Source organism: Grampus griseus, assembly GCF_964374135.1.
Source record: "Grampus griseus genome assembly, chromosome: 16".
Taxonomy (NCBI): domain Eukaryota; kingdom Metazoa; phylum Chordata; class Mammalia; order Artiodactyla; family Delphinidae; genus Grampus; species Grampus griseus.
Genome location: NC_139010.1, coordinates 1519306 through 1800491, shown reverse-complemented (window position 1 = coordinate 1800491; position 281186 = coordinate 1519306).

The window sequence follows — 281186 nt, the reverse complement described above, 5'->3', positions numbered from 1 at the left end:
TGCTCTGCATGCCTTTAACGGCAGCACAGCTTTCTGGACACCTGGGAGGCTAGCCGGGGCACCCTGCTCCCAGCAGGAACACTGAGTACCCCCAGGTGCACCTGGGTCTGCTAAGCAACATCCAGGCCCGTAGCCCTTCAGAGCCCCCTGTGTGCAGGCCGAGCGTAGGGAAACGCACTGCCCTCTCCTTCGGAGCAGCTTAGTTTCCTCGGCACTCGCACACGTTCGCGAACACCGTTCTGGCACGTCCCACGTGGCGCGGAGGTCTTACGCGGTGCCCTAAACGGACCTGCCCTCAGAGGAGCCCTCGTCTTCGCGTTTCATCCAGGACCTCCTGACTGAAGTCACCGTGCCTCCTAGAGGACGGCGGCTTGGGTTCTTACTGCACTTTAAGTCCTGTTCCTTCTGCGGCACTGCAGGCAGCCCCAGGCCCAGGGGAGCAGCTACGGCGTTCCTCGGTTGAGACAGTTCGCCGGATGCGGGACTCCCTACTTCGATAAGTTGATTCAGGGAAGGAAACGCAGGGTAACTGGTGTCTCTTGGGACTCGTTAGAAGCCATAGGGATGTACGCTGAGTGTGCCCATGAAAATGGGGGCCTGCTGGAACAAGCCCTGCTTTCCCATTTTGAGGGCGGCATTCATGCCTGCCTTGAAGCTACCTGACATTCCCAGCTCCCGACAGGCCAGTGAGCCCTGGAAGAATGCTTCGGGTAAAATTATGAGTTTGCTCTCTCTAAACCAGGGGCTTCCGTGGCCGCAGCTCGGTCCGCATGACAGGCTCTAGAGCGAAAGGGAACCTCGACGTGAGAACTCGCCTCCAGCTTAGGCCCTGAGTAGCCGTGCAGAAAGGGAGGCATGCAGCTGTTTCCACGAGTTCTCAGTCGCTTATGTCCTTTATTTTAAAGGAAGTACGCGTCCGGGGACTCCTAGGCCCCACGGGTGTGCATCGTTTTCCCTCCGAGGTCACTGAGTGCCTCCAGACACCTGTGGGCCGGCGGAGCAATGTCGAGGTCCATTGGTTGATCCCCCGGAGGACCTCTGTGCCTGCCGAGTGCTGGGCAGCAACACACTGCGCGTTCCTTGAGGAGCGCTACATATCCAGAGCCCTCGAACGCCCTCGGGACAACATGGCTGGTGAGTGCGAAGTACCCAGGAAGACTCAGTCATGGCCCTTGTGTGAGCTGCCATGAGAGAACACTGTGCTTGGAACACTGCGAGGCCCACCCTCGTACCTGAAGTCACTCTGTTCGAGGAGAAAGTCAGCATCTTAGCACGCTGTGTCGCTACCGGCACACCCAGCATGAATCCATGCCTGGAAATAAGGCCCTGATTCGCCATGCAGAAGCGGAGGCGTGCTGCAGCTTCCAGGAGGCGGTGGCCTCTGCTCTGCATGCCTTTAACGGCAGCACAGCTTTCTGGACACCTGGGAGGCTAGCCGGGGCACCCTGCTCCCAGCAGGAACACTGAGTACCCCCAGGTGCACCTGGGTCTGCTAAGCAACATCCAGGCCCGTAGCCCTTCAGAGCCCCGTGTGTGCAGGCCGAGCGTAGGGAAATGCACTGCCCTCTCCTTCGGAGGAGCTTAGTTTCCTCGGCACACGCACACGTTCGCGAACGCCGTTCTGGCATGTCCCACGTGGCGCGGAGGTCTTACGCGGTGCCCTCAGAGGAGCCCTTGTCTTCGCGTTCCATCCAGGACCTCCTGACTGAAGTCACCGTGCCTCCTAGAGGACGGCGGCTTGGGTTCTTACTGCACTTTAAGTCCTGTTCCTTCTGCGGCACTGCAGGCTTCCCCAGGCCCAGAGGAGCAGCTACGGCGTTCCTCGGTTGAGACAGTTCGCCGGATGCGGGATTCCCTACTTCGATAAGTTGATTCAGGGAAGGAAACGCAGGGTAACCGGTGTCTCTTGGGACTCGTTAGAAGCCACAAGGATGTACGCTCAGTGTGCCCATGATAACGGGGGCCTGCTGGAACAAGCCCTGCTTTCCCATTTTGAGGGTGGCATTCATGCCTGCCTTGAAGCTACCTGACATTCCCAGCTCCCGACAGGCCAGTGAGCCCTGGAAGAATGCTTCGGGGAAAATTATGAGTTTGCTCTCTCTAAACCAGGGGCTTCCGTGGCCGCGGCGGCGATCCGCATGACAGGCTCTAGAGCGAAAGGGAACCGTGACGTGAGAACTCGCCTCCAGGATAGGTCCTAAGTAGCCGTGCAGAAAGGGAGGCATGCAGCTGTTTCCCCGAGTTCTCAGTCGTTTATGTCCTTTATTTTAAAGGAAGTACGCATCTGGGGACTCCTAGGCCCCACGGGTGTGCATCGTTTTCCCTCCGAGGTCACTGAGTGCCTCCAGACACCTGTGGGCCGGCGGAGCAATGTCGAGGTCCATTGGTTGATCCCCCGGAGGACCTCTGTGCCTGCCGAGTGCTGGGCAGCAACACACTGCGCGTTCCTTGAGGAGCGCTACATATCCAGAGCCCTCGAACGCCCTCGGGACAACATGGCTGGTGAGTGCGAAGTGCCCAGGAAGACTCAGTCATGGCCCTTGTGTGAGCTGCCATGAGAGAACACTGTGCTTGGAACACTGCGAGGCCCGCCCTCGTACCTGAAGTCACTCTGCTCGAGGAGAAAGTCAGCATCTTAGCACGCTGTGTCGCTACCGGCACACCCAGCATGAACCCATGCCTGGAAGTAAGGCCCTGATTCGCCGTGCAGAAGCGGAGGCGTGCTGCAGCTTCCAGGAGGCGGTGGCCTCTGCTCTGCATGCCTTTAACGGCAGCACAGCTTTCTGGACACCTGGGAGGCTAGCCGGGGCACCCTGCTCCCAGCAGGAACACTGAGTACCCCCAGGGGCACCTGGGTCTGCTAAGCAACATCCAGGCCCGTAGCCCTTCAGAGAACCCTGTGTGCAGGCCGAGCGTAGGGAAACGCACTGCCCTCTCCATCGGAGCAGCTTAGTTTCCTCCGCACTCGCACACGTTCGCGAACACCGTTCTGGCATGTCCCACGTGGCGCAGAGGTCTTACGCGGTGCCCTAATCGCAGCTGCCCTCAGAGGAGCCGTCGTCTTCGCCTTCCATCCAGGACCTCCTGACTGAAGTCACCGGGCGTCCTAGAGGACGGCGGCTTGGGTTCTTACTGCACTTCAAGTCCTGTTCATTCTGCAGCACTGCAGGCAGCCCCAGACCCAGAGGAGCAGCTACGGCATTCCTCGGTTGAGACAGTTCGCCGGATGCGGGACTCCCTACTTCGATATGTTAATCCAGGGAAGGAAACGCAGGGTAACCGGTGTCTCTTGGGACTCGTTAGAAGCCATAGGGTTGTACGCTTAGTGTGCCCATGAAAACGGGGGCCTGCTGGAACTAGCCCTGCTTTTCCATTTTGAGGGCGGCATTCATGCCTGCCTTGAAGCTACCTGACATTCCCGGCTCCCGACAGGCCAGTGAGCCCTGGAAGAATGCTTCGGGGAAAATTATGAGTTTGCTCTCTCTAAACCAGGGGCTTCTGTGGCCGCAGCTCAGTCCGCATGACAGGCTCTAGAGCGAAAGGGAACCTCGAAGTGAGAACTCGCCTCCAGGTTAGGCCCTGAGTAGCCGTGCAGAAAGGGAGGCATGCAGCTGTTTCCACAACTTCTCAGTCGCTTATGTGCTTTATTTTAAAGGAAGTACGCGTCCGGGGACTCCTAGGCCCCACGGGTGTGCATCGTTTTCCCTCCGAGGTCACTGAGTTCCTCCAGACACCTGTGGGCCGGCTCAGCAACGTCGAGGTCCATTGGTTGATCCCCCGGAGGACCTCTGTGCCTGCCGAGTGCTGGGCAGCAACACACTGCGCGTTCCTTGAGGAGCGCTACATCTCCAGAGCCCTCGAACGCCCTCGGGACAACATGGCTGGTGAGTGCGAAGTACCCAGGAAGACTCTGTCATGGCCCTTGTGTGAGTTGCCATGAGAGAACACTGTGCTTGGAACACTGCGAGGCCCGCCCTCGTACCTGAAGTCACTCTGCTCGTGTAGAAAGTCAGCATCTTAGCACGCTGTGTCGCTACCGGCACACCCAGCATGAACCCATGCCTGGAAGTAAGGCCCTGATTCGCCGTGCAGAAGCGGAGGCGTGCTGCAGCTTCCAGGAGGCGGTGGCCTCTGCTCTGCATGCCTTTAACGGCAGCACAGCTTTCTGGACACCTGGGAGGCTAGCCGGGGCCCCCTGCTCCCAGCAGGAACACTGAGTACCCCCAGGTGCACCTGGGTCTGCTAAGCAACATCCAGGCCCGTAACCCTTCAGAGCCCCCTGTGTGCAGGCCGAGCGTAGGGAAACCCACTGCCCTCTCCATCGGAGCAGCTTAGTTTCCTCGGCACTCGCACACGTTCGCGAACGCCGTTCTGTCACGTCCCACGTGGCGCGGAGGTCTTACGCGGTGCCCTAGTCGGAGCTGCCCTCAGAGGAGCCCTCGTCTTCGCGTTTCATCCAGGACCTCCTGACTGAAGTCACCGGGCGTCCTAGAGTACGGCGGCTTGGGTTCTTACTGCACTTCAAGTCCTGTTCCTTCTGCGGCACTGCAGGCAGCCCCAGGCCCAGAGGAGCAGCTACGGCGTTCCTCGGTTGAGACAGTTCGCCGGATGCGGGACTGCCTACTTCGATATGTTAATTCAGGGAAGGAAACGCAGGGTAACCGGTGTCTCTTGGGACTCGTTAGAAGCCATAGGGTTGTACGCTTAGTGTGCCCATGAAAACGGGGGCCTGCTGGAACTAGCCCTGCTTTTCCATTTTGAGGGCGGCATTCATGCCTGCCTTGAAGCTACCTGACATTCCCAGCTCCCGACAGGCCAGTGAGCCCTGGCAGAATGCTTCGGGTAAAATTATGAGTTTGCTCTCTCTAAACCAGGGGCTTCCGTGGCCGCAGCTCGGTCCGCATGACAGGCTCTAGAGCGAAAGGGAACCTCGACGTGAGAACTCGCCTCCAGCTTAGGCCCTGAGTAGCCGTGCAGAAAGGGAGGCATGCAGCTGTTTCCACGAGTTCTCAGTCGCTTATGTCCTTTATTTTAAAGGAAGTACGCGTCCGGGGACTCCTAGGCCCCACGGGTGTGCATCGTTTTCCCTCCGAGGTCACTGAGTGCCTCCAGACACCTGTGGGCCGGCGGAGCAATGTCGAGGTCCATTGGTTGATCCCCCGGAGGACCTCTGTGCCTGCCGAGTGCTGGGCAGCAACACACTGCGCGTTCCTTGAGGAGCGCTACATATCCAGAGCCCTCGAACGCCCTCGGGAAAACATGGCTGGTGAGTGCGAAGTGCCCAGGAAGACTCAGTCATGGCCCTTGTGTGAGCTGCCATGAGAGAACACTGTGCTTGGAACACTGCGAGGCCCGCCCTCGTACCTGAAGTCACTCTGCTCGAGGAGAAAGTCAGCATCTTAGCACGCTGTGTCGCTACCGGCACACCCAGCATGAACCCATGCCTGGAAGTAAGGCCCTGATTCGCCGTGCAGAAGCGGAGGCGTGCTGCAGCTTCCAGGAGGCGGTGGCCTCTGCTCTGCATGCCTTTAACGGCAGCACAGCTTTCTGGACACCTGGGAGGCTAGCCGGGGCCCCCTGCTCCCAGCAGGAACACTGAGTACCCCCAGGTGCACCTGGGTCTGCTAAGCAACATCCAGGCCCGTAGCCCTTCAGAGACCCCTGTGTGCAGGCCGAGCGTAGGGAAACGCACTGCCCTCTCCATCGGAGCAGCTTACTTTCCTCCGCACTCGCACACGTTCGCGAACACCGTTCTGGCACGTCCCACGTGGCGCAGAGGTCTTACGCGGTGCCCTAATCGCAGCTGCCCTCAGAGGAGCCGTCGTCTTCGCCTTCCATCCAGGACCTCCTGACTGAAGTCACCGGGCGTCCTAGAGGACGGCGGCTTGGGTTCTTACTGCACTTCAAGTCCTGTTCCTTCTGCGGCACTGCAGGCAGCCCCAGGCCCAGAAGAGCAGCTACGGCGTTCCTCGGTTGAGACAGTTCGCCGGATGCGGGACTCCCTACTTCGATATGTTAATTCAGGGAAGGAAACGCAGGGTAACCGGTGTCTCTTGGGACTCGTTAGAAGCCATAGGGTTGTACGCTTAGTGTGCCCATGAAAACGGGGGCCTGCTGGAACTAGCCCTGCTTTTCCATTTTGAGGGCGGCATTCATGCCTGCCTTGAAGCTACCTGACATTCCCGGGTCCCGACAGGCCAGTGAGCCCTGGAAGAATGCTTCGGGGAAAATTATGAGTTTGCTCTCTCTAAACCAGGGGCTTCTGTGGCCGCAGCTCAGTCCGCATGACAGGCTCTAGAGCGAAAGGGAACCTCGAAGTGAGAACTCGCCTCCAGGTTAGGCCCTGAGTAGCCGTGCAGAAAGGGAGGCATGCAGCTGTTTCCACAACTTCTCAGTCGCTTATGTGCTTTATTTTAAAGGAAGTACGCGTCCGGGGACTCCTAGGCCCCACGGGTGTGCATCGTTTTCCCTCCGAGGTCACTGAGTGCCTCCAGACACCTGTGGGCCGGCGGAACAATGTCGAGGTCCATTGGTTGATGCCCCGGAGGACCTCTGTGCCTGCCGAGTGCTGGGCAGCAACACACTGCGCGTTCCTTGAGGAGCGCTACATATCCAGAGCCCTCGAACGCCCTCGGGACAACATGGCTGGTGAGTGCGAAGTACCCAGGAAGACTCAGTCATGGCCCTTGTGTGAGCTGCCATGAGAGAACACTGCGCTTGGAACACTGCGAGGCCCGCCCTCGTACCTGAAGTCACTCTGCTCGAGGAGAAAGTCAGCATCTTAGCACGCTGTGTCGCTACCGGCACACCCAGCATGAACCCATGCCTGGAAATAAGGCCCTGATTCGCCATGCAGAAGCGGAGGCGTGCTGCAGCTTCCAGGAGGCGGTGGCCTCTGCTCTGCATGCCTTTAACGGCAGCACAGCTTTCTGGACACCTGGGAGGCTAGCCGGGGCACCCTGCTCCCAGCAGGAACACTGAGTACCCCCAGGTGCACCTGGGTCTGCTAAGCAACATCCAGGCCCGTAGCCCTTCAGAGCCCCCTGTGTGCAGGCCGAGCATAGGGAAACGCACTGCCCTCTCCTTCGGAGCAGCTTAGTTTCCTCGGCACTCGCACACGTTCGCGAACACCGTTCTGGCACGTCCCACGTGGCGCGGAGGTCTTACGCGGTGCCCTAATCGGACCTGCCCTCAGAGGAGCCCTCGTCTTCGCGTTCCATCCAGGACCTCCTGACTGAAGTCACCGTGCCTCCTAGAGGATGGCGGCTTGGGTTCTTACTGCACTTTAATTCCTGTTCCTTCTGCGGCACTGCAGGCTTCCCCAGGCCCAGAGGAGCAGCTACGGGGTTCCTCGGTTGAGACAGTTCGCCGGATGCGGGACTCCCTACTTCGATAAGTTGATTCAGGGAAGGAAACGCAGGGTAACCGGTGTCTCTTGGGACTCGTTAGAAGCCACAGGGATGTACGCTCAGTGTGCCCATGATAACGGGGGCCTGCTGGAACAAGCCCTGCTTTCCCATTTTGAGGGTGGCATTCATGCCTGCCTTGAAGCTACCTGACATTCCCAGCTCCCGACAGGCCAGTGAGCCCTGGAAGAATGCTTCGGGGAAAATTATGAGTTTGCTCTCTCTAAACCAGGGGCTTCCGTGGCCGCGGCGGCGATCCGCATGACAGGCTCTAGAGCGAAAGGGAACCGTGACGTGAGAACTCGCCTCCAGGATAGGTCCTAAGTAGCCGTGCAGAAAGGGAGGCATGCAGCTGTTTCCCCGAGTTCTCAGTCGTTTATGTCCTTTATTTTAAAGGAAGTACGCGTCTGGGGACTCCTAGGCCCCACGGGTGTGCATCGTTTTCCCTCCGAGGTCACTGAGTGCCTCCAGACACCTGTGGGCCGGCGGAGCAATGTCGAGGTCCGTTGGTTGATCCCCCGGAGGACCTCTGTGCCTGCCGAGTGCTGGGCAGCAACACACTGCGCGTTCCTTGAGGAGCGCTACATATCCAGAGCCCTCGAACGCCCTCGGGAAAACATGGCTGGTGAGTGCGAAGTGCCCAGGAAGACTCAGTCATGGCCCTTGTGTGAGCTGCCATGAGAGAACACTGTGCTTGGAACACTGCGAGGCCCGCCCTCGTACCTGAAGTCACTCTGCTCGAGGAGAAAGTCAGCATCTTAGCACGCTGTGTCGCTACCGGCACACCCAGCATGAACCCATGCCTGGAAGGAAGGCCCTGATTCGCCGTGCAGAAGCGGAGGCGTGCTGCAGCTTCCAGGAGGCGGTGGCCTCTGCTCTGCATGCCTTTAACGGCAGCACAGCTTTCTGGACACCTGGGAGGCTAGCCGGGGCACCCTGCTCCCAGCAGGAAAACTGAGTACCCCCAGGTGCACCTGGGTCTGCTAAGCAACATCCAGGCCCGTAGCCCTTCAGAGACCCCTGTGTGCAGGCCGAGCGTAGGGAAACGCACTGCCCTCTCCATCGGAGCAGCTTAGTTTCCGCCGCACTCGCACACGTTCGCGAACACCGTTCTGGCACGTCCCACGTAGCGCAGAGGTCTTACGCGGTGCCCTAATCGCAGCTGCCCTCAGAGGAGCCATCGTCTTTGCCTTCCATCCAGGACCTCCTGACTGAAGTCATCGGGCGTCCTAGAGGACGGCGGCTTGGGTTCTTACTGCACTTCAAGTCCTGTTCCTTCTGCGGCACTGCAGGCAGCCCCAGGCCCAGAGGAGCAGCTACGGCGTTCCTCGGTTGAGACAGTTCGCCGGATGCGGGACTCCCTACTTCGATATGTTAATTCAGGGAAGGAAACGCAGGGTAACCGGTGTCTCTTGGGACTCGTTAGAAGCCATAGGGTTGTACGCTTAGTGTGCCCATGAAAACGGGGGCCTGCTGGAACTAGCCCTGCTTTTCCATTTTGAGGGCGGCATTCATGCCTGCCTTGAAGCTACCTGACATTCCCGGCTCCCGACAGGCCAGTGAGCCCTGGAAGAATGCTTCGGGGAAAATTATGAGTTTGCTCTCTCTAAACCAGGGTCTTCTGTGGCCGCAGCTCAGTCCGCATGACAGGCTCTAGAGCGAAAGGGAACCTCGAAGTGAGAACTCGCCTCCAGGTTAGGCCCTGAGTAGCCGTGCAGAAAGGGAGGCATGCAGCTGTTTCCACAACTTCTCAGTCGCTTATGTGCTTTATTTTAAAGGAAGTACGCGTCCGGGGACTCCTAGGCCCCACGGGTGTGCATCGTTTTCCCTCCGAGGTCACTGAGTGCCTCCAGACACCTGTGGGCCGGCGCAGCAATGTCGAGGTCCATTGGTTGATCCCCCGGAGGACCTCTGTGCCTGCCAAGTGCTGGGCAGCAGCACACTGCGCGTTCCTTGAGGAGCGCTACATCTCCAGAGCCCTCGAACGCCCTCGGGACAACATGGCTGGTGAGTGCGAAGTACCCAGGAAGACTCTGTCATGGCCCTTGTGTGAGTTGCCATGAGAGAACACTGCGCTTGGAACACTGCGAGGCCCGCCCTCGTACCTGAAGTCACTCTGCTCGTGTAGAAAGTCAGCATCTTAGCAAGCTGTGTCGCTACCGGCACACCCAGCATGAACCCATGCCTGGAAGGAAGGCCCTGATTCGCCGTGCAGAAGCGGAGGCGTGCTGCAGCTTCCAGGAGGCGGTGGCCTCTGCTCTGCATGCCTTTAACGGCAGCACAGCTTTCTGGACACCTGGGAGGCTAGCTGGGGCACCCTGCTCCCAGCAGGAACACTGAGTACCCCCAGGTGCACCTGGGTCTGCTAAGTAACATCCAGGCCCGTAACCCTTCAGAGCCCCCTGTGTGCAGGCCGAGCGTAGGGAAACGCACTGCCCTCTCCATCGGAGCAGCTTAGTTTCCTCGGCACTCGCACACGTTCGCGAACGCCGTTCTGTCACGTCCCACGTGGCGCGGAGGTCTTACGCGGTGCCCTAGTCGGAGCTGCCCTCAGAGGAGCCCTCGTCTTCGCATTTCATCCAGGACCTCCTGACTGAAGTCACCGGGCGTCCTAGAGGACGGCGGCTTGGGTTCTTACTGCACTTCAAGTCCTGTTCCTTCTGCGGCACTGCAGGCAGCCCCAGGCCCAGAGGAGCAGCTACGGCGTTCCTCGGTTGAGACAGTTCGCCGGATGCGGGACTCCCTACTTCGATATGTTAATTCAGGGAAGGAAACGCAGGGTAACCGGTGTCTCTTGGGACTCGTTAGAAGCCATAGGGTTGTACGCTTAGTGTGCCCATGAAAACGGGGGCCTGCTGGAACTAGCCCTGCTTTTCCATTTTGAGGGCGGCATTCATGCCTGCCTTGAAGCTACCTGACATTCCCGGCTCCCGACAGGCCAGTGAGCCCTGGAAGAATGCTTCGGGGAAAATTATGAGTTTGCTCTCTCTAAACCAGGGGCTTCTGTGGCCGCAGCTCAGTCCGCATGACAGGCTCTAGAGCGAAAGGGAACCTCGAAGTGAGAACACGCCTCCAGGTTAGGCCCTGAGTAGCCGTGCAGAAAGGGAGGCATGCAGCTGTTTCCACAACTTCTCAGTCGCTTATGTCCTTTATTTTAAAGGAAGTACGCGTCTGGGGACTCCTAGGCCCCACGGGTGTGCATCGTTTTCCCTCCGAGGTCACTGAGTGCCTCCAGACACCTGTGGGCCAGCGGAGCAACGTCGAGGTCCATTGGTTGATCCCCCAGAGGACCTCTGTGCCTGCCGAGTGCTGGGCAGCAACACACTGCGCGTTCCTTGAGGAGCGCTACATATCCAGAGCCCTCGAACGCCCTCGGGACAACATGGCTGGTGAGTGCGAAGTACCCAAGAAGACTCTGTCATGGCCCTTGTGTGAGTTGCCATGAGAGAACACTGCGCTTGGAACACTGCGAGGCCCGCCCTCGTACCTGAAGTCACTCTGCTCGTGTAGAAAGTCAGCATCTTAGCACGCTGTGTCGCTACCGGCACACCCAGCATGAACCCATGCCTGGAAGGAAGGCCCTGATTCACCGTGCAGAAGCGGAGGTGTGCTGCAGCTTCCAGGAGGCGGTGGCCTCTGCTCTGCATGCCTTTAACGGCAGCACAGCTTTCTGGACACCTGGGAGGCTAGCCGGGGCCCCCTGCTCCCAGCAGGAACACTGAGTACCCCCAGGTGCACCTGGGTCTGCTAAGCAACATCCAGGCCCGTAGCCCTTCAGAGACCCCTGTGTGCAGGCCGAGCGTAGGGAAACGCACTGCCCTCTCCATCGGAGCAGCTTAGTTTCCTCGGCACTCGCACACGTTCGCGAACACCGTTCTGGCACGTCCCACGTGGCGCAGAGGTCTTACGCGGTGCCCTAATCGCAGCTGCCCTCAGAGGAGCCGTCGTCTTCGCCTTCCATCCAGGACCTCCTGACTGAAGTCACCGGGCGTCCTAGAGGACGGCGGCTTGGGTTCTTACTGCACTTCAAGTCCTGTTCCTTCTGCGGCACTGCAGGCAGCCCCAGGCCCAGAGGAGCAGCTACGGCGTTCCTCGGTTGAGACAGTTCGCCGGATGCGGGACTCCCTACTTCGATATGTTAATTCAGGGAAGGAAACGCAGGGTAACCGGTGTCTCTTGGGACTCGTTAGAAGCCATAGGGTTGTACGCTTAGTGTGCCCATGAAAACGGGGGCCTGCTGGAACTAGCCCTGCTTTTCCATTTTGAGGGCGGCATTCATGCCTGCCTTGAAGCTACCTGACATTCCCGGGTCCCGACAGGCCAGTGAGCCCTGGAAGAGTGCTTTGGGGAAAATTATGAGTTTGCTCTCTCTAAACCAGGGGCTTCTGTGGCCGCAGCTCAGTCCGCATGACAGGCTCTAGAGCGAAAGGGAACCTCGAAGTGAGAACTCGCCTCCAGGTTAGGCCCTGAGTAGCCGTGCAGAAAGGGAGGCATGCAGCTGTTTCCACAACTTCTCAGTCGCTTATGTGCTTTATTTTAAAGGAAGTACGCGTCCGGGGACTCCTAGGCCCCACGGGTGTGCCTCGTTTTCCCTCCGAGGTCACTGAGTGCCTCCAGACACCTGTGGGCCGGCGGAGCAATGTCGAGGTCCATTGGTTGATCCCCCGGAGGACCTCTGTGCCTGCCGAGTGCTGGGCAGCAGCACACTGCGCGTTCCTTGAGGAGCGCTACATCTCCAGAGCCCTCGAACGCCCTCAGGACAACATGGCTGGTGAGTGCGAAGTGCCCAGGAAGACTCTGTCATGGCCCTTGTGTGAGCTGCCATGAGAGAACACTGTGCTTGGAACACTGCGAGGCCCGCCCTCGTACCTGAAGTCACTCTGCTCGAGGAGAAAGTCAGCATCTTAGCACGCTGTGTCGCTACCGGCACACCCAGCATGAACCCATGCCTGGAAGTAAGGCCCTGATTCGCCGTGCAGAAGTGGAGGCGTGCTGCAGCTTCCAGGAGGCGGTGGCCTCTGCTCTGCATGCCTTTAACGGCAGCACAGCTTTCTGGACACCTGGGAGGCTAGCCGGGGCCCCCTGCTCCCAGCAGGAACACTGAGTACCCCCAGGTGCACCTGGGTCTGCTAAGCAACATCCAGGCCCGTAACCCTTCAGAACCCCCTGTGTGCAGGCCGAGCGTAGGGAAACGCACTGCCCTCTCCATCGGAGCAGCTTAGTTTCCTCGGCACTCGCACACGTTCGCGAACACCGTTCTGGCACGTCCCACGTGGCGCGGAGGTCTTACGCGGTGCCCTAATCGGACCTGCCCTCAGAGGAGCCCTCGTCTTCGCGTTTCATCCAGGACCTCCTGACTGAAGTCACCGTGCCTCCTAGAGGACGGCGGCTTGGGTTCTTACTGCACTTTAAGTCCTGTTCCTTCTGCGGCACTGCAGGCAGCCCCAGGCCCAGGGGAGCAGCTACGGCGTTCCTCGGTTGAGACAGTTCGCCGGATGCGGGACTCCCTACTTCGATAAGTTGATTCAGGGAAGGAAACGCAGGGTAACCGGTGTCTCTTGGGACTCGATAGAAGCCATAGGGATGTACGCTGAGTGTGCCCATGAAAATGGGGGCCTGCTGGAACTAGCCCTGCTTTCCCATTTTGAGGGCGGCATTCATGCCTTCCTTGAATCTACCTGACATTCCCAGCTCCCGACAGGCCAGTGAGCCCTGGAAGAATGCTTCGGGTAAAATTATGAGTTTGCTCTCTCTAAACCAGGGTCTTCCGTGGCCGCAGCTCGGTCCGCATGACAGGCTCTAGAGCGAAAGGGAACCTCGACGTGAGAACTCGCCTCCAGCTTAGGCCCTGAGTAGCCATGCAGAAAGGGAGGCATGCAGCTGTTTCCACGAGTTCTCAGTCGCTTATGTCCTTTATTTTAAAGGAAGTACGCGTCCGGGGACTCCTAGGCCCCACGGGTGTGCATCGTTTTCCCTCCGAGGTCACTGAGTGCCTCCAGACACCTGTGTGCCGGCGGAGCAACGTCGAGGTCCATTGGTTGATCCCCCGGAGGACCTCTGTGCCTGCCGAGTGCTGGGCAGCAACACACTGCGCGTTCCTTGAGGAGCGCTACATCTCCAGAGCCCTCGAACGCCCTCGGGACAACATGGCTGGTGAGTGCGAAGTACCCAGGAAGACTCTGTCATGGCCCTTGTGTGAGTTGCCATGAGAGAACACTGCGCTTGGAACACTGCGAGGCCTGCCCTCGTACCTGAAGTCACTCTGCTCGTGTAGAAAGTCAGCATTTTAGCACGCTGTGTCGCTACCGGCACACCCAGCATGAACCCATGCCTGGAAGGAAGGTCCTGATTCGCCGTGGAGAAGCGGAGGTGTGCTGCAGCTTCCAGGAGGCGGTGGCCTCTGCTCTGCATGCCTTTAACGGCAGCACAGCTTTCTGGACACCTGGGAGGCTAGCTGCGGCACCCTGCTCCCAGCAGGAACACTGAGTACCCCCAGGTGCACCTGGGTCTGCTAAGCAACATCCAGGCCCGTAACCCTTCAGAGCCCCCTGTGTGCAGGCCGAGCGTAGGGAAACGCACTGCCCTCTCCATCGGAGCAGCTTAGTTTCCTCGGCACTCGCACACGTTCGCGAACGCCGTTCTGTCACGTCCCACGTGGCGTGGAGGTCTTACGCGGTGCCCTAGTCGGAGCTGCCCTCAGAGGAGCCCTCGTCTTCGCCTTCCATCCAGGACATCCTGACTGAAGTCACCGGGCGTCCTAGAGGACGGCGGCTTGGGTTCTTACTGCACTTCAAGTCCTGTTCCTTCTGCGGCACTGCAGGCAGCCCCAGGCCCAGAGGAGCAGCTACGGCGTTCCTCGGTTGAGACAGTTCGCCGGATGCGGGACTCCCTACTTCGATATGTTAATTCAGGGAAGGAAACGCAGGGTAACCGGTGTCTCTTGGGACTCGTTAGAAGCCATAGGGTTGTACGCTTAGTGTGCCCATGAAAACGGGGGCCTGCTGGAACTAGCCCTGCTTTTCCATTTTGAGGGCGGCATTCATGCCTGCCTTGAAGCTACCTGACATTCCCGGCTCCCGACAGGCCAGTGAGCTCTGGAAGAATGCTTCGGGGAAAATTATGAGTTTGCTCTCTCTAAACCAGGGGCTTCTGTGGCCGCAGCTCAGTCCGCATGACAGGCTCTAGAGCGAAAGGGAACCTCGAAGTGAGAACTCGCCTCCAGGTTAGGCCCTGAGTAGCCGTGCAGAAAGGGAGGCTTGCAGCTGTTTCCACAACTTCACAGTCGCTTATGTCCTTTATTTTAAAGGAAGTACGCGTCTGGGGACTCCTAGGCCCCACGGGTGTGCATCGTTTTCCCTCCGAGGTCACTGAGTGCCTCCAGACACCTGTGGGCCGGCGGAGCAACGTCGAGGTCCATTGGTTGATCCCCCGGAGGACCTCTGTGCCTGCCGAGTGCTGGGCAGCAACACACTGCGCGTTCCTTGAGGAGCGCTACATCTCCAGAGCCCTCGAACGCCCTCGGGACAACATGGCTGGTGAGTGCGAAGTACCCAGGAAGACTCTGTCATGGCCCTTGTGCGAGTTGCCATGAGAGAACACTGTGCTTGGAACACTGCGAGGCCCGCCCTCGTACCTGAAGTCACTCTGCTCGTGTAGAAAGTCAGCATCTTAGCACGCTGTGTCGCTACCGGCACACCCAGCATGAACCCATGCCTGGAAGGAAGGCCCTGATTCGCCATGCAGAAGCGGAGGTGTGCTGCAGCTTCCAGGAGGCGGTGGCCTCTGCTCTGCATGCCTTTAACGGCAGCACAGCTTTCTGGACACCTGGGAGGCTAGCCGGGGCACCCTGCTCCCAGCAGGAACACTGAGTACCCCCAGGTGCACCTGGGTCTGCTAAGCAACATCCAGGCCCGTAACCCTTCAGAACCCCCTGTGTGCAGGCCGAGCGTAGGGAAACACACTGCCCTCTCCATTGGAGCACCTTAGTTTCCTCCGCACTCGCACACGTTCGTGAACACCGTTCTGACACGTCCCACGTGGCGCGGAGGTCTTATGCGGTGCCCTAGTCGGAGCTGCCCTCAGAGGAGCCGTCGTCTTTGCGTTCCATCCAGGACCTCCTGACTGAAGTCACCGGGCCTCCTAGAGGACGGCGGCTTGGGTTCTTACTGCACTTTAAGTCCTGTTCCTTCTGCGGCACTGCAGGCAGCCCCAGGCCCAGAGGAGCAGCTACGGCGTTCCTCGGTTAAGACAGTTCGCCGGATGCGGGACTCCCTACTTCGATAAGTTAATTCAGGGAAGGAAACGCAGTGTAACCGGTGTTTCTTGGGACTCATTAGAAGCCATAGGGATGTACGCTGAGTGTGCCCATGAAAACGGGCGCCTGCTGGAACTAGCCCTGATTTTCCATTTTGAGGTCGGCATTCATGCCTGCCTTGAAGCTACCTGACATTCCCGGCTCCCGACAGGCCAGTGAGCCCTGGAAGAATGCTTCGCGGAAAATTATGAGTTTGCTCTCTCTAAACCAGGGGCTTCCGTGGCCGCAGCTCAGTCCGCATGACAGGCTCTAGAGCGAAAGGGAACCTCGAAGTGAGAACTCGCCTCCAGGTTAGGCCCTGAGTAGCCGTGCAGAAAGGGAGGCATACAGCTGTTTCCACAACTTCTCAGTCGCTTATGTGCTTTATTTTAAAGGAAGTACGCGTCCGGGGACTCCTAGGCCCCACGGGTGTGCATCGTTTTCCCTCCGAGGTCACTGAGTGCCTCCAGACACATGTGGGACGTCGGAGAAATGTCGAGGTCCATTGGTTGATCCCCCGGAGGACCTCTGTGCCTGCCGAGTGCTGGGCAGCAACATCCTGCGCGTTCCTTGAGGAGCGCTACATCTCCAGAGCCCTCGAACGCCCTCGGGACAACATGGCTGGTGAGTGCGAAGTACCCAGGAAGACTCTGTCATGGCCCTTGTGTGAGCTGCCATGAGAGAACACTGTGCTTGGAACACTGCGAGGCCCTCCCCATACCTGAACTCACTCTGCTCGAGGAGAAAGTCAGCATCTTAGCACGCTGTGTCGCTACCGGCACACCCAGCATGAACCCATGCCTGGAAGTAAGGCCCTGATTCGCCGTGCAGAAGCGGAGGCGTGCTGCAGCTTCCAGGAGGCGGTGGCCTCTGCTCTGCATGCCTTTAACGGCAGCACAGCTTTCTGGACACCTGGGAGGCTAGCCGGGGCACCCTGCTCCCAGCAGGAACACTGAGTACCCCCAGGTGCACCTGGGTCTGCTAAGCAACATCCAGGCCCGTAGCCCTTCAGAGCCCCCTGTGTGCAGGCCGATCATAGGGAAACGCACTGCCCTCTCCATCGGAGCAGCTTAGTGTCCTCCGCACTCGCACACGTTCGCGAACACCGTGCTGGCACGTCCCACGTGGCGCGGAGTTCTTACGCGGTGCCCTAATTGGACCTGCCCTCAGAGGAGCCCTCGTCTTCGTGTTCCATCCAGGACCTCCTGACTGAAGTCACCGTGCCTCCTAGAGGACGGCGGCTTGGGTTCTTACTGCACTTTAAGTCCTGTTCCTTCTGCGGCACTGCAGGCAGACCCAGGCCCAGAGGAGCAGCTACGGCGTTCCTCGGTTGAGACAGTTCGCCGGATGCGGGACATCCTACTTCGATAAGTTGATTCAGGGAAGGAAACACAGGGTAACCGGTGTCTCTTGGGAGTCCTTAGAAGCCACAGGGATGTATGCTGAGTGTGCCCATGAAAATGGGGGCCTGCTGGAACTAGCCCTGCTTTCCCGTTTTGAGGGCGGCATTCATGCCTGCCTTGAAGCTACCTGATATTCCCGGCTCCCGACAGGCCAGTGAGCCCTGGAAGAATGCTTCGGGTAAAATTATGAGTTTGCTCTCTCTAAACCAGGTGCTTCCGTAGCCGCAGCTCGGTCCGCATGACAGGCTCTAGAGCAAAAGGGAACCTCGACGTGAGAACTCGCCTCCAGGTTAGGCCCTGAGTAGCCGTGCAGAAAGGGAGGCATGCAGCTGTTTCCACGAGTTCTCAGTCGCTTATGTGCTTTATTTTAAAGGAAGTACGCGTCCGGGGACTCCTAGGCCCCACGGGTGTGCATCGTTTTCCCTCCGAGGTCACTGAGTGCCTCCAGACACCTGTGGGGCGGCGGAGCAATGTCGAGGTCCATTGGTTGATCCTCCGGAGGACCTCTGGGCCTGCTGAGTGCTGGGCAGCAACACACTGCGCGTTCCTTGAGGAGCGCTACATCTCCAGAGCCCTCGAACGCCCTCGGGACAACATGGCTGGTGAGTGCAAAGTACCCAGGAAGACTCAGTCATGGCCCTTGTGTGAGCTGCCATGAGAGAACACTGAGGCTAGCCGGGGCACCCTGCTCCCAGCAGGAACACTGAGTACCCCCAGGTGCACCTGGGTCTGTTAAGCAACATCCAGGACCGTGGCCCTTCAGAGACCTCTGTGTGCAGGCCGAGCGTAGGGAAACGCACTGCCATCTCCTTCGGAGCAGCGTAGTTTCCTCGGCACTTGCACACGTTCGCGAACGCCGTTCGGGCACGTCCCACGTCGCGCGGAGTTCTTACGCGGTGCCCTAATCGGAGCTGCCCTCAGAGGAGCCCTCGTCTTCGCGTTCCATCCAGGACCGCCTGACTGAAGTCACCTGGCCTCCTAGAGGACGGGGGCTTGGGTTCTTACTGCACTTCAAGTCCTGTTCCTTCTGCGGCACTGCAGGCAGCCCCAGGCCCAGAGGAGCAGCTACGGCGTTCCTCGGTTGAGACAGTTCGCCAGATGCGGGACTCCCTACTTCGATAAGTTGATTCAGGGAAGGAAACGCAGGGTAACCGGTGTCTCTTGGGACTCGTTAGAAGCCATAGGGATGTACGCTGAGTGTGCCCATGAAAATGGGGGCCTGCTGGAACAAGCCCTGCTTTCCCATTTTGAGGGCGGCATTCATGCCTGCCTTGAAGCTACCTGACATTCCCAGCTCCCGACAGGCCAGTGAGCCCTGGAAGAATGCTTCGGGTAAAATTATGAGTTTGCTCTCTCTAAACCAGGGGCTTCCGTGGCCGCAGCTCGGTCCGCATGACAGGCTCTAGAGCGAAAGGGAACCTCGACGTGAGAACTCGCCTCCAGCTTAGGCCCTGAGTAGCCGTGCAGAAAGGGAGGCATGCAGCTGTTTCCACGAGTTCTCAGTCGCTTATGTCCTTTATTTTAAAGGAAGTACGCGTCCGGGGACTCCTAGGCCCCACGGGTGTGCATCGTTTTCCCTCCGAGGTCACTGAGTGCCTCCAGACACCTGTGGGCCGGCGGAGCAATGTCGAGGTCCATTGGTTGATGCCCCGGAGGACCTCTGTGCCTGCCGAGTGCTGGGCAGCAACACACTGCGCGTTCCTTGAGGAGCGCTACATATCCAGAGCCCTCGAACGCCCTCGGGAAAACATGGCTGGTGAGTGCGAAGTGCCCAGGAAGACTCAGTCATGGCCCTTGTGTGAGCTGCCATGAGAGAACACTGTGCTTGGAACACTGCGAGGCCCGCCCTCGTACCTGAAGTCACTCTGCTCGAGGAGAAAGTCAGCATCTTAGCACGCTGTGTCGCTACCGGCACACCCAGCATGAACCCATGCCTGGAAGGAAGGCCCTGATTCGCCGTGCAGAAGCGGAGGCGTGCTGCAGCTTCCAGGAGGCGGTGGCCTCTGCTCTGCATGCCTTTAACGGCAGCACAGCTTTCTGGACACCTGGGAGGCTAGCCGGGGCCCCCTGCTCCCAGCAGGAACACTGAGTACCCCCAGGTGCACCTGGGTCTGCTAAGCAACATCCAGGCCCGTAGCCCTTCAGAGACCCCTGTGTGCAGGCCGAGCGTAGGGAAACGCACTGCCCTCTCCATCGGAGCAGCTTAGTTTCCTCGGCACTCGCACACGTTCGCGAACGCCGTTCTGTCAAGTCCCACGTGGCGCGGAGGTCTTACGCGGTGCCCTAGTCGGAGCTGCCCTCAGAGGAGCCCTCGTCTTCGCGTTTCATCCAGGACCTCCTGAATGAAGTCACCGGGCGTCCTAGAGGACGGCGGCTTGTGTTCTTACTGCACTTAAAATCCTGTTCCTTCTGCGGCACTGCAGGCAGCCCCAGGCCCAGAGGAGCAGCTACGGCGTTCCACGGTTGAGACAGTTCGCCGGATGCGGGACTCCCTACTTCGATATGTTAATTCAGGGAAGGAAACGCAGGGTAACCGGTGTCTCTTGGGACTCGTTAGAAGCCATAGGGTTGTACGCTTAGTGTGCCCATGAAAACGGGGGCCTGCTGGAACTAGCCCTGCTTTTCCATTTTGAGGGCGGCATTCATGCCTGCCTTGAAGCTACCTGACATTCCCGGCTCCCGACAGGCCAGTGAGCCCTGGAAGAATGCTTCGGGGAAAATTATGAGTTTGCTCTCTCTAAACCAGGGGCTTCTGTGGCCGCAGCTCAGTCCGCATGACAGGCTCTAGAGCGAAAGGGAACCTCGAAGTGAGAACACGCCTCCAGGTTAGGCCCTGAGTAGCCGTGCAGAAAGGGAGGCATGCAGCTGTTTCCACAACTTCTCAGTCGCTTATGTCCTTTATTTTGAAGGAAGTACGCGTCTGGGGACTCTTAGGCCCCACGGGTGTGCATCGTTTTCCCTCCGAGGTCACTGAGTGCCTCCAGACACCTGTGGGCCGGCGGAGCAACGTCGAGGTCCATTGGTTGATCCCCCGGAGGACCTCCGTTCCTGCCGAGTGCTGGGCAGCAACACACTGCGCGTTCCTTGAGGAGCGCTACATCTCCAGAGCCCTCGAACGCCCTCGGGACAACATGGCTGGTGAGTGCGAAGTACCCAGGAAGACACTGTCATGGCCCTTGTGTGAGCTGCCATGAGAGAACACTGTGCTTGGAACACTGCGAGGCCCGCCCCGTACCTGAAGTCACTCTGCTCGTGTAGAAAGTCAGCATCTTACCATGCTGTGTCGCTACCGGCACACCCAGCATGAACCCATGCCTGGAAGTAAGGCCCTGATTCGCCGTGCAGAAGTGGAGGCGTGCTGCAGCTTCCAGGAGGCGGTGGCCTCTGCTCTGCATGCCTTTAACGGCAGCACAGCTTTCTGGACACCTGGGAGGCTAACCGGGGCACCCTGCTCCCAGCAGGAACACTGAGTACCCCCAGGTGCACCTGGGTCTGCTAAGCAACATCCAGGCCCGTAGCCCTTCAGAGCCCCCTGTGTGCAGGGCGAGCGTAGGGAAACGCACTGCCCACTCCATCGGAGCAGCTTAGTTTCCTCCGCACTCGCACACGTTCGCGAACACCGTTCTGGCACCTCCCACGTGGCGCAGAGGTCTTACGCGGTGCCCTAGTCGGACCTGCCCTCAGAGGAGCCCTCGTCTTCGCGTTTCATCCAGGACCTCCTGACTGAAGTCACCGTGCCTCCTAGAGGATGGTGGCTTGGGTTCTTACTGCACTTTAAGTCCTGTTCCTACTGCGGCACTGCAGGCAGCCCCAGGCCCAGAGGAGCAGCTACGGCGTTCCTCGGTTGAGACAGTTCGCTGGATGCGGGATTCCCTACTTCGATAAGTTGATTCAGGGAAGGAAACGCAGGGTAACCGGTGTCTCTTGGGACTCCTTAGAAGCCACAGGTATGTATGCTGAGTGTGCCCATGAAAATGGGGGCCTGCTGGAACTAGCCCTGCTTTCCCATTTTGAGGGCGGCATTCATGCCTGCCTTGAAGGTACCTGACATTCCCGGCTCCCGACAGGCCAGTGAGCCCTGGAAGAATGCCTCGGGGAAAATTATGAATTTTCTCTCTCTAAACGAGGGGCTACCGTGGGTGCGGCGGCGGTCCACATGACAGGCTCTAGAGCGAAAAGGAACCTCGAAGTGAGAACTCGCCTCAAGGTTAGGCCCTGAGTAGCCGTGCAGAAAGGGACGCATGCAGCTGTTTCCACAACTTCTCAGTCGCTTATGTGCTTTATTTTAAAGGAAGTACACGTCCGGGGACTCCTAGGCCCCACGGGTGTGCATCGTTTTCCCTCCGAGGTCACTGAGTGCCTCCAGACACCTGTGGGCCGGCGGAGCAACGTCGAGGTCCATTGGTTGATCCCCCAGAGGACCTCTGTGCCTGCCGAGTGCTGGGCAGCAACACACTGCGCGTTCCTTGAGGAGTGCTACAACTCCAGAGCCCTCGAACGCCCTCGGGACAACATGGCTGGTGAGTGTGAAGTGCCCAGGAAGACTCTGTCATGGCCCTTGTGTGAGCTGCCATGAGAGAACACTGTGCTTGGAACACTGCGAGGCCCGCCCTCGTACCTGAAGTCACTCTGCTCGAGGAGAAAGTCAGCATCTTAGCACGCTGTGTCGCTACCGGCACACCCAGCATGAACCCATGCCTGGAAGGAAGGCCCTGATTCACCGTGCAGAAGCGGAGGTGTGCTGCAGCTTCCAGGAGGCAGTGGCCTCTGCTCTGCATGCCTTTAACGGCAGCACAGCTTTCTGGACACCTGGGAAGCTAGCCGGGGCACCCTGCTCTCAGCAGTAAAACTGAGTACCCCCAGGTGCACCTGGGTCTGCTAAGCAACATCCAGGCCCGTAACTCTTCAGAACCCCCTGTGTGCAGGCCGAGCGTAGGGAAACGCACTGCCCTCTCCATCGGAGCAGCTTAGTTTCCTCCGCACTCGCACACGTTCGCGAACGCCGTTCTGGCACGTCCCACGTGGCGCGGAGGTCTTACGCGGTGCCCTAGTCGGAGCTGCCGTCAGAGGAGCCCTCATCTTCGCGTTCCATCCAGGACCTCCTGACTGAAGTCACCGTGCCTCCTAGAGGACGGTGGCTTGGGTTCTTACTGCACTTTAAGTCCTGTTCCTTCTGCGGCACTGCAGGCTTCCCCAGGCCCAGAGGAGCAGCTACGGCGTTCCTCGGTTGAGACAGTTCGCCGGATGCGGGACTCCCTACTTCGATAAGTTGATTCAGGGAAGGAAACGCAGGGTAACCGGTGTCTCTTGGGACTCGTTAGAAGCCACAGGGATGTACGCTCAGTGTGCCCATGATAACGGGGGCCTGCTGGAACAAGCCCTGCTTTCCCATTTTGAGGGTGGCATTCATGCCTGCCTTGAAGCTACCTGACATTCCCAGCTCCCGACAGGCCAGTGAGCCCTGGAAGAATGCTTCGGGGAAAATTATGAGTTTGCTCTCTCTAAACCAGGGTCTTCCGTGGCCGCGGCGGCGGTCCGCATGACAGGCTCTAGAGCGAAAGGGAACCGTGACGTGAGAACTCGCCTCCAGGATAGGCCCTGAGTAGCCGTGCAGAAAGGGAGGCATGCAGCTGTTTCCACGAGTTCTCAGTCGCTTATGTCCTTTATTTTAAAGGAAGTACGCGTCCGGGGACTCCTAGGCCCCACGGGTGTGCATCGTTTTCCCTCCGAGGTCACTGAGTGCCTCCAGACACCTGTGGGCTGGCGGAGCAATGTCGAGGTCCATTGGTTGATGCCCCGGAGGACCTCTGTGCCTGCCGAGTGCTGGGCAGCAACACACTGTGCGTTCCTTGAGGAGCGGTACATATCCAGAGCCCTCGAACGCCCTCGGGACAACATGGCTGGTGAGTGCGAAGTACCCAGGAACTCAGTCATGGCCCTTGTGTGAGCTGCCATGAGAGAACACTGTGCTTGGAACACTGCGAGGCCCTCCCCATACCTGAACTCACTCTGCTCGAGGAGAAAGTCAGCATCTTAGCACGCTGTGTCGCTACCGGCACACCCAGCATGAACCCATGCCTGGAAGTAAGGCCCTGATTCGCCGTGCAGAAGCGGAGGCGTGCTGCAGCTTCCAGGAGGCGGTGGCCTCTGCTCTGCATGCCTTTAACGGCAGCACAGCTTTCTGGACACCTGGGAGGCTAGCCGGGACACCCTGCTCCCAGCAGGAACACTGAGTACCCCCAGGTGCACCTGGGTCTGCTAAGCAACATCCAGGCCCGTAGCCCTTCAGAGCCCCCTGTGTGCAGGCCGATCATAGGGAAACGCACTGCCCTCTCCATCGGAGCAGCTTAGTGTCCTCCGCACTCGCACACGTTCGCGAACACCGTGCTGGCACGTCCCACGTGGCGCGGAGTTCTTACGCGGTGCCATAATTGGACCTGCCCTCAGAGGAGCCCTCGTCTTCGTGTTCCATCCAGGACCTCCTGACTGAAGTCACCGTGCCTCCTAGAGGACGGCGGCTTGGGTTCTTACTGCACTTTAAGTCCTGTTCCTTCTGCGGCACTGCAGGCAGACCCAGGCACAGAGGAGCAGCTACGGCGTTCCTCGGTTGAGACAGTTCGCCCGATGCGGGACTTCCTACTTCGATAAGTTGATTCAGGGAAGGAAACACAGGGTAACCTGTGTCTCTTGGGAGTCCTTAGAAGCCACAGGGATGTATGCTGAGTGTGCCCATGAAAATGGGGGCCTGCTGGAACTAGCCCTGCTTTCCCGTTTTGAGGGCGGCATTCATGCCTGCCTTGAAGCTACCTGATATTCCCGGCTCCCGACAGGCCAGTGAGCCCTGGAAGAATGCTTCGGGTAAAATTATGAGTTTGCTCTCTCTAAACCAGGTGCTTCCGTAGCCGCAGCTCGGTCCGCATGACAGGCTCTAGAGCGAAAGGGAACCTCGACGTGAGAACTCGCCTCCAGGTTAGGCCCTGAGTAGCCGTGCAGAAAGGGAGGCATGCAGCTGTTTCCACGAGTTCTCAGTCGCTTATGTGCTTTATTTTAAAGGAAGTACGCGTCCGGGGACTCCTAGGCCCCACGGGTGTGCATCGTTTTCCCTCCGAGGTCACTGAGTGCCTCCAGACACCTGTGGGGCGGCGGAGCAATGTCGAGGTCCATTGGTTGATCCTCCGGAGGACCTCTGGGCCTGCTGAGTGCTGGGCAGCAACACACTGCGCGTTCCTTGAGGAGCGCTACATCTCCAGAGCCCTCGAACGCCCTCGGGACAACATGGCTGGTGAGTGCAAAGTACCCAGGAAGACTCAGTCATGGCCCTTGTGTGAGCTGCCATGAGAGAACACTGAGGCTAGCCGGGGCACCCTGCTCCCAGCAGGAACACTGAGTACCCCCAGGTGCACCTGGGTCTGCTAAGCAACATCCAGGACCGTGGCCCTTCAGAGACCCCTGTGTGAAGGCCGAGCGTAGGGAAACGCACTGCCATCTCCTTCGGAGCAGCGTAGTTTCCTCGGCACTTGCACACGTTCGCGAACGCCGTTCGGGCACGTCCCACGTCGCGCGGAGTTCTTACGCGGTGCCCTAATCGGAGCTGCCCTCAGAGGAGCCCTCGTCTTCGCGTTCCATCCAGGACCGCCTGACTGAAGTCACCTGGCCTCCTAGAGGACGGGGGCTTGGGTTCTTACTGCACTTCAAGTCCTGTTCCTTCTGCGGCACTGCAGGCAGCCCCAGGCCCAGAGGAGCAGCTATGGCGTTCCTCGGTTGAGACAGTTCGCCGGATGCGGGACTCCCTACTTCGATATGTTAATTCAGGGAAGGAAACGCAGGGTAACCGGTGTCTCTTGGGACTCGTTAGAAGCCATAGGGTTGTACGCTTAGTGTGCCCATGAAAACGGGGGCCTGCTGGAACTAGCCCTGCTTTTCCATTTTGAGGGCGGCATTCATGCCTGCCTTGAAGCTACCTGACATTCCCGGGTCCCGACAGGCCAGTGAGCCCTGGAAGAATGCTTCGGGGAAAATTATGAGTTTGCTCTCTCTAAACCAGGGGCTTCTGTGGCCGCAGCTCAGTCCGCATGACAGGCTCTAGAGCGAAAGGGAACCTCGAAGTGAGAACTCGCCTCCAGGTTAGGCCCTGAGTAGCCGTGCAGAAAGGGAGGCATGCAGCTGTTTCCACAACTTCTCAGTCGCTTATGTGCTTTATTTTAAAGGAAGTACGCGTCCGGGGACTCCTAGGCCCCACGGGTGTGCATCGTTTTCCCTCCGAGGTCACTGAGTGCCTCCAGACACCTGTGGGCCGGCGGAGCAATGTCGAGGTCCATTGGTTGATGCCCCGGAGGACCTCTGTGCCTGCCGAGTGCTGGGCAGCAACACACTGCGCGTTCCTTGAGGAGCGCTACATATCCAGAGCCCTCGAACGCCCTCGGGACAACATGGCTGGTGAGTGCGAAGTACCCAGGAAGACTCAGTCATGGCCCTTGTGTGAGCTGCCATGAGAGAACACTGTGCTTGGAACACTGCGAGGCCCGCCCTCGTACCTGAAGTCACTCTGCTCGAGGAGAAAGTCAGCATCTTAGCACGCTGTGTCGCTACCGGCACACCCAGCATGAACCCATGCCTGGAAATAAGGCCCTGATTCGCCATGCAGAAGCGGAGGCGTGCTGCAGCTTCCAGGAGGCGGTGGCCTCTGCTCTGCATGCCTTTAACGGCAGCACAGTTTTCTGGACACCTGGGAGGCTAGCCGGGGCACCCTGCTCCCAGCAGGAACACTGAGTACCCCCAGGTGCACCTGGGTCTGCTAAGCAACATCCAGGCCCGTAGCCCTTCAGAGCCCCGTGTGTGCAGGCCGAGCGTAGGGAAATGCACTGCCCTCTCCTTCGGAGCAGCTTAGTTTCCTCGGCACACGCACACGTTCGCGAACGCCGTTCTGGCATGTCCCACGTGGCGCGGAGGTCTTACGCGGTGCCCTCAGAGGAGCCCTTGTCTTCGCGTTCCATCCAGGACCTCCTGACTGAAGTCACCGTGCCTCCTAGAGGACGGCGGCTTGGGTTCTTACTGCACTTTAATTCCTGTTCCTTCTGCGGCACTGCAGGCTTCCCCAGGCCCAGAGGAGCAGCTACGGCGTTCCTCGGTTGAGACAGTTCGCCGGATGCGGGACTCCCTACTTCGATAAGTTGATTCAGGGAAGGAAACGCAGGGTAACCGGTGTCTCTTGGGACTCGTTAGAAGCCACAGGGATGTACGCTCAGTGTGCCCATGATAACAGGGGCCTGCTGGAACAAGCCCTGCTTTCCCATTTTGAGGGTGGCATTCATGCCTGCCTTGAAGCTACCTGACATTCCCAGCTCCCGACAGGCCAGTGAGCCCTGGAAGAATGCTTCGGGGAAAATTATGAGTTTGCTCTCTCTAAACCAGGGGCTTCCGTGGCCGCGGCGGCGATCCGCATAACAGGGTCTAGAGCGAAAGGGAACCGTGACGTGAGAACTCGCCTCCAGGATAGGTCCTAAGTAGCCGTGCAGAAAGGGAGGCATGCAGCTGTTTCCCCGAGTTCTCAGTCATTTATGTCCTTTATTTTAAAGGAAGTACGTGTCTGGGGACTCCTAGGCCCCACGGGTGTGCATCGTTTTCCCTCCGAGGTCACTGAGTGCCTCCAGACACCTGTGGGCCGGCGGAGCAATGTCGAGGTCCATTGGTTGATCCCCCGGAGGACCTCTGTGCCTGCCGAGTGCTGGGCAGCAACACACTGCGCGTTCCTTGAGGAGCGCTACATATCCAGAGCCCTCGAACGCCCTCGGGAAAACATGGCTGGTGAGTGCGAAGTGCCCAGGAAGACTCAGTCATGGCCCTTGTGTGAGCTGCCATGAGAGAACACTGTGCTTGGAACACTGCGAGGCCCGCCCTCGTACCTGAAGTCACTCTGCTCGAGGAGAAAGTCAGCATCTTAGCACGCTGTGTCGCTACCGGCACACCCAGCATGAACCCATGCCTGGAAGTAAGGCCCTGATTCGCCGTGCAGAAGCGGAGGCGTGCTGCAGCTTCCAGGAGGCGGTGGCCTCTGCTCTGCATGCCTTTAACGGCAGCACAGCTTTCTGGACACCTGGGAGGCTAGCCGGGGCACCCTGCTCCCAGCAGGAACACTGAGTACCCCCAGGTGCACCTGGGTCTGCTAAGCAACATCCAGGCCCGTAGCCCTTCAGAGACCCCTGTGTGCAGGCCGAGCGTAGGGAAACGCACTGCCCTCTCCATCGGAGCAGCTTAGTTTCCTCCGCACTCGCACACGTTCGCGAACACCGTTCTGGCACGTCCCACGTGGCGCGGAGGTCTTACGCGGTGCCCTAGTCGGAGCTGCCCTCAGAGGAGCCCTCGTCTTCGCGTTTCATCCAGGACCTCCTGACTGAAGTCACCGGGCGTCCTAGAGGACGGCGGCTTGGGTTCTTACTGCACTTTAAGTCCTGTTCCTTCTGCGGCACTGCAGGCAGCCCCAGGCCCAGAGGAGCAGCTACGGCGTTCCTCGGTTAAGACAGTTCGCCGGATGCGGGACTCCCTACTTCGATAAGTTAATTCAGGGAAGGAAACGCAGTGTAACCGGTGTCTCTTGGGACTCATTAGAAGCCATAGGGATGTACGCTGAGTGTGCCCATGAAAACGGGCGCCTGCTGGAACTAGCCCTGCTTTTCCATTTTGAGGTCGGCATTCATGCCTGCCTTGAAGCTACCTGACATTCCCGGCTCCCGACAGGCCAGTGAGCCCTGGAAGAATGCTTCGGGGAAAATTATGAGTTTGCTCTCTCTAAACCAGGGGCTTCCGTGGCCGCAGCTCAGTCCGCATGACAGGCTCTAGAGCGAAAGGGAACCTCGAAGTGAGAACTCGCCTCCAGGTTAGGCCCTGAGTAGCCGTGCAGAAAGGGAGGCATGCAGCTGTTTCCACAACTTCTCAGTCGCTTATGTGCTTTATTTTAAAGGAAGTACGCGTCCGGGGACTCCTAGGCCCCACGGGTGTGCATCGTTTTCCCTCCGAGGTCACTGAGTGCCTCCAGACACCTGTGGGACGTCGGAGAAATGTCGAGGTCCATTGGTTGATCCCCCGGAGGACCTCTGTGCCTGCCGAGTGCTGGGCAGCAACACACTGCGCGTTCCTTGAGGAGCGCTACATCTCCAGAGCCCTCAAACGCCCTCGGGACAACATGGCTGGTGAGTGCGAAGTACCCAGGAAGACTCTGTCATGGCCCTTGTGTGAGCTGCCATGAGAGAACACTGTGCTTGGAACACTGCGAGGCCCTCCCCATACCTGAACTCACTCTGCTCGAGGAGAAAGTCAGCATCTTAGCACGCTGTGTCGCTACCGGCACACCCAGCATGAACCCATGCCTGGAAGGAAGGCCCTGATTCGCCGTGCAGAAGCGGAGGCGTGCTGCAGCTTCCAGGAGGCGGTGGCCTCTGCTCTGCATGCCTTTAACGGCAGCACAGCTTTCTGGACACCTGGGAGGCTAGCCGGGGCACCCTGCTCCCAGCAGGAACACTGAGTACCCCCAGGTGCACCTGGGTCTGCTAAGCAACATCCAGGCCCGTAGCCCTTCAGAGCCCCCTGTGTGCAGTCCGATCATAGGGAAACGCACTGCCCTCTCCATCGGAGCAGCTTAGTGTCCTCCGCACTCGCACACGTTCGCGAACACCGTGCTGGCACGTCCCACGTGGCGTGGAGTTCTTACGCGGTGCCCTAATTGGACCTGCCCTCAGAGGAGCCCTCGTCTTCGTGTTCCATCCAGGACCTCCTGACTGAAGTCACCGTGCCTCCTAGAGGATGGCGGCTTGGGTTCTTACTGCACTTTAAGTCCTGTTCCTTCTGCGGCACTGCAGGCAGACCCAGGCACAGAGGAGCAGCTACGGCGTTCCTCGGTTGAGACAGTTCGCCGGATGCGGGACTTCCTACTTCGATAAGTTGATTCAGGGAAGGAAACACAGGGTAACCGGTGTCTCTTGGGAGTCCTTAGAAGCCACAGGGATGTATGCTGAGTGTGCCCATGAAAATGGGGGCCTGCTGGAACTAGCCCTGCTTTCCCGTTTTGAGGGCGGCATTCATGCCTGCCTTGAAGCTACCTGATATTCCCGGCTCCCGACAGGCCAGTGAGCCCTGGAAGAATGCTTCGGGTAAAATTTTGAGTTTGCTCTCTCTAAACCAGGTGCTTCCGTAGCCGCAGCTCGGTCCGCATGACAGGCTCTAGAGCGAAAGGGAACCTCGACGTGAGAACTCGCCTCCAGGTTAGGCCCTGAGTAGCCGTGCAGAAAGGGAGGCATGCAGCTGTTTCCACGAGTTCTCAGTCGCTTATGAGCTTTATTTTAAAGGAAGTACGCGTCCGGGGACTCCTAGGCCCCACGGGTGTGCATCGTTTTCCCTCCGAGGTCACTGAGTGCCTCCAGACACCTGTGGGGCGGCGGAGCAATGTCGAGGTCCATTGGTTGATCCTACGGAGGACCTCTGGGCCTGCTGAGTGCTGGGCAGCAACACACTGCGCGTTATTTGAGCAGCGCTACATCTCCAGAGCCCTCGAACGCCCTCGGGACAACATGGCTGGTGAGTGCAAAGTACCCAGGAAGACTCAGTCATGGCCCTTGTGTGAGCTGCCATGAGAGAACACTGAGGCTAGCCGGGGCACCCTGCTCCCAGCAGGAACACTGAGTACCCCCAGGTGCACCTGGGTCTGCTAAGCAACATCCAGGACCGTGGCCCTTCAGAGACCCCTGTGTGCAGGCCGAGCGTAGGGAAACGCACTGCAATCTCCTTCAGAGCAGCGTAGTTTCCTCGGCACTTGCACACGTTCGCGAACGCCGTTCGGGCACGTCCCACGTCGCGCGGAGTTCTTACGCGGTGCCCTAATCGGAGCTGCCCTCAGAGGAGCCCTCGTCTTCGCGTTCCATCCAGGACCGCCTGACTAAAGTCACCTGGCCTCCTAGAGGACGGGGGCTTGGGTTCTTACTGCACTTCAAGTCCTGTTCCTTCTGCGGCACTGCAGGCAGCCCCAGGCCCAGAGGAGCAGCTACGGCGTTCCTCGGTTGAGACAGTTCGCCGGATGCGGGACTCCCTACTTCGATATGTTAATTCAGGGAAGGAAACGCAGGGTAACCGGTGTCTCTTGGGACTCGTTAGAAGCCATAGGGTTGTACGCTTAGTGTGCCCATGAAAACGGGGGCCTGCTGGAACTAGCCCTGCTTTTCCATTTTGAGGGCGGCATTCATGCCTGCCTTGAAGCTACCTGACATTCCGGGCTCCCGACAGGCCAGTGAGCCCTGGAAGAATGCTTCGGGTAAAATTATGAGTTTGCTGTCTCTAAACCAGGGGCTTCTGTGGCCGCAGCTCAGTCCGCATGACAGGCTCTAGAGCGAAAGGGAACCTCGAAGTGAGAACTCGCCTCCAGGTTAGGCCCTGAGTAGCCGTGCAGAAAGGGAGGCATGCAGCTGTTTCCACAACTTCTCAGTCGCTTATGTGCTTTATTTTAAAGGAAGTACGCGTCCGGGGACTCCTAGGCCCCACGGGTGTGCATCGTTTTCCCTCCGAGGTCACTGAGTGCCTCCAGACACCTGTGGGCCAGCGGAGCAATGTCGAGGTCCATTGGTTGATGCCCCGGAGGACCTCTGTGCCTGCCGAGTGCTGGGCAGCAACACACTGCGCGTTCCTTGAGGAGCGCTACATATCCAGAGCCCTCGAACGCCCTCGGGACAACATGGCTGGTGAGTGCGAAGTACCCAGGAAGACTCAGTCATGGCCCTTGTGTGAGCTGCCATGAGAGAACACTGTGCTTGGAACACTGCGAGGCCCGCCCTCGTACCTGAAGTCACTCTGCTCGTGTAGAAAGTCAGCATCTTAGCACGCTGTGTCGCTACCGGCACACCCAGCATGAACCCATGCCTGGAAATAAGGCCCTGATTCGCCATGCAGAAGCGGAGGCGTGCTGCAGCTTCCAGGAGGCGGTGGCCTCTGCTCTGCATGCCTTTAACGGCAGCACAGCTTTCTGGACACCTGGGAGGCTAGCCGGGGCACCCTGCTCCCAGCAGGAACACTGAGTACCCCCAGGTGCACCTGGGTCTGCTAAGCAACATCCAGGCCCGTAGCCCTTCAGAGCCCCGTGTGTGCAGGCCGAGCGTAGGGAAATGCACTGCCCTCTCATTCGGAGCAGCTTAGTTTCCTCGGCACTCGCACACGTTCGCGAACACCGTTCTGGCACGTCCCACGTGATGCGGAGGTCTTACGCGGTGCCCTAATCGGACCTGCCCTCAGAGGAGCCCTCGTCTTCGCGTTTCATCCAGGACCTCCTGACTGAAGTCACCGTGCCTCCTAGAGGACGGCGGCTTGGGTTCTTACTGCACTTTAAGTCCTGTTCCTTCTGCGGCACTGCAGGCAGCCCCAGGCCCAGGGGAGCAGCTACAGCGTTCCTCGGTTGAGACAGTTCGCCGGATGCGGGACTCCCTACTTCGATAAGTTGATTCAGGGAAGGAAACGCAGGGTAACCTGTGTCTCTTGGGACTCGTTAGAAGCCATAGGGATGTACGCTGAGTGTGCCCATGAAAATGGGGGCCTGCTGGAACAAGCCCTGCTTTCCCATTTTGAGGGCGGCATTCATGCCTGCCTTGAAGCTACCTGACATTCCCAGCTCCCGACAGGCCAGTGAGCCCTGGAAGAATGCTTCGGGGAAAATTATGAGTTTGCTCTCTCTAAACCAGGGGCTTCCGTGGCCGCAGCTCGGTCCGCATGACAGGCTCTAGAGCGAAAGGGAACCACGACGTGAGAACTCACCTCCAGGTTAGGCCCTGAGTAGCCGTGCAGAAAGGGAGGCATGCAGCTGTTTCCACGAGTTCTCAGTCGCTTATGTGCTTTATTTTAAAGGAAGTACGCGTCCGGGGACTCCTAGGCCCCACGGGTGTGCATCGTTTTCCCTCCGAGGTCACTGAGTGCCTCCAGACACCTGTGGGCCGGCGGAGCAATGTCGAGGTCCATTGGTTGATGCCCCGGAGGACCTCTGTGCCTGCCGAGTGCTGGGCAGCAACACACTGCGCGTTCCTTGAGGAGCGCTACATATCCAGAGCCCTCGAACGCCCTCGGGACAACATGGCTGGTGAGTGCGAAGTACCCAGGAAGACTCAGTCATGGCCCTTGTGTGAGCTGCCATGAGAGAACACTGTGCTTGGAACACTGCGAGGCCCACCCTCGTACCTGAAGTCACTCTGCTCGAGGAGAAAGTCAGCATCTTAGCACGCTGTGTCGCTACCGGCACACCCAGCATGAATCCATGCCTGGAAATAAGGCCCTGATTCGCCATGCAGAAGCGGAGGCGTGCTGCAGCTTCCAGGAGGCGGTGGCCTCTGCTCTGCATGCCTTTAACGGCAGCACAGCTTTCTGGACACCTGGGAGGCTAGCCGGGGCACCCTGCTCCCAGCAGGAACACTGAGTACCCCCAGGTGCACCTGGGTCTGCTAAGCAACATCCAGGCCCGTAGCCCTTCAGAGCCCCGTGTGTGCAGGCCGAGCGTAGGGAAATGCACTGCCCTCTCCTTCGGAGCAGCTTAGTTTCCTCGGCACACGCACACGTTCGCGAACGCCGTTCTGGCATGTCCCACGTGGCGCGGAGGTCTTACGCGGTGCCCTCAGAGGAGCCCTTGTCTTCGCGTTCCATCCAGGACCTCCTGACTGAAGTCACCGTGCCTCCTAGAGGACGGCGGCTTGGGTTCTTACTGCACTTTAAGTCCTGTTCCTTCTGCGGCACTGCAGGCTTCCCCAGGCCCAGAGGAGCAGCTACGGCGTTCCTCGGTTGAGACAGTTCGCCGGATGCGGGACTCCCTACTTCGATAAGTTGATTCAGTGAAGGAAACGCAGGGTAACCGGTGTCTCTTGGGACTCGTTAGAAGCCACAGGGATGTACGCTCAGTGTGCCCATGATAACGGGGGCCTGCTGGAACAAGCCCTGCTTTCCCATTTTGAGGGTGGCATTCATGCCTGCCTTGAAGCTACCTGACATTCCCAGCTCCCGACAGGCCAGTGAGCCCTGGAAGAATGCTTCGGGGAAAATTATGAGTTTGCTCTCTCTAAACCAGGGGCTTCCGTGGCCGCAGCTCGGTCCGCATGACAGGCTCTGGAGCGAAAGTGAACCTCGACGTGAGAACTCGCCTCCAGCTTAGGCCCTGAGTAGCCGTGCAGAAAAGGAGGCATGCAGCTGTTTCCACGAGTTCTCAGTCGCTTATGTCCTTTATTTTAAAGGAAGTACGCGTCCGGGGACTCCTAGGCCCCACGGGTGTACATCGTTTTCCCTCCGAGGTCACTGAGTGCCTCCAGACACCTGTGGTCCGGCGGAGCAATGTCAAGGTCCATTGGTTGATCCCCCGGAGCACCTCTGTGCCTGCCGAGTGCTGGGCAGCAACACACTGCGCGTTTCTTGAGGAGCGCTACATATCCAGAGCCCTCGAACGCCCTGGGGACAACATGGCTGGTGAGTGCGAAGTGCCCAGGAAGACTCAGTCATGGCCCTTGTGTGAGCTGCCATGAGAGAACACTGTGCTTGGAACACTGCGAGGCCCGCCCTCGTACCTGAAGTCACTCTGCTCGAGGAGAAAGTCAGCATCTTAGCACGCTGTGTCGCTACCGGCACACCCAGCATGAACCCATGCCTGGAAGTAAGGCCCTGATTCACCGTGCAGAAGCGGAGGTGTGCTGCAGCTTCCAGGAGGCGGTGGCCTCTGCTCTGCATGCCTTTAACGGCAGCACAGCTTTCTGGACACTTGGGAGGCTAGCCGGGGCACCCTGCTCTCAGCAGGAAAACTGAGTACCCCCAGGTGCACCTGGGTCTGCTAAGCAACATCCAGGCCCGTAACCCTTCAGAACCCCCTGTGTGCAGGCCGAGCGTAGGGAAACGCACTGCCGTCTCCATCGGAGCAGCTTAGTTTCCTCGGCACTCGCACACGTTCGCGAACACCGTTCTGGCACGTCCCACGTGGCGCGGAGGTCTTACGCGGTGCCCTAATCGGACCTGCCCTCAGAGGAGCCCTCGTCTTCGCGTTTCATCCAGGACCTCCTGACTGAAGTCACCGTGCCTCCCAGAGGACGGCGGCTTGGGTTCTTACTGCACTTTAAGTCCTGTTCCTTCTGCGGCACTGCAGGCATCCCCAGGCCCAGGGGAGCAGCTACGGCATTCCTCGGTTGAGACAGTTCGCCGGATGCGGGACTCCCTACTTCGATAAGTTGATTCAGGGAAGGAAACGCAGGGTAACCGGTGTCTCTTGGGACTCGATAGAAGCCATAGGGATGTACGCTGAGTGTGCCCATGAAAATGGGGGCCTGCTGGAACAAGCGCTGCTTTCCCATTTTGAGGGCGGCATTCATGCCTGCCTTGAAGCTACCTGACATTCCCAGCTCCCGACAGGCCAGTGAGCCCTGGAAGAATGCTTCGGGTAAAATTATGAGTTTGCTCTCTCTAAACCAGGGGCTTCCGTGGCCGCAGCTCGGTCCGCATGACAGGCTCTAGAGCGAAAGGGAACCTCGACGTGAGAACTCGCCTCCAGCTTAGGCCCTGAGTAGCCGTGCAGAAAGGGAGGCATGCAGCTGTTTCCACGAGTTCTCAGTCGCTTATGTCCTTTATTTTAAAGGAAGTACGCGTCCGGGGACTCCTAGGCCTCACGGGTGTGCATCGTTTTCCCTCCGAGGTCACTGAGTGCCTCCAGACACCTGTGGGCCGGCGGAGCAACGTCGAGGTCCATTGGTTGATCCCCCGGAGGACCTCTGTGCCTGCCGAGTGCTGGGCAACAACACACTGCGCGTTCCTTGAGGAGCGCTACATATCCAGAGCCCTCGAACGCCCTCGGGACAACATGGCTGGTGAGTGCGAAGTACCCAGGAAGACTCTGTCATGGCCCTTGTGTGAGTTGCCATGAGAGAACACTGCGCTTGGAACACTGCGAGGCCCGCCCTCGTACCTGAAGTCACTCTGCTCGTGTAGAAAGTCAGCATCTTAGCACGCTGTGTCGCTACCGGCACACCCAGCATGAACCCATGCCTGGAAGGAAGGCCCTGATTCGCCGTGCAGAAGCGGAGGTGTGCTGCAGCTTCCAGGAGGCGGTGGCCTCTGCTCTGCATGCCTTTAACGGCAGCACAGCTTTCTGGACACCTGGGAGGCTAGCTGGGGCACCCTGCTCCCAGCAGGAACACTGAGTACCCCCAGGTGCACCTGGGTCTGCTAAGCAACATCCAGGCCCGTAACCCTTCAGAGCCCCCTGTGTGCAGGCCGAGCGTAGGGAAACGCACTGCCCTCTCCATCGGAGCAGCTTAGTTTCCTCGGCACTCGCACACGTTCGCGAACGCCGTTCTGTCACCTCCCACGTGGCGCGGAGGTCTCACGCGGTGCCCTAGTCGGAGCTGCCCTCAGAGGAGCCCTCGTCTTCGCGTTTCATCCAGGACCTCCTGACTGAAGTCACCGGGCGTCCTAGAGGACGGCGGCTTGGGTTCTTACTGCACTTCAAGTCCTGTTCCTTCTGCGGCACTGCAGGCAGCCCCAGGCCCAGAGGAGCAGCTACGGCATTCCTCGGTTGAGACAGTTCGCCGGATGCGGGACTCCCTACTTCGATATGTTAATTCAGGGAAGGAATCGCAGGGTAACCGGTGTCTCTTGGGACTCGTTAGAAGCCATAGGGTTGTACGCTTAGTGTGCCCATGAAAACGGGGGCCTGCTGGAACTAGCCCTGCTTTTCCATTTTGAGGGCGGCATTCATGCCTGCCTTGAAGCTACCTGACATTCCCGGCTCCCGACAGGCCAGTGAGCCCTGGAAGAATGCTTCGGGGAAAATTATGAGTTTGCTCTCTCTAAACCAGGGGCTTCTGTGGCCGCAGCTCAGTCCGCATGACAGGCTCTAGAGCGAAAGGGAACCTCGAAGTGAGAACACGCCTCCAGGTTAGGCCCTGAGTAGCCGTGCAGAAAGGGAGGCATGCAGCTGTTTCCACGAGTTCTCAGTCGCTTATGTCCTTTATTTTAAAGGAAGTACGCGTCCGGGGACTCCTAGGCCCCACGGGTGTGCATCGTTTTCCCTCCGAGGTCACTGAGTGCCTCCAGACACCTTTGGGCCGGCGGAACAATGTAGAGGTCCATTGGTTGATCCCCCGGAGGACCTCTGTGCCTGCCGAGTGCTGGGCAGCAACACACTGCACGTTCCTTGAGGAGCGCTACATCTCCAGAGCCCTCGAACGCCCTCGGGACAACATGGCTGGTGAGTGCGAAGTACCCAGGAAGACTCTGTCATGGCCCTTGTATGAGTTGCCATGAGAGAACACTGCGCTTGGAACACTGCGAGGCCCGCCCTCGTACCTGAAGTCACTCTGCTCGTGTAGAAAGTCAGCATCTTAGCACGCTGTGTCGCTACCGGCACACCCAGCATGAACCCATGCCTGGAAGGAAGGCCCTGATACGCCGTGCAGAAGTGGAGGTGTGCTGCAGCTTCCAGGAGGCGGTGGCCTCTGCTCTGCATGCCTTTAACGGCAGCACAGCTTTCTGGACACCTGGGAGGCTAGCTGGGGCACCCTGCTCCCAGCAGGAACACTGAGTACCCCCAGGTGCACCTGGGTCTGCTAAGCAACATCCAGGCCCGTAACCCTTCAGAGCCACCTGTGTGCAGGCCGAGCGTAGGGAAACGCACTGCCCTCTCCATCGGAGCAGCTTAGTTTCCTCGGCACTCGCATACGTTCGCGAACGCCGTTCTGTCACGTCCCACGTGGCGCGGAGGTCTTACGCGGTGCCCTAGTCAGAGCTGCCCTCAGAGGAGCCCTCGTCTTCGCGTTTCATCCAGGACCTCCTGACTGAAGTCACCGGGCGTCCTAGAGGACGGCGGCTTGGGTTCTTACTGCACTTCAAGTCCTGTTCCTTCTGCGGCACTGCAGGCAGCCCCAGGCCCAGAGGAGCAGCTACGGCGTTCCTCGGTTGAGACAGTTCGCCGGATGCGGGACTCCCTACTGCGATATGTTAATTCAGGGAAGGAAACGCAGCGTAACCGGTGTCTCTTGGGACTCGTTAGAAGCCATAGGGTTGTACGCTTAGTGTGCCCATGAAAACGGGGGCCTGCTGGAACTAGCCCTGCTTTTCCATTTTGAGGGCGGCATTCATGCCTGCCTTGAAGCTACCTGACATTCCCGGCTCCCGACAGGCCAGTGAGCCCTGGAAGAATGCTTCGGTGAAAATTATGAGTTTGCTCTCTCTAAACCAGGGGCTTCTGTGGCCGCAGCTCAGTCCACATGACAGGCTCTAGAGCGAAAGGGAACCTCGAAGTGAGAACTCGCCTCCAGGTTAGGCCCTGAGTAGCCGTGCAGAAAGGGAGGCATGCAGCTGTTTCCTCAACTTCACAGTCGCTTATGTCCTTTATTTTAAAGGAAGTACGCGTCTGGGGACTCCTAGGCCCCACGGGTGTGCATCGTTTTCCCTCCGAGGTCACTGAGTGCCTCCAGACACCTGTGGGCCGGCGGAGCAACGTCGAGGTCCATTGGTTGATCCCCCAGAGGACCTCTGTGCCTGCCGAGTGCTGGGCAGCAACACACTGCGCGTTCCTTGAGGAGCGCTACATCTCCAGAGCCCTCGAACGCCCTCGGGACAACATGGCTGGTGAGTGCGAAGTACCCAGGAAGACTCTGTCATGGCCCTTGTGTGAGCTGCCATGAGAGAACACTGTGCTTGGAACACTGCGAGGCCCGCCCTCGTACCTGAAGTCACTCTGCTCGAGGAGAAAGTCAGCATCTTAGCACGCTGTGTCGCTACCGGCACACCCAGCATGAACCCACGCCTGGAAGTAAGGCCCTGATTCACCGTGCAGAAGCGGAGGTGTGCTGCAGCTTCCAGGAGGCGGTGGCCTCTGCTCTGCATGCCTTTAACGGCAGCACAGCTTTCTGGACACTTGGGAGGCTAGCTGGGGCACCCTGCTCTCAGCAGGAAAACTGAGTACCCCCAGGTGCACCTGGGTCTGCTAAGCAACATCCAGGCCCGTAACCCTTCAGAACCCTCTGTGTGCAGGCCGAGCGTAGGGAAACGCACTGCCCTCTCCATCGGAGCAGCTTAGTTTCCTCGGCACTCGCACACGTTCGTGAACACCGTTCTGGCACGTCCCACGTGGCGCGGAGGTCTTACGCGGTGCCCTAATTGGACCTGCCCTCAGAGGAGCCCTCGTCTTCGCGTTTCATCCAGGACCTCCTGACTGAAGTCACCGTGCCTCCTAGAGGACGGCGGCTTGGGTTCTTACTGCACTTTAAGTCCTGTTCCTTCTGCGGCACTGCAGGCAGCCCCAGGCCCAGGGGAGCAGCTACGGCGTTCCTCGGTTGAGACAGTTCGCCGGATGCGGGACTCCCTACTTCGATAAGTTGATTCAGGGAAGGAAACGCAGGGTAACCGGTGTCTCTTGGGACTCGTTAGAAGACACAGGGATGTACGCTCAGTGTGCCCATGATAACAGGGGCCTGCTGGAACAAGCCCTGCTTTCCCATTTTGAGGGTGGCATTCATGCCTGCCTTGAAGCTACCTGACATTCCCAGCTCCCGACAGGCCAGTGAGCCCTGGAAGAATGCTTCGGGTAAAATTATGAGTTTGCTCTCTCTAAACCAGGGGCTTCCGTGGCCGCAGCTCGGTCCGCATGACAGGCTCTAGAGCGAAAGTGAACCTCGACGTGAGAACTCGCCTCCAGCTTAGGGCCTGAGTAGCCGTGCAGAAAGGGAGGCATGCAGCTGTTTCCACGAGTTCTCAGTCGCTTATGTCCTTTATTTTAAAGGAAGTACGCGTCCGGGGACTCCTAGGCCCCACGGGTGTGCATCGTTTTCCCTCCGAGGTCACTGAGTGCCTCCAGACACCTGTGGGCCGGCGGAGCAATGTCTAGGGCCATTGGTTGATCCCCCGGAGCACCTCTGTGCCTGCCAAGTGCTGGGCAGCAACACACTGCGCGTTCCTTGAGGAGCGCTACATCTCCAGAGCCCTCAAACGCCCTCGGGACAACATGGCTGGTGAGTGCAAAGTACCCAGGAAGACTCAGTCATGGCCCTTGTGTGAGCTGCCATGAGAGAACACTGAGGCTAGCCGGGGCACCCTGCTCCCAGCAGGAACACTGAGTACCCCCAGGTGCACCTGGGTCTGCTAAGCAACATCCAGGACCGTGGCCCTTCAGAGACCCCTGTGTGCAGGCCGAGCGTAGGGAAACGCACTGCCATCTCCTTCGGAGCAGCGTAGTTTCCTCGGCACTTGCACACGTTCGCGAACGCCGTTCGGGCACGTCCCACGTCGCGCGGAGTTCTTACGCGGTGCCCTAATCGGAGCTGCCCTCAGAGGAGCCCTCGTCTTCGCGTTCCATCCAGGACCGCCTGACTGAAGTCACCTGGCCGCCTAGAGGACGGGGGCTTGGGTTCTTACTGCACTTCAAGTCCTGTTCCTTCTGCGGCACTGCAGGCAGCCCCAGGCCCAGAGGAGCAGCTATGGCGTTCCTCGGTTGAGACAGTTCGCCGGATGCGGGACTCCCTACTTCGATATGTTAATTCAGGGAAGGAAACGCAGGGTAACCGGTGTCTCTTGGGACTCGTTAGAAGCCATAGGTTTGTACGCTTAGTGTGCCCATGAAAACGGGGGCCTGCTGGAACTAGCCCTGCTTTTCCATTTTGAGGGCGGCATTCATGCCTGCCTTGAAGCTACCTGACATTCCCGGGTCCCGACAGGCCAGTGAGCCCTGGAAGAATGCTTCGGGGAAAATTATGAGTTTGCTCTCTCTAAACCAGGGGCTTCTGTGGCCGCAGCTCAGTCCGCATGACAGGCTCTAGAGCGAAAGGGAACCTCGAAGTGAGAACTCGCCTCCAGGTTAGGCCCTGAGTAGCCGTGCAGAAAGGGAGGCATGCAGCTGTTTCCACAACTTCTCAGTCGCTTATGTGCTTTATTTTAAAGGAAGTACGCGTCCGGGGACTCCTAGGCCCCACGGGTGTGCATCGTTTTCCCTCCGAGGTCACTGAGTGCCTCCAGACACCTGTGGGCCGGCGGAGCAATGTCGAGGTCCATTGGTTGATGCCCCGGAGGACCTCTGTGCCTGCCGAGTGCTGGGCAGCAACACACTGTGCGTTCCTTGAGGAGCGCTACATATCCAGAGCCCTCGAACGCCCTCGGGACAACATGGCTGGTGAGTGCGAAGTACCCAGGAAGACTCAGTCATGGCCCTTGTGTGAGCTGCCATGAGAGAACACTGTGCTTGGAACACTGCGAGGCCCGCCCTCGTACCTGAAGTCAGTCTGCTCGAGGAGAAAGTCAGCATCTTAGCACGCTGTGTCGCTACCGGCACACCCAGCATGAACCCATGCCTGGAAATAAGGCCCTGATTCGCCATGCAGAAGCGGAGGCGTGCTGCAGCTTCCAGGAGGCGGTGGCCTCTGCTCTGCATGCCTTTAACGGCAGCACAGTTTTCTGGACACCTGGGAGGCTAGCCGGGGCACCCTGCTCCCAGCAGGAACACTGAGTACCCCCAGGTGCACCTGGATCTGCTAAGCAACATCCAGGCCCGTAGCCCTTCAGAGCCCTGTGTGTGCAGGCCGAGCGTAGGGAAATGCACTGCCCTCTCCTTCGGAGCAGCTTAGTTTCCTCGGCACACGCACACGTTCGCGAACGCCGTTCTGGCGTGTCCCACGTGGCGCGGAGGTCTTACGCGGTGCCCTCAGAGGAGCCCTTGTCTTCGCGTTCCATCCAGGACCTCCTGACTGAAGTCACCGTGCCTCCTAGAGGACGGCGGCTTGGGTTCTTACTGCACTTTAATTCCTGTTCCTTCTGCGGCACTGCAGGCTTCCCCAGGCCCAGAGGAGCAGCTACGGCGTTCCTCGGTTGAGACAGTTCGCCGGATGCGGGACTCCCTACTTCGATAAGTTGATTCAGGGAAGGAAACGCAGGGTAACCGGTGTCTCTTGGGACTCGTTAGAAGCCACAGGGATGTACGCTCAGTGTGCCCATGATAACAGGGGCCTGCTGGAACAAGCCCTGCTTTCCCATTTTGAGGGTGGCATTCATGCCTGCCTTGAAGCTACCTGACATTCCCAGCTCCCGACAGGCCAGTGAGCCCTGGAAGAATGCTTCGGGGAAAATTATGAGTTTGCTCTCTCTAAACCAGGGGCTTCCGTGGCCGCGGCGGCGATCCGCATGACAGGCTCTAGAGCGAAAGGGAACCGTGACGTGAGAACTCGCCTCCAGGATAGGTCCTAAGTAGCCGTGCAGAAAGGGAGGCATGCAGCTGTTTCCCCGAGTTCTCAGTCGTTTATGTCCTTTATTTTAAAGGAAGTACGTGTCTGGGGACTCCTAGGCCCCACGGGTGTGCATCGTTTTCCCTCCGAGGTCACTGAGTGCCTCCAGACACCTGTGGGCCGGCGGAGCAATGTCGAGGTCCATTGGTTGATCCCCCGGAGGACCTCTGTGCCTGCCGAGTGCTGGGCAGCAACACACTGCGCGTTCCTTGAGGAGCGCTACATATCCAGAGCCCTCGAACGCCCTCGGGAAAACATGGCTGGTGAGTGCGAAGTGCCCAGGAAGACTCAGTCATGGCCCTTGTGTGAGCTGCCATGAGAGAACACTGTGCTTGGAACACTGCGAGGCCCGCCCTCGTACCTGAAGTCACTCTGCTCGAGGAGAAAGTCAGCATCTTAGCACGCTGTGTCGCTACCGGCACACCCAGCATGAACCCATGCCTGGAAGTAAGGCCCTGATTCGCCGTGCAGAAGCGGAGGCGTGCTGCAGCTTCCAGGAGGCGGTGGCCTCTGCTCTGCATGCCTTTAACGGCAGCACAGCTTTCTGGACACCTGGGAGGCTAGCCGGGGCACCCTGCTCCCAGCAGGAACACTGAGTACCCCCAGGTGCACCTGGGTCTGCTAAGCAACATCCAGGCCCGTAGCCCTTCAGAGACCCCTGTGTGCAGGCCGAGCGTAGGGAAACGCACTGCCCTCTCCATCGGAGCAGCTTAGTTTCCTCCGCACTCGCACACGTTCGCGAACACCGTTCTGGCACGTCCCACGTGGCGCGGAGGTCTTACGCGGTGCCCTAGTCGGAGCTGCCCTCAGAGGAGCCCTCGTCTTCGCGTTTCATCCAGGACCTCCTGACTGAAGTCACCGGGCGTCCTAGAGGACGGCGGCTTGGGTTCTTACTGCACTTTAAGTCCTGTTCCTTCTGCGGCACTGCAGGCAGCCCCAGGCCCAGAGGAGCAGCTACGGCGTTCCTCGGTTAAGACAGTTCGCCGGATGCGGGACTCCCTACTTCGATAAGTTAATTCAGGGAAGGAAACGCAGTGTAACCGGTGTCTCTTGGGACTCATTAGAAGCCATAGGGATGTACGCTGAGTGTGCCCATGAAAACGGGCGCCTGCTGGAACTAGCCCTGCTTTTCCATTTTGAGGTCGGCATTCATGCCTGCCTTGAAGCTACCTGACATTCCCGGCTCCCGACAGGCCAGTGAGCCCTGGAAGAATGCTTCGGGGAAAATTATGAGTTTGCTCTCTCTAAACCAGGGGCTTCCGTGGCCGCAGCTCAGTCCGCATGACAGGCTCTAGAGCGAAAGGGAACCTCGAAGTGAGAACTCGCCTCCAGGTTAGGCCCTGAGTAGCCGTGCAGAAAGGGAGGCATGCAGCTGTTTCCACAACTTCTCAGTCGCTTATGTGCTTTATTTTAAAGGAAGTACGCGTCCGGGGACTCCTAGGCCCCACGGGTGTGCATCGTTTTCCCTCCGAGGTCACTGAGTGCCTCCAGACACCTGTGGGACGTCGGAGAAATGTCGAGGTCCATTGGTTGATCCCCCGGAGGACCTCTGTGCCTGCCGAGTGCTGGGCAGCAACACACTGCGCGTTCCTTGAGGAGCGCTACATCTCCAGAGCCCTCAAATGCCCTCGGGACAACATGGCTGGTGAGTGCGAAGTACCCAGGAAGACTCTGTCATGGCCCTTGTGTGAGCTGCCATGAGAGAACACTGTGCTTGGAACACTGCGAGGCCCTCCCCATACCTGAACTCACTCTGCTCGAGGAGAAAGTCAGCATCTTAGCACGCTGTGTCGCTACCGGCACACCCAGCATGAACCCATGCCTGGAAGGAAGGCCCTGATTCGCCGTGCAGAAGCGGAGGCGTGCTGCAGCTTCCAGGAGGCGGTGGCCTCTGCTCTGCATGCCTTTAATGGCAGCACAGCTTTCTGGACACCTGGGAGGCTAGCCGGGGCACCCTGCTCCCAGCAGGAACACTGAGTACCCCCAGGTGCACCTGGGTCTGCTAAGCAACATCCAGGCCCGTAGCCCTTCAGAGCCCCCTGTGTGCAGGCCGATCATAGGGAAACGCACTGCCCTCTCCATCGGAGCAGCTTAGTGTCCTCCGCACTCGCACACGTTCGCGAACACCGTGCTGGCACGTCCCACGTGGCGTGGAGTTCTTACGCGGTGCCCTAATTGGACCTGCCCTCAGAGGAGCCCTCGTCTTCGTGTTCCATCCAGGACCTCCTGACTGAAGTCACCGTGCCTCCTAGAGGACGGCGGCTTGGGTTCTTACTGCACTTTAAGTCCTGTTCCTTCTGCGGCACTGCAGGCAGACCCAGGCACAGAGGAGCAGCTACGGCGTTCCTCGGTTGAGACAGTTCGCCGGATGCGGGACTTCCTACTTCGATAAGTTGATTCAGGGAAGGAAACACAGGGTAACCGGTGTCTCTTGGGAGTCCTTAGAAGCCACAGGGATGTATGCTGAGTGTGCCCATGAAAATGGGGGCCTGCTGGAACTAGCCCTGCTTTCCCGTTTTGAGGGCGGCATTCATGCCTGCCTTGAAGCTACCTGATATTCCCGGCTCCCGACAGGCCAGTGAGCCCTGGAAGAATGCTTCGGGTAAAATTATGAGTTTGCTCTCTCTAAACCAGGTGCTTCCGTAGCCGCAGCTCGGTCCGCATGACAGGCTCTAGAGCGAAAGGGAACCTCGACGTGAGAACTCGCCTCCAGGTTAGGCCCTGAGTAGCCGTGCAGAAAGGGAGGCATGCAGCTGTTTCCACGAGTTCTCAGTCGCTTATGAGCTTTATTTTAAAGGAAGTACACGTCCGGGGACTCCTAGGCCCCACGGGTGTGCATCGTTTTCCCTCCGAGGTCACTGAGTGCCTCCAGACACCTGTGGGGCGGCGGAGCATTGTCGAGGTCCATTGGTTGATCCTCCGGAGGACCTCTGGGCCTGCTGAGTGCTGGGCAGCAACACACTGCGCGTTCTTTGAGGAGCGCTACATCTCCAGAGCCCTCGAACGCCCTCGGGACAACATGGCTGGTGAGTGCAAAGTACCCAGGAAGACTCAGTCATGGCCCTTGTGTGAGCTGCCATGAGAGAACACTGAGGCTAGCCGGGGCACCCTGCTCCCAGCAGGAACCCTGAGTACCCCCAGGTGCACCTGGGTCTGCTAAGCAACATCCAGGACCGTGGCCCTTCAGAGACCCCTGTGTGCAGGCCGAGCGTAGGGAAACGCACTGCAATCTCCTTCAGAGCAGCGTAGTTTCCTCGGCACTTGCACACGTTCGCGAACGCCGTTCGGGCACGTCCCACGTCGCGCGGAGTTCTTACGCGGTGCCCTAATCGGAGCTGCCCTCAGAGGAGCCCTCGTCTTCGCGTTCCATCCAGGACCGCCTGACTAAAGTCACCTGGCCTCCTAGAGGACGGGGGCTTGGGTTCTTACTGCACTTCAAGTCCTGTTCCTTCTGCGGCACTGCAGGCAGCCCCAGGCCCAGAGGAGCAGCTACGGCGTTCCTCGGTTGAGACAGTTCGCCGGATGCGGGACTCCCTACTTCGATATGTTAATTGAGGGAAGGAAACGCAGGGTAACCGGTGTCTCTTGGGACTCGTTAGAAGCCATAGGGTTGTACGCTTAGTGTGCCCATGAAAACGGGGGCCTGCTGGAACTAGCCCTGCTTTTCCATTTTGAGGGCGGCATTCATGCCTGCCTTGAAGCTACCTGACATTCCCGGCTCCCGACAGGCCAGTGAGCCCTGGAAGAATGCTTCGGGTAAAATTATGAGTTTGCTCTCTCTAAACCAGGGGCTTCTGTGGCCGCAGCTCAGTCCGCATGACAGGCTCTAGAGCGAAAGGGAACCTCGAAGTGAGAACTCGCCTCCAGGTTAGGCCCTGAGTAGCCGTGCAGAAAGGGAGGCATGCAGCTGTTTCCACAACTTCTCAGTCGCTTATGTGCTTTATTTTAAAGGAAGTACGCGTCCGGGGACTCCTAGGCCCCACGGGTGTGCATCGTTTTCCCTCCGAGGTCACTGAGTGCCTCCAGACACCTGTGGGCCAGCGGAGCAATGTCGAGGTCCATTGGTTGATGCCCCGGAGGACCTCTGTGCCTGCCGAGTGCTGGGCAGCAACACACTGCGCGTTCCTTGAGGAGCGCTACATATCCAGAGCCCTCGAACGCCCTCGGGACAACATGGCTGGTGAGTGCGAAGTACCCAGGAAGACTCAGTCATGGCCCTTGTGTGAGCTGCCATGAGAGAACACTGTGCTTGGAACACTGCGAGGCCCGCCCTCGTACCTGAAGTCACTCTGCTCGAGGAGAAAGTCAGCATCTTAGCACGCTGTGTCGCTACCGGCACACCCAGCATGAACCCATGCCTGGAAATAAGGCCCTGATTCGCCATGCAGAAGCGGAGGCATGCTGCAGCTTCCAGGAGGCGGTGGCCTCTGCTCTGCATGCCTTTAACGGCAGCACAGCTTTCTGGACACCTGGGAGGCTAGCCGGGGCACCCTGCTCCCAGCAGGAACACTGAGTACCCCCAGGTGCACCTGGGTCTGGTAAGCAACATCCAGGCCCGTAGCCCTTCAGAGCCCCGTGTGTGCAGGCCGAGCGTAGGGAAATGCACTGCCCTCTCATTCGGAGCAGCTTAGTTTCCTCGGCACTCGCACACGTTCGCGAACACCGTTCTGGCACGTCCCACGTGATGCGGAGGTCTTACGCGGTGCCCTAATCGGACCTGCCCTCAGAGGAGCCCTCGTCTTCGCGTTTCATCCAGGACCTCCTGACTGAAGTCACCGTGCCTCCTACAGGACGGCGGCTTGGGTTCTTACTGCACTTTAAGTCCTGTTCCTTCTGCGGCACTGCAGGCAGCCCCAGGCCCAGGGGAGCAGCTACAGCGTTCGTCGGTTTAGACAGTTCGCCGGATGCGGGACTCCCTACTTCGATAAGTTGATTCAGGGAAGGAAACGCAGGGTAACCTGTGTCTCTTGGGACTCGTTAGAAGCCATAGGGATGTACGCTGAGTGTGCCCATGAAAATGGGGGCCTGCTGGAACAAGCCCTGCTTTCCCATTTTGAGGGCGGCATTCATGCCTGCCTTGAAGCTACCTGACATTCCCAGCTCCCGACAGGCCAGTGAGCCCTGGAAGAATGCTTCGGGGAAAATTATGAGTTTGCTCTCTCTAAACCAGGGGCTTCCGTGGCCGCAGCTCGGTCCGCATGACAGGCTCTAGAGCGAAAGGGAACCTCGACGTGAGAACTCGCCTCCAGGTTAGGCCCTGAGTAGCCGTGCAGAAAGGGAGGCATGCAGCTGTTTCCACGAGTTCTCAGTCGCTTATGTGCTTTATTTTAAAGGAAGTACGCGTCCGGGGACTCCTAGGCCCCACGGGTGTGCATCGTTTTCCCTCCGAGGTCACTGAGTGCCTCCAGACACCTGTGGGCCGGCGGAGCAATGTCGAGGTCCATTGGTTGATGCCCCGGAGGACCTCTGTGCCTGCCGAGTGCTGGGCAGCAACACACTGCGCGTTCCTTGAGGAGCGCTACATATCCAGAGCCCTCGAACGCCCTCGGGACAACATGGCTGGTGAGTGCGAAGTACCCAGGAAGACTCAGTCATGGCCCTTGTGTGAGCTGCCATGAGAGAACACTGTGCTTGGAACACTGCGAGGCCCACCCTCGTACCTGAAGTCACTCTGCTCGAGGAGAAAGTCAGCATCTTAGCACGCTGTGTCGCTACCGGCACACCCAGCATGAATCCATGCCTGGAAATAAGGCCCTGATTCGCCATGCAGAAGCGGAGGCGTGCTGCAGCTTCCAGGAGGCGGTGGCCTCTGCTCTGCATGCCTTTAACGGCAGCACAGCTTTCTGGACACCTGGGAGGCTAGCCGGCCACCCTGCTCCCAGCAGGAACACTGAGTACCCCCAGGTGCACCTGGGTCTGCTAAGCAACATCCAGGCCCGTAGCCCTTCAGAGCCGCGTGTGTGCAGGCCGAGCATAGGGAAATGCACTGCCCTCTCCTTCGGAGCAGCTTAGTTTACTCGGCACACGCACACGTTCGCGAACGCCGTTCTGGCATGTCCCACGTGGCGCGGAGGTCTTACGCGGTGCCCTCAGAGGAGCCCTTGTCTTCGCGTTCCATCCAGGACCTCCTGACTGAAGTCACCGTGCCTCCTAGAGGACGGCGGCTTGGGTTCTTACTGCACTTTAAGTCCTGTTCCTTCTGCGGCACTGCAGGCTTCCCCAGGCCCAGAGGAGCAGCTACGGCTTTCCTCGGTTGAGACAGTTCGCCGGATGCGGGACTCCCTACTTCGATAAGTTGATTCAGGGAAGGAAACGCAGGGTAACCGGTGTCTCTTGGGACTCGTTAGAAGCCACAGGGATGTACGCTCAGTGTGCCCATGATAACGGGGGCCTGCTGGAACAAGCCCTGCTTTCCCATTTTGAGGGTGGCATTCATGCCTGCCTTGAAGCTACCTGACATTCCCAGCTCCCGACAGGCCAGTGAGCCCTGGAAGAATGCTTCGGGGAAAATTATGAGTTTGCTCTCTCTAAACCAGGGGCTTCCGTGGCCGCGGCAGCGATCCGCATGACAGGCTCTAGAGCGAAAGGGAACCTCGAAGTGAGAACTCGCCTCAAGGTTAGGCCCTGAGTAGCCGTGCAGAAAGGGAGGCATGCAGCTGTTTCCACAACTTCTCAGTCGCTTATGTGCTTTATTTTAAAGGAAGTACGCGTCCGGGGACTCCTAGGCCCCACGGGTGTGCATCGTTTTCCCTCCGAGGTCACTGAGTGTCTCCAGACACCTGTGGGCCGGCGCAGCAACGTCGAGGTCCATTGGTTGATCCCCCGGAGGACCTCTGTGCCTGCCGAGTGCTGGGCAGCAACACACTGCGCGTTCCTTGAGGAGCGCTACCTCTCCAGAGCCCTCGAACGCCCTCGGGACAACATGGCTGGTGAGTGCGAAGTACCCAGGAAGACTCTGTCATGGCCCTTGTGTGAGTTGCCATGAGAGAACACTGCACTTGGAACACTGCGAGGCCCGCCCTTGTACCTGAAGTCACTCTGCTCGTGTAGAAAGTCAGCATCTTAGCACGCTGTGTCGCTACCGGCACACCCAGCATGAACCCATGCCTGGAAGGAAGGCCCTGATTCGCCGTGCAGAAGCGGAGGTGTGCTGCAGCTTCCAGGAGGCGGTGGCCTCTGCTCTGCATGCCTTTAACGGCAGCACAGCTTTCTGGACACCTGGGAGGCTAGCTGGGGCACCCTGCTCCCAGCAGGAACACTGAGTACCCCCAGGTGCACCTGGGTCTGCTAAGCAACATCCAGGCCCGTAACCCTTCAGAGCCCCCTGTGTGCAGGCCGAGCGTAGGGAAACGCACTGCCCTCTCCATCGGAGCAGCTTAGTTTCCTCGGCACTCGCACACGTTCGCGAACGCCGTTCTGTCACGTCCCACGTGGCCTGGAGGTCTTACGCGGTGCCCTAGTCGGAGCTGCCCTCAGAGGAGCCCTCGTCTTCGCGTTTCATCCAGGACCTCCTGACTGAAGTCACCGGGCGTCCTAGAGGACGGCGGCTTGGGTTCTTACTGCACTTCAAGTCCTGTTCCTTCTGCGGCACTGCAGGCAGCCCCAGGCCCAGAGGAGCAGCTACGGCGTTCCTCGGTTGAGACAGTTCGCCGGATGCGGGACTCCCTACTTCGATATGTTAATTCAGGGAAGGAAACGCAGGGTAACCGGTGTCTCTTGGGACTCGTTAGAAGCCATAGGGTTGTACGCTTAGTGTGCCCATGAAAACGGGGGCCTGCTGGAACTAGCCCTGCTTTTCCATTTTGAGGGCGGCATTCATGCCTGCCTTGAAGCTACCTGACATTCCCGGCTCCCGACAGGCCAGTGAGCCCTGGAAGAATGCTTCGGGGAAAATTATGAGTTTGCTCTCTCTAAACCAGGGGCTTCTGTGGCCGCAGCTCAGTCCGCATGACAGGCTCTAGAGCGAAAGGGAACCTCGAAGTGAGAACACGCCTCCAGGTTAGGCCCTGAGTAGCCGTGCAGAAAGGGAGGCATGCAGCTGTTTCCAAAACTTCTCAGTCGCTTATGTCCTTTATTTTAAAGGAAGTACGCGTCTGGGGACTCCTAGGCCCCACGGGTGTGCATCGTTTTCCCTCCGAGGTCACTGAGTGCCTCCAGACACCTGTGGGCCGGCGGAGCAACGTCGAGGTCCATTGGTTGATCCCCCGGAGGACCTCTGTGCCTGCCGAGTGCTGGGCAGCAACACACTGCGCGTTCCTTGAGGAGCGCTACATCTCCAGAGCCCTCGAACGCCCTCGGGACAACATGGCTGGTGAGTGCGAAGTACCCAGGAAGACTCTGTCATGGCCCTTGTGTGAGTTGCCATGAGAGAACACTGCGCTTGGAACACTGCGAGGCCCGCCCTCGTACCTGAAGTCACTCTGCTCGTGTAGAAAGTCAGCATCTTAGCACGCTGTGTCGCTACAGGCACACCCAGCATGAACCCATGCCTGGAAGGAAGGCCCTGATTCGCCGTCCAGAAGCGGAGGTGTGCTGCAGCTTCCAGGAGGCGGTGGCCTCTGCTCTGCATGCCTTTAACGGCAGCACAGCTTTCTGGACACCTGGGAGGCTAGCCGGGGCACCCTGCTCCCAGCAGGAACACTGAGTACCGCCAGGTGCACCTGGGTCTGCTAAGCAACATCCAGGCCCGTAACCCTTCAGAGCCACCTGTGTGCAGGCCGAGCGTAGGGAAACGCACTGCCCTCTCCATCGGAGCAGCTTAGTTTCCTCGGCACTCGCACACGTTCGCGAACGCCGTTCTGTCACGTCCCACGTGGCGCGGAGGTCTTACGCGGTGCCCTAGTCAGAGCTGCCCTCAGAGGAGCCCTCGTCTTCGCGTTTCATCCAGGACCTCCTGACTGAAGTCACCGGGCGTCCTAGAGGACGGCGGCTTGGGTTCTTACTGCACTTCAAGTCCTGTTCCTTCTGCGGCACTGCAGGCAGCCCCAGGCCCAGAGGAGCAGCTACGGCGTTCCTCGGTTGAGACAGTTCGCCGGATGCGGGACTCCCTACTTCGATATGTTAATTCAGGGAAGGAAACGCAGCGTAACCGGTGTCTCTTGGGACTCGTTAGAAGCCATAGGGTTGTACGCTTAGTGTGCCCATGAAAACGGGGGCCTGCTGGAACTAGCCCTGCTTTTCCATTTTGAGGGCGGCATTCATGCCTGCCTTGAAGCTACCTGACATTCCCGGCTCCCGACAGGCCAGTGAGCCCTGGAAGAATGCTTCGGGGAAAATTATGAGTTTGCTCTCTCTAAACCAGGGGCTTCTGTGGCCGCAGCTCAGTCCGCATGACAGGCTCTAGAGCGAAAGGGAACCTCGAAGTGAGAACTCGCCTCCAGGTTAGGCCCTGAGTAGCCGTGCAGAAAGGGAGGCATGCAGCTGTTTCCTCAACTTCACAGTCGCTTATGTCCTTTATTTTAAAGGAAGTACGCGTCTGGGGACTCCTAGGCCCCACGGGTGTGCATCGTTTTCCCTCCGAGGTCACTGAGTGCCTCCAGACACCTGTGGGCCGGCGGAGCAACGTCGAGGTCCATTGGTTGATCCCCCAGAGGACCTCTGTGCCTGCCGAGTGCTGGGCAGCAACACACTGCGCGTTCCTTGAGGAGCGCTACATCTCCAGAGCCCTCGAACGCCCTCGGGACAACATGGCTGGTGAGTGCGAAGTACCCAGGAAGACTCTGTCATGGCCCTTGTGTGAGCTGCCATGAGAGAACACTGTGCTTGGAACACTGCGAGGCCCGCCCTCGTACCTGAAGTCACTCTGCTCGAGGAGAAAGTCAGCATCTTAGCACGCTGTGTCGCTACCGGCACACCCAGCATGAACCCATGCCTGGAAGTAAGGCCCTGATTCACCGTGCAGAAGCGGAGGTGTGCTGCAGCTTCCAGGAGGCGGTGGCCTCTGCTCTGCATGCCTTTAACGGCAGCACAGCTTTCTGGACACTTGGGAGGCTAGCTGGGGCACCCTGCTCTCAGCAGGAAAACTGAGTACCCCCAGGTGCACCTGGGTCTGCTAAGCAACATCCAGGCCCGTAACCCTTCAGAACCCTCTGTGTGCAGGCCGAGCGTAGGGAAACGCACTGCCCTCTCCATCGGAGCAGCTTAGTTTCCTCGGCACTCGCACACGTTCGCGAACACCGTTCTGGCACGTCCCACGTGGCGCGGAGGTCTTACGCGGTGCCCTAATTGGACCTGCCCTCAGAGGAGCCCTCGTCTTCGCGTTTCATCCAGGACCTCCTGACTGAAGTCACCGTGCCTCCTAGAGGACGGCGGCTTGGGTTCTTACTGCACTTTAAGTCCTGTTCCTTCTGCGGCACTGCAGGCAGCCCCAGGCCCAGGGGAGCAGCTACGGCGTTCCTCGGTTGAGACAGTTCGCCGGATGCGGGACTCCCTACTTCGATAAGTTGATTCAGGGAAGGAAACGCAGGGTAACCGGTGTCTCTTGGGACTCGTTAGAAGCCACAGGGATGTACGCTCAGTGTGCCCATGATAACAGGGGCCTGCTGGAACAAGCCCTGCTTTCCCATTTTGAGGGTGGCATTCATGCCTGCCTTGAAGCTACCTGACATTCCCAGCTCCCGACAGGCCAGTGAGCCCTGGAAGAATGCTTCGGGTAAAATTATGAGTTTGCTCTCTCTAAACCAGGGGCTTCCGTGGCCGCAGCTCGGTCCGCATGACAGGCTCTAGAGCGAAAGTGAACCTCGACGTGAGAACTCGCCTCCAGCTTAGGGCCTGAGTAGCCGTGCAGAAAGGGAGGCATGCAGCTGTTTCCACGAGTTCTCAGTCGCTTATGTCCTTTATTTTAAAGGAAGTACGCGTCCGGGGACTCCTAGGCCCCACGGGTGTGCATCGTTTTCCCTCCGAGGTCACTGAGTGCCTCCAGACACCTGTGGGCCGGCGGAGCAATGTCGAGGTCCATTGGTTGATCCCCCGGAGCACCTCTGTGCCTGCCAAGTGCTGGGCAGCAACACACTGCGCGTTTCTTGAGGAGCGCTACATATCCAGAGCCCTCGAACGCCCTCGGGACAACATGGCTGGTGAGTGCGAAGTGCCCAGGAAGACTCAGTCATGGCCCTTGTGTCAGCTGCCATGAGAGAACACTGTGCTTGGAACACTGCGAGGCCCGCCCTCGTACCTGAAGTCACTCTGCTCGAGGAGAAAGTCAGCATCTTAGCACGCTGTGTCGCTACCGGCACACCCAGCATGAACCCATGCCTGGAAGTAAGGCCCTGATTCACCGTGCAGAAGCGGAGGTGTGCTGCAGCTTCCAGGAGGCGGTGGCCTCTGCTCTGCATGCCTTTAACGGCAGCACAGCTTTCTGGACACTTGGGAGGCTAGCCGGGGCACCCTGCTCTCAGCAGGAAAACTGAGTACCCCCAGGTGCACCTGGGTCTGCTAAGCAACATCCAGGCCCGTAACCCTTCAGAACCCCCTGTGTGCAGGCCGAGCGTAGGGAAACGCACTGCCCTCTCCTTTGCAGCAGCTTAGTTTCCTCGGCACTCGCACACGTTCGCGAACACCGTTCTGGCACGTCCCACGTGGCGCGGAGGTCTTACGCGGTGCCCTAATCGGACCTGCCCTCAGAGGAGCCCTCGTCTTCGCGTTTCATCCAGGACCTCCTGACTGAAGTCACCGTGCCTCCTAGAGGACGGCGGCTTGGGTTCTTACTGCACTTTAAGTCCTGTTCCTTCTGCGGCACTGCAGGCAGCCCCAGGCCCAGGGGAGCAGCTACGGCGTTCCTCGGTTGAGACAGTTCGCCGGATGCGGGACTCCCTACTTCGATAAGTTGATTCAGGGAAGAAAACGCAGGGTAACTGGTGTCTCTTGGGACTCGTTAGAAGCCATAGGGATGTACGCTGAGTGTGCCCATGAAAACGGGCGCCTGCTGGAACTAGCCCTGCTTTTCCATTTTGAGGGCGGCATTCATGCCTGCCTTGAAGGTACCTGACATTCCCGGCTCCCGACAGGCCTGTGAGCCCTGGAAGAATGCTTCGGGGAAAATTATGAATTTTCTCTCTCTAAACCAGGGGCTACCGTGGGTGCGGCGGCGGTCCACATGACAGGCTCTAATGCGAAAAGGAACCTCGAAGTGAGAACTCGCCTCAAGGTTAGGCCCTGAGTAGCCGTGCAGAAAGGGAGGCATGCAGCTGTTTCCACAACTTCTCAGTCGCTTATGTGCTTTATTTTAAAGGAAGTACACGTCCGGGGACTCCTAGGCCCCACGGGTGTGCATCGTTTTCCCTCCGAGGTCACTGAGTGCCTCCCGACACCTGTGGGCCGGCGGAGCAACGTCGAGTTCCATTGGTTGATCCCCCAGAGGACCTCTGTGCCTGCCGAGTGCTGGGCAGCAACACACTGCGCGTTCCTTGAGGAGCGCTACAACTCCAGAGCCCTCGAACGCCCTCGAGACAACATGGCTGGTGAGTGTGAAGTGCCCAGGAAGACTCTGTCATGGCCCTTGTGTGAGCTGCCATGAGAGAACACTGTGCTTGGAACACTGCGAGGCCCGCCCCGTACCTGAAGTCACTCTGCTCGAGGAGAAAGTCAGCATCTTACCACGCTGTGTCGCTACCGGCACACCCAGCATGAACCCATGCCTGGAAGTAAGGCCCTGATTCGCCGTGCAGAAGTGGAGGCGTGCTGCAGCTTCCAGGAGGCGGTGGCCTCTGCTCTGCATGCCTTTAACGGCAGCACAGCTTTCTGGACACCTGGGAGGCTAGCCGGGGCACCCTGCTCCCAGCAGGAACACTGAGTACCCCCAGGTGCACCTGGGTCTGCTAAGCAACATCCAGGCCCGTAGCCCTTCAGAGCCCCCTGTGTGCAGGGCGAGCGTAGGGAAACGCACTGCCCTCTCCATCGGAGCAGCTTAGTTTCCTCCGCACTCGCACACGTTCGCGAACACCGTTCTGGCACCTCCCACGTGGCGCAGAGGTCTTACGCGGTGCCCTAATCGCAGCTGCCCTCAGAGGAGCCGTCGTCTTCGCCTTCCATCCAGGACCTCCTGACTGAAGTCACCGGGCGTCCTAGAGGACGGCGGCTTGGGTTCTTACTGCACTTCAAGTCCTGTTCCTTCTGTGGCACTGCAGGCAGCCCCAGGCCCAGAGGAGCAGCTACGGCGTTCCTCGGTTGAGACATTCGCCGGATGCGGGACTCCCTACTTCGATATGTTAATTCAGGGAAGGAAACGCAGGGTAACCGGTGTCTCTTGGGACTCGTTAGAAGCCATAGGGTTGTACGCTTAGTGTTCCCATGAAAACGGGGTCCTGCTGGAACTAGCCCTGCTTTTCCATTTTGAGGGCGGCATTCATGCCTGCCTTGAAGCTACCTGACATTGCCGGCTCCCGACAGGCCAGTGAGCCCTGGAAGAATGCTTCGGGTAAAATTATGAGTTTGCTCTCTCTAAACCAGGGGCTTCTGTGGCCGTAGCTCAGTCCGCATGACAGGCTCTAGAGCGAAAGGGAACCTCGAAGTGAGAACTCGCCTCCAGGTTAGGCCCTGAGTAGCCGTGCAGAAAGGGAGGCATGCAGCTGTTTCCACAACTTCTCAGTCGCTTATGTGCTTTATTTTAAAGGAAGTACGCGTCCGGGGACTCCTAGGCCCCACGGGTGTGCATCGTTTTCCCTCCGAGGTCACTGAGTGCCTCCAGACACCTGTGGGCCGGCGGAGCAACGTCGAGGTCCATTGGTTGATCCCCCGGAGGACCTCTGTGCCTGCCGAGTGCTGGGCAGCAACACACTGCGCGTTCCTTGAGGAGCGCTACATCTCCAGAGCCCTCGAACGCCCTCGGGACAACATGGCTGGTGAGTGCGAAGTACCCAGGAAGACTCTGTCATGGCCCTTGTGTGAGTTGCCATGAGAGAACACTGCGCTTGGAACACTGCGAGGCCCGCCCTCGTACCTGAAGTCACTCTGCTCGTGTAGAAAGTCAGCATCTTAGCACGCTGTGTCGCTACCGGCACACCCAGCATGAACCCATGCCTGGAAGGAAGGCCCTGATTCGCCGTGCAGAAGCGGAGGTGTGCTGCAGCTTCCAGGAGGCGGTGGCCTCTGCTCTGCATGCCTTTAACGGCAGCACAGCTTTCTGGACACCTGGGAGGCTAGCTGGGGCACCCTGCTCCCAGCAGGAACACTGAGTACCCCCAGGTGCACCTGGGTCTGCTAAGCAACATCCAGGCCCGTAGCCCTTCAGAGCCCCCTGTGTGCAGGCCGAGCGTAGGGAAACGCACTGCCCTCTCCATCGGAGCAGCTTAGTTTCCTTGGCACTCGCACACGTTCCCGAACGCCGTTCTGGCACGTCCCACGTGGCGCGGAGTTCTTACGCGGTGCCCTAGTCGGAGCTGCCGTCAGAGGAGCCCTCGTCTTCGCGTTCCATCCAGGACCTCCTGACTGAAGTCACCGTGCCTCCTAGAGGACGGCGGCTTGGGTTCTTACTGTACCTTAAGTCCTGTTCCTTCTGCGGCACTGCAGGCTTCCCCAGGCCCAGAGGAGCAGCTACGGCGTTCCTCGGTTAAGACAGTTCGCCGGATGCAGGACTCCCTACTTCGATAAGTTGATTCAGGGAAGGAAACGCAGGGTAACCGGTGTCTCTTGGGACTCGTTAGAAGCCACAGGGATGTACGCTCAGTGTGCCCATGATAACGGGGGCCTGCTGGAACAAGCCCTGCTTTCCCATTTTGAGGGTGGCATTCATGCCTGCCTTGAAGCTACCTGACATTCCCAGCTCCCGACAGGCCAGTGAGCCCTGGAAGAATGCTTCGGGGAAAATTATGAGTTTGCTCTCTCTAAACTAGGGGCTTCCGTGGCCGCGGCGGCGGTCCGCATGACAGGCTCTAGAGCGAAAGGGAACCGTGACGTGAGAACTCGCCTCCAGGTTAGGCCCTGAGTAGCCGTGCAGAAAGGGAGGCATGCAGCTGTTTCCACGATTTCTCAGTCGCTTATGTCCTTTATTTTAAAGGAAGTACGCGTCCGGGGACTCCTAGGCCCCACGGGTGTGCATCGTTTTCCCTCCGAGGTCACTGAGTGCCTCCAGACACCTGTGGGCTGGCGGAGCAATGTCGAGGTCCAATGGTTGATGCCCCGGAGGACCTCTGTGCCTGCCGAGTGCTGGGCAGCAACACACTGCGCGTTCCTTGAGGAGCGGTACATATCCAGAGCCCTCGAACGCCCTCGGGACAACATGGCTGGTGAGTGCGAAGTACCCAGGAAGACTCAGTCATGGCCCTTGTGTGAGCTGCCATGAGAGAACACTGTGCTTGGAACACTGCGAGGCCCTCCCCATACCTCAACTCACTCTGCTCGAGGAGAAAGTCAGCATCTTAGCATGCTGTGTCGCTACCGGCACACCCAGCATGAACCCATGCCTGGAAGTAAGGCCCTGATTCGCCGTGCAGAAGCGGAGGCGTGCTGCAGCTTCCAGGAGGCGGTGGCCTCTGCTCTGCATGCCTTTAATGGCAACACAGCTTCCTGGACACCTGGGAGGCTAGCCGGGGCACCCTGCTCCCAGCAGGAACACTGAGTACCCCCAGGTGCACCTGGGTCTGCTAAGCAACATCCAGGCCCGTAGCCCTTCAGAGCCCCCTGTGTGCAGGCCGAGCGTAGGGAAACGCACTGCCCTCTCCATCGGAGCAGCTTAGTGTCCTCCGCACTCGCACACGTTCGCGAACACCGTGCTGGCACGTCCCACGTGGCGCGGAGTTCTTACGCAGTGCCCTAATTGGACCTGCCCTCAGAGGAGCCCTCGTCTTCGTGTTCAATCCAGGACCTCCTGACTGAAGTCACCGTGCCTCCTAGAGGACGGCGGCTTGGGTTCTTACTGCACTTTAAGTCCTGTTCCTTCTGCGGCACTGCAGGCAGCCCCAGGTCCAGAGGAGCAGCTACGGCGTTCCTCGGTTGAGACAGTTCGCCGGATGCGGGACTCCCTACTTCGATAAGTTGATTCAGGGAAGGAAACGCAGGGTAACCGGTGTCTCTTGGGACTCGTTAGAAGCCATAGGGTTGTACGCTCAGTGTGCCCATGATAACGGGGGCCTGCTGGAACAAGCCCTGCTTTCCCATTTTGAGGGTGGCATTCATGCCTGCCTTGAAGCTACCTGACATTCCCAGCTCCCGACAGGCCAGTGAGCCCTGGAAGAATGCTTCGGGGAAAATTATGAGTTTGCTCTCTCTAAACCAGGGGCTTCCGTGGCCGCGGCGGCGATCCGCATCACAGGCTCTAGAGCGAAAGGGAACCTCGAAGTGAGAACTCGCCTCCAGGTTAGGCCCTGAGTAGCTGTGCAGAAAGGGAGGCATGCAGCTGTTTCCACAACTTCTCAGTCGCTTATGTGCTTTATTTTAAAGGAAGTACACGTCCGGGGACTCCTAGGCCCCACGGGTGTGCATCGTTTTCCCTCCGAGGTCACTGAGTGCCTCCAGACACCTGTGGGCCGGCGGAGCAACGTCGAGGTCCATTGGTTGATCCCCCGGAGGACCTCTGTGCCTGCCGAGTGGTGGGCAGCAACACACTGCGCGTTCCTTGAGGAGCGCTACATCTCCAGAGCCCTCGAACGCCCTCGGGACAACATGGCTGGTGAGTGCGAAGTACCCAGGAAGACTCTGTCATGGCCCTTGTGTGAGTTGCCATGAGAGAACACTGCGCTTGGAACACTGCGAGGCCCGCCCTCGTACCTGAAGTCACTCTGCTCGTGTAGAAAGTCAGCATCTTAGCACGCTGTGTCGCTACCGGCACACCCAGCATGAACCCATGCCTGGAAGTAAGGCCCTGATTCGCCGTGCAGAAGCGGAGGTGTGCTGCAGCTTCCAGGAGGCGGTGGCCTCTGCTCTGCATGCCTTTAACGGCAGCACAGCTTTCTGGACACCTAGGAGGCTAGCTGGGGCTCCCTGCTCCCAGCAGGAACACTGAGTACCCCCAGGTGCACCTGGGTCTGCTAAGCAACATCCATGCCCGTAGCCCTTCTGAGCCCCCTGTGTGCAGGCCGAGTGTAGGGAAACGCACTGCCCTCTCCATCGGAGCAGCTTAGTTTCCTTGGCACTCGCACACGTTCGCGAACGCCGTTCTGGCACGTCCCACGTGGCGCGGAGGTCTTACGCGGTGCCCTAGTCGGACCTGCCCTCAGAGGAGCCCTCGTCTTCGCGTTTCATCCAGGACCTCCTGACTGAAGTCACCGTGCCTCCTAGAGGATGGTGGCTTGGGTTCTTACTGCACTTTAAGTCCTGTTCCTACTGCGGCACTGCAGGCAGCCCCAGGCCCAGAGGAGCAGCTACGGCGTTCCTCGGTTGAGACAGTTCGCTGGATGCGGGATTCCCTACTTCAATAAGTTGATTCAGGGAAGGAAACGCAGGGTAACCGGTGTCTCTTGGGACTCCTTAGAAGCCACAGGTATGTATGCTGAGTGTGCCCATGAAAATGGGGGCCTGCTGGAACTAGCCCTGCTTTCCCATTTTGAGGGCGGCATTCATGCCTGCCTTGAAGGTACCTGACATTCCCGGCTCCCGACAGGCCAGTGAGCCCTGGAAGAATGCTTCGGGGAAAATTATGAATTTTCACTCTCTAAACCAGGGGCTACCGTGGGTGCGGCGGCGGTCCACATGACAGGCTCTAGAGCGAAAAGGAACCTCGAAGTGAGAACTCGCCTCAAGTTTAGGCCCTGAGTAGCCGTGCAGAAAGGGAGGCATGCAGCTGTTTCCACAACTTCTCAGTCGCTTATGTGCTTTATTTTAAAGGAAGTACACGTCCGGGGACTCCTAGGCCCCACGGGTGTGCATCGTTTTCCCTACGAGGTCACTGAGTGCCTCCAGACACCTGTGGGCCGGCAGAGCAACGTCGAGGTCCATTGGTTGATCCCCCAGAGGACCTCTGTGCCTGCCGAGTGCTGGGCAGCAACACACTGCGCGTTCCTTGAGGAGCGCTACAACTCCAGAGCCCTCGAACGCCCTCGGGACAACATGGCTGGTGAGTGTGAAGTGCCCAGGAAGACTCTGTCATGGCCCTTCTGTGAGCTGCCATGAGAGAACACTGTGCTAGGAACACTGCGAGGCCCGCCCCGTACCTGAAGTCACTCTGCTCGAGGAGAAAGTCAGCATCTTACCACGCTGTGTCGCTACCGGCACACCCAGCATGAACCCATGCCTGGAAGCAAGACCCTGATTCGCCGTGCAGAAGCGGAGGCGTGCTGCAGCTTCCAGGAGGCGGTGGCCTCTGCTCTGCATGCCTTTAACGGCAGCACAGCTTTCTGGACACCTGGGAGGCTAGCCGGGGCACCCTGCTCCCAGCAGGAACACTGAGTACCCCCAGGTGCACCTGGGTCTGCTAAGCAACATCCAGGCCCGTAGCCCTTCAGAGCCCCCTGTGTGCAGGGCGAGCGTAGGGAAACGCACTGCCCTCTCCATCGGTGCAGCTTAGTTTCCTCCGCACTCGCACACGTTCGCGAACACCGTTCTGGCACGTCCCACGTGGCGCAGAGGTCTTACGCGGTGCCCTAATCGCAGCTGCCCTCAGAGGAGCCGTCGTCTTCGCCTTCCATCCAGGACCTCCTGACTGAAGTCACCGGGCGTCCTAGAGGACGGCGGCTTGGGTTCTTACTGCACTTCAAGTCCTGTTCCTTCTGCGGCACTGCAGGCAGCCCCAGGCCCAGAGGAGCAGCTACGGCGTTCCTCGGTTGAGACATTCGCCGGATGCGGGACTCCCTACTTCGGTATGTTAATTCAGGGAAGGAAACGCAGGGTAACCGGTGTCTCTTGGGACTCGTTAGAAGCCATAGGGTTGTACGCTTAGTGTGCCCATGAAAACGGGGGCCTGCTGGAACTAGCCCTGCTTTTCCATTTTGAGGGCGGCATTCATGCCTGCCTTGAAGCTACCTGACATTGCCGGCTCCCGACAGGCCAGTGAGCCCTGGAAGAATGCTTCGGGGAAAATTATGAGTTTGCTCTCTCTAAACCAGGGGCTTCTGTGGCCGCAGCTCAGTCCGCATGACAGGCTCTAGAGCGAAAGGGAACCTCGAAGTGAGAACTCGCCTCCAGGTTAGGCCCTGAGTAGCCGTGCAGAAAGGGAGGCATGCAGCTGTTTCCACAACTTCTCAGTCGCTTATGTGCTTTATTTTAAAGGAAGTACGCGTCCGGGGACTCCTAGGCCCCACGGGTGTGCATCGTTTTCCCTCCGAGGTCACTGAGTGCCTCCAGACACCTGTGGGCCGGCGGAGCAACGTCGAGGTCCATTGGTTGATCCCCCGGAGGACCTCTGTGCCTGCCGAGTGCTGGGCAGCAACACACTGCGCGTTCCTTGAGGAGCGCTACATCTCCAGAGCCCTCGAACGCCCTCGGGACAACATGGCTGGTGAGTGCGAAGTACCCAGGAAGACTCTGTCATGGCCCTTGTGTGAGTTGCCATGAGAGAACACTGCGCTTGGAACACTGCGAGGCCCGCCCTCGTACCTGAAGTCACTCTGCTCGTGTAGAAAGTCAGCATCTTAGCACGCTGTGTCGCTACCGGCACACCCAGCATGAACCCATGCCTGGAAGGAAGGCCCTGATTCGCCGTGCAGAAGCGGAGGTGTGCTGCAGCTTCCAGGAGGCGGTGGCCTCTGCTCTGCATGCCTTTAACGGCAGCACAGCTTTCTGGACACCTGGGAGGCTAGCCGGGGCCCCCTGCTCCCAGCAGGAACACTGAGTACCCCCAGGTGCACTTGGGTCTGCTAAGCAACATCCAGGCCCGTAGCCCTTCAGAGCCCCCTGTGTGCAGGCCGAGCGTAGGGAAACGCACTGCCCTCTCCTTCGGAGCAGCTTAGTTTCCTCGGCACTCGCACACGTTCGCGAACACCGTTCTGGCACGTCCCACGTGGCGCGGAGGTCTTACGCGGTGCCCTAATCGGACCTGCCCTCAGAGTAGCCCTCGTCTTCGCGTTCCATCCAGGACCTCCTGACTGAAGTCACCGTGCCTCCAAGAGGACGGCGGCTTGGGTTCTTACTGCACTTTAAGTCCTGTTCCTTCTGCGGCACTGCAGGCTTCCCCAGGCCCAGAGGAGCAGCTACGGCGTTCCTCGGTTGAGACAGTTCGCCGGATGCGGGACTCCCTACTTCGATTAGTTGATTCAGGGAAGGAATCGCAGGGTAACCGGTGTCTCTTGGGACTCGTTAGAAGCCACAGGGATGTACGCTCAGTGTGCCCATGATAACGGGGGCCTGCTGGAACAAGCCCTGCTTTCCCATTTTGAGGGTGGCATTCATGCCTGCCTTGAAGCTACCTGACATTCCCAGCTCCCGACAGGCCAGTGAGACCTGGAAGAATGCTTCGGGGAAAATTATGAGTTTGCTCTCTCTAAACCAGGGGCTTCCGTGGCCGCGGCGGCGATCCGCATGACAGGCTCTAGAGCGAAATGGAACCGTGACGTGAGAACTCGCCTCCAGGATAGGTCCTAAGTAGCCGTGCAGAAAGGGAGGCATGCAGCTGTTTCCCCGAGTTCTCAGTCGTTTATGTCCTTTATTTTAAAGGAAGTACGCGTCCGGGGACTCCTAGGCCCCACGGGTGTGCATCGTTTTCCCTCCGAGGTCACTGAGTGCCTCCAGACACCTGTGGGCTGGCGGAGCAATGTCGAGGTCCATTGGTTGATGCCCCGGAGGACCTCTGTGCCTGCCGAGTGCTGGGCAGCAACACACTGCGCGTTCCTTGAGGAGCGCTACATATCCAGAGCCCTCGAACGCCCTCGGGACAACATGGCTGGTGAGTGCGAAGTACCCAGGAAGACTCAGTCATGGCCCTTGTGTGAGCTGCCATGAGAGAACACTGAGGCTAGCCAGGGCACCCTGATCCCAGCAGGAACACTGAGTACCCCCAGGTGCACCTGGGTCTGCTAAGCAACATCCAGGCCCGTAGCCCTTCAGAGACCCCTGTGTGCAGGCCGAGCGTAGGGAAACGTACTGCACTCTCCATTGGAGCACCTTAGTTTCCTCCGCACTCGCACACGTTCGTGAACACCGTTCTGACACGTCCCACGTGGCGCGGAGGTCTTATGCGGTGCCCTAGTCGGAGCTGCCCTCAGAGGAGCCGTCGTCTTTGCGTTCCATCCAGGACCTCCTGACTGAAGTCACCGGGCCTCCTAGAGGACGGCGGCTTGGGTTCTTACTGCACTTTAAGTCCTGTTCCTTCTGCGGCACTGCAGGCAGCCCCAGGCCCAGAGGAGCAGCTACGGCGTTCCTCGGTTAAGACAGTTCGCCGGATGCGGGACTCCCTACTTCGATAAGTTAATTCAGGGAAGGAAACGCAGTGTAACCGGTGTCTCTTGGGACTCATTAGAAGCCATAGGGATGTACGCTGAGTGTGCCCATGAAAACGGGCGCCTGCTGGAACTAGCCCTGCTTTTCCATTTTAAGGTCGGCATTCATGCCTGCCTTGAAGCTACCTGACATTCCCGGCTCCCGACAGGCCAGTGAGCCCTGGAAGAATGCTTTGGGGAAAATTATGAGTTTGCTCTCTCTAAACCAGGGGCTTCCGTGGCCGCAGCTCAGTCCGCATGACAGGCTCTAGAGCGAAAGGGAACCTCGAAGTGAGAACTCGCCTCCAGGTTAGGCCCTGAGTAGCCGTGCAGAAAGGGAGGCATGCAGCTGCTTCCACAACTTCTCAGTCGCTTATGTGCTTTATTTTAAAGGAAGTACGTGTCCGGGGACTCCTAGGCCCCACGGGTGTGCATCGTTTTCCCTCCGAGGTCACTGAGTGCCTCCAGACACCTGTGGGACGTCGGAGAAATGTCGAGGTCCATTGGTTGATCCCCCGGAGGACCTCTGTGCCTGCCGAGTGCTGGGCAGCAACACACTGCGCGTTCCTTGAGGAGCGCTACATCTCCAGAGCCCTCGAACGCCCTCGGGACAACATGGCTGGTGAGTGCGAAGTACCCAGGAAGACTCTGTCATGGCCCTTGTGTGAGCTGCCATGAGAGAACACTGTGCTTGGAACACTGCGAGGCCCTCCCCATACCTGAACTCACTCTGCTCGAGGAGAAAGTCAGCATCTTAGCACGCTGTGTCGCTACCGGCACACCCAGCATGAACCCATGCCTGGAAGTAAGGCCCTGATTCGCCGTGCAGAAGCGGAGGCGTGCTGCAGCTTCCAGGAGGCGGTGGCCTCTGCTCTGCATGCCTTTAATGGCAGCACAGCTTCCTGGACACCTGGGAGGCTAGCCGGGGCACCCTGCTCCCAGCAGGAACACTGAGTACCCCCAGGTGCACCTGGGTCTGCTAAGCAACATCCAGGCCCGTAGCCCTTCAGAGCCCCCTGTGTGCAGGCCGATCATAGGGAAACGCACTGCCCTCTCCATCGGAGCAGCTTAGTGTCCTCCGCACTCGCACACGTTCGCGAACACCGTGCTGGCACGTCCCACGTGGCGCGGAGTTCTTACGCAGTGCCCTAATTGGACCTGCCCTCAGAGGAGCCCTCATCTTCGTGTTCAATCCAGGACCTCCTGACTGAAGTCACCGTGCCTCCTAGAGGACGGCGGCTTGGGTTCTTACTGCACTTTAAGTCCTGTTCCTTCTGCGGCACTGCAGGCAGCCCCAGGTCCAGAGGAGCAGCTACGGCGTTCCTCGGTTAAGACAGTTCGCCGGATGCGGGACTCCCTACTTCGATAAGTTAATTCAGGGAAGGAAACGCAGTGTAACTGGTGTCTCTTGGGACTCATTAGAAGCCATAGGGATGTACGCTGAGTGTGCCCATGAAAACGGGCGCCTGCTGGAACTAGCCCTGCTTTTCCATTTTAAGGTCGGCATTCATGCCTGCCTTGAAGCTACCTGACATTCCCGGCTCCCGACAGGCCAGTGAGCCCTGGAAGAATGCTTTGTGGAAAATTATGAGTTTGCTCTCTCTAAACCAGGGGCTTCCGTGGCCGCAGCTCAGTCCGCATGACAGGCTCTAGAGCGAAAGGGAACCTCGAAGTGAGAACTCGCCTCCAGGTTAGGCCCTGAGTAGCCGTGCAGAAAGGGAGGCATGCAGCTGCTTCCACAACTTCTCAGTCGCTTATGTGCTTTATTTTAAAGGAAGTACGCGTCCGGGGACTCCTAGGCCCCACGGGTGTGCATCGTTTTCCCTCCGAGGTCACTGAGTGCCTCCAGACACCTGTGGGACGTCGGAGAAATGTCGAGGTCCATTGGTTGATCCCCCGGAGGACCTCTGTGCCTGCCGAGTGCTGGGCAGCAACACACTGCGCGTTCCTTGAGGAGCGCTACATCTCCAGAGCCCTCGAACGCCCTCGGGACAACATGGCTGGTGAGTGTGAAGTACCCAGGAAGACTCTGTCATGGCCCTTGTGTGAGCTGCCATGAGAGAACACTGTGCTTGGAACACTGCGAGGCCCTCCCCATACCTGAACTCACTCTGCTCGAGGAGAAAGTCAGCATCTTAGCACGCTGTGTCGCTACCGGCACACCCAGCATGAACCCATGCCTGGAAGTAAGGCCCTGATTCGCCGTGCAGAAGCGGAGGCGTGCTGCAGCTTCCAGGAGGCGGTGGCCTCTGCTCTGCATGCCTTTAATGGCAGCACAGCTTCCTGGACACCTGGGAGGCTAGCCGGGGCACCCTGCTCCCAGCAGGAACACTGAGTACCCCCAGGTGCACCTGGGTCTGCTAAGCAACATCCAGGCCCGTAGCCCTTCAGAGCCCCCTGTGTGCAGGCCGATCATAGGGAAACGCACTGCCCTCTCCATCGGAGCAGCTTAGTGTCCTCCGCACTCGCACACGTTCGCGAACACCGTGCTGGCACGTCCCACGTGGCGCGGAGTTCTTACGCAGTGCCCTAATTGGACCTGCCCTCAGAGGAGCCCTCGTCTTCGTGTTCAATCCAGGACCTCCTGACTGAAGTCACCGTGCCTCCTAGAGGACGGCGGCTTGGGTTCTTACTGCACTTTAAGTCCTGTTCCTTCTGCGGCACTGCAGGCAGCCCCAGGCCCAGAGGAGCAGCTACGGCGTTCCTAGGTTGAGACAGTTCGCCGGATGCGGGACTCCCTACTTCGATAAGTTGATTCAGGGAAGGAAACGCAGGGTAACCGGTGTCTCTTGGGACTCGTTAGAAGCCACAGGGATGTACGCTCAGTGTGCCCATGATAACGGGGGCCTGCTGGAACAAGCCCTGCTTTCCCATTTTGAGGGTGGCATTCATGCCTGCCTTGAAGCTACCTGACATTCCCAGCTCCCGACAAGCCAGTGAGCCCTGGAAGAATGCTTCGGGGAAAATTATGAGTTTGCTCTCTCTAAACCAGGGGCTTCCGTGGCCGCGGCGGCGATCCGCATCACAGGCTCTAGAGCGAAAGGGAACCTCGAAGTGAGAACTCGCCTCCAGGTTAGGCCCTGAGTAGCCGTGCAGAAAGGGAGGCATGCAGCTGTTTCCACAACTTCTCAGTCGCTTATGTGCTTTATTTTAAAGGAAGTACACGTCCGGGGACTCCTAGGCCCCACGGGTGTGCATCGTTTTCCCTCCGAGGTCACTGAGTGCCTCCAGACACCTGTGGGCCGGCGGAGCAACGTCGAGGTCCATTGGTTGATCCCCCGGAGGACCTCTGTGCCTGCCGAGTGGTGGGCAGCAACACACTGCGCGTTCCTTGAGGAGCGCTACATCTCCAGAGCCCTCGAACGCCCTCGGGACAACATGCCTGGTGAGTGCGAAGTACCCAGGAAGACTCTGTCATGGCCCTTGTGTGAGTTGCCATGAGAGAACACTGCGCTTGGAACACTGCGAGGCCCGCCCTCGTACCTGAAGTCACTCTGCTCGTGTAGAAAGTCAGCATCTTAGCACGCTGTGTCGCTACCGGCACACCCAGCATGAACCCATGCCTGGAAGTAAGGCCCTGATTCGCCGTGCAGAAGCGGAGGTGTGCTGCAGCTTCCAGGAGGCGGTGGCCTCTGCTCTGCATGCCTTTAACGGCAGCACAGCTTTCTGGACACCTAGGAGGCTAGCTGGGGCTCCCTGCTCCCAGCAGGAACACTGAGTACCCCCAGGTGCACCTGGGTCTGCTAAGCAACATCCATGCCCGTAGCCCTTCTGAGCCCCCTGTGTGCAGGCCGAGTGTAGGGAAACGCACTGCCCTCTCCATCGGAGCAGCTTAGTTTCCTTGGCACTCGCACACGTTCGCGAACGCCGTTCTGGCACGTCCCACGTGGCGCGGAGGTCTTACGCGGTGCCCTAGTCGGACCTGCCCTCAGAGGAGCCCTCGTCTTCGCGTTTCATCCAGGACCTCCTGACTGAAGTCACCGTGCCTCCTAGTGGATGGTGGCTTGGGTTCTTACTGCACTTTAAGTCCTGTTCCTACTGCGGCACTGCAGGCAGCCCCAGGCCCAGAGGAGCAGCTACGGCGTTCCTCGGTTGAGACAGTTCGCTGGATGCGGGATTCCCTACTTCGATAAGTTGATTCAGGGAAGGAAACGCAGGGTAACCGGTGTCTCTTGGGACTCCTTAGAAGCCACAGGTATGTATGCTGAGTGTGCCCATGAAAATGGGGGCCTGCTGGAACTAGCCCTGCTTTCCCATTTTGAGGGCGGCATTCATGCCTGCCTTGAAGGTACCTGACATTCCCGGCTCCCGACAGGCCAGTGAGCCCTGGAAGAATGCTTCGGGGAAAATTATGAATTTTCTCTCTCTAAACCAGGGGCTACCGTGGGTGCGGCGGCGGTCCACATGACAGGCTCTAGAGCGAAAAGGAACCTCGAAGTGAGAACTCGCCTCAAGGTTAGGCCCTGAGTAGCCGTGCAGAAAGGGAGGCATGCAGCTGTTTCCACAACTTCTCAGTCGCTTATGTGCTTTATTTTAAAGGAAGTACACGTCCGGGGACTCCTAGGCCCCAGGGGTGTGCATCGTTTTCCCTCCGAGGTCACTGAGTGCCTCCAGACACCTGTGGGCCGGCAGAGCAACGTCGAGGTCCATTGGTTGATCCCCCAGAGGACCTCTGTGCCTGCCGAGTGCTGGGCAGCAACACACTGCGCGTTCCTTGAGGAGCGCTACAACTCCAGAGCCCTCGAACGCCCTCGGGACAACATGGCTGGTGAGTGTGAAGTGCCCAGGAAGACTCTGTCATGGCCCTTCTGTGAGCTGCCGTGAGAGAACACTGTGCTAGGAACACTGCGAGGCCCGCCCCGTACCTGAAGTCACTCTGCTCGAGGAGAAAGTCAGCATCTTACCACGCTGTGTCGCTACCGGCACACCCAGCATGAACCCATGCCTGGAAGCAAGGCCCTGATTCGCCGTGCAGAAGCGGAGGCGTGCTGCAGCTTCCAGGAGGCGGTGGCCTCTGCTCTGCATGCCTTTAACGGCAGCACAGCTTTCTGGACACCTGGGAGGCTAGCCGGGGCACCCTGCTCCCAGCAGGAACACTGAGTACCCCCAGGTGCACCTGGGTCTGCTAAGCAACATCCAGGCCCGTAGCCCTTCAGAGCCCCCTGTGTGCAGGGCGAGCGTAGGGAAACGCACTGCCCTCTCCATCGGAGCAGCTTAGTTTCCTCCGCACTCGCACACGTTCGCGAACACCGTTCTGGCACGTCCCACGTGGCGCAGAGGTCTTACGCGGTGCCCTAATCGCAGCTGCCCTCAGAGGAGCCGTCGTCTTCGCCTTCCATCCAGGACCTCCTGACTGAAGTCACCGGGCGTCCTAGAGGACGGCGGCTTGGGTTCTTACTGCACTTCAAGTCCTGTTCCTTCTGCGGCACTGCAGGCAGCCCCAGGCCCAGAGGAGCAGCTACGGCGTTCCTCGGTTGAGACATTCGCCGGATGCGGGACTCCCTACTTCGGTATGTTAATTCAGGGAAGGAAACGCAGGGTAACCGGTGTCTCTTGGGACTCGTTAGAAGCCATAGGGTTGTACGCTTAGTGTGCCCATGAAAACGGGGGCCTGCTGGAACTAGCCCTGCTTTTCCATTTTGAGGGCGGCATTCATGCCTGCCTTGAAGCTACCTGACATTGCCGGCTCCCGACAGGCCAGTGAGCCGTGGAAGAATGCTTCGGGGAAAATTATGAGTTTGCTCTCTCTAAACCAGGGGCTTCTGTGGCCGCAGCTCAGTCCGCATGACAGGCTCTAGAGCGAAAGGGAACCTCGAAGTGAGAACTCGCCTCCAGGTTAGGCCCTGAGTAGCCGTGCAGAAAGGGAGGCATGCAGCTGTTTCCACAACTTCTCAGTCGCTTATGTGCTTTATTTTAAAGGAAGTACGCGTCCGGGGACTCCTAGGCCCCACGGGTGTGCATCGTTTTCCCTCCGAGGTCACTGAGTGCCTCCAGACACCTGTGGGCCGGCGGAGCAACGTCGAGGTCCATTGGTTGATCCCCCGGAGGACCTCTGTGCCTGCCGAGTGCTGGGCAGCAACACACTGCGCGTTCCTTGAGGAGCGCTACATCTCCAGAGCCCTCGAACGCCCTCGGGACAACATGGCTGGTGAGTGCGAAGTACCCAGGAAGACTCTGTCATGGCCCTTGTGTGAGTTGCCATGAGAGAACACTGCGCTTGGAACACTGCGAGGCCCGCCCTCGTACCTGAAGTCACTCTGCTCGTGTAGAAAGTCAGCATCTTAGCACGCTGTGTCGCTACCGGCACACCCAGCATGAACCCATGCCTGGAAGGAAGGCCCTGATTCGCCGTGCAGAAGCGGAGGTGTGCTGCAGCTTCCAGGAGGCGGTGGCCTCTGCTCTGCATGCCTTTCACGGCAGCACAGCTTTCTGGACACCTGGGAGGCTAGCCGGGGCCCCCTGCTCCCAGCAGGAACACTGAGTACCCCCAGGTGCACCTGGGTCTGCTAAGCAACATCCAGGCCCGTAGCCCTTCAGAGCCCCCTGTGTGCAGGCCGAGCGTAGGGAAACGCACTGCCCTCTCCTTCGGAGCAGCTTAGTTTCCTCGGCACTCGCACACGTTCGCGAACACCGTTCTGGCACGTCCCACGTGGCGCGGAGGTCTTACGCGGTGCCCTAATCGGACCTGCCCTCAGAGGAGCCCTCGTCTTCGCGATCCATCCAGGACCTCCTGACTGAAGTCACCGTGCCTCCAAGAGGACGGCGGCTTGGGTTCTTACTGCACTTTAAGTCCTGTTCCTTCTGCGGCACTGCAGGCTTCCCCAGGCCCAGAGGAGCAGCTACGGCGTTCCTCGGTTGAGACAGTTCGCCGGATGCGGGACTCCCTACTTCGATAAGTTGATTCAGGGAAGGAAACGCAGGGTAACCGGTGTCTCTTGGGACTCGTTAGAAGCCACAGGGATGTACGCTCAGTGTGCCCATGATAACGGGGGCCTGCTGGAACAAGCCCTCCTTTCCCATTTTGAGGGTGGCATTCATGCCTGCCTTGAAGCTACCTGACATTCCCAGCTCCCGACAGGCCAGTGAGACCTGGAAGAATGCTTCGGGGAAAATTATGAGTTTGCTCTCTCTAAACCAGGGGCTTCCGTGGCCGCGGCGGCGATCCGCATGACAGGCTCTAGAGCGAAAGGGAACCGTGACGTGAGAACTCGCCTCCAGGATAGGTCCTAAGTAGCCGTGCAGAAAGGGAGGCATGCAGCTGTTTCCCCGAGTTCTCAGTCGTTTATGTCCTTTATTTTAAAGGAAGTACGCGTCCGGGGACTCCTAGGCCCCACGGGTGTGCATCGTTTTCCCTCCGAGGTCACTGAGTGCCTCCAGACACCTGTGGGCTGGCGGAGCAATGTCGAGGTCCATTGGTTGATGCCCCGGAGGACCTCTGTGCCTGCCGAGTGCTGGGCAGCAACACACTGCGCGTTCCTTGAGGAGCGCTACATATCCAGAGCCCTCGAACGCCCTCGGGACAACATGGCTGGTGAGTGCGAAGTACCCAGGAAGACTCAGTCATGGCCCTTGTGTGAGCTGCCATGAGAGAACACTGAGGCTAGCCAGGGCACCCTGATCCCAGCAGGAACACTGAGTACCCCCAGGTGCACCTGGGTCTGCTAAGCAACATCCAGGCCCGTAGCCCTTCAGAGACCCCTGTGTGCAGGCCGAGCGTAGGGAAACGTACTGCCCTCTCCATTGGAGCACCTTAGTTTCCTCCGCACTCGCACACGTTCGTGAACACCGTTCTGACACGTCCCACGTGGCGCGGAGGTCTTATGCGGTGCCCTAGTCGGAGCTGCCCTCAGAGGAGCCGTCGTCTTTGCGTTCCATCCAGGACCTCCTGACTGAAGTCACCGGGCCTCCTAGAGGACGGCGGCTTGGGTTCTTACTGCACTTTAAGTCCTGTTCCTTCTGCGGCACTGCAGGCAGCCCCAGGCCCAGAGGAGCAGCTACGGCGTTCCTCGGTTAAGACAGTTCGCCGGATGCGGGACTCCCTACTTCGATAAGTTAATTCAGGGAAGGAAACGCAGTGTAACCGGTGTCTCTTGGGACTCATTAGAAGCCATAGGGATGTACGCTGAGTGTGCCCATGAAAACGGGCGCCTGCTGGAACTAGCCCTGCTTTTCCATTTTAAGGTCGGCATTCATGCCTGCCTTGAAGCTACCTGACATTCCCGGCTCCCGACAGGCCAGTGAGCCCTGGAAGAATGCTTTGGGGAAAATTATGAGTTTGCTCTCTCTAAACCAGGGGCTTCCGTGGCCGCAGCTCAGTCCGCATGACAGGCTCTAGAGCGAAAGGGAACCTCGAAGTGAGAACTCGCCTCCAGGTTAGGCCCTGAGTAGCCGTGCAGAAAGGGAGGCATGCAGCTGCTTCCACAACTTCTCAGTCGCTTATGTGCTTTATTTTAAAGGAAGTACGCGTCCGGGGACTCCTAGGCCCCACGGGTGTGCATCGTTTTCCCTCCGAGGTCACTGAGTGCCTCCAGACACATGTGGGACGTCGGAGAAATGTCGAGGTCCATTGGTTGATCCCCCGGAGGACCTCTGTGCCTGCCGAGTGCTGGGCAGCAACACACTGCGCGTTCCTTGAGGAGCGCTACATCTCCAGAGCCCTCGAACGCCCTCGGGACAACATGGCTGGTGAGTGCGAAGTACCCAGGAAGACTCTGTCATGGCCCTTGTGTGAGCTGCCATGAGAGAACACTGTGCTTGGAACACTGCGAGGCCCTCCCCATACCTGAACTCACTCTGCTCGAGGAGAAAGTCAGGATCTTAGCACGCTGTGTCGCTACCGGCACACCCAGCATGAACCCATGCCTGGAAGTAAGGCCCTGATTCGCTGTGCAGAAGCGGAGGCATGCTGCAGCTTCCAGGAGGCGGTGGCCTCTGCTCTGCATGCCTTTAATGGCAGCACAGCTTCCTGGACACCTGGGAGGCTAACCGGGGCACCCTGCTCCCAGCAGGAACACTGAGTACCCCCAGGTGCACCTGGGTCTGCTAAGCAACATCCAGGCCCGTAGCCCTTCAGAGCCCCCTGTGTGCAGGCCGATCATAGGGAAACGCACTGCCCTCTCCATCGGAGCAGCTTAGTGTCCTCCGCACTCGCACACGTTCGCGAACACCGTGCTGGCACGTCCCACGTGGTGCGGAGTTCTTACGCAGTGCCCTAATTGGACCTGCCCTCAGAGGAGCCCTCGTCTTCGTGTTCAATCCAGGACCTCCTGACAGAAGTCACCGTGCCTCCTAGAGGACGGCGGCTTGGGTTCTTACTGCACTTTAAGTCCTGTTCCTTCTGCGGCACTGCAGGCAGACCCAGGCACAGAGGAATAGCTACGGCGTTCCTCGGTTGAGACAGTTCGCCGGATGCGGGACTTCCTACTTCAATAAGTTGATTCAGGGAAGGAAACACAGGGTAACCGGTGTCTCTTGGGAGTCCTTAGAAGCCACAAGGATGTATGCTGAGTGTGCCCATGAAAATGGGGGCTTGCTGGAACTAGCCCTGCTTTCCCGTTTTGAGGGCGGCATTCATGCCTGCCTTGAAGCTACCTGACATTCCCGGCTCCCGACAGGCCAGTGAGCCCTGGAAGAATGCTTCGGGTAAAATTATGGGTTTGCTCTCTCTAAACCAGGTGCTTCCGTAGCTGCAGCTCGGTCCGCATGACAGGCTCTAGAGCGAAAGGGAACCTCGACGTGAGAACTCGCCTCCAGGTTAGGCCCTGAGTAGCCGTGCAGAAAGGGAGGCATGCAGCTGTTTCCACGAGTTCTCAGTCGCTTATGTCCTTTATTTTAAAGGAAGTACGCGTCCGGGGACTCCTAGGCTCCACGGGTGTGCATCGTTTTCCCTCCGAGGTCACTGAGTGCCTCCAGACACCTGTGGGCCGGCGGAGCAACGTCGAGGTCCATTGGTTGATCCCCCGGAGGACCTCTGTGCCTGCCGAGTGCTGGGCAGCAACACACTGCGCGTTCCTTGAGGAGCGCTACATCTCCAGAGCCCTCGAACGCCCTCGGGACAACATGGCTGGTGAGTGCGAAGTACCCAGGAAGACTCAGTCATGGCCCTTGTGTGAGCTGCCATGAGAGAACACTGAGGCTAGCCGGGGCACCCTGCTCCCAGCAGGAACACTGAGTACCCCCAGGTGCACCTGGGTCTGCTAAGCAACATCCAGGACCGTGGCCCTTCAGAGACCCCTGTGTGCAGGCCGAGCGTAGGGAAACGCACTGCCATCTCCTTCGGAGCAGCGTAGTTTCCTCGGCACTTGCACACGTTCGCGAACGCCGTTCGGGCACGTCCCACGTCGCGCGGATTTCTTACGCGGTGCCCTAATCGGAGGTGCCCTCAGAGGAGCCCTTGTCTTCGCGTTCCATCCAGGACCTCCTGACTGAAGTCACCGTGCCTCCTAGAGGACGGCGGCTTGGGTTCTTACTGCACTTTAAGTCCTGTTCCTTCTGCGGCACTGCAGACTTCCCCAGGCCCAGAGGAGCAGCTACGGCGTTCCTCGGTTGAGACAGTTCGCCGGATGCGGGACTCCCTACTTCGATAAGTTGATTCAGGGAAGGAAACGCAGGGTAACCGGTGTCTCTTGGGACTCGTTAGAAGCCACAGGGATGTACGCTCAGTGTGCCCATGATAACGGGGGCCTGCTGGAACAAGCCCTGCTTTCCCATTTTGAGGGTGGCATTCATGCCTGCCTTGAAGCTACCTGACATTCCCAGCTCCGGACAGGCCAGTGAGACCTGGAAGAATGCTTCGGGGAAAATTATGAGTTTGCTCTCTCTAAACCAGGGGCTTCCGTGGCCGCGGCGGCGATCCGCATGACAGGCTCTAGAGCGAAAGGGAACCGTGACGTGAGAACTCGCCTCCAGGATAGGTCCTAAGTAGCCGTGCAGAAAGGGAGGCATGCAGCTGTTTCCCCGAGTTCTCAGTCGTTTATGTCCTTTATTTTAAAGGAAGTACGCGTCTGGGGACTCCTAGGCCCCACGGGTGTGCATCGTTTTCCCTCCGAGGTCACTGAGTGCCTCCAGACACCTGTGGGCCAGCGGAGCAATGTCGAGGTCCATTGGTTGATCCCCCGGAGGACCTCTGTGCCTGCCGAGTGCTGGGCAGCAACACACTGCGCGTTCCTTAAGGAGCGCTACATATCCAGAGCCCTCGAACGCCCTCGGGAAAACATGGCTGGTGAGTGCGAAGTGCCCAGGAAGACTCAGTCATGGCCCTTGTGTGAGCTGCCATGAGAGAACACTGTGCTTGGAACACTGCGAGGCCCGCCCTCGTACCTGAAGTCACTCTGCTCGAGGAGAAAGTCAGCATCTTAGCACGCTGTGTCGCTACCGGCACACCCAGCATGAACCCATGCCTGGAAGTAAGGCCCTGATTCGCCGTGCAGAAGCGGAGGCGTGCTGCAGCTTCCAGGAGGCGGTGGCCTCTGCTCTGCATGCCTTTAACGGCAGCACAGCTTTCTGGACACCTGGGAGGCTAGCCGGGGAACCCTGCTCCCAGCAGGAACACTGAGTACCCCCAGGTGCACCTGGGTCTGCTAAGCAACATCCAGGCCCGTAGCCCTTCAGAGACCCCTGTGTGCAGGCCGAGCGTAGGGAAACGCACTGCCCTCTCCATCGGAGCAGCTTAGTTTCCTCCGCACTCGCGCACGTTCGCGAACACCGTTCTGGCACGTCCCACGTGGCGCAGAGGTCTTACGCGGTGCCCTAATCGCAGCTGCCCTCAGAGGAGCCGTCGTCTTCGCCTTCCATCCAGGACCTCCTGACTGAAGTCACCGGGCGTCCTAGAGGACGGCGGCTTGGGTTCTTACTGCACTTCAAGTCCTGTTCCTTCTGCGGCACTGCAGGCAGCCCCAGGCCCAGAGGAGCAGCTACGGCGTTCCTCGGTTGAGACAGTTCGCCGGATGCGGGACTCCCTACTTCGATATGTTAATTCAGGGAAGGAAACGCAGGGTAACCGGTGTCTCTTGGGACTCGTTAGAAGCCATAGTGTTGTACGCTTAGTGTGCCCATGAAAACGGGGGCCTGCTGGAACTAGCCCTGCTTTTCCATTTTGAGGGCGGCATTCATGCCTGCCTTGAAGCTACCTGACATTCCCGGGTCCCGACTGGCCAGTGAGCCCTGGAAGAATGCTTCGGGTAAAATTATGAGTTTGCTCTCTCTAAACCAGGGGCTTCTGTGGCCGCAGCTCAGTCCGCATGACAGGCTCTAGAGCGAAAGGGAACCTCGAAGTGAGAACTCGCCTCCAGGTTAGGCCCTGAGTAGCCGTGCAGAAAGGGAGGCATGCAGCTGTTTCCACAACTTCTCAGTCGCTTATGTGCTTTATTTTAAAGGAAGTACGCGTCCGGGGACTCCTAGGCCCCACGGGTGTGCATCGTTTTCCCTCCGAGGTCACTGAGTGCCTCCAGACACCTGTGGGCCGGCGCAGCAACGTCGAGGTCCATTGGTTGATCCCCCGGAGGACCTCTGTGCCTGCCGAGTGCTGGGCAGCAACACACTGCGCGTTCCTTGAGGAGCGCTACATCTCCAGAGCCCTCGAACGCCCTCGGGACAACATGGCTGGTGAGTGCGAAGTACCCAGGAAGACTCTGTCATGGCCCTTGTGTGAGTTGCCATGAGAGAACACTGCGCTTGGAACACTGCGAGGCCCGCCCTCGTACCTGAAGTCACTCTGCTCGTGTAGAAAGTCAGCATCTTAGCACGCTGTGTCGCTACCGGCACACCCAGCATGAACCCATGCCTGGAAGGAAGGCCCTGATTCGCCGTGCAGAAGCGGAGGTGTGCTGCAGCTTCCAGGAGGCGGTGGCCTCTGCTCTGCATGCCTTTAACGGCAGCACAGCTTTCTGGACACCTGGGAGGCTAGCCGGGGCACCCTGCTCCAGGCAGTAACACTGAGTACCCCCAGGTGCACCTGGGTCTGCTAAGCAACATCCAGGCCCGTAACCCTTCAGAGCCCCCTGTGTGCAGGCCGAGCGTAGAGAAACGCACTGCCCTCTCCATCGGAGCAGCTTAGTTTCCTCGGCACTCGCACACGTTCGCGAACGCCGTTCTGTCACGTCCCACGTGGCGCGGAGGTCTTACGCGGTGCCCTAATCGGACCTGCCCTCAGAGGAGCCCTCGTCTTCGCGTTTCATCCAGGACCTCCTGACTGAAGTCACCGTGCCTCCTAGAGGACGGCGGCTTGGGTTCTTACTGCACTTTAAGTCCTGTTCCTTCTGCGGCACTGCAGGCAGCCCCAGGCCCAGGGGACCAGCTACGGCGTTCCTCGGTTGAGACAGTTCGCCGGATGCGGGACTCCCTACTTCGATAAGTTGATTCAGGGAAGGAAACGCAGGGTAACCGGTGTCTCTTGGGACTCGATAGAAGCCATAGGGATGTACGCTGAGTGTGCCCATGAAAATGGGGGCCTGCTGGAACAAGCCCTGCTTTCCCATTTTGAGGGCGGCATTCATGCCTGCCTTGAAGCTACCTGACATTCCCGGGTCCCGACAGGCCAGTGAGCCCTGGAAGAATGCTTCGGGTAAAATTATGAGTTTGCTCTCTCTAAACCAGGGGCTTCCGTGGCCGCAGCTCGGTCCGCATGACAGGCTCTAGAGCGAAAGGGAACCTCGACGTGAGAACTCGCCTCCAGCTTAGGCCCTGAGTAGCCGTGCAGAAAGGGAGGCATGCAGCTGTTTCCACGAGTTCTCAGTCGCTTATGTCCTTTATTTTAAAGGAAGTACGCGTCCGGGGACTCCTAGGCCCCACGGGTGTGCATCGTTTTCCCTCCGAGGTCACTGAGTGCCTCCAGACACCTGTGGGCCGGCGGAACAACGTCGAGGTCCATTGGTTGATCCCCCGGAGGACCTCTGTGCCTGCCGAGTGCTGGGCAGCAACACACTGCGCGTTCCTTGAGGAGCGCTACATCTCCAGAGCCCTCGAACGCCCTCGGGACAACATGGCTGGTGAGTGCGAAGTACCCAGGAAGACTCTGTCATGGCCCTTGTGTGAGTTGCCATGAGAGAACACTGCGCTTGGAACACTGCGAGGCCCGCCCTCGTACCTGAAGTCACTCTGCTCGTGTAGAAAGTCAGCATCTTAGCACGCTGTGTCGCTACCGGCACACCCAGCATGAACCCATGCCTGGAAGGAAGGCCCTGATTCGCCGTGCAGAAGCGGAGGTGTGCTGCAGCTTCCAGGAGGCGGTGGCCTCTGCTCTGCATGCCTTTAACGGCAGCACAGCTTTCTGGACACCTGGGAGGCTAGCTGGGGCACCCTGCTCCCAGCAGGAACACTGAGTACCCCCAGGTGCACCTGGGTCTGCTAAGCAACATCCAGGCCCGTAACCCTTCAGAGCCCCCTGTGTGCAGGCCGAGCGTAGGGAAACGCACTGCCCTCTCCATCGGAGCAGCTTAGTTTCCTCGGCACTCGCACACGTTCGCGAACGCCGTTCTGTCACGTCCCACGTGGCGCGGAGGTCTTACGCGGTGCCCTAGTCGCAGCTGCCCTCAAAGGAGCCCTCGTCTTCGCGTTTCATCCAGGACCTCCTGACTGAAGTCACCGGGCGTCCTAGAGGACGGCGGCTTGGGTTCTTACTGCACTTCAAGTCCTGTTCCTTCTGCGGCACTGCAGTCAGCCCCAGGCCCAGAGGAGCAGCTACGGCGTTCCTCGGTTTAGACAGTTCGCCGGATGCGGGACTCCCTACTTCGATATGTTAATTCAGGGAAGGAAACGCAGGGTAACCGGTGTCTCTTGGGACTCGTTAGAAGCCATAGGGTTGTACGCTTAGTGTGCCCATGAAAACGGGGGCCTGCTGGAACTAGCCCTGCTTTTCCATTTTGAGGGCGGCATTCATGCCTGCCTTGAAGCTACCTGACATTCCCAGCTCCCGACAGGCCAGTGAGCCCTGGAAGAATGTTTCGGGGAAAATTATGAGTTTGCTCTCTCTAAACCAGGGGCTTCCGTGGCCACGGCTTCGGTCCGCATGACAGGCTCTAGAGCGAAAGGGAACCGCGACGTGAGAACTCGTCTCCAGGTTAAGCCCTGAGTAGCCGTGCAAAAAGGGAGGCTTGCAGCTCTTTCCACGAGTTCCCAGTCGCTTATGTCCTTTATTTTAAAGGAAGTACGCGTCCGGGGACTCCTAGGCCCCACGGGTGTGCATCGTTTTCCCTCCGAGGTCACTGAGTGCCTCCAGACACCTGTGGGCCGGCGGAGCAACGTCGAGGTCCATTGGTTGATCCCCCGGAGGACCTCTGTGCCTGCCGAGTGCTGGGCAGCAACACACTGCGCGTTCCTTGAGGAGCGCTACATCTCCAGAGCCCTCGAACGCCCTCGGGACAACATGGCTGGTGAGTGCGAAGTACCCAGGAAGACTCTGTCATGGCCCTTGTGTGAGTTGCCATGAGAGAACACTGCGCTTGGAACACTGCGAGGCCCGCCCTCGTACCTGAAGTCACTCTGCTCGTGTAGAAAGTCAGCATCTTAGCACGCTGTGTCGCTACCGGCACACCCAGCATGAACCCATGCCTGGAAGGAAGGCCCTGATTCGCCGTGCAGAAGCGGAGGTGTGCTGCAGCTTCCAGGAGGTGGTGGACTCTGCTCTGCATGCCTTTAACGGCAGCACAGCTTTCTGGACACCTGGGAGGCTAGCCGGGGCACCCTACTCCCAGCAGGAACACTGAGTACCCCCAGGTGCACCTGGGTCTGCTAAGCAACATCCAGGCCCGTAACCCTTCAGAGCCCCCTGTGTGCAGGCCGAGCATAGGGAAACGCACTGCCCTCTCCATCGGAGCAGCTTAGTTTCCTTGGCACTTGCACACGTTCGCGAACGCCGTTCTGGCACGTCCCACGTGGCGCGGAGGTCTTACGCGGTGCCCTAGTCGGACCTGCCCTCAGAGGAGCCCTCGTCTTCGCGTTTCATCCAGGACCACCTGACTGAAGTCACCGTGCCTCCTAGAGGATGGTGGCTTGGGTTCTTACTGCACTTTAAGTCCTGTTCCTACTGCGGCACTGCAGGCAGCCCCAGGCCCAGAGGAGCAGCTACGGCGTTCCTCGGTTGAGACAGTTCGCCGGATGCGGGACTCCCTACTTCGATAAGTTGATTCAGGGAGGGAAACGCAGGGTAACCGGTGTCTCTTGGGAGTCCTTATAAGCCACAGGGATGTACGCTGAGTGTGCCCATGATAACGGGGGCCTGCTGGAACAAGCCCTGCTTTCCCATTTTGAGGGCGGCATTCATGCCTGCCTTGAAGCTACCTGACATTGCCGGCTCCCGACAGGCCAGTGAGCCCTGGAAGAATGCTTCGGGTAAAATTATGGGTTTGCTCTCTCTAAACCAGGGGCTTCCGTGGCCGCGGCTGCGGTCCGCATGACAGGCTCTAGAGCGAAATGGAACCGCCACGTTAGAACTCGCCTCCAGGTTAGGCCCTGAGTAGCCGTGCAGAAAGGGAGGCATGCAGCTGTTTCCACAACTTCTCAGTCGCTTATGTGCTTTATTTTAAAGGAAGTACACGTCCGGGGACTCCTAGGCCCCACGGGTGTGAATCGTTTTCCCTCCGAGGTCACTGAGTGCCTCCAGACACCTGTGGGCCGGCGGAGCAACGTCGAGGTCCATTGGTTGATCCCCCAGAGGACCTCTGTGCCTGCCGAGTGCTGGGCAGCAACACACTGCACGTTCCTTGAGGAGCGCTACAACTCCAGAGCCCTCGAACGCCCTCGGGACAACATGGCTGGTGAGTGTGAAGTGCCCAGGAAGACTCTGTCATGGCCCTTGTGTGAGCTGCCATGAGAGAACACTGTGCTTGGAACACTGCGAGGCCCGCCCCGTACCTGAAGTCACTCTGCTCGAGGAGAAAGTCAGCATCTTACCACGCTGTGTCGCTACCGGCACACCCAGCATGAACCCATGCCTGGAAGTAAGGCCCTGATTCGCCGTGCAGATGTGGAGGCGTGCTGCAGCTTCCAGGAGGCGGTGGCCTCTGCTCTGCCTGCCTTTAACGGCAGCACAGCTTTCTGGACACCTGGGAGGCTATCCGGGGCACCCTGCTCCCAGCAGGAACACTGAGTACCCCCAGGTGCACCTGGGTCTGCTAAGCAACATCCAGGCCCGTAGCCCTTCAGAGCCCCCTGTGTGCAGGGCGAGCGTAGGGAAACGCACTGCCCTCTCCATCGGAGCAGCTTAGTTTCCTCCGCACTCGCACACGTTCGCGAACACCGTTCTGGCACGTCCCACGTGGCGCAGAGGTCTTACGCGATGCCCTAATCGCAGCTGCCCTCAGAGGAGCCGTCGTCTTCGCCTTCCATCCAGGACCACCTGACTGAAGTCACCGGGCGTCCTAGAGGATGGCGGCTTGGGTTCTTACTGCACTTCAAGTCCTGTTCCTTCTGCGGCACTGCAGGCAGCCCCAGGCCCAGAGGAGCAGCTACGGCGTTCCTCGGTTGAGACATTCGCCGGATGCGGGACTCCCTACTTCGATATGTTAATTCAGGGAAGGAAACGCAGGGTAACCGGTGTCTCTTGGGGCTCGTTAGAAGCCATAGGGTTGTACACTGAGTGTGCCCATGAAAACGGGGGCCTGCTGGAACTAGCCCTGCTTTTCCATTTTGAGGGCGGCATTCATGCCTGCCTTGAAGCTACCTGACATTGCCGGCTCCCGACAGGCCAGTGAGCCCTGGAAGAATGCTTCGGGTAAAATTATGAGTTTGCTCTCTCAAAACCAGGGGCTTCCGTGGCCGCAGCTCAGTCCGCATGACAGGCTCTAGAGCGAAAGGGAACCTCGAAGTGAGAACTCGCCTCCAGGTTAGGCCCTGAGTAGCCGTGCAGAAAGGGAGGCATGCAGCTGTTTCCACAACTTCTCAGTCGCTTATGTGCTTTATTTTAAAGGAAGTACGCGTCCGGGGACTCCTAGGCCCCACGGGTGTGCATCGTTTTCCCTCCGAGGTCACTGAGTGCCTCCAGACACCTGTGGGCCGGCGGAGCAACGTCGAGGTCCATTGGTTGATCCCCCGGAGGACCTCTGTGCCTGCCGAGTGCTGGGCAGCAACACACTGCGCGTTCCTTGAGGAGCGCTACATCTCCAGAGCCCTCGAACGCCCTCGGGACAACATGGCTGGTGAGTGCGAAGTACCCAGGAAGACTCTGTCATGGCCCTTGTGTGAGTGGCCATGAGAGAACACTGCGCTTGGAACACTGCGAGGCCCGCCCTCGTACCTGAAGTCACTCTGCTCGTGTAGAAAGTCAGCATCTTAGCACGCTGTGTCGCTACCGGCACACCCAGCATGAACCCATGCCTGGAAGGAAGGCCCTGATTCGCCGTGCAGAAGCGGAGGTGTGCTGCAGCTTCCAGGAGGCGGTGGCCTCTGCTCTGCATGCCTTTAACGGCAGCACAGCTTTCTGGACACCTAGGAGGCTAGCTGGGGCACCCTGCTCCCAGCAGGAACACTGAGTACCCCCAGGTGCACCTGGGTCTGCTAAGCAACATCCAGGCCCGTAACCCTTCAGTGCCCCCTGTGTGCAGGCCGAGCGTAGGGAAACGCACTGCCCTCTCCATCGGAGCAGCTTAGTTTCCTTGGCACTCGCACACGTTCGCGAACGCCGTTCTGGCACGTCCCACGTGGCGCGGAGGTCTTACGCGGTGCCCTAGTCGGACCTGCCCTCAGAGGAGCCCTCGTCTTCGCGTTTCATCCAGGACCACCTGACTGAAGTCACCGTGCCTCCTAGAGGATGGTGGCTTGGGTTCTTACTGCACTTTAAGTCCTGTTCCTACTGCGGCACTGCAGGCAGCCCCAGGCCCAGAGGAGCAGCTACGGCGTTCCTCGGTTGAGACAGTTCGCTGGATGCGGGATTCCCTACTTCGATAAGTTGATTCAGGGAAGGAAACGCAGGGTAACCGGTGTCTCTTGGGACTCCTTAGAAGCCACAGGTATGTATGCTGAGTGTGCCCATGAAAATGGGGGCCTGCTGGAACTAGCCCTGCTTTCCCATTTTGAGGGCGGCATTCATGCCTGCCTTGAAGGTACCTGACATTGCCGGCTCCCGACAGGCCAGTGAGCCCTGGAAGAATGTTTCGGGTAAAATTATGGGTTTGCTCTCTCTAAACCAGGGGCTTCCGTGGCCGCGGCTGCGGTCCGCATGACAGGCTCTAGAGCGAAAGGGAACCGCGACGTTAGAACTCGCCTCCAGGTTAGGCCCTGAGTAGCCGTGCAGAAAGGGAGGCATGCAGCTGTTTCCACAACTTCTCAGTCGCTTATGTGGTTTATTTTAAAGGAAGTACGCGTCCGGGGACTCCTAGGCCCCACGGGTGTGCATCGTTTTCCCTCCGAGGTCACTGAGTGCCTCCAGACACCTGTGGGCCGGCGGAGCAATGTCGAGGTCCATTGGTTGATCCCCCGGAGGACCTCTGTGCCTGCCGAGTGCTGGGCAGCAACACACTGCGCGTTCCTTGAGGAGCGCTACAACTCCAGAGCCCTCGAACGCCCTCGGGACAACATGGCTGGTGAGTGTGAAGTTCCCAGGAAGACTCTGTCATGGCCCTTGTGTGAGCTGCCATGAGAGAACACTGTGCTTGGAACACTGCGAGGCCCGCCCCGTACCTGAAGTCACTCTGCTCGAGGAGAAAGTCAGCATCTTAGCACGCTGTGTCGCTACCGGCACACCAAGCATGAACCCATGCCTGGAAGTAAGGCCCTGATTCACCGTGCAGAAGCGGAGGTGTGCTGCAGCTTCCAGGAGGCGGTGGCCTCTGCTCTGCATGCCTTTAACGGCAGCACAGCTTTCTGGACACTTGGGAGGCTAGCCGGGGCACCCTGCTGTCAGCAGGAAAACTGAGTACCCCCAGGTGCACCTGGGTCTACTAAGCAACATCCAGGCCCGTAACCCTTCAGAGCCCCCTGTGTGCAGGCCGAGCGTAGGGAAACGCACTGCCCTCTCCTTTGGAGCAGCTTAGTTTCCTCGGCACTCGCACACGTTCGCGAACACCGTTCTGGCACGTCCCACGTGGCGCAGAGGTCTTACGCGGTGCCCTAATCGCAGCTGCCCTCAGAGGAGCCGTCGTCTTCGCCTTCCATCCAGGACCTCCTGACTGAAGTCACCGGGCATCCTAGAGGACGGCGGCTTGGGTTCTTACTGCACTTCAAGTCCTGTTCCTTCTGCGGCACTGCAGGCAGCCCCAGGCCCAGAGGAGCAGCTACGGCGTTCCTCGGTTGAGACATTCGCCGGATGCGGGACTCCCTACTTCGATATGTTAATTCAGGGAAGGAAACGCAGGGTAACCGGTGTCTCTTGGGACTCGTTAGAAGCCATAGGGTTGTACGCTTAGTGTGCCCATGAAAACGGGGGCCTGCTGGAACTAGCCCTGCTTTTCCATTTTGAGGGCGGCATTCATGCCTGCCTTGAAGCTACCTGACATTCCCGGCTCCCGACAGGCCAGTGCGACCTGGAAGAATGCTTCGGGGAAAATTATGAGTTTGCTCTCTCTAAACCAGGGGCTTCTGTGGCCGCAGCTCAGTCCGCATGACAGGCTCTAGAGCGAAAGGGAACCTCGAAGTGAGAACTCGCCTCCAGGTTAGGCCCTGAGTAGCCGTGCAGAAAGGGAGGCATGCAGCTGTTTCCACAACTTCTCAGTCGCTTATGTGCTTTATTTTAAAGGAAGTACGCGTCCGGGGACTCCTAAGCACCACGGGTGTGCATCGTTTTCCCTCCGAGGTCACTGAGTGCCTCCAGACACCTGTGGGCCGGCGGAGCAACGTCGAGGTCCATTGGTTGATCCCCCGGAGGACCTCTGTGCCTGCCGAGTGCTGGGCAGCAACACACTGCGCGTTCCTTGAGGAGCGCTACATCTCCAGAGCCCTCGAACGCCCTCGGGACAACATGGCTGGTGAGTGCGAAGTACCCAGGAAGACTCTGTCATGGCCCTTGTGTGAGTGGCCATGAGAGAACACTGCGCTTGGAACACTGCGAGGCCCGCCCTCGTACCTGAAGTCACTCTGCTCGTGTAGAAAGTCAGCATCTTAGCACGCTGTGTCGCTACCGGCACACCCAGCATGAACCCATGCCTGGAAGGAAGGCCCTGATTCGCCGTGCAGAAGCGGAGGTGTGCTGCAGCTTCCAGGAGGCGGTGGCCTCTGCTCTGCATGCCTTTAACGGCAGCACAGCTTTCTGGACACCTAGGAGGCTAGCTGGGGCACCCTGCTCCCAGCAGGAACACTGAGTACCCCCAGGTGCACCTGGGTCTGCTAAGCAACATCCAGGCCCGTAACCCTTCAGTGCCCCCTGTGTGCAGGCCGAGCGTAGGGAAACGCACTGCCCTCTCCATCGGAGCAGCTTAGTTTCCTTGGCACTCGCACACGTTCGCGAACGCCGTTCTGGCACGTCCCACGTGGCGCGGAGGTCTTACGCGGTGCCCTAGTCGGACCTGCCCTCAGAGGAGCCCTCGTCTTCACGTTTCATCCAAGACCTCCTGACTGAAGTCACCTTGCCTCCTAGAGGATGGTGGCTTGGGTTCTTACTGCACTTTAAGTCCTGTTCCTTCTGCGGCACTGCAGGCAGCCCCAGGCCCAGAGGAGCAGCTACGGCGTTCCTCGGTTGAGACAGTTCGCCGGAGGCTGGAATCCCTACTTCATTAAGTTAATTCAGGGAAGGAAACGCAGGGTAACCGGTGTCTCTTGGGACTCGTTAGAAGCCATAGGGTTGTACGCTGAGTGTGCCCATGAAAACGGGCGCCTGCTGGAACTAGCCCTGCTTTTCCATTTTGAGGGCGGCATTCATGCCTGCCTTGAAGCTACCTGACATTGCCGGCTCCCGACAGGCCAGTGAGCCCTGGAAGAATGTTTCGGGTAAAATTATGGGTTTGCTCTCTCTAAACCAGGGGCTTCCGTGGCCGTGGCTGCGGTCCGCATGACAGGCTCTAGAGCGAAAGGGAACCGCGACGTTAGAACTCGCCTCCAGCTTAGGCCCTGAGTAGCCGTGCAGAAAGGGAGGCATGCAGCTGTTTCCACAACTTCTCAGTCGCTTATGTGCTTTATTTTAAAGGAAGTACACGTCCGGGGACTCCTAGGCCCCACGGGTGTGCATCGTTTTCCCTCCGAGGTCACTGAGTGCCTCCAGACACCTGTGGGCCGGCGGAGCAATGTCGAGGTCCATTGGTTGATCCCCCAGAGGACCTCTGTGCCTGCCGAGTGCTGGGCAGCAACACACTGCGCGTTCCTTGAGGAGCGCTACAACTCCAGAGCCCTCGAACGCCCTCGGGACAACATGGCTGGTGAGTGTGAAGTGCCCAGGAAGACTCTGTCATGGCCCTTGTGTGAGCTGCCATGAGAGAACACTGTGCTTGGAACACTGCGAGGCCCGCCCCGTACCTGAAGTCACTCTGCTCGAGGAGAAAGTCAGCATCTTAGCACGCTGTGTCGCTACCGGCACACCCAGCATGAACCCATGCCTGGAAGTAAGGCCCTGATTCGCCGTGCAGAAGTGGAGGCGTGCTGCAGCTTCCAGGAGGCGGTGGCCTCTGCTCTGCATGCCTTTAACGGCAGCACCGCTTTCTGGACACCTGGGAGGCTAGCCGGGGCACCCTGCTCCCAGCAGGAACACTGAGTACCCCCAGGTGCACCTGGGTCTGCTAAGCAACATCCAGGCCCGTAGCCCTTCAGAGCCCCCTGTGTGCAGGGTGAGCGTAGGGAAACGCACTGCCCTCTCCATCGGAGCAGCTTAGTTTCCTCCGCACTCGCACACGTTCGCGAACACCGTTCTGGCACGTCCCACGTGGCGCAGAGGTCTTACGCGGTGCCCTAATCGCAGCTGCCCTCAGAGGAGCCGTCGTCTTCGCCTTCCATCCAGGACCTCCTGACTGAAGTCACCGGGCGTCCTAGAGGACGGCGGCTTGGGTTCTTACTGCACTTCAAGTCCTGTTCCTTCTGCGGCACTGCAGGCAGCCCCAGGCCCAGAGGAGCAGCTACGGCGTTCCTCGGTTGAGACATTCGCCGGATGCGGGACTCCCTACTTCGATATGTTAATTCAGGGAAGGAAACGCAGGGTAACCGGTGTCTCTTGGGACTCGTTAGAATCCATAGGGTTGTACGCTTAGTGTGCCCATGAAAACGGGGGCCTGCTGGAACTAGCCCTGCTTTTCCATTTTGAGGGCTGCATTCATGCCTGCCTTGAAGCTACCTGACATTGCCGGCTCCCGACAGGCCAGTGAGCCCTGGAAGAATGCTTCGGGTAAAATTATGAGTTTGCTCTCTCTAAACCAGGGGCTTCTGTGGCCGCAGCTCAGTCCGCATGACAGGCTCTAGAGCGAAAGGGAACCTCGAAGTGAGAACTCGCCTCCAGGTTAGGCCCTGAGTAGCCGTGCAGAAAGGGAGGCATGCAGCTGTTTCCACAACTTCTCAGTCGCTTATGTGCTTTATTTTAAAGGAAGTACGCGTCCGGGGACTCCTAGGCCCCACGGGTGTGCCTCGTTTTCCCTCCGAGGTCACTGAGTGCCTCCAGACACCTGTGGGCCGGCGGAGCAACGTCGAGGTCCATTGGTTGATCCCCCGGAGGACCTCTGTGCCTGCCGAGTGCTGGGCAGCAACACACTGCGCGTTCCTTGAGGAGCGCTACATCTCCAGAGCCCTCGAACGCCCTCGGGACAACATGGCTGGTGAGTGCGAAGTACCCAGGAAGACTCTGTCATGGCCCTTGTGTGAGTTGCCATGAGAGAACACTGCGCTTGGAACACTGCGAGGCCCGCCCTCGTACCTGAAGTCACTCTGCTCGTGTAGAAAGTCAGCATCTCAGCACGCTGTGTCGCTACCGGCACACCCAGCATGAACCCATGCCTGGAAGGAAGGCCCTGATTCGCCGTGCAGAAGCGGAGGCGTGCTGCAGCTTCCAGGAGGCGGTGGCCTCTGCTCTGCATGCCTTTAACGGCAGCACAGCTTTCTGGACACCTGGGAGGCTAGCCGGGGCACCCTGCTCCCAGCAGGAACACTGAGTACCCCCAGGTGCACCTGGGTCTGCTAAGCAACATCCAGGCCCGTAACACTTCAGAGCCCCCTGTGTGCAGGCCGAGCGTAGGGAAACGCACTGCCCTCTCCATCGGAGCAGCTTAGTTTCCTTGGCACTCGCACACATTCGCGAACGCCGTTCTGGCACGTCCCACGTGGCGCAGAGGTCTTACGCGGTGCCCTAGTCGGACCTGCCCTCAGAGGAGCCCTCGTCTTCGCGTTTCATCCAGGACCTCCTGACTGAAGTCACCGTGCCTCCTAGAGGATGGTGGCTTGGGTTCTTACTGCACTTTAAGTCCTGTTCCTACTGCGGCACTGCAGGCAGCCCCAGGCCCAGAGGAGCAGCTACGGCGTTCCTCGGTTGAGACAGTTCGCTGGATGCGGGATTCCCTACTTCGATAAGTTGATTCAGGGAAGGAAACGCAGGGTAACCGGTGTCTCTTGGGACTCCTTAGAAGCCACAGGTATGTATGCTGAGTGTGCCCATGAAAATGGGGGCCTGCTGGAACTAGCCCTGCTTTCCCATTTTGAGGGCGGCATTCATGCCTGCCTTGAAGGTACCTGACATTCCCGGCACCCGACAGGCCAGTGAGCCCTGGAAGAATGCTTTGGGGAAAATTATGAATTTTCTCTCTCTAAACCAGGGGCTACCGTGGGTGCGGCGGCGGTCCACATGACAGGCTCTAGAGCGAAAAGGAACCTCGAAGTGAGAACTCGCCTCAAGGTTAGGCCCTGAGTAGCCGTGCAGAAAGGGAGGCATGCAGCTGTTTCCACAACTTCTCAGTCGCTTATGTGCTTTATTTTAAAGGAAGTACGCGTCCGGGGACTCCTAGGCCCCACGGGTGTGCATCGTTTTCCCTCCGAGGTCACTGAGTGCCTCCAGACACCTGTGGGCCGGCGGAGCAACGTCGAGGTCCATTGGTTGATCCCCCAGAGGACCTCTGTGCCTGCCGAGTGCTGGGCAGCAACACACTGCGCGTTCCTTGAGGAGCGCTACAACTCCAGAGCCCTCGAACGCCCTCGGGACAACATGGCTGGTGAGTGTGAAGTGCCCAGGAAGACTCTGTCATGGCCCTTGTGTGAGCTGCCATGAGAGAACACTGTGCTTGGAACACTGCGAGGCCCGCCCCGTACCTGAAGTCACTCTGCTCGAGGAGAAAGTCAGCATCTTACCACGCTGTCGCTACCGGCAGACCCAGCATGAACCCATGCCTGGAAGTAAGGCCCTGATTCGCCGTGCAGAAGTGGAGGCATGCTGCAGTTTCCAGGAGGCTGTGGTCTCTGCTCTGCATGCCTTTAACGGAAGCACAGCTTTCTGGACACCTGGGAGGCTAGCCGGGGCACCCTGCTCCCAGCAGGAACACTGAGTACCCCCAGGTGCATCTGGGTCTGCTAAGCAACATCCAGGCCCGTAGCCCTTCAGAGCCCCCTGTGTGCAGGGCGAGCGTAGGGAAACGCACTGCCCTCTCCATCGGAGCAGCTTAGTTTCCTCCGCACTCGCACACGTTCGCGAACACCGTTCTGGCACGTCCCACGTGGCGCAGAGGTCTTACGCGGTGCCCTAATCGCAGCTGCCCTCAGAGGAGCCGTCGTCTTCGCCTTCCATCCAGGACCTCCTGACTGAAGTCACCGGGCGTCCTAGAGGACGGCGGCTTGGGTTCTTACTGCACTTCAAGTCCTGTTCCTTCTGCGGCACTGCAGGCAACCCCAGGCCCAGAGGAGCAGCTACGGCGTTCCTCGGTTGAGACATTCGCCGGATGCGGGACTCCCTACTTCGATATGTTAATTCAGGGAAGGAAACGCAGGGTAACCGGTGTCTCTTGGGACTCGTTAGAAGCCATAGGGTTGTACGCTTAGTGTGCCCATGAAAACGGGGGCCTGCTGGAACTAGCCCTGCTTTTCCATTTTGAGGGCAGCATTCATGCCTGCCTTGAAGCTACCTGACATTGCCGGCTCCCGACAGGCCAGTGAGCCCTGGAAGAATGCTTCAGGGAAAATTATGAGTTTGCTCTCTCTAAACCAGGGGCTTCTGTGGCCGCAGCTCAGTCCGCATGACAGGCTCTAGAGCGAAAGGGAACCTCGAAGTGAGAACTCGCCTCCAGGTTAGGCCCTGAGTAGCCGTGCAGAAAGGGAGGCATGCAGCTGTTTCCTCAACTTTTCAGTCGCTTATGTGCTTTATTTTAAAGGAAGTACACGTCCGGGGACTCCTAGGCCCCACGGGTGTGCATCGTTTTCCCTCCGAGGTCACTGAGTGCCTCCAGACACCTGTGGGCCGGCGGAGCAACGTCGAGGTCCATTGGTTGATCCCCCGGAGGACCTCTGTGCCTGCCGAGTGCTGGGCAGCAACACACTGCGCGTTCCTTGAGGAGCGCTACATCTCCAGAGCCCTCGAACGCCCTCGGGACAACATGGCTGGTGAGTGCGAAGTACCCAGGAAGACTCTGTCATGGCCCTTGTGTGAGTTGCCATGAGAGAACACTGCGCTTGGAACACTGCGAGGCCCGCCCTCGTACCTGAAGTCACTCTGCTCGTGTAGAAAGTCAGCATCTTAGCACGCTGTGTCGCTACCGGCACACCCAGCATGAACCCATGCCTGGAAGGAAGGCCCTGATTCGCCGTGCAGAAGCGGAGGTGTGCTGCAGCTTCCAGGAGGCGGTGGCCTCTGCTCTGCATGCCTTTAACGGCAGCACAGCTTTCTGGACACCTGGGAGGCTAGCCGGGGCACCCTGCTCCCAGCAGGAACACTGAGTACCCCCAGGTGCATCTGGGTCTGCTAAGCAACATCCAGGCCCGTAACCCTTCAGAGCCCCCTGTGTGCAGGCCGAGCGTAGGGAAACGCACTGCCCTCTCCATCGGAGCAGCTTAGTTTCCTTGGCACTCGCACACGTTCGCGAACGCCGTTCTGGCACGTCCCACGTGGCGCGGAGGTCTTACGCGGTGCCCTAATCGGACCTGCCCTCAGAGGAGCCCTCGTCTTCGCGTTTCATCCAGGACCTCCTGACTGAAGTCACCGTGCCTCCTAGAGGATGGTGGCTTGGGTTCTTACTGCACTTTAAGTCCTGTTCCTACTGCGGCACTGCAGGCAGCCCCAGGCCCAGAGGAGCAGCTACGGCGTTCCTCGGTTGAGACAGTTCGCTGGATGCGGGATTCCCTACTTCGATAAGTTGATTCAGGGAAAGAAACGCAGGGTAACCGGTGTCTCTTGGGACTCCTTAGAAGCCACAGGTATGTATGCTGAGTGTGCCCATGAAAATGGGGCCTGCTGGAACTAGCCCTGCTTTCCCATTTTGAGGGCGGCATTCATGCCTGCCTTGAAGGTACCTGACATTCCCGGCTCCCGACAGGCCAGTGAGCCCTGGAAGAATGCTTCGGGGAAAATTATGAATTTTCTCTCTCTAAACCAGGGGCTACCGTGGGTGCGGCGGCGGTCCACATGACAGGCTCTAGAGCGAAAAGGAACCTCGAAGTGAGAACTCGCCTCAAGGTTAGGCCCTGAGTAGCCGTGCAGAAAGGGAGGCATGCAGCTGTTTCCACAACTTCTCAGTCGCTTATGTGCTTTATTTTAAAGGAAGTACACGTCCGGGGACTCCTAGGCCCCACGGGTGTGCATCGTTTTCCCTCCGAGGTCACTGAGTGCCTCCAGACACCTGTGGGCCGGCGGAGCAACGTCGAGGTCCATTGGTTGATCCCCAGAGGACCTCTGTGCCTGCCGAGTGCTGGGCAGCAACACACTGCGCGTTCCTTGAGGAGCGCTACAACTCCAGAGCCCTCGAACGCCCTCGGGACAACATGGCTGGTGAGTGTGAAGTGCCCAGGAAGACTCTGTCATGGCCCTTGTGTGAGCTGCCATGAGAGAACACTGTGCTTGGAACACTGCGAGGCCCGCCCCGTACCTGAAGTCACTCTGCTCGAGGAGAAAGTCAGCATCTTACCACGCTGTGTCGCTACCGGCACACCCAGCATGAACCCATGCCTGGAAGTAAGGCCCTGATTCGCCGTGCAGAAGTGGAGGCGTGCTGCAGCTTCCAGGAGGCGGTGGCCTCTGCTCTGCATGCCTTTAACGGCAGCACAGCTTTCTGGACACCTGGGAGGCTAGCCGGGGCACCCTGCTCCCAGCAGGAACACTGAGTACCCCCAGGTGCACCTGGGTCTGCTAAGCAACATCCAGGCCCGTAGCCCTTCAGAGCCCCCTGTGTGCAGGGCGAGCGTAGGGAAACGCACTGCCCTCTCCATCGGAGCAGCTTAGTTTCCTCCGCACTCGCACACGTTCGCGAACACCGTTCTGGCATGTCCCACGTGGCGCAGAGGTCTTACGCGGTGCCCTAATCGCAGCTGCCCTCAGAGGAGCCGTCGTCTTCGCCTTCCATCCAGGACCTCCTGACTGAAGTCACCGGGCGTCCTAGAGGACGGCGGCTTGGGTTCTTACTGCACTTCAAATCCTGTTCCTTCTGCGGCACTGCAGGCAGCCCCAGGCCCAGAGGAGCAGCTACGGCGTTCCTCGGTTGAGACATTCGCCGGATGCGGGACTCCCTACTTTGATATGTTAATTCAGGGAAGGAAACGCAGGGTAACCGGTGTCTCTTGGGACTCGTTAGAAGCCATAGTGTTGTACGCTTAGTGTGCCCATGAAAACGGGGGCCTGCTGGAACTAGCCCTGCTTTTCCATTTTGAGGTCGGCATTCATGCCTGCCTTGAAGCTACCTGACATTGCCGGCTCCCGACAGGCCAGTGAGCCCTGGAAGAATGCTTCGGGTAAAATTATGAGTTTGCTCTCTCTAATCCAGGGGCTTCTGTTGCCGCAGCTCAGTCCGCATGACAGGCTCTAGAGCGAAAGGGAACCTCGAAGTGAGAACTCGTCTCCAGGTTAGGCCCTGAGTAGCCGTGCAGAAAGGGAGGCATGCAGCTGTTTCCACAACTTCTCAGTCGCTTATGTGCTTTATTTTAAAGGAAGTACGCGTCCGGGGACTCCTAGGCCCCACGGGTGTGCATCGTTTTCCCTCCGAGGTCACTGAGTGCCTCCAGACACCTGTGGGCCGGCGGAGCAACATCGAGGTCCATTGGTTGATCCCCCGGAGGACCTCTGTGCCTGCCGAGTGCTGGGCAGCAACACACTGCGCGTTCCTTGAGGAGCGCTACATCTCCAGAGCCCTCGAACGCCCTCGGGACAACATGGCTGGTGAGTGCGAAGTACCCAGGAAGACTCTGTCATGGCCCTTGTGTGAGTTGCCATGAGAGAACACTGCGTTTGGAACACTGCGAGGCCCGCCCTCGTACCTGAAGTCACTCTGCTCGTGTAGAAAGTCAGCATCTTAGCACGCTGTGTCGCTACCGGCACACCCAGCATGAACCCATGCCTGGAAGGAAGACCCTGATTCGCCGTGCAGAAGCGGAGGTGTGCTTCAGCTTCCAGGAGGCGGTGGCCTCTGCTCTGCATGCCTTTAACGGCAGCACAGCTTTCTGGACACCTGGGAGGCTAGCTGGGGCACCCTGCTCCCAGCAGGAACACTGAGTACCCCCAGGTGCACCTGGGTCTGCTAAGCAACATCCAGGCCCGTAGCCCTTCAGAGCCCCCTGTGTGCAGGCCGAGCGTAGGGAAACGCACTGCCCTCTCCATCGGAGCAGCTTAGTTTCCTTGGCACTCGCACACGTTCGCGAACGCCGTTCTGGCACGTCCCACGTGGCGCGGAGGTCTTACGCGGTGCCCTAGTCGGACCTGCCCTCAGAGGAGCCCTCGTCTTCGCGTTTCATCCAGGACCTCCTGACTGAAGTCACCGTGCCTCCTAGAGGATGGTGGCTTGGGTTTTTACTGCACTTTAAGTCCTGTTCCTACTGCGGCACTGCAGGCAGCCCCAGGCCCAGAGGAGCAGCTACGGCGTTCCTCGGTTGAGACAGTTCGCTGGATGCGGGATTCCCTACTTCGATAAGTTGATTCAGGGAAGGAAACGCAGGGTAACCGGTGTCTCTTGGGACTCCTTAGAAGCCACAGGTATGTATGCTGAGTGTGCCCATGAAAATGGGGGCCTGCTGGAACTAGCCCTGCTTTCCCATTTTGAGGGCGGCATTCATGCCTGCCTTGAAGGTACCTGACATTCCCGGCTCCCGACAGGCCAGTGAGCCCTGGAAGAATGCTTCGGGGAAAATTATGAATTTTCTCTCTCTAAACCAGGGGCTACCGTGGGTGCGGCGGCGGTCCACATGACAGGCTCTAGAGCGAAAAGGAACCTCGAAGTGAGAACTCGCCTCAAGGTTAGGCCCTGAGTAGCCGTGCAGAAAGGGAGGCATGCAGCTGTTTCCACAACTTCTCAGTCGCTTATGTGCTTTATTTTAAAGGAAGTACACGTCCGGGGACTCCTAGGCCCCACGGGTGTGCATCGTTTTCCCTCCGAGGTCACTGAGTGCCTCCAGACACCTGTGGGCCGGCGGAGCAACGTCGAGGTCCATTGGTTGATCCCCCAGAGGACCTCTGTGCCTGCCGAGTGCTGGGCAGCAACACACTGCGCGTTCCTTGAGGAGCGCTACAACTCCAGAGCCCTCGAACGCCCTCGGGACAACATGGCTGGTGAGTGTGAAGTGCCCAGGAAGACTCTGTCATGGCCCTTGTGTGAGCTGCCATGAGAGAACACTGTGCTTGGAACACTGCGAGGCCCGCCCCGTACCTGAAGTCACTCTGCTCGAGGAGAAAGTCAGCATCTTACCACGCTGTGTCGCTACCGGCACACCCAGCATGAACCCATGCCTGGAAGTAAGGCCCTGATTCGCCGTGCAGAAGTGGAGGCGTGCTGCAGCTTCCAGGAGGCGGTGGCCTCTGCTCTGCATGCCTTTAACGGCAGCACAGCTTTCTGGACACCTGGGAGGCTAGCCGGGGCACCCTGCTCCCAGCAGGAACACTGAGTACCCCCAGGTGCACCTGGGTCTGCTAAGCAACATCCAGGCCCGTAGCCCTTCAGAGCCCCCTGTGTGCAGGGCGAGCGTAGGGAAACGCACTGCCCTCTCCATCGGAGCAGCTTAGTTTCCTCCGCACTCGCACACGTTCGCGAACACCGTTCTGGCACGTCCCACGTGGCGCAGAGGTCTTACGCGGTGCCCTAATCGCAGCTGCCCTCAGAGGAGCCGTCGTCTTCGCCTTCCATCCAGGACCTCCTGACTGAAGTCACCGGGCGTCCTAGAGGACGGCGGCTTGGGTTCTTACTGCACTTCAAGTCCTGTTCCTTCTGCGGCACTGCAGGCAGCCCCAGGCCCAGAGGAGCAGCTACGGCGTTCCTCGGTTGAGACATTCGCCGGATGGGGGACTCCCTACTTCGATATGTTAATTCAGGGAAGGAAACGCAGGGTAACCGGTGTCTCTTGGGACTCGTTAGAAGCCATAGGGTTGTACGCTTAGTGTGCCCATGAAAACGGGGGCCTGCTGGAACTAGCCCTGCTTTTCCATTTTGAGGGCGGCATTCATGCCTGCCTTGAAGCTACCTGACATTGCCGGCTCCCGACAGGCCAGTGAGCCCTGGAAGAATGCTTCGGGTAAAATTATGAGTTTGCTCTCTCTAAACCAGGGGCTTCTGTGGCCGCAGCTCAGTCCGCATGACAGGCTCTAGAGCGAAAGGGAACCTCGAAGTGAGAACTCGCCTCCAGGTTAGGCCCTGAGTAGCCGTGCAGAAAGGGAGGCATGCAGCTGTTTCCACAACTTCTCAGTCGCTTATGTGCTTTATTTTAAAGGAAGTACGCGTCCGGGGACTCCTAGGCCCCACGGGTGTGCATCGTTTTCCCTCCGAGGTCACTGAGTGCCTCCAGACACCTGTGGGCCGGCGGAGCAACGTCGAGGTCCATTGGTTGATCCCCCGGAGGACCTCTGTGCCTGCCGAGTGCTGGGCAGCAACACACTGCGCGTTCCTTGAGGAGCGCTACATCTCCAGAGCCCTCGAACGCCCTCGGGACAACATGGCTGGTGAGTGCGAAGTACCCAGGAAGACTCTGTCATGGCCCTTGTGTGAGTTGCCATGAGAGAAGACTGCGCTTGGAACACTGCGAGGCCCGCCCTCGTACCTGAAGTCACTCTGCTCGTGTAGAAAGTCAGCATCTTAGCACGCTGTGTCGCTACCGGCACACCCAGCATGAACCCATGCCTGGAAGGAAGGCCCTGATTCGCCGTGCAGAAGCGGAGGTGTGCTGCAGCTTCCAGGAGGCGGTGGCCTCTGCTCTGCATGCCTTTAACGGCAGCACAGCTTTCTGGACACCTGGGAGGCTAGCTGGGGCACCCTGCTCCCAGCAGGAACACTGAGTACCCCCAGGTGCACCTGGGTCTGCTAAGCAACATCCAGGCCCGTAGCCCTTCAGAGCCCCCTGTGTGCAGGCCGAGCGTAGGGAAACGCACTGCCCTCTCCATCGGAGCAGCTTAGTTTCCTTGGCACTCGCACACGTTCGCGAACGCCGTTCTGGCACGTCCCACGTGGCGCGGAGGTCTTACGCGGTGCCCTAGTCGGACCTGCCCTCAGAGGAGCCCTCGTCTTCGCGTTTCATCCAGGACCTCCTGACTGAAGTCACCGTGCCTCCTAGAGGATGGTGGCTTGGGTTCTTACTGCACTTTAAGTCCTGTTCCTACTGCGGCACTGCAGGCAGCCCCAGGCCCAGAGGAGCAGCTACGGCGTTCCTCGGTTGAGACAGTTCGCTGGATGCGGGATTCCCTACTTCGATAAGTTGATTCAGGGAAGGAAACGCAGAGTAACCGGTGTCTCTTGGGACTCCTTAGAAGCCACAGGTATGTATGCTGAGTGTGCCCATGAAAATGGGGGCCTGCTGGAACTAGCCCTGCTTTCCCATTTTGAGGGCGGCATTCATGCCTGCCTTGAAGGTACCTGACATTCCCGGCTCCCGACAGGCCAGTGAGCCCTGGAAGAATGCTTCGGGGAAAATTATGAATTTTCTCTCTCTAAACCAGGGGCTACCGTGGGTGCGGCGGCGGTCCACATGACAGGCTCTACAGCGAAAAGGAACCTCGAAGTGAGAACTCGCCTCAAGGTTAGGCCCTGAGTAGCCGTGCAGAAAGGGAGGCATGCAGCTGTTTCCACAAGTTCTCAGTCGCTTATGTGCTTTATTTTAAAGGAAGTACACGTCCGGGGACTCCTAGGCCCCACGGGTGTGCATCGTTTTCCCTCCGAGGTCACTGAGTGCCTCCAGACACCTGTGGGCCGGCGGAGCAATGTCGAGGTCCATTGGTTGATCCCCCAGAGGACCTCTGTGCCTGCCGAGTGCTGGGCACCAACACACTGCGCGTTCCTTGAGGAGTGCTACAACTCCAGAGCCCTCGAACGCCCTCGGGACAACATGGCTGGTGAGTGTGAAGTGCCCAGGAAGACTCTGTCATGGCCCTTGTGTGAGCTGCCATGAGAGAACACTGTGCTTGGAACACTGCGAGGCCCGCCCTCGTACCTGAAGTCACTCTGCTCGAGGAGAAAGTCAGCATCTTAGCACGCTGTGTCGCTACCGGCACACCCAGCATGAACCCATGCCTGGAAGGAAGGCCCTGATTCACCGTGCAGAAGCGGAGGTGTGCTGCAGCTTCCAGGAGGCGGTGGCCTCTGCTCTGCATGCCTTTAATGGCAGCACAGCTTTCTGGACACCTGGGAAGCTAGCCGGGGCACCCTGCTCTCAGCAGGAAAACTGAGTACCCCCAGGTGCACCTGGGTCTGCTAAGCAACATCCAGGCCCGTAACCCTTCAGAAACCCCTGTGTGCAGGCCGAGCGTAGGGAAACGCACTGCCCTCTCCATCGGAGCAGCTTAGTTTCCTCCGCACTCGCACACGTTCGCGAACGCCGTTCTGGCATGTCCCACGTGGCGCGGAGGTCTTACGCGGTGCCCTAGTCGGAGCTGCCATCAGAGTAGCCCTCGTCTTCGCGTTCCATCCAGGACCTCCTGACTGAAGTCACCGTGCCTCCTAGAGGACGGCGGCTTGGGTTCTTACTGCACTTTAAGTCCTGTTCCTTCTGCGGCACTGCAGGCTTCCCCAGGCCCATAGGAGCAGCTACGGCGTTCCTCGGTTGAGACAGTTCGCCGGATGCGGGACTCCCTACTTCGATAAGTTGATTCAGGGAAGGAAACGCAGGGTAACCGGTGTCTCTTGGGACTCGTTAGAAGCCACAGGGATGTACGCTCAGTGTGCCCATGATAACAGGGGCCTGCTGGAACAAGCCCTGCTTTCCCATTTTGAGGGTGGCATTCATGCCTGCCTTGAAGGTACCTGACATTCCCAGCTCCCGACAGGCCAGTGAGCCCTGGAAGAATGCTTCGGTGAAAATTATGAGTTTGCTCTCTCTAAACCAGGGTCTTCCGTGGCCGCGGCGGCGGTCCGCATGACAGGCTCTAGAGCGAAAGGGAACCGTGACGTGAGAACTCGCCTCCAGGATAGGCCCTGAGTAGCCGTGCAGAAAGGGAGGCATGCAGCTGTTTCCACGAGTTCTCAGTCGCTTATGTCCTTTATTTTAAAGGAAGTACGCGTCCGGGGACTCCTAGGCCCCACGGGTGTGCATCGTTTTCCCTCCGAGGTCACTGAGTGCCTCCAGACACCTGTGGGCTGGCGGAGCAATGTCGAGGTCCATTGGTTGATGCCCCGGAGGACCTCTGTGCCTGCCGAGTGCTGGGCAGCAACACACTGCGCGTTCCTTGAGGAGCGGTACATATCCAGAGCCCTCGAACGCCCTCGGGACAACATGGCTGGTGAGTGCGAAGTACCCAGGAAGACTCAGTCATGGCCCTTGTGTGAGCTGCCATGAGAGAACACTGAGGCTAGCCAGGGCACCCTGCTCCCATCAGGAACACTGAGTACCCCCAGGTGCACCTGGGTCTGCTAAGCAACATCCAGGCCCGTAGCCCTTCAGAGAACCCTGTGTGCAGGCCGAGCGTAGGGAAACGCACTGCCCTCTCCATTGGAGCACCTTAGTTTCCTCCGCACTCGCACACGTTCGTGAACACTGTTCTGACACGTCCCACGTGGCGCGGAGGTCTTATGCGGTGCCCTAGTCGGAGCTGCCCTCAGAGGAGCCGTCGTCTTTGCGTTCCATCCAGGACCTCCTGACTGAAGTCACCGGGCCTCCTAGAGGACGGCGGCTTGGGTTCTTACTGCACTTTAAGTCCTGTTCCTTCTGCAGCACTGCAGGCAGCCCCAGGCCCAGAGGAGCAGCTACGGCGTTCCTCGGTTAAGACAGTTCGCCGGATGCGGGACTCCCTACTTCGATAAGTTAATTCAGGGAAGGAAACGCAGTGTAACCGGTGTCTCTTGGGCCTCATTAGAAGCCATAGGGATGTACGCTGAGTGTGCCCATGAAAACGGGCGCCTGCTGGAAATAGCCCTGCTTTTCCATTTTCAGGTCGGCATTCATGCCTGCCTTGAAGCTACCTGACATTCCCGGCTCCCGACAGGCCAGTGAGCCCTGGAAGAATGCTTCGGGGAAAATTATGAGTTTGCTCTCTCTAAACCAGGGGCTTCCGTGGCCGCAGCTCAGTCCGCATGACAGGCTCTAGAGCGAAAGGGAACCTCGAAGTGAGAACTCGCCTCCAGGTTAGGCCCTGAGTAGCCGTGCAGAAAGGGAGGCATGCAGCTGTTTCCACAACTTCTCAGTCGCTTATGTGCTTTATTTTAAAGGAAGTACGCGTCCGGGGACTCCTAGGCCCCACGGGTGTGCATCGTTTTCCCTCCGAGGTCACTGAGTGCCTCCAGACACCTGTGGGACGTCGGAGAAATGTCGAGGTCCATTGGTTGATCCCCCGGAGGACCTCTGTGCCTGCCGAGTGCTGGGCAGCAACACACTGCGCGTTCCTTGAGGAGCGCTACATCTCCAGAGCCCTCGAACGCCCTCGGGACAACATGGCTGGTGAGTGCGAAGTACCCAGGAAGACTCTGTCATGGCCCTTGTGTGAGCTGCCATGAGAGAACACTGTGCTTGGAACACTGCGAGGCCCTCCCCATACCTGAACTCACTCTGCTCGAGGAGAAAGTCAGCATCTTAGCACGCTGTGTCGCTACCGGCACACCCAGCATGAACCCATGCCTGGAAGTAAGGCCCTGATTCGCCGTGCAGAAGCGGAGGCGTGCTGCAGCTTCCAGGAGGCGGTGGACTCTGCTCTGCATGCCTTTAACGGCAGCACAGCTTTCTGGACACCTGGGAGGCTAGCCGGGGCACCCTGCTCCCAGCAGGAACACTGAGTACCCCCAGGTGCACCTGGGTCTGCTAAGCAACATCCAGGCCCGTAGCCCTTCAGAGCCCCCTGTGTGCAGGCCGATCATAGGGAAACGCACTGCCCTCTCCATCGGAGCAGCTTAGTGTCCTCCGCACTCGCACACGTTCGCGAACACCGTGCTGGCACGTCCCACGTGGCGCGGAGTTCTTACGCGGTGCCCTAATTGGACCTGCCCTCAGAGGAGCCCTCGTCTTCGTGTTCCATCCAGGACCACCTGACTGAAGTCACCGTGCCTCCTAGAGGACGGCGGCTTGGGTTCTTACTGCACTTTAAGTCCTGTTCCTTATGCGGCACTGCAGGCAGACCCAGGCACAGAGGAGCAGCTACGGCGTTCCTCGGTTGAGACAGTTCGCCGGATGCGGGACTTCCTACTTCGATAAGTTGATTCAGGGAAGGAAACACAGGGTAACCGGTGTCTCTTGGGAGTCCTTAGAAGCCACAGGGATGTATGCTGAGTGTGCCCATGAAAATGGGGGCCTGCTGGAACTAGCCCTGCTTTCCCGTTTTGAGGGCGGCATTCATGCCTGCCTTGAAGCTACCTGACATTCCCGGCTCCCGACAGGCCAGTGAGCCCTGGAAGAATGCTTCGGGTAAAATTATGAGTTTGCTCTCTCTAAACCAGGTGCTTCCGTAGCCGCAGCTCGGTCCGCATGACAGGCTCTAGAGCGAAAGGGAACCTCGACGTGAGAACTCGCCTCCAGGTTAGGCCCTGAGTAGCCGTGCAGAAAGGGAGGCATGCAGCTGTTTCCACGAGTTCTCAGTCGCTTATGTGCTTTATTTTAAAGGAAGTACGCGTCCGGGGACTCCTAGGCCCCACGGGTGTGCATCGTTTTCCCTCCGAGGTCACTGAGTGCCTCCAGACACCTGTGGGGCGGCGGAGCAATGTCGAGGTCCATTGGTTGATCCTCCGGAGGACCTCTGGGCCTGCTGAGTGCTGGGCAGCAACACACTGCGCGTTCCTTGAGGAGCGCTACATCTCCAGAGCCCTCGAACGCCCTCGGGACAACATGGCTGGTGAGTGCAAAGTACCCAGGAAGACTCAGTCATGGCCCTTGTGTGAGCTGCCATGAGAGAACACTGAGGCTAGCCGGGGCACCCTGCTCCCAGCAGGAACACTGAGTACCCCCAGGTGCACCTGGGTCTGCTAAGCAACATCCAGGCCCGTGGCCCTTCAGAGACCCCTGTGTGCAGGCCGAGCGTAGGGAAACGCACTGCCATCTCCTTCGGAGCAGCGTAGTTTCCTCGGCACTTGCACACGTTCGCGAACGCCTTTCGGGCACGTCCCACGTCGCGTGGAGTTCTTACGCGGTGCCCTAATCGGAGCTGCCCTCAGAGGAGCCCTCGTCTTCGCGTTCCATCCAGGACCGCCTGACTGAAGTCACCTGGCCTCCTAGAGGACGGGGGCTTGGGTTCTTACTGCACTTCAAGTCCTGTTCCTTCTGCGGCACTGCAGGCAGCCCCAGGCCCAGAGGAGCAGCTACGGCGTTCCTCGGTTGAGACAGTTCGCCAGATGCGGGACTCCCTACTTCGATAAGTTGATTCAGGGAAGGAAACGCAGGGTAACCGGTGTCTCTTGGGACTCGTTAGAAGCCATAGGGATGTACGCTGAGTGTGCCCATGAAAATGGGGGCCTGCTGGAACAAGCCCTGCTTTCCCATTTTGAGGGCGGCATTCATGCCTGCCTTGAAGCTACCTGACATTCCCAGCTCCCGACAGGCCAGTGAGCCCTGGAAGAATGCTTCGGGTAAAATTATGAGTTTGCTCTCTCTAAACCAGGGGCTTCCGTGGCCGCAGCTCGGTCCGCATGACAGGCTCTAGAGCGAAAGGGAACCTCGACGTGAGAACTCGCCTCCAGCTTAGGCCCTGAGTAGCCGTGCAGAAAGGGAGGCATGCAGCTGTTTCCACGAGTTCTCAGTCGCTTATGTCCTTTATTTTAAAGGAAGTACGCGTCCGGGGACTCCTAGGCCCCACGGGTGTGCATCGTTTTCCCTCCGAGGTCACTGAGTGCCTCCAGACACCTGTGGGCCGGCGGAGCAATGTCGAGGTCCATTGGTTGATCCCCCAGAGGACCTCTGTGCCTGCCGAGTGCTGGGCAGCAACACACTGCACGTTCCTTGAGGAGCGCTACATATCCAGAGCCCTCGAACGCCCTCGGGAAAACATGGCTGGTGAGTGCGAAGTGCCCAGGAAGACTCAGTCATGGCCCTTGTGTGAGCTGCCATGAGAGAACACTGTGCTTGGAACACTGCGAGGCCCGCCCTCGTACCTGAAGTCACTCTGCTCGTGTAGAAAGTCAGCATCTTAGCACGCTGTGTCGCTACCGGCACACCCAGCATGAACCCATGCCTGGAAGTAAGGCCCTGATTCGCCGTGCAGAAGCGGAGGCATGCTGCAGCTTCCAGGAGGCGGTGGCCTCTGCTCTGCATGCCTTTAACGGCAGCACAGCTTTCTGGACACCTGGGAGGCTAGCCGGGGCCCCCTGCTCCCAGCAGGAACACTGAGTACCCCCAGGTGCACCTGGGTCTGCTAAGCAACATCCAGGCCCGTAGCCCTTCAGAGACCCCTGTGTGCAGGCCGAGCGTAGGGAAACGCACTGCCCTCTCCATCGGAGCAGCTTAGTTTCCTCCGCACTCGCACACGTTCGCGAACACCGTTCTGGCACGTCCCACGTGGCGCAGAGGTCTTACGCGGTGCCCTAATCGCAGCTGCCCTCAGAGGAGCCGTCGTCTTCGCCTTCCATCCAGGACCTCCTGACTGAAGTCACCGGGCGTCCTAGAGGACGGCGGCTTGGGTTCTTACTGCACTTCAAGTCCTGTTCCTTCTGCGGCACTGCAGGCAGCCCCAGGCCCAGAGGAGCAGCTACGGCGTTCCTCGGTTGAGACAGTTCGCCGGATGCGGGACTCCCTACTTCGATATGTTAATTCAGGAAAGGAAACGCAGGGTAACCGGTGTCTCTTGGGACTCGTTAGAAGCCATAGGGTTGTACGCTTAGTGTGCCCATGAAAACGGGGGCCTGCTGGAACTAGCCCTGCTTTTCCATTTTGAGGGCGGCATTCATGCCTGCCCTGAAGCTACCTGACATTCCCGGGTCCCGACAGGCCAGTGAGCCCTGGAAGAATGCTTCGGGGAAAATTATGAGTTTGCTCTCTCTAAACCAGGGGCTTCTGTGGCCGCAGCTCAGTCCGCATGACAGGCTCTAGAGCGAAAGGGAACCTCGAAGTGAGAACTCGCCTCCAGGTTAGGCCCTGAGTAGCCGTGCAGAAAGGGAGGCATGCAGCTGTTTCCACAACTTCTCAGTCGCTTATGTGCTTTATTTTAAAGGAAGTACGCGTCCGGGGACTCCTAGGCCCCACGGGTGTGCATCGTTTTCCCTCCGAGGTCACTGAGTGCCTCCAGACACCTGTGGGCCGGCGGAGCAATGTCGAGGTCCATTGGTTGATGCCCCGGAGGACCTCTGTGCCTGCCGAGTGCTGGGCAGCAACACACTGCACGTTCCTTGAGGAGCGCTACATATCCAGAGCCCTCGAACGCCCTCGGGACAACATGGCTGGTGAGTGCGAAGTACCCAGGAAGACTCAGTCATGGCCCTTGTGTGAGCTGCCATGAGAGAACACTGTGCTTGGAACACTGCGAGGCCTGCCCTCGTACCTGAAGTCCCTCTGCTCGAGGAGAAAGTCAGCATCTTAGCACGCTGTGTCGCTACCGGCACACCCAGCATGAACCCATGCCTGGAAATAAGGCCCTGATTCGCCATGCAGAAGCGGAGGCGTGCTGCAGCTTCCAGGAGGCGGTGGCCTCTGCTCTGCATGCCTTTAACAGCAGCAAAGCTTTCTGGACACCTGGGAGGATAGCCGGGGCACCCTGCTCCCAGCAGGAACACTGAGTACCCCCAGGTGCACCTGGGTCTGCTAAGCAACATCCAGGCCCGTAGCCCTTCAGAGCCCCCTGTGTGCAGGTCGAGCGTAGGGAAACGCACTGCCCTCTCCTTCGGAGCAGCTTAGTTTCCTCGGCACTCGCACACGTTCGCGAACACCGTTCTGGCACGTCCCACGTGGCGCGGAGGTCTTACGCGGTGCCCTAATCGGACCTGCCCTCAGAGGAGCCCTCGTCTTCGCGTTTCATCCAGGACCTCCTGACTGAAGTCACCGTGCCTCCTAGAGGACGGCGGCTTGGGTTCTTACTGCACTTCAAGTCCTGTTCCTTCTGCGGCACTGCAGGCAGCCCCAGGCCCAGAGGAGCAGCTACGGCGTTCCTCGGTTGAGACAGTTCGCCGGATGCGGGACTGCCTACTTCGATATGTTCATTCAGGGAAGGAAACGCATGGTAACCGGTATCTCTTGGGACTCGTTAGAAGCCATAGGGTTGTACGCTTAGTGTGCCCATGAAAACGGGGGCCTGCTGGAACTAGCCCTGCTTTTCCATTTTGAGGGCGGCATTCATGCCTGCCTTGAAGCTACCTGACATTCCCGGCTCCCGACAGGCCAGTGAGCCCTGGAAGAATGCTTCGGGGAAAATTATGAGTTTGCTCTCTCTAAACCAGGGGCTTCTGTGGCCGCAGCTCAGTCCGCATGACAGGCTCTAGAGCGAAAGGGAACCTCGAAGTGAGAACACGCCTCCAGGTTAGGCCCTGAGTAGCCATGCAGAAAGGGAGGCATGCAGCTGTTTCCACAACTTCTCAGTCGCTTATGTCCTTTATTTTAAAGGAAGTACGCGTCTGGGGACTCCTAGGCCCCACGGGTGTGCATCGTTTTCCCTCCGAGGTCACTGAGTGCCTCCAGACACCTGTGGGCCGGCGGAGCAACGTCGAGGTCCATTGGTTGATCCCCCGGAGGACCTCTGTGCCTGCCGAGTGCTGGGCAGCAACACACTGCGCGTTCCTTGAGGAGCGCTACATCTCCAGAGCCCTCGAACGCCCTCGGGACAACATGGCTGGTGAGTGCGAAGTACCCAGGAAGACACTGTCATGGCCCTTGTGTGAGCTGCCATGAGAGAACACTGTGCTTGGAACACTGCGAGGCCCGCCCCGTACCTGAAGTCACTCTGCTCGAGGAGAAAGTCAGCATCTTACCACGCTGTGTCGCTACCGGCACACCCAGCATGAACCCATGCCTGGAAGTAAGGCCCTGATTCGCCGTGCAGATGTGGAGGCGTGCTGCAGCTTCCAGGAGGCGGTGGCCTCTGCTCTGCATGCCTTTAACTGCAGCACAGCTTTCTGGACACCTGGGAGGCTAGCTGGGGCACCCTGCTCCCAGCAGGAACACTGAGTACCCCCAGGTGCACCTGGGTCTGCTAAGCAACATCCAGGCCCGTAGCCCTTCAGAGACCCCTGTGTGCAGGCCGAGCGTAGGGAAACGCACTGCCCTCTCCATCGGAGCAGCTTAGTTTCCTCCGCACTCGCACACGTTCGCAAACACCGTTCTGGCACGTCCCACGTGGCGCAGAGGTCTTACGCGGTGCCCTAATCGCAGCTGCCCTCAGAGGAGCCGTCGTCTTCGCCTTCCATCCAGGACCTCCTGACTGAAGTCACCGGGCGTCCTAGAGGACGGCGGCTTGGGTTCTTACTGCACTTCAAGTCCTGTTCCTTCTGCGGCACTGCAGGCAGCCCCAGGCCCAGAGGAGCAGCTACGGCGTTCCTCGGTTGAGACGTTCGCCGGATGCGGAACTCCCTACTTCGATATGTTAATTCAGGGAAGGAAACGCAGGGTAACCGGTGTCTCTTGGGACTCATTAGAAGCCATAGGGTTATACGCTTAGTGTGCCCATGAAAACGGGGGCCTGCTGGAACTAGCCTTGCTTTTCCATTTTGAGGGCGGCATTCATGCCTGCCTTGAAGCTACCTGACATTGCCGGCTCCCGACAGGCCAGTGAGCCCTGGAAGAATGCTTCGGGGAAAATTATGAGTTTGCTCTCTCTAAACCAGGGGCTTCTGTGGCCGCAGCTCAGTCCGCATGACAGGCTCTAGAGCGAAAGGGAACCTCGAAGTGAGAACTCGCCTCCAGGTTAGGCTCTGAGTAGCCGTGCAGAAAGGGAGGCATGCAGCTGTTTCCACAACTTCTCAGTCGCTTATGTGCTTTATTTTAAAGGAAGTACGCGTCCGGGGACTCCTAGGCCCCACGGGTGTGCATCGTTTTCCCTCCGAGGTCACTGAGTGCCTCCAGACACCTGTGGGCCGGCAGAGCAACGTCGAGGTCCATTGGTTGATCCCCCGGAGGACCTCTGTGCCTGCCGAGTGCTGGGCAGCAACACACTGCGCGTTCCTTGAGGAGCGCTACATCTCCAGAGCCCTCGAACGCCCTCGGGACAACATGGCTGGTGAGTGCGAAGTACCCAGGAAGACTCTGTCATGGCCCTTGTGTGAGTTGCCATGAGAGAACACTGCGCTTGGAACACTGCGAGGCCCGCCCTCGTACCTGAAGTCACTCTGCTCGTGTAGAAAGTCAGCATCTTAGCACGCTGTGTCGCTACCGGCACACCCAGCATGAACCCATGCCTGGAAGGAAGGCCCTGATTCGCCGTGCAGAAGCGGAGGTGTGATGCAGCTTCCAGGAGGCGGTGGCCTCTGCTCTGCATGCCTTTAACGGCAACACAGCTTTCTGGACACCTGGGAGGCTAGCTAGGGCACCCTGCTCCCAGCAGGAACACTGAGTACCCCCAGGTGCACCTGGGTCTGCTAAGCAACATCCAGGCCCGTAGCCCTTCAGAGACCCCTGTGTGCAGGCCGAGCGTAGGGAAACGCACTGCCCTCTCCATCAGAGCAGCTTAGTTTCCTTGGCACTCGCACACGTTCGCGAACGCCGTTCTGGCACGTCCCACGTGGCGCGGAGGTCTTACGCGGTGCCCTAATCGGACCTGCCCTCAGAGGAGCCCTCGTCTTCGCGTTTCATCCAGGACCTCCTGACTGAAGTCACCGTGCCTCCTAGAGGATGGTGGCTTGGGTTCTTACTGCACTTTAAGTCCTGTTCCTACTGCGGCACTGCAGGCAGCTCCAGGCCCAGAGGAGCAGCTACGGCGTTCCTCGGTTGAGACAGTTCGCTGGATGCGGGATTCCCTACTTCGATAAGTTGATTCAGGGAAGGAAACACAGGGTAACCGGTGTCTCTTGGGACTCCTTAGAAGCCACAGGTATGTATGCTGAGTGTGCCCATGAAAATGGGGGCCTGCTGGAACTAGCCCTGCTTTCCCATTTTGAGGGCGGCATTCATGCCTGCCTTGAAGGTACCTGACATTCCCGGCTCCCGACAGGCCAGTGAGCCCTGGAAGAATGCTTCGGGGAAAATTATGAATTTTCTCTCTCTAAACCAGGGGCTACCGTGGGTGAGGCGGCGGTCCACATGACAGGCTCTAGAGCGAAAAGGAACCTCGAAGTGAGAACTCGACTCAAGGTTAGGCCCTGAGTAGCCGTGCAGAAAGGGAGGCATGCAGCTGTTTCCACAACTTCTCAGTCGCTTATGTGCTTTATTTTAAAGGAAGTACACGTCCGGGGACTCCTAGGCCCCACGGGTGTGCATCGTTTTCCCTCCGAGGTCACTGAGTGCCTCCAGACACCTGTGGGCCGGCGGAGCAACGTCGAGGTCCATTGGTTGATCCCCCGGAGGACCTCTGGGCCTGCTGAGTGCTGGGCAGCAACACACTGCGCGTTCCTTGAGGAGCGCTACATCTCCAGAGCCCTCGAACGCCCTCGGGACAACATGGCTGGTGAGTGCAAAGTACCCAGGAAGACTCAGTCATGGCCCTTGTGTGAGCTGCAATGAGAGAACACTGAGGCTAGCCGGGGCACCCTGCTCCCAGCAGGAACACTGAGTACCCCCAGGTGCACCTGGGTCTGCTAAGCAACATCCAGGCCCGTAACCCTTCAGAACCCCCTGTGTGCAGGCCGAGCGTAGGGAAACGCACTGCCCTCTCCATTGGAGCACCTTAGTTTCCTCCGCACTCGCACACGTTCGTGAACACCGTTCTGACACGTCCCACGTGGCGCGGAGGTCTTACGCGGTGCCCTAGTCGGAGCTGCCCTCAGAGGAGCCGTCGTCTTTGCGTTCCATCCAGGACCTCCTGACTGAAGTCACCGTGCCTCCTAGAGGACGGCGGCTTGGGTTCTTACTGCACTTTAAGTCCTGTTCCTTCTGCGGCACTGCAGGCAGACCCAGGCACAGAGGAGCAGCTACGGCGTTCCTCGGCTGAGACAGTTCGCCGGATGCGGGACTTCCTACTTCGATAAGTTGATTCAGGGAAGGAAACACAGGGTAACCGGTGTCTCTTGGGAGTCCTTAGAAGCCACAGGGATGTATGCTGAGTGTGCCCATGAAAATGGGGGCCTGCTGGAACTAGCCCTGCTTTCCCGTTTTGAGGGCGGCATTCATGCCTGCCTTGAAGCTACCTGACATTCCCGGCTCCCGACAGGCCAGTGAGCCCTGGAAGAATGCTTCGGGTAAAATTATGAGTTTGCTCTCTCTAAACCAGGTGCTTCCGTAGCAGCAGCTCGGTCCGCATGACAGGCTCTAGAGCGAAAGTGAACCTCGACGTGAGAACTCGCCTCCAGGTTAGGCCCTGAGTAGCCGTGTAGAAAGGGAGGCATGCAGCTGTTTCCACGAGTTCTCAGTCGCTTATGTGCTTTATTTTAAAGGAAGTACGCGTCTGGGGACTCCTAGGCCCCACGGGTGTGCATCGTTTTCCCTCCGAGGTCACTGAGTGCCTCCAGACACCTGTGGGGCGGCGGAGCAATGTCGAGGTCCTTTGGTTGATCCTCCGGAGGACCTCTGGGCCTGCTGAGTGCTGGGCAGCAACACACTGCGCGTTCCTTGAGGAGCGCTACATCTCCAGAGCCCTCGAACGCCCTCGGGACAACATGGCTGGTGAGTGCAAAGTACCCAGGAAGACTCAGTCATGGCCCTTGTGTGAGCTGCAATGAGAGAACACTGAGGCTAGCCGGGGCACCCTGCTCCCAGCAGGAACACTGAGTACCCCCAGGTGCACCTGGGTCTGCTAAGCAACATCCAGGCCCGTGGCCCTTCAGAGACCCCTGTGTGCAGGCCGAGCGTAGGGAAACGCACTGCCATCTCCTTCGGAGCAGCGTAGTTTCCTCGGCACTTGCACACGTTCGCGAACGCCGTTCGGGCACGTCCCACGTCGCGCGGAGTTCTTACGCGGTGCCCTAATCGGAGCTGCCCTCAGAGGAGCCCTCGTCTTCGCGTTCCATCCAGGACCGCCTGACTGAAGTCACCTGGCCTCCTAGAGGACGGGGGCTTGGGTTCTTACTGCACTTCAAGTCCTGTTCCTTCTGCGGCACTGCAGGCAGCCCCAGGCCCAGAGGAGCAGCTACGGCGTTCCTCGGTTGAGACAGTTCGCCAGATGCGGGACTCCCTACTTCGATAAGTTGATTCAGGGAAGGAAACGCAGGGTAACCGGTGTCTCTTGGGACTCGTTAGAAGCCATAGGGATGTACGCTGAGTGTGCCCATGAAAATGGGGGCCTGCTGGAACAAGCCCTGCTTTCCCATTTTGAGGGCGGCATTCATGCCTGCCTTGAAGCTACCTGACATTCCCAGCTCCCGACAGGCCAGTGAGCCCTGGAAGAATGCTTCGGGTAAAATTATGAGTTTGCTCTCTCTAAACCAGGGGCTTCCGTGGCCGCAGCTCGGTCCGCATGACAGGCTCTAGAGCGAAAGGGAACCTCGACGTGAGAACTCGCCTCCAGCTTAGGCCCTGAGTAGCCGTGCAGAAAGGGAGGCATGCAGCTGTTTCCACGAGTTCTCAGTCGCTTATGTCCTTTATTTTAAAGGAAGTACGTGTCCGGGGACTCCTAGGCCCCACGGGTGTGCATCGTTTTCCCTCCGAGGTCACTGAGTGCCTCCAGACACCTGTGGGCCGGCGGAGCAACGTCGAGGTCCATTGGTTGATCCCCCGGAGGACCTCTGTGCCTGCCGAGTGCTGGGCAGCAACACACTGCGCGTTCCTTGAGGAGCGCTACATATCCAGAGCCCTCGAACGCCCTCGGGAAAACATGGCTGGTGAGTGCGAAGTGCCCAGGAAGACTCAGTCATGGCCCTTGTGTGAGCTGCCATGAGAGAACACTGTGCTTGGAACACTGCGAGGCCCGCCCTCGTACCTGAAGTCACTCTGCTCGAGGAGAAAGTCAGCATCTTAGCACGCTGTGTCGCTACCGGCACACCCAGCATGAACCCATGCCTGGAAGTAAGGCCCTGATTCGCCGTGCAGAAGCGGAGGCGTGCTGCAGCTTCCAGGAGGCGGTGGCCTCTGCTCTGCATGCCTTTAACGGCAGCACAGCTTTCTGGACACCTGGGAGGCTAGCCGGGGCCCCCTGCTCCCAGCAGGAACACTGAGTACCCCCAGGTGCACCTGGGTCTGCTAAGCAACATCCAGGCCCGTAGCCCTTCAGAGACCCCTGTGTGCAGGCCGAGCGTAGGGAAACGCACTGCCCTCTCCATCGGAGCAGCTTAGTTTCCTCCGCACTCGCACACGTTCGCGAACACCGTTCTGGCACGTCCCACGTGGCGCAGAGGTCTTACGCGGTGCCCTAATCGCAGCTGCCCTCAGAGGAGCCGTCGCCTGCACCTTCCATCCAGGACCTCCTGACTGAAGTCACCGGGCGTCCTAGAGGACGGCGGCTTGGGTTCTTACTGCACTTCAAGTCCTGTTCCTTCTGCGGCACTGCAGGCAGCCCCAGGCCCAGAAGAGCAGCTACGGCGTTCCTCGGTTGAGACAGTTCGCCGGATGCGGGACTCCCTACTTCGATACGTTAATTCAGGGAAGGAAACGCAGGGTAACCGGTGTCTCTTGGGACTCGTTAGAAGCCATAGGGTTGTACGCTTAGTGTGCCCATGAAAACGGGGGCCTGCTGGAACTAGCCCTGCTTTTCCATTTTGAGGGCGGCATTCATGCCTGCCTTGAAGCTACCTCACATTCCCGGGTCCCGACAGGCCAGTGAGCCCTGGAAGAATGCTACGGGGAAAATTATGAGTTTGCTCTCTCTAAACCAGGGGCTTCTGTGGTCGCAGCTCAGTCCGCATGACAGGCTCTAGAGCGAAAGGGAACCTCGAAGTGAGAACTCGCCTCCAGGTTAGGCCCTGAGTAGCCGTGCAGAAAGGGAGGCATGCAGCTGTTTCCACAACTTCTCAGTCGCTTATGTGCTTTATTTTAAAGGAAGTACGCGTCCGGGGACTCCTAGGCCCCACGGGTGTGCATCGTTTTCCCTCCGAGGTCACTGAGTGCCTCCAGACACCTGTGGGCCGGCGGAGCAATGTCGAGGTCCATTGGTTGATGCCCCGGAGGACCTCTGTGCCTGCCGAGTGCTGGGCAGCAACACACTGCGCGTTCCTTGAGGAGCGCTACATATCCAGAGCCCTCGAACGCCCTCGGGACAACATGGCTGGTGAGTGCGAAGTACCCAGGAAGACTCAGTCATGGCCCTTGTGTGAGCTGCCATGAGAGAACACTGTGCTTGGAACACTGCGAGGCCCGCCCACGTACCTGAAGTCACTCTGCTCGAGGAGAAAGTCAGCATCTTAGCACGCTGTGTCGCTACCGGCACACCGAGCATGAACCCATGCCTGGAAATAAGGCCCTGATTCGCCATGCAGAAGCGGAGGCGTGCTGCAGCTTCCAGGAGGCGGTGGCCTCTGCTCTGCATGCCTTTAACGGCAGCACAGCTTTCTGGACACCTGGGAGGCTAGCCGGGGCACCCTGCTCCCAGCAGGAACACTGAGTACCCCCAGGTGCACCTGGGTCTGCTAAGCAACATCCAGGCCCGTAGCCCTTCAAAGCCCCCTGTGTGCAGGCCGAGCGTAGGGAAACGCACTGCCCTCTCCTTTGGAGCAGCTTAGTTTCCTCCGCACTCGCACACGTTCGCGAACACCGTTCTGGCACGTCCCACGTGGCGCGGAGGTCATACGCGGTGCCCTAATCGGACCTGCCCTCAGAGGAGCCCTCGTCTTCGCGTTTCATCCAGGACCTCCTGACTGAAGTCACCGTGCCTCCTAGAGGACGGCGGCTTGGGTTCTTACTGCACTTTAAGTCCTGTTCCTTCTGCGGCACTGCAGGCAGCCCCAGGCCCAGGGGAGCAGCTACGGCGTTCCTCGGTTGAGACAGTTCGCCGGATGCGGGACTCCCTACTTCGATAAGTTGATTCAGGGAAGGAAACGCAGGGTAACCGGTGTCTCTTGGGACTCGTTAGAAGCCATAGGGATGTACGCTGAGTGTGCCCATGAAAATGGGGGCCTGCTGGAACAAGCCCTGCTTTCCCATTTTGAGGGCGGCATTCATGCCTGCCTTGAAGCTACCTGACATTCCCAGCTCCCGACAGGCCAGTGAGCCCTGGAAGAATGCTTCGGGTAAAATTATGAGTTTGCTCTCTCTAAACCAGGGGCTTCCGTGGCCGCAGCTCGGTCCGCATGACAGGCTCTAGAGCGAAAGGGAACCTCGACGTGAGAACTTGCCTCCAGCTTAGGCCCTGAGTAGCCTTGCAGAAAGGGAGGCATGCAGCTGTTTCCACGAGTTCTCAGTCGCTTATGTCCTTTATTTTAAAGGAAGTACGCGTCCGGGGACTCCTAGGCCCCACGGGTGTGCATCGTTTTCCCTCCGAGGTCACTGAGTGCCTCCAGACACCTGTGGGCCGGCGGAGCAATGTCGAGGTCCATTGGTTGATCCCCCGGAGCACCTCTGTGCCTGCCGAGTGCTGGGCAGCAACACACTGCGCGTTTCTTGAGGAGCGCTACATATCCAGAGCCCTCGAACGCCCTCGGGACAACATGGCTGGTGAGTGCGAAGTGCCCAGGAAGACTTAGTCATGGCCCTTGTGTGAGCTGCCATGAGAGAACACTGTGCTTGGAACACTGCGAGGCCCGCCCTCGTACCTGAAGTCACTCTGCTCGAGGAGAAAGTCAGCATCTTAGCACGCTGTGTCGCTACCGGCACACCCAGCATGAACCCATGCCTGGAAGTAAGGCCCTGATTCACCGTGCAGAAGCGGAGGTGTGCTGCAGCTTCCAGGAGGCGGTGGCCTCTGCTCTGCATGCCTTTAACGGCAGCACAGCTTTCTGGACACTTGGGAGGCTAGCCGGGGCACCCTGCTCCCAGCAGGAACACTGAGTACCCCCAGGTGCACCTGGGTCTGCTAAGCAACATCCAGGCCCGTAACCCTTCAGAACCCCCTGTGTGCAGGCCGAGCGTAGGGAAACGCACTGCCCTCTCCATCGGAGCAGCTTAGTTTCCTCGGCACTCGCACACGTTCGCGAACACCGTTCTGGCACGTCCCACGTGGCGCGGAGGTCTTACGCGGTGCCCTAATCGGACCTGCCCTCAGAGGAGCCCTCGTCTTCGCATTTCATCCAGGACCTCCTGACTGAAGTCACCGTGCCTCCTAGAGGACGGCGGCTTGGGTTCTTACTGCACTTTAAGTCCTGTTCCTTCTGCGGCACTGCAGGCAGCCCCAGGCCCAGAGGAGCAGCTACGGCGTTCCTCGGTTGAGACAGTTCGCCGGATGCGGGACTCCCTACTTCGATATGTTAATTCAGGGAAGGAAACGCAGGGTAACCGGTGTCTCTTGGGACTCGTTAGAAGCCATAGGGTTGTATGCTTAGTGTGCCCATGAAAACGGGGGCCTGCTGGAACTAGCCCTGCTTTTCCATTTTGAGGGCGGCATTCATGCCTGCCTTGAAGCTACCTGACATTCCCGGCTCCCGACAGGCCAGTGAGCCCTGGAAGAATGCTTCGGGGAAAATTATGAGTTTGCTCTCTCTAAACCAGGGGCTTCTGTGGCCGCAGCTCAGTCCGCATGACAGGCTCTAGAGCGAAAGGGAACCTCGAAGTGAGAACTCGCCTCCAGGTTAGGCCCTGAGTAGCCGTGCAGAAAGGGAGGCATGCAGCTGTTTCCACAACTTCTCAGTCGCTTATGTGCTTTATTTTAAAGGAAGTACGCGTCCGGGGACTCCTAGGCCCCACGGGTGTGCATCGTTTTCCCTCCGAGGTCACTGAGTGCCTCCAGACACCTGTGGGCCGGCGGAGCAATGTCGAGGTCCATTGGTTGATGCCCCGGAGGACCTCTGTGCCTGCCGAGTGCTGGGCAGCAACACACTGCGCGTTCCTTGAGGAGCGCTACATATCCAGAGCCCTCGAACGCCCTCGGGACAACATGGCTGGTGAGTGCGAAGTACCCAGGAAGACTCAGTCATGGCCCTTGTGTGAGCTGCCATGAGAGAACACTGTGCTTGGAACACTGCGAGGCCCGCCCTCGTACCTGAAGTCACTCTGCTCGAGGAGAAAGTCAGCATCTTAGCACGCTGTGTCGCTACCGGCACACCGAGCATGAACCCATGCCTGGAAATAAGGCCCTGATTCGCCATGCAGAAGCGGAGGCGTGCTGCAGCTTCCAGGAGGCGGTGGCCTCTGCTCTGCATGCCTTTAACGGCAGCACAGCTTTCTGGACACCTGGGAGGCTAGCCGGGGCACCCTGCTCCCAGCAGGAACACTGAGTACCCCCAGGTGCACCTGGGTCTGCTAAGCAACATCCAGGCCCGTAGCCCTTCAAAGCCCCCTGTGTGCAGGCCGAGCGTAGGGAAACGCACTGCCCTCTCCTTCGGAGCAGCTTAGTTTCCTCGGCACTCGCACACGTTCGCGAACACCGTTCTGGCACGTCCCACGTGGCGCGGAGGTCTTACGCGGTGCCCTAATCGGACCTGCCCTCAGAGGAGCCCTCGTCTTCGCGTTTCATCCAGGACCTCCTGACTGAAGTCACCGTGCCTCCTAGAGGACGGCGGCTTGGGTTCTTACTGCACTTTAAGTCCTGTTCCTTCTGCGGCACTGCAGGCAGCCCCAGGCCCAGGGGAGCAGCTACGGCGTTCCTCGGTTGAGACAGTTCGCCGGATGCGGGACTCCCTACTTCGATAAGTTGATTCAGGGAAGGAAACGCAGGGTAACCGGTGTCTCTTGGGACTCGTTAGAAGCCATAGGGATGTACGCTGAGTGTGCCCATGAAAATGGGGGCCTGCTGGAACAAGCCCTGCTTTCCCATTTTGAGGGCGGCATTCATGCCTGCCTTGAAGCTACCTGACATTCCCAGCTCCCGACAGGCCAGTGAGCCCTGGAAGAATGCTTCGGGTAAAATTATGAGTTTGCTCTCTCTAAACCAGGGGCTTCCGTGGCCGCAGCTCGGTCCGCATGACAGGCTCTAGAGCGAAAGGGAACCTCGACGTGAGAACTCGCCTCCAGCTTAGGCCCTGAGTAGCCGTGCAGAAAGGGAGGCATGCAGCTGTTTCCACGAGTTCTCAGTCGCTTATGTCCTTTATTTTAAAGGAAGTACGCGTCCGGGGACTCCTAGGCCCCACGGGTGTGCATCGTTTTCCCTCCGAGGTCACTGAGTGCCTCCAGACACCTGTGGGCCGGCGGAGCAATGTCGAGGTCCATTGGTTGATCCCCCGGAGCACCTCTGTGCCTGCCGAGTGCTGGGCAGCAACACACTGCGCGTTTCTTGAGGAGCGCTACATATCCAGAGCCCTCGAACGCCCTCGGGACAACATGGCTGGTGAGTGCGAAGTGCCCAGGAAGACTCAGTCATGGCCCTTGTGTGAGCTGCCATGAGAGAACACTGTGCTTGGAACACTGCGAGGCCCGCCCTCGTACCTGAAGTCACTCTGCTCGAGGAGAAAGTCAGCATCTTAGCACGCTGTGTCGCTACCGGCACACCCAGCATGAACCCATGCCTGGAAGTAAGGCCCTGATTCACCGTGCAGAAGCGGAGGTGTACTGCAGCTTCCAGGAGGCGGTGGCCTCTGCTCTGCATGCCTTTAACGGCAGCACAGCTTTCTGGACACTTGGGAGGCTAGCCGGGGCACCCTGCTCTCAGCAGGAAAACTGAGTACCCCCAGGTGCACCTGGGTCTGCTAAGCAACATCCAGGCCCGTAACCCTTCAGAACCCCCTGTGTGCAGGCCGAGCGTAGGGAAACGCACTGCCCTCTCCATCGGAGCAGCTTAGTTTCCTCGGCACTCGCACACGTTCGCGAACACCGTTCTGGCACGTCCCACGTGGCGCGGAGGTCTTACGCGGTGCCCTAATCGGACCTGCCCTCAGAGGAGCCCTCGTCTTCGCGTTTCATCCAGGACCTCCTGACTGAAGTCACCGTGCCTCCTAGAGGACGGCGGCTTGGGTTCTCACTGCACTTTAAGTCCTGTTCCTTCTGCGGCACTGCAGGCAGCCCCAGGCCCAGAGGAGCAGCTACGGCGTTCCTCGGTTGAGACAGTTCGCCGGATGCGGGACTCCCTACTTCGATATGTTAATTCAGGGAAGGAAACGCAGGGTAACCGGTGTCTCTTGGGACTCGTTAGAAGCCATAGGGTTGTATGCTTAGTGTGCCCATGAAAACGGGGGCCTGCTGGAACTAGCCCTGCTTTTCCATTTTGAGGGCGGCATTCATGCCTGCCTTGAAGCTACCTGACATTCCCGGCTCCCGACAGGCCAGTGAGCCCTGGAAGAATGCTTCGGGGAAAATTATGAGTTTGCTCTCTCTAAACCAGGGGCTTCTGTGGCCGCAGCTCAGTCCGCATGACAGGCTCTAGAGCGAAAGGGAACCTCGAAGTGAGAACTCGCCTCCAGGTTAGGCCCTGAGTAGCCGTGCAGAAAGGGAGGCATGCAGCTGTTTCCACAACTTCACAGTCGCTTATGTCCTTTATTTTAAAGGAAGTACGCGTCTGGGGACTCCTAGGCCCCACGGGTGTGCATCGTTTTCCCTCCGAGGTCACTGAGTGCCTCCAGACACCTGTGGGCCGGCGGAGCAACGTCGAGGTCCATTGGTTGATCCCCCGGAGGACCTCTGTGCCTGCCGAGTGCTGGGCAGCAACACACTGCGCGTTCCTTGAGGAGCGCTACATCTCCAGAGCCCTCGAACGCCCTCGGGACAACATGGCTGGTGAGTGCGAAGTACCCAGGAAGACTCTGTCATGGCCCTTGTGTGAGTTGCCATGAGAGAACACTGCGCTTGGAACACTGCGAGGCCCGCCCTCGTACCTGAAGTCACTCTGCTCGTGTAGAAAATCAGCATCTTAGCACGCTGTGTCGCTACCGGCACACCCAGCATGAACCCATGCCTGGAAGGAAGGCCCTGATTCGCCGTGCAGAAGCGGAGGCGTGCTGCAGCTTCCAGGAGGCGGTGGCCTCTGCTCTGCATGCCTTTAACGGCAGCACAGCTTTCTGGACACCTGGGAGGCTAGCCGGGGCACCCTGCTCCCAGCAGGAACACTGAGTACCCCCAGGTGCACCTGGGTCTGCTAAGCAACATCCAGGCCCGTAGCCTTTCAGAGACCCCTGTGTGCAGGCCGAGCGTAGGGAAACGCACTGCCCTCTCCATCGGAGCAGCTTAGTTTCCTCCGCACTCGCACACGTTCGCGAACACCGTTCTGGCACGTCCCACGTGGCGCAGAGGTCTTACGCGGTGCCCTAATCGCAGCTGCCCTCAGAGGAGCCGTCGTCTTCGCCTTCCATCCAGGACCTCCTGACTGAAGTCACCGGGCGTCCTAGAGGACGGCGGCTTGGGTTCTTACTGCACTTCAAGTCCTGTTCCTTCTGCGGCACTGCAGGCAGCCCCAGGCCCAGAGGAGCAGCTACGGCGTTCCTCGGTTGAGACATTCGCCGGATGCGGGACTCCCTACTTCGATATGTTAATTCAGGGAAGGAAACGCAGGGTAACCGGTGTCTCTTGGGACTCGTTAGAAGCCATAGGGTTGTACGCTTAGTGTGCCCATGAAAACGGGGGCCTGCTGGAACTAGCCCTGCTTTTCCATTTTGAGGGCGGCATTCATGCCTGCCTTGAAGCTACCTGACATTCCCGGCTCCCGACAGGCCAGTGAGCCCTGGAAGAATGCTTCGGGGAAAATTATGAGTTTGCTCTCTCTAAACCAGTGGCTTCTGTGGCCGCAGCTCAGTCCGCATGACAGGCTCTAGAGCGAAAGGGAACCTCGAAGTGAGAACTCGCCTCCAGGTTAGGCCCTGAGTAGCCGTGCAGAAAGGGAGGCATGCAGCTGTTTCCACAAATTCTCAGTCGCTTATGTGCTTTATTTTAAAGGAAGTACGCGTCCGGGGACTCCTAGGCCCCACGGGTGTGCATCGTTTTCCCTCCGAGGTCACTGAGTGCCTCCAGACACCTGTGGGACGTCGGAGAAATGTCGAGGTCCATTGGTTGATCCCCCGGAGGACCTCTGTGCCTGGCGAGTGCTGGACAGCAACACACTGCGCGTTCCTTGAGGAGCGCTACATCTCCAGAGCCCTCGAACGCCCTCGGGACAACATGGCTGGTGAGTGCGAAGTACCCAGGAAGACTCTGTCATGGCCCTTGTGTGAGCTGCCATGAGAGAACACTGTGCTTGGAACACTGCGAGGCCCTCCCCATACCTGAACTCACTCTGCTCGAGGAGAAAGTCAGCATCTTAGCACGCTGTGTCGCTACCGGCACACCCAGCATGAACCCATGCCTGGAAGTAAGGCCCTGATTCGCCGTGCAGAAGCGGAGGCGTGCTGCAGCTTCCAGGAGGCGGTGGCCTCTGCTCTGCATGCCTTTAACGGCAGCACAGCTTTCTGGACACCTGGGAGGCTAGCCGGGGCACCCTGCTCCCAGCAGGAACACTGAGTACCCCCAGGTGCACCTGGGTCTGCTAAGCAACATCCAGGCCCGTAGCCCTTCAGAGCCCCCTGTGTGCAGGCCGATCGTAGGGAAACGCACTGCCCTCTCCATCGGAGCAGCTTAGTGTCCTCCGCACTCGCACACGTTCGCGAACACCGTGCTGGCACGTCCCACGTGGCGCGGAGTTCTTACGCGGTGCCCTAATTGGACCTGCCCTCAGAGGAGCCCTCGTCTTCGTGTTCCATCCAGGACCTCCTGACTGAAGTCACCGTGCCTCCTAGAGGACGGCGGCTTGGGTTCTTACTGCACTTTAAGTCCTGTTCCTTCTGCGGCACTGCAGGCAGAGCCAGGCACAGAGGAGCAGCTACGGCGTTCCTCGGTTGAGACAGTTCGCCGGATGCGGGACTTCCTACTTCGATAAGTTGATTCAGGGAAGGAAACACAGGGTAACCGGTTTCTCTTGGGAGTCCTTAGAAGCCACAGGGATGTATGCTGAGTGTGCCCATGAAAATGGGGGCCTGCTGGAACTAGCCCTGCTTTCCCGTTTTGAGGGCGGCATTCATGCCTGCCTTGAAGCTACCTGACATTCCCGGCTCCCGACAGGCCAGTGAGCCCTGGAAGAATGCTTCGGGTAAAATTATGAGTTTGCTCTCTCTAAACCAGGGGCTTCCGTGGCCGCAGCTCGGTCCGCATGACAGGCTCTAGAGTGAAAGGGAACCTCGACGTGAGAACTCGCCTCCAGCTTAGGCCCTGAGTAGCCGTGCAGAAAGGGAGGCATGCAGCTGTTTCCACGAGTTCTCAGTCGCTTATGTCCTTTATTTTAAAGGAAGTACGCGTCCGGGGACTCCTAGGCCCCACGGGTGTGCATCGTTTTCCCTCCGAGGTCACTGAGTGCCTCCAGACACCTGTGGGCCGGCGGAGCAATGTCGAGGTCCATTGGTTGATCCCCCGGAGCACCTCTGTGCCTGCCGAGTGCTGGGCAGCAACACACTGCGCGTTTCTTGAGGAGCGCTACATATCCAGAGCCCTCGAACGCCCTCGGGACAACATGGCTGGTGAGTGCGAAGTGCCCAGGAAGACTCAGTCATGGCCCTTGTGTGAGCTGCCATGAGAGAACACTGTGCTTGGAACACTGCGAGGCCCGCCCTCGTACCTGAAGTCACTCTGCTCGAGGAGAAAGTCAGCATCTTAGCACGCTGTGTCGCTACCGGCACACCCAGCATGAACCCATGCCTGGAAGTAAGGCCCTGATTCACCGTGCAGAAGCGGAGGTGTGCTGCAGCTTCCAGGAGGCGGTGGCCTCTGCTCTGCATGCCTTTAACGGCAGCACAGCTTTCTGGACACTTGGGAGGCTAGCCGGGGCACCCTGCTCTCAGCAGGAAAACTGAGTACCCCCAGGTGCACCTGGGTCTGCTAAGCAACATCCAGGCCCGTAACCCTTCAGAACCCCCTGTGTGCAGGCCGAGCGTAGGGAAACGCACTGCCCTCTCCATCGGAGCAGCTTAGTTTCCTCGGCACTCGCACACGTTCGCGAACACCGTTCTGGCACGTCCCACGTGGCGCGGAGGTCTTACGCGGTGCCCTAATCGGACCTGCCCTCAGAGGAGCCCTCGTCTTCGCGTTTCATCCAGGACCTCCTGACTGAAGTCACCGTGCCTCCTAGAGGACGGCGGCTTGGGTTCTTACTGCACTTTAAGTCCTGTTCCTTCTGCGGCACTGCAGGCAGCCCCAGGCCCAGAGGAGCAGCTACGGCGTTCCTCGGTTGAGACAGTTCGCCGGATGCGGGACTCCCTACTTCGATATGTTAATTCAGGGAAGGAAACGCAGGGTAACCGGTGTCTCTTGGGACTCGTTAGAAGCCATAGGGTTGTATGCTTAGTGTGCCCATGAAAACGGGGGCCTGCTGGAACTAGCCCTGCTTTTCCATTTTGAGGGCGGCATTCATGCCTGCCTTGAAGCTACCTGACATTCCCGGCTCCCGACAGGCCAGTGAGCCCTGGAAGAATGCTTCGGGGAAAATTATGAGTTTGCTCTCTCTAAACCAGGGGCTTCTGTGGCCGCAGCTCAGTCCGCATGACAGGCTCTAGAGCGAAAGGGAACCTCGAAGTGAGAACTCGCCTCCAGGTTAGGCCCTGAGTAGCCGTGCAGAAAGGGAGGCATGCAGCTGTTTCCACAACTTCTCAGTCGCTTATGTGCTTTATTTTAAAGGAAGTACGCGTCCGGGGACTCCTAGGCCCCACGGGTGTGCATCGTTTTCCCTCCGAGGTCACTGAGTGCCTCCAGACACCTGTGGGCCGGCGGAGCAATGTCGAGGTCCATTGGTTGATGCCCCGGAGGACCTCTGTGCCTGCCGAGTGCTGGGCAGCAACACACTGCGCGTTCCTTGAGGAGCGCTACATATCCAGAGCCCTCGAACGCCCTCGGGACAACATGGCTGGTGAGTGCGAAGTACCCAGGAAGACTCAGTCATGGCCCTTGTGTGAGCTGCCATGAGAGAACACTGTGCTTGGAACACTGCGAGGCCCGCCCTCGTACCTGAAGTCACTCTGCTCGAGGAGAAAGTCAGCATCTTAGCACGCTGTGTCGCTACCGGCACACCGAGCATGAACCCATGCCTGGAAATAAGGCCCTGATTCGCCATGCAGAAGCGGAGGCGTGCTGCAGCTTCCAGGAGGCGGTGGCCTCTGCTCTGCATGCCTTTAACGGCAGCACAGCTTTCTGGACACCTGGGAGGCTAGCCGGGGCACCCTGCTCCCAGCAGGAACACTGAGTACCCCCAGGTGCACCTGGGTCTGCTAAGCAACATCCAGGCCCGTAGCCCTTCAAAGCCCCCTGTGTGCAGGCCGAGCGTAGGGAAACGCACTGCCCTCTCCTTCGGAGCAGCTTAGTTTCCTCCGCACTCGCACACGTTCGCGAACACCGTTCTGGCACGTCCCACGTGGCGCGGAGGTCTTACGCGGTGCCCTAATCGGACCTGCCCTCAGAGGAGCCCTCGTCTTCGCGTTTCATCCAGGACCTCCTGACTGAAGTCACCGTGCCTCCTAGAGGACGGCGGCTTGGGTTCTTACTGCACTTTAAGTCCTGTTCCTTCTGCGGCACTGCAGGCAGCCCCAGGCCCAGGGGAGCAGCTACGGCGTTCCTCGGTTGAGACAGTTCGCCGGATGCGGGACTCCCTACTTCGATAAGTTGATTCAGGGAAGGAAACGCAGGGTAACCGGTGTCTCTTGGGACTCGTTAGAAGCCATAGGGATGTACGCTGAGTGTGCCCATGAAAATGGGGGCCTGCTGGAACAAGCCCTGCTTTCCCATTTTGAGGGCGGCATTCATGCCTGCCTTGAAGCTACCTGACATTCCCAGCTCCCGACAGGCCAGTGAGCCCTGGAAGAATGCTTCGGGTAAAATTATGAGTTTGCTCTCTCTAAACCAGGGGCTTCCGTGGCCGCAGCTCGGTCCGCATGACAGGCTCTAGAGCGAAAGGGAACCTCGACGTGAGAACTCGCCTCCAGCTTAGGCCCTGAGTAGCCGTGCAGAAAGGGAGGCATGCAGCTGTTTCCACGAGTTCTCAGTCGCTTATGTCCTTTATTTTAAAGGAAGTACGCGTCCGGGGACTCCTAGGCCCCACGGGTGTGCATCGTTTTCCCTCCGAGGTCACTGAGTGCCTCCAGACACCTGTGGGCCGGCGGAGCAATGTCGAGGTCCATTGGTTGATCCCCCGGAGCACCTCTGTGCCTGCCGAGTGCTGGGCAGCAACACACTGTGCGTTTCTTGAGGAGCGCTACATATCCAGAGCCCTCGAACGCCCTCGGGACAACATGGCTGGTGAGTGCGAAGTGCCCAGGAAGACTCAGTCATGGCCCTTGTGTGAGCTGCCATGAGAGAACACTGTGCTTGGAACACTGCGAGGCCCGCCCTCGTACCTGAAGTCACTCTGCTCGAGGAGAAAGTCAGCATCTTAGCACGCTGTGTCGCTACCGGCACACCCAGCATGAACCCATGCCTGGAAGTAAGGCCCTGATTCACCGTGCAGAAGCGGAGGTGTACTGCAGCTTCCAGGAGGCGGTGGCCTCTGCTCTGCATGCCTTTAACGGCAGCACAGCTTTCTGGACACTTGGGAGGCTAGCCGGGGCACCCTGCTCTCAGCAGGAAAACTGAGTACCCCCAGGTGCACCTGGGTCTGCTAAGCAACATCCAGGCCCGTAACCCTTCAGAACCCCCTGTGTGCAGGCCGAGCGTAGGGAAACGCACTGCCCTCTCCATCGGAGCAGCTTAGTTTCCTCGGCACTCGCACACGTTCGCGAACACCGTTCTGGCACGTCCCACGTGGCGCGGAGGTCTTACGCGGTGCCCTAATCGGACCTGCCCTCAGAGGAGCCCTCGTCTTCGCGTTTCATCCAGGACCTCCTGACTGAAGTCACCGTGCCTCCTAGAGGACGGCGGCTTGGGTTCTTACTGCACTTTAAGTCCTGTTCCTTCTGCGGCACTGCAGGCAGCCCCAGGCCCAGAGGAGCAGCTACGGCGTTCCTCGGTTGAGACAGTTCGCCGGATGCGGGACTCCCTACTTCGATATGTTAATTCAGGGAAGGAAACGCAGGGTAACCGGTGTCTCTTGGGACTCGTTAGAAGCCATAGGGTTGTATGCTTAGTGTGCCCATGAAAACGGGGGCCTGCTGGAACTAGCCCTGCTTTTCCATTTTGAGGGCGGCATTCATGCCTGCCTTGAAGCTACCTGACATTCCCGGCTCCCGACAGGCCAGTGAGCCCTGGAAGAATGCTTCGGGGAAAATTATGAGTTTGCTCTCTCTAAACCAGGGGCTTCTGTGGCCGCAGCTCAGTCCGCATGACAGGCTCTAGAGCGAAAGGGAACCTCGAAGTGAGAACTCGCCTCCAGGTTAGGCCCTGAGTAGCCGTGCAGAAAGGGAGGCATGCAGCTGTTTCCACAACTTCACAGTCGCTTATGTCCTTTATTTTAAAGGAAGTACGCGTCTGGGGACTCCTAGGCCCCACGGGTGTGCATCGTTTTCCCTCCGAGGTCACTGAGTGCCTCCAGACACCTGTGGGCCGGCGGAGCAACGTCGAGGTCCATTGGTTGATCCCCCGGAGGACCTCTGTGCCTGCCGAGTGCTGGGCAGCAACACACTGCGCGTTCCTTGAGGAGCGCTACATCTCCAGAGCCCTCGAACGCCCTCGGGACAACATGGCTGGTGAGTGCGAAGTACCCAGGAAGACTCTGTCATGGCCCTTGTGTGAGTTGCCATGAGAGAACACTGCGCTTGGAACACTGCGAGGCCCGCCCTCGTACCTGAAGTCACTCTGCTCGTGTAGAAAATCAGCATCTTAGCACGCTGTGTCGCTACCGGCACACCCAGCATGAACCCATGACTGGAAGGAAGGCCCTGATTCGCCGTGCAGAAGCGGAGGCGTGCTGCAGCTTCCAGGAGGCGGTGGCCTCTGCTCTGCATGCCTTTAACGGCAGCACAGCTTTCTGGACACCTGGGAGGCTAGCCGGGGCACCCTGCTCCCAGCAGGAACACTGAGTACCCCCAGGTGCACCTGGGTCTGCTAAGCAACATCCAGGCCCGTAGCCTTTCAGAGACCCCTGTGTGCAGGCCGAGCGTAGGGAAACGCACTGCCCTCTCCATCGGAGCAGCTTAGTTTCCTCCGCACTCGCACACGTTCGCGAACACCGTTCTGGCACGTCCCACGTGGCGCAGAGGTCTTACGCGGTGCCCTAATCGCAGCTGCCCTCAGAGGAGCCGTCGTCTTCGCCTTCCATCCAGGACCTCCTGACTGAAGTCACCGGGCGTCCTAGAGGACGGCGGCTTGGGTTCTTACTGCACTTCAAGTCCTGTTCCTTCTGCGGCACTGCAGGCAGCCCCAGGCCCAGAGGAGCAGCTACGGCGTTCCTCGGTTGAGACATTCGCCGGATGCGGGACTCCCTACTTCGATATGTTAATTCAGGGAAGGAAACGCAGGGTAACCGGTGTCTCTTGGGACTCGTTAGAAGCCATAGGGTTGTACGCTTAGTGTGCCCATGAAAACGGGGGCCTGCTGGAACTAGCCCTGCTTTTCCATTTTGAGGGCGGCATTCATGCCTGCCTTGAAGCTACCTGACATTGCCGGCTCCCGACAGGCCAGTGAGCCCTGGAAGAATGCTTCGGGGAAAATTATGAGTTTGCTCTCTCTAAACCAGGGGCTTCTGTGGCCGCAGCTCAGTCCGCATGACAGGCTCTAGAGCGAAAGGGAACCTCGACGTGAGAACTCGCCTCCAGCTTAGGCCCTGAGTAGCCGTGCAGAAAGGGAGGCATGCAGCTGTTTCCACAAATTCTCAGTCGCTTATGTGCTTTATTTTAAAGGAAGTACGCGTCCGGGGACTCCTAGGCCGCACGGGTGTGCATCGTTTTCCCTCCGAGGTCACTGAGTGCCTCCAGACACCTGTGGGACGTCGGAGAAATGTCGAGGTCCATTGGTTGATCCCCCGGAGGACCTCTGTGCCTGGCGAGTGCTGGACAGCAACACACTGCGCGTTCCTTGAGGAGCGCTACATCTCCAGAGCCCTCGAACGCCCTCGGGACAACATGGCTGGTGAGTGCGAAGTACCCAGGAAGACTCTGTCATGGCCCTTGTGTGAGCTGCCATGAGAGAACACTGTGCTTGGAACACTGCGAGGCCCTCCCCATACCTGAACTCACTCTGCTCGAGGAGAAAGTCAGCATCTTAGCACGCTGTGTCGCTACCGGCACACCCAGCATGAACCCATGCCTGGAAGTAAGGCCCTGATTCGCCGTGCAGAAGCGGAGGCGTGCTGCAGCTTCCAGGAGGCGGTGGCCTCTGCTCTGCATGCCTTTAACGGCAGCACAGCTTTCTGGACACCTGGGAGGCTAGCCGGGGCACCCTGCTCCCAGCAGGAACACTGAGTACCCCCAGGTGCACCTGGGTCTGCTAAGCAACATCCAGGCCCGTAGCCCTTCAGAGCCCCCTGTGTGCAGGCCGATCGTAGGGAAACGCACTGCCCTCTCCATCGGAGCAGCTTAGTGTCCTCCGCACTCGCACACGTTCGCGAACACCGTGCTGGCACGTCCCACGTGGCGCGGAGTTCTTACGCGGTGCCCTAATTGGACCTGCCCTCAGAGGAGCCCTCGTCTTCGTGTTCCATCCAGGACCTCCTGACTGAAGTCACCGTGCCTCCTAGAGGACGGCGGCTTGGGTTCTTACTGCACTTTAAGTCCTGTTCCTTCTGCGGCACTGCAGGCAGAGCCAGGCACAGAGGAGCAGCTACGGCGTTCCTCGGTTGAGACAGTTCGCCGGATGCGGGACTTCCTACTTCGATAAGTTGATTCAGGGAAGGAAACACAGGGTAACCGGTTTCTCTTGGGAGTCCTTAGAAGCCACAGGGATGTATGCTGAGTGTGCCCATGAAAATGGGGGCCTGCTGGAACTAGCCCTGCTTTCCCGTTTTGAGGGCGGCATTCATGCCTGCCTTGAAGCTACCTGACATTCCCGGCTCCCGACAGGCCAGTGAGCCCTGGAAGAATGCTTCGGGTAAAATTATGAGTTTGCTCTCTCTAAACCAGGTGCTTCCGTAGCCGAAGCTCGGTCCGCATGACAGGCTGTAGAGCGAAAGGGAACCTCGACGTGAGAACTCGCCTCCAGGTTAGGCCCTGAGTAGCCGTGCAGAAAGGGAGGCATGCAGCTGTTTCCACGAGTTCTCAGTCGCTTATGTGCTTTATTTTAAAGGAAGTACGCGTCCGGGGACTCCTAGGCCCCACGGGTGTGCATCGTTTTCCCTCCGATGTCACTGAGTGCCTCCAGACACCTGTGGGGCGGCGGAGCAATGTCGAGGTCCATTGGTTGATCCTCCGGAGGACCTCTGGGCCTGCTGAGTGCTGGGCAGCAACACACTGCGCGTTCCTTGAGGAGCGCTACATCTCCAGAGCCCTCGAACGCCCTCGGGACAACATGGCTGGTGAGTGCAAAGTACCCAGGAAGACTCAGTCATGGCCCTTGTGTGAGCTGCCATGAGAGAACACTGAGGCTAGCCGGGGCACCCTGCTCCCAGCAGGAACACTGAGTACCCCCAGGTGCACCTGGGTCTGCTAAGCAACATCCAGGCCCGTGGCCCTTCAGAGACCCCTGTGTGCAGGCCGAGCGTAGGGAAACGCACTGCCATCTCCTTCGGAGCAGCGTAGTTTCCTCGGCACTTGCACACGTTCGCGAACGCCGTTCGGGCACGTCCCACGTCGCGCGGAGTTCTTACGTGGTGCCCTAATCGGAGCTGCCCTCAGAGGAGCCCTCGTCTTCGCGTTCCATCCAGGACCGCCTGACTGAAGTCACCTGGCCTCCTAGAGGACGGGGGCTTGGGTTCTTACTGCACTTCAAGTCCTGTTCCTTCTACGGCACTGCAGGCAGCCCCAGGCCCAGAGGAGCAGCTACGGCGTTCCTCGGTTGAGACAGTTCGCCAGATGCGGGACTCCCTACTTCGATAAGTTGATTCAGGGAAGGAAACGCAGGGTAACCGGTGTCTCTTGGGACTCGTTAGAAGCCATAAGGATGTACGCTGAGTGTGCCCATGAAAATGGGGGCCTGCTGGAACAAGCCCTGCTTTCCCATTTTGAGGGCGGCATTCATGCCTGCCTTGAAGCTACCTGACATTCCCAGCTCCCGACAGGCCAGTGAGCCCTGGAAGAATGCTTCGGGTAAAATTATGAGTTTGCTCTCTCTAAACCAGGGGCTTCCGTGGCCGCAGCTCGGTCCGCATGACAGGCTCTAGAGCGAAAGGGAACCTCGACTTGAGAACTCGCCTCCAGCTTAGGCCCTGAGTAGCCGTGCAGAAAGGGAGGCATGCAGCTGTTTCCACGAGTTCTCAGTCGCTTATGTGCTTTATTTTAAAGGAAGTACGCGTCCGGGGACTCCTAGGCCCCACGGGTGTGCATCGTTTTCCCTCCGAGGTCACTGAGTGCCTCCAGACACCTGTGGGCCGGCGGAGCAATGTCGAGGTCCATTGGTTGATCCCCCGGAGGACCTCTGTGCCTGCCGAGTGCTGGGCAGCAACACACTGCACGTTCCTTGAGGAGCGCTACATATCCAGAGCCCTCGAACGCCCTCGGGAAAACATGGCTGGTGAGTGCGAAGTGCCCAGGAAGACTCAGTCATGGCCCTTGTGTGAGCTGCCATGAGAGAACACTGTGCTTGGAACACTGCGAGGCCCGCCCTCGTACCTGAAGTCACTCTGCTCGAGGAGAAAGTCAGCATCTTAGCACGCTGTGTCGCTACCGGCACACCCAGCATGAACCCATGCCTGGAAGTAAGGCCCTGATTCGCCGTGCAGAAGCGGAGGCATGCTGCAGCTTCCAGGAGGCGGTGGCCTCTGCTCTGCATGCCTTTAATGGCAGCACAGCTTTCTGGACACCTGGGAGGCTAGCCGGGGCCCCCTGCTCCCAGCAGGAACACTGAGTACCCCCAGGTGCACCTGGGTCTGCTAAGCAACATCCAGGCCCGTAACCCTTCAGAGCCCCCTGTGTGCAGGCCGAGCGTAGGGAAACGCACTGCCCTCTCCATCGGAGCAGGTTAGTTTCCTCGGCACTCGCACACGTTCGCGAACGCCGTTCTGTCACGTCCCACGTGGCGCGGAGGTCTTACGCGGTGCCCTAGTCGGAGCTGCCCTCAGAGGAGCCCTCGTCTTCGCGTTTCATCCAGGACCTCCTGACTGAAGTCACCGGGCGTCCTAGAGGACGGCGGCTTGGGTTCTTACTGCACTTCAAGTCCTGTTCCTTCTGCGGCACTGCAGGCAGCCCCAGGCCCAGAGGAGCAGCTACGGCGTTCCTCGGTTGAGACAGTTCGCCGGATGCGGGACTCCCTACTTCGATATGTTAATTCAGGGAAGGAAACGCAGGGTAACCGGTGTCTCTTGGGACTCGTTAGAAGCCATAGGGTTGTACGCTTAGTGTGCCCATGAAAACGGGGGCCTGCTGGAACTAGCCCTGCTTTTCCATTTTGAGGGCGGCATTCATGCCTGCCTTGAAGCTACCTGACATTCCCGGCTCCCGACAGGCCAGTGAGCCCTGGAAGAATGCTTCGGGGAAAATTATGAGTTTGCTCTCTCTAAACCAGGGGCTTCTGTGGCCGCAGCTCAGTCCGCATGACAGGCTCTAGAGCGAAAGGGAACCTCGAAGTGAGAACTCGCCTCCAGGTTAGGCCCTGAGTAGCCGTGCAGAAAGGGAGGCATGCAGCTGTTTCCACAACTTCACAGTCGCTTATGTCCTTTATTTTAAAGGAAGTACGCGTCTGGGGACTCCTAGGCCCCACGGGTGTGCATCGTTTTCCCTCCGAGGTCACTGAGTGCCTCCAGACACCTGTGGGCCGGCGGAGCAACGTCGAGGTCCATTGGTTGATCCCCCGGAGGACCTCTGTGCCTGCCGAGTGCTGGGCAGCAACACACTGCGCGTTCCTTGAGGAGCGCTACATCTCCAGAGCCCTCGAACGCCCTCGGGACAACATGGCTGGTGAGTGCGAAGTACCCAGGAAGACTCTGTCATGGCCCTTGTGTGAGTTGCCATGAGAGAACACTGCGCTTGGAACACTGGGAGGCCCGCCCTCGTACCTGAAGTCACTCTGCTCGTGTAGAAAGTCAGCATCTTAGCACGCTGTGTCGCTACCGGCACACCCAGCATGAACCCATGCCTGGAAGGAAGGCCCTGATTCGCCGTGCAGAAGCGGAGGTGTGCTGCAGCTTCCAGGAGGCGGTGGCCTCTGCTCTGCATGCCTTTAACGGCAGCACAGCTTTCTGGACACCTGGGAGGCTAGCCGGGGCACCCTGCTCCCAGCAGGAACACTGAGTACCCCCAGGTGCACCTGGGTCTGCTAAGCAACATCCAGGCCCGTAACCCTTCAGAACCCCCTGTGTACAGGCCGAGCGTAGGGAAACGCACTGCCCTCTCCATCGGAGCAGCTTAGTTTCCTCGGCACTCGCACACGTTCGCGAACACCGTTCTGGCACGTCCCACGTGGCGCGGAGGTCTTACGCGGTGCCCTAATCGGACCTGCCCTCAGAGGAGCCCTCGTCTTCGCGTTTCATCCAGGACCTCCTGACTGAAGTCACCGTGCCTCCTAGAGGACGGCGGCTTGGGTTCTTACTGCACTTTAAGTCCTGTTCCTTCTGCGGCACTGCAGGCAGCCCCAGGCCCAGAGGAGCAGCTACGGCGTTCCTCGGTTGAGACAGTTCGCCGGATGCGGGACTCCCTACTTCGATATGTTAATTCAGGGAAGGAAACGCAGGGTAACCGGTGTCTCTTGGGACTCGTTAGAAGCCATAGGGTTGTATGCTTAGTGTGCCCATGAAAACGGGGGCCTGCTGGAACTAGCCCTGCTTTTCCATTTTGAGGGCGGCATTCATGCCTGCCTTGAAGCTACCTGACATTCCCGGCTCCCGACAGGCCAGTGAGCCCTGGAAGAATGCTTCGGGGAAAATTATGAGTTTGCTCTCTCTAAACCAGGGGCTTCTGTGGCCGCAGCTCAGTCCGCATGACAGGCTCTAGAGCGAAAGGGAACCTCGAAGTGAGAACTCGCCTCCAGGTTAGGCCCTGAGTAGCCGTGCAGAAAGGGAGGCATGCAGCTGTTTCCACAACTTCTCAGTCGCTTATGTGCTTTATTTTAAAGGAAGTACGCGTCCGGGGACTCCTAGGCCCCACGGGTGTGCATCGTTTTCCCTCCGAGGTCACTGAGTGCCTCCAGACACCTGTGGGCCGGCGGAGCAATGTCGAGGTCCATTGGTTGATGCCCCGGAGGACCTCTGTGCCTGCCGAGTGCTGGGCAGCAACACACTGCGCGTTCCTTGAGGAGCGCTACATATCCAGAGCCCTCGAACGCCCTCGGGACAACATGGCTGGTGAGTGCGAAGTACCCAGGAAGACTCAGTCATGGCCCTTGTGTGAGCTGCCATGAGAGAACACTGTGCTTGGAACACTGCGAGGCCCGCCCTCGTACCTGAAGTCACTCTGCTCGAGGAGAAAGTCAGCATCTTAGCACGCTGTGTCGCTACCGGCACACCGAGCATGAACCCATGCCTGGAAATAAGGCCCTGATTCGCCATGCAGAAGCGGAGGCGTGCTGCAGCTTCCAGGAGGCGGTGGCCTCTGCTCTGCATGCCTTTAACGGCAGCACAGCTTTCTGGACACCTGGGAGGCTAGCCGGGGCACCCTGCTCCCAGCAGGAACACTGAGTACCCCCAGGTGCACCTGGGTCTGCTAAGCAACATCCAGGCCCGTAGCCCTTCAAAGCCCCCTGTGTGCAGGCCGAGCGTAGGGAAACGCACTGCCCTCTCCTTCGGAGCAGCTTAGTTTCCTCCGCACTCGCACACGTTCGCGAACACCGTTCTGGCACGTCCCACGTGGCGCGGAGGTCTTACGCGGTGCCCTAATCGGACCTGCCCTCAGAGGAGCCCTCGTCTTCGCGTTTCATCCAGGACCTCCTGACTGAAGTCACCGTGCCTCCTAGAGGACGGCGGCTTGGGTTCTTACTGCACTTTAAGTCCTGTTCCTTCTGCGGCACTGCAGGCAGCCCCAGGCCCAGGGGAGCAGCTACGGCGTTCCTCGGTTGAGACAGTTCGCCGGATGCGGGACTCCCTACTTCGATAAGTTGATTCAGGGAAGGAAACGCAGGGTAACCGGTGTCTCTTGGGACTCGTTAGAAGCCATAGGGATGTACGCTGAGTGTGCCCATGAAAATGGGGGCCTGCTGGAACAAGCCCTGCTTTCCCATTTTGAGGGCGGCATTCATGCCTGCCTTGAAGCTACCTGACATTCCCAGCTCCCGACAGGCCAGTGAGCCCTGGAAGAATGCTTCGGGTAAAATTATGAGTTTGCTCTCTCTAAACCAGGGGCTTCCGTGGCCGCAGCTCGGTCCGCATGACAGGCTCTAGAGCGAAAGGGAACCTCGACGTGAGAACTCGCCTCCAGCTTAGGCCCTGAGTAGCCGTGCAGAAAGGGAGGCATGCAGCTGTTTCCACGAGTTCTCAGTCGCTTATGTCCTTTATTTTAAAGGAAGTACGCGTCCGGGGACTCCTAGGCCCCACGGGTGTGCATCGTTTTCCCTCCGAGGTCACTGAGTGCCTCCAGACACCTGTGGGCCGGCGGAGCAATGTCGAGGTCCATTGGTTGATCCCCCGGAGCACCTCTGTGCCTGCCGAGTGCTGGGCAGCAACACACTGCGCGTTTCTTGAGGAGCGCTACATATCCAGAGCCCTCGAACGCCCTCGGGACAACATGGCTGGTGAGTGCGAAGTGCCCAGGAAGACTCAGTCATGGCCCTTGTGTGAGCTGCCATGAGAGAACACTGTGCTTGGAACACTGCGAGGCCCGCCCTCGTACCTGAAGTCACTCTGCTCGAGGAGAAAGTCAGCATCTTAGCACGCTGTGTCGCTACCGGCACACCCAGCATGAACCCATGCCTGGAAGTAAGGCCCTGATTCACCGTGCAGAAGCGGAGGTGTACTGCAGCTTCCAGGAGGCGGTGGCCTCTGCTCTGCATGCCTTTAACGGCAGCACAGCTTTCTGGACACTTGGGAGGCTAGCCGGGGCACCCTGCTCTCAGCAGGAAAACTGAGTACCCCCAGGTGCACCTGGGTCTGCTAAGCAACATCCAGGCCCGTAACCCTTCAGAACCACCTGTGTGCAGGCCGAGCGTAGGGAAACGCACTGCCCTCTCCATTGGAGCAGCTTAGTTTCCTCGGCACTCGCACACGTTCGCGAACACCGTTCTGGCACGTCCCACGTGGCGCGGAGGTCTTACGCGGTGCCCTAATCGGACCTGCCCTCAGAGGAGCCCTCGTCTTCGCGTTTCATCCAGGACCTCCTGACTGAAGTCACCGTGCCTCCTAGAGGACGGCGGCTTGGGTTCTTACTGCACTTTAAGTCCTGTTCCTTCTGCGGCACTGCAGGCAGCCCCAGGCCCAGAGGAGCAGCTACGGCGTTCCTCGGTTGAGACAGTTCGCCGGATGCGGGACTCCCTACTTCGATATGTTAATTCAGGGAAGGAAACGCAGGGTAACCGGTGTCTCTTGGGACTCGTTAGAAGCCATAGGGTTGTATGCTTAGTGTGCCCATGAAAACGGGGGCCTGCTGGAACTAGCCCTGCTTTTCCATTTTGAGGGCGGCATTCATGCCTGCCTTGAAGCTACCTGACATTCCCGGCTCCCGACAGGCCAGTGAGCCCTGGAAGAATGCTTCGGGGAAAATTATGAGTTTGCTCTCTCTAAACCAGGGGCTTCTGTGGCCGCAGCTCAGTCCGCATGACAGGCTCTAGAGCGAAAGGGAACCTCGAAGTGAGAACTCGCCTCCAGGTTAGGCCCTGAGTAGCCGTGCAGAAAGGGAGGCATGCAGCTGTTTCCACAACTTCACAGTCGCTTATGTCCTTTATTTTAAAGGAAGTACGCGTCTGGGGACTCCTAGGCCCCACGGGTGTGCATCGTTTTCCCTCCGAGGTCACTGAGTGCCTCCAGACACCTGTGGGCCGGCGGAGCAACGTCGAGGTCCATTGGTTGATCCCCCGGAGGACCTCTGTGCCTGCCGAGTGCTGGGCAGCAACACACTGCGCGTTCCTTGAGGAGCGCTACATCTCCAGAGCCCTCGAACGCCCTCGGGACAACATGGCTGGTGAGTGCGAAGTACCCAGGAAGACTCTGTCATGGCCCTTGTGTGAGTTGCCATGAGAGAACACTGCGCTTGGAACACTGCGAGGCCCGCCCTCGTACCTGAAGTCACTCTGCTCGTGTAGAAAATCAGCATCTTAGCACGCTGTGTCGCTACCGGCACACCCAGCATGAACCCATGCCTGGAAGGAAGGCCCTGATTCGCCGTGCAGAAGCGGAGGCGTGCTGCAGCTTCCAGGAGGCGGTGGCCTCTGCTCTGCATGCCTTTAACGGCAGCACAGCTTTCTGGACACCTGGGAGGCTAGCCGGGGCACCCTGCTCCCAGCAGGAACACTGAGTACCCCCAGGTGCACCTGGGTCTGCTAAGCAACATCCAGGCCCGTAGCCTTTCAGAGACCCCTGTGTGCAGGCCGAGCGTAGGGAAACGCACTGCCCTCTCCATCGGAGCAGCTTAGTTTCCTCCGCACTCGCACACGTTCGCGAACACCGTTCTGGCACGTCCCACGTGGCGCAGAGGTCTTACGCGGTGCCCTAATCGCAGCTGCCCTCAGAGGAGCCGTCGTCTTCGCCTTCCATCCAGGACCTCCTGACTGAAGTCACCGGGCGTCCTAGAGGACGGCGGCTTGGGTTCTTACTGCACTTCAAGTCCTGTTCCTTCTGCGGCACTGCAGGCAGCCCCAGGCCCAGAGGAGCAGCTACGGCGTTCCTCGGTTGAGACATTCGCCGGATGCGGGACTCCCTACTTCGATATGTTAATTCAGGGAAGGAAACGCAGGGTAACCGGTGTCTCTTGGGACTCGTTAGAAGCCATAGGGTTGTACGCTTAGTGTGCCCATGAAAACGGGGGCCTGCTGGAACTAGCCCTGCTTTTCCATTTTGAGGGCGGCATTCATGCCTGCCTTGAAGCTACCTGACATTGCCGGCTCCCGACAGGCCAGTGAGCCCTGGAAGAATGCTTCGGGGAAAATTATGAGTTTGCTCTCTCTAAACCAGGGGCTTCTGTGGCCGCAGCTCAGTCCGCATGACAGGCTCTAGAGCGAAAGGGAACCTCGACGTGAGAACTCGCCTCCAGCTTAGGCCCTGAGTAGCCGTGCAGAAAGGGAGGCATGCAGCTGTTTCCACAAATTCTCAGTCGCTTATGTGCTTTATTTTAAAGGAAGTACGCGTCCGGGGACTCCTAGGCCCCACGGGTGTGCATCGTTTTCCCTCCGAGGTCACTGAGTGCCTCCAGACACCTGTGGGACGTCGGAGAAATGTCGAGGTCCATTGGTTGATCCCCCGGAGGACCTCTGTGCCTGGCGAGTGCTGGACAGCAACACACTGCGCGTTCCTTGAGGAGCGCTACATCTCCAGAGCCCTCGAACGCCCTCGGGACAACATGGCTGGTGAGTGCGAAGTACCCAGGAAGACTCTGTCATGGCCCTTGTGTGAGCTGCCATGAGAGAACACTGTGCTTGGAACACTGCGAGGCCCTCCCCATACCTGAACTCACTCTGCTCGAGGAGAAAGTCAGCATCTTAGCACGCTGTGTCGCTACCGGCACACCCAGCATGAACCCATGCCTGGAAGTAAGGCCCTGATTCGCCGTGCAGAAGCGGAGGCGTGCTGCAGCTTCCAGGAGGCGGTGGCCTCTGCTCTGCATGCCTTTAACGGCAGCACAGCTTTCTGGACACCTGGGAGGCTAGCCGGGGCACCCTGCTCCCAGCAGGAACACTGAGTACCCCCAGGTGCACCTGGGTCTGCTAAGCAACATCCAGGCCCGTAGCCCTTCAGAGCCCCCTGTGTGCAGGCCGATCGTAGGGAAACGCACTGCCCTCTCCATCGGAGCAGCTTAGTGTCCTCCGCACTCGCACACGTTCGCGAACACCGTGCTGGCACGTCCCACGTGGCGCGGAGTTCTTACGCGGTGCCCTAATTGGACCTGCCCTCAGAGGAGCCCTCGTCTTCGTGTTCCATCCAGGACCTCCTGACTGAAGTCACCGTGCCTCCTAGAGGACGGCGGCTTGGGTTCTTACTGCACTTTAAGTCCTGTTCCTTCTGCGGCACTGCAGGCAGAGCCAGGCACAGAGGAGCAGCTACGGCGTTCCTCGGTTGAGACAGTTCGCCGGATGCGGGACTTCCTACTTCGATAAGTTGATTCAGGGAAGGAAACACAGGGTAACCGGTTTCTCTTGGGAGTCCTTAGAAGCCACAGGGATGTATGCTGAGTGTGCCCATGAAAATGGGGGCCTGCTGGAACTAGCCCTGCTTTCCCGTTTTGAGGGCGGCATTCATGCCTGCCTTGAAGCTACCTGACATTCCCGGCTCCCGACAGGCCAGTGAGCCCTGGAAGAATGCTTCGGGTAAAATTATGAGTTTGCTCTCTCTAAACCAGGTGCTTCCGTAGCCGAAGCTCGGTCCGCATGACAGGCTGTAGAGCGAAAGGGAACCTCGACGTGAGAACTCGCCTCCAGGTTAGGCCCTGAGTAGCCGTGCAGAAAGGGAGGCATGCAGCTGTTTCCACGAGTTCTCAGTCGCTTATGTGCTTTATTTTAAAGGAAGTACGCGTCCGGGGACTCCTAGGCCCCACGGGTGTGCATCGTTTTCCCTCCGAGGTCACTGAGTGCCTCCAGACACCTGTGGGGCGGCGGAGCAATGTCGAGGTCCATTGGTTGATCCTCCGGAGGACCTCTGGGCCTGCTGAGTGCTGGGCAGCAACACACTGCGCGTTCCTTGAGGAGCGCTACATCTCCAGAGCCCTCGAACGCCCTCGGGACAACATGGCTGGTGAGTGCAAAGTACCCAGGAAGACTCAGTCATGGCCCTTGTGTGAGCTGCCATGAGAGAACACTGAGGCTAGCCGGGGCACCCTGCTCCCAGCAGGAACACTGAGTACCCCCAGGTGCACCTGGGTCTGCTAAGCAACATCCAGGCCCGTGGCCCTTCAGAGACCCCTGTGTGCAGGCCGAGCGTAGGGAAACGCACTGCCATCTCCTTCGGAGCAGCGTAGTTTCCTCGGCACTTGCACACGTTCGCGAACGCCGTTCGGGCACGTCCCACGTCGCGCGGAGTTCTTACGTGGTGCCCTAATCGGAGCTGCCCTCAGAGGAGCCCTCGTCTTCGCGTTCCATCCAGGACCGCCTGACTGAAGTCACCTGGCCTCCTAGAGGACGGGGGCTTGGGTTCTTACTGCACTTCAAGTCCTGTTCCTTCTACGGCACTGCAGGCAGCCCCAGGCCCAGAGGAGCAGCTACGGCGTTCCTCGGTTGAGACAGTTCGCCAGATGCGGGACTCCCTACTTCGATAAGTTGATTCAGGGAAGGAAACGCAGGGTAACCGGTGTCTCTTGGGACTCGTTAGAAGCCATAGGGATGTACGCTGAGTGTGCCCATGAAAATGGGGGCCTGCTGGAACAAGCCCTGCTTTCCCATTTTGAGGGCGGCATTCATGCCTGCCTTGAAGCTACCTGACATTCCCAGCTCCCGACAGGCCAGTGAGCCCTGGAAGAATGCTTCGGGTAAAATTATGAGTTTGCTCTCTCTAAACCAGGGGCTTCCGTGGCCGCAGCTCGGTCCGCATGACAGGCTCTAGAGCGAAAGGGAACCTCGACTTGAGAACTCGCCTCCAGCTTAGGCCCTGAGTAGCCGTGCAGAAAGGGAGGCATGCAGCTGTTTCCACGAGTTCTCAGTCGCTTATGTGCTTTATTTTAAAGGAAGTACGCGTCCGGGGACTCCTAGGCCCCACGGGTGTGCATCGTTTTCCCTCCGAGGTCACTGAGTGCCTCCAGACACCTGTGGGCCGGCGGAGCAATGTCGAGGTCCATTGGTTGATCCCCCGGAGGACCTCTGTGCCTGCCGAGTGCTGGGCAGCAACACACTGCACGTTCCTTGAGGAGCGCTACATATCCAGAGCCCTCGAACGCCCTCGGGAAAACATGGCTGGTGAGTGCGAAGTGCCCAGGAAGACTCAGTCATGGCCCTTGTGTGAGCTGCCATGAGAGAACACTGTGCTTGGAACACTGCGAGGCCCGCCCTCGTACCTGAAGTCACTCTGCTCGAGGAGAAAGTCAGCATCTTAGCACGCTGTGTCGCTACCGGCACACCCAGCATGAACCCATGCCTGGAAGTAAGGCCCTGATTCGCCGTGCAGAAGCGGAGGCATGCTGCAGCTTCCAGGAGGCGGTGGCCTCTGCTCTGCATACCTTTAACGGCAGCACAGCTTTCTGGACACCTGGGAGGCTAGCCGGGGCCCCCTGCTCCCAGCAGGAACACTGAGTACCCCCAGGTGCACCTGGGTCTGCTAAGCAACATCCAGGCCCGTAACCCTTCAGAGCCCCCTGTGTGCAGGCCGAGCGTAGGGAAACGCACTGCCCTCTCCATCGGAGCAGGTTAGTTTCCTCGGCACTCGCACACGTTCGCGAACGCCGTTCTGTCACGTCCCACGTGGCGCGGAGGTCTTACGCGGTGCCCTAGTCGGAGCTGCCCTCAGAGGAGCCCTCGTCTTCGCGTTTCATCCAGGACCTCCTGACTGAAGTCACCGGGCGTCCTAGAGGACGGCGGCTTGGGTTCTTACTGCACTTCAAGTCCTGTTCCTTCTGCGGCACTGCAGGCAGCCCCAGGCCCAGAGGAGCAGCTACGGCGTTCCTCGGTTGAGACAGTTCGCCGGATGCGGGACTCCCTACTTCGATATGTTAATTCAGGGAAGGAAACGCAGGGTAACCGGTGTCTCTTGGGACTCGTTAGAAGCCATAGGGTTGTACGCTTAGTGTGCCCATGAAAACGGGGGCCTGCTGGAACTAGCCCTGCTTTTCCATTTTGAGGGCGGCATTCATGCCTGCCTTGAAGCTACCTGACATTCCCGGCTCCCGACAGGCCAGTGAGCCCTGGAAGAATGCTTCGGGGAAAATTATGAGTTTGCTCTCTCTAAACCAGGGGCTTCTGTGGCCGCAGCTCAGTCCGCATGACAGGCTCTAGAGCGAAAGGGAACCTCGAAGTGAGAACTCGCCTCCAGGTTAGGCCCTGAGTAGCCGTGCAGAAAGGGAGGCATGCAGCTGTTTCCACAACTTCACAGTCGCTTATGTCCTTTATTTTAAAGGAAGTACGCGTCTGGGGACTCCTAGGCCCCACGGGTGTGCATCGTTTTCCCTCCGAGGTCACTGAGTGCCTCCAGACACCTGTGGGCCGGCGGAGCAACGTCGAGGTCCATTGGTTGATCCCCCGGAGGACCTCTGTGCCTGCCGAGTGCTGGGCAGCAACACACTGCGCGTTCCTTGAGGAGCGCTACATCTCCAGAGCCCTCGAACGCCCTCGGGACAACATGGCTGGTGAGTGCGAAGTACCCAGGAAGACTCTGTCATGGCCCTTGTGTGAGTTGCCATGAGAGAACACTGCGCTTGGAACACTGCGAGGCCCGCCCTCGTACCTGAAGTCACTCTGCTCGTGTAGAAAGTCAGCATCTTAGCACGCTGTGTCGCTACCGGCACACCCAGCATGAACCCATGCCTGGAAGGAAGGCCCTGATTCGCCGTGCAGAAGCGGAGGTGTGCTGCAGCTTCCAGGAGGCGGTGGCCTCTGCTCTGCATGCCTTTAACGGCAGCACAGCTTTCTGGACACCTGGGAGGCTAGCCGGGGCACCCTGCTCCCAGCAGGAACACTGAGTACCCCCAGGTGCACCTGGGTCTGCTAAGCAACATCCAGGCCCGTAGCCCTTCAGAGACCCCTGTGTGCAGGCCGAGCGTAGGGAAACGCACTGCCCTCTCCATCGGAGCAGCTTAGTTTCCTCCGCACTCGCACACGTTCGCGAACACCGTTCTGGCACGTCCCACGTGGCGCAGAGGTCTTACGCGGTGCCCTAATCGCAGCTGCCCTCAGAGGAGCCGTCGTCTTCGCCTTCCATCCAGGACCTCCTGACTGAAGTCACCGGGCGTCCTAGAGGACGGCGGCTTGGGTTCTTACTGCACTTCAAGTCCTGTTCCTTCTGCGGCACTGCAGGCAGCCCCAGGCCCAGAGGAGCAGCTACGGCGTTCCTCGGTTGAGACATTCGCCGGATGCGGGACTCCCTACTTCGATATGTTAATTCAGGGAAGGAAACGCAGGGTAACCGGTGTCTCTTGGGACTCGTTAGAAGCCATAGGGTTGTACGCTTAGTGTGCCCATGAAAACGGGGGCCTGCTGGAACTAGCCCTGCTTTTCCATTTTGAGGGCGGCATTCATGCCTGCCTTGAAGCTACCTGACATTGCCGGCTCCCGACAGGCCAGTGAGCCCTGGAAGAATGCTTCGGGTAAAATTATGAGTTTGCTCTCTCTAAACCAGGGGCTTCTGTGTCCGCAGCTCAGTCCGCATGACAGGCTCTAGAGCGAAAGGGAACCTCGAAGTGAGAACTCGCCTCCAGGTTAGGCCCGGAGTAGCCGTGCAGAAAGGGAGGCATGCAGCTGTTTCCACAACTTCTCAGTCGCTTATGTGCTTTATTTTAAAGGAAGTACGCGTCCGGGGACTCCTAGGCCCCACGGGTGTGCATCGTTTTCCCTCCGAGGTCACTGAGTGCCTCCAGACACCTGTGGGACGTCGGAGAAATGTCGAGGTCCATTGGTTGATCCCCCGGAGGACCTCTGTGCCTGGCGAGTGCTGGACAGCAACACACTGCGCGTTCCTTGAGGAGCGCTACATCTCCAGAGCCCTCGAACGCCCTCGGGACAACATGGCTGGTGAGTGCGAAGTACCCAGGAAGACTCTGTCATGGCCCTTGTGTGAGCTGCCATGAGAGAACACTGTGCTTGGAACACTGCGAGGCCCTCCCCATACCTGAACTCACTCTGCTCGAGGAGAAAGTCAGCATCTTAGCACGCTGTGTCGCTACCGGCACACCCAGCATGAACCCATGCCTGGAAGTAAGGCCCTGATTCGCCGTGCAGAAGCGGAGGCGTGCTGCAGCTTCCAGGAGGCGGTGGCCTCTGCTCTGCATGCCTTTAACGGCAGCACAGCTTTCTGGACACCTGGGAGGCTAGCCGGGGCACCCTGCTCCCAGCAGGAACACTGAGTACCCCCAGGTGCACCTGGGTCTGCTAAGCAACATCCAGGCCCGTAGCCCTTCAGAGCCCCCTGTGTGCAGGCCGATCGTAGGGAAACGCACTGCCCTCTCCATCGGAGCAGCTTAGTGTCCTCCGCACTCGCACACGTTCGCGAACACCGTGCTGGCACGTCCCACGTGGCGCGGAGTTCTTACGCGGTTCCCTAATTGGACCTGCCCTCAGAGGAGCCCTCATCTTCGTGTTCCATCCAGGACCTCCTGACTGAAGTCACCGTGCCTCCTAGAGGACGGCGGCTTGGGTTCTTACTGCACTTTAAGTCCTGTTCCTTCTGCGGCACTGCAGGCAGCCCCAGGCCCAGGGGAGCAGCTACGGCGTTCCTCGGTTGAGACAGTTCGCCGGATGCGGGACTTCCTACTTCGATAAGTTGATTCAGGGAAGGAAACACAGGGTAACCGGTGTCTCTTGGGAGTCCTTAGAAGCCACAGGGATGTATGCTGAGTGTGCCCATGAAAATGGGGGCCTGCTGGAACTAGCCCTGCTTTCCCGTTTTGAGGGCGGCATTCATGCCTGCCTTGAAGCTACCTGACATTCCCGGCTCCCGACAGGCCAGTGAGCCCTGGAAGAATGCTTCGGGTAAAATTATGAGTTTGCTCTCTCTAAACCAGGTGCTTCCGTAGCCGCAGCTCGGTCCGCATGACAGGCTGTAGAGTGAAAGGGAACCTCGACGTGAGAACTCGCCTCCAGGTTAGGCCCTGAGTAGCCGTGCAGAAAGGGAGGCATGCAGCTGTTTCCACGAGTTCTCAGTCGCTTATGTGCTTTATTTTAAAGGAAGTACGCGTCCGGGGACTCCTAGGCCCCACGGGTGTGCATCGTTTTCCCTCCGAGGTCACTGAGTGCCTCCAGACACCTGTGGGGCGGCGGAGCAATGTCGAGGTCCATTGGTTGATCCTCCGGAGGACCTCTGGGCCTGCTGAGTGCTGGGCAGCAACACACTGCGCGTTCCTTGAGGAGCGCTACATCTCCAGAGCCCTCGAACGCCCTCGGGACAACATGGCTGGTGAGTGCAAAGTACCCAGGAAGGCTCAGTCATGGCCCTTGTGTGAGCTGCCATGAGAGAACACTGAGGCTAGCCGGGGCACCCTGCTCCCAGCAGGAACACTGAGTACCCCCAGGTGCACCTGGGTCTGCTAAGCAACATCCAGGCCCGTGGCCCTTCAGAGACCCCTGTGTGCAGGCCGAGCGTAGGGAAACGCACTGCCCTCTCCATCGGAGCAGCTTAGTTTCCTCCGCACTCGCACACGTTCGCGAACACCGTTCTGGCACGTCCCACGTGGCGCAGAGGTCTTAAGCGGTGCCCTAATCGCAGCTGCCCTCAGAGGAGCCGTCGTCTTCGCCTTCCATCCAGGACCTCCTGACTGAAGTCACCGGGCGTCCTAGAGGACGGCGGCTTGGGTTCTTACTGCACTTCAAGTCCTGTTCCTTCTGCGGCACTGCAGGCAGCCCCAGGCCCAGAGGAGCAGCTGCGGCGTTCCTCGGTTGAGACAGTTCGCCGGATGCGGGACTCCCTACTTCGATATGTTAATTCAGGGAAGGAAACGCAGGGTAACCGGTGTCTCTTGGGACTCGTTAGAAGCCATAGGGTTGTACGCTTAGTGTGCCCATGAAAACGGGGGCCTGCTGGAACTAGCCCTGCTTTTCCATTTTGAGGGTGGCATTCATGCCTGCCTTGAAGCTACCTGACATTCCCGGGTCCCGACAGGCCAGTGAGCCCTGGAAGAATGCTTCGGGGAAAATTATGAGTTTGCTCTCTCTAAACCAGGGGCTTCTGTGGCCGCAGCTCAGTCCGCATGACAGGCTCTAGAGCGAAAGGGAACCTTGAAGTGAGAACTCGCCTCCAGGTTAGGCCCTGAGTAGCCGTGCAGAAAGGGAGGCATGCAGCTGTTTCCACAACTTCTCAGTCGCTTATGTGCTTTATTTTAAAGGAAGTACGCGTCCGGGGACTCCTAGGCCCCACGGGTGTGCATCGTTTTCCCTCCGAGGTCACTGAGTGCCTCCAGACACCTGTGGGCCGGCGGAGCAATGTCGAGGTCCATTGGTTGATGCCCCGGAGGACCTCTGTGCCTGCCGAGTGCTGGGCAGCAACACACTGCGCGTTCCTTGAGGAGCGCTACATATCCAGAGCCCTCGAACGCCCTCGCGAAAACATGGCTGGTGAGTGCGAAGTACCCAGGAAGACTCAGTCATGGCCCTTGTGTGAGCTGCCATGAGAGAACACTGTGCTTGGAACACTGCGAGGCCCGCCCTCGTACCTGAAGTCACTCTGCTCGAGGAGAAAGTCAGCATCTTAGCACGCTGTGTCGCTACCGGCACACCCAGCATGAACCCATGCCTGGAAATAAGGCCCTGATTTGCCATGCAGAAGCGGAGGCGTGCTGCAGCTTCCAGGAGGCGGTGGCCTCTGCTCTGCATGCCTTTAACGGCAGCACAGCTTTCTGGACACCTGGGAGGCTAGCCGGGGCACCCTGCTCCCAGCAGGAACACTGAGTACCCCCAGGTGCACCTGGGTCTGCTAAGCAACATCCAGGCCCGTAGCCCTTCAGAGCCCCCTGTGTGCAGGCCGAGCGTAGGGAAACGCACTGCCCTCTCCTTCGGAGCAGCTTAGTTTCCTCGGCACTCGCACACGTTCGCGAACACCGTTCTGGCACGTCCCACGTGGCGCGGAGGTCTTACGCGGTGCCCTAATCGGACCTGCCCTCAGAGGAGCCCTCGTCTTCGCGTTTCATCCAGGACCTCCTGACTGAAGTCACCGTGCCTCCTAGAGGACGGCGGCTTGGGTTCTTACTGCACTTTAAGTCCTGTTCCTTCTGCGGCACTGCAGGCAGCCCCAGGCCCAGGGGAGCAGCTACGGCGTTCCTCGGTTGAGACAGTTCGCCGGATGCGGGACTCCCTACTTCGATAAGTTGATTCAGGGAAGGAAACGCAGGGTAACCGGTGTCTCTTGGGACTCGTTAGAAGCCATAGGGATGTACGCTGAGTGTGCCCATGAAAATGGGGGCCTGCTGGAACAAGCCCTGCTTTCCCATTTTGAGGGCGGCATTCATGCCTGCCTTGAAGCTACCTGACATTCCCAGCTCCCGACAGGCCAGTGAGCCCTGGAAGAATGCTTCGGGTAAAATTATGAGTTTGCTCTCTCTAAACCAGGGGCTTCCGTGGCCGCAGCTCGGTCCGCATGACAGGCTCTAGAGCGAAAGGGAACCTCGACGTGAGAACTCGCCTCCAGCTTAGGCCCTGAGTAGCCGTGCAGAAAGGGAGGCATGCAGCTGTTTCCACGAGTTCTCAGTCGCTTATGTCCTTTATTTTAAAGGAAGTACGCGTCCGGGGACTCCTAGGCCCCACGGGTGTGCATCGTTTTCCCTCCGAGGTCACTGAGTGCCTCCAGACACCTGTGGGCCGGTGGAGCAATGTCGAGGTCCATTGGTTGATGCCCCGGAGGACCTCTGTGCCTGCCGAGTGCTGGGCAGCAACACACTGCGCGTTCCTTGAGGAGCGCTACATATCCAGAGCCCTCGAATGCCCTCGGGACAACATGGCTGGTGAGTGCGAAGTACCCAGGAAGACTCAGTCATGGCCCTTGTGTGAGCTGCCATGAGAGAACACTGTGCTTGGAACACTGCGAGGCCCACCCTCGTACCTGAAGTCACTCTGCTCGAGGAGAAAGTCAGCATCTTAGCACGCTGTGTCGCTACCGGCACACCCAGCATGAATCCATGCCTGGAAATAAGGCCCTGATTCGCCATGCAGAAGCGGAGGCGTGCTGCAGCTTCCTGGAGGCGGTGGCCTCTGCTCTGCATGCCTTTAACGGCAGCACAGCTTTCTGGACACCTGGGAGGCTAGCCGGGGCACCCTGCTCCCAGCAGGAACACTGAGTACCCCCAGGTGCACCTGGGTCTGCTAAGCAACATCCAGGCCCGTAGCCCTTCAGAGCCCCCTGTGTGCAGGCCGAGCGTAGGGAAATGCACTGCCCTCTCCTTCGGAGCAGCTTAGTTTCCTCGGCACACGCACACGTTCGCGAACGCCGTTCTGGCATGTCCCACGTGGCGCGGAGGTCTTACGCGGTGCCCTCAGAGGAGCCCTTGGCTTCGCGTTCCATCCAGGACCTCCTGACTGAAGTCACCGTGCCTCCTAGAGGACGGCGGCTTGGGTTCTTACTGCACTTTAAGTCCTGTTCCTTCTGCGGCACTGCAGGCTTCCCCAGGCCCAGAGGAGCAGCTACGGCGTTCCTCGGTTGAGACAGTTCGCCGGATGTGGGACTCCCTACTTCGATAAGTTGATTCAGGGAAGGAAACGCAGGGTAACCGGTGTCTCTTGGGACTCGTTAGAAGCCACAGGGATGTACGCTCACTGTGCCCATGATAACGGGGGCCTGCTGGAACAAGCCCTGCTTTCCCATTTTGAGGGTGGCATTCATGCCTGCCTTGAAGCTACCTGACATTCCCAGCTCCCGACAGGCCAGTGAGCCCTGGAAGAATGCTTCGGGTAAAATTATGAGTTTGCTCTCTCTAAACCAGGGGCTTCCGTGGCTGCAGCGGCGGTCTGCATGACAGGCTCTAGAGCGAAAGGGAACCGTGACGTGAGAACTCGCCTCCAGGATAGGTCCTAAGTAGCCGTGCAGAAAGGGAGGCATGCAGCTGTTTCCACAACTTCTCAGTCGCTTATGTGCTTTATTTTAAAGGAAGTACGCGTCCGGGGACTCCTAGGCCCCACGGGTGTGCATCGTTTTCCCTCCGAGGTCACTGAGTGCCTCCAGACACCTGTGGGCCGGCGGAGCAACGTCGAGGTCCATTGGTTGATCCCCCGGAGGACCTCTGTGCCTGCCGAGTGCTGGGCAGCAACACACTGCGCGTTCCTTGAGGAGCGCTACATCTCCAGAGCCCTCGAACGCCCTCGGGACAACATGGCTGGTGAGTGCGAAGTACCCAGGAAGACTCTGTCATGGCCCTTGTGTGAGTTGCCATGAGAGAACACTGCGCTTGGAACACTGCGAGGCCCGCCCTCGTACCTGAAGTCACTCTGCTCGTGTAGAAAGTCAGCATCTTAGCACGCTGTGTCGCTACCGGCACACCCAGCATGAACCCATGCCTGGAAGGAAGGCCCTGATTCGCCGTGCAGAAGCGGAGGTGTGCTGCAGCTTCCAGGAGGCGGTGGCCTCTGCTCTGCATGCCTTTAACGGCAGCACAGCTTTCTGGACACCTGGGAGGCTAGCTGGGGCACCCTGCTCCCAGCAGGAATACTGAGTACCCCCAGGTGCACCTGGGTCTGCTAAGCAACATCCAGGCCCGTAACCCTTCAGAGCCCCCTGTGTGCAGGCCGAGCGTAGGGAAACGCACTGCCCTCTCCATCGGAGCAGCTTAGTTTCCTCGGCACTCGCACACGTTCGCGAACGCCGTTCTGTCACGTCCCACGTGGCGCGGAGGTCTTACGCGGTGCCCTAATCGCAGCTGCCCTCAGAGGAGCCGTCGTCTTCGCCTTCCATCCAGGACCTCCTGACTGAAGTCACCGGGCGTCCTAGAGGACGGCGGCTTGGGTTCTTACTGCACTTCAAGTCCTGTTCCTTCTGCGGCACTGCAGGCAGCCCCAGGCCCAGAGGAGCAGCTACGGCGTTCCTCGGTTGAGACAGTTCGCCGGATGCGGGACTCCCTACTTCGATATGTTAATTCAGGGAAGGAAACGCAGGGTAACCGGTGTCTCTTGGGACTCGTTAGAAGCCATAGGGTTGTACGCTTAGTGTGCCCATGAAAACGGGGGCCTGCTGGAACTAGCCCTGCTTTTCCATTTTGAGGGCGGCATTCATGCCTGCCTTGAAGCTACCTGACATTGCCGGCTCCCGACAGGCCAGTGAGCCCTGGAAGAATGCTTCGGGTAAAATTATGAGTTTGCTCTCTCTAAACCAGGGGCTTCTGTGGCCGCAGCTCAGTCCGCATGACAGGCTCTAGAGCGAAAGGGAACCTCGAAGTGAGAACTCGCCTCCAGGTTAGGCCCTGAGTAGCCGTGCAGAAAGGGAGGCATGCAGCTGTTTCCACAACTTCTCAGTCGCTTATGTGCTTTATTTTAAAGGAAGTACGCATCCGGGGACTCCTAGGCCCCATGGGTGTGCATCGTTTTCCCTCCGAGGTCACTGAGTGCCTCCAGACACCTGTGGGCCGGCAGAGCAATGTCGAGGTCCATTGGTTGATCCCCCGGAGGACCTCTGTGCCTGCCGAGTGCTGGGCAGCAACACACTGCGCGTTCCTTGAGGAGCGCTACATCTCCAGAGCCCTCGAACGCCCTCGGGACAACATGGCTGGTGAGTGCGAAGTGCCCAGGAAGACTCAGTCATGGCCCTTGTGTGAGCTGCCATGAGAGAACACTGTGCTTGGAACACTGCGAGGCCCGCCCTCGTACCTGAAGTCACTCTGCTCGAGGAGAAAGTCAGCATCTTAGCACGCTGTGTCGCTACCGGCACACCCAGCATGAATCCATGCCTGGAAGTAAGGCCCTGATTCGCCGTGCAGAAGAGGAGGTGTGCTGCAGCTTCCAGGAGGCGGTGGCCTCTGCTCTGCATGCCTTTAACGGCAGCACAGCTTTCTGGACACCTGGGAGGCTAGCCGGGGCACCCTGCTCCCAGCAGGAACACTGAGTACCCACAGGTGCACCTGGGTCTGCTAAGCAACATCCAGGCCCGTAACCCTTCAGAGCCCCCTGTGTGCAGGCCGAGCGTAGGGAAACGCACTGCCCTCTCCTTCGGAGCAGCTTAGTTTCCTCCACACTCGCACACGTTCGCGAACACCGTTCTGGCACGTCCCACGTGGCGCGGAGGTCTTACGCGGTGCCCTAATCGGACCTGCCCTCAGAGGAGCCCTCGTCTTCGCGTTTCATCCAGGACCTCCTGACTGAAGTCACCGTGCCTCCTAGAGGACGGCGGCTTGGGTTCTTACTGCACTTTAAGTCCTGTTCCTTCTGCGGCACTGCAGGCAGCCCCAGGCCCAGGGGAGCAGCTACGGCGTTCCTCGGTTGAGACAGTTCGCCGGATGCGGGACTCCCTACTTCGATAAGTTGATTCAGGGAGGGAAACGCAGGGTAACCAGTGTCTCCTGGGAGTCCTTATAAGCCACAGGGATGTACGCTGAGTGTGCCCATGAAAATGGGGGCCTGCTGGAACTAGCCCTGCTTTCCCATTTTGAGGGCGGCATTCATGCCTGCCTTGAAGCTACCTGACATTCCCAGCTCCCGACAGGCCAGTGAGCCCTGGAAGAATGCTTCGGGTAAAATTATGAGTTTGCTCTCTCTAAACCAGGGGCTTCCGTGGCCGCAGCTCGGTCCGCATGACAGGCTCTAGAGCGAAAGGGAACCTCGACGTGAGAACTCGCCTCCAGCTTAGGCCCTGAGTAGCCGTGCAGAAAGGGAGGCATGCAGCTGTTTCCACGAGTTCTCAGTCGCTTATGTCCTTTATTTTAAAGGAAGTACGCGTCCGGGGACTCCTAGGCCCCACGGGTGTGCATCGTTTTCCCTCCGAGGTCACTGAGTGCCTCCAGACACCTGTGGGCCGGCGGAGCAATGTCGAGGTCCATTGGTTGATGCCCCGGAGGACCTCTGTGCCTGCCGAGTGCTGGGCAGCAACACACTGCGCGTTCCTTGAGGAGCGCTACATATCCAGAGCCCTCGAACGCCCTCGGGACAACATGGCTGGTGAGTGAGAAGTACCCAGGAAGACTCAGTCATGGCCCTTGTGTGAGCTGCCATGAGAGAACACTGTGCTTGGAACACTGCGAGGCCCACCCTCGTACCTGAAGTCACTCTGCTCGAGGAGAAAGTCAGCATCTTAGCACGCTGTGTCGCTACCGGCACACCCAGCATGAATCCATGCCTGGAAATAAGGCCCTTATTCGCCATGCAGAAGCGGAGGCGTGCTGCAGCTTCCAGGAGGCGGTGGCCTCTGCTCTGCATGCCTTTAACGGCAGCACAGCTTTCTGGACACCTGGGAGGCTAGCCGGGGCACCCTGCTCCCAGCAGGAACACTGAGTACCCCCAGGTGCACCTGGGTCTGCTAAGCAACATCCAGGCCCGTAGCCCTTCAGAGCCCCCTGTGTGCAGGCCGAGCGTAGGGAAATGCACTGCCCTCTCCTTCGGAGCAGCTTAGTTTCCTCGGCACACGCACACGTTCGCGAACGCCGTTCTGGCATGTCCCACGTGGCGCGGAGGTCTTACGCGGTGCCCTCAGAGGAGCCCTTGTCTTCGCGTTCCATCCAGGACCTCCTGACTGAAGTCACCGTTCCTCCTAGAGGACGGCGGCTTGGGTTCTTACTGCACTTTAAGTCCTGTTCCTTCTACGGCACTGCAGGCTTCCCCAGGCCCAGAGGAGCAGCTACGGCATGCCTCGGTTGAGACAGTTCGCCGGATGCGGGACTCCCTACTTCGATAAGTTGATTCAGGGAAGGAAACGCAGGGTAACCGGTGTCTCTTGGGACTCGTTAGAAGCCACAGGGATGTACGCTCAGTGTGCCCATGATAACGGGGGCCTGCTGGAACAAGCCCTGCTTTCCCATTTTGAGGGTGGCATTCATGCCTGCCTTGAAGCTACCTGACATTCCCAGCTCCCGACAGGCCAGTGAGCCCTGGAAGAATGCTTCGGGGAAAATTATGAGTTTGCTCTCTCTAAACCAGGGGCTTCCGTGGCCGCAGCTCAGTCCGCATGACAGGCTCTAGAGCGAAAGGGAACCTCGAAGTGAGAACTCGCCTCCAGGTTAGGCCCTGAGTAGCCGTGCAGAAAGGGAGGCATGCAGCTGTTTCCACAACTTCTCAGTCGCTTATGAGCTTTATTTTAAAGGAAGTACGCGTCCGGGGACTCCTAGGCCCCACGGGTGTGCATCGTTTTCCCTCCGAGGTCACTGAGTGCCTCCAGACACCTGTGGGCCGGCGGAGCAACGTCGAGGTCCATTGGTTGATCCCCCGGAGGACCTCTGTGCCTGCCGAGTGCTGGGCAGCAACACACTGCGCGTTCCTTGAGGAGCGCTACATCTCCAGAGCCCTCGAACGCCCTCAGGACAACATGGCTGGTGAGTGCGAAGTACCCAGGAAGACTCTGTCATGGCCCTTGTGTGAGTTGCCATGAGAGAACACTGCGCTTGGAACACTGCGAGGCCCGCCCTCGTACCTGAAGTCACTCTGCTCGTGTAGAAAGTCAGCATCTTAGCACGCTGTGTCGCTACCAGCACACCCAGCATGAACCCATGCCTGGAAGGAAGGCCCTGATTCGCCGTGCAGAAGCGGAGGTGTGCTGCAGCTTCCAGGAGGCGGTGGCCTCTGCTCTGCATGCCTTTAACGGCAGCACAGCTTTCTCGACACCTAGGAGGCTAGCCGGGGCACCCTGCTCCCAGCAGGAACACTGAGTACCCCCAGGTGCCCCTGGGTCTCCTAAGCAACATCCAGGTCCGTAGCCCATCAGAGCCCCCTGTGTGCAGGCCGAGCGTAGGGTAACGCACTGCCCTCTCCTTCGGAGCAGCTTAGTTTCCTCCGCACTCGCACACGTTCGCGAACACCGTTCTGGCACGTCCCACGTGGCGCGGAGGTCTTACGCGGTGCCCTAATCGCAGCTGCCCTCAGAAGAGCCGTCGTCTTCGCGTTCCATCCAGGACCTCCTGACTGAAGTCACCGGGCGTCCTAGAGGACGGCGGCTTGGGTTCTTACTGCACTTCAAGTCCTGTTCCTTCTGCGGCACTGCAGGCAGCCCCAGGCCCAGAGGAGCAGCTACGGCGTTCCTCGGTTGAGACAGTTCGCCGGAGGCGGGACTCCCTACTTCGTTAAGTTAATTCAGGGAAGGAAACGCAGGGTAACCGGTGTCTCTTGGGACTCGTTAGAAGCCATAGGGTTGTACGCTGAGTGTGCCCATGAAAACGGGCGCCTGCTGGAACTAGCCCTGTTTTTCCATTTTGAGGGCGGCATTCATGCCTGCCTTGAAGCTACCTGACATTGCCGGCTCCCGACAGGCCAGTGAGCCCTGGAAGAATGCTTCGGGTAAAATTATGGGTTTGCTCTCTCTAAACCAGGGGCTTCCGTGGCCGCGGCTGCGGTCCGCATGACAGGCTCTAGAGCGAAATGGAACCGCGACGTTAGAACTCGCCTCCAGGTTAGGCCCTGAGTAGCCGTGCAGAAAGGGAGGCATGCAGCTGTTTCCACAACTTCTCAGTCGCTTATGTGCTTTATTTTAAAGGAAGTACACGTCCGGGGACTCCTAGGCCCCACGGGTGTGCATCGTTTTCCCTCCGAGGTCTCTGAGTGCCTCCAGACACCTGTGGGCCGGTGGAGCAACGTCGAGGTCCATTGGTTGATCCCCCAGAGGACCTCTGTGCCTGCCGAGTGCTGGGCAGCAACACACTGCGCGTTCCTTGAGGAGCGCTACAACTCCAGAGCCCTCGAACGCCCTCGGGACAACATGGCTGGTGAGTGTGAAGTGCCCAGGAAGACTCTGTCATGGCCCTTGTGTGAGCTGCCATGAGAGAACACTGTGCTTGGAACACTGCGAGGCCCGCCCCGTACCTGAAGTCACTCTGCTCGAGGAGAAAGTCAGCATCTTACCACGCTGTGTCGCTACCGGCACACCCAGCATGAACACATGCCTGGAAGTAAGGCCCTGATTCGCCGTGCAGATGTGGAGGCGTGCTGCAGCTTCCAGGAGGCGGTGGCCTCTGCTCTGCATGCCTTTAACGGCAGCACAGCTTTCTGGACACCTGGGAGGCTAGCCGGGGCACCCTGCTCCCAGCAGGAACACTGAGTACCCCCAGGTGCACCTGGGTCTGCTAAACAACATCCAGGCCCGTAGCCCTTCAGAGCCCCCTGTGTGCAGGTCGAGCGTAGGGAAACGCACTGCCCTCTCCATCGGAGCAGCTTAGTTTCCTCCGCACTCGCACACGTTCGCGAACACCGTTCTGGCACGTCCCACGTGGCGCAGAGGTCTTACGCGGTGCCCTAATCGCAGCTGCCCTCAGAGGAGCCGTCGTCTTCGCCTTCCATCCAGGACCTCCTGACTGAAGTCACCGGGCGTCCTAGAGGACGGCGGCTTGGGTTCTTACTGCACTTCAAGTCCTGTTCCTTCTGCAGCACTGCAGGCAGCCCCAGGCCCAGAGGAGCAGCTACGGCGTTCCTCGGTTGAGACATTCGCCGGATGCGGGACTCCCTACTTCGATAAGCTGATTCAGGGAAGGAAACGCAGGGTAACCGGTGTCTCTTGGGACTCCTTAGAAGCCACAGGTATGTATGCTGAGTGTGCCCATGAAAACGGGGGCCTGCTGGAACTAGCCCTGCTTTTCCATTTTGAGGGCGGCATTCATGCCTGCCTTGAAGCTACCTGACATTCCCGGCTCCCGACAGGCCAGTGCGCCCTGGAAGAATGCTTCGGGGAAAATTATGAGTTTGCTCTCTCTAAACCAGGGGCTTCTGTGGCCGCAGCTCAGTCCGCATGACAGGCTCTAGAGCGAAAGGGAACCTCGAAGTGAGAACTCGCCTCCAGGTTAGGCCCTGAGTAGCCGTGCAGAAAGGGAGGCATGCAGCTGTTTCCACAACTTCTCAGTCGCTTATGTGCTTTATTTTAAAGTAAGTACGTGTCCGGGGACTCCTAGGCCCCACGGGTGTGCATCGTTTTCCCTCCGAGGTCACTGAGTGCCTCCAGACACCTGTGGGCCGGCGGAGCAACGTCGAGGTCCATTGGTTGATCCCCCGGAGGACCTCTGTGCCTGCCGAGTGCTGGGCAGCAACACACTGCGCGTTCCTTGAGGAGCGCTACATCTCCAGAGCCCTCGAACGCCCTCGGGACAACATGACTGTTGAGTGCGAAGTACCCAGGAAGACTCTGTCATGGCCCTTGTGTGAGTTGCCATGAGAGAACACTGCGCTTGGAACACTGCGAGGCCCGCCCTCGTACCTGAAGTCACTCTGCTCGTGTAGAAAGTCAGCATCTTAGCACGCTGTGTCGCTACCGGCACACCCAGCATGTACCCATGCCTGGAAGGAAGGCCCTGATTCGCCGTGCAGAAGCGGAGGTGTGCTGCAGCTTCCAGGAGGCGGTGGCCTCTGCTCTGCATGCCTTTAACGGCAGCACAGCTTTCTGGACACATAGGAGGCTAGCCGGGGCACCCTGCTCCCAGCAGGAACACTGAGTACCCCCAGGTGCACCTGGGTCTGCTAAGCAACATCCAAGCCCGTAGCCCTTCAGAGCCCCCTGTGTGCAGGCCGAGCGTAGGGAAACGCACTGCCCTCTCCATTGGAGCAGCTTAGTTTCCTTGGCACTCGCACACGTTCGCGAACGCCGTTCTGGCACGTCCCACGTGGCGCGGAGGTCTTACGCGGTGCCCTAGTCGGACCTGCCCTCAGAGGAGCCCTCGTCTTCGCGTTTCATCCAGGACCTCCTGACTGAAGTCACCGTGCCTCCTAGAGGATGGTGGCTTGGGTTCTTACTGCACTTTAAGTCCTGTTCCTACTGCGGCACTGCAGGCAGCCCCAGGCCCAGAGGATCAGCTACGGCCTTCCTCGGTTGAGACAGTTCGCTGGATGCGGGATTCCCTACTTCGATAAGTTGATTCAGGGAAGGAAACGCAGGGTAACCGGTGTCTCTTGGGACTCCTTAGAAGCCACAGGTATGTATGCTGAGTGTGCCCATGAAAATGGGGGCCTGCTGGAACTAGCCCTGCTTTCCCATTTTGAGGGCGGCATTCATGCCTGCCTTGAAGGTACCTGACATTCCCGGCTCCCGACAGGCCAGTGAGCCCTGGAAGAATGCTTCGGGGAAAATTATGAATTTTCTCTCTCTAAACCAGGGGCTACCGTGGGTGCGGCGGCGGTCCACATAACAGGCTCTAGAGCGAAAAGGAACCTCGAAGTGAGAACTCGCCTCAAGGTTAGGCCCTGAGTACCCGTGCAGAAAGGGAGGCATGCAGCTGTTTCCACAACTTCTCAGTCACTTATGTGCTTTATTTTAAAGGAAGTACACGTCCGGGGACTCCTAGGCCCCACGGGTGTGCATCGTTTTCCCTCCGAGGTCACTGAGTGCCTCCAGACACCTGTGGGCCGGCGGAGCAACGTCGAGGTCCATTGGTTGATCTCCCAGAGGACCTCTGTGCCTGCCGAGTGCTGGGCAGCAACACACTGCGCGTTCCTTGAGGAGCGCTACAACTCCAGAGCCCTCGAACGCCCTCGGGACAACATGGCTGGTGAGTGTGAAGTGCCCAGGAAGACTCTGTCATGGCCCTTGTGTGAGCTGCCATGAGAGAACACTGTGCTTGGAACACTGCGAGGCCCGCCCCGTACCTGAAGTCACTCTGCTCGAGGAGAAAGTCAGCATCTTACCACGCTGTGTCGCTACCGGCACACCCAGCATGAACCCATGCCTGGAAGGAAGGCCCTGATTCGCCGTGCAGAAGCGGAGGTGTGCTGCAGCTTCCAGGAGGCGGTGGCCTCTGCTCTGCATGCCTTTAACGGCAGCACAGCTTTCTGGACACCTGGGAGGCTAGCCGGGGCACCCTGCTCCCAGCAGGAACACTGAGTACCCCCAGGTGCATCTGGGTCTGCTAAGCAACAACCAGGCCCGTAACCCTTCAGAGCCCCCTGTGTGCAGGCCGAGCGTAGGGAAACGCACTGCCCTCTCCATCGGAGCAGCTTAGTTTCCTTGGCACTCGCACACGTTCGCGAACGCCGTTCTGGCACGTCCCACGTGGAGCGGAGTTCTTACGCGGTGCCCTAGTCGCACCTGCCCTCAGAGGAGCCCTCGTCTTCGCGTTTCATCCAGGACCTCCTGACTGAAGTCACCGTGCCTCCTAGAGGATGGTGGCTTGGGTTCTTACTGCACTTCAAGTCCTGTTCCTACTGCGGCACTGCAGGCAGCCCCAGGCCCAGAGGAGCAGCTACGGCGTTCCTCGGTTGAGACATTCGCCGGATGCGGGACTCCCTACTTCGATATGTTAATTCAGGGAAGGAAACGCAGGGTAACCGGTGTCTCTTGGGACTCCTTAGAAGCCATAGTGTTGTACGCTGAGTGTGCCCATGAAAACGGGGGCCTGCTGGAACTAGCCCTGCTTTTCCATTTTGAGGGCGGCATTCATGCCTGCCTTGAAGCTACCTGACATTGCCGGCTCCCGACAGGCCAGTGAGCCCTGGAAGAATGCTTCGGGTAAAATTATGAGTTTGCTCTCTCTAATCCAGGGGCTTCTGTGGCCGCGGCGGCGGTCCGCATGACAGGCTCTAGAGCGAAAGCGAACCTCGAAGTGAGAACTCGTCTCCAGGTTAGGCCCTGAGTAGCCGTGCAGAAAGGGAGGCATGCAGCTGTTTCCACAACTTCTCAGTCGCTTATGTGCTTTATTTTAAAAGAAGTACACGTCCGGGGACTCCTAGGCCCCACGGGTGTGCATCGTTTTCCCTCCGAGGTCACTGAGTGCCTCCAGACACCTGTGGGCCGGCGGAGCAACGTCGAGGTCCATTGGTTGATCCCCAGAGGACCTCTGTGCCTGCCGAGTGCTGGGCAGCAACACACTGCGCGTTCCTTGAGGAGCGCTACATCTCCAGAGCCCTCGAACGCCCTCGGGACAACATGGCTGGTGAGTGTGAAGTGCCCAGGAAGACTCTGTCATGGCCCTTGTGTGAGCTGCCATGAGAGAACACTGTGCTTGGAACACTGCGAGGCCCGCCCCGTACCTGAAGTCACTCTGCTCGAGGAGAAAGTCAGCATCTTACCACGCTGTGTCGCTACCGGCACACCCAGCATGAACCCATGCCTGGAAGGAAGACCCTGATTCGCCGTGCAGAAGCGGAGGTGTGCTGCAGCTTCCAGGAGGCGGTGGCCTCTGCTCTGCATGCCTTTAACGGCAGCACAGCTTTCTGGACACCTGGGAGGCTAGCTGGGGCACCCTGCTCCCAGCAGGAACACTGAGTACCCCCAGGTGCACCTGGGTCTGCTAAGCAACATCCAGGCCCGTAACCCTTCAGAGCCCCCTGTGTGCAGGCCGAGCGTAGGGAAACGCACTGCCCTCTCCATCGGAGCAGCTTAGTTTCCTAGGCACTCGCACACGTTCGCGAACGCCGTTCTGGCACGTCCCACGTGGCGCGGAGGTCTTACGCGGTGCCCTAGTCGGACCTGCCCTCAGAGGAGCCCTCGTCTTCGCGTTTCATCCAGGACCTCCTGACTGAAGTCACCGTGCCTCCTAGAGGATGGTGGCTTGGGTTCTTACTGCACTTTAAGTCCTGTTCCTACTGCAGCACTGCAGGCAGCCCCAGGCCCAGAGGACCAGCTACGGCGTTCCTCGGTTGAGACAGTTCGCTGGATGCGGGATTCCCTACTTCGATAAGTTGATTCAGGGAAGGAAACGCAGGGTAACCGGTGTCTCTTGGGACTCCTTAGAAGCCACAGGTATGTATGCTGAGTGTGCCCATGAAAATGGGGGCCTGCTGGAACTAGCCCTGCTTTCCCATTTTGAGGGCGGCATTCATGCCTGCCTTGAAGGTACCTGACATTCCTGGCTCCCGACAGGCCAGTGAGCCCTGGAAGAATGCTTCGGGGAAAATTATGAATTTTCTCTCTCTAAACCAGGGGCTACCGTGGGTGCGGCGGCGGTCCACATGACAGGCTCTAGAGCGAAAAGGAACCTCGAAGTGAGAACTCGCCTCAAGGTTAGGCCCTGAGTAGCCGTGCAGAAAGGGAGGCATGCAGCTGTTTCCACAACTTCTCAGTCGCTTATGTGCTTTATTTTAAAGGAAGTACACGTCCGGGGACTCCTAGGCCCCACGGGTGTGCATCGTTTTCCCTCCGAGGTCACTGAGTGCCTCCAGACACCTGTGGGCCGGTGGAGCAACGTCGAGGTCCATTGGTTGATCCCCCAGAGGACCTCTGTGCCTGCCGAGTGCTGGGCAGCAACACACTGCGCGTTCCTTGAGGAGCGCTACAACTCCAGAGCCCTCGAACGCCCTCGGGACAACATGGCTGGTGAGTGTGAAGTGCCCAGGAAGACTCTGTCATGGCCCTTGTGTGAGCTGCCATGAGAGAACACTGTGCTTGGAACACTGCGAGGCCCGCCCCGTACCTGAAGTCACTCTGCTCGAGGAGAAAGTCAGCATCTTACCACGCTGTGTCGCTACTGGCACACCCAGCATGAACCCATGCCTGGAAGTAAGGCCTTGATTCGCCGTGCAGAAGTGGAGGCGTGCTGCAGCTTCCAGGAGGCGGTGGCCTCTGCTCTGCATGCCTTTAACGGCAGCACAGCTTTCTGGACACCTGGGAGGCTAGCCGGGGCACCCTGCTCCCAGCAGGAACACTGAGTACCCCCAGGTGCACCTGGGTCTGCTAAGCAACATCCAGGCCTGTAGCCCTTCAGAGAACCCTGTGTGCAGGCCGAGCGTAGGGAAACGCACTGCCCTCTCCATCGGAGCAGCTTAGTTTCCTCCGCACTCGCACACGTTCGCGAACACCGTTCTGGCACGTCCCACGTGGCGCAGAGGTCTTACGCGGTGCCCTAATCGCAGCTGCCCTCAGAGGAGCCGTCGTCTTCGCCTTCCATCCAGGACCTCCTGACTGAAGTCACCGGGCGTCCTAGAGGACGGCGGCTTGGGTTCTTACTGCACTTCAAGTCCTGTTCCTTCTGCGGCACTGCAGGCAGCCCCAGGCCCAGAGGAGCAGCTACGGCGTTCCTCGGTTGAGACATTCGCTGGATGGGGGAATCCCTACTTCGATATGTTAATTCAGGGAAGGAAACGCAGGGTAACCGGTGTCTCTTGGGACTCGTTAGAAGCCATAGTGTTGTACGCTTAGTGTGCCCATGAAAACGGGGGCCTGCTGGAACTAGCCCTGCTTTTCCATTTTGAGGGCGGCATTCATGCCTGCCTTGAAGCTACCTGACATTGCCGGCTCCCGACAGGCCAGTGAGCCCTGGAAGAATGCTTCGGGTAAAATTATGAGTTTGCTCTCTCTAAACCAGGGGCTTCTGTGGCCGCAGCTCAGTCCGCATGACAGGCTCTAGAGCGAAAGGGAACCTCGAAGTGAGAACTCGCCTCCAGGTTAGGCCCTGAGTAGCCGTGCAGAAAGGGAGGCATGCAGCTGTTTCCACAACTTCTCAGTCGCTTATGTGCTTTATTTTAAAGGAAGTACGCGTCCGGGGACTCCTAGGCCCCACGGGTGTGCATCGTTTTCCCTCCGAGGTCACTGAGTGCCTCCAGACACCTGTGGGCCGGCGGAGCAACGTCGAGGTCCATTGGTTGATCCCCCGGAGGACCTCTGTGCCTGCCGAGTGCTGGGCAGCAACACACTGCGCGTTCCTTGAGGAGCGCTACATCTCCAGAGCCCTCGAACGCCCTCGGGACAACATGGCTGGTGAGTGCGAAGTACCCAGGAAGACTCTGTCATGGCCCTTGTGTGAGTTGCCATGAGAGAACACTGCGCTTGGAACACTGCGAGGCCCGCCCTCGTACCTGAAGTCACTCTGCTCGTGTAGAAAGTCAGCATCTTAGCACGCTGTGTCGCTACCGGCACACCCAGCATGAACCCATGCCTGGAAGGAAGGCCCTGATTCACCGTGCAGAAGCGGAGGTGTGCTGCAGCTTCCAGGAGGCGGTGGCCTCTGCTCTGCATGCCTTTAATGGCAGCACAGCTTTCTGGACACCTGGGAGGCTAGCTGGGGCACCCTGCTCCCAGCAGGAACACTGAGTACCCCCAGGTGCACCTGGGTCTGCTAAGCAACATCCAGGCCCGTAGCCCTTCAGAGCCCCCTGTGTGCAGGCCGAGCGTAGGGAAACGCACTGCCCTCTCCATCGGAGCAGCTTAGTTTCCTTGGCACTCGCACACGTTCGCGAACGCCGTTCTGGCACGTCCCACGTGGCGCGGAGGTCTTACGCGGTGCCCTAGTCGGACCTGCCCTCAGAGGAGCCCTCGTCTTCGCGTTCCATCCAGGACCTCCTGACTGAAGTCACCGTGCCTCCTAGAGGACGGCGGCTTGGGTTCTTACTGCACTTTAAGTCCTGTTCCTTCTGCGGCACTGCAGGCTTCCCCAGGCCCAGAGGAGCAGCTACGGCGTTCCTCGGTTGAGACAGTTCGCCGGATGCGGGACTCCCTACTTCGATAAGTTGATTCAGGGAAGGAAACGCAGGGTAACCGGTGTCTCTTGGGACTCGTTAGAAGCCACAGGGATGTACGCTCAGTGTGCCCATGATAACAGGGGCCTGCTGGAACAAGCCCTGCTTTCCCATTTTGAGGGTGGCATTCATGCCTGCCTTGAAGCTACCTGACATTCCCAGCTCCCGACAGGCCAGTGAGCCCTGGAAGAATGCTTCGGGGAAAATTATGAGTTTGCTCTCTCTAAACCAGGGTCTTCCGTGGCCGCGGCGGCGGTCCGCATGACAGGCTCTAGAGCGAAAGGGAACCGTGACGTGAGAACTCGCCTCCAGGATAGGCCCTGAGTAGCCGTGCAGAAAGGGAGGCATGCAGCTGTTTCCACGAGTTCTCAGTCGCTTATGTCATTTATTTTAAAGGAAGTACGCGTCCGGGGACTCCTAGGCCCCACGGGTGTGCATAGTTTTCCCTCCGAGGTCACTGAGTGCCTCCAGACACCTGTGGGCCGGCGGAGCAACGTCGAGGTCCATTGGTTGATCCCCCGGAGGACCTCTGTGCCTGCCGAGTGCTGGGCAGCAACACACTGCGCGTTCCTTGAGGAGCGCTACATCTCCAGAGCCCTCGAACGCCCTCGGGACAACATGGCTGGTGAGTGCGAAGTACCCAGGAAGACTCAGTCATGGCCTTTGTGTGAGCTGCCATGAGAGAACACTGAGGCTAGCCAGGGCACCCTGCTCCCAGCAGGAACACTGAGTACCCCCAGGTGCACCTGGGTCTGCTAAGCAACATCCAGGCCCGTAGCCCTTCAGAGAACCCTGTGTGCAGGCCGAGCGTAGGGAAACGCACTGCCCTCTCCATTGGAGCACCTTAGTTTCCTCCGCACTCGCACACGTTCGTGAACACCGTTCTGGCACGTCCCACGTGGCGCGGAGGTCTTACGCGGTGCCCTAATCGCAGCTGCCCTCAGAGGAGCCTTCGTCTTCGCCTTCCATCCAGGACCTCCTGACTGAAGTCACCGGGCGTCCTAGAGGACGGCGGCTTGGGTTCTTACTGCACTTCAAGTCCTGTTCCTTCTGCGGCACTGCAGGCAGCCCCAGGCCCAGAGGAGCAGCTACGGCGTTCCTCGGTTAAGACAGTTCGCCGGATGCGGGACTCCCTACTTCGATAAGTTAATTCAGGGAAGGAAACGCAGTGTAACCGGTGTCTCTTGGGACTCGTTAGAAGCCATAGGGATATACGCTGAGTGTGCACATGAAAACGGGCGCCTGCTGGAACTAGCCCTGCTTTTCCATTTTGAGGTCGGCATTCATGCCTGCCTTGAAGCTACCTGACATTCCCGGCTCCCGACAGGCCAGTGAGCCCTGGAAGAATGCTTCGGGGAAAATTATGAGTTTGCTCTCTCTAAACCAGGGGCTTCCGTGGCCGCAGCTCAGTCCGCATGACAGGCTCTAGAGCGAAAGGGAACCTCGAAGTGAGAACTCGCCTCCAGGTTAGGCCCTGAGTAGCCGTGCAGAAAGGGAGGCATGCAGCTGTTTCCACAACTTCTCAGTCGCTTATGTGCTTTATTTTAAAGGAAGTACGCGTCCGGGGACTCCTAGGCCCCACGGGTGTGCATCGTTTTCCCTCCGAGGTCACTGAGTGCCTCCAGACACCTGTGGGACGTCGGAGAAATGTCGAGGTCCATTGGTTGATCCCCCGGAGGACCTCTGTGCCTGCCGAGTGCTGGGCAGCAACACACTGCGCGTTCCTTGAGGAGCGCTACATCTCCAGAGCCCTCGAACGCCCTCGGGACAACATGGCTGGTGAGTGCGAAGTACCCAGGAAGACTCTGTCATGGCCCTTGTGTGAGCTGCCATGAGAGAACACTGTGCTTGGAACACTGCGAGGCCCTCCCCATACCAGAACTCACTCTGCTCGAGGAGAAAGTCAGCATCTTAGCACGCTGTGTCGCTACCGGCACACCCAGCATGAACCCATGCCTGGAAATAAGGCCCTGATTCGCCGTGCAGAAGCGGAGGCGTGCTGCAGCTTCCAGGAGGCGGTGGCCTCTGCTCTGCATGCCTTTAACGGCAGCACAGCTTTCTGGACACCTGGGAGGCTAGCCGGGGCACCCTGCTCACAGCAGGAACACTGAGTACCCCCAGGTGCACCTGGGTCTGCTAAGCAACATCCAGGCCCGTAGCCCTTCAGAGACCACTGTGTGCAGGTCGATCATAGGGAAACGCACTGCCCTCTCCATCGGAGCAGCATAGTGTCCTCCGCACTCGCACACGTTCGCGAACACCGTGCTGGCACGTCCCACGTGGCGCGGAGTTCTTACGCGGTGCCCTAATTGGACCTGCCCTCAGAGGAGCCCTCGTCTTCATGTTCCATCCAGGACCTCCTGACTGAAGTCACCGTGCCTCCTAGAGGACGGCGGCTTGGGTTCTTACTGCACTTTAAGTCCTGTTCCTTCTGCGGCACTGCAGGCAGCCCCAGGCCCAGAGGAGCAGCTACGGCGTTCCTCGGTTGAGACAGTTCGCTGGATGCGGGACTTCCTACTTCGATAAGTTGATTCAGGGAAGGAAACACAGGGTAACCGGTGTCCCATGGGAGTCCTTAGAAGCCACAGGGATGTATGCTGAGTGTGCCCATGAAAATGGGGGCCTGCTGGAACTAGCCCTGCTTTCCCGTTTTGAGGGCGGCATTCATGCCTGCCTTGAAGCTACCTGACATTCCCGGCTCCCGACAGGCCAGTGAGCCCTGGAAGAATGCTTCGGGTAAAATTATGAGTTTGCTCTCTCTAAACCAGGTGCTTCCGTAGCCGCAGCTCGGTCCGCATGACAGGCTCTAGAGCAAAAGGGAACCTCGACGTGAGAACTCGCCTCCAGGTTAGGCCCTGAGTAGCCGTGCAGAAAGGGAGGCATGCAGCTGTTTCCACGAGTTCTCAGTCGCTTATGTGCATTATTTTAAAGGAAGTACACGTCCGGGGACTCCTAGGCCCCACGGGTGTGCATCGTTTTCCCTCCGAGGTCACTGAGTGCCTCCAGACACCTGTGGGGCGGCGGAGCAATGTCGAGGTCCATTGGTTGATCCTCCGGAGGACCTCTGTGCCTGCTGAGTGCTGGGCAGCAACACACTGCGCGTTCCTTGAGGAGCGCTACATCTCCAGAGCCCTCGAACGCCCTCGGGACAACATGGCTGGTGAGTGCGAAGTACCCAGGAAGACTCAGTCATGGCCCTTGTGTGAGCTGCCATGAGAGAACACTGAGGCTAGCCGGGGCACCCTGCTCCCAGCAGGAACACTGAGTACCCCCAGGTGCACCTGGGTCTGCTAAGCAACATCCAGGCCCGTGGCCCTTCAGAGACCCCTGTGTGCAGGCCGAGCGTAGGGAAACGCACTGCCATCTCCTTCAGAGCAGCGTAGTTTCCTCGGCACTTGCACACGTTCGCGAACGCCGTTCGGGCACGTCCCACGTCGCGCGGAGTTCTTACGCGGTGCCCTAATCGGAGCTGCCCTCAGAGGAGCCCTCGTCTTCGCGTTCCATCCAGGACCGCCTGACTGAAGTCACCTGGCCTCCTAGAGGACGGGGGCTTGGGTTCTTACTGCACTTCAAGTCCTGTTCCTTCTGCGGCACTGCAGGCAGCCCCAGGCCCAGAGGAGCAGCTACGGCGTTCCTCGGTTGAGACAGTTCGCCAGATGCGGGACTCCCTACTTCGATAAGTTGATTCAGGGAAGGAAACGCAGGTTAACCGGTGTCTCTTGGGACTCGTTAGAAGCCATAGGGATGTACGCTGAGTGTGCCCATGAAAATGGGGGCCTGCTGGAACAAGCCCTGCTTTCCCATTTTGAGGGCGGCATTCATGCCTGCCTTGAAGCTACCTGACATTCCCAGCTCCCGACAGGCCAGTGAGCCCTGGAAGAATGCTTCGGGTAAAATTATGAGTTTGCTCTCTCTAAACCAGGGGCTTCCGTGGCCGCAGCTCGGTCCGCATGACAGGCTCTAGAGCGAAAGGGAACCTCGACGTGAGAACTCGCCTCCAGCTTAGGCCCTGAGTAGCCGTGCAGAAAGGGAGGCATGCAGCTGTTTCCACGAGTTCTCAGTCGCTTATGTCCTTTATTTTAAAGGAAGTACGCGTCCGGGGACTCCTAGGCCCCACGGGTGTGCATCGTTTTCCCTCCGAGGTCACTGAGTGCCTCCAGACACCTGTGGGCCAGCGGAGCAATGTCGAGGTCCATTGGTTGATCCCCCGGAGGACCTCTGTGCCTGCCGAGTGCTGGGCAGCAACACACTGCGCGTTCCTTGAGGAGCGCTACATATCCAGAGCCCTCGAACGCCCTCGGGAAAACATGGCTGGTGAGTGCGAAGTGCCCAGGAAGACTCAGTCATGGCCCTTGTGTGAGCTGCCATGAGAGAACACTGTGCTTGGAACACTGCGAGGCCCGCCCTCGTACCTGAAGTCACTCTGCTCGAGGAGAAAGTCAGCATCTTAGCACGCTGTGTCGCTACCGGCACACCCAGCATGAACCCATGCCTGGAAGTAAGGCCCTGATTCGCCGTGCAGAAGCGGAGGCGTGCTGCAGCTTCCAGGAGGCGGTGGCCTCTGCTCTGCATGCCTTTAACGGCAGCACAGCTTTCTGGACACCTGGGAGGCTAACCGGAGCCCCCTGCTCCCAGCAGGAACACTGAGTACCCCCAGGTGCACCTGGGTCTGCTAAGCAACATCCAGGCCCGTAGCCCTTCAGAGACCCCTGTGTGCAGGCCGAGCGTAGGGAAACGCACTGCCCTCTCCATCGGAGCAGCTTAGTTTCCTCCGCACTCGCACACGTTCGCGAACACCGTTCTGGCACGTCCCACGTGGCGCAGAGGTCTTACGCGGTGCCCTAATCGCAGCTGCCCTCAGAGGAGCCGTCGTCTTCGCCTTCCATCCAGGACCTCCTGACTGAAGTCACCGGGCGTCCTAGAGGACGGCGGCTTGGGTTCTTACTGCACTTCAAGTCCTGTTCCTTCTGCGGCACTGCAGGCAGCCCCAGGCCCAGGGGAGCAGCTACGGCGTTCCTCGGTTGAGACAGTTCGCCGGATGCGGGACTCCCTACTTCGATAAGTTGATTCAGGGAAGGAAACGCAGGGTAACCGGTGTCTCTTGGGACTCGTTAGAAGCCACAGGGATGTACGCTGAGTGTGCCCATGAAAACGGGGGCCTGCTGGAACAAGCCCTGCTTTCCCATTTTGAGGGCGGCATTCATGCCTGCCTTGAAGCTACCTGACATTCCCAGCTCCCGACAGGGCAGTGAGCCCTGGAAGAATGCTTCGGGTAAAATTATGAGTTTGCTCTCTCTACACCAGGGGCTTCCGTGGCCGCAGCTCGGTCCGCATGACAGGCTCTAGAGCGAAAGGGAACCTCGACGTGAGAACTCGCCTCCAGCTTAGGCCCTGAGTAGCCGTGCAGAAAGGGAGGCATGCAGCTGTTTCCACGAGTTCTCAGTCGCTTATGTCCTTTATTTTAAAGGAAGTACGCGTCCGGGGACTCCTAGGCCCCACGGGTGTGCATCGTTTTCCCTCCGAGGTCACTGAGTGCCTCCAGACACCTGTGGGCCGGCGGAGCAATGTCGAGGTCCATTGGTTGATGCCCCGGAGGACCTCTGTGCCTGCCGAGTGCTGGGCAGCAACACACTGCGCGTTCCTTGAGGAGCGCTACATATCCAGAGCCCTCGAACGCCCTCGGGACAACATGGCTGGTGAGTGCGAAGTACCCAGGAAGACTCAGTCATGGCCCTTGTGTGAGCTGCCATGAGAGAACACTGTGCTTGGAACACTGCGAGGCCCACCCTCGTACCTGAAGGCACTCTGCTCGAGGAGAAAGTCAGCATCTTAGCACGCTGTGTCGCTACCGGCACACCCAGCATGAATCCATGCCTGGAAATAAGGCCCTGATTCGCCATGCAGAAGCGGAGGCGTGCTGCAGCTTCCAGGAGGCGGTGGCCTCTGCTCTGCATGCCTTTAACGGCAGCACAGCTTTCTGGACACCTGGGAGGCTAGCCGGGGCCCCCTGCTCCCAGCAGGAACACTGAGTACCCCCAGGTGCACCTGGGTCTGCTAAGCAACATCCAGGCCCGTAGCCCTTCAGAGAACCCTGTGTGCAGGCCGAGCGTAGGGAAACGCACTGCCCTCTCCATCGGAGCAGCTTAGTTTCCTCCGCACTCGCACACGTTCGCGAACACCGTTCTGGCACGTCCCACGTGGCGCAGAGGTCTTACGCGGTGCCCTAATCGCAGCTGCCCTCAGAGGAGCCGTCGTCTTCGCCTTCCATCCAGGACCTCCTGACTGAAGTCACCGGGCGTCCTAGAGGACGGCGGCTTGGGTTCTTACTGCACTTCAAGTCCTGTTCCTTCTGCGGCACTGCAGGCAGCCCCAGGCCCAGGGGAGCAGCTACGGCGTTCCTCGGTTGAGACAGTTCGCCGGATGCGGGACTCCCTACTTCGATAAGTTGATTCAGGGAAGGAAACGCAGGGTAACCGGTGTCTCTTGGGACTCGTTAGAAGCCATAGGGATGTACGCTGAGTGTGCCCATGAAAATGGGGGCCTGCTGGAACAAGCCCTGCTTTCCCATTTTGAGGGCGGCATTCATGCCTGCCTTGAAGCTACCTGACATTCCCAGCTCCCGACAGGGCAGTGAGCCCTGGAAGAATGCTTCGGGTAAAATTATGAGTTTGCTCTCTCTACACCAGGGGCTTCCGTGGCCGCAGCTCGGTCCGCATGACAGGCTCTAGAGCGAAAGGGAACCTCGACGTGAGAACTCGCCTCCAGCTTAGGCCCTGAGTAGCCGTGCAGAAAGGGAGGCATGCAGCTGTTTCCACGAGTTCTCAGTCGCTTATGTCCTTTATTTTAAAGGAAGTACGCGTCCGGGGACTCCTAGGCCCCACGGGTGTGCATCGTTTTCCCTCCGAGGTCACTGAGTGCCTCCAGACACCTGTGGGCCGGCGGAGCAATGTCGAGGTCCATTGGTTGATGCCCCGGAGGACCTCTGTGCCTGCCGAGTGCTGGGCAGCAACACACTGCGCGTTCCTTGAGGAGCGCTACATATCCAGAGCCCTCGAACGCCCTCGGGACAACATGGCTGGTGAGTGCGAAGTACCCAGGAAGACTCAGTCATGGCCCTTGTGTGAGCTGCCATGAGAGAACACTGTGCTTGGAACACTGCGAGGCCCACCCTCGTACCTGAAGGCACTCTGCTCGAGGAGAAAGTCAGCATCTTAGCACGCTGTGTCGCTACCGGCACACCCAGCATGAATCCATGCCTGGAAATAAGGCCCTGATTCGCCATGCAGAAGCGGAGGCGTGCTGCAGCTTCCAGGAGGCGGTGGCCTCTGCTCTGCATGCCTTTAACGGCAGCACAGCTTTCTGGACACCTGGGAGGCTAGCCGGGGCACCCTGCTCCCAGCAGGAACACTGAGTACCCCCAGGTGCACCTGGGTCTGCTAAGCAACATCCAGGCCCGTAGCCCTTCAGAGCCCCGTGTGTGCAGGCCGAGCGTAGGGAAATGCACTGCCCTCTCCTTCGGAGCAGCTTAGTTTCCTCGGCACACGCACACGTTCGCGAACGCCGTTCTGGCATGTCCCACGTGGCGCGGAGGTCTTACGCGGTGCCCTCAGAGGAGCCCTTGGCTTCGCGTTCCATCCAGGACCTCCTGACTGAAGTCACCGTGCCTCCTAGAGGACGGCGGCTTGGGTTCTTACTGCACTTTAAGTCCTGTTCCTTCTGCGGCACTGCAGGCTTCCCCAGGCCCAGAGGAGCAGCTACGGCGTTCCTCGGTTGAGACAGTTCGCCGGATGCGGGACTCCCTACTTCGATAAGTTGATTCAGGGAAGGAAACGCAGGGTAACCGGTGTCTCTTGGGACTCGTTAGAAGCCACAGGGATGTACGCTCAGTGTGCCCATGATAACGGGGGCCTGCTGGAACAAGCCCTGCTTTCCCATTTTGAGGGTGGCATTCATGCCTGCCTTGAAGCTACCTGACATTCCCAGCTCCCGACAGGCCAGTGAGCCCTGGAAGAATGCTTCGGGGAAAATTATGAGTTTGCTCTCTCTAAACCAGGGGCTTCCGTGGCCGCGGCGGCGATCCGCATGACAGGCTCTAGAGCGAAAGGGAACCGTGACGTGAGAACTCGCCTCCAGGATAGGTCCTAAGTAGCCGTGCAGAAAGGGAGGCATGCAGCTGTTTCCCCGAGTTCTCAGTCGTTTATCTCCTTTATTTTAAAGGAAGTACGCGTCTGGGGACACCTAGGCCCCACGGGTGTGCATCGTTTTCCCTCCGAGGTCACTGAGTGCCTCCAGACACCTGTGGGCCGGCGGAGCAATGTCGAGGTCCATTGGTTGATCCCCCGGAGGACCTCTGTGCCTGCCGAGTGCTGGGCAGCAACACACTGCGCGTTCCTTGAGGAGCGCTACATATCCAGAGCCCTCGAACGCCCTCGGGAAAACATGGCTGGTGAGTGCGAAGTGCCCAGGAAGACTCAGTCATGGCCCTTGTGTGAGCTGCCATGAGAGAACACTGTGCTTGGAACACTGCGAGGCCCGCCCTCGTACCTGAAGTCACTCTGCTCGAGGAGAAAGTCAGCATCTTAGCACGCTGTGTCGCTACCGGCACACCCAGCATGAACCCATGCCTGGAAATAAGGCCCTGATTCGCCGTGCAGAAGCGGAGGCGTGCTGCAGCTTCCAGGAGGCGGTGGCCTCTGCTCTGCATGCCTTTAACGGCAGCACAGCTTTCTGGACACCTGGGAGGCTAGCCGGGGCCCCCTGCTCCCAGCAGGAACACTGAGTACCCCCAGGTGCACCTGGGTCTGCTAAGCAACATCCAGGCCCGTAGCCCTTCAGAGAACCCTGTGTGCAGGCCGAGCGTAGGGAAACGCACTGCCCTCTCCTTCGGAGCAGCTTAGTTTCCTCCGCACTCGCACACGTTCGCGAACACCGTTCTGGCACGTCCCACGTGGCGCAGAGGTCTTACGCGGTGCCCTAATCGCAGCTGCCCTCAGAGGAGCCGTCGTCTTCGCCTTCCATCCAGGACCTCCTGACTGAAGTCACCGGGCGTCCTAGAGGACGGCGGCTTGGGTTCTTACTGCACTTCAAGTCCTGTTCCTTCTGCAGCACTGCAGGCAGCCCCAGGCCCAGAGGAGCAGCTACGGCATTCCTCGTTTGAGACAGTTCGCCAGATGCGGGACTCCCTGCTTCGATATGTTAATTCAGGGAAGGAAACGCAGGGTAACCGGTGTCTCTTGGGACTCGTTAGAAGCCATAGGGTTGTACGCTTAGTGTGCCCATGAAAACGGGGGCCTGCTGGAACTAGCCCTGCTTTTCCATTTTGAGGGCGGCATTCATGCCTGCCTTGAAGCTACCTGACATTCCCGGCTCCCGACAGGACAGTGAGCCCTGGAAGAATGCTTCGGGGAAAATTATGAGTTTGCTCTCTCTAAACCAGGGGCTTCTGTGGCCGCAGCTCAGTCCGCATGACAGGCTCTAGAGCGAAAGGGAACCTCGAAGTGAGAACTCGCCTCCAGGTTAGGCCCTGAGTAGCCGTGCAGAAAGGGAGGCATGCAGCTGTTTCCACAACTTCTCAGTCGCTTATGTGCTTTATTTTAAAGGAAGTACGCGTCCGGGGACTCCTAGGCCCCACGGGTGTGCATCGTTTTCCCTCCGAGGTCACTGAGTGCCTCCAGACACCTGTGGGCCGGGAGAGGAACGTCGAGGTCCATTGGTTGATCCCCCGGAGGACCTCTGTGCCTGCCGAGTGCTGGGCAGCAACACACTGCGCGTTCCTTGAGGAGCGCTACATCTCCAGAGCCCTCGAACGCCCTCGGGACAACATGGCTGGTGAGTGCGAAGTACCCAGGAAGACTCTGTCATGGCCCTTGTGTGAGTTGCCATGAGAGAACACTGCGCTTGGAACACTGCGAGGCCCGCCCTCGTACCTGAAGTCACTCTGCTCGTGTAGAAAGTCAGCATCTTAGCACGCTGTGTCGCTACCGGCACACCCAGCATGAACCCATGCCTGGAAGGAAGGCCCTGATTCGCCGTGCAGAAGCGGAGGTGTGCTGCAGCTTCCAGGAGGCGGTGGCCTCTGCTCTGCATGCCTTTAACGGCAGCACAGCTTTCTGGACACCTGGGAGGCTAGCTGGGGCACCCTGCTCCCAGCAGGAACACTGAGTACCCCCAGGTGCACCTGGGTCTGCTAAGCAACATCCAGGCCCGTAACCCTTCAGAGCCCCCTGTGTGCAGGCCGAGCGTAGGGAAACGCACTGCCCTCTCCATCGGAGCAGCTTAGTTTCCTCGGCACTCGCACACGTTCGCGAACGCCGTTCTGTCACGTCCCACGTGGCGTGGAGGTCTTACGCGGTGCCCTAGTCGGAGCTGCCCTCAGAGGAGCCCTCGTCTTCGCGTTTCATCCAGGACCTCCTGACTGAAGTCAACGTGCCTCCTAGAGGATGGTGGCTTGGGTTCTTACTGCACTTTAAGTCCTGTTCCTACTGCGGCACTGCAGGCAGCCCCAGGCCCAGAGGAGCAGCTACGGCGTTCCTCGGTTGAGACAGTTCGCTGGATGCGGGATTCCCTACTTCGATAAGTTGATTCAGGGAAGGAAACACAGGGTAACCGGTGTCTCTTGGGACTCCTTAGAAGCCACAGGTATGTATGCTGAGTGTGCCCATGAAAATGGGGGCCTGCTGGAACTAGCCCTGCTTTCCCATTTTGAGGGCGGCATTCATGCCTGCCTTGAAGGTACCTGACATTCCCGGCTCCCGACAGGCCAGTGAGCCCTGGAAGAATGCTTCGGGGAAAATTATGAATTTTCTCTCTCTAAACCAGGGGCTACCGTGGGTGCGGCGGCGGTCCACATGACAGGCTCTAGAGCGAAATGGAACCTCGAAGTGAGAACTCGCCTCAAGGTTAGGCCCTGAGTAGCCGTGCAGAAAGGGAGGCATGCAGCTGTTTCCACAACTTCTCAGTCGCTTATGTGCTTTATTTTAAAGGAAGTACACGTCCGGGGACTCCTAGGCCCCACGGGTGTGCATCGTTTTCCCTCCGAGGTCACTGAGTGCCTCCAGACACCTGTGGGCCGGCGGAGCAACGTCGAGGTCCATTGGTTGATCCCCCAGAGGACCTCTGTGCCTGCCGAGTGCTGGGCAGCAACACACTGCGCATTCCTTGAGGAGTGCTACAACTCCAGAGCCCTCGAACGCCCACGGGACAACATGGCTGGTGAGTGTGAAGTGCCCAGGAAGACTCTGTCATGGCCCTTGTGTGAGCTGCCATGAGAGAACACTGTGCTTGGAACACTGTGAGGCCCGCCCTCGTACCTGAAGTCACTCTGCTCGAGGAGAAAGTCAGCATCTTAGCACGCTGTGTCGCTACCGGCACACCCAGCATGAACCCATGCTTGGAAGTAAGGCCCTGATTCGCCGTGCAGAAGCGGAGGCGTGCTGCAGCTTCCAGGAGGCGGTGGCCTCTGCTCTGCATGCCTTTAACGGCAGCACAGCTTTCTGGACACCTGGGAGGCTAGCCGGGGCACCCTGCTCCCAGCAGGAACACTGAGTACCCCCAGGTGCACCTGGGTCTGCTAAGCAACATCCAGGCCCGTAGCCCTTCAGAGCCCCCTGTGTGCAGGCCGATCATAGGGAAACGCACTGCCCTCTCAATCGGAGCAGCTTAGTGTCCTCCGCACTCGCACACGTTCGCGAACACCGTGCTGGCACGTCCCACGTGGCGCGGAGTTCTTACGCGGTGCCCTAATTGGACCTGCCCTCAGAGGAGCCCTCGTCTTCGTGTTCCATCCAGGACCTCCTGACTGAAGTCACCGTGCCTCCTAGAGGACGGCGGCTTGGGTTCTTACTGCACTTTAAGTCCTGTTCCTTCTGCGGCACTGCAGGCAGACCCAGGCACAGAGGAGCAGCTACGGCGTTCCTCGGTTGAGACAGTTCGCCGGATGCGGGACTTCCTACTTCGATAAGTTGATTCAGGGAAGGAAACACAGGGTAACCGGTGTCTCTTGGGAGTCCTTAGAAGCCACAGGGATGTATGCTGAGTGTGCCCATGAAAATGGGGGCCTGCTGGAACTAGCCCTGCTTTCCCGTTTTGAGGGCGGCATTCATGCCTGCCTTGAAGCTACCTGACATTCCCGGCTCCCGACAGGCCAGTGAGCCCTGGAAGAATGCTTCGGGTAAAATTATGAGTTTGCTCTCTCTAAACCAGGTGCTTCCGTAGCCGCAGCTCGGTCCGCATGACAGGCTGTAGAGCGAAAGGGAACCTCGACGTGAGAACTCGCCTCCAGGTTAGGCCTTGAGTAGCCGTGCAGAAAGGGAGGCATGCAGCTGTTTCCACGAGTTCTCAGTCGCTTATGTGCTTTATTTTAAAGGAAGTACGCGTCCGGGGACTCCTAGGCCCCACGGGTGTGCATCGTTTTCCCTCCGAGGTCACTGAGTGCCTCCAGACACCTGTGGGGCGGCGGAGCAATGTCGAGGTCCATTGGTTGATCCTCCGGAGGACCTCTGGGCCTGCTGAGTGCTGGGCAGCAACACACTGCGCGTTCCTTGAGGAGCGCTACATCTCCAGAGCCCTCGAACGCCCTCGGGACAACATGGCTGGTGAGTGCAAAGTACCCAGGAAGACTCAGTCATGGCCCTTGTGTGAGCTGCCATGAGAGAACACTGTGCTTGGAACACTGCGAGGCCCGCCCTCGTACCTGAAGTCACTCTGCTCGAGGAGAAATTCAGCATCTTAGCACGCTGTGTCGCTACCGGCACACCCAGCATGAACCCATGCCTGGAAATAAGGCCCTGATTCGCCATGCAGAAGCGGAGGCGTGCTGCAGCTTCCAGGAGGCGGTGGCCTCTGCTCTGCATGCCTTTAACGGCAGCACAGCTTTCTGGACACCTGGGAGGCTACCCGGGGCACCCTGCTCCCAGCAGGAACACTGAGTACCCCCAGGTGCACCTGGGTCTGCTAAGCAACATCCAGGCCCGTAGCCCTTCAGAGCCCCCTGTGTGCAGGCCGAGCGTAGGGAAACGCACTGCCCTCTCCTTCGGAGCAGCTTAGTTTCCTCCGCACTCGCACACGTTCGCGAACGCCGTTCTGGCACGTCCCACGTGGCGCGGAGGTCTTACGCGGTGCCCTAGTCGGAGCTGCCGTCAGAGGAACCCTCGTCTTCGCGTTCCATCCAGGACCTCCTGACTGAAGTCACCGTGCCTCCTAGAGGACGGCGGCTTGGGTTCTTACTGCTCTTTAAGTCCTGTTCCTTCTGCGGCACTGCAGGCTTCCCCAGGCCCAGAGGAGCAGCTACGGCGTTCCTCGGTTGAGACAGTTCGCCGGATGCGGGACTCCCTACTTCGATAAGTTGATTCAGGGAAGGAAACGCAGGGTAACCGGTGTCTCTTGGGACTCGTTAGAATCCACAGGGATGTACGCTCAGTGTGCCCATGATAACGGGGGCCTGCTGGAACAAGCCCTGCTTTCCCATTTTGAGGGTGGCATTCATGCCTGCCTTGAAGCTACCTGACATTCCCAGCTCCCGACAGGCCAGTGAGCCCTGGAAGAATGCTTCGGGGAAAATTATGAGTTTGCTCTCTCTAAACCAGGGTCTTCCGTGGCCGCGGCGGCGGTCCGCATGACAGGCTCTAGAGCGAAAGGGAACCGTGACGTGAGAACTCGCCTCCAGGATAGGCCCTGAGTAGCCGTGCAGAAAGGGAGGCATGCAGCTGTTTCCACAACTTCTCAGTCGCTTATGTCCTTTATTTTAAAGGAAGTACGCGTGCGGGGACTCCTAGGCCCCACGGGTGTGCATCGTTTTCCCTCCGAGGTCACTGAGTGCCTCCAGACACCTGTGGGCTGGCGGAGCAATGTCGAGGTCCATTGGTTGATGCCCCGGAGGACCTCTGTGCCTGCCGAGTGCTGGGCAGCAACACGCTGCGCGTTCCTTGAGGAGCGGTACATATCCAGAGCCCTCGAACGCCCTCGGGACAACATGGCTGGTGAGTGCGAAGTACCCAGGAAGACTCAGTCATGGCCCTTGTGTGAGCTGCCATGAGAGAACACTGAGGCTAGCCAGGGCACCCTGCTCCCAGCAGGAACACTGAGTACCCCCAGGTGCACCTGGGTCTGCTAAGCAACATCCAGGCCCGTAGCCCTTCAGAGACCCCTGTGTGCAGGCCGAGCGTAGGGAAACGCACTGCCCTCTCCATTGGAGCACCTTAGTTTCCTCCGCACTCGCACACGTTCGTGAACACCGTTCTGACACGTCCCACGTGGCGCGGAGGTCTTATGCGGTGCCCTAGTCGGAGCTGCCCTCAGAGGAGCCGTCGTCTTTGCGTTCCATCCAGGACCTCCTGACTGAAGTTACCGGGCCTCCTAGAGGACGGCGGCTTGGGTTCTTACTGCACTTTAAGTCCTGTTCCTTCTGCGGCACTGCAGGCAGCCCCAGGCCCAGAGGAGCAGCTACGGCGTTCCTCGGTTAAGACAGTTCGCCGGATGCGGGACTCCCTACTTCGATAAGTTAATTCAGGGAAGGAAACGCAGTGTAACCGGTGTCTCTTGGGACTCATTAGAAGCCATAGGGATGTACGCTGAGTGTGCCCATGAAAACGGGCGCCTGCTGGAACTAGCCCTGCTTTTCCATTTTGAGGTCGGCATTCATGCCTGCCTTGAAGCTACCTGACATTCCCGGCTCCCGACAGGCCAGTGAGCCCTGGAAGAATGCTTCGGGGAAAATTATGAGTTTGCTCTCTCTAAACCATGGGCTTCCGTGGCCGCAGCTCAGTCCGCATGACAGGCTCTAGAGCGAAAGGGAACCTCGAAGTGAGAACTCGCCTCCAGGTTAGGCCCTGAGTAGCCGTGCAGAAAGGGAGGCATGCAGCTGTTTCCACAACTTCACAGTCGCTTATGTGCTTTATTTTAAAGGAAGTACGCGTCCGGGGACTCCTAGGCCACACGGGTGTGCATCGTTTTCCCTCCGAGGTCACTGCGTGCCTCCAGACACCTGTGGGACGTCGGAGAAATGTCGAGGTCCATTGGTTGATCCCCCGGAGGACCTCTGTGCCTGCCGAGTGCTGGGCAGCAACACACTGCGCGTTCCTTGAGGAGCGCTACATCTCCAGAGCCCTCGAACGCCCTCGGGACAACATGGCTGGTGAGTGCGAAGTACCCAGGAAGACTCTGTCATGGCCCTTGTGTGAGCTGCCATGAGAGAACACTGTGCTTGGAACACTGCGAGGCCCTCCCCATAACTGAACTCACTCTGCTCGAGGAGAAAGTCAGCATCTTAGCACGCTGTGTCGCTACCGGCACACCCAGCATGAACCCATGCTTGGAAGTAAGGTCCTGATTCGCCGTGCAGAAGCGGAGGCGTGCTGCAGCTTCCAGGAGGCAGTGGCCTCTGCTCTGCATGCCTTTAACGGCAGCACAGCTTTCTGGACACCTGGGAGGCTAGCCGGGGCACCCTGCTCCCAGCAGGAACACTGAGTACCCCCAGGTGCACCTGGGTCTGCTAAGCAACATCCAGGCCCGTAGCCCTTCAGAGCCCCCTGTGTGCAGGCCGATCATAGGGAAACGCACTGCCCTCTCCATCGGAGCAGCTTAGTGTCCTCCGCACTCGCACACGTTCGCGAACACCGTGCTGGCACGTCCCACGTGGCGCGGAGTTCTTACGCGGTGCCCTAATTGGACCTGCCCTCAGAGGAGCCCTCGTCTTCGTGTTCCATCCAGGACCTCCTGACTGAAGTCACCGTGCCTCCTAGAGGACGGCGGCTTGGGTTCTTACTGCACTTCAAGTCCTGTTCCTTCTGCGGCACTGCAGGCAGACCCAGGCACAGAGGAGCAGCTACGGCGTTCCTCGGTTGAGACAGTTCGCCGGATGCGGGACTTCCTACTTCGATAAGTTGATTCAGGGAAGGAAACACAGGGTAACCGGTGTCTCTTGGGAGTCCTTAGAAGCCACAGGGATGTATGCTGAGTGTGCCCATGAAAATGGGGGCCTGCTGGAACTAGCCCTGCTTTCCCGTTTTGAGGGCGGCATTCATGCCTGCCTTGAAGCTACCTGACATTCCCGGCTCCCGACAGGCCAGTGAGCCCTGGAAGAATGCTTCGGGTAAAATTATGAGTTTGCTCTCTCTAAACCAGGTGCTTCCGTAGCCGCAGCTCGGTCCGCATGACAGGCTGTAGAGCGAAAGGGAACCTCGACGTGAGAACTCGCCTCCAGGTTAGGCCCTGAGTAGCCGTGCAGAAAGGGAGGCATGCAGCTGTTTCCACGAGTTCTCAGTCGCTTATGTGCTTTATTTTAAAGGAAGTACGCGTCCGGGGACTCCTAGGCCCCACGGGTGTGCATCGTTTTCCCTCCGAGGTCACTGAGTGCCTCCAGACACCTGTGGGGCGGCGGAGCAATGTCGAGGTCCATTGGTTGATCCTCCGGAGGACCTCTGGGCCTGCTGAGTGCTGGGCAGCAACACACTGCGCGTTCCTTGAGGAGCGCTACATCTCCAGAGCCCTCGAACGCCCTCGGGACAACATGGCTGGTGAGTGCAAAGTACCCAGGAAGACTCAGTCATGGCCCTTGTGTGAGCTGCCATGAGAGAACACTGAGGCTAGCCGGGGCACCCTGCTCCCAGCAGGAACACTGAGTACCCCCAGGTGCACCTGGGTCTGCTAAGCAACATCCAGGCCCGTGGCCCTTCAGAGACCCCTGTGTGCAGGCCGAGCGTAGGGAAACGCACTGCCATCTCCTTCGGAGCAGCGTAGTTTCCTCAGCACTCGCACACGTTCGCGAACGCCGTTCGGGCACGTCCCACGTCGCGCGGAGTTCTTACGCGGTGCCCTAATCGGAGCTGCCCTCAGAGGAGCCCTCGTCTTCGCGTTCCATCCAGGACCGCCTGACTGAAGTCACCTGGCCTCCTAGAGGACGGGGGCTTGGGTTCTTACTGCACTTCAAGTCCTGTTCCTTCTGCGGCACTGCAGGCAGCCCCAGGCCCAGAGGAGCAGCTACGGCGTTCCTCGGTTGAGACAGTTCGCCAGATGCGGGACTCCCTACTTCGATAAGTTGATTCAGGGAAGGAAACGCACGGTAACCGGTGTCTCTTGGGACTCGTTAGAAGCCATAGGGATGTACGCTGAGTGTGCCCATGAAAATGGGGGCCTGCTGGAACAAGCCCTGCTTTCCCATTTTGAGGGCGGCATTCATGCCTGCCTTGAAGCTACCTGACATTCCCAGCTCCCGACAGGCCAGTGAGCCCTGGAAGAATGCTTCGGGTAAAATTATGAGTTTGCTCTCTCTAAACCAGGGGCTTCCGTGGCCGCAGCTCGGTCCGCATGACAGGCTCTAGAGCGAAAGGGAACCTCGACGTGAGAACTCGCCTCCAGCTTAGGACCTGAGTAGCCGTGCAGAAAGGGAGGCATGCAGCTCTTTCCACGAGTTCTCAGTCGCTTATGTCCTTTATTTTAAAGGAAGTACGCGTCCGGGGACTCCTAGGCCCCACGGGTGTGCATCGTTTTCCCTCCGAGGTCACTGAGTGCCTCCAGACACCTGTGGGCCGGCGGAGCAATGTCGAGGTCCATTGGTTGATCCCCCGGAGGACCTCTGTGCCTGCCGAGTGCTGGGCAGCAACACACTGCGCGTTCCTTGAGGAGCGCTACATATCCAGAGCCCTCGAACGCCCTCGGGAAAACATGGCTGGTGAGTGCGAAGTGCCCAGGAAGACTCAGTCATGGCCCTTGTGTGACCTGCCATGAGAGAACACTGTGCTTGGAACACTGCGAGGCCCGCCCTCGTACCTGAAGTCACTCTGCTCGAGGAGAAAGTCAGCATCTTAGCACGCTGTGTCGCTACCGGCACACCCAGCATGAACCCATGCCTGGAAATAAGGCCCTGATTCGCCGTGCAGAAGCGGAGGCGTGCTGCAGCTTCCAGGAGGCGGTGGCCTCTGCTCTGCATGCCTTTAACGGCAGCACAGCTTTCTGGACACCTGGGAGGCTAGCCGGGGCCCCCTGCTCCCAGCAGGAACACTGAGTACCCCCAGGTGCACCTGGGTCTGCTAAGCAACATCCAGGCCCGTAGCCCTTCAGAGACCCCTGTGTGCAGGCCGAGCGTAGGGAAACGCACTGCCCTCTCCATCGGAGCAGCTTAGTTTCCTCCGCACTCGCACACGTTCGCGAACACCGTTCTGGCACGTCCCACGTGGCGCAGAGGTCTTACGCGGTGCCCTAATCGCAGCTGCCCTCAGAGGAGCCGTCGTCTTCGCCTTCCATCCAGGACCTCCTGACTGAAGTCACCGGGCGTCCTAGAGGACGGCGGCTTGGGTTCTTACTGCACTTCAAGTCCTGTTCCTTCTGCGGCACTGCAGGCAGCCCCAGGCCCAGAAGAGCAGCTACGGCGTTCCTCGGTTGAGACAGTTCGCCGGATGCGGGACTCCCTACTTCGATATGTTAATTCAGGGAAGGAAACGCAGGGTAACCGGTGTCTCTTGGGACTCGTTAGAAGCCATAGGGTTGTACGCTTAGTGTGCCCATGAAAACGGGGGCCTGCTGGAACTAGCCCTGATTTTCCATTTTGAGGGCGGCATTCATGCCTGCCTTGAAGCTACCTGACATTCCCGGCTCCCGACAGGCCAGTGAGCCCTGGAAGAATGCTTCGGGTAAAATTATGAGTTTGCTCTCTCTAAACCAGGGGCTTCTGTGGCCGCAGCTCAGTCCGCATGACAGGCTCTAGAGCGAAAGGGAACCTCGAAGTGAGAACTCGCCTCCAGGTTAGGCCCTGAGTAGCCGTGCAGAAAGGGAGGCATGCAGCTGTTTCCACAACTTCTCAGTCGCTTATGTGCTTTATTTTAAAGGAAGTACGCGTCCGGGGACTCCTAGGCCCCACGGGTGTGCATCGTTTTCCCTCCGAGGTCACTGAGTGCCTCCAGACACCTGTGGGCCAGCGGAGCAATGTCGAGGTCCATTGGTTGATGCCCCGGAGGACCTCTGTGCCTGCCGAGTGCTGGGCAGCAACACACTGCGCGTTCCTTGAGGAGCGCTACATATCCAGAGCCCTCGAACGCCCTCGGGACAACATGGCTGGTGAGTGCGAAGTACCCAGGAAGACTCAGTCATGGCCCTTGTGTGAGCTGCCATGAGAGAACACTGTGCTTGGAACACTGCGAGGCCCGCCCTCGTACCTGAAGTCACTCTGCTCGAGGAGAAAGTCAGCATCTTAGCACGCTGTGTCGCTACCGGCACACCCAGCATGAACCCATGCCTGGAAATAAGGCCCTGATTCGCCATGCAGAAGCGGAGGCGTGCTGCAGCTTCCAGGAGGCGGTGGCCTCTGCTCTGCATGCCTTTAACGGCAGCACAGCTTTCTGGACACCTGGGAGGCTAGCCGGGGCACCCTGCTCCCAGCAGGAACACTGAGTACCCCCAGGTGCACCTGGGTCTGCTAAGCAACATCCAGGCCCGTAGCCCTTCAGAGACCCCTGTGTGCAGGCCGAGCGTAGGGAAACGCACTGCCCTCTCCTTTGGAGCAGCTTAGTTTCCTCGGCACTCGCACACGTTCGCGAACACCGTTCTGGCACGTCCCACGTGGCGCGGAGGTCTTACGCGGTGCCCTAATCGGACCTGCCCTCAGAGGAGCCCTCGTCTTCGCGTTTCATCCAGGACCTCCTGACTGAAGTCACCGTGCCTCCTAGAGGACGGCGGCTTGGGTTCTTACTGCACTTTAAGTCCTGTTCCTTCTGCGGCACTGCAGGCAGCCCCAGGCCCAGAAGAGCAGCTACGGCGTTCCTCGGTTGAGACAGTTCGCCAGATGCGGGACTCCCTACTTCGATAAGTTGATTCAGGGAAGGAAACGCAGGGTAACCGGTGTCTCTTGGGACTCGTTAGAAGCCATAGGGATGTACGCTGAGTGTGCCCATGAAAATGGGGGCCTGCTGGAACAAGCCCTGCTTTCCCATTTTGAGGGCGGCATTCATGCCTGCCTTGAAGCTACCTGACATTCCCAGCTCCCGACAGGCCAGTGAGCCCTGGAAGAATGCTTCGGGTAAAATTATGAGTTTGCTCTCTCTAAACCAGGGGCTTCCGTGGCCGCAGCTCGGTCCGCATAACAGGCTCTAGAGCGAAAGGGAACCTCGAAGTGAGAACTCGCCTCCAGCTTAGGCCCTGAGTAGCCGTGCAGAAAGGGAGGCATGCAGCTGTTTCCACGAGTTCTCAGTCGCTTATGTCCTTTATTTTAAAGGAAGTACGCGTCCGGGGACTCCTAGGCCCCACGGGTGTGCATCGTTTTCCCTCCGAGGTCACTGAGTGCCTCCAGACACCTGTGGGCCGGCGGAGCAACGTCGAGGTCCATTTGTTGATGCCCCGGAGGACCTCTGTGCCTGCCGAGTGCTGGGCAGCAACACACTGCGCGTTCCTTGAGGAGCGCTACATATCCAGAGCCCTCGAACGCCCTCGGGACAACATGGCTGGTGAGTGCGAAGTACCCAGGAAGACTCAGTCATGGCCCTTGTGTGAGCTGCCATGAGAGAACACTGTGCTTGGAACACTGCGAGGCCCACCCTCGTACCTGAAGTCACTCTGCTCGAGGAGAAAGTCAGCATCTTAGCACGCTGTGTCACTACCGGCACACCCAGCATGAATCCATGCCTGGAAATAAGGCCCTGATTCGCCATGCAGAAGTGGAGGCGTGCTGCAGCTTCCAGGAGGCGGTGGCCTCTGCTCTGCATGCCTTTAACGGCAGCACAGCTTTCTGGACACCTGGGAGGCTAGCCGGGGCACCCTGCTCCCAGCAGGAACACTGAGTACCCCCAGGTGCACCTGGGTCTGCTAAGCAACATCCAGGCCCGTAGCCCTTCAGAGACCCGTGTGTGCAGGCCGAGCGTAGGGAAATGCACTGCCCTCTCCTTCGGAGCAGCTTAGTTTCCTCGGCACACGCACACGTTCGCGAACGCCGTTCTGGCATGTCCCACGTGGCGCGGAGGTCTTACGCGGTGCCCTCAGAGGAGCCCTTGTCTTCGCGTTCCATCCAGGACCTCCTGACTGAAGTCACCGTGCCTCCTAGAGGACGGCGGCTTGGGTTCTTACTGCACTTTAATTCCTGTTCCTTCTGCGGCACTGCAGGCTTCCCCAGGCCCAGAGGAGCAGCTACGGCGTTCCTCGGTTGAGACAGTTCGCCGGATGCGGGACTCCCTACTTCGATAAGTTGATTCAGGGAAGGAAACGCAGGGTAACCGGTGTCTCTTGGGACTCGTTAGAAGCCACAGGGATGTACGCTCAGTGTGCCCATGATAACGGGGGCCTGCTGGAACAAGCCCTGCTTTCCCATTTTGAGGGTGGCATTCATGCCTGCCTTGAAGCTACCTGACATTCCCAGCTCCCGACAGGCCAGTGAGCCCTGGAAGAATGCTTCGGGGAAAATTATGAGTTTGCTCTCTCTAAACCAGGGGCTTCCCTGGCCGCGGCGGCGATCCGCATGACAGGCTCTAGAGCGAAAGGGAACCGTGACGTGAGAACTCGCCTCCAGGATAGGTCCTAAGTAGCCGTGCAGAAAGGGAGGCATGCAGCTGTTTCCCCGAGTTCTCAGTCGTTTATGTCCTTTATTTTAAAGGAAGTACGCGTCTGGGGACTCCTAGGCCCCACGGGTGTGCATCGTTTTCCCTCCGAGGTCACTGAGTGCCTCCAGACACCTGTGGGCCGGCGGAGCAATGTCGAGGTCCATTGGTTGATCCCCCGGAGGACCTCTGTGCCTGCCGAGTGCTGGGCAGCAACACACTGCGCGTTCCTTGAGGAGCGCTACATATCCAGAGCCCTCGAACGCCCTCGGGAAAACATGGCTGGTGAGTGCGAAGTGCCCAGGAAGACTCAGTCATGGCCCTTGTGTGAGCTGCCATGAGAGAACACTGTGCTTGGAACACTGCGAGGCCCGCCCTCGTACCTGAAGTCACTCTGCTCGAGGAGAAAGTCAGCATCTTAGCACGCTGTGTCGCTACCGGCACACCCAGCATGAACCCATGCCTGGAAGGAAGGCCCTGATTCGCCGTGCAGAAGCGGAGGCGTGCTGCAGCTTCCAGGAGGCGGTGGCCTCTGCTCTGCATGCCTTTAACGGCAGCACAGCTTTCTGGACACCTGGGAGGCTAGCCGGGGCACCCTGCTCCCAGCAGGAACACTGAGTACCCCCAGGTGCACCTGGGTCTGCTAAGCAACATCCAGGCCCGTAGCCCTTCAGAGACCCCTGTGTGCAGGCCGAGCGTAGGGAAACGCACTGCCCTCTCCATCGGAGCAGCTTAGTTTCCTCCGCACTCGCACACGTTCGCGAACACCGTTCTGGCACGTCCCACGTGGCGCAGAGGTCTTACGCGGTGCCCTAATCGCAGCTGCCCTCAGAGGAGCCGTCGTCTTCGCCTTCCATCCAGGACCTCCTGACTGAAGTCACCGGGCGTCCTAGAGGACGGCGGCTTGGGTTCTTACTGCACTTCAAGTCCTGTTCCTTCTGCGGCACTGCAGGCAGCCCCAGGCCCAGAGGAGCAGCTACGGCGTTCCTCAGTTGAGACAGTTCGCCGGATGCGGGACTCCCTACTTCGATATGTTAATTCAGGGAAGGAAACGCAGGGTAACCGGTGTCTCTTGGGACTCGTTAGAAGCCATAGGGTTGTACGCTTAGTGTGCCCATGAAAACGGGGGCCTGCTGGAACTAGCCCTGCTTTTCCATTTTGAGGGCGGCATTCATGCCTGCCTTGAAGCTACCTGACATTCCCGGCTCCCGACAGGCCAGTGAGCCCTGGAAGAATGCTTCGGGGAAAATTATGAGTTTGCTCTCTCTAAACCAGGGGCTTCTGTGGCCGCAGCTCAGTCCGCATGACAGGCTCTAGAGCGAAAGGGAACCTCGAAGTGAGAACACGCCTCCAGGTTAGGCCCTGAGTAGCCGTGCAGAAAGGGAGGCATGCAGCTGTTTCCACAACTTCTCAGTCGCTTATGTGCTTTATTTTAAAGGAAGTACGCGTCCGGGGACTCCTAGGCCCCACGGGTGTGCCTCGTTTTCCCTCCGAGGTCACTGAGTGCCTCCAGACACCTGTGGGCCGGCGGAGCAACGTCGAGGTCCATTGGTTGATCCCCCGGAGGACCTCTGTGCCTGCCGAGTGCTGGGCAGCAGCACACTGCGCGTTCCTTGAGGAGCGCTACATCTCCAGAGCCCTCGAACGCCCTCGGGACAACATGGCTGGTGAGTGCGAAGTACCCAGGAAGACTCTGTCATGGCCCTTGTGTGAGCTGCCATGAGAGAACAGTGTGCTTGGAACACTGCGAGGCCCGCCCTCGTACCTGAAGTCACTCTGCTCGAGGAGAAAGTCAGCATCTTAGCACGCTGTGTCGCTACCGGCACACCCAGCATGAACCCATGCCTGGAAGGAAGGCCCTGGTTCGCCGTGCAAAAGTGGAGGCGTGCTGCAGCTTCCAGGAGGCGGTGGCCTCTGCTCTGCATGCCTTTAACGGCAGCACAGCTTTCTGGACACCTGGGAGGCTAGCCGGGGCCCCCTGCTCCCAGCAGGAACACTGAGTACCCACAGGTGCACCTGGGTCTGCTAAGCAACATCCAGGCCCGTAGCCCTTCAGAGCCCCCTGTGTGCAGGCCGAGCGTAGGGAAATGCACTGCCCTCTCCTTCGGAGCAGCTTAGTTTCCTCCGCACTCGCACACGTTCGCGAACACCGTTCTGGCACGTCCCACGTGGCGCGGAGGTCTTACGCGGTGCCCTAATCGGACCTGCCCTCAGAGGAGCCCTCGTCTTCGCGTTTCATCCAGGACCTCCTGACTGAAGTCACCGTGCCTCCTAGAGGACGGCGGCTTGGGTTCTTACTGCACTTTAAGTCCTGTTCCTTCTGCGGCACTGCAGGCAGCCCCAGGCCCAGGGGAGCAGCTACGGCGTTCCTCGGTTGAGACAGTTCGCCGGATGCGGGACTCCCTACTTCGATAAGTTGATTCAGGGAAGGAAACGCAGGGTAACCGGTGTCTCTTGGGACTCGATAGAAGCCATAGGGATGTACGCTGAGTGTGCCCATGAAAATGGGGGCCTGCTGGAACTAGCCCTGCTTTCCCATTTTGAGGGCGGCATTCATGCCTGCCTTGAAGCTACCTGACATTCCCTGCTCCCGACAGGCCAGTGAGCCCTGGAAGAATGCTTCGGGTAAAATTATGAGTTTGCTCTCTCTAAACCAGGGGCTTCCGTGGCCGCAGCTCGGTCCGCATGACAGGCTCTAGAGTGAAAGGGAACCTCGACGTGAGAACTCGCCTCCAGCTTAGGCCCTGAGTAGCCGTGCAGAAAGGGAGGCATGCAGCTGTTTCCACAACTTCTCAGTCGCTTATGTCCTTTATTTTAAAGGAAGTACGCGTCCGGGGACTCCTAGGCCCCACGGGTGTGCATCGTTTTCCCTCCGAGGTCACTGAGTGCCTCCAGACACCTGTGGGCCGGCGGAGCAACGTCGAGGTCCATTGGTTGATCCCCCGGAGGACCTCTGTGCCTGCCGAGTGCTGGGCAGCAACACACTGCGCGTTCCTTGAGGAGCGCTACATATCCAGAGCCCTCGAACGCCCTCGGGACAACATGGCTGGTGAGTGCGAAGTACCCAGGAAGACTCTGTCATGGCCCTTGTGTGAGTTGCCATGAGAGAACACTGCGCTTGGAACACTGCGAGGCCCGCCCTCGTACCTGAAGTCACTCTGCTCGTGTAGAAAGTCAGCATTTTAGCACGCTGTGTCGCTACCGGCACACCCAGCATGAACCCATGCCTGGAAGGAAGGCCCTGATTCGCCGTGCAGAAGCGGAGGTGTGCTGCAGCTTCCAGGAGGCGGTGGCCTCTGCTCTGCATGCCTTTAACGGCAGCACAGCTTTCTGGACACCTGGGAGGCTAGCTGGGGCACCCTGCTCCCAGCAGGAACACTGAGTACCCCCAGGTGCACCTGGGTCTGCTAAGCAACATCCAGGCCCGTAACCCTTCAGAGCCCCCTGTGTGCAGGCCGAGCGTAGGGAAACGCACTGCCCTCTGCATCTGAGCAGCTTAGTTTCCTCGGCACTCGCACACGTTCGCGAACGCCGTTCTGTCACGTCCCACGTGGCGCGGAGGTCTTACGCGGTGCCCTAGTCGGAGCTGCCCTCAGAGGAGCCCTCGTCTTCGCGTTTCATCCAGGACCTCCTGACTGAAGTCACCGGGCGTCCTAGAGGATGGCGGCTTGGGTTCTTACTGCACTTCAAGTCCTGTTCCTTCTGCGGCACTGCAGGCAGCCCCAGGCCCAGAGGAGCAGCTACGGCGTTCCTCGGTTGAGACAGTTCGCCGGATGCGGGACTCCCTACTTCGATATGTTAATTCAGGGAAGGAAACGCAGGGTAACCGGTGTCTCTTGGGACTCGTTAGAAGCCATAGGGTTGTACGCTTAGTGTGCCCATGAAAACGGGGGCCTGCTGGAACTAGCCCTGCTTTTCCATTTTGAGGGCGGCATTCATGCCTGCCTTGAAGCTACCTGACATTCCCGGGTCCCGACAGGCCAGTGAGCCCTGGAAGAATGCTTCGGGGAAAATTATGAGTTTGCTCTCTCTAAACCAGGGGCTTCTGTGGCCGCAGCTCAGTCCGCATGACAGGCTCTAGAGCGAAAGGGAACCTCGAAGTGAGAACTCGCCTCCAGGTTAGGCCCTGAGTAGCCGTGCAGAAAGGGAGGCATGCAGCTGTTTCCACAACTTCACAGTCGCTTATGTCCTTTATTTTAAAGGAAGTACGCGTCTGGGGACTCCTAGGCCCCACGGGTGTGCATCGTTTTCCCTCCGAGGTCACTGAGTGCCTCCAGACACCTGTGGGCCGGCGGAGCAACGTCGAGGTCCATTGGTTGATCCCCCGGAGGACCTCTGTGCCTGCCGAGTGCTGGGCAGCAACACACTGCGCGTTCCTTGAGGAGCGCTACATCTCCAGAGCCCTCGAACGCCCTCGGGACAACATGGCTGGTGAGTGCGAAGTACCCAGGAAGACTCTGTCATGGCCCTTGTGTGAGTTGCCATGAGAGAACACTGCGCTTGGAACACTGCGAGGCCCGCCCTCGTACCTGAAGTCACTCTGCTCGTGTAGAAAGTCAGCATCTTAGCACGCTGTGTCGCTACCGGCACACCCAGCATGAACCCATGCCTGGAAGGAAGGCCCTGATTCGCCGTGCAGAAGCGGAGGCGTGCTGCAGCTTCCAGGAGGCGGTGGCCTCTGCTCTGCATGCCTTTAACGGCAGCACAGCTTTCTGGACACCTGGGAGGCTAGCCGGGGCACCCTGCTCCCAGCAGGAACACTGAGTACCCCCAGGTGCACCTGGGTCTGCTAAGCAACATCCAGGCCCGTAGCCCTTCAGAGACCCCTGTGTGCAGGCCGAGCGTAGGGAAACGCACTGCCCTCTCCATCAGAGCAGCTTAGTTTCCTCCGCACTCGCACACGTTCGCGAACACCGTTCCGGCACGTCCCACGTGGCGCAGAGGTCTTACGCGGTGCCCTAATCGCAGCTGCCCTCAGAGGAGCCGTCGTCTTCGCCTTCCATCCAGGACCTCCTGACTGAAGTCACCGGGCGTCCTAGAGGACGGCGGCTTGGGTTCTTACTGCACTTCAAGTCCTGTTCCTTCTGCGGCACTGCAGGCAGCCCCAGGCCCAGAGGAGCAGCTACGGCGTTCCTCGGTTGAGACATTCGCCGGATGCGGGACTCCCTACTTCGATATGTTAATTCAGGGAAGGAAACGCAGGGTAACCGGTGTCTCTTGGGACTCGTTAGAAGCCATAGGGTTGTACGCTGAGTGTGCCCATGAAAACGGGGGCCTGCTGGAACTAGCCCTGCTTTTCCATTTTGAGGGCGGCATTCATGCCTGCCTTGAAGCTACCTGACATTGCCGGCTCCCGACAGGCCAGTGAGCCCTGGAAGAATGCTTCGGGGAAAATTATGAGTTTGCTCTCTCTAAACCAGGGGCTTCTGTGGCCGCAGCTCAGTCCGCATGACAGGCTCTAGAGCGAAAGGGAACCTCGAAGTGATAACTCGCCTCCAGGTTAGGCCCTGAGTAGCCGTGCAGAAAGGGAGGCATGCAGCTGTTTCCACAACTTCTCAGTCGCTTATGTGCTTTATTTTAAAGGAAGTACGCGTCCGGGGACTCCTAAGCCCCACGGGTGTGCATCGTTTTCCCTCCGAGGTCACTGAGTGCCTCCAGACACCTGTGGGCCGGCGGAGCAACGTCGAGGTCCATTGGTTGATCCCCCGGAGGACCTCTGTGCCTGCCGAGTGCTGGGCAGCAACACACTGCGCGTTCCTTGAGGAGCGCTACATCTCCAGAGCCCTCGAACGCCCTCGGGACAACATGGCTGGTGAGTGCGAAGTACCCAGGAAGACTCTGTCATGGCCCTTGTGTGAGTTGCCATGAGAGAACACTGCGCTTGGAACACTGCGAGGCCCGCCCTCGTACCTGAAGTCACTCTGCTCGTGTAGAAAGTCAGCATCTTAGCACGCTGTGTCGCTACCGGCACACCCAGCATGAACCCATGCCTGGAAGGAAGGCCCTGATTCGCCGTGCAGAAGCGGAGGTGTGCTGCAGCTTCCAGGAGGCGGTGGCCTCTGCTCTGCATGCCTTTAACGGCAGCACAGCTTTCTGGACACCTAGGAGGCTAGCTGGGGCACCCTGCTCCCAGCAGGAACACTGAGTACCCCCAGGTGCACCTGGGTCTGCTAAGCAACATCCAGGCCTGTAGCCCTTCTGAGCCCCCTGTGTGCAGGCCGAGCGTAGGGAAACGCACTGCCCTCTCCATCGGAGCAGCTTAGTGTCCTCCGCACTCGCACACGTTCGCGAACACCGTGCTGGCACGTCCCACGTGGCGCGGAGTTCTTACGCGGTGCCCTAATTGGACCTGCCCTCAGAGGAGCCCTCGTCTTCGTGTTCCATCCAGGACCTCCTGACTGAAGTCACCGTGCCTCCTAGAGGACGGCGGCTTGGGTTCTTACTGCACTTTAAGTCCTGTTCCTTCTGCGGCACTGCAGGCAGACCCAGGCACAGAGGAGCAGCTACGGCGTTCCTCGGTTGAGACAGTTCGCCGGATGCGGGATTTCCTACTTCGATAAGTTGATTCAGGGAAGGAAACACAGGGTAACCGGTTTCTCTTGGGAGTCCTTAGAAGCCACAGGGATGTATGCTGAGTGTGCCCATGAAAATGGGGGCCTGCTGGAACTAGCCCTGCTTTCCCGTTTTGAGGGCGGCATTCATGCCTGCCTTGAAGCTACCTGACATTCCCGGCTCCCGACAGGCCAGTGAGCCCTGGAAGAATGCTTCGGGTAAAATTATGAGTTTGCTCTCTCTAAACCAGGTGCTTCCGTAGCCGCAGCTCGGTCCGCATGACAGACTGTAGAGCGAAAGGGAACCTCGACGTGAGAACTCGCCTCCAGGTTAGGCCCTGAGTAGCCGTGCAGAAAGGGAGGCATGCAGCTGTTTCCACGAGTTCTCAGTCGCTTATGTGCTTTATTTTAAAGGAAGTACGCGTCCGGGGACTCCTAGGCCCCACGGGTGTGCATCGTTTTCCCTCCGAGGTCACTGAGTGCCTCCAGACACCTGTGGGGCGGCGGAGCAATGTCGAGGTCCATTGGTTGATCCTCCGGAGGACCTCTGGGCCTGCTGAGTGCTGGGCAGCAACACACTGCGCGTTCCTTGAGGAGCGCTACATCTCCAGAGCCCTCGAACGCCCTCGGGACAACATGGCTGGTGAGTGCAAAGTACCCAGGAAGACTCAGTCATGGCCCTTGTGTGAGCTACCATGAGAGAACACTGAGGCTAGCCGGGGCACCCTGCTCCCAGCAGGAACACTGAGTACCCCCAGGTGCACCTGGGTCTGCTAAGCAACATCCAGGCCCGTGGCCCTTCAGAGACCCCTGTGTGCAGGCCGAGCGTAGGGAAACGCACTGCCATCTCCTTCGGAGCAGCGTAGTTTCCTCGGCACTTGCACACGTTCGCGAACGCCGTTCGGGCACGTCCCACGTCGCGCGGAGTTCTTACGCGGTGCCCTAATCGGAGCTGCCCTCAGAGGAGCCCTCGTCTTCGCGTTCCATCCAGGACCGCCTGACTGAAGTCACCTGGCCTCCTAGAGGACGGGGGCTTGGGTTCTTACTGCACTTCAAGTCCTGTTCCTTCTGCGGCACTGCAGGCAGCCCCAGGCCCAGAGGAGCAGCTACGGCGTTCCTCGGTTGAGACAGTTCGCCAGATGCGGGACTCCCTACTTCGATAAGTTGATTCAGGGAAGGAAACGCAGGGTAACCGGTGTCTCTTGGGACTCGTTAGAAGCCATAGGGTTGTACGCTTAGTGTGCCCATGAAAACGGGGGCCTGCTGGAACTAGCCCTGCTTTTCCATTTTGAGGGCGGCATTAATGCCTGCCTTGAAGCTACCTGACATTCCCGGGTCCCGACAGGCCAGTGAGCCCTGGAAGAATGCTTCGGGGAAAATTATGAGTTTGCTCTCTCTAAACCAGGGGCTTCTGTGGCCGCAGCTCGGTCCGCATGACAGGCTCTAGAGCGAAAGGGAACCTCGAAGTGAGAACTCGCCTCCAGCTTAGGCCCTGAGTAGCCGTGCAGAAAGGGAGGCATGCAGCTGTTTCCACAACTTCTCAGTCGCTTATGTGCTTTATTTTAAAGGAAGTACGCGTCCGGGGACTCCTAGGCCCCACGGGTGTGCATCGTTTTCCCTCCGAGGTCACTGAGTGCCTCCAGACACCTGTGGGCCGGCGGAGCAATGTCGAGGTCCATTGGTTGATGCCCCGGAGGACCTCTGTGCCTGCCGAGTGCTGGGCAGCAACACACTGCGCGTTCCTTGAGGAGCGCTACATATCCAGAGCCCTCGAACGCCCTCGGGAAAACATGGCTGGTGAGTGCGAAGTACCCAGGAAGACTCAGTCATGGCCCTTGTGTGAGCTGCCATGAGAGAACACTGTGCTTGGAACACTGCGAGGCCCGCCCTCGTACCTGAAGTCACTCTGCTCGAGGAGAAAGTCAGCATCTTAGCACGCTGTGTCGCTACCGGCACACCCAGCATGAACCCATGCCTGGAAATAAGGCCCTGATTCGCCATGCAGAAGCGGAGGCGTGCTGCAGCTTCCAGGAGGCGGTGGCCTCTGCTCTGCATGCCTTTAACTGCAGCACAGCTTTCTGGACACCTGGGAGGCTAGCCGGGGCACCCTGCTCCCAGCAGGAACACTGAGTACCCCCAGGTGCACCTGGGTCTGCTAAGCAACATCCAGGCCCGTAGCCCTTCAGAGCCCCCTGTGTGCAGGCCGAGCGTAGGGAAACGCACTGCCCTCTCCTTCGGAGCAGCTTAGTTTCCTCGGCACTCGCACACATTCGCGAACACCGTTCTGGCACGTCCCACGTGGCGCGGAGGTCTTACGCGGTGCCCTAATCGGACCTGCCCTCAGAGGAGCCCTCGTCTTCGCGTTTCATCCAGGACCTCCTGACTGAAGTCACCGTGCCTCCTAGAGGACGGCGGCTTGGGTTCTTACTGCACTTTAAGTCCTGTTCCTTCTGCGGCACTGCAGGCAGCCCCAGGCCCAGGGGAGCAGCTACGGCGTTCCTCGGTTGAGACAGTTCGCCGGATGCGGGACTCCCTACTTCGATAAGTTGATTCAGGGAAGGAAACGCAGGGTAACCGGTGTCTCTTGGGACTCGTTAGAAGCCATAGGGATGTACGCTGAGTGTGCCCATGAAAATGGGGGCCTGCTGGAACAAGCCCTGCTTTCCCATTTTGAGGGCGGCATTCATGCCTGCCTTGAAGCTACCTGACATTCCCGGCTCCCGACAGGCCAGTGAGCCCTGGAAGAATGCTTCGGGTAAAATTATGAGTTTGCTCTCTCTAAACCAGGTGCTTCCGTAGCCGCAGCTCGGTCCGCATGACAGACTGTAGAGCGAAAGGGAACCTCGACGTGAGAACTCGCCTCCAGGTTAGGCCCTGAGTAGCCGTGCAGAAAGGGAGGCATGCAGCTGTTTCCACGAGTTCTCAGTCGCTTATGTGCTTTATTTTAAAGGAAGTACGCGTCCGGGGACTCCTAGGCCCCACGGGTGTGCATCGTTTTCCCTCCGAGGTCACTGAGTGCCTCCAGACACCTGTGGGGCGGCGGAGCAATGTCGAGGTCCATTGGTTGATCCTCCGGAGGACCTCTGGGCCTGCTGAGTGCTGGGCAGCAACACACTGCGCGTTCCTTGAGGAGCGCTACATCTCCAGAGCCCTCGAACGCCCTCGGGACAACATGGCTGGTGAGTGCAAAGTACCCAGGAAGACTCAGTCATGGCCCTTGTGTGAGCTACCATGAGAGAACACTGAGGCTAGCCGGGGCACCCTGCTCCCAGCAGGAACACTGAGTACCCCCAGGTGCACCTGGGTCTGCTAAGCAACATCCAGGCCCGTGGCCCTTCAGAGACCCCTGTGTGCAGGCCGAGCGTAGGGAAACGCACTGCCATCTCCTTCGGAGCAGCGTAGTTTCCTCGGCACTTGCACACGTTCGCGAACGCCGTTCGGGCACGTCCCACGTCGCGCGGAGTTCTTACGCGGTGCCCTAATCGGAGCTGCCCTCAGAGGAGCCCTCGTCTTCGCGTTCCATCCAGGACCGCCTGACTGAAGTCACCTGGCCTCCTAGAGGACGGGGGCTTGGGTTCTTACTGCACTTCAAGTCCTGTTCCTTCTGCGGCACTGCAGGCAGCCCCAGGCCCAGAGGAGCAGCTACGGCGTTCCTCGGTTGAGACAGTTCGCCAGATGCGGGACTCCCTACTTCGATAAGTTGATTCAGGGAAGGAAACGCAGGGTAACCGGTGTCTCTTGGGACTCGTTAGAAGCCATAGGGTTGTACGCTTAGTGTGCCCATGAAAACGGGGGCCTGCTGGAACTAGCCCTGCTTTTCCATTTTGAGGGCGGCATTAATGCCTGCCTTGAAGCTACCTGACATTCCCGGGTCCCGACAGGCCAGTGAGCCCTGGAAGAATGCTTCGGGGAAAATTATGAGTTTGCTCTCTCTAAACCAGGGGCTTCCGTGGCCGCAGCTCGGTCCGCATGACAGGCTCTAGAGCGAAAGGGAACCTCGAAGTGAGAACTCGCCTCCAGCTTAGGCCCTGAGTAGCCGTGCAGAAAGGGAGGCATGCAGCTGTTTCCACAACTTCTCAGTCGCTTATGTGCTTTATTTTAAAGGAAGTACGCGTCCGGGGACTCCTAGGCCCCACGGGTGTGCATCGTTTTCCCTCCGAGGTCACTGAGTGCCTCCAGACACCTGTGGGCCGGCGGAGCAATGTCGAGGTCCATTGGTTGATGCCCCGGAGGACCTCTGTGCCTGCCGAGTGCTGGGCAGCAACACACTGCGCGTTCCTTGAGGAGCGCTACATATCCAGAGCCCTCGAACGCCCTCGGGAAAACATGGCTGGTGAGTGCGAAGTACCCAGGAAGACTCAGTCATGGCCCTTGTGTGAGCTGCCATGAGAGAACACTGTGCTTGGAACACTGCGAGGCCCGCCCTCGTACCTGAAGTCACTCTGCTCGAGGAGAAAGTCAGCATCTTAGCACGCTGTGTCGCTACCGGCACACCCAGCATGAACCCATGCCTGGAAATAAGGCCCTGATTCGCCATGCAGAAGCGGAGGCGTGCTGCAGCTTCCAGGAGGCGGTGGCCTCTGCTCTGCATGCCTTTAACTGCAGCACAGCTTTCTGGACACCTGGGAGGCTAGCCGGGGCACCCTGCTCCCAGCAGGAACACTGAGTACCCCCAGGTGCACCTGGGTCTGCTAAGCAACATCCAGGCCCGTAGCCCTTCAGAGCCCCCTGTGTGCAGGCCGAGCGTAGGGAAACGCACTGCCCTCTCCTTCGGAGCAGCTTAGTTTCCTCGGCACTCGCACACATTCGCGAACACCGTTCGGGCACGTCCCACGTGGCGCGGAGGTCTTACGCGGTGCCCTAATCGGACCTGCCCTCAGAGGAGCCCTCGTCTTCGCGTTTCATCCAGGACCTCCTGACTGAAGTCACCGTGCCTCCTAGAGGACGGCGGCTTGGGTTCTTACTGCACTTTAAGTCCTGTTCCTTCTGCGGCACTGCAGGCAGCCCCAGGCCCAGGGGAGCAGCTACGGCGTTCCTCGGTTGAGACAGTTCGCCGGATGCGGGACTCCCTACTTCGATAAGTTGATTCAGGGAAGGAAACGCAGGGTAACCGGTGTCTCTTGGGACTCGTTAGAAGCCATAGGGATGTACGCTGAGTGTGCCCATGAAAATGGGGGCCTGCTGGAACAAGCCCTGCTTTCCCATTTTGAGGGCGGCATTCATGCCTGCCTTGAAGCTACCTGACATTCCCAGCTCCCGACAGGCCAGTGAGCCCTGGAAGAATGCTTCGGGTAAAATTATGAGTTTGCTCTCTCTAAACCAGGGGCTTCCGTGGCCGCAGCTCGGTCCGCATGACAGGCTCTAGAGCGAAAGGGAACCTCGACGTGAGAACTCGCCTCCAGCTTAGGCCCTGAGTAGCCGTGCAGAAAGGGAGGCATGCAGCTGTTTCCACGAGTTCTCAGTCGCTTATGTCCTTTATTTTAAAGGAAGTACGCGTCCGGGGACTCCTAGGCCCCACGGGTGTGCATCGTTTTCCCTCCGAGGTCACTGAGTGCCTCCAGACACCTGTGGGCCGGCGGAGCAATGTCGAGGTCCATTGGTTGATGCCCCGGAGGACCTCTGTGCCTGCCGAGTGCTGGGCAGCAACACACTGCGCGTTCCTTGAGGAGCGCTACATATCCAGAGCCCTCGAACGCCCTCGGGACAACATGGCTGGTGAGTGCGAAGTACCCAGGAAGACTCAGTCATGGCCCTTGTGTGAGCTGCCATGAGAGAACACTGTGTTTGGAATACTGCGAGGCCCACCCTCGTACCTGAAGTCACTCTGCTCGAGGAGAAAGTCAGCATCTTAGCACGCTGTGTCGCTACCGGCACACCCAGCATGAATCCATGCCTGGAAATAAGGCCCTGATTCGCCATGCAGAAGCGGAGGCGTGCTGCAGCTTCCAGGAGGCGGTGGCCTCTGCTCTGCATGCCTTTAACGGCAGCACAGCTTTCTGGACACCTGGGAGGCTAGCCGGGGCACCCTGCTCCCAGCAGGAACACTGAGTACCCCCAGGTGCACCTGGGTCTGCTAAGCAACATCCAGGCCCGTAGCCCTTCAGAGCCCCGTGTGTGCAGGCCGAGCGTAGGGAAATGCACTGCCCTCTCCTTCGGAGCAGCTTAGTTTCCTCGGCACACGCACACGTTCGCGAACGCCGTTCTGGCATGTCCCACGTGGCGCGGAGGTCTTACGCGGTGCCCTCAGAGGAGCCCTTGTCTTCGCGTTCCATCCAGGACCTCCTGACTGAAGTCACCGTGCCTCCTAGAGGACGGCGGCTTGGGTTCTTACTGCACTTTAAGTCCTGTTCCTTCTGCGGCACTGCAGGCTTCCCCAGGCCCAGAGGAGCAGCTACGGCGTTCCTCGGTTGAGACAGTTCGCCGGATGCGGGACTCCCTACTTCGATAAGTTGATTCAGGGAAGGAAACGCAGGGTAACCGGTGTCTCTTGGGACTCGTTAAAAGCCACAGGGATGTACGCTCAGTGTGCCCATGATAACGGGGGCCTGCTGGAACAAGCCCTGCTTTCCCATTTTGAGGGTGGCATTCATGCCTGCCTTGAAGCTACCTGACATTCCCAGCTCCCGACAGGCCAGTGAGCCCTGGAAGAATGCTTCGGGGAAAATTATGAGTTTGCTCTCTCTAAACCAGGGGCTTCCGTGGCCGCGGCGGCGATCCGCATGACAGGCTCTAGAGCGAAAGGGAACCGTGACGTGAGAACTCGCCTCCAGGATAGGTCCTAAGTAGCCGTGCAGAAAGGGAGGCATGCAGCTGTTTCCCCGAGTTCTCAGTCGTTTATGTCCTTTATTTTAAAGGAAGTACGCGTCTGGGGACTCCTAGGCCCCACGGGTGTGCATCGTTTTCCCTCCGAGGTCACTGAGTGCCTCCAGACACCTGTGGGCCGGCGGAGCAATGTCGAGGTCCATTGGTTGATCCCCCGGAGGACCTCTGTGCCTGCCGAGTGCTGGGCAGCAACACACTGCGCGTTCCTTGAGGAGCGCTACATATCCAGAGCCCTCGAACGCCCTCGGGAAAACATGGCTGGTGAGTGCGAAGTGCCCAGGAAGACTCAGTCATGGCCCTTGTGTGAGCTGCCATGAGAGAACACTGTGCTTGGAACACTGCGAGGCCCGCCCTCGTACCTGAAGTCACTCTGCTCGAGGAGAAAGTCAGCATCTTAGCACGCTGTGTCGCTACCGGCACACCCAGCATGAACCCATGCCTGGAAGTAAGGCCCTGATTCGCCGTGCAGAAGCGGAGGCGTGCTGCAGCTTCCAGGAGGCGGTGGCCTCTGCTCTGCATGCCTTTAACGGCAGCACAGCTTTCTGGACACCTGGGAGGCTAGCCGGGGCACCCTGCTCCCAGCAGGAACACTGAGTACCCCCAGGTGCACCTGGGTCTGCTAAGCAACATCCAGGCCCGTAGCCCTTCAGAGAACCCTGTGTGCAGGCCGAGCGTAGGGAAACGCACTGCCCTCTCCATCGGAGCAGCTTAGTTTCCTCCGCACTCGCACACGTTCGCGAACACCGTTCTGGCACGTCCCACGTGGCGCAGAGGTCTTACGCGGTGCCCTAATCGCAGCTGCCCTCAGAGGAGCCGTCGTCTTCGCCTTCCATCCAGGACCTCCTGACTGAAGTCACCGGGCGTCCTAGAGGACGGCGGCTTGGGTTCTTACTGCACTTCAAGTCCTGTTCCTTCTGCAGCACTGCAGGCAGCCCCAGGCCCAGAGGAGCAGCTACGGCGTTCCTCGGTTGAGACAGTTCGCCGGATGCGGGACTCCCTACTTCGATATGTTAATTCAGGGAAGGAAACGCAGGGTAACCGGTGTCTCTTGGGACTCGTTAGAAGCCATAGGGTTGTACGCTTAGTGTGCCCATGAAAACGGGGGCCTGCTGGAACTAGCCCTGCTTTTCCATTTTGAGGGCGGCATTCATGCCTGCCTTGAAGCTACCTGACATTCCCGGCTCCCGACAGGCCAGTGAGCCCTGGAAGAATGCTTCGGGGAAAATTATGAGTTTGCTCTCTCTAAACCAGGGGCTTCTGTGGCCGCAGCTCAGTCCGCATGACAGGCTCTAGAGCGAAAGGGAACCTCGAAGTGAGAACTCGCCTCCAGGTTAGGCCCTGAGTAGCCGTGCAGAAAGGGAGGCATGCAGCTGTTTCCACAACTTCTCAGTCGCTTATGTGCTTTATTTTAAAGGAAGTACGCGTCCGGGGACTCCTAGGCCCCACGGGTGTGCATCGTTTTCCCTCCGAGGTCACTGAGTGCCTCCAGACACCAGTGGGCCGGCGGAGCAATGTCGAGGTCCATTGGTTGATGCCCCGGAGGACCTCTGTGCCTGCCGAGTGCTGGGCAGCAACACACTGCGCGTTCCTTGAGGAGCGCTACATATCCAGAGCCCTCGAACGCCCTCGGGACAACATGGCTGGTGAGTGCGAAGTACCCAGGAAGACTCAGTCATGGCCCTTGTGTGAGCTGCCATGAGAGAACACTGTGCTTGGAACACTGCGAGGCCCGCCCTCGTACCTGAAGTCACTCTGCTCGAGGAGAAAGTCAGCATCTTAGCACGCTGTGTCGCTACCGGCACACCCAGCATGAACCCATGCCTGGAAATAAGGCCCTGATTCGCCATGCAGAAGCGGAGGCGTGCTGCAGCTTCCAGGAGGCGGTGGCCTCTGCTCTGCATGCCTTTAACGGCAGCACAGCTTTCTGGACACCTGGGAGGCTAGCCGGGGCACCCTGCTCCCAGTAGGAACACTGAGTACCCCCAGGTGCACCTGGGTCTGCTAAGCAACATCCAGGCCCGTAGCCCTTCAGAGCCCCCTGTGTGCAGGCCGAGCGTAGGGAAACGCACTGCCCTCTCCTTCGGAGCAGCTTAGTTTCCTCGGCACTCGCACACGTTCGCGAACACCGTTCTGGCACGTCCCACGTGGCGCGGAGGTCTTACGCGGTGCCCTAATCGGACCTGCCCTCAGAGGAGCCCTCGTCTTCGCGTTTCATCCAGGACCTCCTGACTGAAGTCACCGTGCCTCCTAGAGGACGGCGGCTTGGGTTCTTACTGCACTTTAAGTCCTGTTCCTTCTGCGGCACTGCAGGCAGCCCCAGGCCCAGGGGAGCAGCTACGGCGTTCCTCGGTTGAGACAGTTCGCCGGATGCGGGACTCCCTACTTTGATAAGTTGATTCAGGGAAGGAAACGCAGGGTAACCGGTGTCTCTTGGGACTCGTTAGAAGCCATAGGGATGTACGCTGAGTGTGCCCATGAAAATGGGGGCCTGCTGGAACAAGCCCTGCTTTCCCATTTTGAGGGCGGCATTCATGCCTGCCTTGAAGCTACCTGACATTCCCAGCTCCCGACAGGCCAGTGAGCCCTGGAAGAATGCTTCGGGTAAAATTATGAGTTTGCTCTCTCTAAACCAGGGGCTTCCGTGGCCGCAGCTCGGTCCGCATGACAGGCTCTAGAGCGAAAGGGAACCTCGACGTGAGAACTCGCCTCCAGCTTAGGCCCTGAGTAGCCGTGCAGAAAGGGAGGCATGCAGCTGTTTCCACGAGTTCTCAGTCGCTTATGTCCTTTATTTTAAAGGAAGTACGCGTCCGGGGACTCCTAGGCCCCACGGGTGTGCATCGTTTTCCCTCCGAGGTCACTGAGTGCCTCCAGACACCTGTGGGCCGGCGGAGCAATGTCGAGGTCCATTGGTTGATGCCCCGGAGGACCTCTGTGCCTGCCGAGTGCTGGGCAGCAACACACTGCGCGTTCCTTGAGGAGCGCTACATATCCAGAGCCCTCGAACGCCCTCGGGACAACATGGCTGGTGAGTGCGAAGTACCCAGGAAGACTCACATGGCCCTTGTGTGAGCTGCCATGAGAGAACACTGTGCTTGGAACACTGCGAGGCCCACCCTCGTACCTGAAGTCACTCTGCTCGAGGAGAAAGTCAGCATCTTAGCACGCTGTGTCGCTACCGGCACACCCAGCATGAATCCATGCCTGGAAATAAGGCCCTGATTCGCCATGCAGAAGCGGAGGCGTGCTGCAGCTTCCAGGAGGCGGTGGCCTCTGCTCTGCATGCCTTTAACGGCAGCACAGCTTTCTGGACACCTGGGAGGCTAGCCGGGGCACCCTGCTCCCAGCAGGAACACTGAGTACCCCCAGGTGCACCTGGGTCTGCTAAGCAACATCCAGGCCGGTAGCCCTTCAGAGCCCCGTGTGTGCAGGCCGAGCGTAGGGAAATGCACTGCCCTCTCCTTCGGAGCAGCTTAGTTTCCTCGGCACACGCACACGTTCGCGAACGCCGTTCTGGCATGTCCCACGTGGCGCGGAGGTCTTACGCGGTGCCCTCAGAGGAGCCCTTGTCTTCGCGTTCCATCCAGGACCTCCTGACTGAAGTCACCGTGCCTCCTAGAGGACGGCGGCTTGGGTTCTTACTGCACTTTAAGTCCTGTTCCTTCTGCGGCACTGCAGGCTTCCCCAGGCCCAGAGGAGCAGCTACGGCGTTCCTCGGTTGAGACAGTTCGCCGGATGCGGGACTCCCTACTTCGATAAGTTGATTCAGGGAAGGAAACGCAGGGTAACCGGTGTCTCTTGGGACTCGTTAGAAGCCACAGGGATGTACGCTCAGTGTGCCCATGATAACGGGGGCCTGCTGGAACAAGCCCTGCTTTCCCATTTTGAGGGTGGCATTCATGCCTGCCTTGAAGCTAACTGACATTCCCAGCTCCCGACAGGCCAGTGAGCCCTGGAAGAATGCTTCGGGGAAAATTATGAGTTTGCTCTCTCTAAACCAGGGGCTTCCGTGGCCGCGGCGGCGATCCGCATGACAGGCTCTAGAGCGAAAGGGAACCGTGACGTGAGAACTCGCCTCCAGGATAGGTCCTAAGTAGCCGTGCAGAAAGGGAGGCATGCAGCTGTTTCCCCGAGTTCTCAGTCGTTTATGTCCTTTATTTTAAAGGAAGTACGCGTCTGGGGACTCCTAGGCCCCACGGGTGTGCATCGTTTTCCCTCCGAGGTCACTGAGTGCCTCCAGACACCTGTGGGCCGGCGGAGCAATGTCGAGGTCCATTGGTTGATGCCCCGGAGGACCTCTGTGCCTGCCGAGTGCTGGGCAGCAACACACTGCGCGTTCCTTGAGGAGCGCTACATATCCAGAGCCCTCGAACGCCCTCGGGACAACATGGCTGGTGAGTGCGAAGTACCCAGGAAGACTCAGTCATGGCCCTTGTGTGAGCTGCCATGAGAGAACACTGTGCTTGGAACACTGCGAGGCCCGCCCTCGTACCTGAAGTCACTCTGCTCGAGGAGAAAGTCAGCATCTTAGCACGCTGTGTCGCTACCGGCACACCCAGCATGAACCCATGCCTGGAAATAAGGCCCTGATTCGCCATGCAGATGTGGAGGCGTGCTGCAGCTTCCAGGAGGCGGTGGCCTCTGCTCTGCATGCCTTTAACGGCAGCACAGCTTTCTGGACACCTGGGAGGCTAGCCGGGGCACCCTGCTCCCAGCAGGAACACTGAGTACCCCCAGGTGCACCTGGGTCTGCTAAGCAACATCCAGGCCCGTAGCCCTTCAGAGCCCCCTGTGTGCAGGCCAAGCGTAGGGAAACGCACTGCCCTCTCCTTCGGAGCAGCTTAGTTTCCTCGGCACTCGCACACGTTCGCGAACACCGTTCTGGCACGTCCCACGTGGCGCGGAGGTCTTACGCGGTGCCCTAATCGGACCTGCCCTCAGAGGAGCCCTCGTCTTCGCGTTTCATCCAGGACCTCCTGACTGAAGTCACCGTGCCTCCTAGAGGACGGCGGCTTGGGTTCTTACTGCACTTTAAGTCCTGTTCCTTCTGCGGCACTGCAGGCAGCCCCAGGCCCAGGGGAGCAGCTACGGCGTTCCTCGGTTGAGACAGTTCGCCGGATGCGGGACTCCCTACTTCGATAAGTTGATTCAGGGAAGGAAACGCAGGGTAACCGGTGTCTCTTGGGACTCGTTAGAAGCCATAGGGATGTACGCTGAGTGTGCCCATGAAAATGGGGGCCTGCTGGAACAAGCCCTGCTTTCCCATTTTGAGGGCGGCATTCATGCCTGCCTTGAAGCTACCTGACATTCCCAGCTCCCGACAGGCCAGTGAGCCCTGGAAGAATGCTTCGGGTAAAATTATGAGTTTGCTCTCTCTAAACTAGGTGCTTCCGTAGCCGCAGCTCGGTCCGCATGACAGGCTCTAGAGCGAAAGGGAATCTCGACGTGAGAACTCGCCTCCAGGTTAGGCCCTGAGTAGCCGTGCAGAAAGGGAGGCATGCAGCTGTTTCCACGAGTTCTCAGTCGCTTATGTGCTTTATTTTAAAGGAAGTACGCGTCCGGGGACTCCTAGGCCCCACGGGTGTGCATCGTTTTCCCTCCGAGGTCACTGAGTGCCTCCAGACACCTGTGGGGCGGCGGAGCAATGTCGAGGTCCATTGGTTGATCCTCCGGAGGACCTCTGGGCCTACTGAGTGCTTTGCAGCAAAACACTGCGCGTTCCTTGAGGAGCGCTACATCTCCAGAGCCCTCGAACGCCCTCGGGACAACATGGCTGGTGAGTGCGAAGTACCCAGGAAGACTCAGTCATGGCCCTTGTGTGAGCTGCCATGAGAGAACACTGAGGCTAGCCGGGGCACCCTGTTCCCAGCAGGAACACTGAGTACCCCCAGGTGCACCTGGGTCTGCTAAGCAACATCCAGGCCCGTGGCCCTTCAGAGACCCCTGTGTGCAGGCCGAGCGTAGGGAAACGCACTGCCATCTCCTTCGGAGCAGCGTAGTTTCCTCGGCACTTGCACACGTTCGCGAACGCCGTTCGGGCACGTCCCACGTCGCGCGGAGTTCTTACGCGGTGCCCTAATCGGAGCTGCCCTCAGAGGAGCCCTCGTCTTCGCGTTCCATCCAGGACCGCCTGACTGAAGTCACCTGGCCTCCTAGAGGACGGGGGCTTGGGTTCTTACTGCACTTCAAGTCCTGTTCCTTCTGCGGCACTGCAGGCAGCCCCAGGCCCAGAGGAGCAGCTACGGCGTTCCTCGGTTGAGACAGTTCGCCAGATGCGGGACTCCCTACTTCGATAAGTTGATTCAGGGAAGGAAACGCAGGGTAACTGGTGTCTCTTGGGACTCGTTAGAAGCCATAGGGATGTACGCTGAGTGTGCCCATGAAAATGGGGGCCTGCTGGAACTAGCCCTGCTTTCCCAATTTGAGGGCGGCATTCATGCCTGCCTTGAAGCTACCTGACATTCCCAGCTCCCGACAGGCCAGTGAGCCCTGGAAGAATGCTTCGGGTAAAATTATGAGTTTGCTCTCTCTAAACCAGGGGCTTCCGTGGCCGCAGCTCGGTCCGCATGACAGGCTCTAGAGCGAAAGGGAACCTCGACGTGAGAACTCGCCTCCAGCTTAGGCCCTGAGTAGCCGTGCAGAAAGGGAGGCATGCAGCTGTTTCCACGAGTTCTCAGTCGCTTATGTCCTTTATTTTAAAGGAAGTACGCGTCCGGGGACTCCTAGGCCCCACGGGTGTGCATCGTTTTCCCTCCGAGGTCACTGAGTGCCTCCAGACACCTGTGGGCCAGCGGAGCAATGTCGAGGTCCATTGGTTGATCCCCCGGAGGACCTCTGTGCCTGCCGAGTGCTGGGCAGCAACACACTGCGCGTTCCTTGAGGAGCGCTACATATCCAGAGCCCTCGAACGCCCTCGGGAAAACATGGCTGGTGAGTGCGAAGTGCCCAGGAAGACTCAGTCATGGCCCTTGTGTGAGCTGCCATGAGAGAACACTGTGCTTGGAACACTGCGAGGCCCGCCCTCGTACCTGAAGTCACTCTGCTCGAGGAGAAAGTCAGCATCTTAGCACGCTGTGTCGCTACCGGCACACCCAGCATGAACCCATGCCTGGAAGTAAGGCCCTGATTCGCCGTGCAGAAGCGGAGGCGTGCTGCAGCTTCCAGGAGGCGGTGGCCTCTGCTCTGCATGCCTTTAACGGCAGCACAGCTTTCTGGACACCTGGGAGGCTAGCCGGGGCACCCTGCTCCCAGCAGGAACACTGAGTACCCCCAGGTGCACCTGGGTCTGCTAAGCAACATCCAGGCCCGTAGCCCTTCAGAGCCCCCTGTGTGCAGGGCGAGCGTAGGGAAACGCACTGCCCTCTCCATCGGAGCAGCTTAGTTTCCTCCGCACTCGCACACGTTCGCGAACACCGTTCTGGCACGTCCCACGTGGCGCAGAGGTCTTACGCGGTGCCCTAATCGGACCTGCCCTCAGAGGAGCCGTCGTCTTCGCCTTCCATCCAGGACCTCCTGACTGAAGTCACCGGGCGTCCTAGAGGACGGCGGCTTGGGTTCTTACTGCACTTCAAGTCCTGTTCCTTCTGCGGCACTGCAGGCAGCCCCAGGCCCAGGGGAGCAGCTACGGCGTTCCTCGGTTGAGACAGTTCGCCGGATGCGGGACTCCCTACTTCGATAAGTTGATTCAGGGAAGGAAACGCAGGGTAACCGGTGTCTCTTGGGACTCGTTAGAAGCCATAGGGATGTACGCTGAGTGTGCCCATGAAAATGGGGGCCTGCTGGAACAAGCCCTGCTTTCCCATTTTGAGGGCGGCATTCATGCCTGCCTTGAAGCTACCTGACATTCCCAGCTCCCGACAGGCCAGTGAGCCCTAGAAGAATGCTTCGGGTAAAATTATGAGTTTGCTCTCTCTAAACCAGGGGCTTCCGTGGCCGCAGCTCGGTCCGCATGACAGGCTCTAGAGCGAAAGGGAACCTCGACGTGAGAACTCGCCTCCAGCTTAGGCCCTGAGTAGCCGTGCAGAAAGGGAGGCATGCAGCTGTTTCCACGAGTTCTCAGTCGCTTATGTCCTTTATTTTAAAGGAAGTACGCGTCCGGGGACTCCTAGGCCCCACGGGTGTGCATCGTTTTCCCTCCGAGGTCACTGAGTGCCTCCAGACACCTGTGGGCCGGCGGAGCAATGTCGAGGTCCATTGGTTGATGCCCCGGAGGACCTCTGTGCCTGCCGAGTGCTGGGCAGCAACACACTGCGCGTTCCTTGAGGAGCGCTACATATCCAGAGCCCTCGAACGCCCTCGGGCCAACATGGCTGGTGAGTGCGAAGTACCCAGGAAGACTCAGTCATGGCCCTTGTGTGAGCTGCCATGAGAGAACACTGTGCTTGGAACACTGCGAGGCCCACCCTCGTACCTGAAGTCACTCTGCTCGAGGAGAAAGTCAGCATCTTAGCACGCTGTGTCGCTACCGGCACACCCAGCATGAATCCATGCCTGGAAATAAGGCCCTGATTCGCCATGCAGAAGCGGAGGCGTGCTGCAGCTTCCAGGAGGCGGTGGCCTCTGCTCTGCATGCCTTTAACGGCAGCACAGCTTTCTGGACACCTGGGAGGCTAGCCGGGGCACCCTGCTCCCAGCAGGAACACTGAGTACCCCCAGGTGCACCTGGGTCTGCTAAGCAACATCCAGGCCCGTAGCCCTTCAGAGCCCCATGTGTGCAGGCCGAGCGTAGGGAAATGCACTGCCCTCTCCTTCGGAGCAGCTTAGTTTCCTCGGCACACGCACACGTTCGCGAACGCCGTTCTGGCATGTCCCACGTGGCGCGGAGGTCTTACGCGGTGCCCTCAGAGGAGCCCTTGTCTTCGCGTTCCATCCAGGACCTCCTGACTGAAGTCACCGTGCCTCCTAGAGGACGGCGGCTTGGGTTCTTACTGCACTTTAAGTCCTGTTCCTTCTGCGGCACTGCAGGCTTCCCCAGGCCCAGAGGAGCAGCTACGGCGTTCCTCGGTTGAGACAGTTCGCCGGATGCGGGACTCCCTACTTCGATAAGTTGATTCAGGGAAGGAAACGCAGGGTAACCGGTGTCTCTTGGGACTCGTTAGAAGCCACAGGGATGTACGCTCAGTGTGCCCATGATAACGGGGGCCTGCTGGAACAAGCCCTGCTTTCCCATTTTGAGGGTGGCATTCATGCCTGCCTTGAAGCTAACTGACATTCCCAGCTCCCGACAGGCCAGTGAGCCCTGGAAGAATGCTTCGGGGAAAATTATGAGTTTGCTCTCTCTAAACCAGGGGCTTCCGTGGCCGCGGCGGCGATCCGCATGACAGGCTCTAGAGCGAAAGGGAACCGTGACGTGAGAACTCGCCTCCAGGATAGGTCCTAAGTAGCCGTGCAGAAAGGGAGGCATGCAGCTGTTTCCCCGAGTTCTCAGTCGTTTATATCCTTTATTTTAAAGGAAGTACGCGTCTGGGGACTCCTAGGCCCCACGGGTGTGCATCGTTTTCCCTCCGAGGTCACTGAGTGCCTCCAGACACCTGTGGGCCGGCGGAGCAATGTCGAGGTCCATTGGTTGATCCCCCGGAGGACCTCTGTGCCTGCCGAGTGCTGGGCAGCAACACACTGCGCGTTCCTTGAGGAGCGCTACATATCCAGAGCCCTCGAACGCCCTCGGGAAAACATGGCTGGTGAGTGCGAAGTGCCCAGGAAGACTCAGTCATGGCCCTTGTGTGAGCTGCCATGAGAGAACACTGTGCTTGGAACACTGCGAGGCCCGCCCTCGTACCTGAAGTCACTCTGCTCGAGGAGAAAGTCAGCATCTTAGCACGCTGTGTCGCTACCGGCACACCCAGCATGAACCCATGCCTGGAAGTAAGGCCCTGATTCGCCGTGCAGAAGCGGAGGCGTGCTGCAGCTTCCAGGAGGCGGTGGCCTCTGCTCTGCATGCCTTTAACGGCAGCACAGCTTTCTGGACACCTGGGAGGCTAGCCGGGGCACCCTGCTCCCAGCAGGAACACTGAGTACCCCCAGGTGCACCTGGGTCTGCTAAGCAACATCCAGGCCCGTAGCCCTTCAGAGAACCCTGTGTGCAGGCCGAGCGTAGGGAAACGCACTGCCCTCTCCATCGGAGCAGCTTAGTTTCCTCCGCACTCGCACACGTTCGCGAACACCGTTCTGGCACGTCCCACGTGGCGCAGAGGTCTTACGCGGTGCCCTAATCGCAGCTGCCCTCAGAGGAGCCGTCGTCTTCGCCTTCCATCCAGGACTTCCTGACTGAAGTCACCGGGCGTCCTAGAGGACGGCGGCTTGGGTTCTTACTGCACTTCAAGTCCTGTTCCTTCTGCAGCACTGCAGGCAGCCCCAGGCCCAGAGGAGCAGCTACGGCATTCCTCATTTGAGACAGTTCGCCGGATGCGGGACTCCCTACTTCGATATGTTAATTCAGGGAAGGAAACGCAGGGTAACCGGTGTCTCTTGGGACTCGTTAGAAGCCATAGGGTTGTACGCTTAGTGTGCCCATGAAAACGGGGGCCTGCTGGAACTAGCCCTGCTTTTCCATTTTGAGGGCGGCATTCATGCCTGCCTTGAAGCTACCTGACATTCCCGGGTCCCGACAGGCCAGTGAGCCCTGGAAGAATGCTTCGGGGAAAATTATGAGTTTGCTCTCTCTAAACCAGGGGCTTCTGTGGCCGCAGCTCAGTCCGCATGACAGGCTCTAGAGCGAAAGGGAACCTCGAAGTGAGAACTCGCCTCCAGGTTAGGCCCTGAGTAGCCGTGCAGAAAGGGAGGCATGCAGCTGTTTCCACAACTTCTCAGTCGCTTATGTGCTTTATTTTAAAGGAAGTACGCGTCCGGGGACTCCTAGGCCCCACGGGTGTGCATCGTTTTCCCTCCGAGGTCACTGAGTGCCTCCAGACACCTGTGGGCCGGCTCAGCAACGTCGAGGTCCATTGGTTGATCCCCCGGAGGACCTCTGTGCCTGCCGAGTGCTGGGCAGCAACACACTGCGCGTTCCTTGAGGAGCGCTACATCTCCAGAGCCCTCGAACGCCCTCGGGACAACATGGCTGGTGAGTGCGAAGTACCCAGGAAGACTCTGTCATGGCCCTTGTGTGAGTTGCCATGAGAGAACACTGCGCTTGGAACACTGCGAGGCCCGCCCTCGTACCTGAAGTCACTCTGCTCGTGTAGAAAGTCAGCATCTTAGCACGCTGTGTCGCTACCGGCACACCCAGCATGAACCCATGCCTGGAAGGAAGGCCCTGATTCGCCGTGCAGAAGCGGAGGTGTGCTGCAGCTTCCAGGAGGCGGTGGCCTCTGCTCTGCATGCCTTTAACGGCAGCACAGCTTTCTGGACACCTGGGAGGCTAGCTGGGGCACCCTGCTCCCAGCAGGAACACTGAGTACCCCCAGGTGCACCTGGGTCTGCTAAGCAACATCCAGGCCCGTAACCCTTCAGAGCCCCCTGTGTGCAGGCCGAGCGTAGGGAAACGCACTGCCCTCTCCATCGGAGCAGCTTAGTTTCCTCGGCACTCGCACACGTTCGCGAACGCCGTTCTGTCACGTCCCACGTGGCGCGGAGGTCTTACGCGGTGCCCTAGTCGGAGCTGCCCTCAGAGGAGCCCTCGTCTTCGCGTTTCATCCAGGACCTCCTGACTGAAGTCACTGGGCGTCCTAGAGGACGGCGGCTTGGGTTCTTACTGCACTTCAAGTCCTGTTCCTTCTGCGGCACTGCAGGCAGCCCCAGGCCCAGAGGAGCAGCTACGGCGTTCCTCGGTTGAGACAGTTCGCCGGATGCGGGACTGCCTACTTCGATATCTTAATTCAGGGAAGGAAACGCAGGGTAACCGGTGTCTCTTGGGACTCGTTAGAAGCCATAGGGTTGTACGCTTAGTGTGCCCATGAAAATGGGGGCCTGCTGGAACTAGCCCTGCTTTTCCATTTTGAGGGCGGCATTCATGCCTGCCTTGAAGCTACCTGACATTCCCGGCTCCCGACAGGCCAGTGAGCCCTGGAAGAATGCTTCGGGGAAAATTATGAGTCTGCTCTCTCTAAACCAGGGGCTTCTGTGGCCGCAGCTCTGTCCGCATGACAGGCTCTAGAGCGAAAGGGAACCTCGAAGTGAGAACACGCCTCCAGGTTAGGCCCTGAGTAGCCATGCAGAAAGGGAGGCATGCAGCTGTTTCCACAACTTCTCAGTCGCTTATATCCTTTATTTTAAAGGAAGTACGCGTCTGGGGACTCCTAGGCCCCACGGGTGTGCATCGTTTTCCCTCCGAGGTCACTGAGTGCCTCCAGACACCTGTGGGCCGGCGGAGCAACGTCGAGGTCCATTGGTTGATCCCCCGGAGGACCTCTGTGCCTGCCGAGTGCTGGGCAGCAACACACTGCGCGTTCCTTGAGGAGCGCTACATCTCCAGAGCCCTCGAACGCCCTCGGGACAACATGGCTGGTGAGTGCGAAGTACCCAGGAAGACACTGTCATGGCCCTTGTGTGAGCTGCCATGAGAGAACACTGTGCTTGGAACACTGCGAGGCCCGCCCCGTACCTGAAGTCACTCTGCTCGAGGAGAAAGTCAGCATCTTACCACGCTGTGTCGCTACCGGCACACCCAGCATGAACCCATGCCTGGAAGTAAGGCCCTGATTCGCCGTGCAGAAGTGGAGGCGTGCTGCAGCTTCCAGGAGGCGGTGGCCTCTGCTCTGCATGCCTTTAACGGCAGCACAGCTTTCTGGACACCTGGGAGGCTAGCTGGGGCACCCTGCTCCCAGCAGGAACACTGAGTACCCCCAGGTGCACCTGGGTCTGCTAAGCAACATCCAGGCCCGTAGCCCTTCAGAGACCCCTGTGTGCAGGCCGAGCGTAGGGAAGCGCACTGCCCTCTCCATCGGAGCAGCTTAGTTTCCTCCGCACTCGCACACGTTCGCGAACACCGTTCTGGCACGTCCCACGTGGCGCAGAGGTCTTACGCGGTGCCCTAATCGCAGCTGCCCTCAGAGGAGCCGTCGTCTTCGCCTTCCATCCAGGACCTCCTGACTGAAGTCACCGGGCGTCCTAGAGGACGGCGGCTTGGGTTCTTACTGCACTTTAAGTCCTGTTCCTTCTGCGGCACTGCAGGCAGCCCCAGGCCCAGGGGAGCAGCTACGGCGTTCCTCGGTTGAGACATTCGCCGGATGCGGAACTCCCTACTTCGATATGTTAATTCAGGGAAGGAAACGCAGGGTAACCGGTGTCTCTTGGGACTCGTTAGAAGCCATAGGGTTGTACGCTTAGTGTGCCCATGAAAACGGGGGCCTGCTGGAACTAGCCCTGCTTTTCCATTTTGAGGGCGGCATTCATGCCTGCCTTGAAGCTACCTGACATTGCCGGCTCCCGACAGGCCAGTGAGCCCTGGAAGAATGCTTCGGGTAAAATTATGAGTTTGCTCTCTCTAAACCAGGGGCTTCTGTGGCCGCAGCTCATTCCGCATGACAGGCTCTAGAGCGAAAGGGAACCTCGAAGTGAGAACTCGCCTCCAGGTTAGGCCCTGAGTAGCCGTGCAGAAAGGGAGGCATGCAGCTGTTTCCACAACTTCTCAGTCGCTTATGTGCTTTATTTTAAAGGAAGTACGCGTCCGGGGACTCCTAGGCCCCACGGGTGTGCATCGTTTTCCCTCCGAGGTCACTGAGTGCCTCCAGACACCTGTGGGCCGGGAGAGCAACGTCGAGGTCCATTGGTTGATCCCCCGGAGGACCTCTGTGCCTGCCGAGTGCTGGGCAGCAACACACTGCGCGTTCCTTGAGGAGCGCTACATCTCCAGAGCCCTCGAACGCCCTCGGGACAACATGGCTGGTGAGTGCGAAGTACCCAGGAAGACTCTGTCATGGCCCTTGTGTGAGTTGCCATGAGAGAACACTGCGCTTGGAACACTGCGAGGCCCGCCCTCGTACCTGAAGTCACTCTGCTCGTGTAGAAAGTCAGCATCTTAGCACGCTGTGTCGCTACCGGCACACCCAGCATGAACCCATGCCTGGAAGGAAGGCCCTGATTCGCCGTGCAGAAGCGGAGGTGTGCTGCAGCTTCCAGGAGGCGGTGGCCTCTGCTCTGCATGCCTTTAACGGCAGCACAGCTTTCTGGACACCTGGGAGGCTAGCCGGGGCACCCTGCTCCCAGCAGGAACACTGAGTACCCCCAGGTGCACCTGGGTCTGCTAAGCAACATCCAGGCCCGCAGCCCTTCAGAGCCCCCTGTGTGCAGGCCGAGCGTAGGGAAACGCACTGCCCTCTCCATCGGAGCAGCTTAGTTTCCTTGGCACTCGCACACGTTCGCGAACGCCGTTCTGGCACGTCCCACGTGGCGCGGAGGTCTTACGCGGTGCCCTAGTCGGACCTGCCCTCAGAGGAGCCCTCGTCTTCGCGTTTCATCCAGGACCTCCTGACTGAAGTCAACGTGCCTCCTAGAGGATGGTGGCTTGGGTTCTTACTGCACTTTAAGTCCTGTTCCTACTGCGGCACTGCAGGCAGCCCCAGGCCCAGAGGAGCAGCTACGGCGTTCCTCGGTTGAGACAGTTCGCTGGATGCGGGATTCCCTACTTCGATAAGTTGATTCAGGGAAGGAAACACAGGGTAACCGGTGTCTCTTGGGACTCCTTAGAAGCCACAGGTATGTATGCTGAGTGTGCCCATGAAAATGGGGGCCTGCTGGAACTAGCCCTGCTTTCCCATTTTGAGGGCGGCATTCATGCCTGCCTTGAAGGTACCTGACATTCCCGGCTCCCGACAGGCCAGTGAGCCCTGGAAGAATGCTTCGGGGAAAATTATGAATTTTCTCTCTCTAAACCAGGGGCTACCGTGGGTGCGGCGGCGGTCCACATGACAGGCTCTAGAGCGAAAAGGAACCTCGAAGTGAGAACTCGCCTCAAGGTTAGGCCCTGAGTAGCCGTGCAGAAAGGGAGGCATGCAGCTGTTTCCACAACTTCTCAGTCGCTTATGTGCTTTATTTTAAAGGAAGTACACGTCCGGGGACTCCTAGGCCCCACGGGTGTGCATCGTTTTCCCTCCGAGGTCACTGAGTGCCTCCAGACACCTGTGGGCCGGCGGAGCAACGTCGAGGTCCATTGGTTGATCCCCCAGAGGACCTCTGTGCCTGCCGAGTGCTGGGCAGCAACACACTGCGCGTTCCTTGAGGAGTGCTACAACTCCAGAGCCCTCGAACGCCCTCGGGACAACATGGCTGGTGAGTGTGAAGTGCCCAGGAAGACTCTGTCATGGCCCTTGTGTGAGCTGCCATGAGAGAACACTGTGCTTGGAACACTGCGAGGCCCGCCCTCGTACCTGAAGTCACTCTGCTCGAGGAGAAAGTCAGCATCTTAGCACGCTGTGTCGCTACCGGCACACCCAGCATGAACCCATGCCTGGAAGGAAGGCCCTGATTCACCGTGCAGAAGCGGAGGTGTGCTGCAGCTTCCAGGAGGCGGTGGCCTCTGCTCTGCATGCCTTTAACGGCAGCACAGCTTTCTGGACACCTGGGAAGCTAGCCGGGGCACCCTGCTCTCAGCAGGAAAACTGAGTACCCCCAGGTGCACCTGGGTCTGCTAAGCAACATCCAGGCCCGTAACCCTTCAGAACCCCCTGTGTGCAGGCCGAGCGTAGGGAAACACACTGCCCTCTCCATCGGAGCAGCTTAGTTTCCTCCGCACTCGCACACGTTCGCGAACGCCGTTCTGGCACGTCCCACGTGGCGCGGAGGTCTTACGCGGTGCCCTAGTCGGAGCTGCCGTCAGAGGAGCCCTCGTCTTCGCGTTCCATCCAGGACCTCCTGACTGAAGTCACCGTGCCTCCTAGAGGACGGCGGCTTGGGTTCTTACTGCTCTTTAAGTCCTGTTCCTTCTGCGGCACTGCAGGCTTCCCCAGGCCCAGAGGAGCAGCTACGGCGTTCCTCGGTTGAGACAGTTCGCCGGATGCGGGACTCCCTACTTCGATAAGTTGATTCAGGGAAGGAAACGCAGGGTAACCGGTGTCTCTTGGGACTCGTTAGAATCCACAGGGATGTACGCTCAGTGTGCCCATGATAACGGGGGCCTGCTGGAACAAGCCCTGCTTTCCCATTTTGAGGGTGGCATTCATGCCTGCCTTGAAGCTACCTGACATTCCCAGCTCCCGACAGGCCAGTGAGCCCTGGAAGAATGCTTCGGGGAAAATTATGAGTTTGCTCTCTCTAAACCAGGGTCTTCCGTGGCCGCGGCGGCGGTCCGCATGACAGGCTCTAGAGCGAAAGGGAACCGTGACGTGAGAATTCGCCTCCAGGATAGGCCCTGAGTAGCCGTGCAGAAAGGGAGGCATGCAGCTGTTTCCACGAGTTCTCAGTCGCTTATGTCCTTTATTTTAAAGGAAGTACGCGTGCGGGGACTCCTAGGCCCCACGGGTGTGCATCGTTTTCCCTCCGAGGTCACTGAGTGCCTCCAGACACCTGTGGGCTGGCGGAGCAATGTCGAGGTCCATTGGTTGATGCCCCGGAGGACCTCTGTGCCTGCCGAGTGCTGGGCAGCAACACACTGCGCGTTCCTTGAGGAGCGGTACATATCCAGAGCCCTCGAACGCCCTCGGGACAACATGGCTGGTGAGTGCGAAGTACCCAGGAAGACTCAGTCATGGCCCTTGTGTGAGCTGCCATGAGAGAACACTGAGGCTAGCCAGGGCACCCTGCTCCCAGCAGGAACACTGAGTACCCCCAGGTGCACCTGGGTCTGCTAAGCAACATCCAGGCCCGTAGCCCTTCAGAGACCCCTGTGTGCAGGCCGAGCGTAGGGAAATGCACTGCCCTCTCCATTGGAGCACCTTAGTTTCCTCCGCACTCGCACACGTTCGTGAACACCGTTCTGACACGTCCCACGTGGCGTGGAGGTCTTATGCGGTGCCCTAGTCGGAGCTGCCCTCAGAGGAGCCGTCGTCTTTGCGTTCCATCCAGGACCTCCTGACTGAAGTCACCGGGCCTCCTAGAGGACGGCGGCTTGGGTTCTTACTGCACTTTAAGTCCTGTTCCTTCTGCGGCACTGCAGGCAGCCCCAGGCCCAGAGGAGCAGCTACGGCGTTCCTCGGTTAAGACAGTTCGCCGGATGCGGGACTCCCTACTTCGATAAGTTAATTCAGGGAAGGAAACACAGTGTAACCGGTGTCTCTTGGGACTCATTAGAAGCCATAGGGATGTACGCTGAGTGTGCCCATGAAAACGGGCGCCTGCTGGAACTAGCCCTGCTTTTCCATTTTGAGGTCGGCATTCATGCCTGCCTTGAAGCTACCTGACATTCCCGGCTCCCGACAGGCCAGTGAGCCCTGGAAGAATGCTTCGGGGAAAATTATGAGTTTGCTCTCTCTAAACCAGGGGCTTCCGTGGCCGCAGCTCAGTCCGCATGACAGGCTCTAGAGCGAAAGGGAACCTCGAAGTGAGAACTCGCCTCCAGGTTAGGCCCTGAGTAGCCGTGCAGAAAGGGAGGCATGCAGCTGTTTCCACAACTTCACAGTCGCTTATGTGCTTTATTTTAAAGGAAGTACGCGTCCGGGGACTCCTAGGCCCCACGGGTGTGCATCGTTTTCCCTCCGAGGTCACTGCGTGCCTCCAGACACCTGTGGGACGTCGGAGAAATGTCGAGGTCCATTGGTTGATCCCCCGGAGGACCTCTGTGCCTGCCGAGTGCTGGGCAGCAACACACTGCGCGTTCCTTGAGGAGCGCTACATCTCCAGAGCCCTCGAACGCCCTCTGGACAGCATGGCTGGTGAGTGCGAAGTACCCAGGAAGACTCTGTCATGGCCCTTGTGTGAGCTGCCATGAGAGAACACTGTGCTTGGAACACTGCGAGGCCCTCCCCATACCTGAACTCACTCTGCTCGAGGAGAAAGTCAGCATCTTAGCACGCTGTGTCGCTACCGGCACACCCAGCATGAACCCATGCCTGGAAGTAAGGCCCTGATTCGCCGTGCAGAAGCGGAGGTGTGCTGCAGCTTCCAGGAGGCGGTGGCCTCTGCTCTGCATGCCTTTAACGGCAGCACAGCTTTCTGGACACCTGGGAGGCTAGCCGGGGCACCCTGCTCCCAGCAGGAACACTGAGTACCCCCAGGTGCACCTGGGTCTGCTAAGCAACATCCAGGCCCGTAGCCCTTCAGAGCCCCCTGTGTGCAGGCCGAGCGTAGGGAAACGCACTGCCCTCTCCATCGGAGCAGCCTAGTTTCCTCCGCACTCGCACACGTTCGCGAACACCGTTCTGGCACGTCCCACGTGGCGCAGAGGTCTTACGCGGTGCCCTAATCGCAGCTGCCCTCAGAGGAGCCGTCGTCTTTGCCTTCCATCCAGGACCTCCTGACTGAAGTCACCGGGCGTCCTAGAGGACGGCGGCTTGGGTTCTTACTGCACTTCAAGTCCTGTTCCTTCTGCGGCACTGCAGGCAGCCCCAGGCCCAGAGGAGCAGCTACGGCGTTCCTCGGTTGAGACAGTTCGCCGGATGCGGGACTCCCTACTTCGATATGTTAATTCAGGGAAGGAAACGCAGGGTAACCGGTGTCTCTTGGGACTCGTTAGAAGCCATAGGGTTGTACGCTTAGTGTGCCCATGAAAACGGGGGCCTGCTGGAACTAGCCCTGATTTTCCATTTTGAGGGCGGCATTCATGCCTGCCTTGAAGCTACCTGACATTCCCGGCTCCCGACAGGCCAGTGAGCCCTGGAAGAATGCTTCGGGGAAAATTATGAGTTTGCTCTCTCTAAACCAGGGGCTTCTGTGGCCGCAGCTCAGTCCGCATGACAGGCTCTAGAGCGAAAGGGAACCTCGAAGTGAGAACTCGCCTCCAGGTTAGGCCCTGAGTAGCCGTGCAGAAAGGGAGGCATGCAGCTGTTTCCACAACTTCTCAGTCGCTTATGTGCTTTATTTTAAAGGAAGTACGCGTCCGGGGACTCCTAGGCCCCACGGGTGTGCATCGTTTTCCCTCCGAGGTCACTGAGTGCCTCCAGACACCTGTGGGCCGGCGGAGCAACGTCGAGGTCCATTGGTTGATGCCCCGGAGGACCTCTGTGCCTGCCGAGTGCTGGGCAGCAACACACTGCGCGTTCCTTGAGGAGCGCTACATATCCAGAGCCCTCGAACGCCCTCGGGACAACATGGCTGGTGAGTGCGAAGTACCCAGGAAGACTCAGTCATGGCCCTTGTGTGAGCTGCCATGAGAGAACACTGTGCTTGGAACACTGCGAGGCCCGCCCTCGTACCTGAAGTCACTCTGCTCGAGGAGAAAGTCAGCATCTTAGCACGCTGTGTCGCTACCGGCACACCCAGCATGAACCCATGCCTGGAAATAAGGCCCTGATTCGCCATGCAGAAGCGGAGGCGTGCTGCAGCTTCCAGGAGGCGGTGGCCTCTGCTCTGCATGCCTTTAACGGCAGCACAGCTTTCTGGACACCTGGGAGGCTAGCCGGGGCACCCTGCTCCCAGCAGGAACACTGAGTACCCCCAGGTGCACCTGGGTCTGCTAAGCAACATCCAGGCCCGTAGCCCTTCAGAGCCCCGTGTGTGCAGGCCGAGCGTAGGGAAATGCACTGCCCTCTCCTTCGGAGCAGCTTAGTTTCCTCGGCACACGCACACGTTCGCGAACGCCGTTCTGGCATGTCCCACGTGGCGCGGAGGTCTTACGCGGTGCCCTCAGAGGAGCCCTTGTCTTCGCGTTCCATCCAGGACCTCCTGACTGAAGTCACCGTGCCTCCTAGAGGACGGCGGCTTGGGTTCTTACTGCACTTTAATTCCTGTTCCTTCTGCGGCACTGCAGGCTTCCCCAGGCCCAGAGGAGCAGCTACGGCGTTCCTCGGTTGAGACAGTTCGCCGGATGCGGGACTCCCTACTTCGATAAGTTGATTCAGGGAAGGAAACGCAGGGTAACCGGTGTCTCTTGGGACTCGTTAGAAGCCACAGGGATGTACGCTCAGTGTGCCCATGATAACGGGGGCCTGCTGGAACAAGCCCTGCTTTCCCATTTTGAGGGTGGCATTCATGCCTGCCTTGAAGCTACCTGACATTCCCAGCTCCCGACAGGCCAGTGAGCCCTGGAAGAATGCTTCGGGGAAAATTATGAGTCTGCTCTCTCTAAACCAGGGGCTTCCGTGGCCGCGGCGGCGATCCGCATGACAGGCTCTAGAGCGAAAGGGAACCGTGACGTGAGAACTCGCCTCCAGGATAGGTCCTAAGTAGCCGTGCAGAAAGGGAGGCATGCAGCTGTTTCCCCGAGTTCTCAGTCGTTTATGTCCTTTATTTTAAAGGAAGTACGCGTCTGGGGACTCCTAGGCCCCACGGGTGTGCATCGTTTTCCCTCCGAGGTCACTGAGTGCCTCCAGACACCTGTGGGCCGGCGGAGCAATGTCGAGGTCCATTGGTTGATGCCCCGGAGGACCTCTGTGCCTGCAGAGTGCTGGGCAGCAACACACTGCGCGTTCCTTGAGGAGCGCTACATATCCAGAGCCCTCGAACGCCCTCGGGAAAACATGGCTGGTGAGTGCGAAGTGCCCAGGAAGACTCAGTCATGGCCCTTGTGTGAGCTGCCATGAGAGAACACTGTGCTTGGAACACTGCGAGGCCCGCCCTCGTACCTGAAGTCACTCTGCTCGAGGAGAAAGTCAGCATCTTAGCACGCTGTGTCGCTACCGGCACACCCAGCATGAACCCATGCCTGGAAGTAAGGCCCTGATTCGCCGTGCAGAAGCGGAGGCGTGCTGCAGCTTCCAGGAGGTGGTGGCCTCTGCTCTGCATGCCTTTAACGGCAGCACAGCTTTCTGGACACCTGGGAGGCTAGCCGGGGCACCCTGCTCCCAGCAGGAACACTGAGTACCCCCAGGTGCACCTGGGTCTGCTAAGCAACATCCAGGCCCGTAGCCCTTCAGAGACCCCTGTGTGCAGGCCGAGCGTAGGGAAACGCACTGCCCTCTCCATCGGAGCAGCTTAGTTTCCTCCGCACTCGCACACGTTCGCGAACACCGTTCTGGCACGTCCCACGTGGCGCAGAGGTCTTACGCGGTGCCCTAATCGCAGCTGCCCTCAGAGGAGCCGTCGTCTTCGCCTTCCATCCAGGACCTCCTGACTGAAGTCACCGGGCGTCCTAGAGGACGGCGGCTTGGGTTCTTACTGCACTTCAAGTCCTGTTCCTTCTGCGGCACTGCAGGCAGCCCCAGGCCCAGAGGAGCAGCTACGGCGTTCCTCGGTTGAGACAGTTCGCCGGATGCGGGACTCCCTACTTCGATATGTTAATTCAGGGAAGGAAACGCAGGGTAACCGGTGTCTCTTGGGACTCGTTAGAAGCCATAGGGTTGTACGCTTAGTGTGCCCATGAAAACGGGGGCCTGCTGGAACTAGCCCTGCTTTTCCATTTTGAGGGCGGCATTCATGCCTGCCTTGAAGCTACCTGACATTCCCGGCTCCCGACAGGCCAGTGAGCCCTGGAAGAATGCTTCGGGGAAAATTATGAGTTTGCTCTCTCTAAACCAGGGGCTTCTGTGGCCGCAGCTCAGTCCGCATGACAGGCTCTAGAGCGAAAGGGAACCTCGAAGTGAGAACTCGCCTCCAGGTTAGGCCCTGAGTAGCCGTGCAGAAAGGGAGGCATGCAGCTGTTTCCACAACTTCTCAGTCGCTTATGTGCTTTATTTTAAAGGAAGTACGCGTCCGGGGACTCCTAGGCCCCACGGGTGTGCATCGTTTTCCCTCCGAGGTCACTGAGTGCCTCCAGACACCTGTGGGCCGGCGCAGCAACGTCGAGGTCCATTGGTTGATCCCCCGGAGGACCTCTGTGCCTGCCGAGTGCTGGGCAGCAGCACACTGCGCGTTCCTTGAGGAGCGCTACATCTCCAGAGCCCTCGAACGCCCTCGGGACAACATGGCTGGTGAGTGCGAAGTACCCAGGAAGACTCTGTCATGGCCCTTGTGTGAGTTGCCATGAGAGAACACTGCGCTTGGAACACTGCGAGGCCCGCCCTCGTACCTGAAGTCACTCTGCTCGTGTAGAAAGTCAGCATCTTAGCACGCTGTGTCGCTACCGGCACACCCAGCATGAACCCATGCCTGGAAGGAAGGCCCTGATTCGCCGTGCAGAAGCGGAGGTGTGCTGCAGCTTCCAGGAGGCGGTGGCCTCTGCTCTGCATGCCTTTAACGGCAGCACAGCTTTCTGGACACCTGGGAGGCTAGCCGGGGCACCCTGCTCCCAGCAGGAACACTGAGTACCCCCAGGTGCACCTGGGTCTGCTAAGCAACATCCAGGCCCGTAACCCTTCAGAACCCCCTGTGTGCAGGCCGAGCGTAGGGAAACGCACTGCCCTCTCCATCGGAGCAGCTTAGTTTCCTCGGCACTCGCACACGTTCGCGAACGCCGTTCTGTCACGTCCCACGTGGCGCGGAGGTCTTACGCGGTGCCCTAGTCGGAGCTGCCCTCAGAGGAGCCCTCGTCTTCGCGTTTCATCCAGGACCTCCTGACTGAAGTCACCGGGCGTCCTAGAGGACGGCGGCTTGGGTTCTTACTGCACTTCAAGTCCTGTTCCTTCTGCGGCACTGCAGGCAGCCCCAGGCCCAGAGGAGCAGCTACGGCGTTCCTCGGTTGAGACAGTTCGCCGGATGCGGGACTCCCTACTTCGATATGTTAATTCAGGGAAGGAAACGCAGGGTAACCGGTGTCTCTTGGGACTCGTTAGAAGCCATAGGGTTGTACGCTTAGTGTGCCCATGAAAACGGGGGCCTGCTGGAACTAGCCCTGCTTTTCCATTTTGAGGGCGGCATTCATGCCTGCCTTGAAGCTACCTGACATTCCCGGCTCCCGACAGGCCAGTGAGCCCTGGAAGAATGCTTCGGGGAATATTATGAGTTTGCTCTCTCTAAACCAGGGGCTTCTGTGGCCGCAGCTCAGTCCGCATGACAGGCTCTAGAGCGAAAGGGAACCTCGAAGTGAGAACACGCCTCCAGGTTAGGCCCTGAGTAGCCGTGCAGAAAGGGAGGCATGCAGCTGTTTCCACAACTTCTCAGTCGCTTATGTCCTTTATTTTAAAGGAAGTACGCGTCTGGGGACTCCTAGGCCCCACGGGTGTGCATCGTTTTCCCTCCGAGGTCACTGAGTGCCTCCAGACACCTGTGGGCCGGCGGAGCAACGTCGAGGTCCATTGGTTGATCCCCCAGAGGACCTCTGTGCCTGCCGAGTGCTGGGCAGCAACACACTGCGCGTTCCTTGAGGAGCGCTACATCTCCAGAGCCCTCGAACGCCCTCGGGACAACATGGCTGGTGAGTGCGAAGTACCCAAGAAGACTCTGTCATGGCCCTTGTGTGAGTTGCCATGAGAGAACACTGCGCTTGGAACACTGCGAGGCCCGCCCTCGTACCTGAAGTCACTCTGCTCGTGTAGAAAGTCAGCATCTTAGCACGCTGTGTCGCTACCGGCACACCCAGCATGAACCCATGCCTGGAAGGAAGGCCCTGATTCGCCGTGCAGAAGCGGAGGTGTGCTGCAGCTTCCAGGAGGCGGTGGCCTCTGCTCTGCATGCCTTTAACGGCAGCACAGCTTTCTGGACACCTGGGAGGCTAGCCGGGGCACCCTGCTCCCAGCAGGAACACTGAGTACCCCCAGGTGCACCTGGGTCTGCTAAGCAACATCCAGGCCCGTAGCCCTTCAGAGACCCCTGTGTGCAGGCCGAGCGTAGGGAAACGCACTGCCCTCTCCATCAGAGCAGCTTAGTTTCCTCTGCACTCTCACACGTTCGCGAACACCGTTCTGGCACGTCCCACGTGGCGCAGAGGTCTTACGCGGTGCCCTAATCGCAGCTGCCCTCAGAGGAGCCGTCGTCTTCGCCTTCCATCCAGGACCTCCTGACTGAAGTCACCGGACGTCCTAGAGGACGGCGGCTTGGGTTCTTACTGCACTTCAAGTCCTGTTCCTTCTGCGGCACTGCAGGCAGCCCCAGGCCCAGAGGAGCAGCTACGGCGTTCCTCGGTTGAGACATTCGCCGGATGCGGGACTCCCTACTTCGATATGTTAATTCAGGGAAGGAAACGCAGGGTAACCGGTGTCTCTTGGGACTCGTTAGAAGCCATAGGGTTGTACGCTTAGTGTGCCCATGAAAACGGGGGCCTGCTGGAACTAGCCCTGCTTTTCCATTTTGAGGGCGGCATTCATGCCTGCCTTGAAGCTACCTGACATTCCCGGCTCCCGACAGGCCAGTGAGCCCTGGAAGAATGCTTCGGGGAAAATTATGAGTTTGCTCTCTCTAAACCAGGGGCTTCTGTGGCCGCAGCTTAGTCTGCATGACAGGCTCTAGAGCGAAAGGGAACCTCGAAGTGAGAACTCGCCTCCAGCTTAGGCCCTGAGTAGCCGTGCAGAAAGGGAGGCATGCAGCTGTTTCCACAACTTCTCAGTCGCTTATGTGCTTTATTTTAAAGGAAGTACGCGTCCGGGGACTCCTAGGCCCCACGGGTGTGCCTCGTTTTCCCTCCGAGGTCACTGAGTGCCTCCAGACACCTGTGGGCCGGCGGAGCAACGTCGAGGTCCATTGGTTGATCCCCCGGAGGACCTCTGTGCCTGCCGAGTGCTGGGCAGCAGCACACTGCGCGTTCCTTGAGGAGCGCTACATCTCCAGAGCCCTCGAACGCCCTCGGGACAACATGGCTGGTGAGTGCGAAGTACCCAGGAAGACTCTGTCATGGCCCTTGTGTGAGCTGCCATGAGAGAACAGTGTGCTTGGAACACTGCGAGGCCCGCCCTCGTACCTGAAGTCACTCTGCTCGAGGAGAAAGTCAGCATCTTAGCACGCTGTGTCGCTACCGGCACACCCAGCATGAACCCATGCCTGGAAGTAAGGCCCTGATTCGCCGTGCAAAAGTGGAGGCGTGCTGCAGCTTCCAGGAGGCGGTGGCCTCTGCTCTGCATGCCTTTAACGGCAGCACAGCTTTCTGGACACCTGGGAGGCTAGCCGGGGCCCCCTGCTCCCAGCAGGAACACTGAGTACCCACAGGTGCACCTGGGTCTGCTAAGCAACATCCAGGCCCGTAGCCCTTCAGAGCCCCCTGTGTGCAGGCCGAGCGTAGGGAAACGCACTGCCCTCTCCTTCGGAGCAGCTTAGTTTCCTCCGCACTCGCACACGTTCGCGAACACCGTTCTGATACGTCCCACGTGGCGCGGAGGTCTTACGCGGTGCCCTAATCGGACCTGCCCTCAGAGGAGCCCTCGTCTTCGCGTTTCATCCAGGACCTCCTGACTGAAGTCACCGTGCCTCCTAGAGGACGGCGGCTTGGGTTCTTACTGCACTTTAAGTCCTGTTCCTTCTGCGGCACTGCAGGCAGCCCCAGGCCCAGGGGAGCAGCTACGGCGTTCCTCGGTTGAGACAGTTCGCCGGATGCGGGACTCCCTACTTCGATATGTTAATTCAGGGAAGGAAACGCAGGGTAACCGGTGTCTCTTGGGACTCGTTAGAAGCCATAGGGTTGTACGCTTAGTGTGCCCATGAAAACGGGGGCCTGCTGGAACTAGCCCTGATTTTCCATTTTGAGGGCGGCATTCATGCCTGCCTTGAAGCTACCTGACATTCCCGGCTCCCGACAGGCCAGTGAGCCCTGGAAGAATGCTTCGGGGAAAATTATGAGTTTGCTCTCTCTAAACCAGGGGCTTCCGTGGCCGCAGCTCGGTCCGCATGACAGGCTCTAGAGCGAAAGGGAACCTCGACGTGAGAACTCGCCTCCAGCTTAGGCCCTGAGTAGCCGTGCAGAAAGGGAGGCATGCAGCTGTTTCCACGAGTTCTCAGTCACTTATGTCCTTTATTTTAAAGGAAGTACGCGTCCGGGGACTCCTAGGCCCCACGGGTGTGCATCGTTTTCCCTCTGAGGTCACTGAGTGCCTCCAGACACCTGTGGGCCGGCGGAGCAACGTCGAGGTCCATTGGTTGATGCCCCAGAGGACCTCTGTGCCTGCCGAGTGCTGGGCAGCAACACACTGCGCGTTCCTTGAGGAGCGCTACATATCCAGAGCCCTCGAACGCCCTCGGGACAACATGGCTGGTGAGTGCGAAGTACCCAGGAAGACTCAGTCATGGCCCTTGTGTGAGCTGCCATGAGAGAACACTGTGCTTGGAACACTGCGAGGCCCACCCTCGTACCTGAAGTCACTCTGCTCGAGGAGAAAGTCAGCATCTTAGCACGCTGTGTCGCTACCGGCACACCCAGCATGAATCCATGCCTGGAAATAAGGCCCTGATTCGCCATGCAGAAGCGGAGGCGTGCTGCAGCTTCCAGGAGGCGGTGGCCTCTGCTCTGCATGCCTTTAACGGCAGCACAGCTTTCTGGACACCTGGGAGGCTAGCCGGGGCACCCTGCTCCCAGCAGGAACACTGAGTACCCCCAGGTGCACCTGGGTCTGCTAAGCAACATCCAGGCCCGTAGCCCTTCAGAGCCCCGTGTGTGCAGGCCGAGCGTAGGGAAATGCACTGCCCTCTCCTTCGGAGCAGCTTAGTTTCCTCGGCACACGCACACGTTCGCGAACGCCGTTCTGGCATGTCCCACGTGGCGCGGAGGTCTTACGCGGTGCCCTAGTCCGAGCTGCCCTCAGAGGAGCCCTCGTCTTCGCGTTTCATCCAGGACCTCCTGACTGAAGTCACCGGGCGTCCTAGAGGATGGCGGCTTGGGTTCTTACTGCACTTGAAGTCCTGTTCCTTCTGCGGCACTGCAGGCAGCCCCAGGCCCAGAGGAGCAGCTACGGCGTTCCTCGGTTGAGACAGTTCGCCGGATGCGGGACTCCCTACTTCGATATGTTAATTCAGGGAAGGAAACGCAGGGTAACCGGTGTCTCTTGGGACTCGTTAGAAGCCATAGGGTTGTACGCTTAGTGTGCCCATGAAAATGGGGGCCTGCTGGAACTAGCCCTGCTTTTCCATTTTGAGGGCGGCATTCATGCCTGCCTTGAAGCTACCTGACATTCCCGGCTCCCGACAGGCCAGTGAGCCCTGGAAGAATGCTTCGGGGAAAATTATGAGTTTGCTCTCTCTAAACCAGGGGCTTCTGTGGCCGCAGCTCAGTCCGCATGACAGGCTCTAGAGCGAAAGGGAACCTCGAAGTGAGAACTCGCCTCCAGGTTAGGCCCTGAGTAGCCGTGCAGAAAGGGAGGCATGCAGCTGTTTCCACAACTTCACAGTCGCTTATGTCCTTTATTTTAAATGAAGTACGCGTCTGGGGACTCCTAGGCGCCACGGGTGTGCATCGTTTTCCCTCCGAGGTCACTGAGTCCCTCCAGACACCTGTGGGCCGGCGGAGCAACGTCGAGGTCCATTGGTTGATCCCCCGGAGGACCTCTGTGCCTGCCGAGTGCTGGGCAGCAACACACTGCGCGTTCCTTGAGGAGCGCTACATCTCCAGAGCCCTCGAACGCCCTCGGGACAACATGGCTGGTGAGTGCGAAGTACCCAGGAAGACTCTGTCATGGCCCTTGTGTGAGTTGCCATGAGAGAACACTGCGCTTGGAACACTGCGAGGCCCGCCCTCGTACCTGAAGTCACTCTGCTCGTGTAGAAAGTCAGCATCTTAGCACGCTGTGTCGCTACCGGCACACCCAGCATGAACCCATGCCTGGAAGGAAGGCCCTGATTCGCCGTGCAGAAGCGGAGGTGTGCTGCAGCTTCCAGGAGGCGGTGGCCTCTGCTCTGCATGCCTTTAACGGCAGCACAGCTTTCTGGACACCTGGGAGGCTAGCCGGGGCACCCTGCTCCCAGCAGGAACACTGAGTACCCCCAGGTGCACCTGGGTCTGCTAAGCAACATCCAGGCCCGTAGCCCTTCAGAGACCCCTGTGTGCAGGCCGAGCGTAGGGAAACGCACTGCCCTCTCCATCGGAGCAGCTTAGTTTCCTCCGCACTCGCACACGTTCGCGAACACCGTTCTGGCACGTCCCACGTGGCGCAGAGGTCTTACGCGGTGCCCTAATCGCAGCTGCCCTCAGAGGAGCCGTCGTCTTCGCCTTCCATCCAGGACCTCCTGACTGAAGTCACCGGGCGTCCTAGAGGACGGCGGCTTGGGTTCTTACAGCACTTTAAGTCCTGTTCCTTCTGCAGCACTGCAGGCAGCCCCAGGCCCAGGGGAGCAGCTACGGCGTTCCTCGGTTGAGACAGTTCGCCGGATGCGGGACTCCCTACTTCGATAAGTTGATTCAGGGAAGGAAACGCAGGGTAACCGGTGTCTCTTGGGACTCGTTAGAAGCCATAGGGATGTACGCTGAGTGTGCCCATGAAAATGGGGGCCTGCTGGAACAAGCCCTGCTTTCCCATTTTGAGGGCGGCATTCATGCCTGCCTTGAAGCTACCTGACATTCCCAGCTCCCGACAGGCCAGTGAGCCCTGGAAGAATGCTTCGGGTAAAATTATGAGTTTGCTCTCTCTAAACCAGGGGCTTCCGTGGCCGCAGCTCGGTCCGCATGACAGGCTCTAGAGCGAAAGGGAACCTCGACGTGAGAACTCGCCTCCAGCTTAGGCCCTGAGTAGCCGTGCAGAAAGGGAGGCATGCAGCTGTTTCCACGAGTTCTCAGTCGCTTATGTCCTTTATTTTAAAGGAAGTACGCGTCCGGGGACTCCTAGGCCCCACGGGTGTGCATCGTTTTCCCACCGAGGTCACTGAGTGCCTCCAGACACCTGTGGGCCGGCGGAGCAATGTCGAGGTCCATTGGTTGATGCCCCGGAGGACCTCTGTGCCTGCCGAGTGCTGGGCAGCAACACACTGCGCGTTCCTTGAGGAGCGCTACATATCCAGAGCCCTCGAACGCCCTCGGGACAACATGGCTGGTGAGTGCGAAGTACCCAGGAAGACTCAGTCATGGCCCTTGTGTGAGCTGCCATGAGAGAACACTGTGCTTGGAACACTGCGAGGCCCACCCTCGTACCTGAAGTCACTCTGCTCGAGGAGAAAGTCAGCATCTTAGCACGCTGTGTCGCTACCGGCACACCCAGCATGAATCCATGCCTGGAAATAAGGCCCTGATTCGCCATGCAGAAGCGGAGCCGTGCTGCAGCTTCCAGGAGGCGGTGGCCTCTGCTCTGCATGCCTTTAACGGCAGCACAGCTTTCTGGACACCTGGGAGGCTAGCCGGGGCCCCCTGCTCCCAGCAGGAACACTGAGTACCCCCAGGTGCACCTGGGTCTGCTAAGCAACATCCAGGCCCGTAGCCCTTCAGAGCCCCGTGTGTGCAGGCCGAGCGTAGGGAAATGCACTGCCCTCTCCTTCGGAGCAGCTTAGTTTCCTCGGCACACGCACACGTTCGCGAACGCCGTTCTGGCATGTCCCACGTGGCGCGGAGGTCTTACGCGGTGCCCTCAGAGGAGCCCTTGTCTTCGCGTTCCATCCAGGACCTCCTGACTGAAGTCACCGTGCCTCCTAGAGGACGGCGGCTTGGGTTCTTACTGCACTTTAATTCCTGTTCCTTCTGCGGCACTGCAGGCTTCCCCAGGCCCAGAGGAGCAGCTACGGCGTTCCTCGGTTGAGACAGTTCGCCGGATGCGGGACTCCCTACTTCGATAAGTTGATTCAGGGAAGGAAACGCAGGGTAACCGGTGTCTCTTGGGACTCGTTAGAAGCCACAGGGATGTACGCTCAGTGTGCCCATGATAACGGGGGCCTGCTGGAACAAGCCCTGCTTTCCCATTTTGAGGGTGGCATTCATGCCTGCCTTGAAGCTACCTGACATTCCCAGCTCCCGACAGGCCAGTGAGCCCTGGAAGAATGCTTCGGGGAAAATTATGAGTTTGCTCTCTCTAAACCAGGGGCTTCCGTGGCCGCGGCGGCGATCCGCATGACAGGCTCTAGAGCGAAAGGGAACCGTGACGTGAGAACTCGCCTCCAGGATAGGTCCTAAGTAGCCGTGCAGAAAGGGAGGCATGCAGCTGTTTCCCCGAGTTCTCAGTCGTTTATGTCCTTTATTTTAAAGGAAGTACGCGTCTGGGGACTCCTAGGCCCCACGGGTGTGCATCGTTTTCCCTCCGAGGTCACTGAGTGCCTCCAGACACCTGTGGGCCGGCGGAGCAATGTCGAGGTCCATTGGTTGATGCCCCGGAGGACCTCTGTGCCTGCCGAGTGCTGGGCAGCAACACACTGCGCGTTCCTTGAGGAGCGCTACATATCCAGAGCCCTCGAACGCCCTCGGGAAAACATGTCTGGTGAGTGCGAAGTGCCCAGGAAGACTCAGTCATGGCCCTTGTGTGAGCTGCCAAGAGAACACTGTGTTTGGAACACTGCGAGGCCCGCCCTCGTACCTGAAGTCACTCTGCTCGAGGAGAAAGTCAGCATCTTAGCACGCTGTGTCGCTACCGGCACACCCAGCATGAACCCATGCCTGGAAGTAAGGCCCTGATTCGCCGTGCAGAAGCGGAGGCGTGCTGCAGCTTCCAGGAGGCGGTGGCCTCTGCTCTGCATGCCTTTAACGGCAGCACAGCTTTCTGGACACCTGGGAGGCTAGCCGGGGCACCCTGCTCCCAGCAGGAACACTGAGTACCCCCAGGTGCACCTGGGTCTGCTAAGCAACATCCAGGCCCGTAGCCCTTCAGAGAACCCTGTGTGCAGGCCGAGCGTAGGGAAACGCACTGCCCTCTCCATCGGAGCAGCTTAGTTTCCTCCGCACTCGCACACGTTCGCGAACACCGTTCTGGCACGTCCCACGTGGCGCAGAGGTCTTACGCGGTGCCCTAATCGCAGCTGCCCTCAGAGGAGCCGTCGTCTTCGCCTTCCATCCAGGACCTCCTGACTGAAGTCACCGGGCGTCCTAGAGGACGGCGGCTTGGGTTCTTACTGCACTTCAAGTCCTGTTCCTTCTGCGGCACTGCAGGCAGCCCCAGGCCCAGAGGAGCAGCTACGGCTTTCCTCGGTTGAGACAGTTCGCCGGATGCGGGACTCCCTACTTCGATATGTTAATTCAGGGAAGGAAACGCAGGGTAACCGGTGTCTCTTGGGACTCGTTAGAAGCCATAGGGTTGTACGCTTAGTGTGCCCATGAAAACGGGGGCCTGCTGGAACTAGCCCTGCTTTTCCATTTTGAGGGCGGCATTCATGCCTGCCTTGAAGCTACCTGACATTCCCGGCTCCCGACAGGGCAGTGAGCCCTGGAAGAATGCTTCGGGGAAAATTATGAGTTTGCTCTCTCTAAACCAGGGGCTTCTGTGGCCGCAGCTCAGTCCGCATGACAGGCTCTAGAGCGAAAGGGAACCTCGAAGTGAGAACTCGCCTCCAGGTTAGGCCCTGAGTAGCCGTGCAGAAAGGGAGGCATGCAGCTGTTTCCACAACTTCTCAGTCGCTTATGTGCTTTATTTTAAAGGAAGTACGCGTCCGGGGACTCCTAGGCCCCACGGGTGTGCATCGTTTTCCCTCCGAGGTCACTGAGTGCCTCCAGACACCTGTGGGCCGGCGGAGCAATGTCGAGGTCCATTGGTTGATGCCCCGGAGGACCTCTGTGCCTGCCGAGTGCTGGGCAGCAACACACTGCGCGTTCCTTGAGGAGCGCTACATATCCAGAGCCCTCGAACGCCCTCGGGAAAACATGGCTGGTGAGTGCGAAGTACCCAGGAAGACTCAGTCATGGCCCTTGTGTGAGCTGCCATGAGAGAACACTGTGCTTGGAACACTGCGAGGCCCGCCCTCGTACCTGAAGTCACTCTGCTCGAGGAGAAAGTCAGCATCTTAGCACGCTGTGTCGCTACCGGCACACCCAGCATGAACCCATGCCTGGAAAAAAGGCCCTGATTCGCCATGCAGAAGCGGAGGTGTGCTGCAGCTTCCAGGAGGCGGTGGCCTCTGCTCTGCATGCCTTTAACGGCAGCACAGCTTTCTGGACACCTGGGAGGCTAGCCGGGGCACCCTGCTCCCAGCAGGAACACTGAGTACCCCCAGGTGCACCTGGGTCTGCTAAGCAACATCCAGGCCCGTAGCCCTTCAGAGCCCCCTGTGTGCAGGCCGAGCGTAGGGAAACGCACTGCCCTCTCCTTCGGAGCAGCTTAGTTTCCTCGGCACTCGCACACGTTCGCGAACACCGTTCTGGCACGTCCCACGTGGCGCGGAGGTCTTACGCGGTGCCCTAATCGGACCTGCCCTCAGAGGAGCCCTCGTCTTCGCGTTTCATCCAGGACCTCCTGACTGAAGTCACCGTGCCTCCTAGAGGACGGCGGCTTGGGTTCTTACTGCACTTTAAGTCCTGTTCCTTCTGCGGCACTGCAGGCAGCCCCAGGCCCAGGGGAGCAGCTACGGCGTTCCTCGGTTGAGACAGTTCGCCGGATGCGGGACTCCCTACTTCGATAAGTTGATTCAGGGAAGGAAACGCAGGGTAACCGGTGTCTCTTGGGACTCGTTAGAAGCCATAGGGATGTACGCTGAGTGTGCCCATGAAAATGGGGGCCTGCTGGAACAAGCCCTGCTTTCCCATTTTGAGGGCGGCATTCATGCCTGCCTTGAAGCTACCTGACATTCCCAGCTCCCGACAGGCCAGTGGGCCCTGGAAGAATGCTTCGGGTAAAATTATGAGTTTGCTCTCTCTAAACCAGGGGCTTCCGTGGCCGCAGCTCGGTCCGCATGACAGGCTCTAGAGCGAAAGTGAACCTCGACGTGAGAACTCGCCTCCAGCTTAGGCCCTGAGTAGCCGTGCAGAAAGGGAGGCATGCAGCTGTTTCCACGAGTTCTCAGTCGCTTATGTCCTTTATTTTAAAGGAAGTACGCGTCCGGGGACTCCTAGGCCCCACGGGTGTGCATCGTTTTCCCTCCGAGGTCACTGAGTGCCTCCAGACACCTGTGGGCCGGCGGAGCAATGTCGAGGTCCATTGGTTGATGCCCCGGAGGACCTCTGTGCCTGCCGAGTGCTGGGCAGCAACACACTGCGCGTTCCTTGAGGAGCGCTACATATCCAGAGCCCTCGAACGCCCTCGGGACAACATGGCTGGTGAGTGCGAAGTACCCAGGAAGACTCAGTCATGGCCCTTGTGTGAGCTGCCATGAGAGAACACTGTGCTTGGAACACTGCGAGGCCCACCCTCGTACCTGAAGTCACTCTGCTCGAGGAGAAAGTCAGCATCTTAGCACGCTGTGTCGCTACCGGCACACCCAGCATGAATCCATGCCTGGAAATAAGGCCCTGATTCGCCATGCAGAAGCGGAGCCGTGCTGCAGCTTCCAGGAGGCGGTGGCCTCTGCTCTGCATGCCTTTAACGGCAGCACAGCTTTCTGGACACCTGGGAGGCTAGCCGGGGCCCCCTGCTCCCAGCAGGAACACTGAGTACCCCCAGGTGCACCTGGGTCTGCTAAGCAACATCCAGGCCCGTAGCCCTTCAGAGCCCCGTGTGTGCAGGCCGAGCGTAGGGAAATGCACTGCCCTCTCCTTCGGAGCAGCTTAGTTTCCTCGGCACACGCACACGTTCGCGAACGCCGTTCTGGCATGTCCCACGTGGCGCGGAGGTCTTACGCGGTGCCCTCAGAGGAGCCCTTGTCTTCGCGTTCCATCCAGGACCTCCTGACTGAAGTCACTGTGCCTCCTAGAGGACGGCGGCTTGGGTTCTTACTGCACTTTAATTCCTGTACCTTCTGCGGCACTGCAGGCTTCCCCAGGCCCAGAGGAGCAGCTACGGCGTTCCTCGGTTGAGACAGTTCGCCGGATGCGGGACTCCCTACTTCGATAAGTTGATTCAGGGAAGGAAACGCAGGGTAACCGGTGTCTCTTGGGACTCGTTAGAAGCCACAGGGATGTACGCTCAGTGTGCCCATGATAACGGGGGCCTGCTGGAACAAGCCCTGCTTTCCCATTTTGAGGGTGGCATTCATGCCTGCCTTGAAGCTACCTGACATTCCCAGCTCCCGACAGGCCAGTGAGCCCTGGAAGAATGCTTCGGGGAAAATTATGAGTTTGCTCTCTCTAAACCAGGGGCTTCCGTGGCCGCGGCGGCGATCCGCATGACAGGCTCTAGAGCGAAAGGGAACCGTGACGTGAGAACTCGCCTCCAGGATAGGTCCTAAGTAGCCGTGCAGAAAGGGAGGCATGCAGCTGTTTCCCCGAGTTCTCAGTCGTTTATGTCCTTTATTTTAAAGGAAGTACGCGTCTGGGGAATCCTAGGCCCCACGGGTGTGTATCGTTTTCCCTCCGAGGTCACTGAGTGCCTCCAGACACCTGTGGGCCGGCGGAGCAATGTCGAGGTCCATTGGTTGATGCCCCGGAGGACCTCTGTGCCTGCCGAGTGCTGGGCAGCAACACACTGCGCGTTCCTTGAGGAGCGCTACATATCCAGAGCCCTCGAACGCCCTCGGGAAAACATGGCTGGTGAGTGCGAAGTGCCCAGGAAGACTCAGTCATGGCCCTTGTGTGAGCTGCCAAGAGAACACTGTGTTTGGAACACTGCGAGGCCCGCTCTCGTACCTGAAGTCACTCTGCTCGAGGAGAAAGTCAGCATCTTAGCACGCTGTGTCGCTACCGGCACACCCAGCATGAACCCATGCCTGGAAGTAAGGCCCTGATTCGCCGTGCAGAAGCGGAGGCGTGCTGCAGCTTCCAGGAGGCGGTGGCCTCTGCTCTGCATGCCTTTAACGGCAGCACAGCTTTCTGGACACCTGGGAGGCTAGCCGGGGCACCCTGCTCCCAGCAGGAACACTGAGTACCCCCAGGTGCACCTGGGTCTGCTAAGCAACATCCAGGCCCGTAGCCCTTCAGAGAACCCTGTGTGCAGGCCGAGCGTAGGGAAACGCACTGCCCTCTCCATCGGAGCAGCTTAGTTTCCTCCGCACTCGCACACGTTCGCGAACACCGTTCTGGCACGTCCCACGTGGCGCAGAGGTCTTACGCGGTGCCCTAATCGCAGCTGCCCTCAGAGGAGCCGTCGTCTTCGCCTTCCATCCAGGACCTCCTGACTGAAGTCACCGGGCGTCCTAGAGGACGGCGGCTTGGGTTCTTACTGCACTTCAAGTCCTGTTCCTTCTGCGGCACTGCAGGCAGCCCCAGGCCCAGAGGAGCAGCTACGGCGTTCCTCGGTTGAGACAGTTCGCCGGATGCGGGACTCCCTACTTCGATATGTTAATTCAGGGAAGGAAACGCAGGGTAACCGGTGTCTCTTGGGACTCGTTAGAAGCCATAGGGTTGTACGCTTAGTGTGCCCATGAAAACGGGGGCCTGCTGGAACTAGCCCTGCTTTTCCATTTTGAGGGCGGCATTCATGCCTGCCTTGAAGCTACCTGACATTCCCGGCTCCTGACAGGCCAGTGAGCCCTGGAAGAATGCTTCGGGGAAAATTATGAGTTTGCTCTCTCTAAACCAGGGGCTTCTGTGGCCGCAGCTCAGTCCGCATGACAGGCTCTAGAGCGAAAGGGAACCTCGAAGTGAGAACTCGCCTCCAGGTTAGGCCCTGAGTAGCCGTGCAGAAAGGGAGGCATGCAGCTGTTTCCACAACTTCTCAGTCGCTTATGTGCTTTATTTTAAAGGAAGTACGCGTCCGGGGACTCCTAGGCCCCACGGGTGTGCATCGTTTTCCCTCCGAGGTCACTGAGTGCCTCCAGACACCTGTGGGCCGGCGGAGCAATGTCGAGGTCCATTGGTTGATGCCCCGGAGGACCTCTGTGCCTGCCAAGTGCTGGGCAGCAACACACTGCGCGTTCCTTGAGGAGCGCTACATATCCAAAGCCCTCGAACGCCCTCGGGAAAACATGGCTGGTGAGTGCGAAGTACCCAGGAAGACTCAGTCATGGCCCTTGTGTGAGCTGCCATGAGAGAACACTGTGCTTGGAACACTGCGAGGCCCGCCCTCGTACCTGAAGTCACTCTGCTCGAGGAGAAAGTCAGCATCTTAGCACGCTGTGTCGCTACCGGCACACCCAGCATGAACCCATGCCTGGAAATAAGGCCCTGATTCGCCATGCAGAAGCGGAGGCGTGCTGCAGCTTCCAGGAGGCGGTGGCCTCTGCTCTGCATGCCTTTAACGGCAGCACAGCTTTCTGGACACCTGGGAGGCTAGCCGGGGCACCCTGCTCCCAGCAGGAACACTGAGTACCCCCAGGTGCACCTGGGTCTGCTAAGCAACATCCAGGCCCGTAGCCCTTCAGAGCCCCCTGTGTGCAGGCCGAGCATAGGGAAATGCACTGCCCTCTCCTTCGGAGCAGCTTAGTTTCCTCGGCACTCGCACACGTTCGCGAACACCGTTCTGGCACGTCCCACGTGGCGCGGAGGTCTTACGCGGTGCCCTAATCGGACCTGCCCTCAGAGGAGCCCTCGTCTTCGCGTTCCATCCAGGACCTCCTGACTGAAGTCACCGTGCCTCCTAGAGGACGGCGGCTTGGGTTCTTACTGCACTTTAAGTCCTGTTCCTTCTGCGGCACTGCAGGCTTCCCCAGGCCCAGAGGAGCAGCTACGGCGTTCCTCGGTTGAGACAGTTCGCCGGATGCGGGACTCCCTACTTCGATAAGTTGATTCAGGGAAGGAAACGCAGGGTAACCGGTGTCTCTTGGGACTCGTTAGAAGCCACAGGGATGTACGCTCAGTGTGCCCATGATAACGGGGGCCTGCTGGAACAAGCCCTGCTTTCCCATTTTGAGGGTGGCATTCATGCCTGCCTTGAAGCTACCTGACATTCCCAGCTCCCGACAGGCCAGTGAGCCCTGGAAGAATGCTTCGGGGAAAATTATGAGTTTGCTCTCTCTAAACCAGGGGCTTCCGTGGCCGCGGCGGCGATCCGCATGACAGGCTCTAGAGCGAAAGGGAACCGTGACGTGAGAACTCGCCTCCAGGATAGGTCCTAAGTAGCCGTGCAGAAAGGGAGGCATGCAGCTGTTTCCACGAGTTCTCAGTCGTTTATGTCCTTTATTTTAAAGGAAGTACGCGTCTGGGGACTCCTAGGCCCCACGGGTGTGCATCGTTTTCCCTCCGAGGTCACTGAGTGCCTCCAGACACCTGTGGGCCGGCGGAGCAATGTCGAGGTCCATTGGTTGATGCCCCGGAGGACCTCTGTGCCTGCCGAGTGCTGGGCAGCAACACACTGCGCGTTCCTTGAGGAGCGCTACATATCCAGAGCCCTCGAACGCCCTCGGGAAAACATGGCTGGTGAGTGCGAAGTGCCCAGGAAGACTCAGTCATGGCCCTTGTGTGAGCTGCCATGAGAGAACACTGTGCTTGGAACACTGCGAGGCCCGCCCTCGTACCTGAAGTCACTCTGCTCGAGGAGAAAGTCAGCATCTTAGCACGCTGTGTCGCTACCGGCACACCCAGCATGAACCCATGCCTGGAAGTAAGGCCCTGATTCGCCGTGCAGAAGCGGAGGCGTGCTGCAGCTTCCAGGAGGCGGTGGCCTCTGCTCTGCATGCCTTTAATGGCAGCACAGCTTTCTGGACACCTGGGAGGCTAGCCGGGGCACCCTGCTCCCAGCAGGAACACTGAGTACCCCCAGGTGCACCTGGGTCTGCTAAGCAACATCCAGGCCCGTAGCCCTTCAGAGAACCCTGTGTGCAGGCCGAGCGTAGGGAAACGCACTGCCCTCTCCATCGGAGCAGCTTAGTTTCCTCGGCACTCGCACACGTTCGCGAACGCCGTTCTGGCACGTCCCACGTGGCGCGGAGGTCTTACGCGGTGCCCTAGTCGGAGCTGCCCTCAGAGGAGCCCTCGTCTTCGCGTTTCATCCAGGACCTCCTGACTGAAGTCACCGGGCGTCCTAGAGGACGGCGGCTTGGGTTCTTACTGCACTTCAAGTCCTGTTCCTTCTGCGGCACTGCAGGCAGCCCCAGGCCCAGAGGAGCAGCTACGGCGTTCCTCGGTTGAGACAGTTCGCCGGATGCGGGACTCCCTACTTCGATATGTTAATTCAGGGAAGGAAACGCAGGGTAACCGGTGTCTCTTGGGACTCGTTAGAAGCCATAGGGTTGTACGCTTAGTGTGCCCATGAAAACGGGGGCCTGCTGGAACTAGCCCTGCTTTTCCATTTTGAGGGCGGCATTCATGCCTGCCTTGAAGCTACCTGACATTGCCGGCTCCCGACAGGCCAGTGAGCCCTGGAAGAATGCTTCAGGTAAAATTATGAGTTTGCTCTCTCTAAACCAGGGGCTTCTGTGGCCGCAGCTCAGTCCGCATGACAGGCTCTAGAGCGAAAGGGAACCTCGAAGTGAGAACTCGCCTCCAGGTTAGGCCCTGAATAGCCGTGCAGAAAGGGAGGCATGCAGCTGTTTCCACAACTTCTCAGTCGCTTATGTGCTTTATTTTAAAGGAAGTACGCGTCCGGGGACTCCTAGGCCCCACGGGTGTGCATCATTTTCCCTCCGAGGTCACTGAGTGCCTCCAGACACCTGTGGGCCGGCAGAGCAACGTCGAGGTCCATTGGTTGATCCCCCGGAGGACCTCTGTGCCTGCCGAGTGCTGGGCAGCAACACACTGCGCGTTCCTTGAGGAGCGCTACATCTCCAGAGCCCTCGAACGCCCTCGGGACAACATGGCTGGTGAGTGCGAAGTACCCAGGAAGACTCTGTCATGGCCCTTGTGTGAGTTGCCATGAGAGAACACTGCGCTTGGAACACTGCGAGGCCCGCCCTCGTACCTGAAGTCACTCTGCTCGTGTAGAAAGTCAGCATCTTAGCACGCTGTGTCGCTACCGGCACACCCAGCATGAACCCATGCCTGGAAGGAAGGCCCTGATTCGCCGTGCAGAAGCGGAGGTGTGCTGCAGCTTCCAGGAGGCGGTGGCCTCTGCTCTGCATGCCTTTAACGGCAGCACAGCTTTCTGGACACCTGGGAGGCTAGCTGGGGCACCCTGCTCCCAGCAGGAACACTGAGTACCCCCAGGTGCACCTGGGTCTGCTAAGCAACATCCAGGCCCGTAGCCCTTCAGAGCCCCCTGTGTGCAGGCCGAGCGTAGGGAAACGCACTGCCCTCTCCATCGGAGCAGCTTAGTTTCCTTGGCACTCGCACACGTTCGCGAACGCCGTTCTGGCACGTCCCACGTGGCGCGGAGGTCTTACGCGGTGCCCTAGTCGGACCTGCCCTCAGAGGAGCCCTCGTCTTCGCGTTTCATCCAGGACCTCCTTACTGAAGTCACCGTGCCTCCTAGAGGATGGTGGCTTGGGTTCTTACTGCACTTTAAGTCCTGTTCCTACTGCAGGACTGCAGGCAGCCTCAGGCCCAGAGGAGCAGCTACGGCGTTCCTCGGTTGAGACAGTTCGCTGGATGCGGGATTCCCTACTTCGATAAGTTGATTCAGGGAAGGAAACGCAGGGTAACCGGTGTCTCTTGGGACTCCTTAGAAGCCACAGGTATGTATGCTGAGTGTGCCCATGAAAATGGGGGCCTGCTGGAACTAGCCCTGCTTTCCCATTTTGAGGGCGGCATTCATGCCTGCCTTGAAGGTACCTGACATTCCCGGCTCCCGACAGGCCAGTGAGCCCTGGAAGAATGCTTCGGGGAAAATTATGAATTTTCTCTCTCTAAACCAGGGGCTACCGTGGGTGCGGCGGCGGTCCACATGACAGGCTCTAGAGCGAAAAGGAACCTCGAAGTGAGAACTCGCCTCAAGGTTAGGCCCTGAGTAGCCGTGCAGAAAGGGAGGCATGCAGCTGTTTCCACAACTTCTCAGTCGCTTATGTGCTTTATTTTAAAGGAAGTACACGTCCGGGGACTCCTAGGCCCCACGGGTGTGCATCGTTTTCCCTCCGAGGTCACTGAGTGCCTCCAGACACCTGTGGGCCGGCGGAGCAACGTCGAGGTCCATTGGTTGATCCCCCAGAGGACCTCTGTGCCTGCCGAGTGCTGGGCAGCAACACACTGCGCGTTCCTTGAGGAGTGCTACAACTCCAGAGCCCTCGAACGCCCTCGGGACAACATGGCTTGTGAGTGTGAAGTGCCCAGGAAGACTCTGTCATGGCCCTTGTGTGAGCTGCCATAAGAGAACACTGTGCTTGGAACACTGCGAGGCCCGCCCTCGTACCTGAAGTCACTCTGCTCGAGGAGAAAGTCAGCATCTTAGCACGCTGTGTCGCTACCGGCACACCCAGCATGAACCCATGCCTGGAAGGAAGGCCCTGATTCACCGTGCAGAAGCGGAGGTGTGCTGCAGCTTCCAGGAGGCGGTGGCCTCTGCTCTGCATGCCTTTAACGGCAGCACAGCTTTCTGGACACCTGGGAAGCTAGCCGGGGCACCCTGCTCTCAGCAGGAAAACTGAGTACCCCCAGGTGCACCTGGGTCTGCTAAGCAACATCCAGGCCCGTAACCCTTCAGAACCCCCTGTGTGCAGGCCGAGCGTAGGGAAACGCACTGCCCTCTCCATCGGAGCAGCTTAGTTTCCTCCGCACTCGCACACGTTCGCGAACGCCGTTCTGGCACGTCCCACGTGGCGCGGAGGTCTTACGCGGTGCCCTAGTCGGAGCTGCCGTCAGAGGAGCCCTCGTCTTCGCGTTCCATCCAGGACCTCCTGACTGAAGTCACCGTGCCTCCTAGAGGACGGCGGCTTGGGTTCTTACTGCACTTTAAGTCCTGTTCCTTCTGCGGCACTGCAGGCTTCCCCAGGCCCAGATGAGCAGCTACGGCGTTCCTCGGTTGAGACAGTTCGCCGGATGCGGGACTCCCTACTTCGATAAGTTGATTCAGGGAAGGAAACGCAGGGTAACCGGTGTCTCTTGGGACTCGTTAGAAGCCACAGGGATGTACGCTCACTGTGCCCATAATAACGGGGGCCTGCTGGAACAAACCCTGCTTTCCCATTTTGAGGGTGGCATTCATGCCTGCCTTGAAGCTACCTGACATTCCCAGCTCCCGACAGGCCAGTGAGCCCTGGAAGAATGCTTCGGGGAAAATTATGAGTTTGCTCTCTCTAAACCAGGGTCTTCCGTGGCCGCGGTGGCGGTCCGCATGACAGGCTCTAGAGCGAAAGGGAACCGTGACGTGAGAACTCGCCTCCAGGATAGGCCCTGAGTAGCCGTGCAGAAAGGGAGGCCTGCAGCTGTTTCCACGAGTTCTCAGTCGCTTATGTCCTTTATTTTAAAGGAAGTACGCGTCCGGGGACTCCTAGGCCCCACGGGTGTGCATCGTTTTCCCTCCGAGGTCACTGAGTGCCTCCAGACACCTGTGGGCTGGCGGAGCAATGTCGAGGTCCATTGGTTGATGCCCCGGAGGACCTCTGTGCCTGCCGAGTGCTGGGCAGCAACACACTGCGCGTTCCTTGAGGAGCGGTACATATCCAGAGCCCTTGAACGCCCTCGGGACAACATGGCTGGTGAGTGCGAAGTACCCTGGAAGACTCAGTCATGGCCCTTGTGTGAGCTGCCATGAGAGAACACTGAGGCTAGCCAGGGCACCCTGCTCCCAGCAGGAACACTGAGTACCCCCAGGTGCACCTGGGTCTGCTAAGCAGCATCCAGGCCCGTAGCCCTTCAGAGACCCCTGTGTGCAGGCCGAGCGTAGGGAAACGCACTGCCCTCTCCATTGGAGCACCTTAGTTTCCTCCGCACTCGCACACGTTCGTGAACACCGTTCTGACACGTCCCACGTGGCGCGGAGGTCTTATGCGGTGCCCTAGTCGGAGCTGCCCTCAGAGGAGCCGTCGTCTTTGCGTTCCATCCAGGACCTCCTGACTGAAGTCACCGGGCCTCCTAGAGGACGGCGGCTTGGGTTCTTACTGCACTTTAAGTCCTGTTCCTTCTGCGGTACTGCAGGCAGCCCCAGGCCCAGAGGAGCAGCTACGGCGTTCCTCGGTTAAGACAGTTCGCCGGATGCGGGACTCCCTACTTCGATAAGTTAATTCAGGGAAGGAAACGCAGTGTAACCGGTGTCTCTTGGGACTCATTAGAAGCCATAGGGATGTACGCTGAGTGTGCCCATGAAAACGGGCGCCTGCTGGAACTAGCCCTGCTTTTCCATTTTGAGGTCGGCATTCATGCCTGCCTTGAAGCTACCTGACATTCCCGGCTCCCGACAGGCCAGTGAGCCCTGGAAGAATGCTTCGGGGAAAATTATGAGTTTGCTCTCTCTAAACCAGGGGCTTCCGTGGCCGCAGCTCAGTCCGCATGACAGGCTCTAGAGCGAAAGGGAACCTCGAAGTGAGAACTCGCCTCCAGGTTAGGCCCTGAGTAGCCGTGCAGAAAGGGAGGCATGCAGCTGTTTCCACAACTTCTCAGTCGCTTATGTGCTTTATTTTAAAGGAAGTACGCGTCCGGGGACTCCTAGGCCCCACGGGTGTGCATCGTTTTCCCTCCGAGGTCACTGAGTGCCTCCAGACACCTGTGGGACGTCGGAGAAATGTCGAGGTCCATTGGTTGATCCCCCGGAGGACCTCTGTGCCTGCCGAGTGCTGGGCAGCAACACACTGCGCGTTCCTTGAGGAGCGCTACATCTCCAGAGCCCTCGAACGCCCTCGGGACAACATGGCTGGTGAGTGCGAAGTACCCAGGAAGACTCTGTCATGGCCCTTGTGTGAGCTGCCATGAGAGAACACTGTGCTTGGAACACTGCGAGGCCCTCCCCATACCTGAACTCACTCTGCTCGAGGAGAAAGTCAGCATCTTAGCATGCTGTGTCGCTACCGGCACACCCAGCATGAACCCATGCCTGGAAGTAAGGCCCTGATTCGCCGTGCAGAAGCGGAGGCGTGCTGCAGCTTCCAGGAGGCGGTGGCCTCTGCTCTGCATGCCTTTAACGGCAGCACAGCTTTCTGGACACCTGGGAGGCTAGCTGGGGCACCCTGCTCCCAGCAGGAACACTGAGTACCCCCAGGTGCACCTGGGTCTGCTAAGCAACATCCAGGCCCGTAGCCCTTCAGAGCCCCCTGTGTGCAGGCCGATCATAGGGAAACGCACTGCCCTCTCCATCGGAGCAGCTTAGTGTCCTCCGCACTCGCACACGTTCGCGAACACCGTGCTGGCACGTCCGACGTGGCGCGGAGTTCTTACGCGGTGCCCTAATTGGACCTGCCCTCAGAGGAGCCCTCGTCTTCGTGTTCCATCCAGGACCTCCTGACTGAAGTCACCGTGCCTCCTAGAGGACGGCGGCTTGGGTTCTTACTGCACTTTAAGTCCTATTCCTTCTGCGGCACTGCAGGCAGACCCAGGCACAGAGGAGCAGCTACGGCGTTCCTCGGTTGAGACAGTTCGCCGGATGCGGGACTTCCTACTTCGATAAGTTGATTCAGGGAAGGAAACACAGGGTAACCGGTGTCTCTTGGGAGTCCTTAGAAGCCACAGGGATGTATGCTGAGTGTGCCCATGAAAATGGGGGCCTGCTGGAACTAGCCCTGCTTTCCCGTTTTGAGGGCGGCATTCATGCCTGCCTTGAAGCTACCTGATATTCCCGGCTCCCGACAGGCCAGTGAGCCCTGGAAGAATGCTTCGGGTAAAATTATGAGTTTGCTCTCTCTAAACCAGGTGCTTCCGTAGCCGCAGCTCGGTCCGCATGACAGGCTCTAGAGCGAAAGGGAACCTCGACGTGAGAACTCGCCTCCAGGTTAGGCCCTGAGTAGCCGTGCAGAAAGGGAGGCATGCAGCTGTTTCCACGAGTTCTCAGTCGCTTATGTGCTTTATTTTAAAGGAAGTACGCGTCCGGGGACTCCTAGGCCCCACGGGTGTGCATCGTTTTCCCTCCGAGGTCACTGAGTGCCTCCAGACACCTGTGGGGCGGCGGAGCAATGTCGAGGTCCATTGGTTGATCCTCCGGAGGACCTCTGGGCCTGCTGAGTGCTGGGCAGCAACACACTGCGCGTTCCTTGAGGAGCGCTACATCTCCAGAGCCCTCGAACACCCTCGGGACAACATGGCTGGTGAGTGCAAAGTACCCAGGAAGACTCAGTCATGGCCCTTGTGTGAGCTGCCATGAGAGAACACTGAGGCTAGCCGGGGCACCCTGCTCCCAGCAGGAACACTGAGTACCCCCAGGTGCACCTGGGTCTGCTAAGCAACATCCAGGACCGTGGCCCTTCAGAGACCCCTGTGTGCAGGCCGAGCGTAGGGAAACGCACTGCCATCTCCTTCGGAGCAGCGTAGTTTCCTCGGCACTTGCACACGTTCGCGAACGCCGTTCGGGCACGTCCCACGTCGCGCGGAGTTCTTACGCGGTGCCCTAATCGGAGCTGCCCTCAGAGGAGCCCTCGTCTTCGCGTTCCATCCAGGACCACCTGACTGAAGTCACCTGGCCTCCTAGAGGACGGGGGCTTGGTTTCTTACTGCACTTCAAGTCCTGTTCCTTCTGCGGCACTGCAGGCAGCCCCAGGCCCAGAGGAGCAGCTACGGCGTTCCTCGGTTGAGACAGTTCGCCGGATGCGGGACTCCCTACTTCGATATGTTAATTCAGGGAAGGAAACGCAGGGTAACCGGTGTCTCTTGGGACTCGTTAGAAGCCATAGGGTTGTACGCTTAGTGTGCCCATGAAAACGGGGGCCTGCTGGAACTAGCCCTGCTTTTCCATTTTGAGGGCGGCATTCATGCCTGCCTTGAAGCTACCTGACATTCCCGGCTCCCGACAGGCCAGTGAGCCCTGGAAGAATGCTTCGGGGAAAATTATGAGTTTGCTCTCTCTAAACCAGGGGCTTCTGTGGCCGCAGCTCAGTCCGCATGACAGGCTCTAGAGCGAAAGGGAACCTCGAAGTGAGAACTCGCCTCCAGGTTAGGCCCTGAGTAGCCGTGCAGAAAGGGAGGCATGCAGCTGTTTCCACAACTTCTCAGTCGCTTATGTGCTTTATTTTAAAGGAAGTACGCGTCCGGGGACTCCTAGGCCCCACGGGTGTGCATCGTTTTCCCTCCGAGGTCACTGAGTGCCTCCAGACACCTGTGGGCCGGCGGAGCAATGTCGAGGTCCATTGGTTGATGCCCCGGAGGAACTCTGTGCCTGCCGAGTGCTGGGCAGCAACACACTGCGCGTTCCTTGAGGAGCGGTACATATCCAGAGCCCTCGAACGCCCTCGAGACAACATGGCTGGTGAGTGCGAAGTACCCAGGAAGACTCAGTCATGGCCCTTGTGTGAGCTGCCATGAGAGAACACTGAGGCTAGCCAGGGCACCCTGCTCCCAGCAGGAACACTGAGTACCCCCAGGTGCACCTGGGTCTGCTAAGCAACATCCAGGCCCGTAGCCCTTCAGAGACCCCTGTGTGCAGGCCGAGCGTAGGGAAACGCACTGCCCTCTCCATTGGAGCACCTTAGTTTCCTCCGCACTCGCACACGTTCGTGAACACCGTTCTGACACGTCCCACGTGGCGCGGAGGTCTTATGCGGTGCCCTAGTCGGAGCTGCCCTCAGAGGAGCCGTCGTCTTTGCGTTCCATCCAGGACCTCCTGACTGAAGTCACCGGGCCTCCTAGAGGACGGCGGCTTGGGTTCTTACTGCACTTTAAGTCCTGTTCCTTCTGCGGTACTGCAGGCAGCCCCAGGCCCAGAGGAGCAGCTACGGCGTTCCTCGGTTAAGACAGTTCGCCGGATGCGGGACTCCCTACTTCGATAAGTTAATTCAGGGAAGGAAACGCAGTGTAACCGGTGTCTCTTGGGACTCATTAGAAGCCATAGGGATGTACGCTGAGTGTGCCCATGAAAACGGGCGCCTGCTGGAACTAGCCCTGCTTTTCCATTTTGAGGTCGGCATTCATGCCTGCCTTGAAGCTACCTGACATTCCCGGCTCCCGACAGGCCAGTGAGCCCTGGAAGAATGCTTCGGGGAAAATTATGAGTTTGCTCTCTCTAAACCAGGGGCTTCCGTGGCCGCAGCTCAGTCCGCATGACAGGCTCTAGAGCGAAAGGGAACCTCGAAGTGAGAACTCGCCTCCAGGTTAGGCCCTGAGTAGCCGTGCAGAAAGGGAGGCATGCAGCTGTTTCCACAACTTCTCAGTCGCTTATGTGCTTTATTTTAAAGGAAGTACGCGTCCGGGGACTCCTAGGCCCCACGGGTGTGCATCGTTTTCCCTCCGAGGTCACTGAGTGCCTCCAGACACCTGTGGGACGTCGGAGAAATGTCGAGGTCCATTGGTTGATCCCCCGGAGGACCTCTGTGCCTGCCGAGTGCTGGGCAGCAACACACTGCGCGTTCCTTGAGGAGCGCTACATCTCCAGAGCCCTCGAACGCCCTCGGGACAACATGGCTGGTGAGTGCGAAGTACCCAGGAAGACTCTGTCATGGCCCTTGTGTGAGCTGCCATGAGAGAACACTGTGCTTGGAACACTGCGAGGCCCTCCCCATACCTGAACTCACTCTGCTCGAGGAGAAAGTCAGCATCTTAGCATGCTGTGTCGCTACCGGCACACCCAGCATGAACCCATGCCTGGAAGTAAGGCCCTGATTCGCCGTGCAGAAGCGGAGGCGTGCTGCAGCTTCCAGGAGGCGGTGGCCTCTGCTCTGCATGCCTTTAACGGCAGCACAGCTTTCTGGACACCTGGGAGGCTAGCTGGGGCACCCTGCTCCCAGCAGGAACACTGAGTACCCCCAGGTGCACCTGGGTCTGCTAAGCAACATCCAGGCCCGTAGCCCTTCAGAGCCCCCTGTGTGCAGATCGATCATAGGGAAATGCACTGCCCTCTCCATCGGAGCAGCTTAGTGTCCTCCGCACTCGCACACGTTCGCGAACACCGTGCTGGCACGTCCCACGTGGCGCGGAGTTCTTACGCGGTGCCCTAATTGGACCTGCCCTCAGAGGAGCCCTCGTCTTCGTGTTCCATCCAGGACCTCCTGACTGAAGTCACCGTGCCTCCTAGAGGACGGCGGCTTGGGTTCTTACTGCACTTTAAGTCCTGTTCCTTCTGCGGCACTGCAGGCAGACCCAGGCACAGAGGAGCAGCTACGGCGTTCCTCGGTTGAGACAGTTCGCCGGATGCGGGACTTCCTACTTCGATAAGTTGATTCAGGGAAGGAAACACAGGGTAACCGGTGTCTCTTGGGAGTCCTTAGAAGCCACAGGGATGTATGCTGAGTGTGCCCATGAAAATGGGGGCCTGCTGGAACTAGCCCTGCTTTCCCGTTTTGAGGGCGGCATTCATGCCTGCCTTGAAGCTACCTGATATTCCCGGCTCCCGACAGGCCAGTGAGCCCTGGAAGAATGCTTCGGGTAAAATTATGAGTTTGCTCTCTCTAAACCAGGTGCTTCCGTAGCCACAGCTCGGTCCGCATGACAGGCTCTAGAGCGAAAGGGAACCTCGACGTGAGAACTCGCCTCCAGGTTAGGCCCTGAGTAGCCGTGCAGAAAGGGAGGCATGCAGCTGTTTCCACGAGTTCTCAGTCGCTTATGTGCTTTATTTTAAAGGAAGTACGCGTCCGGGGACTCCTAGGCCCCACGGGTGTGCATCGTTTTCCCTCCGAGGTCACTGAGTGCCTCCAGACACCTGTGGGGCGGCGGAGCAATGTCGAGGTCCATTGGTTGATCCTCCGGAGGACCTCTGGGCCTGCTGAGTGCTGGGCAGCAACACACTGCGCGTTCCTTGAGGAGCGCTACATCTCCAGAGCCCTCGAACGCCCTCGGGACAACATGGCTGGTGAGTGCAAAGTACCCAGGAAGACTCAGTCATGGCCCTTGTGTGAGCTGCCATGAGAGAACACTGAGGCTAGCCGGGGCACCCTGCTCCCAGCAGGAACACTGAGTACCCCCAGGTGCACCTGGGTCTGCTAAGCAACATCCAGGACCGTGGCCCTTCAGAGACCCCTGTGTGCAGGCCGAGCGTAGGGAAACGCACTGCCATCTCCTTCGGAGCAGCGTAGTTTCCTCGGCACTTGCACACGTTCGCGAACGCCGTTCGGGCACGTCCCACGTCGCGCGGAGTTCTTACGCGGTGCCCTAATCGGAGCTGCCCTCAGAGGAGCCCTCGTCTTCGCGTTCCATCCAGGACCGCCTGACTGAAGTCACCTGGCCTCCTAGAGGACGGGGGCTTGGGTTCTTACTGCACTTCAAGTCCTGTTCCTTCTGCGGCACTGCAGGCAGCCCCAGGCCCAGAGGAGCAGCTACGGCGTTCCTCGGTTGAGACAGTTCGCCGGATGCGGGACTCCCTACTTCGATATGTTAATTCAGGGAAGGAAACGCAGGGTAACCGGTGTCTCTTGGGACTCGTTAGAAGCCATAGGGTTGTACGCTTAGTGTGCCCATGAAAACGGGGGCCTGCTGGAACTAGCCCTGCTTTTCCATTTTGAGGGCGGCATTCATGCCTGCCTTGAAGCTACCTGACATTCCCGGGTCCCGACAGGCCAGTGAGCCCTGGAAGAATGCTTCGGGGAAAATTATGAGTTTGCTCTCTCTAAACCAGGGGCTTCTGTGGCCGCAGCTCAGTCCGCATGACAGGCTCTAGAGCGAAAGGGAACCTCGAAGTGAGAACTCGCCTCCAGGTTAGGCCCTGAGTAGCCGTGCAGAAAGGGAGGCATGCAGCTGTTTCCACAACTTCTCAGTCGCTTATGTGCTTTATTTTAAAGGAAGTACGCGTCCGGGGACTCCTAGGCCCCACGGGTGTGCATCGTTTTCCCTCCGAGGTCACTGAGTGCCTCCAGACACCTGTGGGCCGGCGGAGCAATGTCGAGGTCCATTGGTTGATGCCCCGGAGGACCTCTGTGCCTGCCGAGTGCTGGGCAGCAACACACTGCGCGTTCCTTGAGGAGCGCTACATCTCCAGAGCCCTCGAACGCCCTCGGGACAACATGGCTGGTGAGTGCGAAGTACCCAGGAAGACTCAGTCATGGCCCTTGTGTGAGCTGCCATGAGAGAACACTGTGCTTGGAACACTGCGAGGCCCGCCCTCGTACCTGAAGTCACTCTGCTCGAGGAGAAAGTCAGCATCTTAGCACGCTGTGTCGCTACCGGCACACCCAGCATGAACCCATGCCTGGAAATAAGGCCCTGATTCGCCATGCAGAAGCGGAGGCGTGCTGCAGCTTCCAGGAGGCGGTGGCCTCTGCTCTGCATGCCTTTAACGGCAGCACAGCTTTCTGGACACCTGGGAGGCTAGCCGGGGCACCCTGCTCCCAGCAGGAACACTGAGTACCCCCAGGTGCACCTGGGTCTGCTAAGCAACATCCAGATCCGTAGCCCTTCAGAGCCCCCTGTGTGCAGGCCGAGCGTAGGGAAACGCACTGCCCTCTCCTTCGGAGCAGCTTAGTTTCCTCGGCACTCGCACACGTTCGCGAACACCGTTCTGGCACGTCCCACGTGACGCGGAGGTCTTACGCGGTGCCCTAATCGGACCTGCCCTCAGAGGAGCCCTCGTCTTCGCGTTTCATCCAGGACCTCCTGACTGAAGTCACCGTGCCTCCTAGAGGACGGCGGCTTGGGTTCTTACTGCACTTTAAGTCCTGTTCCTTCTGCGGCACTGCAGGCAGCCCCAGGCCCAGGGGAGCAGCTACGGCGTTCCTCGGTTGAGACAGTTCGCCGGATGCGGGACTCCCTACTTCGATAAGTTGATTCAGGGAAGGAAACGCAGGGTAACCGGTGTCTCTTGGGACTCGTTAGAAGCCATAGGGATGTACGCTGAGTGTGCCCATGAAAATGGGGGCCTGCTGGAACAAGCCCTGCTTTCCCATTTTGAGGGCGGCATTCATGCCTGCCTTGAAGCTACCTGACATTCCCAGCTCCCGACAGGCCAGTGAGCCCTGGAAGAATGCTTCGGGTAAAATTATGAGTTTGCTCTCTCTAAACCAGGGGCTTCCGTGGCCGCAGCTCGGTCCGCATGACAGGCTCTAGAGCGAAAGGGAACCTCGACGTGAGAACTCGCCTCCAGCTTAGGCCCTGAGTAGCCGTGCAGAAAGGGAGGCATGCAGCTGTTTCCACGAGTTCTCAGTCGCTTATGTCCTTTATTTTAAAGGAAGTACGCGTCCGGGGACTCCTAGGCCCCACGGGTGTGCATCGTTTTCCCTCCGAGGTCACTGAGTGCCTCCAGACACCTGTGGGCCGGCGGAGCAATGTCGAGGTCCATTGGTTGATGCCCCGGAGGACCTCTGTGCCTGCCGAGTGCTGGGCAGCAACACACTGCGCGTTCCTTGAGGAGCGCTACATATCCAGAGCCCTCGAACGCCCTCGGGAAAACATGGCTGGTGAGTGCGAAGTACCCAGGAAGACTCAGTCATGGCCCTTGTGTGAGCTGCCATGAGAGAACACTGTGCTTGGAACACTGCGAGTCCCACCCTCGTACCTGAAGTCACTCTGCTCGAGGAGAAAGTCAGCATCTTAGCACGCTGTGTCGCTACCGGCACACCCAGCATGAATCCATGCCTGGAAATAAGGCCCTGATTCGCCATGCAGAAGCGGAGGCGTGCTGCAGGTTCCAGGAGGCGGTGGCCTCTGCTCTGCATGCCTTTAACGGCAGCACAGCTTTCTGGACACCTGGGAGGCTAGCCGGGGCACCCTGCTCCCAGCAGGAACACTGAGTACCCCCAGGTGCACCTGGGTCTGCTAAGCAACATCCAGGCCCGTAGCCCTTCAGAGCCCCGTGTGTGCAGGCCGAGCGTAGGGAAATGCACTGCCCTCTCCTTCGGAGCAGCTTAGTTTCCTCGGCACACGCACACGTTCGCGAACGCCGTTCTGGCATGTCCCACGTGGCGCGGAGGTCTTACGCGGTGCCCTCAGAGGAGCCCTTGTCTTCGCGTTCCATCCAGGACCTCCTGACTGAAGTCACCGTGCCTCCTAGAGGACGGCGGCTTGGGTTCTTACTGCACTTTAAGTCCTGTTCCTTCTGCGGCACTGCAGGCTTCCCCAGGCCCAGAGGAGCAGCTACGGCGTTCCTCGGTTGAGACAGTTCGCCGGATGCGGGACTCCCTACTTCGATAAGTTGATTCAGGGAAGGAAACGCAGGGTAACCGGTGTCTCTTGGGACTCGTTAGAAGCCACAGGGATGTACGCTCAGTGTGCCCATGATAACGGGAGCCTGCTGGAACAAGCCCTGCTTTCCCATTTTGAGGGTGGCATTCATGCCTGCCTTGAAGCTACCTGACATTCCCAGCTCCCGACAGGCCAGTGAGCCCTGGAAGAATGCTTCGGGGAAAATTATGAGTTTGCTCTCTCTAAACCAGGGTCTTCCGTGGCCGCGGCGGCGATCCGCATGACAGGCTCTAGAGCGAAAGGGAACCGTGACGTGAGAACTCGCCTCCAGGATAGGTCCTAAGTGGCCGTGCAGAAAGGGAGGCATGCAGCTGTTTCCCCGAGTTCTCAGTCGTTTATGTCCTTTATTTTAAAGGAAGTACGCGTCTGGGGACTCCTAGGCCCCACGGGTGTGCATCGTTTTCCCTCCGAGGTCACTGAGTGCCTCCAGACACCTGTGGGCCAGCGGAGCAATGTCGAGGTCCATTGGTTGATCCCCCGGAGGACCTCTGTGCCTGCCGAGTGCTGGGCAGCAACACACTGCGCGTTCCTTGAGGAGCGCTACATATCCAGAGCCCTCGAACGCCCTCGGGAAAACATGGCTGGTGAGTGCGAAGTGCCCAGGAAGACTCAGTCATGGCCCTTGTGTGAGCTGCCATGAGAGAACACTGTGCTTGGAACACTGCGAGGCCCGCCCTCGTACCTGAAGTCACTCTGCTCGAGGAGAAAGTCAGCATCTTAGCACGCTGTGTCGCTACCGGCACACCCAGCATGAACCCATGCCTGGAAGTAAGGCCCTGATTCGCCGTGCAGAAGCGGAGGCGTGCTGCAGCTTCCAGGAGGCGGTGGCCTCTGCTCTGCATGCCTTTAACGGCAGCACAGCTTTCTGGACACCTGGGAGGCTAGCCGGGGCACCCTGCTCCCAGCAGGAACACTGAGTACCCCCAGGTGCACCTGGGTCTGCTAAGCAACATCCAGGCCCGTAGCCCTTCAGAGACCCCTGTGTGCAGGCCGAGCGTAGGGAAACGCACTGCCCTCTCCATCGGAGCAGCTTAGTTTCCTCCGCACTCGCACACGTTCGCGAACACCGTTCTGGCACGTCCCACGTGGCGCAGAGGTCTTACGCAGTGCCCTAATCGCAGCTGCCCTCAGAGGAGCCGTCGTCTTCGCCTTCCATCCAGGACCTCCTGACTGAAGTCACCGGGCGTCCTAGAGGACGGCGGCTTGGGTTCTTACTGCACTTCAAGTCCTGTTCCTTCTGTGGCACTGCAGGCAGCCCCAGGCCCAGAGGAGCAGCTACGGCGTTCCTCGGTTGAGACAGTTCGCCGGATGCGGGACTCCCTACTTCGATATGTTAATTCAGGGAAGGAAACGCAGGGTAACCGGTGTCTCTTGGGACTCGTTAGAAGCCATAGGGTTGTACGCTTAGTGTGCCCATGAAAACGGGGGCCTGCTGGAACTAGCCCTGCTTTTCCATTTTGAGGGCGGCATTCATGCCTGCCTTGAAGCTACCTGACATTCCCGGCTCCCGACAGGCCAGTGAGCCCTGGAAGAATGCTTCGGGGAAAATTATGAGTTTGCTCTCTCTAAACCAGGGGCTTCTGTGGCCGCAGCTCAGTCCGCATGACAGGCTCTAGAGCGAAAGGGAACCTCGAAGTGAGAACTCGCCTCCAGGTTAGGCCCTGAGTAGCCGTGCAGAAAGGGAGGCATGCAGCTGTTTCCACAACTTCTCAGTCGCTTATGAGCTTTATTTTAAAGGAAGTACGCGTCCGGGGACTCCTAGGCCCCACGGGTGTGCATCGTTTTCCCTCCGAGGTCACTGAGTGCCTCCAGACACCTGTGGGCCGGCGCAGCAACGTCGAGGTCCATTGGTTGATCCCCCGGAGGACCTCTGTGCCTGCCGAGTGCTGGGCAGCAACACACTGCGCGTTCCTTGAGGAGCGCTACATCTCCAGAGCCCTCGAACGCCCTCGGGACAACATGGCTGGTGAGTGCGAAGTACCCAGGAAGACTCTGTCATGGCCCTTGTGTGAGTTGCCATGAGAGAACACTGCACTTGGAACACTGCGAGGCCCGCCCTCGTACCTGAAGTCACTCTGCTCGTGTAGAAAGTCAGCATCTTAGCACGCTGTGTCGCTACCGGCACACCCAGCATGAACCCATGCCTGGAAGGAAGGCCCTGATTCGCCGTGCAGAAGCGGAGGTGTGCTGCAGCTTCCAGGAGGCGGTGGCCTCTGCTCTGCATGCCTTTCACGGCAGCACAGCTTTCTGGACACCTGGGAGGCTAGCTGGGGCACCCTGCTCCCAGCAAGAACACTGAGTACCCCCAGGTGCACCTGGGTCTGCTAAGCAACATCCAGGCCCTTAACCCTTCAGAGCCCCCTGTGTGCAGGCCGAGCGTAGGGAAACGCACTGCCCTCTCCATCGGAGCAGCTTAGTTTCCTCGGCACTCGCACACGTTCGCGAACGCCGTTCTGTCACGTCGCACGTGGCGTGGAGGTCTTACGCGGTGCCCTAGTCGGAGCTGCCCTCAGAGGAGCCCTCGTCTTCGCGTTTCATCCAGGACCTCCTGACTGAAGTCACCGGGCGTCCTAGAGGACGGCGGCTTGGGTTCTTACTGCACTTTAAGTCCTGTTCCTTCTGCGGTACTGCAGGCAGCCCCAGGCCCAGAGGAGCAGCTACGGCGTTCCTCGGTTAAGACAGTTCGCCGGATGCGGGACTCCCTACTTCGATAAGTTAATTCAGGGAAGGAAACGCAGTGTAACCGGTGTCTCCTGGGACTCATTAGAAGCCATAGGGATGTACGCTGAGTGTGCCCATGAAAACGGGCGCCTGCTGGAACTAGCCCTGCTTTTCCATTTTGAGGTCGGCATTCATGCTTGCCTTGAAGCTACCTGACATTCCCGGCTCCCGACAGGCCAGTGAGCCCTGGAAGAATGCTTCGGGGAAAATTATGAGTTTGCTCTCTCTAAACCAGGGGCTTCCGTGGCCGCAGCTCAGTCCGCATGACAGGCTCTAGAGAGAAAGGGAACCTCGAAGTGAGAACTCGCCTCCAGGTTAGGCCCTGAGTAGCCGTGCAGAAAGGGAGGCATGCAGCTGTTTCCACAACTTCTCAGTCGCTTATGTGCTTTATTTTAAAGGAAGTACGCGTCCGGGGACTCCTAGGCCCCACGGGTGTGCATCGTTTTCCCTCCGAGGTCACTGAGTGCCTCCAGACACCTGTGGGACGTCGGAGAAATGTCGAGGTCCATTGGTTGATCCCCCGGAGGACCTCTGTGCCTGCCGAGTGCTGGGCAGCAACACACTGCGCGTTCCTTGAGGAGCGCTACATCTCCAGAGCCCTCGAACGCCCTCGGGACAACATGGCTGGTGAGTGCGAAGTACCCAGGAAGACTCTGTCATGGCCCTTGTGTGAGCTGCCATGAGAGAACACTGTGCTTGGAACACTGCGAGGCCCTCCCCATACCTGAACTCACTCTGCTCGAGGAGAAAGTCAGCATCTTAGCACGCTGTGTCGCTACCGGCACACCCAGCATGAACCCATGCCTGGAAGTAAGGCCCTGATTCGCCGTGCAGAAGCGGAGGCGTGCTGCAGCTTCCAGGAGGCGGTGGCCTCTGCTCTGCATGCCTTTAACGGCAGCACAGCTTTCTGGACACCTGGGAGGCTAGCCGGGGCACCCTGCTCCCAGCAGGAACACTGAGTACCCCCAGGTGCACCTGGGTCTGCTAAGCAACATCCAGGCCCGTAGCCCTTCAGAGCCCCCTGTGTGCAGGCCGAGCGTAGGGAAACGCACTGCCCTCTCCATCGGAGCAGCTTAGTGTCCTCCGCACTCGCACACGTTCGCGAACACCGTGCTGGCACGTCCCACGTGGCGCGGAGTTCTTACGCGGTGCCCTAATTGGACCTGCCCTCAGAGGAGCCCTCGTCTTCGTGTTCCATCCAGGACCTCCTGACTGAAGTCACCGTGCCTCCTAGAGGACGGCGGCTTGGGTTCTTACTGCACTTTAAGTCCTGTTCCTTCTGCGGCACTGCAGGCAGACCCAGGCACAGAGGAGCAGCTACGGCGTTCCTCGGTTGAGACAGTTCGCCGGATGCGGGACTTCCTACTTCGATAAGTTGATTCAGGGAAGGAAACACAGGGTAACCGGTGTCTCTTGGGAGTCCTTAGAAGCCACAGGGATGTATGCTGAGTGTGCCCATGAAAATGGGGGCCTGCTGGAACTAGCCCTGCTTTCCCGTTTTGAGGGCGGCATTCATGCCTGCCTTGAAGCTACCTGATATTCCCGGCTCCCGACAGGCCAGTGAGCCCTGGAAGAATGCTTCGGGTAAAATTATGAGTTTGCTCTCTCTAAACCAGGTGCTTCCGTAGCCGCAGCTCGGTCCGCATGACAGGCTCTAGAGCGAAAGGGAACCTCGAAGTGAGAACTCGCTTCCAGGTTAGGCCCTGAGTAGCCGTGCAGAAAGGGAGGCATGCAGCTGTTTCCACGAGTTCTCAGTCGCTTATGTGCTTTATTTTAAACGAAGTACGCGTCCGGGGACTCCTAGGCCCCACGGGTGTGCATCGTTTTCCCTCCGAGGTCACTGAGTGCCTCCAGACACCTGTGGGGCGGCGGAGCAATGTCGAGGTCCATTGGTTGATCCTCCGGAGGACCTCTGGGCCTGCTGAGTGCTGGGCAGCAACACACTGCGCGTTCCTTGAGGAGCGCTACATCTCCAGAGCCCTCGAACACCCTCGGGACAACATGGCTGGTGAGTGCAAAGTACCCAGGAAGACTCAGTCATGGCCCTTGTGTGAGCTGCCATGAGAGAACACTGAGGCTAGCCGGGGCACCCTGCTCCCAGCAGGATCACTGAGTACCCCCAGGTGCACCTGGGTCTGCTAAGCAACATCCAGGACCGTGGCCCTTCAGAGACCCCTGTGTGCAGGCCGAGCGTAGGGAAACGCACTGCCATCTCCTTCGGAGCAGCGTAGTTTCCTCGGCACTTGCACACGTTCGCGAACGCCGTTCGGGCACGTCCCACGTCGCGCGGAGTTCTTACGCGGTGCCCTAATCGGAGCTGCCCTCAGAGGAGCCCTCGTCTTCGCGTTCCATCCAGGACCGCCTGACTGAAGTCACCTGGCCTCCTAGAGGACGGGGGCTTGGGTTCTTACTGCACTTCAAGTCCTGTTCCTTCTGCGGCACTGCAGGCAGCCCCAGGCCCAGAGGAGCAGCTACGGCGTTCCTCGGTTGAGACAGTTCGCCGGATGCGGGACTCCCTACTTCGATATGTTAATTCAGGGAAGGAAACGCAGGGTAACCGGTGTCTCTTGGGACTCGTTAGAAGCCATAGGGTTGTACGCTTAGTGTGCCCATGAAAACGGGGGCCTGCTGGAACTAGCCCTGCTTTTCCATTTTGAGGGCGGCATTCATGCCTGCCTTGAAGCTACCTGACATTCCCGGCTCCCGACAGGCCAGTGAGCCCTGGAAGAATGCTTCGGGGAAAATTATGAGTTTGCTCTCTCTAAACCAGGGGCTTCTGTGGCCGCAGCTCAGTCCGCATGACAGGCTCTAGAGCGAAAGGGAACCTCGAAGTGAGAACACGCCTCCAGCTTAGGCCCTGAGTAGCCGTGCAGAAAGGGAGGCATGCAGCTGTTTCCACAACTTCTCAGTCGCTTATGTCCTTTATTTTAAAGGAAGTACGCGTCTGGGGACTCCTAGGCCCCACGGGTGTGCATCGTTTTCCCTCCGAGGTCACTGAGTGCCTCCAGACACCTGTGGGCCGGCGGAGCAACGTCGAGGTCCATTGGTTGATCCCCCGGAGGACCTCTGTGCCTGCCGAGTGCTGGGCAGCAACACACTGCGCGTTCCTTGAGGAGCGCTACATCTCCAGAGCCCTCGAATGCCCTCGGGACAACATGGCTGGTGAGTGCGAAGTACCCAGGAAGACTCTGTCATGGCCCTTGTGTGAGTTGCCATGAGAGAACACTGCGCTTGGAACACTGCGAGGCCCGCCCTCGTACCTGAAGTCACTCTGCTCGTGTAGAAAGTCAGCATCTTAGCACGCTGTGTCGCTACCGGCACACCCAGCATGAACCCATGACTGGAAGGAAGGCCCTGATTCGCCGTGCAGAAGCGGAGGTGTGCTGCAGCTTCCAGGAGGTGGTGGCCTCTGCTCTGCATGCCTTTAACGGCAGCACAGCTTTCTGGACACCTGGGAGGCTAGCCGGGGCACCCTGCTCCCAGCAGGAACACTGAGTACCCCCAGGTGCACCTGGGTCTGCTAAGCAACATCCAGGCCCGTAGCCCTTCAGAGACCCCTGTGTGCAGGCCGAGCGTAGGGAAACGCACTGCCCTCTCCATCGGAGCAGCTTAGTTTCCTCCGCACTCGCACACGTTCGCGAACACCGTTCTGGCACGTCCCACGTGGCGCAGAGGTCTTACGCGGTGCCCTAATCGCAGCTGCCCTCAGAGGAGCCGTCGTCTTCGCCTTCCATCCAGGACCTCCTGACTGAAGTCACCGGGCGTCCTAGAGGACGGCGGCTTGGGTTCTTACTGCACTTCAAGTCCTGTTCCTTCTGCGGCACTGCAGGCAGCCCCAGGCCCAGAGGAGCAGCTACGGCGTTCCTCGGTTGAGACAGTTCGCCGGATGCGGGACTCCCTACTTCGATAAGTTGATTCAGGGAAGGAAACGCAGGGTAACCGGTGTCTCTTGGGACTCGTTAGAAGCCATAGGGATGTACGCTGAGTGTGCCCATGAAAATGGGGGCCTGCTGGAACAAGCCCTGCTTTCCCATTTTGAGGGCGGCATTCATGCCTGCCTTGAAGCTACCTGACATTCCCAGCTCCCGACAAGCCAGTGAGCCCTGGAAGAATGCTTCGGGGAAAATTATGAGTCTGCTCTCTCTAAACCAGGGGCTTCCGTGGCCGCAGCTCGGTCCGCATGACAGGCTCTAGAGCGAAAGTGAACCTCGACGTGAGAACTCGCCTCCAGCTTAGGCCCTGAGTAGCCGTGCAGAAAGGGAGGCATGCAGCTGTTTCCACGAGTTCTCAGTCACTTATGTCCTTTATTTTAAAGGAAGTACGCGTCCGGGGACTCCTAGGCCCAACGGGTGTGCATCGTTTTCCCTCCGAGGTCACTGAGTGCCTCCAGACACCTGTGGTCCGGCGGAGCAATGTCGAGGTCCATTGGTTGATCCCCCGGAGCACCTCTGTGCCTGCCGAGTGCTGGGCAGCAACACACTGCGCGTTTCTTGAGGAGCGCTACATATCCAGAGCCCTCGAACGCCCTGGGGACAACATGGCTGGTGAGTGCGAAGTGCCCAGGAAGACTCAGTCATGGCCCTTGTGTGAGCTGCCATGAGAGAACACTGTGCTTGGAACACTGCGAGGCCCACCCTCGTACCTGAAGTCACTCTGCTCGAGGAGAAAGTCAGCATCTTAGCACGCTGTGTCGCTACCGGCACACCCAGCATGAACCCATGCCTGGAAGTAAGGCCCTGATTCACCGTGCAGAAGCGGAGGTGTGCTGCAGCTTCCAGGAGGCGGTGGCCTCTGCTCTGCATGCCTTTAACGGCAGCACAGCTTTCTGGACACTTGAGAGGCTAGCCGGGGCACTCTGCTCTCAGCAGGAAAACTGAGTACCCCCAGGTGCACCTGGGTCTGCTAAGCAACATCCAGGCCCGTAACCCTTCAGAACCCCCTGTGTGCAGGCCGAGCGTAGGGAAACGCACTGCCCTCTCCATCGGAGCAGCTTAGTTTCCTCGGCACTCGCACACGTTCGCGAACACCGTTCTGGCACGTCCCACGTGGCGCGGAGGTCTTACGCGGTGCCCTAATCGGACCTGCCCTCAGAGGAGCCCTCGTCTTCGCGTTTCATCCAGTACCTCCTGAATGAAGTCACCATGCCTCCTAGAGGACGGCGGCTTGGGTTCTTACTGCACTTTAAGTCCTGTTCCTTCTGCGGCACTGCAGGCAGCCCCAGGCCCAGGGGAGCAGCTACGGCGTTCCTCGGTTGAGACAGTTCGCCGGATGCGGGACTCCCTACTTCGATAAGTTGATTCAGGGAAGGAAACGCAGGGTAACCGGTGTCTCTTGGGACTCGATAGAAGCCATAGGGATGTACGCTGAGTGTGCCCATGAAAATGGGGGCCTGCTGGAACAAGCCCTGCTTTCCCATTTTGAGGGCGGCATTCATGCCTGCCTTGAAGCTACCTGACATTCCCAGCTCCCGACAGGCCAGTGAGCCCTGGAAGAATGCTTCGGGTAAAATTATGAGTTTGCTCTCTCTAAACCAGGGGCTTCCGTGGCCGCAGCTCGGTCCGCATGACAGGCTCTAGAGCGAAAGGGAACCTCGACGTGAGAACTCGCCTCCAGCTTAGGCCCTGAGTAGCCGTGAAGAAAGGGAGGCATGCAGCTGTTTCCACGAGTTCTCAGTCGCTTATGTCCTTTATTTTAAAGGAAGTACGCGTCCGGGGACTCCTAGGCCCCACGGGTGTGCATCGTTTTCCCTCCGAGGTCACTGAGTGCCTCCAGACACCTGTGGGCCGGCGGAGCAACGTCGAGGTCCATTGGTTGATCCCCCGGAGGACCTCTGTGCCTGCCGAGTGCTGGGCAGCAACACACTGCGCGTTCCTTGAGGAGCGCTACATCTCCAGAGCCCTCGAACGCCCTCGGGACAACATGGCTGGTGAGTGCGAAGTACCCAGGAAGACTCTGTCATGGCCCTTGTGTGAGTTGCCATGAGAGAACACTGCGCTTGGAACACTGCGAGGCCCGCCCTCGTACCTGAAGTCACTCTGCTCGTGTAGAAAGTCAGCATCTTAGCACGCTGTGTCGCTACCGGCACACCCAGCATGAACCCATGCCTGGAAGGAAGGCCCTGATTCGCCGTGCAGAAGCGGAGGTGTGCTGCAGCTTCCAGGAGGCGGTGGCCTCTGCTCTGCATGCCTTTAACGGCAGCACAGCTTTCTGGACACCTGGGAGGCTAGCTGGGGCACCCTGCTCCCAGCAGGAACACTGAGTACCCCCAGGTGCACCTGGGTCTGCTAAGCAACATCCAGGCCCGTAACCCTTCAGAGCCCCCTGTGTGCAGGCCGAGCGTAGGGAAACGCACTGCCCTCTCCATCGGAGCAGCTTAGTTTCCTCGGCACTCGCACACGTTCGCGAACGCCGTTCTGTCACGTCCCACGTGGCGCGGAGGTCTTACGCGGTGCCCTAGTCGGAGCTGCCCTCAGAGGAGCCCTCGTCTTCGCGTTTCATCCAGGACCTCCTGACTGAAGTCACCGGGCGTCCTAGAGGACGGCGGCTTGGGTTCTTACTGCACTTCAAGTCCTGTTCCTTCTGCGGCACTGCAGGCAGCCCCAGGCCCAGAGGAGCAGCTACGGCGTTCCTCGGTTGAGACAGTTCGCCGGATGCGGGACTCCCTACTTCGATATGTTAATTCAGGGAAGGAAACGCAGGGTAACCGGTGTCTCTTGGGACTCGTTAGAAGCCATAGGGTTGTACGCTTAGTGTGCCCATGAAAACGGGGGCCTGCTGGAACAAGCCCTGCTTTTCCATTTTGAGGGCGGCATTCATGCCTGCCTTGAAGCTACCTGACATTCCCGGCTCCCGACAGGCCAGTGAGCCCTGGAAGAATGCTTCGGGGAAAATTATGAGTTTGCTCTCTCTAAACCAGGGGCTTCTGTGTCCGCAGCTCAGTCCGCATGACAGGCTCTAGAGCGAAAGGGAACCTCGAAGTGAGAACACGCCTCCAGGTTAGGCCCTGAGTAGCCGTGCAGAAAGGGAGGCATGCAGCTGTTTCCACAACTTCTCAGTCGCTTATGTCCTTTATTTTAAAGGAAGTACGCGTCTGGGGACTCCTAGGCCCCACGGGTGTGCATCGTTTTCCCTCCGAGGTCACTGAGTGCGTCCAGACACCTGTGGGCCGGCGGAGCAACGTCGAGGTCCATTGGTTGATCCCCCGGAGGACCTCTGTGCCTGCCGAGTGCTGGGCAGCAACACACTGCGCGTTCCTTGAGGAGCGCTACATCTCCAGAGCCCTCGAACGCCCTCGGGACAACATGGCTGGTGAGTGCGAAGTACCCAGGAAGACTCTGTCATGGCCCTTGTGTGAGTTGCCATGAGAGAACACTGCGCTTGGAACACTGCGAGGCCCGCCCTCGTACCTGAAGTCACTCTGCTCGTGTAGAAAGTCAGCATCTTATCACGCTGTGTCGCTACCGGCACACCCAGCATGAACCCATGCCTGGAAGGAAGGCCCTGATTCGCCGTGCAGAAGCGGAGGTGTGCTGCAGCTTCCAGGAGGCGGTGGCCTCTGCTCTGCATGCCTTTAACGGCAGCACAGCTTTCTGGACACCTGGGAGGCTAGCCGGGGCACCCTGCTCCCAGCAGGAACACTGAGTACCCCCAGGTGCACCTGGGTCTGCTAAGCAACATCCAGGCCCGTAGCCCTTCAGAGACCCCTGTGTGCAGGCCGAGCGTAGGGAAACGCACTGCCCTCTCCATCGGAGCAGCTTAGTTTCCTCCGCACTCGCACACGTTCGCGAACACCGTTCTGGCACGTCCCACGTGGCGCAGAGGTCTTACGCGGTGCCCTAATCGCAGCTGCCCTCAGAGGAGCCGTCGTCTTCGCCTTCCATCCAGGACCTCCTGACTGAAGTCACCGGGCGTCCTAGAGGACGGCGGCTTGGGTTCTTACTGCACTTCAAGTCCTGTTCCTTCTGCGGCACTGCAGGCAGCCCCAGGCCCAGAGGAGCAGCTACGGCGTTCCTCGGTTGAGACAGTTCGCCGGATGCGGGACTCCCTACTTCGATAAGTTGATTCAGGGAAGGAAACGCAGGGTGACCGGTGTCTCTTGGGACTCGTTAGAAGCCATAGGGATGTACGCTGAGTGTTCCCATGAAAATGGGGGCCTGCTGGAACAAGCCCTGCTTTCCCATTTTGAGGGCGGCATTCATGCCTGCCTTGAAGCTACCTGACATTCCCAGCTCCCGACAAGCCAGTGAGCCCTGGAAGAATGCTTCGGGTAAAATTATGAGTTTGCTCTCTCTAAACCAGGGGCTTCTGTGGCCGCAGCTCAGTCCGCATGACAGGCTCTAGAGCGAAAGGGAACCTCGAAGTGAGAACACGCCTCCAGCTTAGGCCCTGAGTAGCCGTGCAGAAAGGGAGGCATGCAGCTGTTTCCACAACTTCTCAGTCGCTTATGTCCTTTATTTTAAAGGAAGTACGCGTCTGGGGACTCCTAGGCCCCACGGGTGTGCATCGTTTTCCCTCCGAGGTCACTGAGTGCCTCCAGACACCTGTGGGCCGGCGGAGCAACGTCGAGGTCCATTGGTTGATCCCCCGGAGGACCTCTGTGCCTGCCGAGTGCTGGGCAGCAACACACTGCGCGTTCCTTGAGGAGCGCTACATCTCCAGAGCCCTCGAATGCCCTCGGGACAACATGGCTGGTGAGTGCGAAGTACCCAGGAAGACTCTGTCATGGCCCTTGTGTGAGTTGCCATGAGAGAACACTGCGCTTGGAACACTGCGAGGCCCGCCCTCGTACCTGAAGTCACTCTGCTCGTGTAGAAAGTCAGCATCTTAGCACGCTGTGTCGCTACCGGCACACCCAGCATGAACCGATGACTGGAAGGAAGGCCCTGATTCGCCGTGCAGAAGCGGAGGTGTGCTGCAGCTTCCAGGAGGTGGTGGCCTCTGCTCTGCATGCCTTTAACGGCAGCACAGCTTTCTGGACACCTGGGAGGCTAGCCGGGGCACCCTGCTCCCAGCAGGAACACTGAGTACCCCCAGGTGCACCTGGGTCTGCTAAGCAACATCCAGGCCCGTAGCCCTTCAGAGACCCCTGTGTGCAGGCCGAGCGTAGGGAAACGCACTGCCCTCTCCATCGGAGCAGCTTAGTTTCCTCCGCACTCGCACACGTTCGCGAACACCGTTCTGGCACGTCCCACGTGGCGCAGAGGTCTTACGCGGTGCCCTAATCGCAGCTGCCCTCAGAGGAGCCGTCGTCTTCGCCTTCCATCCAGGACCTCCTGACTGAAGTCACCGGGCGTCCTAGAGGACGGCGGCTTGGGTTCTTACTGCACTTCAAGTCCTGTTCCTTCTGCGGCACTGCAGGCAGCCCCAGGCCCAGAGGAGCAGCTACGGCGTTCCTCGGTTGAGACAGTTCGCCGGATGCGGGACTCCCTACTTCGATAAGTTGATTCAGGGAAGGAAACGCAGGGTAACCGGTGTCTCTTGGGACTCGTTAGAAGCCATAGGGATGTACGCTGAGTGTGCCCATGAAAATGGGGGCCTGCTGGAACAAGCCCTGCTTTCCCATTTTGAGGGCGGCATTCATGCCTGCCTTGAAGCTACCTGACATTCCCAGCTCCCGACAAGCCAGTGAGCCCTGGAAGAATGCTTCGGGGAAAATTATGAGTCTGCTCTCTATAAACCAGGGGCTTCCGTGGCCGCAGCTCGGTCCGCATGACAGGCTCTAGAGCGAAAGTGAACCTCGACGTGAGAACTCGCCTCCAGCTTAGGCCCTGAGTAGCCGTGCAGAAAGGGAGGCATGCAGCTGTTTCCACGAGTTCTCAGTCACTTATGTCCTTTATTTTAAAGGAAGTACGCGTCCGGGGACTCCTAGGCCCCACGGGTGTGCATCGTTTTCCCTCCGAGGTCACTGAGTGCCTCCAGACACCTGTGGTCCGGCGGAGCAATGTCGAGGTCCATTGGTTGATCCCCCGGAGCACCTCTGTGCCTGCCGAGTGCTGGGCAGCAACACACTGCGCGTTTCTTGAGGAGCGCTACATATCCAGAGCCCTCGAACGCCCTGGGGACAACATGGCTGGTGAGTGCGAAGTGCCCAGGAAGACTCAGTCATGGCCCTTGTGTGAGCTGCCATGAGAGAACACTGTGCTTGGAACACTGCGAGGCCCACCCTCGTACCTGAAGTCACTCTGCTCGAGGAGAAAGTCAGCATCTTAGCACGCTGTGTCGCTACCGGCACACCCAGCATGAACCCATGCCTGGAAGTAAGGCCCTGATTCACCGTGCAGAAGCGGAGGTGTGCTGCAGCTTCCAGGAGGCGGTGGCCTCTGCTCTGCATGCCTTTAACGGCAGCACAGCTTTCTGGACACTTGAGAGGCTAGCCGGGGCACTCTGCTCTCAGCAGGAAAACTGAGTACCCCCAGGTGCACCTGGGTCTGCTAAGCAACATCCAGGCCCGTAACCCTTCAGAACCCCCTGTGTGCAGGCCGAGCGTAGGGAAACGCACTGCCCTCTCCATCGGAGCAGCTTAGTTTCCTCGGCACTCGCACACGTTCGCGAACACCGTTCTGGCACGTCCCACGTGGCGCGGAGGTCTTACGCGGTGCCCTAATCGGACCTGCCCTCAGAGGAGCCCTCGTCTTCGCGTTTCATCCAGTACCTCCTGAATGAAGTCACCATGCCTCCTAGAGGACGGCGGCTTGGGTTCTTACTGCACTTTAAGTCCTGTTCCTTCTGCGGCACTGCAGGCAGCCCCAGGCCCAGGGGAGCAGCTACGGCGTTCCTCGGTTGAGACAGTTCGCCGGATGCGGGACTCCCTACTTCGATAAGTTGATTCAGGGAAGGAAACGCAGGGTAACCGGTGTCTCTTGGGACTCGATAGAAGCCATAGGGATGTACGCTGAGTGTGCCCATGAAAATGGGGGCCTGCTGGAACAAGCCCTGCTTTCCCATTTTGAGGGCGGCATTCATGCCTGCCTTGAAGCTACCTGACATTCCCAGCTCCCGACAGGCCAGTGAGCCCTGGAAGAATGCTTCGGGTAAAATTATGAGTTTGCTCTCTCTAAACCAGGGGCTTCCGTGGCCGCAGCTCGGTCCGCATGACAGGCTCTAGAGCGAAAGGGAACCTCGACGTGAGAACTCGCCTCCAGCTTAGGCCCTGAGTAGCCGTGAAGAAAGGGAGGCATGCAGCTGTTTCCACGAGTTCTCAGTCGCTTATGTCCTTTATTTTAAAGGAAGTACGCGTCCGGGGACTCCTAGGCCCCACGGGTGTGCATCGTTTTCCCTCCGAGGTCACTGAGTGCCTCCAGACACCTGTGGCCCGGCGGAGCAACGTCGAGGTCCATTGGTTGATCCCCCGGAGGACCTCTGTGCCTGCCGAGTGCTGGGCAGCAACACACTGCGCGTTCCTTGAGGAGCGCTACATCTCCAGAGCCCTCGAACGCCCTCGGGACAACATGGCTGGTGAGTGCGAAGTACCCAGGAAGACTCTGTCATGGCCCTTGTGTGAGTTGCCATGAGAGAACACTGCGCTTGGAACACTGCGAGGCCCGCCCTCGTACCTGAAGTCACTCTGCTCGTGTAGAAAGTCAGCATCTTAGCACGCTGTGTCGCTACCGGCACACCCAGCATGAACCCATGCCTGGAAGGAAGGCCCTGATTCGCCGTGCAGAAGCGGAGGTGTGCTGCAGCTTCCAGGAGGCGGTGGCCTCTGCTCTGCATGCCTTTAACGGCAGCACAGCTTTCTGGACACCTGGGAGGCTAGCTGGGGCACCCTGCTCCCAGCAGGAACACTGAGTACCCCCAGGTGCACCTGGGTCTGCTAAGCAACATCCAGGCCCGTAACCCTTCAGAGCCCCCTGTGTGCAGGCCGAGCGTAGGGAAACGCACTGCCCTCTCCATCGGAGCAGCTTAGTTTCCTCGGCACTCGCACACGTTCGCGAACGCCGTTCTGTCACGTCCCACGTGGCGCGGAGGTCTTACGCGGTGCCCTAGGCGGAGCTGCCCTCAGAGGAGCCCTCGTCTTCGCGTTTCATCCAGGACCTCCTGACTGAAGTCACCGGGCGTCCTAGAGGACGGCGGCTTGGGTTCTTACTGCACTTCAAGTCCTGTTCCTTCTGCGGCACTGCAGGCAGCCCCAGGCCCAGAGGAGCAGCTACGGCGTTCCTCGGTTGAGACAGTTCGCCGGATGCGGGACTCCCTACTTCGATATGTTAATTCAGGGAAGGAAACGCAGGGTAACCGGTGTCTCTTGGGACTCGTTAGAAGCCATAGGGTTGTACGCTTAGTGTGCCCATGAAAACGGGGGCCTGCTGGAACAAGCCCTGCTTTTCCATTTTGAGGGCGGCATTCATGCCTGCCTTGAAGCTACCTGACATTCCCGGCTCCCGACAGGCCAGTGAGCCCTGGAAGAATGCTTCGGGGAAAATTATGAGTTTGCTCTCTCTAAACCAGGGGCTTCTGTGTCCGCAGCTCAGTCCGCATGACAGGCTCTAGAGCGAAAGGGAACCTCGAAGTGAGAACACGCCTCCAGGTTAGGCCCTGAGTAGCCGTGCAGAAAGGGAGGCATGCAGCTGTTTCCACAACTTCTCAGTCGCTTATGTCCTTTATTTTAAAGGAAGTACGCGTCTGGGGACTCCTAGGCCCCACGGGTGTGCATCGTTTTCCCTCCGAGGTCACTGAGTGCGTCCAGACACCTGTGGGCCGGCGGAGCAACGTCGAGGTCCATTGGTTGATCCCCCGGAGGACCTCTGTGCCTGCCGAGTGCTGGGCAGCAACACACTGCGCGTTCCTTGAGGAGCGCTACATCCCCAGAGCCCTCGAACGCCCTCGGGACAACATGGCTGGTGACTGCGAAGTACCCAGGAAGACTCTGTCATGGCCCTTGTGTGAGTTGCCATGAGAGAACACTGCGCTTGGAACACTGCGAGGCCCGCCCTCGTACCTGAAGTCACTCTGCTCGTGTAGAAAGTCAGCATCTTAGCACGCTGTGTCGCTACCGGCACACCCAGCATGAACCCATGCCTGGAAGGAAGGCCCTGATTCGCCGTGCAGAAGCGGAGGTGTGCTGCAGCTTCCAGGAGGCGGTGGCCTCTGCTCTGCATGCCTTTAACGGCAGCACAGCTTTCTGGACACCTGGGAGGCTAGCCGGGGCACCCTGCTCCCAGCAGGAACACTGAGTACCCCCAGGTGCACCTGGGTCTGCTAAGCAACATCCAGGCCCGTAGCCCTTCAGAGACCCCTGTGTGCAGGCCGAGCGTAGGGAAACGCACTGCCCTCTCCATCGGAGCAGCTTAGTTTCCTCCGCACTCGCACACGTTCGCGAACACCGTTCTGGCACGTCCCACGTGGCGCAGAGGTCTTACGCGGTGCCCTAATCGCAGCTGCCCTCAGAGGAGCCGTCGTCTTCGCCTTCCATCCAGGACCTCCTGACTGAAGTCACCGGGCGTCCTAGAGGACGGCGGCTTGGGTTCTTACTGCACTTCAAGTCCTGTTCCTTCTGCGGCACTGCAGGCAGCCCCAGGCCCAGAGGAGCAGCTACGGCGTTCCTCGGTTGAGACAGTTCGCCGGATGCGGGACTCCCTACTTCGATAAGTTGATTCAGGGAAGGAAACGCAGGGTGACCGGTGTCTCTTGGGACTCGTTAGAAGCCATAGGGATGTACGCTGAGTGTTCCCATGAAAATGGGGGCCTGCTGGAACAAGCCCTGCTTTCCCATTTTGAGGGCGGCATTCATGCCTGCCTTGAAGCTACCTGACATTCCCAGCTCCCGACAAGCCAGTGAGCCCTGGAAGAATGCTTCGGGTAAAATTATGAGTTTGCTCTCTCTAAACCAGGGGCTTCCGTGGCCGCAGCTCGGTCCGCATGACAGGCTCTAGAGCGAAAGGGAACCTCGACGTGAGAACTCGCCTCCAGCTTAGGCCCTGAGTAGCCGTGCAGAAAGGGAGGCATGCAGCTGTTTCCACGAGTTCTCAGTCGCTTATGTCCTTTATTTTAAAGGAAGTACGCGTCCGGGGACTCCTAGGCCCCACGGGTGTGCATCGTTTTCCCTCCGAGGTCACTGAGTGCCTCCAGACACCTGTGGGCCGGCGGAGCAACGTCGAGGTCCATTGGTTGATCCCCCGGAGGACCTCTGTGCCTGCCGAGTGCTGGGCAGCAACACACTGCGCGTTCCTTGAGGAGCGCTACATCTCCAGAGCCCTCGAACGCCCTCGGGACAACATGGCTGGTGAGTGCGAAGTACCCAGGAAGACTCTGTCATGGCCCTTGTGTGAGTTGCCATGAGAGAACACTGCGCTTGGAACACTGCGAGGCCCGCCCTCGTACCTGAAGTCACTCTGCTCGTGTAGAAAGTCAGCATCTTAGCACGCTGTGTCGCTACCGGCACACCCAGCATGAACCCATGCCTGGAAGGAAGGCCCTGATTCGCCGTGCAGAAGCGGAGGTGTGCTGCAGCTTCCAGGAGGCGGTGGCCTCTGCTCTGCATGCCTTTAACGGCAGCACAGCTTTCTGGACACCTGGGAGGCTAGCTGGGGCACCCTGCTCCCAGCAGGAACACTGAGTACCCCCAGGTGCACCTGGGTCTGCTAAGCAACATCCAGGCCCGTAACCCTTCAGAGCCCCCTGTGTGCAGGCCGAGCGTAGGGAAATGCACTGCCCTCTCCATCGGAGCAGCTTAGTTTCCTCGGCACTCGCACACGTTCGCGAACGCCGTTCTGTCACGTCCCACGTGGCGCGGAGGTCTTACGCGGTGCCCTAGTCGGAGCTGCCCTCAGAGGAGCCCTCGTCTTCGCGTTTCATCCAGGACCTCCTGACTGAAGTCACCGGGCGTCCTAGAGGACGGCGGCTTGGGTTCTTACTGCACTTCAAGTCCTGTTCCTTCTGTGGCACTGCAGGCAGCCCCAGGCCCAGAGGAGCAGCTACGGCATTCCTCGGTTGAGACAGTTCGCCGGATGCGGGACTCCCTACTTCGATATGTTAATTCAGGGAAGGAAACGCAGGGTAACCGGTGTCTCTTGGGACTCGTTAGAAGCCATAGGGTTGTACGCTTAGTGTGCCCATGAAAACGGGGGCCTGCTGGAACAAGCCCTGCTTTTCCATTTTGAGGGCGGCATTCATGCCTGCCTTGAAGCTACCTGACATTCCCGGCTCCCGACAGGCCAGTGAGCCCTGGAAGAATGCTTCGGGGAAAATTATGAGTTTGCTCTCTCTAAACCAGGGGCTTCTGTGTCCGCAGCTCAGTCCGCATGACAGGCTCTAGAGCGAAAGGGAACCTCGAAGTGAGAACACGCCTCCAGGTTAGGCCCTGAGTAGCCGTGCAGAAAGGGAGGCATGCAGCTGTTTCCACAACTTCTCAGTCGCTTATGTCCTTTATTTTAAAGGAAGTACGCGTCTGGGGACTCCTAGGCCCCACGGGTGTGCATCGTTTTCCCTCCGAGGTCACTGAGTGCCTCCAGACACCTGTGGGCCGGCGGAGCAACGTCGAGGTCCATTGGTTGATCCCCCGGAGGACCTCTGTGCCTGCCGAGTGCTGGGCAGCAACACACTGCGCGTTCCTTGAGGAGCGCTACATCTCCAGAGCCCTCGAACGCCCTCGGGACAACATGGCTGGTGAGTGCGAAGTACCCAGGAAGACTCTGTCATGGCCCTTGTGTGAGTTGCCATGAGAGAACACTGCGCTTGGAACACTGCGAGGCCCGCCCTCGTACCTGAAGTCACTCTGCTCGTGTAGAAAGTCAGCATCTTAGCACGCTGTGTCGCTACCGGCACACCCAGCATGAACCCATGCCTGGAAGGAAGGCCCTGATTCGCCGTGCAGAAGCGGAGGTGTGCTGCAGCTTCCAGGAGGCGGTGGCCTCTGCTCTGCATGCCTTTAACGGCAGCACAGCTTTCTGGACACCTGGGAGGCTAGCCGGGGCACCCTGCTCCCAGCAGGAACACTGAGTACCCCCAGGTGCACCTGGGTCTGCTAAGCAACATCCAGGCCCGTAGCCCTTCAGAGACCCCTGTGTGCAGGCCGAGCGTAGGGAAACGCACTGCCCTCTCCATCGGAGCAGCTTAGTTTCCTCCGCACTCGCACACGTTCGCGAACACCGTTCTGGCACGTCCCACGTGGCGCAGAGGTCTTACGCGGTGCCCTAATCGCAGCTGCCCTCAGAGGAGCCGTCGTCTTCGCCTTCCATCCAGGACCTCCTGACTGAAGTCACCGGGCGTCCTAGAGGACGGCGGCTTGGGTTCTTACTGCACTTCAAGTCCTGTTCCTTCTGCGGCACTGCAGGCAGCCCCAGGCCCAGAGGAGCAGCTACGGCGTTCCTCGGTTGAGACAGTTCGCCGGATGCGGGACTCCCTACTTCGATAAGTTGATTCAGGGAAGGAAACGCAGGGTGACCGGTGTCTCTTGGGACTCGTTAGAAGCCATAGGGATGTACGCTGAGTGTGCCCATGAAAATGGGGGCCTGCTGGAACAAGCCCTGCTTTCCCATTTTGAGGGCGGCATTCATGCCTGCCTTGAAGCTACCTGACATTCCCAGCTCCCGACAAGCCAGTGAGCCCTGGAAGAATGCTTCGGGTAAAATTATGAGTTTGCTCTCTCTAAACCAGGGGCTTCCGTGGCCGCAGCTCGGTCCGCATGACAGGCTCTAGAGCGAAAGGGAACCTCGACGTGAGAACTCGCCTCCAGCTTAGGCCCTGAGTAGCCGTGCAGAAAGGGAGGCATGCAGCTGTTTCCACGAGTTCTCAGTCGCTTATGTCCTTTATTTTAAAGGAAGTACGCGTCCGGGGACTCCTAGGCCCCACGGGTGTGCATCGTTTTCCCTCCGAGGTCACTGAGTGCCTCCAGACACCTGTGGGCCGGCGGAGCAACGTCGAGGTCCATTGGTTGATCCCCCGGAGGACCTCTGTGCCTGCCGAGTGCTGGGCAGCAACACACTGCGCGTTTCTTGAGGAGCGCTACATCTCCAGAGCCCTCGAACGCCCTCGGGACAACATGGCTGGTGAGTGCGAAGTACCCAGGAAGACTCTGTCATGGCCCTTGTGTGAGTTGCCATGAGAGAACACTGCGCTTGGAACACTGCGAGGCCCGCCCTCGTACCTGAAGTCACTCTGCTCGTGTAGAAAGTCAGCATCTTAGCACGCTGTGTCGCTACCGGCACACCCAGCATGAACCCATGCCTGGAAGGAAGGCCCTGATTCGCCGTGCAGAAGCGGAGGTGTGCTGCAGCTTCCAGGAGGCGGTGGCCTCTGCTCTGCATGCCTTTAACGGCAGCACAGCTTTCTGGACACCTGGGAGGCTAGCTGGGGCACCCTGCTCCCAGCAGGAACACTGAGTACCCCCAGGTGCACCTGGGTCTGCTAAGCAACATCCAGGCCCGTAACCCTTCAGAGCCCCCTGTGTGCAGGCCGAGCGTAGGGAAATGCACTGCCCTCTCCATCGGAGCAGCTTAGTTTCCTCGGCACTCGCACACGTTCGCGAACGCCGTTCTGTCACGTCCCACGTGGCGCGGAGGTCTTACGCGGTGCCCTAGTCGGAGCTGCCCTCAGAGGAGCCCTCGTCTTCGCGTTTCATCCAGGACCTCCTGACTGAAGTCACCGGGCGTCCTAGAGGACGGCGGCTTGGGTTCTTACTGCACTTCAAGTCCTGTTCCTTCTGTGGCACTGCAGGCAGCCCCAGGCCCAGAGGAGCAGCTACGGCATTCCTCGGTTGAGACAGTTCGCCGGATGCGGGACTCCCTACTTCGATATGTTAATTCAGGGAAGGAAACGCAGGGTAACCGGTGTCTCTTGGGACTCGTTAGAAGCCATAGGGTTGTACGCTTAGTGTGCCCATGAAAACGGGGGCCTGCTGGAACAAGCCCTGCTTTTCCATTTTGAGGGCGGCATTCATGCCTGCCTTGAAGCTACCTGACATTCCCGGCTCCCGACAGGCCAGTGAGCCCTGGAAGAATGCTTCGGGGAAAATTATGAGTTTGCTCTCTCTAAACCAGGGGCTTCTGTGTCCGCAGCTCAGTCCGCATGACAGGCTCTAGAGCGAAAGGGAACCTCGAAGTGAGAACACGCCTCCAGGTTAGGCCCTGAGTAGCCGTGCAGAAAGGGAGGCATGCAGCTGTTTCCACAACTTCTCAGTCGCTTATGTCCTTTATTTTAAAGGAAGTACGCGTCTGGGGACTCCTAGGCCCCACGGGTGTGCATCGTTTTCCCTCCGAGGTCACTGAGTGCCTCCAGACACCTGTGGGCCGGCGGAGCAACGTCGAGGTCCATTGGTTGATCCCCCGGAGGACCTCTGTGCCTGCCGAGTGCTGGGCAGCAACACACTGCGCGTTCCTTGAGGAGCGCTACATCTCCAGAGCCCTCGAACGCCCTCGGGACAACATGGCTGGTGAGTGCGAAGTACCCAGGAAGACTCTGTCATGGCCCTTGTGTGAGTTGCCATGAGAGAACACTGCGCTTGGAACACTGCGAGGCCCGCCCTCGTACCTGAAGTCACTCTGCTCGTGTAGAAAGTCAGCATCTTAGCACGCTGTGTCGCTACCGGCACACCCAGCATGAACCCATGCCTGGAAGGAAGGCCCTGATTCGCCGTGCAGAAGCGGAGGTGTGCTGCAGCTTCCAGGAGGCGGTGGCCTCTGCTCTGCATGCCTTTAACGGCAGCACAGCTTTCTGGACACCTGGGAGGCTAGCCGGGGCACCCTGCTCCCAGCAGGAACACTGAGTACCCCCAGGTGCACCTGGGTCTGCTAAGCAACATCCAGGCCCGTAGCCCTTCAGAGACCCCTGTGTGCAGGCCGAGCGTAGGGAAACGCACTGCCCTCTCCATCGGAGCAGCTTAGTTTCCTCCGCACTCGCACACGTTCGCGAACACCGTTCTGGCACGTCCCACGTGGCGCAGAGGTCTTACGCGGTGCCCTAATCGCAGCTGCCCTCAGAGGAGCCGTCGTCTTCGCCTTCCATCCAGGACCTCCTGACTGAAGTCACCGGGCGTCCTAGAGAACGGCGGCTTGGGTTCTTACTGCACTTCAAGTCCTGTTCCTTCTGCGGCACTGCAGGCAGCCCCAGGCCCAGAGGAGCAGCTACGGCGTTCCTCGGTTGAGACAGTTCGCCGGATGCGGGACTCCCTACTTCGATAAGTTGATTCAGGGAAGGAAACGCAGGGTGACCGGTGTCTCTTGGGACTCGTTAGAAGCCATAGGGATGTACGCTGAGTGTGCCCATGAAAATGGGGGCCTGCTGGAACAAGCCCTGCTTTCCCATTTTGAGGGCGGCATTCATGCCTGCCTTGAAGCTACCTGACATTCCCAGCTCCCGACAAGCCAGTGAGCCCTGGAAGAATGCTTCGGGTAAAATTATGAGTTTGCTCTCTCTAAACCAGGGGCTTCCGTGGCCGCAGCTCGGTCCGCATGACAGGCTCTAGAGCGAAAGGGAACCTCGACGTGAGAACTCGCCTCCAGCTTAGGCCCTGAGTAGCCGTGCAGAAAGGGAGGCATGCAGCTGTTTCCACGAGTTCTCAGTCGCTTATGTCCTTTATTTTAAAGGAAGTACGCGTCCGGGGACTCCTAGGCCCCACGGGTGTGCATCGTTTTCCCTCCGAGGTCACTGAGTGCCTCCAGACACCTGTGGGCCGGCGGAGCAACGTCGAGGTCCATTGGTTGATCCCCCGGAGGACCTCTGTGCCTGCCGAGTGCTGGGCAGCAACACACTGCGCGTTCCTTGAGGAGCGCTACATCTCCAGAGCCCTCGAACGCCCTCGGGACAACATGGCTGGTGAGTGCGAAGTACCCAGGAAGACTCTGTCATGGCCCTTGTGTGAGTTGCCATGAGAGAACACTGCGCTTGGAACACTGCGAGGCCCGCCCTCGTACCTGAAGTCACTCTGCTCGTGTAGAAAGTCAGCATCTTAGCACGCTGTGTCGCTACCGGCACACCCAGCATGAACCCATGCCTGGAAGGAAGGCCCTGATTCGCCGTGCAGAAGCGGAGGTGTGCTGCAGCTTCCAGGAGGCGGTGGCCTCTGCTCTGCATGCCTTTAACGGCAGCACAGCTTTCTGGACACCTGGGAGGCTAGCCGGGGCACCCTGCTCCCAGCAGGAACACTGAGTACCCCCAGGTGCACCTGGGTCTGCTAAGCAACATCCAGGCCCGTAGCCCTTCAGAGACCCCTGTGTGCAGGCCGAGCGTAGGGAAACGCACTGCCCTCTCCATCGGAGCAGCTTAGTTTCCTCGGCACTCGCACACGTTCGCGAACGCCGTTCTGTCACGTCCCACGTGGCGCGGAGGTCTTACGCGGTGCCCTAGTCGGAGCTGCCCTCAGAGGAGCCCTCGTCTTCGTGTTTCATCCAGGACCTCCTGACTGAAGTCACCGGGCGTCCTAGAGGACGGCGGCTTGGGTTCTTACTGCACTTCAAGTCCTGTTCCTTCTGCGGCACTGCAGGCAGCCCCAGGCCCAGAGGAGCAGCTACGGCGTTCCTCGGTTGAGACAGTTCGCCGGATGCGGGACTCCCTACTTCGATAAGTTGATTCAGGGAAGGAAAAGCAGGGTGACCGGTGTCTCTTGGGACTCGTTAGAAGCCATAGGGATGTACGCTGAGTGTGCCCATGAAAATGGGGGCCTGCTGGAACAAGCCCTGCTTTCCCATTTTGAGGGCGGCATTCATGCCTGCCTTGAAGCTACCTGACATTCCCAGCTCCCGACAAGCCAGTGAGCCCTGGAAGAATGCTTCGGGTAAAATTATGAGTTTGCTCTCTCTAAACCAGGGGCTTCCGTGGCCACAGCTCGGTCCGCATGACAGGCTCTAGAGCGAAAGGGAACCTCGACGTGAGAACTCGCCTCCAGCTTAGGCCCTGAGTAGCCGTGCAGAAAGGGAGGCATGCAGCTGTTTCCACGAGTTCTCAGTCGCTTATGTCCTTTATTTTAAAGGAAGTACGCGTCCGGGGACTCCTAGGCCCCACGGGTGTGCATCGTTTTCCCTCCGAGGTCACTGAGTGCCTCCAGACACCTGTGGGCCGGCGGAGCAACGTCGAGGTCCATTGGTTGATCCCCCGGAGGACCTCTGTGCCTGCCGAGTGCTGGGCAGCAACACACTGCGCGTTTCTTGAGGAGCGCTACATCTCCAGAGCCCTCGAACGCCCTCGGGACAACATGGCTGGTGAGTGCGAAGTACCCAGGAAGACTCTGTCATGGCCCTTGTGTGAGTTGCCATGAGAGAACACTGCGCTTGGAACACTGCGAGGCCCGCCCTCGTACCTGAAGTCACTCTGCTCGTGTAGAAAGTCAGCATCTTAGCACGCTGTGTCGCTACCGGCACACCCAGCATGAACCCATGCCTGGAAGGAAGGCCCTGATTCGCCGTGCAGAAGCGGAGGTGTGCTGCAGCTTCCAGGAGGCGGTGGCCTCTGCTCTGCATGCCTTTAACGGCAGCACAGCTTTCTGGACACCTGGGAGGCTAGCTGGGGCACCCTGCTCCCAGCAGGAACACTGAGTACCCCCAGGTGCACCTGGGTCTGCTAAGCAACATCCAGGCCCGTAACCCTTCAGAGCCCCCTGTGTGCAGGCCGAGCGTAGGGAAATGCACTGCCCTCTCCATCGGAGCAGCTTAGTTTCCTCGGCACTCGCACACGTTCGCGAACGCCGTTCTGTCACGTCCCACGTGGCGCGGAGGTCTTACGCGGTGCCCTAGTCGGAGCTGCCCTCAGAGGAGCCCTCGTCTTCGCGTTTCATCCAGGACCTCCTGACTGAAGTCACCGGGCGTCCTAGAGGACGGCGGCTTGGGTTCTTACTGCACTTCAAGTCCTGTTCCTTCTGTGGCACTGCAGGCAGCCCCAGGCCCAGAGGAGCAGCTACGGCATTCCTCGGTTGAGACAGTTCGCCGGATGCGGGACTCCCTACTTCGATATGTTAATTCAGGGAAGGAAACGCAGGGTAACCGGTGTCTCTTGGGACTCGTTAGAAGCCATAGGGTTGTACGCTTAGTGTGCCCATGAAAACGGGGGCCTGCTGGAACAAGCCCTGCTTTTCCATTTTGAGGGCGGCATTCATGCCTGCCTTGAAGCTACCTGACATTCCCGGCTCCCGACAGGCCAGTGAGCCCTGGAAGAATGCTTCGGGGAAAATTATGAGTTTGCTCTCTCTAAACCAGGGGCTTCTGTGTCCGCAGCTCAGTCCGCATGACAGGCTCTAGAGCGAAAGGGAACCTCGAAGTGAGAACACGCCTCCAGGTTAGGCCCTGAGTAGCCGTGCAGAAAGCGAGGCATGCAGCTGTTTCCACAACTTCTCAGTCGCTTATGTCCTTTATTTTAAAGGAAGTACGCGTCTGGGGACTCCTAGGCCCCACGGGTGTGCATCGTTTTCCCTCCGAGGTCACTGAGTGCCTCCAGACACCTGTGGGCCGGCGGAGCAACGTCGAGGTCCATTGGTTGATCCCCCGGAGGACCTCTGTGCCTGCCGAGTGCTGGGCAGCAACACACTGCGCGTTCCTTGAGGAGCGCTACATCTCCAGAGCCCTCGAACGCCCTCGGGACAACATGGCTGGTGAGTGCGAAGTACCCAGGAAGACTCTGTCATGGCCCTTGTGTGAGTTGCCATGAGAGAACACTGCGCTTGGAACACTGCGAGGCCCGCCCTCGTACCTGAAGTCACTCTGCTCGTGTAGAAAGTCAGCATCTTAGCACGCTGTGTCGCTACCGGCACACCCAGCATGAACCCATGCCTGGAAGGAAGGCCCTGATTCGCCGTGCAGAAGCGGAGGTGTGCTGCAGCTTCCAGGAGGCGGTGGCCTCTGCTCTGCATGCCTTTAACGGCAGCACAGCTTTCTGGACACCTGGGAGGCTAGCCGGGGCACCCTGCTCCCAGCAGGAACACTGAGTACCCCCAGGTGCACCTGGGTCTGCTAAGCAACATCCAGGCCCGTAGCCCTTCAGAGACCCCTGTGTGCAGGCCGAGCGTAGGGAAACGCACTGCCCTCTCCATCGGAGCAGCTTAGTTTCCTCCGCACTCGCACACGTTCGCGAACACCGTTCTGGCACGTCCCACGTGGCGCAGAGGTCTTACGCGGTGCCCTAATCGCAGCTGCCCTCAGAGGAGCCGTCGTCTTCGCCTTCCATCCAGGACCTCCTGACTGAAGTCACCGGGCGTCCTAGAGAACGGCGGCTTGGGTTCTTACTGCACTTCAAGTCCTGTTCCTTCTGCGGCACTGCAGGCAGCCCCAGGCCCAGAGGAGCAGCTACGGCGTTCCTCGGTTGAGACAGTTCGCCGGATGCGGGACTCCCTACTTCGATAAGTTGATTCAGGGAAGGAAACGCAGGGTGACCGGTGTCTCTTGGGACTCGTTAGAAGCCATAGGGATGTACGCTGAGTGTGCCCATGAAAATGGGGGCCTGCTGGAACAAGCCCTGCTTTCCCATTTTGAGGGCGGCATTCATGCCTGCCTTGAAGCTACCTGACATTCCCAGCTCCCGACAAGCCAGTGAGCCCTGGAAGAATGCTTCGGGTAAAATTATGAGTTTGCTCTCTCTAAACCAGGGGCTTCCGTGGCCGCAGCTCGGTCCGCATGACAGGCTCTAGAGCGAAAGGGAACCTCGACGTGAGAACTCGCCTCCAGCTTAGGCCCTGAGTAGCCGTGCAGAAAGGGAGGCATGCAGCTGTTTCCACGAGTTCTCAGTCGCTTATGTCCTTTATTTTAAAGGAAGTACGCGTCCGGGGACTCCTAGGCCCCACGGGTGTGCATCGTTTTCCCTCCGAGGTCACTGAGTGCCTCCAGACACCTGTGGGCCGGCGGAGCAACGTCGAGGTCCATTGGTTGATCCCCCGGAGGACCTCTGTGCCTGCCGAGTGCTGGGCAGCAACACACTGCGCGTTCCTTGAGGAGCGCTACATCTCCAGAGCCCTCGAACGCCCTCGGGACAACATGGCTGGTGAGTGCGAAGTACCCAGGAAGACTCTGTCATGGCCCTTGTGTGAGTTGCCATGAGAGAACACTGCGCTTGGAACACTGCGAGGCCCGCCCTCGTACCTGAAGTCACTCTGCTCGTGTAGAAAGTCAGCATCTTAGCACGCTGTGTCGCTACCGGCACACCCAGCATGAACCCATGCCTGGAAGGAAGGCCCTGATTCGCCGTGCAGAAGCGGAGGTGTGCTGCAGCTTCCAGGAGGCGGTGGCCTCTGCTCTGCATGCCTTTAACGGCAGCACAGCTTTCTGGACACCTGGGAGGCTAGCCGGGGCACCCTGCTCCCAGCAGGAACACTGAGTACCCCCAGGTGCACCTGGGTCTGCTAAGCAACATCCAGGCCCGTAGCCCTTCAGAGACCCCTGTGTGCAGGCCGAGCGTAGGGAAACGCACTGCCCTCTCCATCGGAGCAGCTTAGTTTCCTCGGCACTCGCACACGTTCGCGAACGCCGTTCTGTCACGTCCCACGTGGCGCGGAGGTCTTACGCGGTGCCCTAGTCGGAGCTGCCCTCAGAGGAGCCCTCGTCTTCGTGTTTCATCCAGGACCTCCTGACTGAAGTCACCGGGCGTCCTAGAGGACGGCGGCTTGGGTTCTTACTGCACTTCAAGTCCTGTTCCTTCTGCGGCACTGCAGGCAGCCCCAGGCCCAGAGGAGCAGCTACGGCGTTCCTCGGTTGAGACAGTTCGCCGGATGCGGGACTCCCTACTTCGATATGTTAATTCAGGGAAGGAAACGCAGGGTAACCGGTATCTCTTGGGACTCGTTAGAAGCCATAGGGTTGTACGCTTAGTGTGCCCATGAAAACGGGGGCCTGCTGGAACAAGCCCTGCTTTTCCATTTTGAGGGCGGCATTCATGCCTGCCTTGAAGCTACCTGACATTCCCGGCTCCCGACAGGCCAGTGAGCCCTGGAAGAATGCTTCGGGGAAAATTATGAGTTTGCTCTCTCTAAACCAGGGGCTTCTGTGTCCGCAGCTCAGTCCACATGACAGGCTCTAGAGCGAAAGGGAACCTCGAAGTGAGAACACGCCTCCAGGTTAGGCCCTGAGTAGCCGTGCAGAAAGGGAGGCATGCAGCTGTTTCCACAACTTCTCAGTCGCTTATGTCCTTTATTTTAAAGGAAGTACGCGTCCGGGGACTCCTAGGCCCCACGGGTGTGCATCGTTTTCCCTCCGAGGTCACTGAGTGCCTCCAGACACCTGTGGGCCGGCGGAGCAACGTCGAGGTCCATTGGTTGATCCCCCGGAGGACCTCTGTGCCTGCCGAGTGCTGGGCAGCAACACACTGCGCGTTCCTTGAGGAGCGCTACATCTCCAGAGCCCTCGAACGCCCTCGGGACAACATGGCTGGTGAGTGCGAAGTACCCAGGAAGACTCTGTCATGGCCCTTGTGTGAGTTGCCATGAGAGAACACTGCGCTTGGAACACTGCGAGGCCCGCCCTCGTACCTGAAGTCACTCTGCTCGTGTAGAAAGTCAGCATCTTAGCACGCTGTGTCGCTACCAGCACACCCAGCATGAACCCATGCCTGGAAGGAAGGCCCTGATTCGCCGTGCAGAAGCGGAGGTGTGCTGCAGCTTCCAGGAGGCGGTGGCCTCTGCTCTGCATGCCTTTAACGGCAGCACAGCTTTCTGGACACCTGGGAGGCTAGCCGGGGCACCCTGCTCCCAGCAGGAACACTGAGTACCCCCAGGTGCACCTGGGTCTGCTAAGCAACATCCAGGCCCGTAGCCCTTCAGAGACCCCTGTGTGCAGGCCGAGCGTAGGGAAACGCACTGCCCTCTCCATCGGAGCAGCTTAGTTTCCTCCGCACTCGCACACGTTCGCGAACACCGTTCTGGCACGTCCCACGTGGCGCAGAGGTCTTACGCGGTGCCCTAATCGCAGCTGCCCTCAGAGGAGCCGTCGTCTTCGCCTTCCATCCAGGACCTCCTGACTGAAGTCACCGGGCGTCCTAGAGGACGGCGGCTTGGGTTCTTACTGCACTTCAAGTCCTGTTCCTTCTGCGGCACTGCAGGCAGCCCCAGGCCCAGAGGAGCAGCTACGGCGTTCCTCGGTTGAGACAGTTCGCCGGATGCGGGACTCCCTACTTCGATAAGTTGATTCAGGGAAGGAAAAGCAGGGTGACCGGTGTCTCTTGGGACTCGTTAGAAGCCATAGGGATGTACGCTGAGTGTGCCCATGAAAATGGGGGCCTGCTGGAACAAGCCCTGCTTTCCCATTTTGAGGGCGGCATTCATGCCTGCCTTGAAGCTACCTGACATTCCCAGCTCCCGACAAGCCAGTGAGCCCTGGAAGAATGCTTCGGGTAAAATTATGAGTTTGCTCTCTCTAAACCAGGGGCTTCCGTGGCCGCAGCTCGGTCCGCATGACAGGCTCTAGAGCGAAAGGGAACCTCGACGTGAGAACTCGCCTCCAGCTTAGGCCCTGAGTAGCCGTGCAGAAAGGGAGGCATGCAGCTGTTTCCACGAGTTCTCAGTCGCTTATGTCCTTTATTTTAAAGGAAGTACGCGTCCGGGGACTCCTAGGCCCCACGGGTGTGCATCGTTTTCCCTCCGAGGTCACTGAGTGCCTCCAGACACCTGTGGGCCGGCGGAGCAACGTCGAGGTCCATTGGTTGATCCCCCGGAGGACCTCTGTGCCTGCCGAGTGCTGGGCAGCAACACACTGCGCGTTCCTTGAGGAGCGCTACATCTCCAGAGCCCTCGAACGCCCTCGGGACAACATGGCTGGTGAGTGCGAAGTACCCAGGAAGACTCTGTCATGGCCCTTGTGTGAGTTGCCATGAGAGAACACTGCGCTTGGAACACTGCGAGGCCCGCCCTCGTACCTGAAGTCACTCTGCTCGTGTAGAAAGTCAGCATCTTAGCACGCTGTGTCGCTACCGGCACACCCAGCATGAACCCATGCCTGGAAGGAAGGCCCTGATTCGCCGTGCAGAAGCGGAGGTGTGCTGCAGCTTCCAGGAGGCGGTGGCCTCTGCTCTGCATGCCTTTAACGGCAGCACAGCTTTCTGGACACCTGGGAGGCTAGCTGGGGCACCCTGCTCCCAGCAGGAACACTGAGTACCCCCAGGTGCACCTGGGTCTGCTAAGCAACATCCAGGCCCGTAACCCTTCAGAGCCCCCTGTGTGCAGGCCGAGCGTAGGGAAACGCACTGCCCTCTCCATCGGAGCAGCTTAGTTTCCTCGGCACTCGCACACGTTCGCGAACGCCGTTCTGTCACGTCCCACGTGGCGCGGAGGTCTTACGCGGTGCCCTAGTCGGAGCTGCCCTCAGAGGAGCCCTCGTCTTCGCGTTTCATCCAGGACCTCCTGACTGAAGTCACCGGGCGTCCTAGAGGACGGCGGCTTGGGTTCTTACTGCACTTCAAGTCCTGTTCCTTCTGCGGCACTGCAGGCAGCCCCAGGCCCAGAGGAGCAGCTACGGCGTTCCTCGGTTGAGACAGTTCGCCGGATGCGGGACTCCCTACTTCGATATGTTAATTCAGGGAAGGAAACGCAGGGTAACCGGTGTCTCTTGGGACTCGTTAGAAGCCATAGGGTTGTACGCTTAGTGTGCCCATGAAAACGGGGGCCTGCTGGAACAAGCCCTGCTTTTCCATTTTGAGGGCGGCATTCATGCCTGCCTTGAAGCTACCTGACATTCCCGGCTCCCGACAGGCCAGTGAGCCCTGGAAGAATGCTTCGGGGAAAATTATGAGTTTGCTCTCTCTAAACCAGGGGCTTCTGTGTCCGCAGCTCAGTCCGCATGACAGGCTCTAGAGCGAAAGGGAACTTCGAAGTGAGAACACGCCTCCAGGTTAGGCCATGAGTAGCCGTGCAGAAAGGGAGGCATGCAGCTGTTTCCACGAGTTCTCAGTCGCTTATGTCCTTTATTTTAAAGGAAGTACGCGTCCGGGGACTCCTAGGCCCCACGGGTGTGCATCGTTTTCCCTCCGAGGTCACTGAGTGCCTCCAGACACCTGTGGGCCGGCGGAGCAACGTCGAGGTCCATTGGTTGATCCCCCGGAGGACCTCTGTGCCTGCCGAGTCCTGGGCAGCAACACACTGCGCGTTCCTTGAGGAGCGCTACATCTCCAGAGCCCTCGAACGCCCTCGGGACAACATGGCTGGTGAGTGCGAAGTACCCAGGAAGACTCTGTCATGGCCCTTGTGTGAGTTGCCATGAGAGAACACTGCGCTTGGAACACTGCGAGGCCCGCCCTCGTACCTGAAGTCACTCTGCTCGTGTAGAAAGTCAGCATCTTAGCACGCTGTGTCGCTACCGGCACACCCAGCATGAACCCATGCCTGGAAGGAAGGCCCTGATTCGCCGTGCAGAAGCGGAGGTGTGCTGCAGCTTCCAGGAGGCGGTGGCCTCTGCTCTGCATGCCTTTAACGGCAGCACAGCTTTCTGGACACCTGGGAGGCTAGCCGGGGCACCCTGCTCCCAGCAGGAACACTGAGTACCCCCAGGTGCACCTGGGTCTGCTAAGCAACATCCAGGCCCGTAACCCTTCAGAGCCCCCTGTGTGCAGGCCGAGCGTAGGGAAACGCACTGCCCTCTCCATCGGAGCAGCTTAGTTTCCTCGGCACTCGCACACGTTCGCGAACGCCGTTCTGTCACGTCCCACGTGGCGCGGAGGTCTTACGCAGTGCCCTAGTCGGAGCTGCCCTCAGAGGAGCCCTCGTCTTCGCGTTTCATCCAGGACCTCCTGACTGAAGTCACCGGGCGTCCTAGAGGACGGCGGCTTGGGTTCTTACTGCACTTCAAGTCCTGTTCCTTCTGCGGCACTGCAGGCAGCCCCAGGCCCAGAGGAGCAGCTACGGCGTTCCTCGGTTGAGACAGTTCGCCGGATGCGGGACTCCCTACTTCGATATGTTAATTCAGGGAAGGAAACGCAGGGTAACCGGTGTCTCTTGGGACTCGTTAGAAGCCATAGGGTTGTACGCTTAGTGTGCCCATGAAAACGAGGGCCTGCTGGAACAAGCCCTGCTTTTCCATTTTGAGGGCGGCATTCATGCCTGCCTTGAAGCTACCTGACATTCCCGGCTCCCGACAGGCCAGTGAGCCCTGGAAGAATGCTTCGGGGAAAATTATGAGTTTGCTCTCTCTAAACCAGGGGCTTCTGTGTCCGCAGCTCAGTCCGCATGACAGGCTCTAGAGCGAAAGGGAACCTCGAAGTGAGAACACGCCTCCAGGTTAGGCCCTGAGTAGCCGTGCAGAACGGGAGGCATGCAGCTGTTTCCACAATTTCTCAGTCGCTTATGTCCTTTATTTTAAAGGAAGTACGCGTCTGGGGACTCCTAGGCCCCACGGGTGTGCATCGTTTTCCCTCCGAGGTCACTGAGTGCCTCCAGACACCTGTGGGCCGGCGGAGCAACGTCGAGGTCCATTGGTTGATCCCCCGGAGGACCTCTGTGCCTGCCAAGTGCTGGGCAGCAACACACTGCGCGTTCCTTGAGGAGCGCTACATCTCCAGAGCCCTCGAACGCCCTCGGGACAACATGGCTGGTGAGTGCGAAGTACCCAGGAAGACTCTGTCATGGCCCTTGTGTGAGTTGCCATGAGAGAACACTGCGCTTGGAACACTGCGAGGCCCGCCCTCGTACCTGAAGTCACTCTGCTCGTGTAGAAAGTCAGCATCTTAGCACGCTGTGTCGCTACCGGCACACCCAGCATGAACCCATGCCTGGAAGGAAGGCCCTGATTCGCCGTGCAGAAGCGGAGGTGTGCTGCAGCTTCCAGGAGGCGGTGGCCTCTGCTCTGCATGCCTTTAACGGCAGCACAGCTTTCTGGACACCTGGGAGGCTAGCCGGGGCACCCTGCTCCCAGCAGGAACACTGAGTACCCCCAGGTGCACCTGGGTCTGCTAAGCAACATCCAGGCCCGTAGCCCTTCAGAGACCCCTGTGTGCAGGCCGAGCGTAGGGAAACGCACTGCCCTCTCCATCGGAGCAGCTTAGTTTCCTCCGCACTCGCACACGTTCGCGAACACCGTTCTGGCACGTCCCACGTGGCGCAGAGGTCTTACGCGGTGCCCTAATCGCAGCTGCCCTCAGAGGAGCCGTCGTCTTCGCCTTCCATCCAGGACCTCCTGACTGAAGTCACCGGGCGTCCTAGAGGACGGCGGCTTGGGTTCTTACTGCACTTCAAGTCCTGTTCCTTCTGCGGCACTGCAGGCAGCCCCAGGCCCAGAGGAGCAGCTACGGCGTTCCTCGGTTGAGACAGTTCGCCGGATGCGGGACTCCCTACTTCGATAAGTTGATTCAGGGAAGGAAACGCAGGGTGACCGGTGTCTCTTGGGACTCGTTAGAAGCCATAGGGATGTACGCTGAGTGTGCCCATGAAAATGGGGGCCTGCTGGAACAAGCCCTGCTTTCCCATTTTGAGGGCGGCATTCATGCCTGCCTTGAAGCTACCTGACATTCCCAGCTCCCGACAAGCCAGTGAGCCCTGGAAGAATGCTTCGGGTAAAATTATGAGTTTGCTCTCTCTAAACCAGGGGCTTCCGTGGCCGCAGCTCGGTCCGCATGACAGGCTCTAGAGCGAAAGGGAACCTCGACGTGAGAACTCGCCTCCAGCTTAGGCCCTGAGTAGCCGTGCAGAAAGGGAGGCATGCAGCTGTTTCCACGAGTTCTCAGTCGCTTATGTCCTTTATTTTAAAGGAAGTACGCGTCCGGGGACTCCTAGGCCCCACGGGTGTGCATCGTTTTCCCTCCGAGGTCACTGAGTGCCTCCAGACACCTGTGGGCCGGCGGAGCAACGTCGAGGTCCATTGGTTGATCCCCCGGAGGACCTCTGTGCCTGCCGAGTGCTGGGCAGCAACACACTGCGCGTTCCTTGAGGAGCGCTACATCTCCAGAGCCCTCGAACGCCCTCGGGACAACATGGCTGGTGAGTGCGAAGTACCCAGGAAGACTCTGTCATGGCCCTTGTGTGAGTTGCCATGAGAGAACACTGCGCTTGGAACACTGCGAGGCCCGCCCTCGTACCTGAAGTCACTCTGCTCGTGTAGAAAGTCAGCATCTTAGCACGCTGTGTCGCTACCGGCACACCCAGCATGAACCCATGCCTGGAAGGAAGGCCCTGATTCGCCGTGCAGAAGCGGAGGTGTGCTGCAGCTTCCAGGAGGCGGTGGCCTCTGCTCTGCATGCCTTTAACGGCAGCACAGCTTTCTGGACACCTGGGAGGCTAGCTGGGGCACCCTGCTCCCAGCAGGAACACTGAGTACCCCCAGGTGCACCTGGGTCTGCTAAGCAACATCCAGGCCCGTAACACTTCAGAGCCCCCTGTGTGCAGGCCGAGCGTAGGGAAACGCACTGCCCTCTCCATCGGAGCAGCTTAGTTTCCTCGGCACTCGCACACGTTCGCGAACGCCGTTCTGTCACGTCCCACGTGGCGCGGAGGTCTTACGCGGTGCCCTAGTCGGAGCTGCCCTCAGAGGAGCCCTCGTCTTCGCGTTTCATCCAGGACCTCCTGACTGAAGTCACCGGGCGTCCTAGAGGACGGCGGCTTGGGTTCTTACTGCACTTCAAGTCCTGTTCCTTCTGCGGCACTGCAGGCAGCCCCAGGCCCAGAGGAGCAGCTACGGCGTTCCTCGGTTGAGACAGTTCGCCGGATGCTGGACTCCCTACTTCGATATGTTAATTCAGGGAAGGAAACGCAGGGTAACCGGTGTCTCTTGGGACTCGTTAGAAGCCATAGGGTTGTACGCTTAGTGTGCCCATGAAAACGGGGGCCTGCTGGAACAAGCCCTGCTTTTCCATTTTGAGGGCGGCATTCATGCCTGCCTTGAAGCTACCTGACATTCCCGGCTCCCGACAGGCCAGTGAGCCCTGGAAGAATGCTTCGGGGAAAATTATGAGTTTGCTCTCTCTAAACCAGGGGCTTCTGTGTCCGCAGCTCAGTCCGCATGACAGGCTCTAGAGCGAAAGGGAACCTCGAAGTGAGAACACGCCTCCAGGTTAGGCCCTGAGTAGCCGTGCAGAAAGGGAGGCATGCAGCTGTTTCCACAACTTCTCAGTCGCTTATGGGCTTTATTTTAAAGGAAGTACGCGTCTGGGGACTCCTAGGCCCCACGGGTGTGCATCGTTTTCCCTCCGAGGTCACTGAGTGCCTCCAGACACCTGTGGGCCGGCGGAGCAACGTCGAGGTCCATTGGTTGATCCCCCGGAGGACCTCTGTGCCTGGCGAGTGCTGGACAGCAACACACTGCGCGTTCCTTGAGGAGCGCTACATCTCCAGAGCCCTCGAACGCCCTCGGGACAACATGGCTGGTGAGTGCGAAGTACCCAGGAAGACTCTGTCATGGCCCTTGTGTGAGTTGCCATGAGAGAACACTGCGCTTGGAACACTGCGAGGCCCGCCCTCGTACCTGAAGTCACTCTGCTCGTGTAGAAAGTCAGCATCTTAGCACGCTGTGTCGCTACCGGCACACCCAGCATGAACCCATGCCTGGAAGGAAGGCCCTGATTCGCCGTGCAGAAGCGGAGGTGTGCTGCAGCTTCCAGGAGGCGGTGGCCTCTGCTCTGCATGCCTTTAACGGCAGCACAGCTTTCTGGACACCTGGGAGGCTAGCCGGGGCACCCTGCTCCCAGCAGGAACACTGAGTACCCCCAGGTGCACCTGGGTCTGCTAAGCAACATCCAGGCCCGTAGCCCTTCAGAGACCCCTGTGTGCAGGCCGAGCGTAGGGAAACGCACTGCCCTCTCCATCGGAGCAGCTTAGTTTCCTCCGCACTCGCACACGTTCGCGAACACCGTTCTGGCACGTCCCACGTGGCGCGGAGGTCTTACGCGGTGCCCTAATCGGACCTGCCCTCAGAGGAGCCCTCGTCTTCGCGTTTCATCCAGGACCTCCTGACTGAAGTCACCGTGCCTCCTAGAGGACGGCGGCTTGGGTTCTTACTGCACTTTAAGTCCTGTTCCTTCTGCGGCACTGCAGGCAGCCCCAGGCCCAGGGGAGCAGCTATGGCGTTCCTCGGTTGAGACAGTTCGCCGGATGCGGGACTCCCTACTTCGATAAGTTGATTCAGGGAAGGAAACGCAGGGTAACCGGTGTCTCTTGGGACTCGTTAGAAGCCATAGGGATGTACGCTGAGTGTGCCCATGAAAATGGGGGCCTGCTGGAACAAGCCCTGCTTTCCCATTTTGAGGGCGGCATTCATGCCTGCCTTGAAGCTACCTGACATTCCCAGCTCCCGACAAGCCAGTGAGCCCTGGAAGAATGCTTCGGGTAAAATTATGAGTTTGCTCTCTCTAAACCAGGGGCTTCCGTGGCCGCAGATCGGTCCGCATGACAGGCTCTAGAGCGAAAGTGAACCTCGACGTGAGAACTCGCCTCCAGCTTAGGCCCTGAGTAGCCGTGCAGAAAGGGAGTCATGCAGCTGTTTCCACGAGTTCTCAGTCGCTTATGTCCTTTATTTTAAAGGAAGTACGCGTCCGGGGACTCCTAGGCCCCACGGGTGTGCATCGTTTTCCCTCCGAGGTCACTGAGTGCCTCCAGACACCTGTGGGCCGGTGGAGCAATGTCGAGGTCCATTGGTTGATCCCCCGGAGCACCTCTGTGCCTGCCGAGTGCTGGGCAGCAACACACTGCGCGTTCCTTGAGGAGCGCTACAACTCCAGAGCCCTCGAACGCCCTCGGGACAACATGGCTGGTGAGTGCGAAGTGCCCAGGAAGACTCAGTCATGGCCCTTGTGTGAGCTGCCATGAGAGAACACTGTGCTTGGAACACTGCGAGGCCCGCCCTCGTACCTGAAGTCACTCTGCTCGAGGAGAAAGTCAGCATCTTAGCACGCTGTGTCGCTACCGGCACACCCAGCATGAACCCATGCCTGGAAGTAAGGCCCTGATTCACCGTGCAGAAGCGGAGGTGTGCTGCAGCTTCCAGGAGGCGGTGGCCTCTGCTCTGCATGCCTTTAACGGCAGCACAGCTTTCTGGACACTTGGGAGGCTAGCCGGGGCACCCTGCTCTCAGCAGGAAAACTGAGTACCCCCAGGTGCACCTGGGTCTGCTAAGCAACATCCAGGCCCGTAACCCTTCAGAACCCCCTGTGTGCAGGCCGAGCGTAGGGAAACGCACTGCCCTCTCCTTTGGAGCAGCTTAGTTTCCTCGGCACTCGCACACGTTCGCGAACACCGTTCTGGCACGTCCCACGTGGCGCGGAGGTCTTACGCGGTGCCCTAATCGGACCTGCCCTCAGAGGAGCCCTCGTCTTCGCGTTTCATCCAGGACCTCCTGACTGAAGTCACCGTGCCTCCTAGAGGACGGCGGCTTGGGTTCTTACTGCACTTTAAGTCCTGTTCCTTCTGCGGCACTGCAGGCAGCCCCAGGCCCAGGGGAGCAGCTACGGCGTTCCTCGGTTGAGACAGTTCGCCGGATGCGGGACTCCCTACTTCGATAAGTTGATTCAGGGAAGAAAACGCAGGGTAACTGGTGTCTCTTGGGACTCGTTAGAAGCAATAGGGATGTACGCTGAGTGTGCCCATGAAAACGGGCGCCTGCTGGAACTAGCCCTGCTTTTCCATTTTGAGGGCGGCATTCATGCCTGCCTTGAAGGTACCTGACATTCCCGGCTCCCGACAGGCCAGTGAGCCCTGGAAGAATGCTTCGGGGAAAATTATGAATTTTCTCTCTCTAAACCAGGGGCTACCGTGGGTGCGGCGGCGGTCCACATGACAGGCTCTAGAGCGAAAAGGAACCTCGAAGTGAGAACTCGCCTCAAGGTTAGGCCCTGAGTAGCCGTGCAGAAAGGGAGGCATGCAGCTGTTTCCACAACTTCTCAGTCGCTTATGTGCTTTATTTTAAAGGAAGTACACGTCCGGGGACTCCTAGGCCCCACGGGTGTGCATCGTTTTCCCTCCGAGGTCACTGAGTGCCTCCAGACACCTGTGGGCCGGCGGAGCAACGTCGAGGTCCATTGGTTGATCCCCCAGAGGACCTCTGTGCCTGCCGAGTGCTGAGCAGCAACACACTGCGCGTTCCTTGAGGAGCGCTACAACTCCAGAGCCCTCGAACGCCCTCGGGACAACATGGCTGGTGAGTGTGAAGTGCCCAGGAAGACTCTGTCATGGCCCTTGTGTGAGCTGCCATGAGGGAACACTGTGCTTGGAACACTGCGAGGCCCGCCCCGTACCTGAAGTCACTCTGCTCGAGGAGAAAGTCAGCATCTTAGCACGCTGTGTCGCTACCGGCACACCCAGCATGAACCCATGCCTGGAAGTAAGGCCCTGATTCGCCGTGCAGAAGTGGAGGCGTGCTGCAGCTTCCAGGAGGCGGTGGCCTCTGCTCTGCATGCCTTTAACGGCAGCACAGCTTTCTGGACACCTGGGAGGCTAGCCGGGGCACCCTGCTCCCAGCAGGAACACTGAGTACCCCCAGGTGCACCTGGGTCTGCTAAGCAACATCCAGGCCCGTAGCCCTTCAGAGCCCCCTGTGTGCAGGGCGAGCGTAGGGAAACGCACTGCCCTCTCCATCGGAGCAGCTTAGTTTCCTCCGCACTCGCACACGTTCGCGAACACCGTTCTGGCACGTCCCACATGGCGCAGAGGTCTTACGCGGTGCCCTAATCGCAGCTGCCCTCAGAGGAGCCGTCGTCTTCGCCTTCCATCCAGGACCTCCTGACTGAAGTCACCGGGCGTCCTAGAGGACGGCGGCTTGG